This window comes from Drosophila grimshawi, unplaced genomic scaffold, assembly GCF_018153295.1.
Source record: "Drosophila grimshawi isolate 15287-2541.00 unplaced genomic scaffold, ASM1815329v1 contig_311, whole genome shotgun sequence".
NCBI lineage: Eukaryota > Metazoa > Arthropoda > Insecta > Diptera > Drosophilidae > Drosophila > Drosophila grimshawi.
This window is the reverse complement of record NW_025063098.1, coordinates 17,583,413-17,805,691: the sequence shown is the minus strand read 5'-3', so window position 1 is coordinate 17,805,691 and position 222,279 is coordinate 17,583,413. Positions and strand designations below refer to the sequence as shown.

General features: G+C 39.1%; 21 protein-coding genes and 1 non-coding gene across 34 annotated transcripts; 11 read left to right on the top strand and 11 right to left on the bottom strand.

Annotated features, from left to right (window-relative positions):
- Positions 1-3,541: 3,541 nt before the first annotated feature.
- LOC6567631 (vacuolar protein sorting-associated protein 13B) lies at positions 3,542-16,428 on the bottom strand. Of its 4 annotated transcripts, XM_001993869.3 has the most exons (15): positions 14,986-16,428; positions 13,568-14,921; positions 12,408-13,201; positions 12,153-12,351; positions 11,473-12,095; positions 10,947-11,407; positions 9,542-10,885; positions 9,308-9,464; positions 9,016-9,240; positions 7,919-8,952; positions 7,486-7,854; positions 6,663-7,424; positions 6,118-6,605; positions 4,118-6,054; positions 3,542-4,051 (listed from the first exon to the last, which is right to left on the bottom strand). In XM_001993869.3, the coding sequence occupies exons 1-15, from the start codon at positions 16,264-16,266 to the stop codon at positions 3,839-3,841; spliced, it is 11,241 nt and encodes a 3,746-aa protein (XP_001993905.1). In that variant the 5' UTR covers positions 16,267-16,428; the 3' UTR covers positions 3,542-3,838. The 4 variants fall into 4 exon arrangements, with proteins under 4 accessions (XP_001993905.1, XP_032596258.1, XP_032596259.1 ...); XM_032740367.2 differs by having other exon boundaries at positions 11,473-12,351; XM_032740368.2 differs by having other exon boundaries at positions 3,542-4,048; positions 11,473-12,351.
- Positions 16,429-16,685: 257 nt separating this feature from the next.
- Positions 16,686-17,956, top strand: LOC6567632 (translation initiation factor eIF-2B subunit alpha). Its single transcript, XM_001993870.2, has 5 exons — positions 16,686-16,789; positions 16,847-16,948; positions 17,006-17,372; positions 17,434-17,704; positions 17,766-17,956. The coding sequence occupies exons 1-5, from the start codon at positions 16,756-16,758 to the stop codon at positions 17,910-17,912; spliced, it is 921 nt and encodes a 306-aa protein (XP_001993906.1). The 5' UTR covers positions 16,686-16,755; the 3' UTR covers positions 17,913-17,956.
- LOC6567633 lies at positions 17,936-19,078 on the bottom strand. The gene is made up of 2 exons (XM_001993871.2): positions 18,442-19,078; positions 17,936-18,369 (listed from the first exon to the last, which is right to left on the bottom strand). Exons 1-2 carry the CDS (start codon positions 18,586-18,588, stop codon positions 18,100-18,102), a joined length of 417 nt encoding a protein of 138 aa, XP_001993907.1. The 5' UTR covers positions 18,589-19,078; the 3' UTR covers positions 17,936-18,099.
- A 310-nt stretch (positions 19,079-19,388) lies between these two features.
- Positions 19,389-21,899, top strand: LOC6567634 (conserved oligomeric Golgi complex subunit 7). The gene is made up of 2 exons (XM_001993872.2): positions 19,389-19,880; positions 19,951-21,899. The coding sequence occupies exons 1-2, from the start codon at positions 19,404-19,406 to the stop codon at positions 21,772-21,774; spliced, it is 2,301 nt and encodes a 766-aa protein (XP_001993908.1). The 5' UTR covers positions 19,389-19,403; the 3' UTR covers positions 21,775-21,899.
- A 104-nt stretch (positions 21,900-22,003) lies between these two features.
- On the bottom strand, positions 22,004-28,401 carry LOC6567523. Its single transcript, XM_001993873.3, has 2 exons — positions 27,977-28,401; positions 22,004-27,925 (listed from the first exon to the last, which is right to left on the bottom strand). Exons 1-2 carry the CDS (start codon positions 28,359-28,361, stop codon positions 22,113-22,115), a joined length of 6,198 nt encoding a protein of 2,065 aa, XP_001993909.1. The 5' UTR covers positions 28,362-28,401; the 3' UTR covers positions 22,004-22,112.
- A 216-nt stretch (positions 28,402-28,617) lies between these two features.
- Positions 28,618-29,041, bottom strand: LOC116805786. Its single transcript, XM_032740120.2, has 2 exons — positions 28,975-29,041; positions 28,618-28,917 (listed from the first exon to the last, which is right to left on the bottom strand). The coding sequence occupies exons 1-2, from the start codon at positions 28,988-28,990 to the stop codon at positions 28,757-28,759; spliced, it is 177 nt and encodes a 58-aa protein (XP_032596011.1). The 5' UTR covers positions 28,991-29,041; the 3' UTR covers positions 28,618-28,756.
- A 655-nt stretch (positions 29,042-29,696) lies between these two features.
- Positions 29,697-41,418, top strand: LOC6567524 (broad-complex core protein isoforms 1/2/3/4/5). Of its 2 annotated transcripts, none has more exons than XM_032739740.2 (3): positions 29,697-30,412; positions 37,336-38,361; positions 40,544-41,418. In XM_032739740.2, exons 1-3 carry the CDS (start codon positions 30,208-30,210, stop codon positions 41,197-41,199), a joined length of 1,887 nt encoding a protein of 628 aa, XP_032595631.1. In that variant the 5' UTR covers positions 29,697-30,207; the 3' UTR covers positions 41,200-41,418. The 2 variants fall into 2 exon arrangements, with proteins under 2 accessions (XP_032595631.1, XP_001993910.1); XM_001993874.3 differs by lacking the exon at positions 40,544-41,418 and adding an exon at positions 38,997-40,514.
- An 82-nt stretch (positions 41,419-41,500) lies between these two features.
- On the bottom strand, positions 41,501-42,879 carry LOC6567526 (26S proteasome non-ATPase regulatory subunit 6). Its single transcript, XM_001993876.3, has one exon. It carries the CDS (start codon positions 42,761-42,763, stop codon positions 41,594-41,596), a length of 1,170 nt encoding a protein of 389 aa, XP_001993912.1. The 5' UTR covers positions 42,764-42,879; the 3' UTR covers positions 41,501-41,593.
- A 31-nt stretch (positions 42,880-42,910) lies between these two features.
- Positions 42,911-45,123, top strand: LOC6567527 (AP-2 complex subunit mu). The gene is made up of 3 exons (XM_001993877.3): positions 42,911-43,259; positions 43,335-43,773; positions 43,833-45,123. The coding sequence occupies exons 1-3, from the start codon at positions 43,083-43,085 to the stop codon at positions 44,528-44,530; spliced, it is 1,314 nt and encodes a 437-aa protein (XP_001993913.1). The 5' UTR covers positions 42,911-43,082; the 3' UTR covers positions 44,531-45,123.
- Positions 45,124-45,346: 223 nt separating this feature from the next.
- On the top strand, positions 45,347-46,381 carry LOC6567528 (protein D2). Its single transcript, XM_001993878.2, has 2 exons — positions 45,347-46,024; positions 46,089-46,381. The coding sequence occupies exons 1-2, from the start codon at positions 45,630-45,632 to the stop codon at positions 46,225-46,227; spliced, it is 534 nt and encodes a 177-aa protein (XP_001993914.1). The 5' UTR covers positions 45,347-45,629; the 3' UTR covers positions 46,228-46,381.
- A 206-nt stretch (positions 46,382-46,587) lies between these two features.
- Positions 46,588-47,305, top strand: LOC6567529 (protein D3). The gene is made up of 2 exons (XM_001993879.2): positions 46,588-47,047; positions 47,123-47,305. The coding sequence occupies exons 1-2, from the start codon at positions 46,653-46,655 to the stop codon at positions 47,256-47,258; spliced, it is 531 nt and encodes a 176-aa protein (XP_001993915.1). The 5' UTR covers positions 46,588-46,652; the 3' UTR covers positions 47,259-47,305.
- On the bottom strand, positions 47,091-48,309 carry LOC6567530 (valacyclovir hydrolase). The gene has a single exon (XM_001993880.3). It carries the CDS (start codon positions 48,152-48,154, stop codon positions 47,315-47,317), a length of 840 nt encoding a protein of 279 aa, XP_001993916.1. The 5' UTR covers positions 48,155-48,309; the 3' UTR covers positions 47,091-47,314.
- A 2,843-nt stretch (positions 48,310-51,152) lies between these two features.
- LOC6567531 (neurexin-1) lies at positions 51,153-68,718 on the top strand. Of its 6 annotated transcripts, none has more exons than XM_001993881.3 (13): positions 51,153-52,149; positions 53,042-53,515; positions 53,972-54,283; positions 54,350-54,466; positions 54,541-54,925; positions 55,294-55,664; positions 55,748-55,859; positions 60,594-60,741; positions 60,861-61,618; positions 61,706-62,056; positions 62,131-62,366; positions 64,106-64,454; positions 67,572-68,718. In XM_001993881.3, exons 1-13 carry the CDS (start codon positions 51,220-51,222, stop codon positions 68,585-68,587), a joined length of 5,559 nt encoding a protein of 1,852 aa, XP_001993917.1. In that variant the 5' UTR covers positions 51,153-51,219; the 3' UTR covers positions 68,588-68,718. The 6 variants fall into 6 exon arrangements, with proteins under 6 accessions (XP_001993917.1, XP_032595634.1, XP_032595633.1 ...); XM_032739743.2 differs by having other exon boundaries at positions 55,748-55,868; positions 62,131-62,321; XM_032739742.2 differs by having other exon boundaries at positions 55,748-55,868.
- A 3,527-nt stretch (positions 68,719-72,245) lies between these two features.
- Positions 72,246-73,104, top strand: LOC6567532 (probable prefoldin subunit 5). The gene is made up of 3 exons (XM_001993882.3): positions 72,246-72,420; positions 72,542-72,751; positions 72,824-73,104. The coding sequence occupies exons 1-3, from the start codon at positions 72,322-72,324 to the stop codon at positions 73,019-73,021; spliced, it is 507 nt and encodes a 168-aa protein (XP_001993918.1). The 5' UTR covers positions 72,246-72,321; the 3' UTR covers positions 73,022-73,104.
- LOC6567533 lies at positions 73,096-74,043 on the bottom strand. Its single transcript, XM_001993883.3, has 3 exons — positions 73,759-74,043; positions 73,268-73,690; positions 73,096-73,203 (listed from the first exon to the last, which is right to left on the bottom strand). The coding sequence occupies exons 1-3, from the start codon at positions 73,969-73,971 to the stop codon at positions 73,135-73,137; spliced, it is 705 nt and encodes a 234-aa protein (XP_001993919.1). The 5' UTR covers positions 73,972-74,043; the 3' UTR covers positions 73,096-73,134.
- Positions 74,044-74,217: 174 nt separating this feature from the next.
- On the bottom strand, positions 74,218-76,694 carry LOC6567534 (T-complex protein 1 subunit alpha). Its single transcript, XM_001993884.2, has 4 exons — positions 76,489-76,694; positions 76,026-76,179; positions 75,083-75,973; positions 74,218-75,011 (listed from the first exon to the last, which is right to left on the bottom strand). The coding sequence occupies exons 1-4, from the start codon at positions 76,559-76,561 to the stop codon at positions 74,456-74,458; spliced, it is 1,674 nt and encodes a 557-aa protein (XP_001993920.1). The 5' UTR covers positions 76,562-76,694; the 3' UTR covers positions 74,218-74,455.
- A 395-nt stretch (positions 76,695-77,089) lies between these two features.
- Positions 77,090-79,110, top strand: LOC6567535 (origin recognition complex subunit 2). The gene is made up of 3 exons (XM_001993885.3): positions 77,090-77,652; positions 77,718-78,554; positions 78,621-79,110. The coding sequence occupies exons 1-3, from the start codon at positions 77,106-77,108 to the stop codon at positions 79,058-79,060; spliced, it is 1,824 nt and encodes a 607-aa protein (XP_001993921.2). The 5' UTR covers positions 77,090-77,105; the 3' UTR covers positions 79,061-79,110.
- Positions 79,111-80,856: 1,746 nt separating this feature from the next.
- LOC6567536 (protein roadkill) lies at positions 80,857-139,140 on the bottom strand. Of its 3 annotated transcripts, none has more exons than XM_032739896.2 (9): positions 138,732-139,140; positions 137,395-137,500; positions 84,388-84,538; positions 83,157-83,278; positions 82,916-83,077; positions 82,553-82,848; positions 81,882-82,060; positions 81,662-81,804; positions 81,005-81,589 (listed from the first exon to the last, which is right to left on the bottom strand). In XM_032739896.2, the coding sequence occupies exons 3-9, from the start codon at positions 84,463-84,465 to the stop codon at positions 81,445-81,447; spliced, it is 1,125 nt and encodes a 374-aa protein (XP_032595787.1). In that variant the 5' UTR covers positions 84,466-84,538; positions 137,395-137,500; positions 138,732-139,140; the 3' UTR covers positions 81,005-81,444. The 3 variants fall into 3 exon arrangements, with proteins under 3 accessions (XP_032595785.1, XP_032595787.1, XP_032595786.1); XM_032739895.2 differs by lacking the exons at positions 137,395-137,500; positions 138,732-139,140 and adding exons at positions 134,118-134,417; positions 136,812-136,959; XM_032739894.2 differs by lacking the exons at positions 137,395-137,500; positions 138,732-139,140 and adding an exon at positions 84,674-84,875 and having other exon boundaries at positions 80,857-81,589.
- Positions 139,141-139,463: 323 nt separating this feature from the next.
- Positions 139,464-141,597, top strand: LOC6567538 (dnaJ homolog subfamily B member 12). Its single transcript, XM_001993888.2, has 6 exons — positions 139,464-139,918; positions 139,973-140,153; positions 140,229-140,631; positions 140,707-140,819; positions 140,891-141,054; positions 141,118-141,597. Exons 1-6 carry the CDS (start codon positions 139,786-139,788, stop codon positions 141,228-141,230), a joined length of 1,107 nt encoding a protein of 368 aa, XP_001993924.1. The 5' UTR covers positions 139,464-139,785; the 3' UTR covers positions 141,231-141,597.
- A 50-nt stretch (positions 141,598-141,647) lies between these two features.
- Positions 141,648-142,530, bottom strand: LOC6567539 (huntingtin-interacting protein K). The gene is made up of 3 exons (XM_001993889.3): positions 142,263-142,530; positions 142,083-142,190; positions 141,648-142,014 (listed from the first exon to the last, which is right to left on the bottom strand). The coding sequence occupies exons 1-3, from the start codon at positions 142,434-142,436 to the stop codon at positions 141,916-141,918; spliced, it is 381 nt and encodes a 126-aa protein (XP_001993925.1). The 5' UTR covers positions 142,437-142,530; the 3' UTR covers positions 141,648-141,915.
- An 11,781-nt stretch (positions 142,531-154,311) lies between these two features.
- On the bottom strand, positions 154,312-154,393 carry Trnas-gcu. The gene has a single exon. It is a non-coding gene; the product is annotated as a tRNA-Ser (tRNA).
- Positions 154,394-166,862: 12,469 nt separating this feature from the next.
- LOC6567837 (forkhead box protein O) lies at positions 166,863-203,988 on the top strand. Of its 2 annotated transcripts, none has more exons than XM_001993890.3 (10): positions 166,863-167,202; positions 176,805-177,082; positions 177,165-177,379; positions 193,005-193,297; positions 194,224-194,451; positions 195,100-195,367; positions 195,456-195,666; positions 195,794-195,882; positions 196,470-197,101; positions 202,915-203,988. In XM_001993890.3, the coding sequence occupies exons 2-9, from the start codon at positions 176,872-176,874 to the stop codon at positions 196,845-196,847; spliced, it is 1,893 nt and encodes a 630-aa protein (XP_001993926.1). In that variant the 5' UTR covers positions 166,863-167,202; positions 176,805-176,871; the 3' UTR covers positions 196,848-197,101; positions 202,915-203,988. The 2 variants fall into 2 exon arrangements, with proteins under 2 accessions (XP_001993926.1, XP_032595778.1); XM_032739887.2 differs by having other exon boundaries at positions 195,767-195,882.
- The last annotated feature ends 18,291 nt before the right edge of the window (positions 203,989-222,279 follow it).

Here is a 222,279-nt window from a genome sequence, read left to right as displayed (position 1 = left end):
TGTATATCTGCGCCTATGTGAATTTTGTGAATAAAGCGTATTACTCAAAAACCCAAAGGATTTCTCGCATTAACAATGTATACAAAAGACCACAAAAAGTACACACCAACACCCACATCCACACACACACACACACTGAATGAAACAAATATACAACATCTGTGGCAACAGATTGGTGAAATCCCAAACCATCAGATTGGCGTCTAGGTGACGAGCTGGCGTTGGATGTGTGAAAGATGAAAAAAAAAATGTATGTAAATATCAAATACTTGCCTGGCGACGCCCAAATTGTTACATATCAAATTTGACACACACAAATCGCAGCTCTGGCATAAAAATCACATGTTAAAGTAGAACAAAAGGTGAAAGTAGCCGACTATGTCCTACCAACTGTCCAAAAACTGCTGAAAGTTGGCGATAGTGGGCATGGTTATGTATGTGATTTTGGGTCTTAAATAAGTTTATCAGTAATCTGGAATTCAAATTTGATTACTTTAGCCTGGCATAGTTGAAAAGTTTGCGATTATGCAAATTTCTGATCGGTTTTTGACAGTAAGTAAATAAAAACATAACTTGCAACATGCTGTGATTTAAAGTCGAAAACCATGAAACCCATAGCAGATAGAAAGATAATTTACCAAACAGGAACTAATCATTTAAAAGTATATCATAGTTTTTACATGCTGCAGTTGCATTTCTAATCTAAGTTTTTTTATGTTGGGAAAATAATAGGTGTTCCAAATTTTATGTCCTTCGCTTTGAAGTTGTTGAAAGTCAATTGATTTTATCGTTAAGTATAAATTCCCTTCGAAATTCGAGTAAAACTAGATTTTGATGTCTGAGTCAAGAATACTGATTTGCCGAGTTATTTACTACTTTTTTATGGCAAACGTTTTACGAATTGTGCTTGACACATTTTCAGACTGAGTTGGCTGTAGAAAAGACTTATTTATCGCAGTCCTCTTGTTGTTCTGCTCATGCTACAATACATTCCTGAAACTGTATCTTGTTTTTGTTGTTGCTGTATCAATATTTCATAAGTAACCATTTTGAAGAAAATTGCATTTCCCTTTATTTGCTTTATGTGCGTGTGTGTGTTTGTCAAAGGAATTGAACATGTGTGTCTAGCCTGCGTTCCAGGGAATATCACGCCATTATAAATCGCTAGAGGGCCTTTCTACTAATATTTGCAATGATGTGCACAATATCCCCAAACACTGGGATGCTGTTTATGAATTTCCACTTTACCGTAATAAGTACAAATATATATACATATATATATATATATATATATAAATATACATATGTGGGCACACATTGTATCGTTCACAAACAGAAATACGAAAGTCACACACACTTCATGGCTGTGCAAACACTTTTGTGATTCGTTATGATTTTCTAAATCCAATATTCGTTAATATAACTTGCCTGTCACAGCTGTCATATGGGTTAATTAATAATAAATTGCCAGTTGCGGTAGTTGTGTTAAAGCATCTCATTTGCCTTCAATCACACATAATGCAATGCAATTTCTGTTATTGGGCTCTAAGTGCTTTTCAGTTTGCATAGATAATTTGTGCGTTTGAGTGCAGTGCAAGTGATTTAAATTAGAAATGTTATTCATTTTTCTGAGAACCAGTACCAGACTTCCAGAAAATATAATTTCTATCGAATTTGTTAAACTATTTTGAGTCCAATCTATTTTCAATTTTCTAATGAAATTTGCACGCAATTTATGAAAATGTGTATAAATTTCCAGCAACTGAAATTAATGCTTTATTTAATTCAATTATAATATATATTTACATATATAAATATGTGTGTGTGTGTAGTACTGGTGTGTAGTGCAACATCCGTGCTATAAAAACCGTTTCCCCACTTCACTCTCCAGCCTTTGATGCACCTCATCCATTTAGCACACTCAACACAAGGCAAATAGCAAAGCAAAGGCAAATGCCTGTTTCTGACACAATTCGTTGCCTACTTTTAAGCGCACTAACTGAATACACACACACATACACACACACACACTTATGGCAAATAGGCGGATACGTAAAAGAAAGGCACAGCTTTGTTGTTAGAACCCCCAAAAAGTCGTAAAGTAAATTGCACATAATTTAAAAAGGATTTTTGTTTGATATGATTTGCTGGAGCACTTTATTCCTTTCAAGGTATATAAAGTAAATCTTATTACGTACGATAAATATTGATTATTGCATTCACACCTGAGAGGATATTTATTTTATATATATATTAAGTTTTAGTTTGAGTATGGAATTACCTATCTGATTTTAAGTGAAAGTAATATTTGATAATTCTTAATTAGGTATTCAAGTGCAGGAATACTTAAGCAAAAACGCTTAATTATTGAATTATATTTATATTTATTTATCATCTGATCTTTAATTAAGATTACTTATTTGTTCAATGAGCTAAATCCAATTGAATTAATTGAAAATCAAAAATAATGTTTTTTGTTTTTATTTGTTCTTGCAGTTTTATTGAAAATTAAATAACTAAATCAAAGTGTAGATAATTTTTACAAAACTTCGAACGCATTCTACTCATAGCCATTTATTCTTGCCTTTCTGGCTAATATAACAAAACTTTACATTCTAATTAACAACTAAATACATTTTGATACATTATACAAATACTATTTACAAATTTACTATTTAAACTTTTAAAAATAGATGGTCTTGGAATGGTTAAACAAATAATGGCCATATATATGTACATCCAAAGTCATTTTGCACGTTTCTAATGTGACCCCAAGTTGCAGACAAAGTATATATGTACAAAATACGTATATAAATATATATTCATATATGTATTGATATATGTAAGTGTGCATGTGTGCAGCGTTGTTTATCAAAGCCATCAAACCCATTAAATAGCTCAACTTTTGTTAACTTTTTAAAAGAATGATGTGCCCAAAATGTATACATATTCTGGAGATGCACACCACACACCACACAACACCTACTACCAGCACTGGTGTGTATACATGAGTTTGTGGCGCTGCGGTTTTTGGGCAAAGGTGGCAGCTATAATTGAATCCTTCGGATATGCAACGGAGACCAAAACCCTAAACCACAAAATAAATTATATTTTAAGCGAAAAAACGCAAAGCAATTTGCTGCGGTGCTGGTGTTCCAAAAGTAAATTCTCTTATTTGTTTGGCTGTTTGGCTGTTTGGCTTTACTTTGGATGCATCCAATAATAATAGTTCACGTCGCTCCTCTTCCTCTTGTCTTGTCTCTTGTGCGTCCTGTGTGCATTTCTTTCTTTCTGCTCAATGATTGTTGTTGGTATTTGTGCACCTGGTCGGCACATTGTTTGACTGGCTGGCTGGCTGGTTGGCTTGCTGCTTGTCTTAACTGAAATCAATTTCATTAAATTGAGACCAGCGGCATTGGCATGCACGTTCAGTGTTCCACAAACGACGACAAAATTGTCCTTAGTGAACGTGAGCGGAAATTCCGAAACTGGCAAAACTCATTTTGGTGACTTAATGCTCAAATGTTAAACTTAACAAAAATTAAATGGAGATAAATGCATTTTGTCTCTTTTGAAATTTAACTTTTATTGCCCGACCCAAAAGGAAGCGGGCAACTCGTCAAAATGGTAACAAAAATATGTAATTTGCATAGAATTTAGCACGTTGTCTTTGTTTTTGTTTTTTGGCATAAAAAAGTAAAGGAGTTTAAAATACTTGGCGGAATGGCGCAGATTGCACGGGGTGGGGGCACACGGACACGTTAAGGACTAAATGGAATAAATATTATATATGTATGCATCTAGTTAACAATACAATTCTGTACAGATTGTGGTTGGTTCAGTGCGTTTGGCTGATGACCTTCAAGTAGTGCATTAGATGCTCGCCAATGTTTGGCTTGATGTAGAAGATGCACTGCGTCCGCCGTCGCACGGGATCCTCAAGATCTTGTTCGTTCAGCTGCAGCAGATCACTCAGCGAATCGTTGGCCAATGCATGAGCACGAGATGCGTTCAGGAAATTAATGATGCGCTCATTGGTGTACTTCATCTGCTGTAAATAGTACAAATTATATGTATAGAATACCTATAAACTGGGACCAAACAATTTGTTACTTACGCCCTCCATATCATCGGCCTGCTCTTGCTTCAGACTCAAGTACATCTTGGAGGGATCCTCCCGATCCGCAATAACCTCCACCTTTAGCACTGGCAAAATGAATGTCAGCTCATCGCCTGGCCGCTCCATAATCACCAGCAGTGTTGAGGTGACAAAGAGCAGCGCGGGACGCATTTGTCCCTTCAGCATTAGCGTGATCTCTTGGAAGAACAGAATCTGATCGTTGCTCAACTGTTCGGGCAGGTGACGCCAGATACGATAGGAGCTGGCATGCAATGCCATATTGCGCGTTACACTCGGCACCACCTGGTGTGGCATCGTATTGAAGCCCACCGTATGGAGAACACCTTGCCCGGTGAGCGCCAACATTTCAGCAGCACCACTGATGGGCTTGGTCAGTGCACCGACAATGCCTTTGGTTAGACCCGTCAGGACACCCACTGAGCTGCGCGCTTCCAGCGTATGATGCGCCAATCCGCCAACAGCGCCCAGTAGACTAATACCCAATCCCGTCAAGCCTTGCGTTAAGCCATCCGCAAAGCCCTGTGGCCGAGCCCGGCGCCGTGCCTCCGTCAACTCAATGTGCTCCGAGTCGAGCGTGAGACGGTCCAGATTGCGAGCCACAGAACCGGCCAGTTTGGTCACCGAATTCACCGTGCCGGCCGTCACATTGCGCAGCAGCGAAGCCGATCCTTGTGTAACGCCCACCAAGAAACCCCACGGACCCCGGAACAGGCCCTGCACCGGCATCGAAACGAAGTCACGCAGTCCCGTAGTGAAGGAGCGTGCCAGACCACTGGGACTGCCCAATATTTCCAGTGAGCCCACCACCCAGCCGGCGCCAAAAATAGCTCCACTCAAATAGTGCAGACCCAGGGATTGGCCAAAGCGCAGCGGCACCGTCAGAATCTGCTGACGCTCATAGCGGGAGAAGGATAATGGCGAATGATCCAATGCAATATACAGACGTGAGGATGTGTGCACCGAGAGCAACAGACTAAGTGGCTCCACAATGAAACTGTTCAGACGCAGTGGCTCCGCAATGTACAGCGCCTGGGCAACCACTTGCTCCGGCAACAAGGTTTGACCTCCTGCCAATTGGATACGTTCGCAATCGGTTTGTGGTGTGTATACACAATTGGAGGGGGCGCACTCGACCAGTGTGTCCAGCAACTGATTGAGATACGCATCCTCGATGTAGACACGCAGTGGCTGCAGCTCACAGCGTACGGCTTGCAGCTGCAGTTCATCCTGGTAGAAGACAAACGACAGCTGGGAGATGGGCACACGCTGCGCTTGACGCTGATAGATCGCATCCAGATCGTAGACCTGCGGCGAACCCGTGTGGCGCTTGTACAATTGCTGGGCGCACAGCAACACCGGAAAATCATATTTGCCAGTGGAGTACAGTTGATTGTCGACCTGTAGATTGGGCAGTTGAAGATGCAGCTCTCTTCGCTCATCGTCATCATCGTAGGCTAACATCAGATCATCCGCATACATGTTGCACACCTCAGTCTTGAGATAATCCCGGTGTCGATCGTTCGTCTGCAGGCTGAACACGAAACTCTTGAGGAACAAACGCAACGAGATCTTCAATCCCGTCTCGCAGTCATCGCTGAAGTGAATGCAATCAGGTGCTCTGCGTACTGGCTCCACATCAGTTGGTTGCTCCACTGTTGGTGCAGCCGTACCAAATTTTTCACTCTCCTGCAGTAAATGTTGTGCGTCCTCTGGCTGCTTTAGGCGTGAGCGTAAATCCTTCACGGAGAACTCCAGCTGTTGTGCAATGTAGTAGATATTGAAGCGTATTGCTCGATGCTTATCACAGATGACCACTTTGATGTCACCATGATTGGGCACGTGTATAAACTTCTTCCACGATTTATCAGTGCGTATCGGCTTCGACCACATCAACTTGCTTTTGCTTGATTCATCTTAAAAGAATATATATTGATCATAAAAATAATAAGCAAATAGAATATAAATATTAAACAAACCATTGTAAAGCGACAGGGACAGGTTGCACATGGTGAATTCCACATCGGGAAAATTGGCATACATCTGCGGCGGTGTGTAGTAGCACTTGCTAAACGGTGCAATCAGCTGGTGCCACTCAAAGTGCTTCCCGGCAAACTCGGGCGTGGTGCAGGTCACATTGCTGTTGCCCGAGGCGCTTGTTTGGGCAACCACAAACCGGAGACTGGTATTGTTGCTGATTATAATCGCAGGCGCTGTATCCCTGAACACATTCAGATAGTAGACATTGTCCTTTTCGATCAGTGTTATCATTAGCGGTACGGATGTGGCACCATCCTGCAGACTGAAGCAGCGACGAGTGAACGGCAATGATAATGGAATCGGTATGGAAATGTCCTGATTGCCGTTAACGACAAAGCACACAAAGTAGACAAATGCTGTGTCGCTGGTGTGCTTCGACTTGCGCGCATTCAAATCGTGAAACAACTCGATGGTGGAGCCAATATTACTATTAGGATGCAAAGGTCATAATCATCCTTTATAAAATATCATTTGAGGCACTTACGTATTACGCTTTTCCGTGGCAGAGATTAGAATTCGTATATTTTTGGCAATGTCCAGCGATTTAACATCGACGCGTCCCGCGGTCTCTTTGTGATCCATGGTCAGCGGCAGGGCATACAGCATCAGATCCGTACAGTTGGCAATGACAAACTTGGAGCGCAGCTTGAATACCCGTCGTCCATCCTCCAGCTTATAGTCGAGCATCATGCGGACAACATCATCGTTGCGCACCACAACGATGTCCACAAAGGAATTAACACGCAGCAGGACATGGCGGCCACCAGATGGAGTAGGTGTTGCTGCTTGTGTCTGACTCTCCATGCAAATGGGCATCGAGTGAATCCAGCTGGAGCCAAAGGGCACATCGACAGTAAAGTGGCTATTGATCACCGGCAGCATTTCCAGGCAATTGGCTCTGATCTGGTAGCGAGCAGCTTCCTTTGCGACACAGATGCTCACATCGAACCCGGTATCGTTGATAAATGTTCCCCACGCGGCGATTTCCAGTCCCAGTGTGCACGAGAATTCGCGGGTTGCCTGCACCCGATACTGCAAGTCCAGCATGTTAAGCAGCTCGCAAGGACGTTGAATTCGCAGCTCCTCGGCATTGTTAAGCGGCCATTTGGGTTTCGGTGACTTGTCCAGCTTGTACAACGTCTGCTCAATCGTCCATTCCGCGGGCTCAAAGTGGAAGAACTTGTGCCAATCCATCGACTTCAACATGAAGGTGTATTCGCTTGTCGAAGCTGAACCAAGAGCGCATCTACAAACCAATTAAAGATTAATGCTTAAGGATTCAAGCATGTTGAGCACGGCAAACATACGGAAAATCAAATTTCACACAATGCTCAGTGGAATGGGTGGTGGGAGTGCTCAAGGCCTTGCAACCACCCTCGCCGTGAATGGCAAAGTGCTCCTCAGTGACGCTCTCCGTTGCTTGCAGTTCGCAGCTGAGCCAATTGCAGATCTCAAAGATGGGCCAAATGCTGACGAGTATCCGTTGCGGCTGAAAATTGTCCACATTGTCATTGCCATTGTCCAGGGCAATGTCCTCGCGCAGAATTCGCACCCACAAGCTGATGAACTGTTGCGGCAACTGTGTTGGCACTTTTACCAGCCAGGGCAGACTATTATTGGGCTTCAGTGGAATGTCACCGGTGCGTCCCTTGGCATGACCCGTGCCCAGCTTGAGGCTATACAATATAAGGGATTAATGAACGAATGGAATTCAAGATTAGTTTCAGCCAAAGCACAAACCGCATAGTGATGTCCGCATTGCGCACCACCGTCTGAAAGAAGGAGATGCGTCCCTTGCCAGCAAGCAAATGGGCCAGCGGATTCTCAGCTTGTTCAACGCCCTCGTTGCGAAATTCGGTTAGCAGCTCAAAGGGCACCATGCTCACCAGCTCGATCTGTCCCTTGACCAGGATATACACTTGCGTGGCGGACAACTTGCGCTGTTTGATCGTAATGCAATGCTGGCCAATGCGAAAATGACGCACAAGATCATCATCATCGAACTTGAGGGCAATGTGCACCGAATCGCTGATCTCCACTTGATTCGTTACACTATTTTCGATGAAGAACGTCAACTCCTGGCAGTGGAAATCACTACAGAAATAATATGCACGCAATTCTTGTGGCGCCAGCGAGATACGTTCATCGGTACCCGTTTGACCAAAGGTGAGAGGCGTCTGCATTCGATTGACAATCACGCATTTGGGCATCAGAGTGTGGACAATATGGCGCTCCTGCAATAGCTCCTGCCAGTGGTATTTGGCACAGAGAAGTGTGTGTATAACACAAGGACTGCAGTTGAAGCGCAATTTGTCCAACAAAATATTGGCGTGCAGCAAATGTTGCCTTTTGTTGTATCTCAAGTAGCTATGGAAACTCATCGGCTCCATGATGTCCAGCATATTGAGGTAGCCATAATCGAGGCATTTAATCCGACTGCGAAAGTCCAACTCGACGTTGTAATTAGTACGTGTATAGATTGATCCATGCAGCTGCAGATTGTCCACGTGACACGTGAGAAACGTTTGTGTGATGTCCGTAGTGCGTCTCAAATTGTATTTCTTGAGCTGCGACGGCAACACATCCGATACATCTGGTTGGTTCAAGAAATTCAACTCCATATGCTGGCAACACAGCAGCAGCTGCAATTTCGGCACCAGCGCCGAATGAAAGGTGGTATCGATGCGCATGCAGCCAACCAGCACCTTTGGATGCAATATGAAATCATTGTCCACATTTCCCTTAAAATCCTGCATGACACGATTGCTATCAATCTGTGAATTTAAATTGAATTAACAATTTCTATAAACAATAGAAAATATGCGCAGCAAGCATACCGATTGCAGTTCCTCGTCCTCATCAGTATCGAAGCAAGTACCATCCACAGAGATTAGAGACTGCATGATAACCACTCGCCAAATGGTGGCGCTTATATTACGTTCCGGTGGCGTCAATTCTTTGCTCAAAATCTCGGAGAGCTCAAAATCGCAGTAGTGCAAAAAGGTTTCATGCGTCTCACTAAAGTATTCCATGCGGCACTTGATATGTATGGGATTCTCGACCTGCACAAAATGGGAATATAGAAAAAAAAACTGATGATTGATTTTGGTGATTGCGGGATCAGCTTACCGGCATTGGCACGGGATAGATATGTATGCTGCTCATCTGGCGCGGCTGTGGATAGCGCCAGCAAATGATGCCATAGTTCTTTTTGATGATCTGCACCTGGTAAGGCATCGGCAGCATTGTGTCCGTATGCAAATAGACAAACTGAAAGGCGCCAGCACTGCAAATGCAATAAATGAAATTTAATAAATATTTGTCAGGTAAATCAAAAAATAAATAAAAAAAATAAACACCGACCGTAAATCATCCTGATAGAATTCCAGCTTCGGCTTGTGCGACGTTTTGGAGCGTACAATCGCGTCGTGGGAGGGTGTGTACTGTGCCAGCCTCTTCGGCGGCACCTCCGGCGGCTGACCCAGCATGGGGCGATGCTGCAGGAAATGCTGCCACTGCCGATTCAAATGTGTCATAATATTATAGAGGCCATCGCGTGCCCTGCGCATATGGACAATGTTCAGAATGCTGGCGTCCACGTGCAGCACATTAAGCTTAAGGGTGATGCTAGTCAGGAGCTGATCGCACCACGTCTCACTGTGTAGATCGGCAGAGAGACGCATTAGCAACGGATGCAGAAAAATCCGTTCGCCCGTCTGTACATAAATGGAGCCCAGCGTCGACTTGATGGAGGCCTTTTGCGGTCGTGCATTAAACTTGACGTGGGCAATGAAGTCGAGGCAGACGGCACTGCAGCAATATGTTTGTGGCTCATCGTAGAATTTAACGGTGACGCGATCGCACGACAGATGCAATCGATCCGCATTGAAGCAGTGCAGCTTCAATTGCCGAAGCGGGGTTGTGTACACCACGGGTCGTTCGCTGCGTTGTGGAAAGTAGGGCGTTGCTTGGAGCAACCCATAGATGTGAATGAGATCGTCGGTGAGCAACTTGACGTTGCCTTCGCACAGCCGCAGTTCCATCCATCTGCACAGTTCAACATCTACCTCGACCTGTTGGTTGCGATCCGTGTGAGCCTTGACGGTTAACAGCGGCGGTGGAATTCCGGAGCTGCCCAGAGTGCCGGGTTGCGTCTCGAAGATCGGGTCGGTGAATTGGCCACTCAACGCTTCGCTATGGCTGACAAAATCGCGCTCGGCCATCGACTTGGCCAAGTATATGCTAAAGTCGAAAACTGAAGCCTGTGTGATGGATGCACGCAGCGTTTGCGTTGCCATAAAACTGGGCTGCGATATGGTGACGAGTAGCAAGGGTTTTAGCATCATCTGCTCCTCCACCTCGAGTACATCGTAGACCCTCAGGGCAAACATGCCAGCCACAAAAGAGACGCTGCGCGGATAGCTAAGTTTATGTCGGACTAGTGCGCTATGTCCCAAAGATTGTGTTTGCGCTATGCGCACTTTGCTGGTCATATTAATGCCAGAATCGCTCTGGCAGGAGCCGAACACAGTGTCCGTGGTGCTCTTTGCACTCGAGAAAGTCTTCGGCAAGATAGTGGCACGTTTTCTAGCATAGGTTTGTGACCACTTATCATTTAAACTCTTGTGTGATTTATTGGAACGTGTGGAAGTTGACGAAACACTCTCGAACGGTGTGTCCTTTTTCGTGCAGATCTGATCCAAAGTGCTATAAAATATATATATATATATTTATTATTACAGTTTGCAGAGGGACTAAAAAAACACACCTGTTCAATCGCTGCTGGCGCTGCATAATGCAGGACATCAGTTGAATCTGATGTGTATTCAGCGTGGCGACAAAGTCCGTCACACAATTGTACTCGACACTTTCGCCACAAACGAGAAAGCGATCGTAGCGAATGGCTGGCGCATAGACAGTTATGAAATCAAAATCCTTGAATATATCCATGTACTCCAGTGCTGTGGAACGCGTCTGGCTGTTCCACTCCAGCGCCGGATTGCTATGCTTATTTGTCAAAGTCTCCTCCAAGCGATACTTTTGCGTTTGCAGCCAATTGCCCGAGGAGAGGGAAATCTGTCGTACGCTCAACTCGTACTGGCGATCCTCGACAAGGGCACCCGGCGTGCTCAGCATGTTAAGCTCAGCGGCCTTGCTGTAGATATCCTGACGTATAGGATGACGCACGAGCGGATTCTCCACACTCGGCGACAGCTTAATGCTCTCAATCTATTCGAGAATACAGATTAAATAAATATAGTGTCATTTTTCTCATGATTCGCTATTTCACTTACCCGCATCAAGAGGACGGTGCAGCATTTCTTTCCCGTCTCCACTGGCACATATATATAGATACCCTTGCTGTTCAGATGCACAATCGGCAGATCCTGCACTGTGGTTATGCCGGTCTCTTGGACTCGAGACGTGTTGGAATCCCGGCCATTAGCGGTGCGCATTATCTCAAGTAATTCGCATTGAGATATCAAAAATTCAGTGATACAATCCAGATCCAATATCATTTCAATTGGCTGCACCTCAATGAGGAGTTCAGAAATTGTACGACGTTTCTTGTCAAGATTGCGAGCACCAATTTTCGAAAACAAATCCTGCAGACTGACAGTTGTGACCACAACGCTAATCAGTGGCAAATTCGTACTATCTCCCAGCATTTTAATGTGGAAATTATCCTTGAGTTTCCACTCATTGAGGACCTTCGCCTCATAGTAGTTCAAGCTGACGTTTTCCATTTTTGTGGTGATTTTGGTAAAATCCTCATGCCTATCGACATTCAGCAACAGATCCTCAAAACTTAATAATAACTTGCGTTGCCGGTGATCACAAAAACTTTCCATTTCTATTGAGATCCGTGGAATAGTCCACTGGCAAAAGAATATCACGGATGCCTCGGGTTTTCCAACTAAACGAAATAAATTTATTATTCTCTTAATAAAAATTGAGAAACATTTTAGCTTACCAGTGTCTCTAGGAGGCGGCTCAAAGTTGGGATCCAGGTCGAGGAACTCCTTCATAATGGGATAATTCTGTGCGTTACCTGTGTAAATTTCTATCATTTGTTTTTTGGTAACTTCAGGGCACTGCTTATTGTGAGCCAAAAGACGCAACGATTTATGAATGGCAGCTATGATCGAATAGTGCTCGTGCAGAAGTTTAATCTATGAATGGAAATAGTTAGAAATATAGTAACACTCATTACAAAAGAAGCACCTACATGACGGGCAAAAATGTTTATCGCTGACATGTCCACGTGCACATTAATTGAGTATGTGTCTGGCGACTCCACGACTTCGACGGGATCTTCCTCACTAGCCGGGTTAAATTCCACTTTTCGAGACTTCGTCTGAATATTGGATTCCTCAACAAACGAATCTTGACGTTTCCGCGACGGTGCAGGCTTCTTGGCCGTCTTGGAAGAGAGGGCCAGCATGATGGTTGTACGCACCGGTTCGAGAATCATTTCAGTATTGGTCGTCCGACGATAGCACACATAAAAGTCACTGAACTCCATACACAAATTGCACAGGTCCGGCGTGTTCGACACCATTATGGTGGTGCGTATATTGCCACGTAGCACATCGTCGCCGCTGCTTGACTTGATGCGCATGCGCAGCACTCGAATCGAAGTGTATTCCACAGACAAATCTTTGCTGGTCTTGCGCAGCATCAGTTCGCACACATCGATCCGGCCCTGGGCCAGTTCGAGGAACACAACCATTGTGCTAAGTCGACGCATCAGCGGCCCCAAATCAATGCCCGTCGGCGTTGTGATTACTTCGCTTGCGGACGCCGCTTTAACTGGTTCAGCGTTCGTAGCCGGCTTCTCATCGCGCTCGGAACTCGCGTGTATTGTCTCCGCGGGTATGGAGACTTTTCGACTATTTGTGCGACTCACCCGACGCACATTCACTTCACTTTGCGTCAGCTTTGGCACTGAATTAAACGAAACCGTCGAATACGAAGCCAACCTTTCCGACTGACTAACCGTATCAAAGTCCGTTTCGATATCTGCAAACAGACCAAAAGGGGAAATTAATACGTAGATTACCAATCCAATTCCATGCATATCTGATCTGGACAATTGCCAGTTATGTTAGGTATATGGATATTGGCTGATGATAGTGATTAAAAATATATCATAATCACTATAAATATCATAGACATAAACTAAGAAAATAAATACTTTTGGTGGCAAAAGGATTCTGTAATTGTTATTCAGAAAGTAAATTTATAAAATAGATGGAATAGAAGGTTATGTCGTCTTTCTAAATGCATTTTTAGAAATGCATTTTTTAATAATAGAAAACCTTTTTAAAAATGAAAAAAATTCACCATTTCAAATTTTCTAGGGCGATTATTAAATATATTACTTACCATTCTCTATGCAGAGTTCAACGTTCTCGAAAGAACTGAGAAACTGAAGCAGATAAATATCGAGAGTTAGACGGAAAGACTCCAGCCAGAGACAGACCGCCGTCGCGGGTATCTTTTTGTGCTTCTTCTCGTATTCCTCCAGCGGGAACTGTAACTGCAACTCCAGCCATTTGTTGGCAGCACCCTTCTTTGTCGATAAGACAACGTTGCGCATATTCATCATTGTGTGATAGACATCGGCGTTCAGGTTGCGCAACGAGAACAGCACGCTGAAGTGGCTGTGATATTTGTGATAGTTGAGACGGACTTTGGTGATCATCGTTTGCAGCCGAATTACATCCGTGGTGTTGTTGGCTTGTGCCACCATCTTGGCGAGAACGCCCAACTGGGCGCCATCGTAGCACAGTATTAACGGTATGATGCTGCTCATGAGGACCAGTTCACGCTTGGAGAACTCCAGATTGACCAGTTCCGTTTGTATCTCGGCCGTTTCCAGAGCAGTCACATTGCGACGCCAGTGATCGGGCAGAAGCAGACGATTGAACTGCACCTGCATGCTGGGTATATTCAGCAGCTTAGCCTTGCCCATCTCTGGTGTGGTATTGACTGCCATCAGCGTGACATTTTTCACATTGAACTTGTAGGTATTGTAACAGGAGTCGATTATCTCACGCGGCTTATCCTGCAGATGGGCAATCAAATGCACCAAACGTTGCGGATTCGCTGGGCCACAAATGACACCCTCGGCCAAGTTAAACTTTAGCTGTAAATAGGGCAACAGGGATTGATTGACAGTGGTATTCAACCGATGCTGATTGCTTGCAGACGAACTGTCCGCACTCTGCTGACGGGGATAGAACTTGACCGTCATGTCACGTAATTCGATCTTGTAATTGCAGGTGGGCATGAAACCGATGAGGTATTCGGAATCCGCATACGTCATGTACATGTTCTTGTATTCCTGACTCTTGGTCACTGGTGTGTTGATGCCATCAATTTCGGACTCTGCATGATATCCTGGATAATCGTATGGACGCAATAAATCACTAATTACATTTTTAACCTGAAGAAACGACTGCGAAAAATGGAATGTAATGCCAGCCGATAGCACCCGATACTTGACACGCAGCCCCATATCCCTCATCTGTGCCTCCGATGACGCAGCGCTCTTACTGGGCCGGACAGCACGGCACTCGACAATGTCAAAGGCGAGCACTGGACTGCGAAAGAGCATATATTCGTCGGTGTTGCGGGCAAAATAATCATCATGATTGCTGCTGCACCACGTCCGATCCGCAAACATGTATTGCTCATCAAACAGACTCTTGTCGATAAAAGCTCGCTCGTTGAGGAACTACAAAAAAGAGGATAGAGATCAACGGATGAGTATAAGAATATGTGTAAAAGAATGCAACTACCTCCTTTGTGTTGACTAAACTGCGATCCATGGGATCATCACTGCGATAGACGCCGAGCGGTTCCATGCAAATGCTGGACAGGCCCGCCCTTACATTCGTCCAGTCGTTTTCCTTGAGCTGCGACCGCTCGTAGTAAATGCCGCCCAAACTAATACGCAAGATTGGCGTATAGCGTATCCGCTTAATGCCGCCCATAGCTTGGTCGGTTATTAGCTCCGAGTTCTTGAGCTGAAAATTCAATTCCTCCGCATAGACGCCAATATCGAAGCTATGACCAATGGGATCCTCGTCGGTTACTGCAGCTGGCGCTGATTCAAAGCTAGGCAAGAGGTTCCATGCCCACCAGAGCATTGAACTTGAAGCCTCGTTGCTAGGTGGCGAGACGGGAACATTCCCCGAATCCACTGGTTCAACCAAACTAAAGGTGTCCTCTTCCATGGCGGCGGGCTTGAGTTCCAACAGCATTTTCACCAATCTCATGGCCATGGGCAGCTGCAGCGACGACACATTGATATCCAGCGACTTGGTAAATACACCAATTCGAGTTGTGCTCGAAGTGCTGACCGTGTTCGCGTTGTATTTGAGGAGCACACGGACCTCAAGGGTGCAGCGATAGAGTACCGGCTCCTGGCACACCTCAATGCGTCCAGCCGTATTCCGCTTGTCCAGGCATATGGTCAAATCGGATACCTGTAACAGTTTGCGGATGAAAACATTGACGGGATTCGCATCAACCATGGCCTGTTGCCATTTCTCGTCGGCGGCACAGAAGTTCAGGTATTGGACATTCATGGAGACGACAATGTCATCCTCGACATACTTCAGTATGATGTTGTGGCACTGCAAATTGATGTTATTGATGATCTTGTTGACCAACCCCGAAGTGGTGGCGCCACCAGAGGCATGCTGCTGCTGCTCATCGCTGGTCACATCCGTTTTGCGTTTGCGTCGCTGTTCGTGCAGCAGGGAGGCGCGACGCTGTTTGCTCTCCTCGTTGGGCAGCTTGGCGACAAACTCAATAGTATTGATCTCAATCCGCACCGGTTCCGATGTCAACTTGGTCCACGGCACCAGAATGGATAGCTCGTGTATGTGGCCCGAGACGAGCTCAATGGGCAAATTGAGCTCCTGTTCGAGCACATCCAAACGCAGCTCGAGATTTTGAAAGGTAACAGCGCCCGCCCACAGCGATATCTGGGCATCTTCGTCGCGAAGGTTCTTCACATATTTCGCCACGTAGTTGAGCAAAATTGGTGTTAAATAGGACTCGAGTTTAAACATTGTCGCTCGCTCTCCGCCAACTGCCGACGTCGACGACTAAGCGCATTTACCAAATCTGCGCTGGACTCGCTCTATTCAATTGCTTTTTCGCCTTGTCTAATTTAATACATATTTAGTTAATTTTGAGACGATTGTATGCCGAAATAAAGGAAAATAAGATTTGTCAATGTTCTCAATTGTTTACTTTTTAGCCCCGGCACACAGTGTTGGATAGCGAGCCAAATGTTCTTCTGCAGCAACACTGCTCAAAAAACAAAACAACAATTTTAATGAATCATAAATAATAATAAATGATTTTTAATTCTTATTTAATACTTGTAGCTCATCAATTGGTTAGTCTAATGAAATGTTTTTAATAATTTTTTTTATATATGACCATCGGTCAGTCAGTTGAGACGTGTAGCGACCACGCTTAACGAAAACAGCTGTTCTAAGCAGCGAATATAATTGTTGATAACGAGGAACAACAGTTGCAATACGACTGTCAAAATGCCACAAATAACGCAGTCTGCCGCAGAATTTGGTAAGCAGCTGAAATTACTTTATAATTCCTTCATTTATAACTTGTTAACTTTTTCAGATGTGGTCAAGTACTTTCTGCAACTGCTGGAAGATGACAAGGACATGTCCTCGGGCATAGCGGCAATTAAAACGCTGCTCATGATATTGGAAAAGAAACAATGTAACGTATATATTAATATATATACATTTATATCAGTCATCTAAGTTATACTTTCAGTTGGCACCATACACATTCTGCACACCACAATGCGCGAAGCAGTGGCAGCCATGCGGAATACGGATTTGTCAATTGCTGCCATCGTTTCTGCCGGGGAGTTATTCTGTCGCTTTATAACACTGAGCTTGGATGACAAGCACATGGAGGAGTGCCGCCAAATCATGTTGAATCGTGGCAAAATCTTTCTCACCAAGTTGCTCAATTCACGACAGGTCATTTCACAGCAGGCACAACGCTTCATTAGCGATGGCTGTCGCATCCTGACACATTCGCGTTCCCGTGTCGTCCTTAAGGCGCTGATCGCAGCATCGCAGAACAAGAAAAGTTTTCACGTGTTTGTGACGCAGGGCGGTACAGGAAACTCTGGGTAGGTACACTGCAAATGGCAGTCGAAAGTATTTCATCTCATGCCTGGTGGTCCGTTTCAGTGAGGAGATGGTGCAGGAATTGCAGGCGATGGGCATTGATTGCACACTAATTTTGGACTCGGCCACGGGCTATGTGATGGAATCGGTGGATTTCGTTATGGTCGGCGCCGAGGCCGTTGTGGAGAGTGGCGGCATCATAAATCGCATCGGGTCCTATACAATGGGTTTGTGTGCGCGCGAAATGAAGAAACCGTTCTATGTGCTCTCCGAGAGCTTCAAGTTCTCTCGCCTCTACCCACTAAATCAAAGAGATCTGCCCAATGAGTACAAGGTGAGTAGCAAGGTCCAAGCTTAAGATTCGCTCTCATACTCGATTTTTAATTTAATTACAGTACTCGCGCAAGCATTTAAATGATGTGTCCAAGGTGCATCCACTGGTGGACTATACGCCGCCGGCATATATCACGCTGCTCTTCACCGATCTGGGCATATTGACACCATCGGCAGTTAGCGACGAATTAATCAAACTTTATATGTGAATGGGAATAAAAATGCAAAACGATTGACTGGCTTTGAGATCTGATTTCATATTTTTGTGATTATAATTAAACCGAAATACATATATACGTTACATACTTTACTATAGGCATGCATACATATGAACATATATATATTTATATATCTAATTTTATATATATGGTAAATATCATCTCGTGCATTACTCATTTAATTTAAATTCAAAGTGGAAGCTAGATGTCTATCGTTCACAAAATAAGCTTCAATATCATGCTCATTATCATACTCGGAGCCCAGATCATCGTAGTTATCGACGCTGTAGCGTAAGCTGTTGCTGCTGTTGCTGGTGTTGCCGCCATCTCCATTGCTGTACTCGCTGTGATCCTCGAGATCATCCGAATACTCGCTCTCCTCATCCAAATCATGACCACCGATCAGGTGTTCCTCAAAGGCCTCGGCCTCCTCCATATCGCTGGCATTCTGTGTGTGGACAAGGCAAAAGTATTCAATTAGTAATATGGCAAAGTAGGACTCAGATTTCACAGTGTTTACCACTTGACCCGTCTCTATATTAATCTCAATCTGCAGCCGAATGTCCATGACCAGGAAGGCTGTCGTCACTAGAACTGGTATGGTTAAGCGACTCTTCCACGCCAAATCAGTGAGAAACAAAAACACTTTGCCAAACGTTGAGTCCATTATACGCCACTCTATATGACTTCCTTTTCGTGTACGTCTGGTTGCTGCTTTCCTTTCGCTCTTCGTCTTGCGTCTGATCCTCGAGAGCGTCGTAGTTCACAATCTGAAGTGTTTCGCCCACTGTTACCGCCTGCACGGGAATTAGATGACGATGCAAACGGCCGCTTTCGATGGGCGAATCAAAGTCAAACAATTGCTCGAGTCTTGTGGCTGGCACACCGTCAGCGGCCAGCAGGGTTCGAATACAATCCTCTCTCTTCTCCTGCAGGGAGTCCAACAATTTGCCACCCTTTTGTAGTTTTTCCAATTTTCGCTCTACGTACGTATGTGGGGAAAGGGGGGTGAGAAAAAAAACACAAAACAAGGGAAAATAATGACACAATATGCGCCTGCTTTATAGCTTGTTTACAGTTTAAGATTTCATTTTATTTTCTTTTTATATTTCTTTAAGTTTATAATCACAACAATAATAACATGAAACGCAAAACCATCAATGCGAAATTAAGCAGTGCTGTAAGGAGTAAGAAAGATTACGACAGTTGCCAACACTGCAGGCTTAACAGCTGGTAACTACTCAAGAGAGGCTGGTGTAATTTTTGAAATCATACTTCTCTATTTATATACATATAATCTGTTATCATCGAAATAATTAGCCTATACATTTTTAATCACAACAATAATAAAATGATGTGGAAATAAGGCAGTGTTGAAAGAGTAAGAAAAATTACATGACATTTGCCAGCACTGCAACTTAACAGCTGTAACTTCTAGTTTTTCAAAACACTGTGTATTTATAAACATAATCTGTGTTAATAATGGATATTTCGGCGCTGTCAGAGTCAAGTTTCTCTGCCGCTGATTGGATCAATGCCAACTACAGGAAATATAGAGATGAAAATCATAAGAAAGACAGCAATAGCAAAAGCAGCAGCACTTCAGCCTCAGCCACATCGTTCATCCAAAGCTACGTGGCGAAGTTGCAGTTGTACGTGCAGCAGGTTAACTATGCCGTCGAGGAGTCAAGCCAGCAGGTGGTGGCCAGCATGCCACGCATTTCCAAGGAGGCGGCAACACTTCAATCCGACGTGGCAATGCTGCAGCAAAAGATGAGCGCCATGCGTCAAGAAGTGGCAGCTGTGCAGGAGGAGACGGGTGGTTGTATGGCCACGCTGGAACGCTTGAATACGCTGCAAAGTAAGCTGCAGGCTGCTAAGGAATCACTGCAGGAGTCTGATGGCTGGGGCAACCTGCTGGCGGAATTGGAAGATTGCTTCGAGCGCAACGATTTGAAGGTGACAATTCAATCTATGTGAAACACTTACATTAATCTTTAACACACATTATCATTCATCTTTAATACAGGGTGTCTGCGACAAGTTGACGGCGCTTCAGAAGTCGCTACAGGCGCAGGAACAGCTGCCCGGGCATGCCGAACGTCAGACGCAGGTTGAGGACTTCAAGAATCGGCTGGAAGCAATGGCATCGCCTAGTCTGGTGCAATGCTTTGCCGAATCAAATCTGGAGCAGGCACAGCGACATGTGCAAATCTTTGCCAGCATTCAGCGATTGCCACAGCTGCAGCAATATTATCGTGCCGTGCAGAAGAACGTGCTGCAACAGCAGTGGAAACAGGCGCTCGAGTTGCAGGTCGTCGCCGAGTCGCAACAGACGATACCACAACAACAGCATTTTCTCACGCTATTCTACGATCAACTCTTGGATCACTGTCAGCGCCAACTCAAATGGTGCGTTCAACTTTTTGTAGAGAACGACGAGGAAGCTCAATCGCAACCATTCCTTGTTATCGCTGAACTGCTGCCAGCGCTGCAGCCGACTCGAGATGCCCACATTCTGCAGCTGTTGAAGACCTCCAACGAGCGTCTGGAACTGTTAGCCCAGTATGCACAGGCCAATCAGAATTTTGTGCTTCATCTGAGCTCTACGCTGGAGCAGTCACAGATTAAATTGTCGCCCGAGTTACATCGTCAGCTGGCTGAAGCTGTCTTTGAATATTTCCATAAGTTTATTCAACAATATCCACGGCTGGAGGAAACTCAACTGTCTACCCAAGTGGATCGTTTGCTCTCCAATCAGGCAACGCCCAGCGATGCAGTGCGTCATTTGGAGGAAAGCACACGCAAGTTGTACGAGTGGCTGCAACAGGCCTGCACTCGATGCGCCTCCATTACCAACGATCTGGCTCTGTGCAAGCTGATCACTGTGCTCAACGGCATCTTCAAGCGACAGCTGGAGAACTTTAGTCGCACCCAGCGACAGCTAAGCCTCAGCTTGGGTGCAGCTGGAACCGGCACGGGTACGGCACGCAGCGAGAACTGGTCACTGCTGCAGTACACGATGTCGCAGCTGCAGTGTCTGGCCGATTTCCAATTGCAGCTGCATCACTTTGAGCAGATGCTCCATTCCCGCATGGCCATCTTGGCGAACAAGCTGCAACAACCTGTCGCTCCGAATGAGATCACCATCTACCAGACTTGTGAGCCGACGATGCACAAGCAGCTACTGGCTAACATTGGGGATTATGTGCAGAGGCGAGCGGAGGCTACGGCGGCGACTAGTGCCGATAGCCTGGGCGTCTTTCCTCAGATCTACACGACACTTAAAACCTATCTGGCCGAGACGCATGACATTACACTGAATATATTGTTGCAGCCCATCGAGGTGCATTTGGCGCACATCCGTCCACCCGTTGAGGCGTATCCATCGCCGGGCATTAATATGCCCACATTCAGTTTTGCTCCGCAGGAGAGCATCACACAGATTGGCCAGTATCTGCTTACGTTGCCACAGCATCTGGAACCTTTGCTTCTAGCGCCATCGGCACTGCTCAAGCAAGCCTTGGAACTGTGCAATATCAAGTACACCCAGGCGATTCCCTGTGCCGATGTCCTACTCTCCCTGGTAGTCGACCAATGCTGTGTGATGTTTCAGGCACAAATATTGCAAATCAAATCGTTGCCCACCTCCTCGGCCACACAGCTCAGCGTGGATATTGAGTACTTGTCGAATGTACTCGAGGAACTCGGTCTAACCATCAATTTGCAGCTATCACAGATCCTTACGCTGCTCAAAGCCGACCCGGATCAGTATCTGAACCTAAGCAGTGGCTGTGAGCCGCGACTCGTGACTGCCATTCGGCAAATGCGCAATATTATATCAACACAATAATTAAGTCAAGTAAATCACCTTAAGTGCCAGTATTTATTCCTTCTTTCATATGCATATATGCACATGTATATGTATGTATATATAGTTAATTCCATAATGAATCGAAAATAAAATATCAAACTAATACAACACATATCTAAAATTAGTTCATTTTGCCAGATCTGATAATCATGTTAAGAAATAGACACAAGAAGAACCCTTAGATTAAAACCATATAAAACGAAATTCATTCAATGCAAAATTATATATATTATCAACACATTTATAGCTATATAATTAACATGATTATTATAGAACTATTGAATATCCGACTAAGAAGTTGTTGCGCCTATTCACATTCACACAAGTTGGTCCAGGTGTGATTTTGGGGCATTGTGCGCCTGCCACCACAGGCTGACAAAGTGCCGCAGACTGAAGAGGGCGAGAACGGAATGCACATCCAGTTTCTGATCGTTGGCCAGCCAGTCGCAGTATTCGATGCGTGGAGAGGCGTAGGTGCCGCCATAACTTCGAATATGCCGCACGCTGGCGATTTGTGCTGGCCAGTGGCGGGAGCAGCAGTCGAGCAACAGATCCAATTGTGGAGCAGGCAGTGCGATCAATTGCTGACCACTGCTGCTGGCGGATGTTTTCGCGAGCACATTCAACAATCGAGCCAGGCCGGCTATGGAAATGCGTGGCGACAGCAACGGCAACAGATGGAGCAGGACACGCTGTATGCGCAGCTGGATGTGATCATAATCCGCCAACTCGGATTGACTGGCGGCGACGGCAAACCACAGATTATTCACAATGCTAATGATGCCCTCGATAATGTCGAACTGATGGAACTGTGTGTCACGAATGACGCCCTGCAACCAGGAGAGAATGCCAACATGCTCGAGCATAATCTTTACGGCGCCAGGTATTTTCACGCACGTGGAGAGCACGGAGAGCAGCAGCAGATTGGTGTCCAGTGTGCCCAACTGGGAGCCATAAAAGCTGAGCAGCACCTTGAACGTATTGGTGGACACCAGCAGAAAGAGATCCGCACTGCACTTGATGCCATTGCTCAGCAGCTGGACAATGAACTCCCGATACTGCTGATGCTCCGGCTCCTGCGAGTAGAAGAATATATTAAATTCGGGTATCGTTTGGAAATTGAAGCTCTGCTTCAGCTGCAGATACATCATCAGGCGCTTGTACAGCAGATGCGTGGGATCCGTGCTCAAATTGAAGCTGTGCGCAATGAAGAGGACGGGTATCAGCGGCACTCGAGGGTTGCCACCATGATGTCGACGCTGTGCTAGCCACGAGTCACGCAACTCCTCTAAACCCGACTGGATGTTATCGTAGGCCTGCGTCCACAATGGTTTCTCGTAGAACTTCGAAAGCTCAAAGTGGGTGCGATAGCGTTGCTGGCAACACGCCGCCGCCAAACGCATGTCCTTGTCCAACGAGGACAGAGCACAGAAGCTCATGGCGAGCAGTCCGTTCTGGACGGGCCACTGGGCACGCACGACAGATTCGGGCGCGAAGCAGTGCATCATTAGTGGCAGCATAAAGGCCGGATCATAGCAGCGCTCATAGATCTCCTCACGCTTCGGACACAACCGGCGCAGATCCTGCGTAAATGTGGAGCAGCCCTGCTCCACACGTTGCTCCAGCGAGTTGTCACCAAATCGATGGGATTTGCTGGCGGGATTAAGAAACTCCAACTCAGGCAGTTGTTGGCTGGCGTGCAGTGTGCGCCAAATGGGAAAATTCTCGATGGTGTACTGCGAGGATTGCCGCACAATCAGCGCAAGCACCTGGGCCACATTCGTCTCCTGCTGTTGCAGCTTGGCGCGCTCATCTTCGTCGACGGCACGCAGTGCATAATGCGCCACAGCGCTCTCGCCCCAAATGAAGGGGCGATACTGGCTCAGACCGACATCGAAGCGTTCGTAGTGCTCCAGGAGCGCCAGGGCATAGCGATCGGCGGGCGTGAGGCGGGCATGATAGGCACCCAGGATGACGGGTATGTGGGCAGAGTGGAGAGCGGCGGGCGCTTTGCGTGCCAGCGTCTCCAGCAGTTGGAGTAGATGCGTCTTCACAGCGCTCGGCTCGCCCAGCAGATGGTCATAGCAACAGGAATGGGTGCAGGCCATCTCGTAGAGCAGAGCAGCATCTGCATTGGCATTCTCCTCCTCCTGCTCCGCCTTCTGATCCGCGTACAGTTGATCGCATAGGTAAGCCATCAGCTTGAGGAGCAAACCATTGGTGTGCTCCTGCTCAGGGGTGCGCTGCTGCTCCTCGGCCATGTGCATGGCCTGTTTCAGGCAGCCGCGACAAAAGTTGAGCCAATGCGGCGCATTCAATAGGCGACTCCAATCGAGCTGCTGCTGCCCCAGCTGCTGCCACCATCTGTAGCAATCATAGGCCAGCTGCTCCAGTTTTTCCAGCTGCACAGATTGCTTCTTCAAATCCAACGCCATCATTTGTACATTCAGATGGATATAGCTAATAAAGATGTTGGCTTGCTGCTGCTCATCCTTGCTGGCCTCGTAGGCCTGGCTGTAAATCTCTCGCAGCACACGCATCTGAAAGAGCTCAACAGCATCGAATTTGAGCTGTTTGTGGCAGTAATCCAAGCACTCGGATTTGGGCATACAGTGGGCAATTAATGCTGCACTCGCATCCGCATGCTCCCGATAGATGAGCGCAGCCTTCTGCGGTTTCTCAATGCTTTTGAGTATGCCATTCTTGTAGACCTGATAGCAACGCTGCAGCAGCGTCGCCTCCTCGAACTGTTGATGATAACCACGACGGAATGCGACATCCAATAGTGGATAGATCAACTCCTTTTGCTCCACATGCGCCGACAGCAGTTGTGCAAATGTCTTAGCCAACTGCGGATTACGTTCCAGGAGCAGGCAGGCGATTCGCACAGCGGATTTGCTCAGCTTGCGATTGCTTGTGGAAAAAAAGCAGCTGAAGAAGGCGGCATCGCAGCCGGCCAGATGATGATGCTGGCTAAGCAGAAATTCCAGCATAGCCAACTCCAACTGTTCTAGCTGCTCAGCGGGTGCACTCTGGCAAAATTCACCATAATATTGTTGCAGCTGCATCAGGGATTCACTGCAGTCCACGGGCTCCGGCAGCTGGGCGAGACGACGCAACAGACGCAGGAGAAGATCATAGTAATGATGGGCCTTGAGGTAGTGCGTCGCTTGCAGTCGGCTCGTGAGCAACTGCAACATCTGCACACATTCGCCGGCACTCAGCTCAAAGGCATCGACGAGGGCAACACACTCCAGCAACTGTGCCGGCTGCGTCACTTGCTCCACCTGCAATTGGCTGATATTTCCTACGGCTATCTCCAATGCCATTACCAGTTGCAGTCGGTAGTGGGAAATGTAATTGCTAAACTTGGCCAGACTGCGACAATGTTCGCTGAGGCGTCGCAGGAATCGCACATAGTTCAGCTGCGTCTCGCTCGTCTCGCTGAGCAAGTGCGTCGCACGCAGCTGGCTGAGACGAATGCCGTAAATATAGTGAAGTAATCGCTGCGTGTGCGTCTCCTGCTGCTGCTCCTGCTCCTGCTGCTCAACTTCAGCGCTGTTGTCCTTGCCATCCAATTGCGATGCAATCTGTAGCAGTCTGATAAGTGAATCAGCTATGAATTCCGATTGATCCGCTTTGAGTCGCTGGCTGGTAACCAGTTGGGTGAGCATAAAGAGCAAATTGTGTGCATAGATCATGTTGCGATGTGGATTACGCAGACTCCCAGCCAAGTGCAACTGTTCGCCATCAGCCAACTGCAGCTCAAAGTGATCCTCATCGCCTGCTGCTGCTGTGCCCTTGAAGATGACATCAAAGGAATCTTTGTCGGACTCGCCCAACACGGCTTGCTGCAACGCTGCCAGCTGTGGCCAGTGCTGGGCAATAGTTGCGGGCAACTCAGTCGGCTGCTGCATATAGTCCATGTGCTTGGACAAATGAGAGTTGTACAATTGCTGCACCTGCTCCGGTTTGGTGTGATACTGATGGAGCAGCACACACACCAGCTCCACATAGGCATCGTAGGGTGGCTCAATGGTGACGCCCTGAAACAGCAGCGGCATCATTTTGCTCAGCGTCAGAGTCTCCACATATGCCTGCACCGTTTGACCCTGTTCGATTTGGGTGAAGAGCTGTCGCAAATTCTCCACATTGCTGGCGGTCTCCGCCGTATTTAATGTTGGCAACTCCTCCTCCATCAGCGACAGATCCAGTGAGAGTATGTTGAGAAAAATGCTTGTCACCATGTCCACGGTTTCGGCATCGAAGCCAATTAAGGCCTCCAGCCAGATGTCAATCTCATAGCTTGAGGAATCAAACATGCCCGTATTCTGGAACAGACTGTGCAGCAGTTCACCCGCCTCCAACTGGACGGTGGCATCGTCCAGCATGTAGGCCTTGATAAAGGAGCGCAACACCTTCTCGAACAGCTTCTCCTGCGGATGCAGCGATCGTGGAAACAGCAACAGAATCGTCTTAATCGATTTAAGCTCCAGCTTAATCTTTTGCACCTTGTCCAACTGTTCGGGCTGATCTTGATTAGATTGTGGCAGTGGCTCATCAAAGTTAGTCTCATAGAGCGGACGCAGCACATCCAAATAGTCAAGAATTTGACTGGTCTTATTCACAAAAGCGCGATTATCCTTGCACATGATTAGGATTAGGTCGAGAGTGACCGAAAGATGAGCCAGTACATTGACTCCCTGCTCCTGTTTATTCTGTATGCTGAGGTACAGTGAGTACAGTATACTCTCGATGGGCGGAAAATTTATGAGCAAATGATTCAGCAGCTCAAATTTGAATTTACGCAATGAGTTTCCAGCACGTTTCGATTGCTCGCGCAGAGCAACAGCGCCAACATAATTGCTGTACTGTGTCATCATGGCGAGGAGCAGGCGATTGACAGCGAGACGCACTTGGAAGTCCGGGCTCTTCAGCATGTTCTTGCTGACGATGTGTAGCAGCGCCTCAATGGGCAAACATAGCTCCTTGATCCAATAGCTAAAATCGGTCAGCGTCATTTTGTCCATGGCCAAAGCTAAAGATGTTGGCGGCACTGCTCCAATGATTTGGGCAAGCAAATCAATTCCCTTGGGCAAATCAACGGCCTGCAAACGCTGCGGACTAACCAAGAAGGCGAAATTTCTCACCGTATGCCTGCCGAGATCGGGACAAGCATGTAGTGTCTTCAAGATGAGCTCCGTTTTGCGTTCATCAGCATATGGGCGAAATAAGCTGCCCAAAATCTTGCCCTGCAGCTTGTTGTGCTTCTGGCGATAGTTGGTCATCGCGTCGAAGGTGATGCCATGTTTGCGTGACGTGAACAGCAGCAGCAGCAGTTGATGTGCAGCTGCAGCAACTGCATCTCGCTCCTCAGTCATAATGCTCTTATCGATCTCATTATTCTTGCTGTCCTCCAGACCCGCAGGTCCTTCCCAATCGTAGAGGCGTCGCAGATACTTGCAACATTCCAAATCGAAGACGTGCACCTTCTTCGTCTTCAATATGCTGGAATTCTCGAGGACATATTGGCGCAGTGTGTTGAGCACAACGCAAGCGGTGACATGATCATCATAGTACAGGCCCTTCACCAGCACACGAATCAACTGGGCACGATCGAGAATATTGCGTATGAGCAGCTCGTTGCCATCGACGAGAAAGGCGAGCACAAAGTGAATATAAGCCTTGCGCACGGTGTCCTCATCGTACTTGTCATGCTTTGAATGGGACAACATTTCGCCCATGATGCGCACATTCGAGAGTATATCGTAGGAGCTCAACACCTGCCGCCCCAACTGCGAATCCAAGCATACAATTGCCGTAAGCAATTTGAGTGCGCTACGCCGATGCTTTGGTTGCTTCGAGTGCAACAATTGTTCAAGCAACGCACCATGCGCTTTGAGGAAATAACGTCCGGCATGGGCAGCTGACTCCAGGTGCTCCTTCTGATTGCTCAGTATTTCCATGATGATGCGTTGCAATGCCTCGCACAGGTAGCCTACATGAAGCACATTGCTTGTGTCGATGCGATTGAAGGCTTCAGCCAGTTCCAGTGGCTTGCCACGCTTCTCAATGTACTTCGCCACAATTCGGGGACGTTGCTCGCACATGTACAGAAAGTGGCGCAGTTCTGTGGAAATTCTTATAAATAAAAGCTAGAAATTATGTGGAATTTGCTCACCCGTTATAAAGTTATTGCCGAGCAGCTTGCTGCGAAAATGCAGCATTTTAAAATCATTTGGAAAACGCATCAGTTTCTCCTCCGGCTCAATGCCCGAATCGGGACTGGTGTCAGCTTCATCTTTGCGATCCTTGCGAGGTTTTCTTTCCTTCTTCTTTATGGATGGGGTATCAGTCGTTTCTTCAATTTCAGCCTGCACTTGTGGCTCCTCCTCGATCTGCTCAACAGTCTCCTCTTTTAAACCGACGTTTCCATTTGCATCTTTGGTTTTTTCCTTTTTTGACTGCTTTGCCAACTTTTTTGGTACGGCGATTTCAGCGTCGTCCGTCTGGTCTGCGACTGCTGTTTCGTGTTTTCTTTTACGCTTATTCGTTTGTTTTGCCATTTTTAACTGTTTTTAAATGGAATTTCATAAATATTCAGCGAATAAAACCCAATAAAACGTTGAACACAAATAACACACAAAAACTGCGGCATGCACGTGTTGTGCAGTTTGCATATCGATTACTTTGCACGAGTATTTTTCAGTATCCATTCTTATCATGTGCGCGCTTCGGCAACAGTTGGGTTTATAGTGCTGTAAAATGTTGTTTTTGGGCGCCGAGTCACAGTCCTTAAAACAATTACTTATTTTTATTAAATAAGTTATTAAGCTTTTTTTTAATTTATTACAGTTTATATGTCAAGAAAATTACTACGATATTAGATGATTCATTCTTCAATTCTTCTTCAAATATAATTCAAATGCAGTACTGTGTAATTCTGCAATTGTTGTTTCGGTTAGTCCACTTCGAGGGCTCTGTTGGAGACGCCTTCACCAAATGCAGCATTTCCGGAGGAGCCATTGATCGCATTTGTGCCAGGGAATTCCGGCAATGTCGTCGTCCGTTGCTTAGCTGGCGCTGGTGGCACAGCTGGCAAATCAACTGATTTACCTCTACCTTTTCAAAATCAAATACACATTAAGATGTTGATAAATATGTATATTTTTTACTTACTATAACAACAACCCATGATAATTGAAAGATGTGCGAAAGAAACGCCCCTACCAAACAGTTGAAAGTTTTTGAAATACTAAATCAAAGAAATCAAACCGGTGACCAATCGGCAATGGTATCTATCTACATAAATACATGCATAGAGTTAACGTACAATCGTTTTACAGTTTTCTGATAAGAACTCTTTGTTTTTGTTTTAAAATATATATATACAAAGTGGGTTATCTACGGTATTTTTTTTGAGCGCATAGGCCAGGTCGACTGTGTCTGTGAAATTTTACAAGTAGATAAGCCTTTATCAATTATGAATTATACAGTTCGCGCCTGAAAATTTCCCAACAAAAATGTATCGATTAATTATATCGAATAGATTTTACATAAAATGTATTTATTTATTAAATGTATGCGTATTATCAGCTTATAATGTGGATTTTCCAGCAGCGACATTTTTCAGATATGTTAAAGTTTTATGAGCGACATTTAAATTTCATTTTACCCGCCATCCAATATATTGTTCGATTTACAGCACTGCTTCGTAACAGCTGTTTTGTTTGTGCGCATGATTCCTAGTTTCTCTCATTCTCTCTCTCTCTCTCTCTTCCACTTTAAGATGGAGAAACGGCGAGCGAACCGAAACGTAAACAGCGCCCGCTGCCATTTCACGCTTTTCTGATAAAAATGTTTTAAATCAAAAAGTGTTAATTAAAACCCAAAATCAAAGTCAATGTGGCTGTGGACGCAGACGGTTCGTGTGCGCGTGGAACGTTGTACAGAAACACAATTCAAATACGTTTGCAGCCAGCATCTGCTTCAATCAAATAATACAACATTATTATTCGCATCCAAAAACTCAGAGTGCGACGGCGTTTGGCGCTCGTTCGTGAGCGTGCTTTTTGCATATCTTTTGTGTTTATGTTCTACCTGACATTCTGGAGCATCAGTTGTGAATGTCAGCCACAAAGTGAACGAACCAACGAATGACTGCCCCAAAGCAAATAAACAAGAATCATTAAAAAAATCACGACAATAAAACACAGACTTGCTAACGCTCAGATTTCTCTGAATTTCAACAAGAAAAAGGAAAAACAAAACAGAAAAAAATCCCAATTATAAAACAGTTTTGCGTGGCAAATAAATAAAAAATAAAATACACTTGCTCTTGGCTGGGCCGTGAAACGCCGCCAAACAGGCAAAGAGCCAGCAGCAGCAGTAATAACAACAACAACAACAACAATGGACGATGAGTTTAAGCTCTGTTGGAAGAACTTCCAGGACAATATTGCCAGCGGCTTCCAGAATCTGTACGACAGAGGAGATCTGGTAGATGTCACCCTCGCCTGCGATGGCAAATTGCTGCAGGCACACAAAATTGTACTGGCCATTTGCAGTCCGTATTTCCAAGAGATATTCACGACCAATCCCTGCCAGCATCCCATCAGTAAGTAGCCATTAAATATTTATGTACGTTATCGTTTGTGGCACGTTCTTTTCACAAGTTCTGATTTGCTGTTTAGCATTTGTTGTGTGAGTTATGCGTTTGTTTGCCCAAAATGTTTACGCGGCGATTTCCATCAGCAGACATACATATATAATAAAAATACACTAAAAATACACACAAATGTCGAACAATTGGTGCTTTTTTTGTATTTTATCACTGATATGGCCGCTGTCCACACCTGTCAGTTTATCTAAGCACGCCCGTCACTTGTCGGGTGCCCAAAAACCTGCACAGCGCTCCCGATATAAATCAACTCTTTTTTTTATAATAAATTTGATGTCACATTGAATAGTTATCGAGATAACTCACCAGCTGTGTGTGCACTCATCATACGTACTACTTACATTTATACATATATATATATAATATATAAATATGTATAGCTATATTCGTCTGACTTCCGGCCTTGCACCTACTCCATTGCACCTAATCCATTGCCCAGAAATGAATTTAAATTCTAACATCTTATTTTCGGGAATATTTCTTATTTCATTTATTTAATATTTGCTTCAATTTTGCATATGAAATTTTTGAAATACCAACAAAATTATTTCTTCGAAAAATCATAAAATTTCAACTAAATAATGCGGTCTGAGAATATAGTAAAAGCTAACAGAAATTAGAATTAGTGTGAATTTTCCATTGAGTCATGCGTTTGACTAACTGATTTTGATTGAGATCATCTTAAAACTAACCCTTTGAAAATGATCTATAAAAATAATCAAATCTAAAATAAAGCGTATATTATAATCAATATTATTTAAAATTTTTGTTAGAAATTAGAAGCGTTTTAGTTTGGAGTGAAAGCTGCATGGAATTTATTGAAGTGATCACAGAGAGAAGTCAATTTATTAAGATCACAGATAAATCAAATGTAATGAAAGATATTAGAAATTAGAGTGTTAGAGGGATCACAGCAAATATTCCTCATTTAAATATCACTTTCGAATCTGCTTCTAATAAATCAAAAATCAAACAGAATTAACTGTTATTGCTTGCCACAGCTGATAGATAATCCTCCATTGAGGTGTTGTCGTTGTTGACGCCACGTTGTCTCTAGCTGCAGTTCCAATGGGGAGTTATTGGCCCACTCCAACTCCACCTCCTTCCCCCAATTGCAACTCCAACTCCCATGCCACACATACAGTTGCTGCCTTGATAAGAAGCCTGTTGCAAAGCTCCACTTGAAGTGCTGTTTGGTGCGTTGCTGACCTCATCAAATGTACATCAAATGCTTAACTCAACTCAACCTAGATATTATGCGATACGGACTCTGGAATTGAACATGGATATGATATCGCCTGACTGACTGACTGACTTGCCTATGTTGCCTGTTGCCTGCCTCACCGGGTTGTTCTACACACATTTGCTGCACGGTGGCTTTATCAGATCAAGCGGCAATAAACAACTATGTTTTATCTTTCAAGTAGCAGTAGAAATGTGCTACCTAACAACAACAACAACAAACACAACACAACAAAAGTATTATTTCCAAAGATAAAGAATATTAATATACGCTATAAATAATGCTTTTGCGTAAAAAAAAACTTATTATAAATAAACGAAGTCATAAGGCAAAAAGTAAAGGTGCTAACTAACAAGCCAAATGATTTACTTGCTATTGTTGCTGCTGCTGCGTGTTACACACAAATAACAACAATAACAACAACAGCAACAAAAAAACAGCAGCAACTACAAAAGTCAAACATTTTATCTTTTTATCGCGCTGAACAATCATTTATTGCCCAACTATGTCTAACGGCACTTCTGTGTCCACCACCAAAACCCAACCCAACCACTCGAAGAAGTGTTTTTCTTTTTTTTTTCCTTCGAGATATTGATTAGGGGTGCTCCATTTGGTTGGTGTTGTGCGATATGAATTGCTCTATTGATATAGCCCTTGTCGTTGTTGTTTCTACAGTTGTTGCCGTGTCACGATCGATATATATACAATATACAAAATACCAAATACAAAATACTTAAAGAGCAACAGACCAATACACACACACATACAGAGAGAGAAGAGCCACTTCTATTTTATCTACGCCATTTTGTGTGGCCTCGTACAACGTTAATCCTCGTTTATTATCTATTTTTATTTAAGTTTTATTATTAGTGTTATAAATACGAGCAATTGGTGCTTCGAGTGTTTATCAGCATTATTTTCGTATTTAGTGCCTCTGCTTTGTTGGGTATCATTTTAAAAAATCATAAAATAAGATTTTCGACTTATGGCCAGTTGGCCAGATAACACACACACACACACAGCCTCAGTGGTGTGTGTGTGTGTGTGTGTGTGTGTATGCGTGTGTTCTATTGCCACTTAATACAACCTAAAATACAATTAAACGACTGGCTAAAACCCATAGTTTCCTCTTCAAGTACTCCCAACGATCGAGGCCTGTGGCTGATTCTTATTTGTATTTTTTTTTTTTTTTGCTGATATTAGTAACAATGAATGAAGATAATATAATATCGACCGGTGAACTTGTCGTAAATATCAAACACATTGTTATTTTATGACTGACTAACAATACTAAACTAGTAGCAGGGGCGGCGTATTCAGGAAGCTTCAAAAATTATATATAGGGGACGGTAAAAATAGCCTAAATATAAATATGAATAATCCATTTATGAAGGTAGTAAAAAGCACTAAAGTATTTGCCAAAAAAAATATTTTCGAAAATTGAGGAAAGTAAATTGAGGTCAAAAATGTACATATTTTTGTCAATTAATGTGAAATTGTACACTTCATTTCGATGCCGACAGTTTCCTTCAATCAACCAGTTCTGTTCTATCGTTTATCGGGTACTTGGAATTCCTCTTTATTTACCCCTAAAATGCACGCCCTTGTCTCCCAGTTGGTATTACGTTTTTTAACCGGGAGCACATTTAGATAAGCGTATCATATAATATCAGACTTTGAGCATATGAATTTTCTTCAGTTTTTATTAGGCTCTTGTGTTGTCAAATGGTAATTTATGAGTCAAACTGTAGTAGCAACAAATAGATTTACTTATCGCTCTGACTAAATCCTTAGCTAATGCCCCCCAAAATACATTCCTTACTATAACATAGCTACGATATGCGATAAGCACTAAAGTACTGTGAAATATTTGTATTTGTAAAGTTGAGCCAATGCTTTGATGATATAGATATTTGTCATATTTGAATATATATCTAATTAATATCACACCAAATCCTTCTTATTGTCTTAAACAAAATATGTAATTTTTGAATATAAATCTAACTTATCCGTCTGCCTTAATATCATTGTAAATTATTCCATATTTAACAAAATATGACACACATAGTAAATCAACTTTTATCATCCCTCTGCACATTCTTCAAAAAATAGATAAAAACAAAACTTCTGATTCATATTCTTAAAACGATCAAGATACATTTGTATTTTAAATGATTTATTATTATTATTATATATGTATATACAATATATTTGTATATATAGTAATAAAGGAATGGATTTTCAAAATAGTACCCTGAAACTATATAAACCTAAATCATTCATTGAAGGCTATGCTGAAGATCTCAGTTAAATATGTTGCCAAAATGAGGTTTATACCTTTGTCAAATCCATATATGGTAAATCAAGGTTCTAATATATTTTGATATCTTAGAAGGAGGCATACGTGGTAAAGTGCAGTTAAGCGCTGGTCTCACCTTTAATCGGATTGTTGTAGAGGCACTAACACTACGACTACGACTACTGCCCCGTCTAATATGGCGTTTCCAGATAACAATTATTTATGAATGTTGGAGTGTGTCGACATTGTCGAAATGCGACAGCCAAACACAGACCACTCCAGAAGGCACAAGCGTTAGACGACAACAATAATAAATACAATAACAAAAAACACCTATTGGCGTTCTGATTCGATAAACATTTATCATAATCATAAAATAAAATTGTTTTCAATAGCAATCGACTGCAATCTTATTGGTCGTTGTACCTCAAGTGGGCGGGCTTTCAGAAATTGGGTGTTGTCACAAGAATAATTCGGTCTGGAATCGAATTGAAAAAAAATACTTACTTATATATCGTAAGCTGTGATTTCTCTGTGCATTTGTTCTGTTCTGTTCTGTGCTGGTGCTCCACATGGTGATATCAGTAGAGATCAGCGGGGTTCAGGGCATAAAACAGAAATGGCTTTGTCTGATATGCATGGTACACTTAAAGAAAACAATTACATATTCATATTCATCACAATCTAATATTGATATTACTGAAGTACGATTTCGATATTTCAAAATTTCAATTATTCTATTTATATAAATATATACCTAAAACTGATTGCGTGATCTTCATCACATGTTTGATTCATTATTCATGATTAAAACAAGTTTTGGGGATCTTGATTATAAGTAGATTGAAAAAAAAACAAACAAAATGTGAAGATTTTAGAGTATATATGCTATGTATATTAGCAATATTCAATAATTAAAGGAACAGTGACTTCAAATATCTATTAGTGAAAAGCAATCACTCAATTCGAAATCATATTAAGTATTTCCTACTATAGAAAAATATTTGTGCCTTGTCTCAAATTTGCTATTTGTCAAACATCATTCATATATATATATATTTCTCTCAGTGCATATGGATGCATAAGCATCTTATTTTAAGCATAAACAACCCAGCTAGCTGGCAACGACAATTGATGATCGCTGATCATCGGCCCGAATTGTGTTGCTTGTAATTTGTATTTTTGGAGAATGTTCCTTCTTATCAAGAGCAAACGCTTATTTATCACGTTCTCCGTGAACTTTAGTCAAAGTTTATCTACAGATTCGTTCCACTTTTATATTGGTTTATTTGGTTGAAAGATTCAAGCATGCTGTGCTGCCCGGACTGTGGATCTCTTTGTCGCATTGTCCCCAAACCGATCGATTGCGATGAATTCGACTTGCTTTCATCTGTATCGCTATCTGTGTCTGTAAGTGAGTCAAATATTGTACGGATCTGTAAAAACGTGCAAATGACACGTAAAAGTTAATATTTATCGCTGATAAGCGCAAAACAGATCGATTAGACATTTTTACGAAATGGATTTGCAAATGATAATGTAGATCGCACCGTATCTATATAGGATCAGCAGTCAAGCTCATGTGTAAGGCTTTCAGATCGTTGAGGGTTATAAGTCCTATCTCTCTCGCTCTCTCACTCTTTGCATCTGTCTCTCTCTCTGTTGCTCCTATGCGTATACTGGCCGGATTTTGATCTTTGCAATACTTACAAACACGGACGTGGCGACGCACAGATACGAGTCGCAGATAGCGAATGACGGCGTTCGGAGCAACTCAGATGTCAGCGTCGCGCGGTCAGATTAAGCAACAGATGATGATGATGAGAGACCAGTCGCTCGATTTCATATATAGAAATTGTTATTGAGAACAAGTGATAATATTGTTTTTTTTTTTCCTTTATTCACACATTTTATTATTTTAACTAGATGTTGATGCTATGTGCCTGCCTGCATACTAAGTTCAGCGTATAGCGAATCGATTTATACTGTTCAGTTCCTTTTATATTGTCTATAAGTTAATTTAAATATTTTGGATACTGAGGACAAGTCTTACTTCTGAAATCTATAAAACCATGACTACAATTTATATGACATCTTTTTTAGAAAACAGCATATTTAAAAATAGGTCTTCAAAATGGAATATTCAAAAATGGTCCAAAATCAAAAATACACAATCCTTCGTATTGTGATAAAATTGTCATTTTTTGTAACATGTTTAATATATTGGATACAGAGTTCATTTTAATGGGAACAAGTCGTAGTTTTGAAATCTTAGTTTTGGGTTATATAAAATGATTACACTTTAAATCCATTTTTTAAAATACATTTTCAAAACAATATCTTCAGAAATGGCCCAAAATACGAAATCCTTGTATTTATTTCACATGTAGAAATTATTGTTGTGATTATTAATGATTGTTTATTCATTTTCATTAATTTTATAAGTGTTTTTATAGATGTTTAGTTTGTTAGCAATTCCAAAATTATAATTACAAAAGTTCTAATCTACGAGTTACTGTTCCAAAAACCAAAAACAGAAAAAAAGTGTATAAAATGATATAAGATTTTGAATTGGGACATTTTCAACTGGGCCACAGGGGTCGAATTAATATGGACCACTGTGCCGAGAAGTAGTCTCAGTTTCATTCGCAGTCTGAGTCGGAGTCCCACACTTAGCCTCAGCAGAAACAGAAACACTCGGACAGTTTCCATAGGCCGTGTCGAAAGGCAGCGCCAGTTGCCGGCGATGATATGACATGCTACTTATTTTATAATTATTGCTTGTTGTGGTGCTGGTGCTGTGTGCTGCGACTGTTGTTGAGTTTATATTTAAGTTTTTCAGATTTCTTATCGTAGCTGTTTTTATGTATTGATTTAGTATTTGAACGTTTCGATGATAACATCTCCACTATGAATCTGACCTCCTTTCATGCTGATGATGATGTTTTCGTTGTCGTACAAACAGAAAAACGTATAATTATGCATACGTACTATATATAAATATAGAACGTAATACAAAATTAACACAAAAAAGAAGTACAACAAAAAAAATTCCCAATGCCAAAAAAAAAAAACAGATACGGGACTTTAAGCTGGGTAATACACAAAAAATAGATCATTAAACCGTATCCGGTAAATAAGTATTTCCTACAACTTTGTACACTTCTTGATTATAAACAACTTTTGTCATCTTAAAGAATAGATTATTTTTTTAAAGAATAAAAGCAGAAAATACTTATGTGATCCCTTCCACACTTATTTACTGTTGATGGCATTTCAATTCATGCATCATTCTTCTTTCTTTTTTTTTTATTCTAGTTATACTTAAGGATGTGAGCTTTAATATCATGTGCGAGCTGCTGGAGTTCATGTACCAGGGTGTTGTCAATGTGAAGCACACAGAGCTGCAGTCATTTATGAAAATTGGCCAGCTGCTGCAAATTAAGGGGCTGGCAACCAATTCGAACTCGCCACATTCCGGCGGCGGCTCCAGTGGCGCATCGGAGAAGTCCGCTGGTCAAGTGACAAATGCCGGCGGCGGCGATGAGCTCAACAACAGCAGCAACAGCAGCATCCAAAACAACACAAGTGGCAAAGCTGATGGAAATGATGCCAAGAGCAGCATGCCCAGCAATTCCCGTACACCCAATGCCTCACCCAGCGGCTGTCGAGGAGGAGGAGGATCATCCGTTGGCGATGTGAATCATTTGTATATGCAGAGTAAAAGATCTGCGCCGACGGAATTCAACAGTGATTCCCTGTCGATTTACTCGCGCAAGCAGCTGCGTCGCTCCTCGGCTGGCACTGGGGAGAGTGGCGATAATCCGGATGGCGGCAGCAGCGGCATGGATAACCCTCTGAATCCCGAGGAGTTCTTTCTGCCACCCATACCGCACATATCCATGGTGGAGTCACGCTACGATCTGGGCAGCCTGAAGCGCGATAATGAGGTTGGCGGCTTGCATCATAGTGCAGCCGGATCTGGTGGTGGCAGTGGTGCATCCAGCTCGGCAACAGCTGCAGCAACTGTGGGCACACTGCGTAATCCCTTTGCACCCGCCTTCAATTTGGACTATAATAACTTTTACAAGGCAACTGGCAACAGTGGCGGACCCAGCAGCAGCAGCGGCGGATCCAATAATCTACCAGGTGTTGTTGGTATTGGCCTTGGCCTTGGCAACAGCAGCAGCAATAACAATAGCAACAACAATGGCAGCAACAGCAGCAACAGTCTTGGCGGCGGTGGTGGCAACCTCGTTGGTCCCGCCACCGAATACCCCAATGAGCTGTATATGCCCAGTGACTACTCTAAGAACTTTGCCAATCACATGGACATACCAGCAAGTAGGTGGCCCCCTCACTCCGTTTATCGAATCCAATTCGCATCTTTGCTTGTTGTTGCACGCTTGTCTTGGCTATCATTTCGCATATAGATTTTATTTTGTTTGGTTTGAAATTTACATTTTACAATTTTTGGTTCACACATAATCCGCACAGCACACATCATCATGAACAATGCCCACCTACAACTTACTAATCCTCAATACTAATTGATAATGTGGCTTAAGACAGGGATGGAACCCAAACTGAAATATTCATCAGTGGATTGATTGATTTAATGGCCATCCATCCAAGCTTGTTGTTTATTTTTCCTGCTTTGTTTTAATACGCATTTATATTCAATTAGGCATTAGAATTTGTAGTAAACAGAAAAACTCCGCCAGTGGTTTCCATCTCTGGATTAACCACCGTAATCTGCACAGCTCGCAACGACTGGACATACAGCTTTGCCGATCCGCTCGCTCCCGTCCAGACCTTTTTAGCCCGTAGCCCTTTTTTTCCCTTTTGTACATAACATCCGTTTAAGCGTTAAGCGTTTTAAGCATATTTTTGGTTAACCGCCAACGATTTGCCTTCCCCACCCACTAATCTTCCATAATATTGTACGTATATTTTGATGCTGCTGCATTCCGGATTAGATGGCACCAACATGGTCATGCTGTCGACCACATCGCTGCTGCACGGCAATTGTGTGTTCAATCGCAACAACACCGTCGCCACACAGCAGGGCATGAAGACCTATTGGCTGTGCAAGTCCTATCGCATCAGCATGTGCCGGGCACGCTGCATCACACATCTCGGTCGTATCATATCCGCGACTGGGGTCCACAATCACATGCCACACATGCGTGGCGGCAACGGTGCCGGCAACGGCAATGGCAATGGCAATCTTCCGCCCACAACAACAACAAACAGCAGCAGCAACAGTTCCAACACCGGTCAGACTGTTACGCCCAATCCGAATCCCGGTCAGACGAACTACAGCAGCATCTCCGACGGAAATGGATTGGAAATGAATCATGCAACGGCTGGAAATAGTTCAGGTTCAAGTGGTCGCTTGGGTGTCAATATATTTGGCAATCAGACGACACCAGCATCATCGCCCGGAGGCCATCATTCCGGTTCGCATCATCATCCGCATCATCATCCTCCGCATCATCATCATCCGCATCACCATCATCTGACGCAATCGATGCCCAATCTGCTCGTGCAACATCACACATCGTCGCAGCACACCAGCATAGACCAGCATGGGATGAGCACGGGACCGCCACCAGCTACGCTGCCAGCTGCCGTGTCCAACAGTGTCATCCAAAATATTATGCACAATCCGAATCTGATGCATTTACCAATGCAGCCACAGACGCACCCACATCCACATCACCAGCAGCAGCAACACTCGCCACATTCCCATTTGGAGCTGGGTGCATCGGGTGCGTCACTGTTGCCACTATCGCCACCCCCGCACATGCAACAACAACAACAGCAGCAGCAGCAGCAGAGCCCGCAATCGAACAGGAGCAGTCACTCCATGCACGCCACTGAATCCCCGCTGGGCATGAAGAGTCCACCACCGCAGCCAACGGCGCCAGCGAGCCATGAAGATGCCGAGCAGCATGTGGATATTAATGCGAGTGCGGATGGATCAGCGGAAAGCGCGGCGGGAACAGCTCATGTCATCGACTCCATAACGATATCACCTGGCAGCGGTCACAATTTCAAGATTGAGAACATCTAAGAAGCAGCAGCAGCAGAAACAGTTTAGCATTTAAGAGAGAAGGAGGCGTTCAATTTATTTATTATTGTGTGCGGCTGGAGCCGCCGCTTAGTTAGTATTTTTGTTTTATAGATTGATTTGATTTGATTTGATTTTAACCATTTATGTATATTTGATACATTAATGTACATATGATGTATGTATGTATGTATATTGTAAAATGCAAATGAAACATACTCTCATTCGACTACTTAAATGGCCATCGTTTTTTCGTGCCGGGGCAGGTAAGTCAATGGAGAGAGAGAGAGAGAGAGAGAGAATCTGCATGAGACGAATCTAATTTTGGGGCTCATTTGTGAATGTCCGAAATCCGTCATCAAACATCTTATACTCACACACACACCAGACACACACTCACACACACACATACGCTGAATTGTTGCCAAAATCTTGTGTATTATTTTATAGTCGCACCCGGCGAACACTGGTTTCAAGGCAAGCTCGAGTTTATGCTGAGCCAACGCGGCAAACCGCTCCTCGTTCACGATGGACATACTTTTGGTATACAGTACGTGCGCAAGGATAAGAAGTACTGGCAATGCAATCTGTCGCGCAAATTCAATTGCAAGGCACGTGTGACCACAACGGACACCGGCGAGATCATTGTGACCAACAATGAGCATTGTCACACCGAGATACGGCAGCATTTGCGCAAGGACTACCAACGCAACAAGGTCATGATGAATGCTCTGATCAATTTGAGCACAACACGTCTGGCCGATTTGCGACGTCAAAATCTGGCCGGTTTTAATGCATCCATGGGCATGGTGCCGACGGCCTTAAGTCAAAGTTCACCCAACATTGATGAGGTCGTGCAGAATCTGCATGATCTTGCCAAGGCCACTGCCGAGGCCAATCAGCAACAGCAGCGGGCAACTGAGGCGGCGCTTAAATACGAGAACGATGAACCCTTGGACTGTGGCATTCGCAACTCGGCTGCTCTCGAGGATATGGCGCGTAGCTATATTGCCAACAAGAGCGTCGATAATGACAATAATATGTGCAGCGATCTAACCAAAGAACAGGATTGGAAATGCAAAAACGAAGGCGCCGATGTGCACTGATTCTATTCAGTTTTGAATGAGTGTTTCAAAATGCGCGCAAAGGCAGCGTTGCATTTTCGATAGCGGCAACTGGCGCCACCTAGCGAGTTTTCGCTGATAGCGACTTAGATTTAAATTTACAATTTAATCAAATTAAGTACAAAACAAAACGGAAAGCATGCAAAATAATACTCAAATAATAGGAACAGCGCCCCACACCAAACGAATTCCAAAGAATTTAGTTAATAATCACTTGATTAGCGAATTTAAGACACAACTATTGACATGACAGAGGTAAAAACCAAAAAGACAGAAAACTTGAAATTCTATCGTTTCATAATATAAATGTTTTAGTTTTTACATTTGTAATAATTTGAATTTTCTTTAATAAATTTTATATGTTCTTGGGTGTAACTTAAATATTAATGACACGGCTCAGCTTCTGTATGCGATTGAGCAGAAGATCGCCCTGCTTAATCGTGGCCTGATATTGCCAATTTTTATTATCCGGCCGATTCGTCTCCACAATGCCCCCGACACGATCCACCTTGGCATGTAAACGACCGGCAGCAATAAATCTGGACAGCTCCTGATCGATGTAGTCGACGGTGACGCCAAACGACTCCGCCATATATTGAAGCGTCAGCGAACGGTACGATTCCAACAGCTGTGTGTAGCCCAAAATGCGCATCTCACGCACATAGTACCGATAATGCGGATGAACGAGGTAGTCAGAGCGCAGTTGCTTCTCCACCTGGGCTAAATTCACGTAGAACTGCTCGTACTGGCAGTTGAAGAGCGAGAAGAGAAACTGCTTCACATCGGGCAGGCCGTGCAGAACCTCCTGTATTTCCGAACCCTTCACCACCTTCTCCCTCAACTCATTGCGGGGCAGGGCAATCATTGACACATACACCGTATAGCGGACAAATGTTGGATAGTCCATCAGCTCGTACGAGGTGAAGGTGCTGACCGTGTCCAGGAAGAAGGTCGCAGCAGCTTTGAAATCACGCACTGCCACCGAATAAATGCCTTGGTAGACCTTGAGACGATTGCGACGATCCCAATCGCCTCCCTCCTCGATTAAATACTTTGCCTTGTCGATGTTGCGTGTGATCAGATCATGATCCAAATAGAATAGCCCCAGGCGAATCAGATGGAAGACGATGTCGAGTCGATGGCCCAGCGACACTGTCTTCTCGTATGTCTTGCGGAACGCTGTCTCCGCTGCTGTCTTGTCTCCAATGCGACACAAGTATTCCGATTTCTTTAGATTCGCCTCACGCACTTCCATCTCACCGAGATTCTTTTCTGCGTCCTCAATGGCGGCGTCCAGCAGTTCGATGGCAATGCAATTCTGTTCGCGCATCCGTGCCAGCATCTCATTGTCCACGATCCAGTTGAGCTCTGTGCATATGTGTTCATACCACGGTGCCATATTATCGCCCCGAATCGCATCCAGCAATTTGGTTTTGAGTGCCGCATCTTGTTTGTGCTCGGCGAGTGTGAGCAAAAATTTGGTTTGTGCCAACTCAAGGTTGGGATTCTTCTCCAGACCCTGCTCTTCCAGATTTTCAGTGGGCATTTTGCTTATGCTTTTGCTTTACGTCTCTTCTATTGACTATTTTAGAAACAGTGAAATAATCTCTGAATGTTTTGTGTCAAAGCCGCAGAGTCATGTACAGACCTAAAGTTGGCTGCGATTGTGAATTTGAGTGTTGAAAAACAGCACTCGTAATTGATCTATCGATAGCAGTGTGTGTGTATCGAAAAAAAAGTGGGAGTGCAAGAGCAATTGATTTTTTTGTGTGGAAAATTGATAGTGGACCCCCCAAAATTTGTGTGTGAAAAATATTTTGTGGTTTGCTGCAGAGTACGAATTTTCATCAGGCCCACTTGCGAAAATGATTGGTGGCTTGTTCGTTTACAATCACAAGGGAGAAGTGCTAATCTCGCGTGTTTATCGCGACGATATCGGACGGAATGCGGTGGACGCCTTTCGGGTCAACGTCATCCATGCCCGGCAGCAAGTGCGCTCCCCGGTGACAAACATAGCGCGAACGAGCTTCTTTCACATCAAGGTTGGTAGTTACTGCCACGTCAACTGGATGCTGTTGTTGTTGTTACCAGTCTAATCTCACGTATTTCTCATTTAGCGTGCCAACATTTGGCTGGCTGCAGTCACCAAGCAGAATGTTAATGCCGCCATGGTCTTTGAGTTCCTGCTAAAGATCATCGAGGTGATGCAGTCGTATTTTGGCAAGATATCCGAGGAGAACATCAAGAATAACTTTGTGCTCATCTATGAGCTGTTGGACGAGATTTTGGACTTTGGCTATCCACAGAATACGGATTCGGGCACGCTGAAAACGTTCATCACACAGCAGGGCATCAAGTCGGCTACGAAGGAGGAGCAAATGCAGATAACGTCACAAGTCACTGGACAAATTGGCTGGCGACGCGAGGGTATTAAATATCGACGCAACGAACTGTTCCTCGATGTGCTGGAGTATGTGAATTTGCTGATGAGTCCACAGGGTCAGGTGCTGTCGGCTCACGTTGCCGGCAAGGTGGTCATGAAGTCCTATTTGTCGGGTGAGTTCGAATGCTCTTCCATATGTAGTTCATAATCCAATTGCAACTCCATATTCTAGGCATGCCCGAGTGCAAGTTTGGCATCAACGACAAAATCGTTATGGAGTCCAAGGGCCGTGGTCTATCCGGCAATTCCGAGGCGGAAACCTCACGTTCCGGCAAACCGGTGGTTGTCATTGACGATTGTCAGTTCCATCAGTGCGTCAAGCTTAGCAAATTCGAGACGGAGCATTCGATTAGCTTTATACCGCCGGACGGTGAATTTGAGCTGATGCGCTATCGCACAACCAAAGACATTTCGTTGCCATTCCGTGTTATACCCCTTGTGCGTGAAGTGGGACGCACCAAGATGGAGGTCAAAGTGGTGCTCAAGTCGAACTTTAAGCCATCACTGCTCGGCCAAAAGATTGAGGTGAAGATACCTACACCACTCAACACGTCGGGTGTGCAGCTGATTTGCCTGAAGGGCAAGGCCAAGTACAAGGCATCGGAGAATGCGATCGTCTGGAAGATTAAACGCATGGCGGGCATGAAGGAAACACAGTTGTCAGCGGAAATCGAATTGCTCGAAACGGATACCAAAAAGAAATGGACACGTCCACCCATCTCCATGAATTTTGAGGTGCCATTCGCACCGTCTGGCTTCAAAGTGCGCTATCTGAAAGTGTTCGAGCCCAAATTGAACTACTCCGATCACGATGTGGTCAAATGGGTGCGATATATTGGACGCAGCGGCCTCTATGAGACCCGTTGTTAAATGTGGATGTGGAGCAGAAGCAATCGAGCAAGTGTATCACATACACGACATTGAATTTGTTGTCTTGAATTTAAAAGAGAAACAGAAACAGAAAGACAAAAAATAATTGAAATTGTTTCCAATAGTTGATGTTATTGGAATTTTCCTCAATCAAATTGAACAAATGTTGTCGCGTATTCCAAAATTTAGTTCTTCAGCAATCGGGCATTATACGTAATTAGCCTCAATCCAATTGCATATATATTTATATATATATATGTGTCTACGTACCATTAAATACATATATATATTATTATTATTTACACTACCACATAATGTAATCTTATTGTTTATATATATATATTCAACGCCTTGGCGCGCGTCTCAAATCTCAAATCGCTCATGTTTTCTACTCTGTACTCTATATATTCCCCCAAATAGTTATGATTTGTATTATTATATTATTAGATTTCTATTCAACCTGATCACAGCATGTACTCTCTATTTGTTTTTAGTAGACCAAACCTGTAAATCAGCGCTAAATAATATCGATATTCAAAGTGTTAATAATAATCGAATTGTTTAATAAATAAAAAGCATGATATATACACATATATATATATTCAAATTGACTGACTGAACTCTTATTATTATCAGTAAGAAATGAAAATGTAGCTGACACTCAACTTGGTCTTATATATTTTTTTTGTTGATGACATGTATATAAATTTCTCTATATGTATTCATTATCGGTATCTTTATATGGCTTTATCTATCATATGTTAGGCTTACGCTCTCTGGGCGAGCTTTTTGCCGATCAAAGTTCAGCTTTTATTTATATACAGCCAACGTTTGCCATATCAGTCAGCAGGCCACGAAACTTTATGGTTGATTTAGTTTCGCTTCGATATTAATTAATTAGAATAAATATATATTTTTGATATGAGTGTGTGCCTATGTGAGGATCCGCACAGTTGGTAACTCCGTCCAGCTATTATCGCCTTATCATTTGGTCTGATTCATAACAAAAATTACGAAATTACCACAGTGATAACGGATATTAGTATCACACCACAGAGATTTCGTTTACCACGTCGCCTGGCAGACGGAAATATATACAATGAATGACCTTGTGCCTGATGTGGTTGATGAGGCGCCACCCAAGAACAAATTGCATGTTACATATCCGCCGGAAATTGTTGTACGGGAAGGCAATGAATTGACACCCAGGCAGGTGAAAGATCAGCCCCAAGTCAATTGGGAGAATGACGCGCCGACTGCGCTGCACACTCTGCTCATGGTGGATCCAGATGCGCCCAGTCGTGCTGATCCGAAGTTCCGTGAGATTTTGCACTGGGCCGTCATCAATATACCAGGCATTCAGTTGAGCCAGGGTCAAGAACTGGCCGAGTACATTGGCTCGGGTCCGCCGGAGGGCACTGGACTGCATCGCTACATCTTTTTGCTGTACCGCCAGAGCCACAAGATTGATGACCCCCAGCACATAGACAAACGGTGTGTATGAAGATTGTTGAAAATCTTGGGGCGATTCTAATCAAAATCAACTTACGGTTTGCAGTACTCGCGAGGGACGCTTTAATTTCAGTGCTCGCCAGTTTGCCAGCAAGCACGGATTGGGCAAACCCATTGCGGGCAACTATTATCAGGCCCAGTACGATGGCTTTGTGCCGGTGCGCAACAAGGAGTTCACCGGCTAGGATACATCAGACATAAATATATAATATATACACTCATAAAGTTGCAAAAAATATATATTTTTTCCTACGAATGAATATTATGTTCTTTTTCACTTTTTTAAGAGTGCTCTTCCACTTGTAAAATATTATATTTAATATTTTTCGTAATATATGTGTATGTATATATATGAATCTATAAATACATATATGCTATTGTCATTGTGGTCTAATAAATTGAAACAAGTGCACTTATCGGCGATATCAGCTGGCCAGTGTCTTTTTCTTTATCTTTATCGGTGGGTCGAACATTCAGCGAAAAGTGCGCGGAACTGATTGGACGACCGGCTGGCGGATCGATAAAAAGCGGCGGCGTTGCGTGTTTGAAGGTAGAGTCACTGCGTTAACGCCAGACAGAGCATATCGGCAGCTGAAGTAATAACTGCAACATGGACACCAGCGGTATCATTCCCGACATCATCGATGACAAGCCAAAGGCTCGTATTACGATCACCTATCCGTCCGGTGCTCAGGTCGATCTTGGCAAGGAATTGACACCCACTCAAGTCAAGGATCAGCCAACAGTTAGCTGGGATGCCGAAGCTGGCGCCTCGTACACTCTGCTCATGGTCGATCCCGATGCGCCCAGCCGCACGGATCCCAAGATGCGTGAGGTGCTCCACTGGGCCGTGATCAATATTCCCGGCGATAAGGTCGCCAATGGCCAAGTGCTGGCCGAATATGTCGGCGCTGGTCCATCCGAGGGCTCCGGCCTGCATCGCTACGTTTTCCTAGTCTTCAAGCAGGGCGACAAAATCACCAGCGACAAGTTCATCAACAAGACGTGAGTCATCCAACTTGATTTCAGCCCACGTAGATTGTGCTAATTGTGTTTTTAAACATTTTATTTTTTTTGTAGTACATTGGAGGGTCGCCTCAACGTCAAGATCCGCGACTATGTGGCCAAGTACAACTTTGGCGTGCCCGTCGCCGGCAACTTCTTCCAAGCGCAATATGATGACTATGTGCCCACCATTCGTGCCCACATCAAATAAGCAGCCAGCAAATAAATAAAATTAAATTTTATACAAAAATTTAAAAATTCATTTTCTTATTTGTCGCTGAAAAAATCGGCGACGAGTTTGTTGAACTCATCCGCATAGCGCAGATGAATATTGTGTTTCCCGTCGGGAAACTCATGATAGGTAACCTTGGCCAATTTTTGCCTTAGCCATGGGATGTGTTCGGCCGCAATCATTGGATCCTTCTTGCCATGCAATATAAATGTGGGTGCCACAATCTGTTCCACTTCGGCGCGACAAAGATCGCCAGCCCGCTGCTTGTGGAACGCACAGAATGTATCGACCCACTCCGACCAGAGCTGTGCGAAACGCTCTACTCCGTACAGTTTTTCCATGGGTTCACGCATGCGTGGCGACCACTTGGCCACATCGCGAATCGATTGCATTGTCTTCACCTCATCCTCGACCAGATAGGCGCCCGCACCCCAAATTGCCAACTTTTCCACGGCGTCCGCATGACGACCGGCCATGATGAGGGCGGTGATGCCACCATCGCTCCAGCCAAGAATTGAGAATCGGGGTCTGTCCAGAGCACGCATGAGATTCACAGCAGCTTCGGCATCTTTGCGAAAGAATTCCAAATCGAATTTACGTTGTGGCGGCACCGATTTTCCATAGCCGGGCGGATCCCACGCAATGATCGTATAATCTGGCAACAGTTTGGGCAGCTGCTCAATTTGAGGCTTGAAGTCCGTCCATGCGGAGCCCAGAGCACCGGGCATCAACAGCAAACTTCTCTTTCCGCTGCCACTTTCCACAATATGCAAATCGCCGGCTCCTTTAACGGAAACTTTGCGCTCCGAGTGAAGGCATCTGGACGCAATGCTGGACATCAGGCGAGTTGTTGTTGTCAGGCGACTTAAAAGCATTACGTAAGTGGGGACGTCAAGCGTGGATAAGTCAACAAATCGACTACTTTTGAGTGTACTTAAAATTAGCGCGTTTAATTTCTTGTTTGTATAAATACAAAATAGTAAACTTGAGCGCTCTTGTAAAGTGTTTGATAAGCTCAAATCAGCTGTAAACGTCAATCGAAAAATTGTATTATGTACAAAACAGGGGAGGGGGTGAAGGAGATGATCGGTGAACTTGTTGCGCGTACTTTACAACACTTCTGCTTGAATTTGAATTATACAGTTAAATACAGAGCTGCCTTTTGTTAAAAACGTTATTATTCATAATTTTGTATAATTCTATTGTAATTTGTATATGAATTGTATATTCTGTTCTCGGGTGTACTTTAAATTAGCTCGTTCAATTTCTTTTTCGTACAAATATAGATAGTAAACTTGAGCAGTCTTGTAAAGTGTTTGATAAGCTCAAATCAGCTGTAAATGTGAATCGAAAAATTGTATTATGTACAAAACAGGGGAGGGGGTTAAAGAGATGATCGGTGAGCTTATTTTGCGTATTTTATAACACTTGCATTTGAATTTGAATTAAACAGTTAAATGACATAATTAAGAATTTTGTACAATATTTTCTATTTGAAATTTAAATTTATTTTGGCTGCGTAAGTATTCATGTACCAAAGCTGTGCACTTATATATATTTTAATGTAATTCAATTGCTTAAAGCTAGACCGTAACTTTAAAAGAAAATTATGTCGTTAAGTTCACGCTCCAATGTTCGCCTGAATCACCTTGTGTGCACTCGACCCAAAGCTGCCTGCTACATATTCATTCAGTTGTCACACTGCAGCACATTGCAGCAAAATAGTTTAAGCATCCGCAAGGATAACGCGATATTGTCCTCGAAATCGTGAACAATTTGAATGAAATGCAAATAATGCATAATATTGCAGTAAATGTCTAATTGTCAGTGCGTGCCTTCACAAAATGTGCAAAGTGACGTTAATGTATGCACATTCACACACATATTTATTATAATAAAATCGCGTCGGCCTTGCAAAGTGCAAAATTGCATTTTACAAGCACCCTAAAATCCTAAAGTTCCATTTAAACACACGCACATAAATGCGACCAGACAACAATCACACACGAACACACTCCCACTCGATTTAAGGCATAGCAGCAAATGTAAATCGAGTTTGACGCCGAACTGTCGAAGTTGTGTAGTGTGTGATAAATGTCAAGGAATTTACACGGGTCGCCGTAGTCCCTGTATATGCATGTTGATGTGCATGTGTATGTGTGTATATCCTGTCCCTTCTAATACGCTTCGAGTGGTGCAGGTTATGAACCTGCGTGTTCTGCGCTCATTACGCATGTGTGTGCGTGTGTGTGTTTGTATGTCTCAGTGTATGTGTGTTACTAGTACGCATATGCATGGCTCGTCGAAGTAAAAGAGCTTTTAATTTTTGGCATTCTGATGCCCTACAACCCAAAGCAAGAACTTTTCCACAGCATACATCTAGGAGCGATTAAGTGGAGTGCCAAAATGTATTGAATAAGATTGTTAATGTATAAATATATATATTTATATATATATAAATATTTTTATAATCAACTTCTCATTTTATGCTCGCATTTTTAGTGTTATTTGTTGAGTTTTATATTGAGTGTAGCACATCAGATATGTCGCCTTGGTCGCATGCTGGCAATCTGTTAATACGTAGACGGAGCTTTCGTTATCCATTGGAAGCACTGCGAAGAAATTGAGTTTGAAATTGCAGTTCAGTCTTGTCGTGAATGCAGCGCAGATCGATATTACAACCAGCGAGCAGCGAAAGGCGCATTTGAACAAAATTCGACACATCATTTTTGTATCCCCGTTTGGGTCAAAAACTCTGCAAAAAATTCCTACACATTTATTTTATTTTTCAACTAAAACAAAATAACGCTAAATTAATAATTCCGAAAAGGTAACTGAAAAATTGTTTAAAAAAAAGTGTGTGCTACAAACTAAGTTTAAAAAATTGTGTAAGCGATATTCGCTCTAAGCTCTAAGCTGAAATCAATAGTTATATTAACGCACAAGCAAAAAATTGTTGGTGATGTGCTGTAAATAATAAACAACAATTGTAAATGCTGTAAATATAATCATAAAATTTTTTCGCCTACGAGAAGTGAAAATTTTTCCCGATTTTTAGTATGTACATGTACGTTGAGGCGCTTGTGGGCGCCCAGGCAGCGCCAGGCGTAGCTTCGGGTGGAGGGGGCAAACGGCGAGCTTTTGCCACCCATGCGCCTAGCCACATATTATGCTGCTAACGGCTTTCAATCACGAACAAAAACTGTCCAATAGAGAAAAAAAATGTGCACGTTCTTAAGCAATTTGCCTAGCATTATTATGCAAATGAAGTGTAAAAAATGCCAAAAACTTCAAGAACATTGCAATAAAAAGTGTAAAACAAGGCAAAATTAGCAAAAAGAGAAAAAGTTAAAAGAAGTCAATAGTCCAAATAGATAACGGTAACAGCGTAACAACAGCCGCAGCCAACTTCGCGTATACGAGCTTTCCACTCTCTTTCACTCTCTCTGCCTGTTACTCTCTTACACTTTGTATCTGTCGCCGCGCACTCTTTCTCGCTCTCTCTCTATCGAAAGCAAAGTTCAATGAAAGTTACACGGACGGATAAAATTGCAAAGTGCTTCGGTCTCGTGTAGTAATAGTACACACCAATACAAGGACACGCGCCCACGAAATACAGTAACAGAAAGCTGCCCGTCAAGGACTGGAATACGAAGCCGAAATACGAAACCGAAATACGAATACGAAACACGAAGGCGAATACGAAGTGGACATTTACGTTTTACGCGCGCAACTCTGTGTGCGTTTATCAGTGTGTGACTGTTTGTCAATGTGTGTGTGTCTGTGTGTGTGTACTGAATGAGCGCGCCAAGTGCAACATATCAGAGCTACAAGGATAAAAAGATATAGATATATATATATATGTATATACATATATATACATATATTTATATACATACATATACATACAATAAACGCCAAGGACTATGAACTTGGGGCAATGACGGCCCACAGCATTGAGAACGTTCACAAAATGGATAGGGATCACACCGCCGAGCTGCTGTTACGCTCGCAGGACAATGGGACGCGGCTACTGCCCGAGGCAGATGCAGCACCAACTAGCACCAACTGCTCCTCCGATTTGCTATTCAATAAGGCGCGATGCCGCCGAAGAGAATCCGTAACCGAACGGCATCCGCATCCACGTTCACGTCCAAATTCTCGTTCTCGTCTTGGTCCTGCCATAGTGGTGGAGTATCGTCGCTCGTATCGAGTGCTAATTGTGACGGCGCTCCTTGTCAGTTTGGCGGCCAGTTTTATAACGATCAGTGCTGGATTTCAGTTGGACGGATCGCAGAGCTCCTTTTACACATTTCGCAAATGGTATACGGGTTTGAATGGAACGCTGGAGCTGGAGTTCAAGACGGAACAACCCAATGGCCTGGTGCTCTATACCGATGATGGGGGCACCTATGATTTCTTTGAACTGAAACTGGTTGAGGGCGCACTCCGGTTGCGCTACAATTTGGGTGGCGGTGCCCAGATCATCACAGTGGGACGAGAACTGCACGATGGGCATTGGCATAAGGTGCAGGTGCTCCGCAATGATGAGCAGACCTCACTGATTGTGGATGGGGTTTCACAGCAGCGATCAACCAAGGGCAAAGAGTTCCAGTTTGGCAAGTTTGCCAGCAACTCGGATGTGTATGTGGGCGGCATGCCCAACTGGTATAGCAGCAAACTTGCACTGCTCGCTTTGCCCAGCGTCATCTTTGAGCCACGCTTCCGTGGCGCCATCCGCAATCTGGTCTACGCGGATCAGCCCGGTGGGATTACCAGGCGGCAGGAGATGAAACAGCCGCGCGACATCAAGTGCGGCGATGCGCCTTGTGACCATGCCGAGATGCCGCCACGCGAAAGAGGATTGAGGGTAAGTTGTTCAACTACTCGAAAATTTCTCCTCAATATACATATACAAACAATCTTTTGAATATTGCTTCTGAAGTGCTGGTGAAATGTTTAATTTAGAATGTATTTAAAAAAAAAATGTAATACTCTAGGACTATCTATCTTAAAAATAGAGAAAATATTTTCGATATTTGGTAGAAAAGCGGGTTTTTATTAATTACTTGCTTAATTTTAATGAACTCTACTTAATTTATGTATAATTCAACAAACTAATTTAAATAAGCAGAGTAAGACTTCCTTGCGCATAACCTATAAAATATACAGGCTTGCTCTAATTTACGTACATCTTTTCCATTCCCCGTTTTTAACAAAAATTTTGCTTTTGCATGTTGCAAACACGTCAAAAGCTTGTTCGATTTCAAAAATTGAAGCACGTCTGAATGTGCAGATTTTGATTAAAGAAGTGCCTCGAACTTTATTTAAGTAAATGCTAATATATACACTCAATTATAAAAAGATAAAATGTGCCTAAAATATTCAATTGAGAAACCTTGAAATTATAAGGGAATTAATAAAAGATTCGTTGAGTTTTCCTTAAAAACCTTCAAAACTCAATTTACCCGGCTGCGTGTCTAATAACACTCTTGTTAAATAAGTAATTATTATTATTGTTAATTAAATATTCAGGTCTGTTTGTCAAATCATCAAAGTTGCTCACAAATATTTCTTCACCAATACAGCACAACAAAGAGTTGGGCATTCTTTGGAATGTTACACATATTTAAAATTGTTGTCTTACAGAAAGCCTTTTTAAACTAAATGAACTATTATATCCAGCATAACCGCATCAACGATTATGTATGACTTTTTATATGGGGCATCTGTCTAAATTCGCTTCCAAATAATTTACGTAGGGTGTTCGTGGGAACACGACGGATGCGTGTGAACGCAACGATCCCTGTCAGCATGGTGGTATATGCATATCCACCGATTCGGGTCCAATATGCGAGTGTCGCAATCTTGAGTACGATGGCCAGTATTGTGAGAAGGAGAAGGCGCCATCCGAAGCAACGTTCCGCGGTACACAGTTCCTCTCGTACGATTTGGGCCAGACGGGCGCCGAACCGATTGTCAGTGCCCAGGATGCCATTTCGTTCTATTTTCGCACACGCCAGCCAAACGGTCTGCTCTTCTACACCGGACACGGCACCGACTATCTCAACTTGGCGCTGCGCGACGGAGGCGTCTCACTAACCATGGGCCTGGCCAATGGCAAGCAGGAGATGCATATTAAGCCATCCAAGGTGCGCTTTGACGATCATCAGTGGCACAAGGTCACCGTGCATCGGCGTATTCAGGAAATCTCGTCCATAACCAGCTTCTGTCGGGTGCGTTTTTTATCTGTTTTGTCAACACTCAGCAACAAAATCGCCCTACATTTTAGTAAGACACTCTAAAATGAAAATCGACCTACAAAGAATAGTTATTCCTTTATTTTTTTTTTAAATATTTTTAAAACATTGAAAACAATTTCTATAATTCAGAAAGTTTTGCCGTAAATCGACAATCGCAAAAATATTATAATTTTTTTTTAATTTTTACAAGTAATTTCTGTGAATAGGAAGAACATTTATAATAAGTATTAGTGCAAACACTTAGTTTTAGAACAAATCCTTTGTAAAATGTTGCAAAAAGTAATGAAATGTACTTTTTATTCGAGTTTAGCTGTTTTGTGTCTTATGTATACTTTCTAACTAATAGTTACTAAAATGTAGGCCGATTTTTCAATGAGTGAAGCTAGAATTGTGTATGGCAGATATATTATGTCCATCTCTGTGTCACAGCTCGTCACTGTGGTGGATGATGTTTACACGGATCATTCCCACATTGCTGGCAAGTTCACGATGCTCTCCTCGTCACGCGTCTATGTCGGCGGTGCTGTTAATCCTCGAGCTTTGCTCGGCGCTCGGGTGCACAACAATTTTGTGGGCTGTTTGCGCAAAGTGGAGTTCTCGGCGGATACATTGAATCTGAATCTCATTGATCTGGCCAAGAGTGGATCCAAGCTGATACAGGTGGCGGGCAATTTGGAATATCAATGTCCCAGTGGCGATCCTCAGGATCCGGTCACATTCACCACACGCGAATCGCATTTGGTGAGTTGCTAAGCAACCAAAAAGTTTGGTTTCAGCCTAAAACCTGAGCCCCATTTTATCTTTAAGGTTTTGCCGCCATGGGAGACGGGCAAGCAGAGCTCGATAAGCTTCAAGTTTCGCACCAAGGAACCGAATGGCATAATCATCTTAGCAACTGGCTCCAAACAGCCACGCGCCAAGAACGTAAGTTATGCCGAGTACTCGAAATCCTTATAAGCCACACAGAGTTGCTAAGTCCACTTTCACTTTGCACACAGGCCGTGTTGATTGCCATTGAGCTGTTGAATGGCCACATCTATATACATCTGGATCTGGGCTCAGGTGCGTCAAAGATTCGGGCTTCGCGACGCCGCGTGGATGATGGCGACTGGCACGATCTCATTCTGCGCCGGAACGGACGCGATGCCAAGGTGAGTGTGGATGGGGTTTGGAACGATTTCCGTACACCCGGCGATGGCACCATACTCGAGCTGGATGGCCACATGTATGTGGGTGGCGTGGGCCCGGCTTACAACAGCATCGCCTGGCCGGCAGCCATCTGGACGGCGACGTTACGTCAAGGATTTGTTGGCTGTTTGCGTGACCTGGTCCTCAGTGGTAAAGCGATCGATATAGCTGCCTTTGCACGCGTCCAGGACTCCGGTGAGTAAGCTAATGGCATGACATTAGTGCACACAATGTGTACACTTAGAACAATCGGAGAACCTAAGCCTAAACGATATTATAGATGAATTTTGGACAAGTACAAAAAATATGTGTTGATTGCTACTTGAACCGTTTAAACTTTATTTTAAAATCACTTTAAATTCTTAGTCATATATTTTTGTGAGTGTACAATTAGGAAAAACCTCACAAATTTTGGTTTGAGTAATCACAAAAAGAAAACAAAACTAAATAATATATTTAATACTCTTTAAAACAGTTAACCTTTATTTTTATACATATACATATATTTTTGTGAGTGTACGTTAAACATATTTGTCATTTAAATAATGAGCCATGCCTTGTAGCTTCTGTGAAGCCATCGTGTCACGTGCAGGGCAATGTGTGCACCGGCAATCCCTGTTTGAATGGCGGCACATGCCTCGAGGGCTGGAATCGACCCATCTGCGACTGTTCGGCCACATTGTACGGCGGACCCACCTGCGGCCGTGAGCTGGCCACGCTGGCCTTCAATGGTAGCCAGCACATGACCATTTGGCTGGCGAATGGACAGGGCACCAAGACGCAAACAGAGGAGCTGGTGATACGCTTCAAGACGTCACGACCGGCTGGACTGCTCCTGCTGACCAGTGCCGAATCCAATTCCCCAGATCGACTCGAAATCGCCCTAGTGGCTGGTCGAATACGCGCCAGTGTGCGGCTCAGCGATCGCGAGAAGGTAAGCAAACAATCAAGATGGCAAAAAAATCTGGCCAATAATAATATAAAATATATATTGTGTTATCTTCGATTCGCTTGCAGAACTTGCTCGCTGGGCAGTCGGTGCTGAATGACAATAATTGGCATACGATACGCTTTTCGCGTAGAGCGTCCAATCTGCGACTACAAGTTGACGGGGCTCCCCCCGTCAGGGGTATGTTATGTATGTATCAACAGCACATCTATTGCCCTACTACGTGTCGTGCCGTGTCGTTTTTTTATTCCAAATGGAAACTCCCGATTCTCGATGCTCGACTCTCGAGTTAACCTGCTAAAATGCATATTTATTACTCGCATCTCTGTTTGTTAGTTTCGTATTTCGAATCCGAATTTCGAATTCGAAGTGCCCCACCCCCCACAAAAGCGCATCCAAGCAGAGCCAGTTCAATCGATTCAAATCCCAATGTCAAAATAATCGATCAGTGCATTATATTGATAGTTTTTAGCCAATACAGATATATATATATATAGCGTATATATATATATATATATATATACCCTCTACCACACCCCAAACCCCACGCCCCACTTTGCGTAAAGGTGTTAAGGTGCTAGGATTTGGAAAAATGCAAGTCAAAATTGACATACATAATAATAAGTGCAGTCAGCAGCGGTTTATAAGTTGTTTTCAAAACTTTTTCGTTTTACTTTGAGAGCTTTTAAGTTTACTACGTTTTATATACACACACACACACACGCACACAACAATACAGCCACACATATACATATAACAAAATGTTGTACGCCAAGTCAAAAACTAAGAAAAATGATAAACAAATTATGGAAAACTTAAAGATATATAAATATCATGTGCGTTTGTTTTCCCCAAAACATTTCTTTGTTGCTCATGTTTCTCATGACAAACCCACACAGCCACAAAAACACATTTTCTTCTTAACGGACATATACGAAAATACATATATATATAGAGACGATGTCCGATCATCACACATACGTATACGTATACTCATATATTCACAATCACCGTTACACCAGATACATTGTACGCCTCTTTCACCAAATTATGTAACTTCAACCTTCAACTTTTTCACCTCCATTTACTTTGTTGTATTCATTTTTTTGTTTTTGTTATTGGTTTGGTGAAAATTTGTTAAAAGATTCGTTACGACTTGCCCATTTGAATAAACCCAAAACTCAAACTTGCCAATCTCTCTCCTTCATACTATAATCATTTATTTGATTCTCGTTAGTTTTTTGAGACTTTTTCAAACATCTTGATGTTGTGTTTTCATTTGCGATACCTCTATACAGCCATATAAGTATTTTGTTTGATTTTTAAACTATGATTGCCAATTCCCATTTCGATTGAAATTAAATTATCTTATCAGCAACCAGCGATCGTTAACTACCAAAAGTGACTAATAAGATGCCAATCTATGTCTTAACTTATAAAATAAACAATACTAAACAAAAAAAAAAGAATAATAATAACAAGAATAGCATTCGTTGTAAATGAACAAGTACAGGTGTACAGTTACAGCTGCTAAAATCGCATTGAATGTTATATATAAATATATATATATACATATATTTGAAATTTGATTGTCTTGTAAATTGTTATGTCATTGAAAATATCATATTGAGTACTTATAGTTGTACATGATTAATGATCATTTATTTTCCTTTTGATTTACTTTCAAAATTTTTTTCACACAATTGTCTTGATGTTGAACTTGGAGTTTTTAAGTGCCCCCTGATTTTAAATATTGTCTAAGCAATATTTTGAGTTCTTTGTTTAACGAAAAAATATAATTCAATTCCGATTCTGGTACGTAAAGTATCTAAAAAATCCGTTAAACATTTCGGCATTTTTACAAAACATTTTGACGGTATTCGGTTTGAGCAAAAGAAAATATTTAACATCGGACAAATATATCAGCTGGTTGGGTCGGTTTTTTTTAATTTCATAATGAAACTGAGAGATCAGCAGATGGATTGAGGTTTGCGAATGTTCATTCTTGTTATACCCTGATCTCATTAAAAATGGTTTAAAAACAATTCCGTTTTCTACTAATATTATTAAAAATGCTTTTCAATTGTCCGACTCAACATCAAAGACATTTGTGTATTTATTGTATTTTCTGATATAATTTAATATGATTTCGATGTATATATTAAAGATTTGTACTTACAGGCATACCTACTAAATATAAGCTAAACAATGAAAGTGTGTGCTTAAATAGATTCCGTTTAAATAATTTAAACGATATGTGTGGTATGTGAACAGTTCGTTTCAGGAGTGTCTAATTCAAAATGAAAGCATTTAGAGCAATACAAGCAATAAAAGCAACAAATGCAACAACAGCAACAGCAACAACAGCAGCAACAATAACAACAACAGCAAGTAATGTCGAATGCAAATGCAATTTTCTAATCACAAACGTGATCTTAATGACCTTTTCTATTTCAAAATGCAAACAGCAAGAAGAAGAACGCAAAACAAAATTAAAACAAAAAAAAACACAATAAAAAACAAAGCAAAAAAAAAATCGAATAGCGAAAGAGAAGAAAAAACAACGAAAATATTTTCAATTCTTTTAGGCGAGAGCAAAAAAAAAATCGACACGCAAGAACTCGGTGAAGCATTTTTTTGCCAAATCGCTCGATAAAAGTCGCGTCAAGGATGCGGAGCGTGACGACAAAAATATACATATATATATATATATATATGAAATGAAAATGAAATTGAAAATGCTGTCGCAACGCACGCGACCTGTGACTTATTGAGACGAGGGGGCAAAACAATGCTTTGAAGCACCCAGGGCTGTAATTTTGCACCATTTAATATTTAATTAGCTTTGTGTTAAGTATACTATGTACTCGTTAACAACAAATAACAATAGCAACCGCAACCAAAACGTGTCCAAACGTACAATTTAGTTTCGCACTGTGTCCTGTGTACAGAGTTGCAACTTGGTCAACACAAGAAGGCAGCGGCAAATAGGCGGCTCCTTCGAGCCCTTTTGTCCAGCCTTGGGCCAAAACCCACACACACTCACTGTTTCGGACATTTGCTGCACCACGCACGCACACAACTATTAAATTGCACACTAAGACTACGACACACACACACACTCTCACGCGCACACACACACACCCGCACACACGTGTCAACGTTTGCATGTGCGCACCTGCAAATAAAGAAAAAAAAAAAGAAAACAAACACAAAAAATTAATAACTCTGAATAAATAATAGTCGAAAATCGCATGACTTGCTGTACATGCCAACGCCACGCTCTCCGTCTCTCTCCCCCTCTCTTTCTCTTTCTCTCTCTCTCTCTCTCTTTCTCTCTCTCTCTCTCTGTGTCTGAAGTACTTTAGTTTAGCTTGTCACAATTCAAGTATAAATGCGGCTAATTATATGGTTGCGAAGCAGCTGCAACAAACTGTGTTCCACTTTTCGCTTTTCACCTAGTTTAGTCAATTTCCAAGCTCATTAAATCTCTCTCTCGCTCTTTCCTTTCCCCTCAACCATTCTCTCTCTCTCTCTCTTTCTCTCTCTGTCGGTCTATTTTCCAATCGCCATCATCGCTTTCTGCAGTCATTTGCATGTCCAGATATCAATCATTTTTCACCACGTCGGCCCACGCGTCGTATGCGCATTGTGGTGCCCATTGACCATTGCCTCATTTGTGGCAATTGCACCGTTATTAGCTACACGTAGTCCCACAACACACACTATACACACAAAGACAAGAAACGACATGCGAGGTTACACACACACACACACACACACACATACACACACACACAACATACACAACACTTTTACAATAAGTATACAAGATTTCGAGTATAAATTACAAATCGATGTTTAGTTTCAATGTTGTTCAAAAGCAGCAGCAAAAGTTGTCATTGATTTCGATTTGATCTTATTTCTATATGTTTAATTATCAGTTCTTGGCGTTTAGAGTCTAGGCAAAAAGAAACCAAAAATAAAACTCGTTTTACATTCGTTCTAGTTTAAAGCAATGCACCTAACGAATTTCAAATGTCACCGCCTCAAGTAAAAGTACTCGTAATGATTATGATAACTCACCAAAACACATTAATAAAAAGTGGCATATACTACTACAACTACTACACTGTATGTATGTGTGTAGATATATATGTATATGTATATGAGACAAGCGCACCCTAACAAAAAAAAAAAGAAAAAAAGAAAAATACTACTTACAAACTTATTTATCTTGAACTAATTTAACTACACACTTATTTCTTACTTTTCTTTCTGATTTGAGCAAAGCTGCAGCCAACAATTTATCAATTTATCAATTTTCTTCTTCATTTTTATTCTTAACTTAATCAGTTGAAAATTAAAAAGAACAACACATGCATATGCATAACACATATGTATTTATGAATAACTATCGTAATTGCACTTTTCTTTAGTATGTACCCAAGCTGCATTGACAATTCTAGCTCACTGTCAGAAGTGACACCAACTTACAACAACTGCTTGAAATGATTTTGAATCAAACTTTAGCTCTATGTCTACTAAAATGCATATACTCTACTACTACTACTACTACTATATACTCTACTACTACTATATACTACTTAATATTTGAATACATATAATATGCGTATGTGCTTCTAGTAACTAAAACATTCGTTTGTCACCAACAACAACAAAAACAACAACTATACTCCATATAATCAATAATATCCATATATTTTGAATACGTACGTAATATACGTCTATACATATATATGTATGCCTATATACCAAAATGTTAACGGTACTATGCCTAGTCTAAACTAAACTAAACTAAACTAACATATTAGAGCAAGCCCAGGCTGGCACAAACCCCGATTAACCCGAACCCCCCGAGTTTTATCAAACTCTGCTGTATTCTTTGCACAGCTGAGACAATACTGGGACGCCACAGCACCATGGAAATACGATCCATACACCTGGGCGGCCTCTTTCATGCCGAGGAGGAGATCCAGATGACCTCGACCATGCCAAACTTTGTGGGACAAATGCAGGGTTTCATATTCAATGGCCAGCGGTAAGCCAAAGATCTGCCCCTGCAAAACTTATCAACATTTTTATTAGTTGGGTTTTCAAACAGTCGCTTTCGTAGTCGTTTGTTGCAAGTACTTAAAGTTATTGCCTCTTCCCCATTAGCTACTTGGATATTGTGAAATCTCTGGGTCCGGAACTGTCGGCCCTGCCCAGTGCCACCTTTAAGCTGACAGCGCGATTTGTCAACTCACCATCTGGACAGCCGTATCATGCGGCAACATTCCGCTCCAAGCACTCCTATGTGGGATTGGCCATGCTCAAAGCCTATACCAGCATATCGATCGACTTTCGTTTCAAGACCGTGGAGCCGAATGGTCTGCTAGTATTCAATGGTGGGCGACGCAATGATTTTGTTGCCGTGGAGCTGGTCAATGGACACATCCATTACACATTCGATCTGGGCGACGGACCTGTAACGATGAGGGATAAGTCACGCATCCACATGAATGACAATCGCTGGCATCAGGTCAGCATTCGTCGGCCAGGACCCAAGACGCACACCCTAACCGTGGACGATTCGTTTGAGATTATCACCTTAACCGGGAATAATATGCATTTGGAGCTGGCGGGCATACTCTATATTGGAGGTGTATTTAAGGACATGTATTCTAAGTTGCCCGGTTCGATTTCGTCACGATCCGGCTTTGAGGGTTGTTTGGCATCGTTGGATTTAGGCGATACATCGCCATCGGTCACAACCGATGCGGTTGTGCCCAGCTCGTTGGTGGTCAGCGGTTGCGAAGGACCCACCAAGTGCAGCCAGAATGCGTGCGCCAATCGAGGTGTCTGCGTCCAGCAATGGAATGCCTATGCCTGCGAATGCGATATGACATCATACACGGGTCCGACCTGCTACGACGGTGGGTGCTGATCAAACACACAATCAATGCCACAAGCAGTGCCACACAAAGCCATACTAATCATTGTCATCTGTCGTCATCTTGCAGAATCGATTGCTTATGAGTTTGGTAATAACAAGGGCATGGTGCAGTACAATTTTCCGGAGAACACGCAAGCGGATACCGAGGAGGATAATGTTGCATTGGGTTTCATTACCACCAAGCCGGATGCGGTGCTGTTGCGCATTGAAAGTGCCACCACACAGGATTACATGGAACTGGAGCTGGTCGAGGGCAATATCTTTATGGTCTATAACATTGGCAGTGTCGATTTGCCGCTGGGCGAGATCGGCACCAAGGTCAACGATAATGCGTATCATGTGGTGCGGTTCTCGCGCAAGGGTGGCAATGCAACGCTCCAGCTGGACGACTATAATGTGCAGGCACTCACACCCCAGGGTAAGATCAAGATTATATATTCTAATCCCATAATAATGATATTCGCTGTTACTGTTATTGTTTCTGTTTGCCAGGCCACCATTCAACCGTGTTCAACACCATGTCCAATATACAAGTGGGCGGCAAATTTAGTCGCAACGGTCGCACAAGGATCGAGCGTTCTTTTGCTGGTGTCATTGCCGGTTTGTCTGTGAATAAGCTGCGCATTTTGGATTTGGCCGTCGAGCGCGATCCTCATATCACCATACGGGGAGATGTTCAATTGGTAACTGGAGTATTAGATAGAAATGATCTGCAGAGAATGCAGCAGGTTAGGGAATTTATTTGAAATTTTATTTGAATTCCTCTCAACTTTCAACTTTTCAAGTATTTCTCTTCATCGTAACAAAAAAAAAAAAAAAAAAAAACCAACTTTATTCAAAATTCTTTCTTTATTCAACAAAAACTAAATCCAAATATCGTATAATAATCAGTTTCATTACGTTGTGCGAACCTCTTTTCCCCTGAATTGCCTAATGTACAGTTTCTGAAGTCCTTCAACAACAAATGTCTGCCCAATGCCCATCATCATTAAGTTCGGGGAAATTTGGTTGCACACATAAATTTTAATAACTAAATACTAAAGTATTAGCCACTAAATGTATAAGCTAGTGTAAATGCCATATTTGATTTATGTACATTTCCAATATTTATTTTCCTCGTTTCCATCAGCGTTTTTCTTAACGTAACGCTTCTTGTAACCAGCACCAGCTAAATAACCCACAGCAATAACAAAAATTTGCCATTAACCTCAGCTAACTGCTATTTGACTATTTTCTCTGACACAGCACAGCATATGCAATAATCAATTTGTGAATATACATTTATATATATTACATATAACACACATACACACACACACACATATATACATGCACACATACAATTACTATATACATACATATGTATAGCAAACATATTATATACTACCATATGCAGATAGAATTATCATTTTGTTTGCACTGTAACTGTACTCGTTATGAAGCCAGTTTGAGCGCACTAACGCTGCATGACTCTACACATATCTACACCTATATCTTGCACAAATATACTAGTACACACTCACACATCTGCCAGCACATTCATTCACACAGACACACACACACACACACACCCATAAGGGGTAAGAAGGGAACATTTTCTGTCTTAAAAGATGAAATCAAATTTTACAAATTAAAAACAATTTTCAGAAGGAATCGTCTAGTCATGTTCATCGGTCAGTTATCTATATAAATATCTTCAAATATAGAAATTATATTCTCGTAAAATACGCCAAGTTAATTTTATCGATAACTTTGTCCGATTTGCAATTATTGATTAGTTTTCGGTAGCAACAGAAGTCCCAATTTTAAAGGTACAGTTTTACAATTGACATTTAATATTATATTATTCTTAAAATACTATTCTTATTGATCAACTCAAACAATTTCATTAAGATCGGATAAGAAACACAAAAGTTAAAGATTTAATGTTTAACAGTTGGGTTGAGGGTATCTCCTAGTCGAGCACTTTCGATTAAATCATTCTGACTGGATTTAAATGATTTTGTGTATGATATAAATATAACATTTGAAGTAGCTTTTAAGCACTTACTGACAATAGCAACAATAATCACGTAGTATCTGGCTCCGTTTGTCTCTTCCGGTTAAGTAGAAGTAGGACAATTTCACTTTTATAAACGGTCAAAAAAAAAATAATAATTTTAGTATATTATTTAAAACTTCTTTTGAAACTCAACGCGCATTTTGTGAGTGAAGATTTTCTTGTAAAATACTCAAAAAACACATCTCAAATTACACCGATATTCCAGTTCTATGCTCTAGGTACAATTTAATACAATCATTACGTCGTAAGAACACAAACACGTAAAACATGGCTTCACATACATATATATACTTATAATGCACATACTCAACTCAGTTAACACTGACTGACATACAAAATAACCGCTTGGCCAGGTCGGCGCCAGATCAACTGAAGTAAAATTAGACTTTGAACTCTACTCGACAGACGCCGGCGAGTGGTTATCCGGGTGCGATAGACGATCTGATCTTCTCCGGTGCGGGATCCGGGTGTCGCGGCGACGATGAGGACGAATGCACGCCGCCCTTCGAGTCGGGCAGCGGGGATGATCTAATTACGCCCGTCTATGTGCCACCCACCAAACAGACGACAACCACGCAGCAGGGCAACAGTCTTGGCCTCGATCGCAACAACAATAACACGAACAACAACAACAACAACGGCAACAACAATGGCACTGAGCGTGCCTGCGACGATGAGGATTGTGTCCATGGCTCCGGGGATTATGGTGAGACAACGGAGCAGTTCACCTCAACATCGACGGCAAAGGGTGCAGGTGAGTCGCACATTCGGCATTTAGTTGTGTGTTATCTTCTTTATTTCCCTTGTTTTCTGTTGCCAGTGTGGTGTCATTTTGTCATTGACATTTGGATCACACAGCCACACAAATCATATCAGACATTATCTTAGCTAGCAAACAAAACTGTATTGTTCAAGTAATTATAATAGATATATACTGCTGTATGTAAGTAGAACTAGAACGTTGCCACGGTTAAGCTCTCGACTCCTTTTTAATATCTATATATATTCATATATATATATATATATATATGCCTAGTATATACATAGTTGGCGTATGTCAAAAATTACGTGTGTTTCTAGTTCCAAATGCTTTCACAGTTTTACGATGTTCCTTGTTAGTGATCTCGTCCTCTGGGTTTTTGCGCGCCTTGAAGTATGCAACGCTTTGAACGCTTAAACATATATAAACATATACATATACATATACATATACATATACATATACATATACATATACATATACATATACATATACATATACATATACATATACATATACATATACATATACATATACATATACATATACATATACATATACATATACATATACATATACATATACATATACATATACATATACATATACATATACATATACATATACATATACATATACATATACATATACATATACATATACATATACATATACATATACATATACATATACATATACATATACATATATAACATATACATATACATATACATATACATATACATATACATATACATATACATATACATATACATATACATATACATATACATATACATATACATATACATATACATATACATATACATATACATATACATATACATATACATATACATATACATATACATATACATATACATATACATATACATATACATATACATATACATATACATATACATATACATATACATATACATATACATATACATATACATATACATATACATATACATATACATATACATATACATATACATATACATATACATATACATATACATATACATATACATATACATATACATATACATATACATATACATATACATATACATATACATATACATATACATATACATATATACATATACATATACATATACATATACATATACATATACATATACATATACATATACATATACATATACATATACATATACATATACATATACATATACATATACATATACATATACATATACATATACATATACATATACATATACATATACATATACATATACATATACATATACATATACATATACATATACATATACATATACATATACATATACATATACATATACATATGCATATACATATACATATACATATACAACAACCATTGATCAGCCCCAAAAGAAACCAACTTCAACCAACTTTTAATTCCCAAAACAATTCCATCGCAATCGCAATCTCAAAATCAAATACTCAGAATTCAAAACTCAGTCTCTCACTCTCGTGTCATCCTTCAGCCTCAGCCTCAGATTCAGATTCAGATTCAGTTCAGCTGTTTCCACTTCATCCACTCAGTTGTTGATGATGCTTCTAATTTTGAACTGACAATGAGTACGCCTTATGTGTCTCTTTCAGAATGTGAACACGTCTTCATATTTCTGACTGTGATTGCGCCTTGGATACTCTGTAAATTAAACTAAAAAAAGCATAAAAAACCAATTACAAATGCAAAGCTAACGTCTCGTTGCAAATAACAAATGCAATGCAAATGGGCTAAGCTCCTACTAAATACTTAGACAGTGTCTAAAACTACTTAAATAACTTTAGCATATATTTATGTATATGTGTATTATATGTATCTGAGCAATACCACCAACAACAACAACAAGAACAACAACAACAATAACTACAACAACAGCAACAAGAACAAGAACAAGAACAACAACATCTCCAAATAATGCTACAACAATAACAACAACAACAAGAACAACTACAGCCACACCGATCAAAAGCGTGTGTGCATAAAAGAAAAACCCGAAACAAAAGCGTTTTTTGTATATGAAGAAGATGAGAAGAATGAGGAGAAGAAGATGAAGGATGAGATAGGAGAGAGGAGAGAGGCGGGTGCATTCGGTAGTCTTATATACCCCAAATATGTGTATATGTATTGTATATAGCAGTAGCGATACCTCTGTCCATAAGTCTCAATGCGTATGCGTAGGAATGAGTTAGTGAAAGAAAGAAAGTATTTTTGCATAGTTATCTTACATACTACTTACACACATATTAGCTTACCTACATGAATAATGTACAGTTCTCAATGTACGTTCAGTTATCTTCCAATTGTACATATCAACAGCAGCAGCAGCATGAGCATATCTCTATCAAATATCGAATATCAAATTACGCTCTTTAACCTTATGTTCAATAAAACTAATTGTGAAACTTACTTTTGGACCAGCAGTCGAACTTTTCTAAATCGAACTTGGCTTAACTGCAGACCAATTAAGTCGAATTCTTTGTGGCTTAAGTAAATGTTTGATATGCGTATTCCATAAGTCAATTTTAATAATACAAGCTGTGTTTGAATATCCTTTAATATTACATCTATCTATAATCCACAATGTTTATGTTATGTATTTGTTTTGAATTTAAATGTTTTCTTTTTAAATATTGATTTTGATTAATATTCTCATATGTTTCGATTTGGTACAAAAGTTTCCGTTTAAGTTTAATAGAAAAATATTACATATTATAATTTATTAGATTTATATTTTATTTAAATTTTATAAAATTACTCTGAAAGTACATTAAAATGAATTATTAAATAATTAATTCGAGATTATTTGATGGCTATCTTGAAGCGTTTTTTATTTGTTTCTATATATTTATTTATTGCATTACACTCAATTTGGCATTAGCTAAAAGTCTCTTTGAGTGAAATAAGTTTAATGAGGACGGTTCGATATAGGGAAGTTCGACTGTATATTCTTTCTGGGAGGGAAAACACTGTCGCATTGTTGCACTGTCACTGCACAGCACGGCACACAGCACAACACTACCACAACACTAAATTGCCGCCAAATTGAAACACTAAAAACTGCTGCTAACCACTTGCAGAGTCCAATAACGAGCTGGTAACCGCCTCGACGACAGGACGCAGCGATGTGACCACAGAACAGCAACAACATAGCAGCAGCAGCAGCAGTAGCAGCATCGGCGTGGGTGGCAGCAGCACCACCAATTATATGACCACAATGCCAAGTGCCGGCAGCAGCAGCACGTCCAGCAGCCAACCGAGCAGCACCAGCAGCAGCAGCAGTGTGAGCACCACCACCCAACGCACCGCCAGCAGCAGCAGCAGCAGGCCAGTAATATCCACAACCACGACAACAACAACAACAACGACCAGCACCACAATGATGCCGGAGATACGCACCACAGTCACAGACCGCGAGACCACACACGATGACTTCGGTGCGATAGGTGGTGCTGGTGGTGTTGGTGGTGGCAGTCATGATCATGAGCGTATACAGTTGCCCGATGAGAATCCATTGCCGCCGATGCCAGCACCGTTGCCACCACAGCCAGATCCACCGCCATATGGACCGTATGGCGGCAACACGTACAACAGCAACAATGTGAACAACTATCGTCCGAAGAGCAAGGGTGGACGCATCAATTCCATTGAGGAGGAGCGCACAGCGATGATCATTGGCATTGTGGCTGGCATTCTGATTGCGGTTATACTCGTTATCCTGCTCGTCCTGTGGCTCAAATCGAACGGCGATCGTGGCTACAAGACGGAAAGTGAAAAGGCTGCTGCTTATGGTTCGCATAATCCGAATGCGGCTCTGCTGGGCAATACCAGCACCAATGGCTCCTATCATCAGCAGCGACAGCATCATCAAGCAGCTGGTGGCGTCAACCAAGGACAACTCCATGGCCAGCTTCAGCAGCAACAGCATCACGGACAGAACGGACACAACGGCGGTGGCGGTGGCGGCGGCGGCATGATGTCCAGTGGCAGTGGTTCACTTGGTTACGGCAGCGATGGACGGCCACAGATGGCGGGTCTGGTGCAGCCGAAGGCCAAGAAGCGTGACTCCAAAGACGTCAAGGAGTGGTATGTGTAAGCAACTCCCGCCAGCGAAAAGCCCAAAGACAAAAAAGCGCGTCAAATTAGCAATAAACCACGTGATCCACAGATCCCGGAAAAATGAAAAAACAAACAACAAAAAATATATATACTCCATTTATATTTACACGCATGCATACGAAAAAAGAATATATATATATAAATATATATACATATATAGATATATTATATTTATTTAGCAACCTCATGGCGTTAATTAAACACAACATCTCAAAGTGTACAAATGACGGAAGGATAATAAGCAAAGCCCGCACGGACATACATACGTTAGCAAGGACATAAGAACATTCGAAAAACACTCACACATACATTGCAAACCATTCAATATAAATACAATATTTTAGCTGCATATGCATTAAGTTTTAATGGCATTGAATCTAGCAGAAAAAAAGAAACAAAAAAAACACAAACGTCAAAAAAAACTCTAAAAAAAAAGAATTCAGCAAAAATTATGCCTAAGAAATTATAGCTTCAAACTCAAGACTTGCTAATACAAAACCAAAAAAAAAAGAAAAAAAAAAAAAGAAATAGGAAACACAGCATATATCATTATGTTATAATTAATTATGCCACTAGCCAATCAAATAATTGTGTATTGTAATATATGGGCTATAAAGTAAAGAAAAATATGGAACATCTATTTAAAGTTTTCGCCAAGCGCCAAGCAGCAAAGCAAACTATATATATATATATATATAAATATATATATTAAATAAAACGTAAACTGCAAATTATACATGAATTACACAATTTAGCGAATTTCGATGTAAACGTAATTTAAACGTATATATGTACATATATACATATATATATATATATAATAAATACACACATACTACATTTAAAGTTATGTAAGCAGTTTCTGTTTGTTTGCAAGAACAGCGTGTAAAATTACAAAATGTGGTGCTGTAATCTAAATGAACGACGCAGATCAAATATTATTATTATAAAAGTAATGATAATGATAATGATGCATAAGATTGTTTATTGAATTGAAACTGGCTTTAATTAGTTAATGACAAGAACCACTTAGGACAATTCGCAAACATTTCGATTGAATAATACGTATGTAGAATGTAACGCGATTTCTCCATTTGCGTGCAGCAAATACTACAAACAAATGCCATATTGAGTTTACCACTAAATTGGTTCGTAAAAGACCCCAACATGTATACTTTTTAATATGTATATGTATTTGAGACTAAATATTGTCATAGACTCTTATGCAATATGAACTCGGACATATCAATTAATAAGACACAAACTCTTACACACACACTCACACACACACACACCCTAATACACTTATACACTCAAAACTAGACACTGACGCGAACCTACCTAGCTTTTTTACAAAAATGCGATCAAATGTGAGCAAAATTACTTTACAGCTGAAAACGAAGAAAACGGAAACAAGCAACAATTTTACAGTATTAGAGCCGCTTTGTGCATATTTTTCGAGGCTTACGTGACGTATACGCAATCAGCAACAGCAGCAGAAACTAACAATAAGGCAACTTAATAAGGCAACACACAAAATGCACACACACACACACCTACACCTACACCTACACCAAGAAAATGTTATAATTTATTTTAATGGAATATCAATTTTTAGGGCTTTCCTTTAATTTTGCTGCTATTTGTATACCAAAATGTTTGTAATCAAGACTTTATATTACTTATACATATATTGGAGTTATACACGCACACTTACATACATACATACATATCGACTTGCATACTTGCATACATACATACATAAAATTACTTACCCCGCATACCAGAGATCTAACTCCTAGCTAAATTATTTAATTCTTCTTCTGACTTATCTTTAGCCAAAACATTGGTTTATATATCGAAATACTATATATATATATATATATTTACATATATGTATATTTGACTCCTAACTACACATATACATATATATATTGCATTTCAACAAAACAATTTTTGATATATTTTCGAGTTTTTGAAGAACTTCAACTTGTATACAACCGAAATACCACATAACTAACAAACAAAAAAAACTAGCGAATCTAGCGAAATGAAAACACTTAGGACAATTGCAACAACAACAACAAATACAACAAAAACTACACAATACAATGCACACTTATTTATACACACATACATACATATATATACATATACTATATACAACAAGGAAACCCTACTAACAAAAAATAAAAGAAGAAAAAATACAAATTAAACATGCATACATACTCTACTATTTATATATATGTACATCTATATATATATATACAAAACATATACATTGCATATACAATACTATAATGTGTAATTAATTATGATTATTATTATGTATTATGTATTACGTCCCTTCGATTTGATAATATTAATTCATAACAAATTAAAATGCTGTTGATAAACAAATTACCATTCCCACTTAAATATGTATGTACCCGATCTCCAATGGCTACGACAACAAATTTCTATATATCTTCACAATGTTAACGCTGCACAAGATACAAAGAAAAGAAGGAAAAAAAAACAAAACTCTGCATTTAAAACAAACCACGAAGTTTATTCATTTCAATTGAAAAACCAAAACTCAAATTTTTGCCTTGCGATTATTAAAAGTGCACACGAAAAAAAAAATTAAGAACAAAAAACGGAAAAACTAAGAAAACTTCAAACCTATTGAAAATTCTACACACCATGCAAATTATTACTTGATAAATTGTTTAAAAACAATTTTAGATAAACGAAAAAAGAAAAAAACTAAAAAAAAAACAATACAGATACCAATTGATTAAAGAATAATGTTATGTATGATAAACATAAATGATAAGTGGGCCGAGGCAAGTAAAGTTAGTTTAATGAGTAAAAGTAACTTAGTTAAAGCATGTAATAGTTGAATGATCATAGGAACAGATAAATGCGAATGATGAAATGCAAACAATGTATCAATACAACTTAAACTTACATATATCTATTTAGGCTTAATATCATTGTTATCTAATATATATATATACGAAATTAAAGCCCAAACAAAAACACATGAGCACACATACACATATATACACACACACACACACACTCACACTGACCCAGTATATAACTACAAAGAATATGTATATGAACATGTAATGGCTGCGCCTATATCATAACAAATCGTAACGTGTATGTAACATGTAGCGGCAGTGATTGTTAATGAAATGGCTTTGTTTTATGTTAGATTTTATAATTTATGTGAAAGAAAGTAAAAAAAAGGTATAAAATTGCATACAAATACAGAATGACTGACAAAACACAGAATTATAACATTGCATATAATAAATAAAGTAAAAGTATAAAAAAAAAACGAATCGTTACTTTTTATTCGAAAATTTTGTATCGCCTTTGTCAACACTGGCTACAGTTCTCTGTTATGTCGGTGTAATCAAAGAACCATTTGGAGCATAGAGGAACCTGCTGCAATTTACTCAATTTTTACAAAACTGACTGATGAGTCACTGCAATTTTGTATTACTAATATTATGCGCCCTGTTAAGGTTGCAAGTAAACGATAGCGGCGCATAACAGTTTTTAGGGATGAGAGAATCACGAAACCAGTTCTTTTTGTAACGTGAGTCGTTCGTTTGAGCTTGTTCCGCACGATTGCAATACAACTCTAGCAGATTTGCGTGTGACTATTAAGAATAAAAATTTACATTTACTAAGTTATAAATTTAAGCGTAAAATATGTCTGGAACCGCAAATGCTGCAGCAAAAACCGAGATGATCGATCTCACCAAGCTCAGCCCCGACCAGTTGATGCAAATCAAGCAGGAGTTCGAGCAGGTGAGTGCCAGAGTCGCGTGTGGGTGTTGCTCACACACCATCACCGAATATCATTTCGGGGAAGGGGGCTGCCACAAATGCCGCAGTTGCACATGTTTCTAACAATTGGGTTTTCGTTTAGGAAATGAATAACATACAGGACTCGCTGTCGACTCTGCACGGCTGCAAAGCGAAATACGCTGGCTCCAAAGATGCGCTGGAAGCATTTCAGCCCGATTGGGAGAATCGTCAAATACTCGTGCCGCTGACAAGCAGCATGTATGTGCCAGGACGCATCAAGGATCTCAACAATTTCATCATAGACATCGGCACCGGCTACTACATCGAAAAGGTAACAGCGACTCAATGAAATCAATTATTTTTATGCTCTGCTCACATCGCCGTCTGTGTTTGCATTTAACAGGATCTGGATGGGTCCAAGGATTATTTTAAGCGTCGCGTCGAGTATGTGCAGGAACAGATCGAGAAAATTGAAAAGATCCACATACAAAAGACACGTTTCCTAAACTCTGTGATGAGCGTGCTCGAGATGAAGCAGGCGGCCGCCGTAAAACTGATTCAGCAGCAACAACAACAACAGCAGACCAAGCAAAGCGCCTAGGGAACTTGGGACTCCGTCAGGATTGGCGCAGAACAAAGTTGATTAAATTATTGAACATATATAAAGAATATTTGTGCATTTAATTAACATATGTAGTTTATTAAATTGTTCAACTATTTTTTGGCCTCTGCCAATGCGACAGTCAACACTTTCAACTTTTGCTCATAGGCCTCTTTCAAATCCTGGAAAGAGTTGATATATATGTTAGTGGCTATATATATTTTATTATTAAAAACATTTCCATACCTTAAATATCTTTGACTGTGTGTCGTATTCGGCACGCAGTTTGTCATAGACACCCTTCGATATCTGCAATTTCTTTTCGGTCAACGCACACTTGTCCTGCTCGGCTTTGATCCACAATTGACTCTTCTCGAGACGCGCCTGGGTGTGTTCCCCTTCTGTGGTTCTCAGTTGCAGCATGTCTTTGGTCACCTGCAGCACATCCTTAATGGACTCGACTTGTTCCCGGAGCACGGCAATCTGTTGCTCCTGCTGCTTGTTCACCTTGGTCTTCTCGAACAGCAGTGTTTTGGCCTTTAGCAGCAGCTCGTCCTGTTCTTGCCGTGACTTTGGTGCATCTACTCCGCCCAGCATTACCGATTGCTTCAGTGACAGCTCCAAATTGGCCACTCGCTTCTGCAAGCGTTCATTCTCGCAGCGTGCTTCCTTTGTAAAAATCCTTACTGATTATTTCTTATAGTTCAATAAATTGGAATGGCCAATTGAAAACTAACCTCAAAGTCTTTGCGCAGCGCCCCGATTCGTTTGCGAGACTCCTCGAGCAGTGCTTGTTTCTCGCTCTCCAATGTGAACACCATGTCGAGCAGCTCGTTTTGTGGCTGCTGCGCCGCTGGCTGCTGCTCCACTTGCTCCGCCTGTCCACCACTTGCCGTCTCATTATTATTCACATCGCCTTCGATTGGACATTCAGTATTATTTGCAGACATATTTTCAAAATATTTTCTTATATTTTACAAAAAATGTTCACACGCTTTTCCGTTGCTCACACGATTGTAGTCAGTATTTTGTTATTCTTTTCGTATATATAGGCAAAATCGATGCACGCGCTATTTATAGCCGACTTTTTGAATATTCTCCTCGGGCTCTCTGCAGCACACACAGCAACGAGCACTTCTCTTCTCTCAGAAATATTTTCTATACACTTTCAGATTTCCGTTGGAAAACAATAAACATTTAGTTTTTCATACGCCGCAGCATATATTCGGTTGTTTCATTTATTAATATGCATATTACGTGAAATGATGAGGAGCAAGAAATGATGCGGGATTAATACAAAATTGCAGTTAGCAAAGAAACAATTAAATTGTTGTTACAATTAAATGGGGGCGAAAGTTTTGCAGTTTGCAGTGAGTTTTACATTAGATTAAGTGCCTAACCAAGTATAAGAAATGCCATATTAGCAGCAGATTTTTAACCATCCAACTCGCCAGCGGCACAGGCATCGGCATAGCTCTTGCCGCTCTTGTCTTCTGGATTCAGTTTGATCATGTCGTCAATACGCAAAATGGTGATTGCCGCCTCCGTGGCGAACTTCAGCGATTTGATCTTGGACATGGCCGGCTCCAGCACACCCGACTTCTTGTTGTCGCGTACAACGCCCTCAATTAGATCCAAGCCGGTCCACTTGAGTTCGGCATGCTTGGTGTTTGTCTGGCTGGAGTTGTGGTAGGAGCGCAGCTTCGCCACCAAATCGGTGGCATCCTTTGCCGCATTTACAGATAAAGTTTTCGGAATGACCAACATCGATTTGGCGAACTCGGCAATTGCAAGCTGTTCGCGCGACGACAGCGATGTGGCAAAGTTCTCCAGATAGATGGAGAGTGCTGCCTCCACACAGCCGCCACCAGCAACGACTTTTTTGCTTTCGAGCACACGCTTCACCACGCAGAGAGCATCGTGCACAGAACGCTCCATCTCATCACAGTAGAAGTCGTTGGGACCACGCAGAATAATCGAAGCAGCAGCACTGTAAACACACACAAATATCCAAAGGTTGAGATATGTTTCGCTGATTATACTCGATTTTAGATGCCCTACCGTGCCTTGGTACCCTTGATCAGGATAAGCTCGTCGTCACAGATGCGCTCCTGTGCCACCTCGGCGGCTTCGCCAACCATGGAGGCATCGAAGCTCTCCTCACCGTCCATGTTCGTCAGCGACGTAAGGAATGCGGCACCAGTTGCCTTGGCAATAATCTTCAAATCGCTCTTCTTCACGCGACGCACAGCCATCGCTCCCATTTCTATGAAGTACTTCATGCACAGATCATCAACGCCGCCACTGACGAGTACAACATTGACACCAGTGCCCAGAATCATGTTGATGCGCTCCTTGGTGATGTCCAGTTCACGAGCGCGAATTGCCTCGAGCTTGTCGGGATCATTGATCAAGACTTGCACACCCATCTTCATCTTGGTCTTCTGCAGCGAAAAGTCAAGGCAGGCAATCTTGGCGTTGACTATCTTCTTGGGCATCTGCTGCGAGGCAATGGTGCAGTTGAGGGCATAACCAGGAATCAGAACCGATTCGCGAGCGGATTTGCCGTGCGCTTTCAGTACATTTATGGCCTTGATCGAGTACGCTGTTTGTCCCTTGGGATCCGTGATCTTGACAGCTTGAGTGGCATCCACGACCATTGTGGAGAAGAAGTCAGCATCGGCGCCAATGATTTTCGAGCTCATCGATGTCTTGGCAATGTTGATCAGTGAATCACGGCTCAGCTCGTCCACTGGGGCGGTTAGGTGCTCCGAAATGTATTTGCATGCCTCCTTGCAGGCAATACGATATCCCGAAATGATCGAGGTGGGATGAATTTTCTGCTTGACCAACTCATCGGCGTTTTTCAGCAGCTCGGCGGCCAAAATGACAACGGATGTGGTGCCATCGCCAACCTCTTCGTCCTGTAGCTGAGCCAGCTCCACAAGTACCCTAAGGGAACACTCAGTTACAGTCACTCAAACTGATTATTTTGTGAACTTACTTGGCAGCTGGATGCTCAACTTCCAGCAGACGCAGAATCGTGGCGCCGTCATTGGTAACAGTAACATCCCCAATATCATCCACCAGCATTTTATCCAAACCGACGGGGCCCAGTGAGCTCTTGACAATGTTCGATATGGAGAGCGCTGCCATGACTGCAATTATTAAAAATGCAATTATCACAATTGTTGAATTACAATCTCAGATGCCTGATGCCAGATGCATTTATGGGTGTTCCGAATGCCATAACCTCACTTTGAGTGCCCAGTCAGAGCTTATAACTCTCATCTTTTGATTTGTTTGCTTTTGTATTGTGTAAAAAGAGTTTTTCTAAGGCTGAGTAACATTTCTTAAGTTTCGTTCGAGAATATTCTTCATAGTCGTCTGGGGGTCTGATTAGAAACGTGCTTGTCCCCGGCGGCTGCTGCCAGCTGCAGCTGTTGTTCAAATCAACGATTGCTTACCGTTCTGTGTGCGAACCGATGCGCCGGACTGTCGCGTGCCAGCGATGGATAAGGGACTTGCCATTGTCGACATTTTGCGTCTGTGTTGTGTGACTTTTAATAAAAATTTAAACAAATGAAATATACACTGCCGCTGCTGCTCTGTGAAAAATTGCCGCACGCTTAAACCGCCTGACTCAGAGTTAGTGATGCGTCCCTCTCACTGTATCGATAACCATTATTCGATTACTATGAAATCATCGATCATTTATTTTGCACAGGTAATTATGCACCTTTTATATATATTGTAGAAGGTTACAATTCACATTTATGCAATTCAATATATGTTTAATAACATGCAGTCTTAATCGTGAAGTATTTTTAAACTGTAGTTTGGCGCTAAGCACCTTCTGCTTCTTCTTTAATAATCGTAACGAAGATGCGATAGCTAACTATTGTGAATTTGAAAGTATACGACTTGATCGATGACAACTGATCTGATAAATCGATATTCTATTAACAAAACCGCGGCAAAAACAACAAGAATTATTTTTCTATGGCATTTTTTGCATTTGTGCTTTTACTCATTTTTACCTTTAAATCTCTTTGTCATATTTCATTAAAGCACATATAAAATAATGAGTGCCATTCCAACAAAAACACACACAGCTGCCGAATACAAGACACCAAAGAAACAAAAACAAACAAGTCGAGGTCCAAAATCGGCCATTCGGAAATCCCTTGAAATGGGTAGCAGTTCCGATGAATCGAGTGCTGCTGCAGAGCCCGTAGAGCATCCGCGCACACGTCGATCAGCCCGCAAACCGAGTCCCACCAAGAAGTATCAGGAATATAAGGGCCAAGGCGCCAAGGAGCGCATTGTTCTCAACTATGTGGAGTGTACGGATGAGGAGCAGTCTGAAGAAGATGAAGACGATGTTGCGGGTGCGGATAAGCCAACTTCACGCGATGTCGAGCTCATACAGACTGACTATAATGTGGCTGGCACCAGTTTGTTTGGCTTCAATACGCCCAAGAAGAGGGATGCGATGTCATTGGCTGCCCTCAATGCCACTCCGGGTACTCCAAAGACACCTCGCCTGGGTGTCAAGACACCGGACACCAAACGGAAGAAGGCTGATCAACCAAAGACGCCATCGCATGTGCGCACACAGGTCAAGAAACGTAAGTGGCAAACAACAAAAACATTTGGTTGTCACTAATCAACTCTATTCTCCATTCTCTTGCAGAGATTGCACGGATTGTGGCAGATTCCGATGAGGATTTCTCCGCTGATGAAAGCGATTATCGACCCAGCGATGGCAACTCCTCGAGCAGCAGCAGCAATGGCTCTGGCTCCGACAACGATGCCGCCGACGACGAGTCCAAGACGCCGTGCAAGGCACGTCGTGCCATTGTGGTGCCTGTGCTGCCCAAGACACCGTCGGCAGCGCGTCAACGTCAGTCGGCGCGTGTCAAGAGATCCAATGAGTTTGTGCCGGAGAGCGATGGCTACTTTCACTCGCATGCCAGCAGCAAGATACTCACCTCAGATCACACATTGGATCGCCTGAAGAATCCTCGGCTCGCGGCAGATCGTGTGTTCAGCCTACTGGCCGATATGAAGGCATCCGCCGAACATGAGACGGCCATCGGTGCCATTATGGAAGAGTATCGTTCGTACTTTCCCAAATGGATGTGCATCCTGAACGAAGGTTTCAACATTCTGCTCTATGGATTGGGCTCCAAACGGCAGCTGTTGCAGTCCTTTCATCGTGATATTCTCGGCCAACAAACGGTGCTGGTGATCAATGGGTTCTTTCCCAGTCTGACACTCAAAGATGTCTTGGACAGCATAACGAGTGAGATTCTCGATGCGGGTCCAAGTCCAGCCAATGCACACGAGGCTGTGGACATGATCGAAGAGGAGTTCGCATTGATACCCGAAACGCATCTCTATCTGATTGTGCACAATTTGGATGGTGCAATGCTGCGCAACGTGAAATCACAGGCCATCCTGTCCCGCCTGGCTCGCGTGCCCAACATTCATCTGCTGGCCTCCATAGATCACATCAATACACCATTGCGTGAGTTGCCCAAAATAATGAATTAATTAACTAGTTAAGCATTTGCATTGCAACATATTTCACCAGTTTGGGACCAAAACAAATTGGGCAACTACAATTTCTCGTGGTGGGATTGCACCACCATGCTGCCATATACGGATGAGACGGCGTTTGAGAATTCGCTGCTGGTGCAGAATTCGGGTGAACTGGCTCTGTCCTCGATGCGCAGTGTCTTCTCCTCGCTAACGACCAACTCGCGTGGCATTTACATGCTGATTGTCAAGTTTCAGTTGCAGAATAAGGGCAACGCCAACTATCAGGGCATGCCGTTCAAGGATTTGTACTGGAGTTGTCGCGAGGCATTCCTGGTTAGCTCCGATTTGGCATTGCGTGCCCAATTGACCGAGTTTTTCGATCACAAATTGGTCAAGTCAAAGCGTGTCGCTGATGGCTCCGAGCAGCTAACAATTCCAATTGACTCGGCGCTGTTGCAACAGTTTCTGGATGAGCAGGAGCAGAAGAAATAAATAGATTTGAAGTCGCCATAGTCTTTAGAACATATTAATTTATTATCTAATTTGTTAAATACAATTACAATTTGCTTTTTAAAAAGGTTTCCCGTGTTCATTTTCATTTTTTGTCTGTTGTTTTTCGCTTTCGTATTCCCCAGTTTTTTGTATTTTATTTGTTTACTATAAAGTTCTATTACTTACTCGAACTCTCGTGTTCTGTTCTCCTGTTCGTTTATTGTTTTCTACACATTTAGATTGGCATGCATAAAAATGTCTTTTTTTATAGTATATTTTCAATATGTTTGCTTTTGATAATTTACCAACTTTAGTTTGTTTGTTTTCAGTGACGGCATTCACACAGCACTCTTAAATGTATTGCTTTGCTTTTTGGTCAATTGGAATGAAACTAAGAATCGGTCTACTTATTGCAAGCCTACTCATCATATAAGTTTAATATTGGCTTATTTTTGGATTACCTTCGGCCAAATTTGAAAGCGTTTCATTGTGTTATTGTTATTTTTTTTGCTTTTGGTTTTTGTACTGTGCAAATACCGCTTAAGCTTTTTGTTTTGTTTTTTCTTCTTCTTCTGTTGTGCAATTGAATTAGCCATACAAGAACGGAATCAGAGAAACTAATGCTATATTTATTTACATTTTTGCAAATGCTGCCTAAATCAAATTGTCAACTAACAAAGCAAATCGTGCCTCATAATTTCACATCAATTGCATGATTCTGGTAACGAATTTGACCTTATTACAAAAAATTGGAGTATTCATATATTAATTGGATGAATATTATCACTGTTACTTTATTCGTTTCTTGGTTTCTTGGTTGCTGCTGCCTTTGCGCATTTTGTAGTTTTTAGTTTTCAGTTGCAAATGAAATAAGGGTGGGGCGGGGAGCCTAATTCAACTAATAAATTCCCCACACACGCAAAAAAAGCTATAAAAACAAGCCTGCGTCCTTTCAAGGATCATCATCATCATCGTCGTCATAATCAATTTGGTTGTTAATCCCATCGCTAAAAATGGAGGCGTTTTTAGTTGAAAGACTTAGTTGTTTGTTTGTTTTTGCTTACTATACACAGAGTGCTACATTTTGCATTTATTTCGACAATGTTTCTTGATGTTGTTCTTATTTTTTTTTTTTTTTTTTTTTGTTTGTTTAGTGTTTTGTTTTTTATACAAGAAATAAAGAAGTTGCGTTAAATACTTAAAAACAAAAAAAAACATTGGTGTTTATTTGTAAACGAAAAGAAAAGAGAAGAATTTTAATTGTATACATTGTATTTTCATTAACTGTGCTATTTTTGCTTTTATTTATATTTTTATTTTGTTAGGCTCTTTCTATGTATAACTGTGTGTGTGTTGTTTGTGTGTGTGTAACGACGGTGGTTGCTGCTTTGTTGTTGTTGTTGTCCATTGCGCGAGTGTGGAAGTTTTGTATATATATATATATATATATATAGTGTTGTGTTGTGTGGCTTGGGGGACGGTGTAGGGGAAATAGTTTTTGTTTTGGTTTTGTTGTTTTAATCGGTAAATACAAAAATAAAACCTTTAATGCTCTCTTGAATTCAAATTGCAGAGTTTTACATATACACAATATATAAATCAACTTCATTATCATATCCGTATCATTATGCATTAGTCATACTCATCGAATATACATCACAATCAAAGTGTACGCTTTGTAATTATACGCGGTAATCATAATAATATAGTTAATAATAATAATAATTAATAATTATAATAGTTACGCATTGTTTGTTTTATTTATTTATGTATATGCTTTTATATTTTTTTTTTGCTTTTGCTTTTGCTTTTGTTTTGTTTGCCATCTTTTCTTCTTAATGAACTCTTCTATTCTTATTGATTTGTTTTCTTTTATTTTTTATTTTGTATTTGTTGTTGTTGTTGTTGTTTGTGGTTTCTCTTCTTTTGTATATATTTTTTGTTTTGTTATGTTTGTTTTTTTTTTGTTTTCTGTTTTGTTTTAAATCTTAGAAATAAGCATTAATCGTAATCATAAATCAACAAAATAAGAATATTACATTTATCAAGTTTTTGAAAATTAAATTACTCGATATTGAAACAATAAACGCCATTTTTGATGGCTTAAGCCAATTGTTGTTGTTGTTGTTATTGATATTATTAGTTGCCTTTGCTGCTGCTGCTGCTGTTGTTGTTGTTGTGGAAGAAACGCTTCTGTTGCAGTGCTTCTTGCAACCGTTAAAATGTATGTTACAATTGTTGTTAATATTATTGTTGCTGTTGTAGGTATTGTTGTTGTTGTTGTTGCTTCTATTGTTGTTGCCTGTTGCTGTTGAATTGGTTGTTGTTGTTGGTGTTGCTGTTGCTGTTACTGTTTTGTGTTGATTGGCTGCAGCATTATGGTTTCAGCTCATTTTCACGCGTTTCCTTGGTGGTCCAATTGGTGGGATTTGTTGTGTTGCGAGCGCACGAAATGCCTCCGCTATCAAATGTGAATGTGTTGTGATCATATTTTGCCAGCCAGAGGTTTCCATCACATCGGTGGCATGACTATTAACAAGACAAACAAGCATTATCATCTCGACAATAATAATAATAATATTTATATTTCGTTCAACTTACGTATTAATGAAATCTATCGTTTGTGCTTTCAATTGATCCGCACTGTGGAGATCAGCTAATATTAACGTTTCGGCTGCTGTTTCAACAGAGAGATTGACGCACAGCGCCTCTTCGCACATCACTTTCAGCTTTTCGAGTGCGTACTGTACAACAGAGAGCAAAACAGAGAATGCAATTAGTTAGTGTGTATTGTGCATTGGATATCAGTTGAGAGACTTGCCTTATCAGCAGCCGCTAAGAGATCATCAGCCATTTTTTCTAGGTTAGACGCCTTGCCCGTATATATGAATCGGAGCATCTCTTTGAGAACCTCGTGATCCACATCGGTTATGGCGACACGATTCAGCTTACGCTCCTCCATCTCGTGCTCAAACATGGCCGCAAAGACATCACTGCGCGCTGCAAAGTCGAAAATTTAAGTTGCAAATTATTTTAGTTGCGATTTATTGTGGAGACTCGTTAACTTTAAAGGCGCAAGATTTTATGCATTGAAATTTTTCCATTTATTAGTAGAGACTTTATCATTATTTTTCAACGATAATCGTTATAAATTAAGATGCATAAATATTGGTAAAAAATTAATGAGATTTGCTTTACACTTGACAAAGTTATAAAAGTCTAAATGTTTTCAGGGTAGCAAATATCTGGAAAGTTGAGTGCCTTAAATATGAAAACGTGTCTTGAAATTAAACCAAAACCAAAACCGAAAGAAATTTTAATTTTTAATTTGTTCATAGATATTAAATAAATGAAAATATGTTGAATATACAACGAATCAAGACTCGGCTTAAAAAGGCCTTGGTTTGGACGACGAGTTTAAAGTGGACTCAACATTTATGGTGGTTGGTTAACAGTTAAGTCGATTGTGTGTATAAGGAATTTGTGTCCTACCTGCCAAAATGGCCTTGTGCGCTTGAAACTCACGGCCACCGACCGAGAGCGTTACATCGCTGAATTTCTCGTTGTCAAAGAGATTGCCGAGATCCTCGGATAGTTTGCACTCGGGCACTTTGAACTGCACAATATTGGATTGTCCGGAGATGTTCACGCTGTCCGCAACGACGCTGACTTCACAGAATATGGTCAGCTTATCCTCGGGCAGGAGACCGTTGGCCTCGTCCAAGAGAAAATCGCGGCGTATGAACTTCTTAAAGCCCCAATCTTTGCCCTGCACGAAACGGTAAGCTCTAAATATGTGGGAGAGACAACAATTATAATTATATATCTTTTTTGGGTAGTTTCAGTTACACTTACCGCTGGGATTCCATTGCTTTGGTTTCCTCACGTTTTGCATTTAGTATGGAGAATTTGAACTTGGCTCTGACTTCAGATTTGTTACACGAAACTAACAGTAAATATAATGATAAGTAATCCTTGCTCTCCTCATCTAGACCCTTGGGATTCACCCGTAAACACCTGCACAATTAAATAAATGAATTTGTTTCAATTTCAACACTCTTATTATTAGTTTGCTTTCTCAATCGCTCAAACTTACCATTTTAGTTTGTCATTAGCACCGGCTGAGAATGTGGACGATTTGAGTACCTCACCCATCTCTTCCCGACAAAAACTAAAGTTATTTATGGTCCACATATAACTAAATTTAACAACTTTGACCTGAAAATGGAAGAAGAAATTTATGAAATGGTTTAATAAAGGAACTACAAGTTATAAATAACTCTAATAAATTAGTTACACATGTTTCCCTGTGCTACGAAGCCTAATAATATTTGGGCTCCTCATTAACGACTTTTTTGAATGACTCAAATTGAAGCAGAAATTTAATAATGGAAGTATAATTTGAAAATAACTAACAATTCAAGAAATTGAAGAAAGAAATGATTTTATAAGGAAAATATAATTTATAAACAACTAAAATAAATTAATTACTCAGGTTTCTGTGAGTTGAAATCAGCAAGAAGATAAGCCAAATAGAAAAAACAAATTATTTGAAATGAAAATATAATTTGTTGAGACTTTAAATAAATGAGTTACTCAGGTTTCTATATGCTACGAAGGCTAATAATATTTAATATTTATAATTTGAAAATAACTAAAATAAATTAGTTAAATTAAAGAAATCTAAGAAAGAAATGATTTAATAAGGAAAATATAATTTATAAACAGCTAGAAATAAAAGAGTTACTCAGTTTTCTATGAGCTATTAATATTTAATGATTTTTTTGGATGACTCAAATTGAAGCAGAAATTTAATAAAAGAGCTAAAATCAGCAAGAATCGTTGGGATCTTTTTCAACGAGTGTCGACGAATTCTGGTTGCTCTTTGCCCGATTCTGTTCACATAACGGATCTCTCTCTCGCTCTCTCTCTCTCTCTCTCTGCTGCCCCGTCTGCCGTCTCGCGTTTCCCGTCGTCTACCATCTCCCATCGCCCATCACCCGTCTACAGTTACAGTTTTGTGCATTTTGAGCGCACACCTGCGAAACGGGGCTCATTTCATTTTATTACAAATAAACAGCGGAAATGCATTTTTCCTCTGAGCCTGGCCAGCCTGGCGAATAAAATGCTCAGCAAACATAACCACAAAAATGGATTCTCTTTACAAACACACACACACACACACACATGGATTATGGAAATTTGAGCAGCAGTGAATAAATCCATAGGAATGCAGGCAGCAGGTTTTTTTTTTGTGGCTCTTTTGCTTACATTGTAATGTAATCCTTTTCTCGTGGTGTAGTGGAGGGGAGGGGGAAGAATCTTACCTGCGTATAACACCAGTTCTCGGCAACGGGCGTATTTACTTCCGGCAGGGGCGGTGAGGGTACACGGCTAACCGCCATTGTGCTACTGGATGCGTGCAGGTTCGAGGTGACTCTAGCTGTTTGGCTTGCCTGACATTCGTTTACCGGCAATCTGCAAATAAGCCAAAACCGAAAAGTGAGGTTAGATACGTTACGATATTCAAATATAAATATAAAAATAGAAATATATATTTATATATATAAATATCAATATGATAAGTGATATATGTATGTAAAAGATGAGCACCTTGGCTCTTGCAGTAACTCCATGATGCTGCGTTCGAACTCAATCTTGACAAAATTGCTGTCGGCAGTCGAGTGTCTGGCCAGTAGATTGAGCAGCTTTAGCAGCAGCGAGTTCTCCAGCTTGACGCCACTCACACACACACACACGCACAGGCACACACAGCAAATCAATAAATTATTAAAAGTGTTTTACTCTCAAATGCGATATTTTAAGCAGTGCTGCTGTTGCGGACAAAGGACAGACAGAGACACAAGCACACGGAAATCACAAGACAGAATAATGCGACAAAATGTTGTGCAGAGAACATAATTTGTACGCTCGAAAAAAGGCGCGCGCGAAAGACGTGCGAAAACGAAACGAAAAATGAGCGAAAGCTTCAAGCGTTAACCGTTATTGCGTCCGTGTAGTGAGTGATCGATCTATCGATTCAAGAGAAGCTTTCGTAAGCGAGTACAATTTGCACAACTGTCTAACAGAGAAGAGAGAGAATGAACACGAACACGATGACGAACACGAAGACGAGCACGACGACCGTCCTGCTGAAACGGCAAATGAAAACTGAGGCCGCTTCAAATCAGCGTTTATCGTTTTGGGCCTACAAATCTGTGAAATCTGTGCCGGCCAAGATGCGTCACAGGATGCAGCAGCAGCAACAGCAAGGATAACTCAGGCATGCAGCGTCGCCTGCAGATGACAGCAAACAATAGACCAAAAATATGTAGCCAAGAGTGTAAAATTGACAAACAATGGAGGAGGTAGTAGAAGAGAGAGGGAGCGAGAGAGATCTACTGTAACAATGTGAGTTTTTGAGCTGGCGCAGATGCAAAAGGAAACATCGACAACAATAACAATAACAACAACAGCAACAATTAAGCAAAAGAAAAACTTGAGAAAATCTGTACAAGGCTGAAGATGCTGAGGCGCTGTAAGAGTTTTTCTTGCCAGTTTTCCAGTTCACTTCAGCTGGCCATCAAATGCTTGACAAAAAAAGGACCTTCACATCAGCAATGTAAGTGTATGTGTGTGTGTGACAGCGCGTGCGTGTGTATTAAAAGCGCTTTTTTTTTATCAAGGTGAACAAACCGTAAACCAGCATTCCGAAAGAGCAGCAGTCGCAGCCGCAGTAGCAGCAGCAGCGGCGGGCAGAACCCAAAACAACCGAAAATAAAACAACAACAATAACAAAAGTCGACGTCAAACAAGCGTGGCGAAGCGCGGATGGGGGGAGTGGGAGAATGGAAACGGCGACGGCGACCGCAGAGTCGTCAGGTTTAGTACCTTCAAGTTGCTTTATACAATTTTAGTGAGTGTGCTTTAATGTTAATGACATTGATTTGGCATTGAGAACGATACAAACACAAACACAGAGACAGACAGCGAGACAGAGAGACAAACACCTGCCGTAAAGCACAAGCGGTCGTCTCTCTTACGCTCTCTCTCTCGTGCCCTCGTCGTGCTTGCACGCGCTCTCTTTTTTTTGCGTTTCGAAGGGCTCAGAGCCAAAAGTTTTGGTTTCTGTTTGTGAGATGACATTGGGAAATGTTGTTTAGGTCTCCAAACATTTGGCTTTGGCGGCGCCGAAAGACAAAGCTAAGGTTAAGCGAGAGGAACAGAGGGGAAGGTGCGCGGTAAGTAAGTGATTTTTCGGCACCCCAAGTGAACAGCAGTTAAACTCGTGATGATTAATGGAGTTCCGTCGCCATCCATCAAGAACTCCCAACGTGAGCAATGACTCAGCGTTCTGGTCGATTAGGCTGGACCTTTAATGTTGCGCTGTGCATTTGCTACATATACATGTATATGTATGTAAAATATATTATGTGGGTAGTAGTTATACAGTGGTAACAAATAGCCACAACAGGGTATGACATATTATGAAATTAGTTTATTATATATTTGGTGTATAATTCATGAAAAAAAAAAAATTATGAAATTCATTTACGACAGAAATGGTAAGAATTTGAAAAAGATTTAATTCTTGTTAAACCTGTCAAGTAATCCTTAAGCTGTGTCCACAATTTTAGCGATTGAGCACTGTACCAAAACTTCAGCTGTTTGTGTTTAAGGTCCAGCCTTTTCATGCATTTGCTTCTTTGCTTCTACTCGCTGTGCAAACAGAACACAACAAAACACAACACAAGAGAAACAGCCGCCGCCATTGGCAGCTGAATCGAATGTATTTCGTCACGGACACGCTGTAAATGCAAGCACCTTGAGTGATCTTTATGCGCAGAATGGCGCAGAACACCGGACGCAGCAAAGAGCAATGCGAGGGCGCAGACAAAGGAAGAGAGAGAAAACTGCAGCAGCAGCGGCGGCAGGAGAGTGAGGTCAACAAAGAGCAAAGAGACTTAAAATTACACAAAGAGCAGCACGTGTTTAAATCCGCACAATAAATCGGTTTAGGGCAAAGAGAGAAAAATAGATAAAAGAAAAGATGGATAAATTTGATAGATGAAAGGGGAAGCAGCAGCATTTTCTGGGGGGTGGGGGGATCTGCCCTGGCAGCTGCTGAGATGGTAAATTGCGCCAAATTTGGACAACGGAATTTTTTTTTACACATTTTCACCAATTTTCCGCGCCAAAGTGGCTGATGTTATATAATTGAAAGCGACTCGCGTGGTGCTTTTTCCACACAACAACTTCCGGCAACTTTTCATTAGCATTTTAATGAAGTTTTATAGAAAATGAACAGCAACAACAACAACGAAAGTCGACAACAAAAGCCAGGCCAATAATAAAAATGGTGAAAATTTTCATTTTTTTGTTTATTTTTTTTTACAACAAATTATCGCATGAGTTTTCACTCGCGTGTATTTCTTGCTGTTGTTGTTGTTGGCGTTTTCACCAACAAAACAAACAACAACAAAAGCGCGGCAGAAAATACTCCTTTCACTCGTCCAACAACAACAACAATAAATGAGTCGAGTGAAAAACGTTTTGAAGAAAAGGAAATGCTTTTCATTTTACGCACACATACATGTGTATGTATATGTACAGTGTCTCGCAGTTCAACTGGAACAGCGCCTTGCAAAAAAGTTAATTGCCTGCCATAAACAAATTATTCAATATTTTTCAAAAATTCCAAAGAACTATGGCAGGTACATATATTGACTACCTAAATGACTATATGACCCCCATAAACTGGGGTTTTCCCACCGGCTAGGTCGGGTTATGTAAAAAAGTACCTTAATTTGTGGTCACATATTATGTGGAACAATGGCGTTATGGACACCTGGGTGCCATAAAACCCAGATTTTTTACGTCAGGTTGATTATTTTTGGTATAAATAGACCAATCCTTCGTAGTCAGATTAGTTATATCCTGCATCTCGAGTGCAACCAGCCAACAAGGACTATGTGCAAGCGGACTACCATTGAACAACGGAAACTGATCCTGGAACACTTCAGGATTGGATATTCATATCGCCAAATAGCTAAAATGGTAAATCTGAGTACCACAACTGTATTCAATATCATTCGGCGCTTCGTCGGCGAAAATCGGATTGAGGACAAGGGCAGAAAGACACCAAACAAGATTTTCACCGAACAGGAAGAGCGGAGGATCATCAGGAAAATAAGGGAAAATGCCAAGCTATCGGCTCAAAAACTGACTCCACAGATGGAGGACGAAATGGGGCAAAAGTGCAGTGTGGAATCTGTGCGCCGGGTTCTGCGCAACCATGACTTTAATGCCCAAGTACCACGGAATAAGCCCTTTATAAGCGCCAAAAATAAAGGGACTAGGATGGCCTCCGTCAAAACCCACTTGGACAAGGATTTGGAGTTCTGGAACAAATTCATATTTGAAGATGAGCCCAAATTCAACATTTTTGGCTCAGACGGACAAAATTATGTGTGGCGACAGTCCAATACTGAGCTGAGTTCCAAAATCCTAAAGGCAACAGTCAAGCACGACGGAGGAAGTGTCATGGTATGGGCATGTATCTCGGCAGCCGGCGTCGGGAATTTGGTGTTTTTTGAAACAACAATGGTCAAGAGTGTGTATTTCAATATATTAAAGGAAAATGTACTCCAAAGTGCCAAGAAGCTAGGAATCCGACGTACTTTCCGGTTCTACCACGACAACGACCAGGACAAAAGCCAAGCATAAGTCCGGATTAGTACAGTCCTGGCATATCTGGAACTGCCGCCACACGATAATTCCACACGCCCAGTCTCCAGATTTAAATGTTATTTAAAATTTGTGGGCTCTGCTGGAAAATACCATCCGGAATCACAGATCCGATCTCAAGAATGCTCTGCTGGATGAGTGGAGCAAAATCAGTCCAGAAACGACCCGGAAGCTGGTATCTTCCATGAATAATAGGTCAAGGGACTTTATTAGGGGTAAAGGATATCATACTAAGTATTAACATCCTTATTTAAGTTTTTATACGCCTAATATGTTACTTTTCTAAGACTGTTCCAAAAAAACTTTGACATGTATTTTGGATATGTTTTCAGTTTTTGACTAATTTCAGTTAATTATTTAATATTTTAATAAAAACTGAAGCTTCCTTTTCAAACGTGATATAACATAAAACAAATTGGCATTTAAACATTTTGCGTTTATTGTTTTGTTTAAAAGTTATAGCACTTTAAATATTTTGCTAGGCGCTGTTCCAGTTGAACTGCGAGACACTGTATATATATATATATATATATATATATATGAGTGTGTAAATGCGATGCAAAGATAAATTGAACAACAGATGAAGAAACGACGAACTGGCAATTTAATTTAAATAATGTGATCTTTCATGCCAATGAAAATGATTTCAAAAGAGAAACTAACTTGGCGGCACTCAACTAACTACTCATCTCTTCACTTCCGCTACTAAATGCAGCAGCAGCAGCTACAACAACAATAGACACCCACCCAATGTTCATGCAATTTCTCTTCGTCTCCGCTCTTCGTCATGCATACACACACACACACACACACATACAAATACATATATACATTTTGGGCAGCGCGATGTCAACACTTGAACGCATATTAATTTTGTAAACTCCCACGCTCAAGTTTCGTTTTATCGTTACGTTTCGTTTCGCTACTTTTCTTGTAGTTATAGTTTTTGTTGCTGTTGTTGTTGTTTAGCTTTTAATGGAGTCACAGTCGTCAGTCGTCGTTGCGTCGCTTGCGCTGCGTCCATTTGCCTTTTGTGCCAGCAGCAGTAAGCAGCGCAGCAGTCCACAGAGCCAAAGGCCCGACCCATAAGGAGAAAGCTCCTCAGCAGCAGCAGCGTGTCTTTCTATCTCTCTCTCTCTCTCTCTGTCCCATACACACTCTCTCGGCAACTCTGCAGTTTTGCTTGCAGTTTTCGTGAAAGTCGCTGCCGACAGCGAAGCTGCTGCTGCGGCTACTGTTGTTGTTGTTATATAAAATGTATAAAATCATTTAAGTAGAGTGAAATTTGTCCGTTTTTTGCAAACGATTGGAAGTTTGCATTTGACTATTATGGTAGCTAATAGCAACTCTCATCTGCAATAGTGAAAGGCTCTGCTTAAATTAATATTTAAGCAACTATCTAACTGTAATTTTATGTGTCATTAAATAAGAGCTTTTCTGCTCCTATTTAAAATTCTAATATTGAAAAGTTTGGCATAAAATGTAATCAACAAATGTTAAAATGTTGACATGTTAGTCACAAAAATAGGGCATGGCATATTTGCCAAGTTTTTGACACTTTGAGGCATTGCAACATAAATGAAAGTTTACACTAGTTTTTTTTTTTTTAATTTTTGCGTCAATAACGCATGATGATGACGAAGGGAAAACATAATTTTTTTTTTGTTCGGTTACATAAGCATTACAGAAAGCAACATTGGAAATGAAGCCGACAATGTTGCGCAGTCGTCTGCTGTGGCCTGTATTTATTTGTATGGCGTGCACTGTTGTCTGAACGCGCGCAGGCGCGTAGGCGTCAGCAACGACGGCAGCGACGCAGGCAGCGAATTTCACCCGACCGACCGCAAAACTAACCGACGAAGCCAAACGACGTAAAACGAGAGCACGAACAACGAAACGAAACGAAACGCGACGCTTTATGTAATCGCAGGCAACAACAACAACACAGCGTGATGGGCTGAAAAAAAACTAGTTTGATGACGTACGAAAGCAGCAAGCAAAAGCTCAGCTTACACGCGTTCGCTCTCTCACTCTCCCTCACTCCCTCGCTCTTTCGGAGTTTGCACGTTGCTGTTTAGCGCGTGGCGTTTATTATTGTATAATAGTAAAAAGACAACAACATTATCATTATCATTAACGTATGTACTTCATTATCGTGTTTGGGCAGAGCGCATGAAATGAAATCAATAAATTAATAAACATTTTGTGCCCAATTTTCAACACTGCACAAAACTTGGCTGTTGTTGTTGTTGTTGTTTGGTTGGCTTGTTTGCATTTTGCCGCTTTTACCATTTCTCTGCACTTTCTAAACAAATTGTGCGGCGACTGCGACGAAGCGAGCAAAGGAAACGACGACGACGACGACGACAAGAAATTGGCTTTCATGCGTTTTCACATTTTGTTTTTGTCGTGCTTTCATTTTGTACTGCTGCTGCTGCTGCTGTTGTTGTTGCTTCCGATATTGTTGCCGGATTTCTACCACTCTTTTCTTTTCTTTTCTCTCGTTGCCAGCATTCGCTATCTCTGTTTCTCTCTGTGTCTCTCTGTCTCTACGAATATCTTTTTATTGGCTTAGAAATTTGTGGTTGTTGTTGTGTAGAGATTTGTTCTAAATTCAAAATGTGGGCCCCTTAGTGAAAGAGGAGTCTGCTTTTGTTGCTTTTGTTGCTGTTGTTGTTGTTGCTTTTATGATTATTGGGTGAAATGCGTTAAAAAACAAAGTGAAAACTAAAGCATCTATACAGATGTATTTCTATCTGTATCTGTATTTGTATCTGTGTATGGCAAATGATTGAATCGAGAGTTCAACTCTCTCAGCAACATGTTGCTGCTGCTGCTGGCTGCAAGCGATGTCTAATTAATTTAATGTTGGCAAATCATTTTTTGAAAGTTTATTTTAACATGTTGCTGTGTTTTTGATTATTTTTTTCTATTTTCTCAAATAATTTATTAAATATTTATATGTACGCTACATACTGATATTAAAATGAGAAAGTTTTTACTTATTTGTGCAACGTCGTATTAACAATGAGAAAAAGGCTAAAACAACAACTTGTTGCAGCCACATTTCACTTAGGCATTTGTTACATTTCATCAGTTTGAGGATCATCGAAATTTGTTTTGGAAAGTTTTGCTGCAATTACATAAGCCCTAAAATCCACATTAACATTTGCATGAGCTTTAAGCTGTCAGCTTTAACAAACAGCATCAAGCATGAGCTTTCTGTTGTTCTGACCCTTCGCACTCTGAAGCACTCAAGCAGACTTCCCCTTCCGTTTGCGCAGAGGAGCATGCAAAAAAAAAAGAAAATTAAAAAAAGAAGATAACCACAAACAGTTCAGAGTCCATTAACAACCATAACAATAAATGCAGCGACAGCAATAAAATCAACATCCTGTACACTGAGCACAAATTTGAATGAAGAAGTGTTCGAAATTATCATTTATTGTGTCATTGTGTCAATAAATAATCTATAATAATTAGAAATAAAAAAAACGTAGCTTTCTCAATTTTATAATCGATTTTCTTGAAGTGCAAACAGACCTTGATTTGTACTTAACCAACAAAAATTGTTCTCCTTTCTCTTGCTATCGCTGATATATACAGAAAGTATATAAATAAATGAATCATTTCCGAATATCGGCGAATGAAATATAATCGGAGCAAGAGGTGCGCTATCGCTTCCATGGAATATCAGATGATCCGACGTCGCGACAGCGCCCAAGGCTAAACAATTACTATGACAATAACAATAACAATAAGCAAAGCAAAGCAATGCAAAGCACTCACAGCAATTCCAATTCCAAATTCCAATTTCCAATTTCCATTCCCATAAGCACACAGCAAAAATAAACTCTTCCATTTCTTTGTGTGCAGCTGTTTACCTTTTGAGATCAGCCCCATTCACCTCTCTCTCTCTCTCTCCCTCTCTCTTCCTCCCCCACACACGCATTTTAAATGAAGAACAGCTGCTTACCAAAGCGAACAGAAAACAAAAGCTTTCAGCATAAAATGTTGTTGTTGTGGTTGTTGTTGTTCTTTCATGAAATGCATTTTGTATTGCTTTGAATTTGAGTTGACCAACACTGGCGCATAGCCTAAATCGCTCGCACAACACTAACACTAAGGTCACCCATCTCCATCCAAAGCCAGCAATTAAAGTGGGTTACGCCGAGCTTCAAAACTGAACTAGCACAAATCACACACACACACACACCGACAAATACAAATACAAATATGCATATGTATATGTATATGTATATGTATATGTATATGTGTGTCAAGTGAATGTCAGTGGAAATAACAAGTCATCCAAATTAACACAGCAAAAATAATGTTGGTAAATGCATGAAAACAAAAAGAAAAAAGCCAACTAACACACAAAAATGCTCTTGTTGCTCGCACGTATAATTCAAGGATTCGAATTGCTAAACACTTAATTGCGTGAATTAGTGCTGTTAAGTGTTGCTCGTAAATGCACTCAGAAAAAAATGTGTGAAGAAAAAGCAGTGTGAGGCAAGTGTTACTCAAATGCATAAATAAAACTTTCTAATTTATAGATAAATGCAGACATTCAATTCTAATTTTTTTTTGTTGTAATTTAGCTAAATTTTTAAAGAAAAGTTTCTAAAAGTGGCGATTATGAAACTTTGAAGTTTTCACAGTGCTATCTTAATACTAAAAACATTTACTTTTACTAACTGATTTTCTTTTTTTAATTTTGGGAAATGCATAATTTAAAACTGAAAATATTGTAAACTTTCAAATGAGCTTGCACAAATTTGCAACTACGGTGAAAAGTGTTGCAACTTCTGCCCAGTTTCTTCAAGTGTGCGCACAACAGTTTAATAAGATTTCAATTTGAAAATTAGTTTTCAAGAATCAGACTGCAAACTGAAAACATACAATTTTTGCTTTTCAACACTGTTTTTTGTTTATATTCATAACTAATTCGATATTCATTTCACAATTGTTGATGTTTATTAATATTTGTTTATTTATTGAATTATTTAATAATAATAATAATACTTTAGTTGCTTTCCTGGTTTGTCTGCACTTTTATTATAATTATTATTATTTTTGTATTTACCTTTTATCACAGAAATTTGCAGCGGCGTTACAAAACTCCTTTGAATTGGGGCATTTAACTAATAATACTAGGCACAGAGGAGATTGTTGTTGTTGTTGCTGATGTTGTTGCTGTTGATGATGATTGCTGTTGCTGTTGTTGCTGTGATGATGTTGTTGGTGGTGGTGGTGGCTGTTGTTGTTGTTGCTGTGTTGATGATGGCTATTGTTGCTCTGATGTTGCTGATGATGCTGTTGATGATGTTGCTGTTGTGCAGGATGAGCGCAATTAAAATGTTGTTGTTGTTGCTGATGTTGTTGCTGCTGCTGATGTTGTTGATAGGCAGAGGTGGAGGCTGGTGACGAATTAGAGCTGGAGGATGAGGCGGAATTTGAGGCGATGTTGTTGTGATGATGTTGCTGCTGCTGATGTTGCTGATGATGATGATGTTGCTGCTGGTTGAGATGCCGACGTATCGATTGATTAATGCGATTCGTAATGGAATTGGTTAGCGCGGAATGATTACTATGCAGATGATGATGCGGCGACAGCTGATGCGATGTCGATGAGGATGAGGTGGGGGATAAGGAGGAAGAGGAGGCAACAGCAGCCAAACTGGAGCTGGCGGTGGTTGAAGTTGGTCCAAAAAGGCGGCTGGCAATAATGCTGCTGTTGTTGTTGCCACCGTTATAATGCCTGTTGCCGGCACAGGCGCTGCTGCAGTTGTTCGATGAGGCAGCAGCAGCAGCAGCAGCGGCGGCAGAGGCAGAGACAGGGGCAGAGCTGCTGCTTGAGGAACTTTGTGCGCGCGTCAAAATGTTTTGCAAGTTGCTGCTGCCAGTGTTGCTGCTGGTTGTGTTGCTGTTGCTGCCAGTGTTGCTGGCGTTGCTAAAAGCTGCCTGCAATATGCTGCTGGGTGTTGCCAAATGTTGCGCCAGTGTTGCTGTGCCACTTCTCGTCGTTGCTGCTGCTGCTGCTGCTGCAGTTGCTCCACTTTCGTAACTCAGGTGACCCAAATGTTGTTGCAAAACTGAAGGCGCTGCCGCTTGTTGCTGCTGCGACGACGGCGGCGGCGGCGGCGTTGGCGGCGTACTAGCAACAGCGACAGAGTGTGGGTGTTGCGGCGACGTTGACGTTGACGCTGACGGCGACGCGGGCGTCGACAGCGATGATCTGCGCAGTAATACTGGAGGCGTTGATATCAATTGATGCAGGCGGCTAAAATTGTTGCTGCTGCTAGTCGCAGTTGTTGCTGCTGCTGCTACTGCGGTTGCTGCTGCTGTTGGCGTCTCTGCCAATGCGCTGCTCAAAGCAACATTTCGCGGACAGCAACAATTATCACTTGAAATTTGTTGTTGCTGCTGCTGCTGTTGCTGCTGCTGCTGCGGCTGCTGTTGTTGCTCCAAATTCACAGCAACAACATCGACATCGACATCGAGTTCGACATTCTCATTTTGATAGATTTCATGCACGTTACGCTTTTTTTTGATTTTCACATACGGCTCAAACATTTTATAACACTCTGTTATTGTTATTGTTGTTGTATTTTGTTGTATTTTTCGATGAAACTTTTATATGTAGTCACACACACACAAGCACACACATTTACACACACAAAAGCACAAATGAATAATTTTTGGCAAGCTTTTTTTGCTTTTTCTTACTTATTGAATATATACGTAAGTATATTTTTATAAATATATATATATATATATTTATTTTTTTTGTTGCTGTTTGTTGTTTTTTTTTTTTTTTTGGAATAAACCGTTTTCAGCGCGTTTGCACAAAACACAAGATTGATTTAATTTATATGCTTAGATTAATTTACAAAAATTCCACAAATATATTATTGCCACACATTGGGGAGGAGTTGTACGAAATGATTGAAACCCTGCAATGCTCCATTCCGTGTTGCTGTTGTTGTTCTTGTAGTTAGCTGCTCATTTGGCCGTCAGCTTTTTTTTTTTTTTTTTTAGTGGACGAAACGAGAATTGGACCGAACCACAACCGCTTCGCTTGAAAGTTTGCGGAGAACTGAAATAAGTGTAGCCAACTGAGCAACGGGTCGAGCGATTGCTGCCGACGACGACGACGACGGCTTCGCTGCTGGCTGCTCGCTGCTGCTGTCCGACTTCAGTTGCTTGTCGCAATTTTTGTGTCGACGTCGACAGCGCTGCTCACAGCGTTTCATTTTTCGTTTCGTTTCACTAGCACTAGCCGACCAACTACCGACAACTGAGACATTGGGAGAGGGAGAGCGAGAGAGACACACACCCACACACACTCTCACAGTCAAGTGAGAGGCGTTGGTGGGTCGCTGTTGCTCGCTTGCTGTGTGTGAGGTCGATGGGCGCCGTATGGGAAAGGAAGCGACACTGAGAAACGAAACAACCACTGAGTGCGCAACTGCGGAGAGAGTGTGCGAGCGAGAGAGAGTGTGTATGCTGCTCGAGGGCAGCTGATAATTGTATATACACTTGTGCACATGTGTGTGTGTGTAATGTACAGGAGTAGAGGACAGCAGCAGCGAACGAGGCCACCACGAGGCATAATAATAATAATAATAATGATGATGATGATGATGACCAGCCGGAGGTCCTTCAAGCGAGCATAGCAGAGATAAGCCTTAATCATTTAGTCGCAGAGCCAGCAGCAGCATCAACAGCAGCAGCCACTCTTCAATTGAAACGCCGCCGTTGCAGCGGCCTTGCTGCCATTGGCGACTTATCGGCGCTTCCTACTTTACATCAAAGTGAGCGACGGCTTCAGCTACAGATTGCATACATTGCTCTGCTTCTGCTCTGCTGCTCTGCCCCTGCTGTATCCCTTGAGCAGTGGGTGTTTATTACGTTACGTTACGTTACACATTACGTTATTGTATGTATGTTTGTATGCATGGCTATATTTTAGCCAGGGGCGTTGTCGACAACGCATGTCACGTTGTCGTCTTGTTTTCTTGGGCCACCCAACTAGCAACAGCAGCAAAGGCAGCAGCCGGCTCTTCACTTCACTTCACTTCCACTCTGTTTCTCTGCTTCTGCTTCTGCTTTTGCTTCTGCTTCGCTGTTCGCCTCTCTGCCCACGACTCACTCACTCAGCTCAACTCAACTCAACACATTCGTTTTTCATTTATGGCGTGCAAATTAGCATCGGCCGCAGGGGCTTCGTGTGTGTCCATCCAACCATTCATTCAATCCATGTTTGTCCTTTAGCCCGGGCCACACATCAACAGGAACGGCTACTGTATTCAGTTAGCTCTGCTCCTCTCTCCTCTTTCCTCTCTCTCTCTATCACTCTCAGTCAGTCGGCAGTGACGACGGCAGTCAATCTGTTTCACATTAGCTGCCTGCCCGTCGTCGTCGTCGTCGTCGCTTGAATGTGTGAAAATTTGACAGTAATGCGTCGTTTGCTTTGAAGTTGCAAACACCGCAACATTAAAGAGAGACAAGACAGAGCGAAAGAGAGAGACAGAGACAGAGGTGTTGAAAGTTTTGGGCGAGAGTTGCAATTGCTTAACTGAGTTATTGCTACACAGCCAGAAAATAAGTTTAACTATGCTTAAGAGTGGCTTAAAAATCATAAATAATAAATAAATCAAAAATAATAACTAATAAAAATATTCTAAATAAATAATAAATACTTAAATCAATCATTTTGTTTTACGCCTAATAGAATTGAAATTCACTAAGCTTACTTACTACTAACTTCTTGCTAAACTAAATAACAATTTTAGCATGATTTGCCTCAGTGTAAGGTTGTGAAACTGTATCATCGACGCTCTCATCTCGAAAACAGTTAACTAACTTCCCACATGAAAAGCACCTTCTAAGGCAAAAATAGAGAACTGAATATCAAGTTCATATGTTGATCATCATTAATTTGTGCATTTCAATTTCAAAGGCCATTTGGATGTTCATTGGCCTTTGAGCACTTCCTTCAATAGCGGAAATGATACGCAACTGGTTCACCTTTTCGTTCAATCGATTTGTTTGGTTATCGACTTTCACAATGCGCTTTGGCTTTTGACATTAATCGATTTTCAATAAGCTACGCTTATTCAAAACTCCCATCGATATATGTGTGTGTTTATATTTATTGTTTGGCAAAAGCGCATACACATGATTTACTTGACACTAATTTCCATAAATAAAACAAAAAAGTTCAATAAAAACGAAGCCACCCCCCCTCCACTCGTCCACTGACTGATGCCGCTTCAATGAGAATGTGAATGTGAATGTGGCTGCTGCTCTCTGACAATAACCCAATTTTCACTCTAGCAACAAAGCAAAATTCTCGTGTGCATGTGTCTGTGTGTGTGCGTGTGTGTATGACGACCAAGGCAGGCAGCGACGTTGACCGCGACGTCATCTCATGCTGATTCTCATTCTCATTCCCAATTCCGTTACGTTACCTTCTATATTTGACGACGAAATTCAAACACACACACAGCAGCAAGCAAGGGCAGCAGCAGAAACTCTCGCAAAATTAAACTTTGACGCTTTCCCTCTCTCTCGCTCTCTCTCTCTCTCTCTCTCTCTCTCTCTCTCAGTCTTTCCCTTTGACCGTAGACGTAGACAGCGCTGCTTGCAGTGATGCGTGGGCAGCAGCGACGCAGCGACCGCAGCTGACGAAAGTGTTAATTGATATTATTGGCTTCGCGAGCTGATTTAACTGGCTAAACAAAAACTTATTTCAAGTCGTCGTCGTCGCATGCGGAACGAGTTGAACTGGCTACAAAAGACACGCAGAGTGTGTTAAACGAGTTGCGCTGGTGTTTGGGGGGTGGGTGTTAGATACACAAATGGAGTTGTAAGAGGCAAAAAAAAAAAAAAACGAGATACCTTCACACATCGCATCGCATCGCCTCGAATCGGATCGGTTGGCGAGCGCTGCCCCAAAACAAATGCCGTGGGATAAAAACTTCCGCACTCGTGCCGAGTGAAACTTTTGAGACTATTTATTTATTTATTTTTTTTTCGTAATCACTTTGCAGCAATTGCCGTTTTTCTCTCTTGGTTTTTTATTTGTTTTCGCCTCTCTCGTTTTCTATTGGACGCTGCTGCGGTTGCTGCTGTTGCTGAGTAAAATTTACATTTGAAATTTTCATAATCTTTTTGTGGCCCATGTAACAAAATGAGTGATTGGAGCAGTAGACAGCAGATACAACACACAACACATTTAACAAGACAGCAGTGGCTACTTTCCGCATTTCACACACACACACACACACACACATAGAAATCGTTGGCCAAGTTTAGTTATTTCTGGGCGTAACTGAAGTGTGCCTACATTTTATGGCCTGAAAACTTATTGCAAATTGCACGAATGTGTGCAGGGATTAAATACAGAGTATGTTGCAGTCGTGCACACTCAACTCGGGCACACGTTATGAACATTCTGCTATCGTCATCGCTGACAAATCAGTCACAACTTTCCAACACTGACACACTATTAATGCTGTTACAATCACGAGAGATGTGCAATATTCGATTTCCCATTTGGCTGCTTAGCATCCACATAAATATATATATATATGTATATGTATATTTTGTAATATGTATCTATATATCTGTATCTGTATCTGTATCTGTCACGCGCCACAAATGAAACTAGTTCAGTGATAATAGTTCATAAACAATTTTTGTTTTCATATACATGTTGGTATATATATATTTTTTTCTTCTTTCTTTTCGTAACCAAGTTTTGTTTAGGTGTTGTTGTTTTATTGACGTTTATTGTTGTTGTTGTTTTTAGGCTGGCCAATGGGCCGAATAGGGTGTCGAAAAAATGCGTGTCGTGTTTGGTTTGGCCTTGGCTTACAGTTTATAGTTTATGCTACTAGGCTCATGTGGCTTTCAGTCGATTATACAACAATATCCAACGACGACCGTTTCCCCTTCTCGTGTTTTTTTATTTTTATTATTTTGTTACTTTTCTCTCGCAATTCACTTTTTCTTTTGTCGTTTCGGCCATTTCCTGTTGGCTCTTTTGAACAATTCAATTGACAGTCATCAATCAGTTCACACAACGATCTTACAACTCTCGAGTTAAACAGAAATTTTTGTCAATTTTTGTCAAAGCAAATCCTGTCTTAGGCTCCTATTTATCTGACCATCTATTTTTTAAGACAGAGAGACAAAAGGAACACCCAGGCTGCATTTTTATCGCACCAGACCAAAAATGTCAAAACACAACAACTGTAATTTGATTTTCTTTTTTCCTTTCCATTTTCTTTTTCTTCATTGGTGTTCTTAGTGTCCTGCCCCTGGGTGGGCAAAAGGACATTGTTGTTTAATTGTCGAAATGCAGCTTAAATTATCAAAATTGCCTTCGACAAGGTACAGAAAATTAACTACAGTGCAGGCTGGATAAGTGGAAAACACGGCTATTTTGGAAACATTTTTATTTTTTCTGAATTAACATGAAAATTTGATATTTCAAGCAAAATTTAGCTCAGTTCTAGCAAGTATTGTATACATACATCTTTTTGTATCTTTTTATATATTTTATTAGTCATAGTCTTGAATATTTTCATAATTTTACTGTTAAATGTTTTTGGTTTTATTAACAAAAATCATAAGTTTTTCATTATCAGAAAAGAAAGCGATTTTTCTAACAAAAACTATATTTAAAAACCATTTAAATTGATTTTCTAATAAAAATTAAATTAAAATATTAATTCTAATAATTATTATCCTTTGAAATGGATGTGCTAATAAGTGATATTTTGTTATATCGACGAACTGACTAATTAATGAGCGTTCACTGTACTGAGGCCGTCACCCGCTGACAGGCAAAACCACAAGAAACGGTTGGGTTCCTCTTTAGGATAATGGCACAGGCAGCAGCCGCAGAACTCTATACTGAACACACACACACTTTTATATATAGATATATATATATAGATATACATACACATACATTGCGGACTTCCCACGGCGTTTGTTTGCGCTCATTAAAGGTAAAAGAAAAGGTGGCACTGCCAACCTGGTAACTGGCACCTGTACATACACACACACACACACACACACACTCAGATGTATATGGCTAAGATTTGCAGCGTGTGTGGCCTGATCTTATGTGGTCGTCCCCACTTGGTTTTGGTCTCCGGCTTGTTCTTGTTGCAGTTGTTTCTTTTTTCTAACAATTACAACTCAATGGCAAATAATTTCAATCTTGTCTTTTGCCCTTTTGACGACGCGAGTCCATTGTGATGGATAGCTCTCCCCCTTCCTCGCTGATGGATAGCTCTCAGCGGCCAAGTGCGAGAGCTGGAGCAGGCAGCAGCCACACACACAACTCTGTACACAGCGAGAAAAATCAATGATCAATAAGAATTGAAGTTATTTATAATTTGCAAAGTTAACTCAGTTAGAATTAGTGATTGTATATTAAACAAATACTGCTTTCAACTTGTATTAAGTTTCAAGTAGACAAAATATGAATGCTTCATTCTAAAACAAATAAACTTTTACGATTAAGAATTGAGAGAGGCCAAAAGAATTGAGAAAGGTCAAATATTGATTTAAGAATTTGATGCTTAGTTTAAGTAAGTGTAGACTTATACGTTCCAGTCTCTAGAGTCGAATCAAATGCTGCTTTTTTTAAGAGTATACTGCTTTCAAGAGAGAAAAAAAAACAAATAAAGAAAGATCATGATGCTAAAGTTTAGACTTGTAGAACGCAATCTAATTTCCGATATACTCGTATACTCTATATATATATTACTATATATAAAGAGGTTCAATCTCAAAGATAATTGGTTGGAAAGCGAGAAACTTAATAATACGCATACTGTTTATGTTTTTCTTTTCTGCGCATATCTGGTTAAATAAGAAATGTTTAATACAAATAATGTCATCTTTCGACTGATCTGATATGGTAATTTGATCAATATGATTTTGACATATGTAGTAGTTGTACCAGAAAGACTTATATGTGTCAAGATATCGACTGGGCTAATTGATTACAATTATAGATAACTTATGGGTTCGTAGATGACTTGTTCAATGTAGTCGTACAAACTTCACGATAAAATTATAATAGCCTCGACAAGGGTACACAAATGTATCCTGGTAATTACACTTTTTTTTCCGGTGTACATGCACATGTAGGTCTTCAGTTTCTGTATATCTGAGTGTGTGTGTGTGTGTGTGTGTGTGTGTGTGTATTCGTGGCTAGGCTAATTTGAAGTGCGTGTGTGCGGCGCTTTGTGTGTGGCCCTGGATGCCCAGCTACCTGTGAGCAGCAGTCGCAGCAGCCGCGAAAGAGACAAATAGACAGAGCAAGAGAGAGCGAGCGAGAGAGAGAGAGAGAGAGAGAGAGAGAGAGAAGGAAAGATAGTTCAAATGGTTGACTGCACCTTGTAGAGGATGCAAAAAGGAAACCTCTTCTCGCCAGTTATAATACATCTTTTTGTTTCTTTAATAATTTAAATAAAAAGAAAAAAAACTAAATGCCACCAAAGTTGTGCGGCTTCGTGTCTGTGTGTGTGTGTGTGTGTGTGTGTGTCAAGCGCAGACGCAGAGCCTAAACAATCACAAATACACACACATAATCACACACACACACACATACTCGACCTCGGCCTCGGCGACGTTGGTGCTGGCAGCAGCAGCGGCAGCAGCGTTGAGTGGAGGAGCCACACACGAATTTGGATTTCTGTTGATTTTGTGTGTGTGTAATTTTTTCTTCTTCAGCGTTGGTGGCCAACGACGCTTCGCTGCTGCCAAGAATACGTGAGAAGAAGAAGAAGCAGCAGCCGCAGCAGAATATTACATTTTTTTGTCGCATTGCTCTCCCAAGTGCTGCTAACAACAACAACAACAACAACAAGAACCCCGTTTAATTTGGTTTCCTTTTCTTTTTTTCTTCTTTATTTCTATTGTGACTTAATTGTTTTTGGCTGTCATCATTTGTTGTAGCCCCCCTACCCCGCCCCCCCACCCGTCTCTTATTGCCGCGCTTAGCAAACATTGTTATAGCCGCATCTCCACTTGGCTTTAATTTTGTGTTTATTTTCTTTGTCTGGGCGAGCTCATAATTTGACCTTTGACTTGGCGATGGGCCATTAAATAAAGGCTGCTTGTTTGTTGGCTTCTTGTTGATTCTTATCTGCTAATTAGCGGGGCTTAAATGGTTTTTGGTATGAATTACATTGGCCTTAACAATGTGTTTCTACCACAAAAATAACAGTAATTGATTAGATCGAAAATTGATAGAAAAAATCACAACTTGGAATAAGTAATTAAATAAATAAGTAACTAAAAACAGTTGATAGCTTTTCATAAGCAAAGAGTGTAAATTTAAGTTTGCAATTAAATTATATAAAATAAAATCAAATCACAAATTTAAAATGCAAAAATAATAAAATATACGAAAATAAAGATATTTGAATTATTTTTAATGGATAAAGATTTTAGTAGTTGTTGCTTAAAACTAGCAAATAATCTTAATTTTTAAATTATATAATTATTATAAATATGAAAAATAATTTCCTAGTTTTTATAAAATGAGTCATAATTGTTGCCTCGGTATCTCGTTACAATCTGAAGTAGCAAACATATCTCCGATATTCACATAGCTATCAATTGGCAATTAATCAAAGTTGGCCCAATCTGCGATTACAATGTTGTGACATTTATATATATATATAATCAAAGCTAGTGCGCAACTGTACCTTGAAATGGTTGCGAGTGACATTTGAGAGTCGGAGATACAGATATCTGTATCCATCTATTATTTAGGTGCAGCAATTGGGGAAAAGCAAATTGTAACAGCTAAATCTTTAGGCAAACTTTCAAATGAGCTGCTAATCAGGCAACAAAAAAAAAAAAAAAAAAAAAAAAACCAACTTGAAACTCAAACAAAGGCAAACAGACGTAAAGAAAACCAATCGCCGTCAAGGCCCAGTTAAGAGAGCTGCGTGACAAGCCAAACAACGACGAGGGAAAGAGTTGGCCCCGAAAAATGTGCGAGCGCGCCCTAAATGAAGACAAATTGTAAATAAACGTAAATTTCTTCAAATGAAATGAAAGAGTGAAAACTGAGCGCGGACAAACATTTAAAAGCAGTAGTCCACCAAAAAAGAAAAAAGTAATAAAAATAAATCCAAAAGTGCCACAGACAAAATACAAAATACAAAAACAACAACAACGATGTCGAATTACATCAAAAAAATGAAGAGCGAAAATAAAAGAAGAGACAAAAAAAAAAAAAAACAGAAAACTAAAACTTAAATTTGTGGCCCAGACAGAGATGAACATTAAAAAAATAAAAATAAATAAAGATAAAATGCGGGCGACTTCGCCGCTGTTACGCACAGCTTGTAAAATGTTATCTCTTTTTTGTTGACCATGTGTGTGTGTGTGTGTGTGTGTGTGTGTGTGTTTGTGTGTGTAAGTGCGTAATTAAGCGAAATTAGGGCGGCCCAAAAGGCGCACGCCAAACAGTTGGCCAAGATGGCAAGCAACACTCGCAAACGTATTTAAAACCATTTATCAAATACCCTGTAAGTGAAGGGCATATCAACTATAGCCTTGCCTTGATTTACACAGAATGACAATTAATTAAAGACAGATCAACAATATGATATATCATTATTTCATTTAAGTTTGCTGCTCTTTGTAAACTGTCCAAATTTGTTGTAAAAAACTTTGATGCGTTAAAAGTTTTTTGGTTTTAATATCAAACGGAAAATGCCATCATTAAATTGTCGTTCGATTTGCTCAAACCTTTTCATCAAACCTCAAACATTTTCCACAAGTTTTGGAAAATTCGAAAGTTCTTTACAAATTGCTTGTGAAAGCTCTTTTATTGTTTTCCAATCTTCTTAACATTACTTTCATTATGTGAATGCATTTTTTAGATATTTGGATTTGTTTCAAACGGTTGTGGATTTTAATCACATCTTAGATACAAATAAATAATAATATTGCTTAAATTTCAATTCAAAAATGCCGGGCATACTTTACAGGATATGTGTCAAGTCAGTCATTTGGCTGCATTGCGTACTTATTTGCTGGAGTTACAGTTTTCAAAAAAAGGTTTCTTCGATGGAGAGATATTGTGTATTTATATCATGATGAGGCATATATATATATATATATATATATATATAAATATATCTGTGTGTGTATATATAAAAAAGAAAGCCACAAAGCGATGCCAAATTTTGGAGTTCAATCAGCGAGCTGTGAGCTGAACGGCAAACGGCCAACTAAACCAAGACGACGAGTTGTTGTTGCTTTTGATGATGTTGCTGTTGTTGTTGTTGCTGTTGTGGTTGTTGTTGCTTATTACGTCGTCGCCTGCGCCGGCGAGGCTTGTGGCGCTCAGTCGTGCCCCCTTTTTTTATTTTGGCCATGTGACGTCGCCATCGCCGTCGCAGCTGCTGTTGAGGCTTGCACAAAATACAACAAATACAACACGAAAAATAAAATAAAACGTGTCGCGTTTGTTATGTAATCGTCCCCAACGAGGCGTTGACGCCGACAGCGACGCGAACAGCGACGCCGACAGCGCCAGCGACGGCAACTTCGATGCTGCCTAGGTTTTGTCATTTGTTTGTAGTTTCGTTGTTTTCTTTCTTATTTTGTTATTTATGCATTTTGGTTTGTATTTGGGCTTTTCAAAATTTTTTGGTATTGCCAAAAAAATAAAAATAAAACTGCAAATGCAACTGCAACTTGCAACAGTGCCACGGTGCAACAGTGGGCGCGCTGCAACAATTCGTTGCAGCATTGGCTTTTTAGCTCTCGCTCCCCATCTCTGTCTCCGTCTCTGTCTCCGTCTCCATCTCTGTCTCTCTCGCACTTTGTCACTCTGTGTGGCGCTCGCCGTGTCTATTTCTCAGTCTCGCTTGTTTATAATTTGCTGCGCTTTTTAAGCGCATGCCATGAAAAAGAGGTGAAACTAATTTTTTTTCTTTTTTTTTATTATTATTATTATTTTTGTTTGGAAGTGTGTGTGGCTGTTTGACTTGTTAGCTATTGCTGTTGTTGTTGCTGCTGTTGTTGTTGCTGCTGTTGTTGCAGTTGCTGCTGCTGTTGTTGTTGTGGCTGCTGCTGCTGTTGTTGCAGTTGCTGCTGCTGCTGCTGCTATGTGTGGAAATCCCTCCGGAGTGTTTATGTAATGCATATTTGTCATGGATATTTGCTGCAGCTTGTGGGCGCTGCCAGCCACACGTTGTATAAATGTCACTCAGGCTTAGCAGCAGCTTTAAGCTTTTCAATCTAAATCGATACCAATCCACAATCCTGGCCAATTACGACTAGAGCAGATTGCACAACACACAGGCCACCACTGGATGCGATGGGATGAGATGTGATCTGGTCTGATGTGATGGGGCAGGCAGGTGAGTTGAGTTGAGTTGAGGGGAGACGACAATTGAAATTAGAAAGGCTGCAAATTTTGGAGATCAAAATTGGAAACAAAGGCAGAGGCATAGCTTTAGTTGTAGCTGCTGTTATTGTTATTGTTGCTTTTGTTGTTGTTGGCGTGAAAGGTGAAAGGTGTAGATAATCGGCTAACAGCAACAACAACAACAACGAGAAAAGAGAGTTTGACTCATGTGATAGCGCGGGTGAGATTTTGTTTGTATTTACTCGTGTATGTGTATATATATATATATATGTGTGTGTGTGTGTGCACACACAAAGACAAAGACAAATCGCGGGTGGTTTCATTTTGTCTTTTGTTTTAATACAAAAATCTCAACTCGACAAATTTTGCAACTCTCTTTTTGGGGTGTTACGAATTCAAGTGAAATCGAGCAACAATAACAACAAAAAAAAGAGTTAAAACTGCATGATGTTTTTTATTTTTCACTTTTTTTTTTTTGGGTGTTTGTTTTGGGTCGCGCATAGTTCCGGCATTGTTGGATTTGCCCAGCCAGCTGGATATATGCAGGCGAGATTTAAATTGATTGCCAAAACGAAAGGAAATTGAATTTGAAATGCACAGAGCGGTTTAGAGATAGTTAGAGAGAGAGAGAGAGAGAGAGGGAGAGAGAGAAAGAGTTTGAATTCGAGAAGTTTATAGGAGAAGAGACAGTTTTGGGTCTTGATGTTAATGCTTTGGGTGTAAAATCAAATAAGGCACCAGATGTTTATGTATAGTTAATTGGCAACTGTTATACAACTGTTATACATGGCAAATAAATGCCAACTGTTCTACAACAAGTGTGTAATATTTTATATGCATCTATTTGATTAGCTTTTTAATTATAGTCTTATATGCTGTTAATGCCAACTAATTACTGACATACAGTTATAAAAAATAAACCAGGAACTGATTTACTCTGACTGTTATACAAGTGTGTGTTTGTGTGTGTGTGTGTGCATGATCAATGCAATCAAACTTCAAGTCAATGTGCTTCAAAAATAATAACAAATTACTACGAACAATAATTACAAATGGAAAACATGAATAATGAATAACATTCATGTTATGTCCGAGAGTCACGCAACTCATAGGCCAACCCCCAGTTCAGTTTGGAAAACCTTTGTGTGGGTGCACAATTCCTGGTCCAGACGCAAACCTTTCCCTTTTCAAATTCGCCCCCCTCCACTCAACGCAAGCAACTTGAAAGTGAACTTTTCAAAAATTTAAAAAAAAAGCGATTTGAATTCAAATTTTTGAGCTTTAAAGCCCAAGCAGTTACATTGATATATATATATATATATATATTCAAATATATAACTATATGGCTTATGACAATGGGAATCGGAGGGGTACTGGACAAAAAGTGCTCATTGTTTTGCATAAGCTGAAAAGACGAAGAAGAAGAAGAAGAAAAAAAGAAAGAAATGAAGAAAAAAAGCAGATCACCTTTCGTTTTTCATGCTGCTGAGAAAGTCATTAAGTGAATGCGCCCCAAAGGCCCACAAAATTGGAGTTGAAATTAAGTGATTATTATTATCTGTTATTAGTGAGCAGACTTTAATGGACGACGTGAGTCGAACATTTCAAGCCAGACGACATCGTTAGCGCCACATTTAAATGAAAGCCGATTGTTTTCTGCAAAGAGCGCAGTATCCATAAGATACACAAAGTTCAATTCCTGCAGATACTTAAGCAAAAAAAAAATAGATACATATATATATAATTTGCCGATTTGTTGGATTGCACAATTCAAAGTTACCATTGCCTGCCCCAAAAAAAAAAAAACACTTTTCACGTGAATTTCGAAGCAGTTGCTAAAGTTGAAAAGCAAAAAAAAAAAGAAAAAAAAACGGGCAACAACAATTTGCGTTCAACTTTCCACAGTCGCAGTCGATGCCGCCGACGTCGACAGCGACGTCAGTTATGTCATAGCAGCGGCGCCGTCGCGACACCGGGAGCTGCGATTTCCCTCAAGTGAAACTGTGCAGCAACTTTTTGAAATGTGTTTTGTTTTTGTTTTTATTTTTATTTTATTTTTTTTTGTTTTTTGGAAAGCCGCAAAACGCTTGCTCCATGAAGCTTCCTCGCTGCAGCCGCTGTGGCAGAGAGCAAAGCCAAGTCAAGAGTGGCGAACTGAGCCCGTAGGCCTCTGACGCAGGGAAAGAGCAAAAGCAACAGCAACAACAACAATAACAACGGCAATAATAGCAACAAAAACAACAACGAAATCGAAAGTCTGCGCATCCGCAATTAAAAAGTTGAACGCGACTTTAAACGCCAGCAAAACGCCAGCCAAATTTCGAGGCGAGCGTTTTAAGCGCAAATTTGACCTGATTTTTTTTTTTGGAGTTCAGTTGCCACTGGTTGGACAATAGTTGGCGACTCCATTACTGACCATGCTCACTAAGCTCTCCACTCTACACGTCGCTTACACCTGCTCCTCCCCCACGTCCTTATCCCTTCTCTTTTAAGTTTCTCCCCCTTCCTCACTTGAACTTTGGTATTTGGAGCATGCACGCGGTAAACTCAAGCAGATATTTTTTTTGGGTGCTGCTGGGGCAGGGGTGGGTGGAGGGTAAACGTGCAAAAGTAGAGCAGAGTAGTCAACGACTACAAAATATACTCATTGAGATCGTAATCAATAAGTTATATAATTTTAAAATATTTTTTTAATTCTTGCAAATCAGTTAAATCTGTCAGCGAATTGTTTTTATACAAATCGATTTTTATTTTATTTTTATATAGTTAGAAAAATGAGAGCAGAGTAGTCAATGATTGAGAGTTGTATTTTAGAAACTCAATTTTAATTTTTTTAAATCAGTAAGCAATGAAAATGAGAGCAGAATGGATAACGATCACAAGAGACAGTAAGGATTAAGAGATATATATTTTTCAAAATCAATTTTAATTTTTACAAATTAGCAGACTTTCTTATCCGTAATTTAACTTTAGAATTTGATCAATAACAGTTAGTGTCGATCACTGTCCCAAAAGGCTAATAAACCGCCAAAAATTATCAATACAATACTAATATCTAATTTTAACATATGCATAAACCACAAATTTACAATTATGTTAAACAGTTTTGAGCTCAGCTTACAATAGATTAGCAAGCGGAAGCATGAAATAATCATCAGCTCACGTATGTATTACCAATATAGATGCTGTGTTGTGAAACTAAAAGGCCCAATTAGTTGACTCCTGCTAGGGTATAACAACTTGTCAAGAATTTGTCAAAAAAAAAAAGAAGTGGAATTCAACTGGTTGGGGTTTGTTTGTGTTTGTGTTTTTTTTGTTGGAAGTCACTCTTCGGTGTCGATTTAAATGAATAATTGCGAGTGCCTGTTTAAATGGGTCGCCTTCGAATAGGAGCGGATCGGAGCGGATCGAATCGAATCGCATCGTTTCGATCGGAGCTGATCGAGTTTCGCTGCATCGCCTCGACACGTAATCAATTTAAATAAATTATATTTACTCACAGGCACACAAGGATTCCAATATTTTGAGCCTTTCAATTCAAGAACAGCTGTCCGTGAAAGCTTTATGGTTTTTTGTCTTTTGGTTATTAAAAGCCATTTATGGTGTCTTATTTTTGTACATACCTGTAACGAGAAAAAAGAATGGAAAAAACGTTCATTAATTATATTTAACAATATCGAATGCTTTGCAAGGAATCTGAGCAGGAATCCATCTAATAAGAGTAGTGAGAAAACGAGTTCAAAAGAATTCCATTCCCATTAAAAATACAAAAAAAAAGAAAGAAAAACAGAGTCTGATCTTTACGAGCCCGTACAAAGGGCCACATTGGTAAGTCCCCAGCCTTGATGGATCATTAAGAATTCGAAAATATGTTTTGTACCGTATGTAAGGTATTTAAACATGCCATAAATCCGTCAATCGTATCATGTCCATCATTCAATACTTGTGTTCTCCCAAACAAAACGATGCATACAGCATCAGCAACATATTAAAAAGCGAACCCATTTTTTTTGGTGTTTTTTTTTATTTTTGGGCAGGCAATAAATATTGTAGTTGTTACGACAAAGTGAAATTGGACCAAAGTTCGAAATCCATTTCGAAATCTACATGAACTCAAAGGTGTTTTAACTGTTACAGGTAACAAAAAAAAAAAGGCAATGGAGAATGTGAGTGGAGGGAGGGGGTGGGGCTGGCATAGCTATGATATTAATCCATACATAAATCAAATCAGCAACGGGCCGTCACGTCAAAAGTTGACATGGGACACGGTTGTTTCTGTTTTCATTTGTTGTTGTTGTTACTGGGCCTATGGCTCGTTTGGGTGTTACAGCCACAATGGGCAGTCGCTGTCGCTGTCGCTGTCATAATGCTTTATTTTCTATTCGACATGCGGTACACTGATCAAAAAACAAAATACACACAAAATGTTTCACTTAAATCAAGTGGAAAAATGGTCTCAATTTGGACAAGGACGAAAATCAGCACATGAAATAATTATTTTAAGGTTTTTTTTTTTGTAATGCTGCAATTGCTTAACCCCCCTTTGAGGGTCATTCTTGTTATTATTTATAGGCACTACTTGATAAGTCTTTTTGTTTTTATCAATCATGACAAAGTCAGAAACAATGCTAATAATTTTGTGAACCAAATAGGTGTCTAAACATCTTCTTCTGAATATGTAAATGGGGTTTTTTCGCCACGTGTATTAATTTGGTGTAGTCCAATAGGCGCGTGATGGGGTCATCTTATGTAGCCACGCCCATCCGCTCTGCTTCTGGCAATGAGCCAACTATTGTTAGTCGATTGTAGTTGTTGTTGGTGTTGTTGGTGTTCGGCTCGTTTGAAACAGACAAATATCAAACAAACTCGAGTTGAAACAATAAATAAATAAATACAAATAGGCATACGCATATTTGTCCATTGCCGCGCTGAAGGCAATGCCCAATGCGATGTTGCTGATGCCTAACTCTAACTCTGCTGCTGCTGCCGCTGCTGCTGCTGTTGGTGTTGTTGTCTCTTTGATGTGACGTTAGTTTCACGGCCAGCGTTAGAGAAACAATTCCCCCCGCTTCGTGCCATGCCGCTCAACGGTCCGCTTCGCTCCATAGGCTCATTAATATAGGCATATTTTGCAGAGCTCTCGGCTCGCAGTGAAAAGCCGGCTCGCCTTACCTTGTCAAGTGTTGTTGCTATTGCTATTGCTGTTGCTTTAATTCACACAAATTTCACGGCAATGGCCGCACAACAACATTAACAAACAACAACAATAGCAACAAAAACAGCAATCACAATTTGCGCTGTCGTTTGAAAATGTTTTCTGCGCCGCTTGGCAACAAAACAAACCGCAATCAAACTGCGGCAAGGGGAAAACTATCTAAACAAAATGTGAAAAGCAAAGATTTAACTATGAGCATACATTTAGTCGATAACAGGGAATATAACACAACACCAACGGATTAGGCGGCATATCAATTTTGTCTGAATATCGCTTCATTCACAACATGAGATTATCTTTCGCCAAAAGCCAAAAACAAAAACCCAAAAAAATAAAAGGGTTTTGCGCTAATCCCATAACTTAAATTTTGAAATGCATTCACACAACACAGCTTTGGGTATCGTTTAAAATATAATTAATTCCAGCTTGGAATGTGGGGGGAAAAAAATGAAGAAAAAAAACAAAACAAAAATTCAGTTTGTATTTGACAAAAGTGTTAACAGCAGCAATAAATATGCTTATAAAATGTTTATGCAACATTAATATACTAATATCAATTGGACTTGTGCATTATGGCCAATTCACAGCAAATAAGCCCGTTCATTCAGCTGAGAGATTTATTTTTTAAAACATTTTTTGATGTCAGCAGCAAGGCAGCTGGTTGCGACTTTCACGCGCGACTTTAAACGCTGCCAAAACGCATCGCTGCACAAATTTGCATTTGACTGCCCAAGGAGACTGTCACATTTTCAGCATGCAAATGGGAAAGCAGCAGCAGCAGCAGCAGCAGCAGCAGCAGCAGCAGCGAAACTGAAGACAACAACAACAATAACAACAACAGCAGCAGCAATAAAAACCACTGACAACTGTCATAAATATAACTCGAGCTCAATTGAGCTTTGTTGTTGTACTGTAGGGGGTATATATATCTATATCTATATATATATATATATATATATATATATATATATATTCGGTTGGGTTTTAGGTGATATCGCACCGCATCTGTGTGCCGTTTTTTTTCTTTTAATGATTTCTCCTTTGAACAAATTTCGGTTTCTTTTTGCAACACTTCCCTCTTTTCTCCTGCGTTTAGATGACCAACTAAAGTATCTCATAGATAGTTAGTTCGTTTTTTGTTACCCATTGTGGTCTTAAGGGTCTTATCGATATGGCTAATTAGCTAAGAATTTAATTGAATACAAACGTCATTTACAATGGAAAAATCATTTAATATTTTAGCAAAGTGTTGACATTGAAAAAGGTTAATCTTTTTTCATTGTTTATTTTTCTGCAAATCTTTGGAGATCTTAAAACTAATTAAAAATAAATAAATAATCGAGTTTCATTGATTAAGGCAAATGTGAAATATTAAAAACCATTATCAACTCTTTAGATTGTCAAGAAAGATTAGCTTGTCTTTGAAATATTGTTATTCTTTGTCAAAAAACTTCGAAACGATTGACTACAAATGTGTCCAACGTTAAAGTTTAATCATTGTTATTATTATGTTCTTTCTTGATATAACATTTGAACTATCTCTAAATAAAGTTCTATTAAAACTTCTGATGCAAAAAGGCGGTTGTCTGTTTCAAAACTTCAAATGTTCACAACTTTGTTTAAGTTATATTGTTATATATTTAATATATTAAAAAACTCAATTGAAATGCACAAAATACTACTACTAAAACTGAAGCCAAGTCGGTTTATCATTTACTTAAAGACTAAAATGGTTAAAATTGACGAAAATCTCTCTTTAAGCACTCATGAAATAGACGTAAAATTCGATTTGTTGGATTTTGGAGTGGCATAAAAGCGGCTTAAAGGAGTGGTATATTATAGTTAGTACTGTAAACAAATTGTGGTCATAAAATTGAGTATGACTCTAAAGTTGTGCTTCTTGTCGAGGTATAAATGGTTGAGTAGACTGTGGAGGTTTCTTTCGGTTACTGCGAGGGGGCGGGGAGGCGGAGTTCGGATTCGGGTTTACATTTGGAGTAAAGTTGTGCTTAGTTTTCTTCTGCTTCTTTCTTGTGTTTTGTATTTTTATGGCAGCACGTAGCGCAAAATGTGTGCATTTTAATGGTCGAAATTATGGTTACTTTATTGCGTTATTAATAACATTTTGATTGCATCACGTACGCACACGCATCGCTGGTGTCATCAGACGGTCGCCTTCTCTTCTTGCGTGCCACAAGGGGGGGATGGTGGCGGCACTGAGTCAAGTGAAGTGTTGGGGGAGTGGTGGAGTTTTGGTTGGGTTCGCAGTTCCACTCACGTTTCGTATATGCGACCACGTAAATGGGAAATGGCATGGAAATGGGTGCAAGGTGTGTGTGTGTGAGTGTGTCTGTTGTTGAGACTCCTCCTTGGGATCTTGGGTCTTGACTTGGGTTTCTGTTGCTTCTGCTGCCGCTGCTGTTGCTGCTGCTGCTGCTGTTGAGCTGAGCTGGGCTGAGCTGAGCTAAACGAAGGGCATCCAAAGTAGAAATCGTGTCGAGCTGCAGCCTTGGTTCAGTTTTGCTTTGGGTGTCTTATCAATGCGCTGGCTCTGTGCTCTGAGCTCTGTGTGTGTGGTGTGTGTGTGTGGTGTGTGTATGTTGTGTCGACGAGTGCCGTTTTCAGTTAATTTTCCGTTTTTATGTTATTGAATTTTTACAACTGCCAGAAGTAGGTCAAACATACAGATACAGCGCAACAGACACAGATACATTTTGCAGATACAGATACAGAAACAGGCAACATTACGCTCAATTCGAGTTAAATGCAAAAAGGGCCGCTGCAAATTACAATCAGCCACAATTTGGTGTTCATTATGTGCCCTAATTGGAGAGCTGTGGCATCTCCGAAGACAACCCCGAATGTATTCCACAAAAACGAGCTAAGTATGTAAGTAAGGTTGATCTAGAAAGAAGTGCGATTAAATATTCTGCAGACAATCGGCATCGACTGCTAACTCAGTAGCAAGAAGATAAAACTTACTATGAATACACTGAAATAAATCACAAGACCAAAAAACATGTGTCCTGTAACTGTCAACAGTTAGGAATCTAACTTTTACACATGTAGACCAAAGTCAAATTGCCAACATCTAAATTTCATATTTCCTAAATTCCTATGGAAACTATACGAAAAAATGATGAGATTTTATAATTGAACCAAATTTAATTGTTATCGGACTACTTTACAATTATTTGTGGTTCAATTATAAAATAATAATTTGTTTCATGTTTTGTTGCACGCTTGTTACTCGATATAATGCTTTTTAGAATTTAAAGGATATTTTTAGAAATAAGCAATATATTTATAAATTTGGTATGTGAATGTCAAGAAAAATCTTCAAACTACTTTGCTGATAATTTGACTCCGATTTATTTACAGTTTTTCTTACTTATTTTTAAAGAATATTTGCACAAATAATAAGATTATTTATGAATTCTGTAAACTTATTTCAACAAAAAATGTGAAATTGTACTTAAAAACGACGTTGCTATAGTTAGATACAACAATGTGTTATGACGAGTGCGCTGATAGACAAGTTGCCAGCAGAAGGGGAAGGGGCGCGGCTCCCTTATGGGCTGGCTGGCTGACTAGCTAGCTGGCAATTGAGGAAGCGCCTTGGCACGCTGTCATGCCAGCAAAAACGAGTCTAAGTGCAATAATCACAATCAACGAGTACAACAAATAGTTGTTGCGCTGACTGATATCTTTGTCAGTCAGCCAGTCAGCCAGCCAGCCAGCCAGCGATTGGCAGGCCAACCTTGGAAGCTATTTTCAGGGGCGCGCGTCAAACACAAACACCGAGGCACAAAACACAGCACAACAAGTACGGAACAGTTAAGAATACAAGAATATTTGTGCGACACGATAAATATAATGAAAGAAAAAAAAAAGAAAGAAAAAGGCAGAAAAATTCATGCATGACAACATTGAAATATTTTGCAGACGCAAATCGCAGAACGACCAAAGAGTTGCCTTTAGAAATTCTTTGTAAAATGTCACACCTTGCGGACAAACCCTCAAAGCTGTGTGCCTTGTCTTATTATGTTCTGATAATACAGCTGACATCTTTTTTCTTTTTTTTTTTTTAATTTTTGTAGTGAAACTTTAAGCGAATGAGCTTATAGTATTCCAAAATTTGAAAATAATAAATCAAATAGAAGATTCCTAGAAGAGATTTTATTTAACTTAATTGAATTCCAGAGTTCGTTAGTAGAAAAACAAAACAACAAAAAAAAACTGCCTAGAATCTAACCCAAATACATCATTTATAGATTTATTGATTTATTCATTTAAAAATACATTCGTATTTCGTTCATTTACAGCACAGAGTATCGGCGAGTCAAGCAAGTCTCGAGTGTCGAATTATTTTTCGGGTGCTTCTTATTGTTTTAACGCACTCAGGTTGCTGTTTTGACCATGAACCCATCGTAAGTTTCAAATACCAAACACCGCTTCGCGGATGCCTTTCAGTGTTTTTGGCTTATGGTTTTTGGTTTCGGGGCGATGTTTGCCATAGAATGTGTGTCTGCCCACAGGTCTTTCAATAGTTTCGTTTCACTCGCCCTCTCGCTTTCTCTCTCTTCCTATCTCTCCCTCTCTCTCTCTCTCTCTCTGTCGCTTTTTTGTTCTGTCTCCCTGTCTGGTTGGCTTGCTCACGTTTGCTTTGTTTATTGGTATATGGGCGGACTATTTGAACTCATTTGACTCTCTTCGCATCCATTTGCCCGCGGACGTGTATATTCCTTTTTATTTAGCTGGCCTTATTGAAATTTGTCATAATTTCGTGGGTTTAGACGGCATAATTAACGAGCTGCGTGACGGTGTGTGTGTGTGTGTGTGTGTGTGTGTGTGTGTGTGTGTGTGTGTGTGTGTGTGTGTGTGTGTGTGTGTGTGTGTGTGTGTGTGTGTGCCCAGCAATTATGAACGTTAGAAGCCTCAAGACTCTCATAAGCATGTATTTTGTATATTATTATTGTGTGTGTCTGTGTGTGTGTGTGTCTATCTAAGTCTGTGTGACCATCGGACTCAGTTTGGGGCATTAAACGTGCGATGAGCTCTCAAGGTTTAGGGCGATTGGAGCAGCTCCAGCATTTTGGGTTTTTATAGTGGAGCCCGAGGCAAAGCGGGTTCTTTTTACGGCCGGCCTTGAGTTCTGAATTTCGTACACGCGAGAAACCCGCTAAAGAAATTAGCAAAGGCGCAACAATAAAAGCATCTTTCGATTCTTAAGTGTCCAAAAAAAAACCTTGCATAATTTTGCCAGATAATTGCGGCCTGATATGAAAGCAGACAATAAAATCTCTCAAAAACAAAAAAGAAAAGAAAAAAAGTTCAATTTAAATTAAACTAATGCCGACAATGATCCCACATTCACTTGTTTCGAGCGCCAATCATGTTCTATTCCATACGTTTCAGCACTAGAATAATTTGTTACAAAAGACAATAGTCTTAATTTAAAAAACTTACATTTAAATTAAACTAAAGCCGATAATGTTCACGAGTAATTTTTGCAATGTTCTATTCCAAGCGTTCCAGAAGCAGACTAGATGACAACAAATTGGCAGTAATAACAATTGTCTTAAAGCACTTTAAGCTTAATTTTGAACTGCTAATTTCTCAAAATACTCGAATAAATATTCAATTGTTTTAAGACACTGTAAGCTGTACTTGCCGTGCCATTCCAAGCGTTTCATTCGCTGAATAATCGCACAAATATGTCGGAGATAAGTAAAGTAAGCTTGTAAGCGCTTATTAAACATTATAAATTACATATTGTACAATGAAATCACAACATGTATTTCTTTTCTTTAATGTCTCATTGCGATGAAGATAGCATGTCGCATTGTTCATACCTATGAGAAGGCAACCAGGGTGGGTGGGGGAGCTGCGAAAGGGGAAGGTTGACGCAAAGGGATCTTTTTTGCCCGTTGACAGAGAGACAGCAATGATGACAAAACATCAACATCAACAGTAACAGCAACAACTACAGGAGAATCAACCTAACATCAGAGCCCATCAAGTCAAATAAAGTCAATTGAAGTTGAGCACAATGGCAGATAAAAAGTGAAGGCAACAACTACAACAACAACTACAACAACAACTACACCAACAACAATAACAACAAAAACTTGACAACAAAACTTAAAAAAAAAAAAATTAAATAAAAGCGCAGACAGCAGCGGCGGCGGAAAGCAGAAAAGCAGATCAACATAAAATGAAAATAAATCAAAATGTACAATAAATTTTGCATAAAAAGCGAAGCAAGCAGCAGTGAAACAAAAACTAAAAACTAAAAAAAAAAGCAAGCACAAGAAAAAAAAACTCGGTCGCTGAGGATGCCAAATGAAACTTTTCACCATTTTGCATAACAATTTGTATCTTTCAGTGGAGCGCGTTAAAGCAATACAACAATGACAATAACAATAACAACAAGAAAAACAACAATGCAAGGGGCCAACTTTTACTCGATGTTGCTCAACTTTAAATTTGTGAGGGACCGAAAGACAAGAGACAGACATACAGACAGACAGACAGACAGACAGACAGACAGACAGACAAGACAAGACAGAGGCCATAAAAAGGGATTGGGATTGGGATTGGTGTTGGGCTAGGGCTAGGGCTTGAGACTGGCACTGAAATTGAGAACAGTGCCACGGAGCGCGGTGGAGAGCAAGGAGAAGGAGCAAGGGCAGCAGCTGAACGAAGAGCAGCGTTGCATGCCAGATGCAAAAGATACAAGAGTTGCAAACAAAATAAAACAAAGCAAAACAAAACAATACACTCAGCAAACAAATATGGCACTCATCGAAGAAATCAGAACTGAAGCGATTTTGAAGAGATTTTTAATTCAAAAACGTTTTTTTTAAGTCACGAAATTGGCGTAGAGTTAGTTACATATGATTAATAAAGCTGCATTTATTTAATTCTTAATCATAGTTAGTTCTCATTATACTCAAGTTCCTCGATCGATACATATATTATTTGAAATTCGTTTAAATAATGAATAGAATTTTTAATTTATTGAAATTTTGGTAATTGAATTGATTGTAATGTTTTAAACAAATATTTATTATTTAATATATGATTAGAAATATTATCTTAAAAGGAAATTTAATTAACATTCTTAAATAAAAATTTAAGTTTTTAAATTATTTTAAAAATGCTTCTTTTTAGTCAAGAATTTTTCTGCTTTATTTACAATGTTCTCCAGTTTTAAGTGTATTGTTTTAAGAACAGAAATGCGCTTCAACTTGGTTTAAAAAGACTGCTTTTTTTCGAGTGTGCATACATGTGTCTGTGTGTGTGTGTGTGTGTGTGTTGTTGTGCACTAAATGTGTGGAAAAGGCGGTGGCAACAAAATTAACTCAAACTGTCGACAGACCGATGATGATGACGAGGACGAGGCGAGCGTGGAGCAAAAAAAAAAAAAATAAAATAAAAAAGACAAGAAAAAAAAACGATTTCAACGCTGCTCCCTGAAACCCCCTTCCCCATCTCTTCTTGCCACCTCTCGTGGCACCCATTCTCGTTTCAATTTAAATGCAACTGACATTAAATTTACTACTTTGCAACAGAGATGGAGACTACTGTGCGAGCGACAGAGTCTCTCTCTCCCATGGAGCAGAGACCAGAGGGGTTGGGGTTGGGGGTGGGGCCTGAGTGTGTGTGTATGGTATATGGAGTGGGGGGTGTTGGGTGCAGAGAACCGGGCGGTGTCTGAGGTTTTCAACAGTTTTAAACATGTACATATATCTGTTGTGCTGCTCGAAACCGTTCCGGAGTCTGAAGCTAAAGTTGAACCGGAGGCACAGACCGGGTTGCAATCAGCAGCTGGCAGAGCGGAGGCCGAGGAGCAGGTGCAAGAAACGGCGGTGGCAAGAGGAAAGGGGCGTTCTGTTGTGCAGACATTGTTGTCGCTGTCTGGTAAACTAAATTTAATGAACTGGCGCAGCCATAAAGCGCAACTTATCGGCAACGCCACCGAGTAGAAGACAGGGAGGTGGTGCAGATTGAGTTGGAGTTGAAAATGAAGTAAGGGGCGGCAGGAGGCGTTGCACAGTGGCACTCAGCGATGTGCTCATATTCGTCAAGTTAATCTACATATGCAAATAGCTATAAATATTTATATATTTCAAGTGCATTTTGACAAGAATTTAGTTTTCGATTTGTTTGACAATTTCTAATGCTCTTTTGCTCCACTGTGCACAGCTTAAAGTCATTCAACATGCTGTCCAATTGTGCAATAAACCAACAAACTCAAATAATTTACAAATGCAAATTTGATTTGCACACGAAACACACAAAAAAAAAGTATTAAAAAAAGAAACTTTGCTGTAAGTGAGACAAAATTGGTTTGGTTTTTTTCATTTAAAGCTAATCTCATTTTTAAGAGAACTTGTTTATAAATATTATTAAATTCATTTTCAACTAAACATCGACATTGAATACATTAAATTATTGTTGCTTTTTGCCCTGGAATCACGAGTTTTATTTAAATGATATGGCTTAAGGGCTCGAGAAACTAAACCAGCTAATTAGTTTTGTAAATTAAAGATTTATAATTAAGTAATCAGTTGAGTTTTGAACTAGTAACACAATAATATCCACCTATATTCACAATTAAGCTGATAAGGTCGCACAAGCCTGAACTCTTTACAAAGTAATAATGTAATTAGCGGAATTAAGATTATTGTACTTGCAATAAAAATTGTAATTTAAATGGTATTAAATACAAATACGGAAATCTCATAAAAACATTCTTTGGAAACCCGTTCGAATTTGTACTTCAATTCCAGTATCCAATCAATGCCTGGAGAATTAGAAAGTAAACCAATTTTATTAAAACTGCTTACACATAATGGCAAAAACTATCAAGAAATAAGCCAAAGCAGATTTTAGATTATCTATCCTTTACGTAAAGATTACATTTACCAAGCGATAAATATCAACAACGTTGCCCGCTCACAGCTCCCCCCTTTGTCCCTCTGCTGCTGTTGTTGGATTTGTGAATGTGGGTGTTGTCCAATTAAGAGCAAACAAAAGGAAAAGCTTTTGGGGCATGTCAAGCGCTTAGGCAACTGCGACAAAGTTGCAATAGATTTGGGAGACAAGCAAGCAAGCAGACAAGCGACAACTGTCATTTGTTACTGTCTTTTTGGTCAGCCTCGGCAACAGTGACTAGTTTGAGCTGCGCCCATGCGCGTCACCCACATGTGGCACTAAACTGGGTACCCCCCCTTCAAACTCTTTATGATATCCATCATTTAGCGCCCCAAACAGGAAGAGAAAGTAATGCAACAAGCGACGATAGTCGAGTTGTGGACTTGAACTTCTCTTTGACTACGACAACTCCGACTCTCGACTCTCCACTCTCCACTCTCGACTCGCTCTCACTTCATAAATTTCAAGCAGCAAGGTGTCAAGTTAATGCCAAGCTGAGGACGCAGCTTCAGCTGGCCGCCAATTGAATGACAGTTGCCACCTTGAAAACGGCTGCCGCTGCTGCTGTTGCGGCTGCTGAAGTTGCAGCTGTCGTCGGCCAATGCCAAACTAAAAAGCTTTCATTTGGTCGCTGCCTGCAATCGCTGTTGACGTCGACGTCGACGTCAACGTCGCAGCTGGCCGCTGGCAGCTGAGGCATTTGGGGCTGGCGCGCTTCAACTCTTTGAAAGCAAATTTCATTTCTTCATTTGATTTCGTTTCTTTCAGTCGCCTGCCTTTCTGCAGTACTTTCATTACTTTCATTTGAGTGAAAGATACTCCACGCTGACTGCGCGAAGCGTGCTGCGGCCGCCCAGCATGCTGCCAAACGTTGCCCCATCCCCATCCCCACCCCTCTGCCCCTCTTCCCCGCTCCCTCCCACAGTCAACGCTCATTCGGTGGCTCGTTTTCAATTTTAGCCACTCATCGCTTCGCTTTTGGCCGTTTTCATTTCAGTGAAAAGGACCAATTTCAATTTGTACAACGAGTCGAACGAACAGCTTTCAAATAGCCACAAAATATTGCTGCTAATTATTGTATATACACTGCGAGAAAAATATGTAACAAGCATAACTTAATTTTCAATTCACCAATTTAAGGAATGTCTTTTTCAATTTTACGCACAAATTTTTAGCTAGATTTTTTGGTAAGAAAACACTTCTTGAATTAAGTGAAAAGTTTATGATTGAAACAGCAAAGTATCAAAATTTATTTTAAAACAACACAAAAATCAATTTAATAAATAAATATTGAAAAATCATACCGAAAATAAGTAATTTTACTAAGCAGTAATTTTTGATTCATTTCTTTTATTCAGTGTATGCATTTTTGAGCAGCTGCAACAGCTACTACACATTGCTACACAAAACAGGAAGCGAAGTCACTTTTACTCGCCGCCAAAACACTTTAACAAAGTGCAATTTATGTTGCTGCTTTATTTATTTATTTTTATTTTTAGGTTTTAATGAGATTTTCTTTTTAGTTGGTGGGTGGTTAAGAAAAAAAACCCCAAAACGTTAAAACTCTTCAAGAAAATCTTAATGCACATCACAGTCGAACCACTTAATTGCCATGGCTTGAATTTCTTACGAAAAGAAACTCTCAAATCTTATCGTCTCAAAATAACTACCTTGGTCACATAAAACAAGTTGAGGTCTAAAAGCCCAACAACATTTTATCCTTGATTTATTTATTATTTATCTTTTTTCAAAATAATTTGTAGGCACCTTTTTCCTGGGTCAATCTGGCAGCCCGCATAAGATCTGAAGTCAGCGATGAGAGTCTTGTACTTTCTAGCGACTATCAAATTTCACAAAGTGAGTGGTAAATTCTTGGCAAACGATGTAAATGAAGCGATAGAGGCGGCTTTAACAAGAATTTGGGTGAAAGCTGCGTGGCTGCGATTAGCTGTCATAATTTTCACGCTTTTCCGGTGAAGAGCAGCGCAGAGCAGAGCAGCGACAAAACAAGCCAAAAACACAACAACAAGAACTGATTTACTATGCAAATTAAAAGGCGGGGAGAACAGAAAACAAACCTTAAAAAACACTACAACAAATAAACAATGCTGAAGCGTAGGAAAAACCTTTGTGAAATGATTAACTGTAATTAGTGAGAAGTAAGGTTTTGCGGCGCGTCACGAAGAGGGGCGGGTCGGAACGGAGCGGAGCGGAGCGGGGAGAGGATGGGAAATTTGACGAGCCGTACAGCGATGAACAAGATCAAAATGTGCAGATAGCTGAAAAAGCAGGCAAGCAAATGCGATATAATGGAAGCGATTAACAACAATAAAAAAAATATATAAAAAAAAAAAACTAAAGCTGATGAAAATATAAAAAAAGCAAACAGATGACGACGACAACGTTGCTGCTGATGACGACGATGTTGAAGTGGATAGCGTCAGATTATACTTATTAACAAAGCAATTAAAGAAGTTCGCTTTGCCGATCCGACAACGAAATACTCTTAACGATTCATCACGTCAGCCTTATAGTTTTAAATTATTTCATTTATTCACTTTTTTTATTTATTTTGTTTTATAATTTTAATATGCTTTTTGCTAACTCGAGTTCAAGTGTTTTTATTTATTTTTTAAATACTCAAATTTATTTCGTCTTATCAGGGTTAATTAAAGAACTTGAGTACTTTCAATAAAACAGAAATCTCTCTCCAAATAAAATGAGTTTTGATGAGTTTTATGTTTGGGTGTTTTTTGTGCACAAAATCAACTTGTTTAAATAAAAACGGCATTCTTTGGTTTAGGATTTGCAACCTTGTGCGGATTTTAACAGGATTTTAATCAGAATTTCTTTCTAACAAGCTTCTTTTGCCAAGCGTACTTTCTTTAAGCATACTAAGTAATACTCTTGAGAGTCTTCAAAGTTTCGGTAGAAAATTGTAAGAACTATATTTAAGTTGGATGTAAATACAAATCAACTAAATATGTACACATCAGGCAAGTTAGAATATTCTCTGCAGGCATCACACATCGCATAGCTAAATTGTTACACCCTAAGCAAGCGTATAAAAAGTCAATGAGGGAGTCAAATGACCAAAACCGAGTGAGAGACAGGGAGAGAGAGAGAGAGGGAGAGAGAAGAGAAGAGGCATACACAAGTTGCTTGGCACTAGGTAGCTGTCAGATACAAACCGCAGCAGCAGCGAAGCCATGCCATAGCAGGCAGTAATATGTAGTTATTGCTCTTGAGATACTTTTGGACACGAAGCGGAAACACATAGCCACAATACAGACCGCAAACAGAAGATACTTCAACACAAGAACAACAGCAACACAGACAGAGACACATAGAATGGGAGGGACAACGAGACCAGGCCAACGGACAGACACAGAAGCAGCAGCCGCAGAAGCCGAACGGTCTTTGAGCGAGTTAACTCTTTGGCTACATAATAAATATTTAATGCGAAGATCTACAGATCTTTAGATGCGTGTCGGGAGAGAGAGAGAGAGAGAAAATGCGTTGCAGCGAGCAGCAGCAGCAGGCAGCAGTCAGCAGCACCATTTGCTATATCTTAAAGATACAAATTACAAGTAGGTAGACATTGAGATTGAGGCCTAAGCGAGCACGACGCCATCATCGCTTGTGGTTGTTGTTGTCGGTCTGTTGTTGCCCCGCGCGTGGAGGGCAATAAATAAACAGACAGAAGCGGAGGCAGCATGAAAATGATTAAAAGAGCTTAAAGAGCATGTCTGGTCCGAGTGTAAGTGGAAGTGGCAGTCGCCGCAGTTGAAGGTAGACGGCCTCATGGTCAACGGGGCGGTGCCAACTTAACTCAACTGGCTGCACGAAATGCTGCGGAATTGAAACAGAGACGAGGCGCTACCCTTGAGAAATCAGGCAAACACTGTCAAAGCCCAGGCGCAACGGCAGGCGAGGCAACAACCATTCAACCATCCAACCATTCAACTTATGCAAAGAATGAGAAGAAAAGCAGCCGCTCTTTTATTTTTTCCTCTCTTTTTTTACGGCCTGTCATCATTTTTGTCACGCACGTCGCCTTTTGAATTGATGCGGCTCACTCCTGGTTTTGTTTGGAATTCAATTTGCAGCATGGCGGCACAAAACGGAATGGAATGGAACATGAACAAGAGCTTCAAGGGTCGCGGCGTCGCCGCCACTCATAAATCATTGTTATTACGGGCTGAATTTAAAAAAAGGGGCCTCTTCTCTCTGTCTCTTTCTCTCTCTCTCTCTCTCTCTGGCTGTTGGCCACAACATGCATGGTTTATGTTAAAATTCAAGTCAACGCTTGTCGGCTTTTAGTCGAAGCGCTCTTCTCTTCACTGCTTAGCTCTGCTCTGCTCAGCTCAGCTCAGCTCTGCTCTGCCATTGACTTCAATTATAACCCAGTTTCCAGCCATTTTTTTTAAGCTTAGTTTTCAGTTACACTAAATGCAAGTACAATATTATACATATGTATACACTCAGCAAAAAAAAAAGTGAGTTAACATTTAAAAGCACCCCGAAAAGATTAAATTCCTTTTATGTGTTTTAGAATTAAATTTGGAAATTTAAGAAATTAATTTTTTGAAACGATTTCTTCCAATATTAAAGCTTTTTAATTTATAAACCAAAACTTTTGTTTTTAATATAAATCTATGTATTTAAACAAAATATAACAAACACTTGGAAATATATTTACAAATTTGTATAAATTCTATCTATTAATGAAATCCAAAGGGTACTTTTAGAGCAATAACTTTTTTTTTTTTAAATTTTAAAATAATCGTTTGCATTTAAGCCTTGGAACTTAAGGGCATAAGCTATTTCCAAATTTATTATAATTGCTATAAATTAGAAATTATATATATATGTTTTTTTTTCGAGTGTAAGTCTTTACTTTTCTCTAGCTTGGCAGCTTGGCCGCACTGAGATTTTCGCTTTGGCCTTTGCTTTAGCTTTAGCTTTAGCGTGCTTATTTTCAATGAGCACTGTCCGCAGCTCATTGTCAGATAATTATCAACCAGTGCGAGTAGTTTTTATTTATTTATATAGTTATATATATACATGTATATGTATATGTATCTGTATTTGTACAAATGTAGATGTTGTCTGTGCACTTTAAAGCCCTGACCTGAAAGGCAGCTTTATTTGCTCTGCTATATTGGATATTATACAGACATATCTCTATATATACAAACATACGTTACATATTGTTATAGTTATGGGCATGGGCAGGGGCAAAAAAAAAAACACATGCAAAGCGCTTTGGCCATAAAAATCGATATTGGACAATGGCAATTACTGATAATGGGTCGCTTGCTGGCTGGCTGCTTGGTTTATCTGTCTATCGGAGCTATCGCTTATAATTATCATTAATGCGCTTCTCACACACACGCACACGCACACATCAAATGCCACTCCTCGTGGAGACACTCTCGCAAGGACTTGCTTCCTGCCAGACCTATTCCCAATTCCGACCGGCCATGAAACTACAAATGATATATGTACATAAAATGTAGATGTATATATATTTATATCAGGCAATGGCAACAGCAACGGCAACGGCAACGGCGACAACAACAGTGTAGTTGATGACCCTCAGACAGTAGACACTTTCAAGGATATGCCGTCGACTTCACAGCAAAAGGTTAAAGGTATTAACAACAACAACAATAACAACACAAGCAGCAGACACAAGGTTAACATGAAGCGCGGTCAGTTGCCAGCCGGGTGACCAAAGGAACCGTCGAGGGAACGAGTTGCACTCAAAACGGGTAAGATTCAAGCCGAAGGGAGACGACACGACTAAAACATATTCTGTAATCAGCTCTAACAATCAAACAACAAACTATCCTGTTTTCAGAAGGAGTCAAAACATTGTTCACCAATATGCTTCCTGTTAAAAGCCATCGTTTCAAAAATAAATAGGCTTAAAAGATCTAAATTAAACGATAAATAAATGAAAGATACAAAATCCGTTAATACGGATACAATACAAAATATACACATTAAATTTGATCGTTCCGGATCTGCTAAATAATTTCAAAGAATGTTTGATCGGAAATCGGGGCTCATTAAAGTTATTTTATTTGGTATTGGTATTATTTCTTTAATTTAATTTTATATATTTTAAATTTGAATTTAATACCATTTTAATTTCAGATTAAATGTTAAATATTAAACTAAGCTATTGTGTACACACTAAATAAATAAAATACATATAAAAAAGTCTCTGAGATTGAGCAGCTAGGCATGGCTACATTGATGCTGATCATGAATATATATGCACCTTATGGACTAAAAAGACGTCTTCTTCTGCCTGCACCAAACACACATATCCCCTTTAACCATTCGAAATGGGTGCAGGTCATAAAAAGTATCGAAGCGCGTAAATTACATGGCCCCAAGACAACGACCAACAAGGAGAAAGAAAGAGAGAGAGGGTGGAATGGAGCGGAAAAGCAATGCCCGCAGGAAACAGTCAAGTTGCAGTATGAGTTTGCAGCGCGGAGGCGCCACAGGCTAACAAACTAATGAAAATACCTACTAATAGCAATAATAGTCAAATAAAACCACAATTTACTCAGCGAAAATGAAACGAAATGGAACCAAATGAATTAGAACAGAAGCAGAAACAGAAACAGAAACTGACTTGTAATAGGGGTAGGGATAAGGGACAAGGGTAGGTGCAAGGGTAGGTGCTGTGTGTGTGTGTGTGTGTTTGTATGGCCCTGGCCCTAGGCAAACGAGCGTATTAAGTGATTGAAGATGGATGGGGGAGTGGAATGTGTCAAGGGGATGGATGCCGGGTGCTCGACAATAATAATGATGACGCCGAGCACCGAGAATTGCGATTGAAAGCGTTGCAAGGTTTCCATTCAGAATACAAATTTTGTTGTATGGATTTGTGCAGAGAACACGAGCAAATCAAGTGCTAATAGCAAGTATTTAGAACATGAAATATAACTATATTCTTAACTTGACTTAACTTCCTCTACAAATAATCATAAATATATTCTCTAATTAGAGCATAAATGCCCAAAGGATTTGTTTTGAGTTAAGTTTCAATACAATCGAGAAGTGACCTAAAATATCCAATTGTTTATTGAGTACACATATGCCATAATTTCAAGTATACTCAGCGCACACACACCCACACACCCACACACCCACAGCCCTCTGTCTCTCTCTGTGCCTCTCTCCTATGCAACATTATTGCCCAGCATCGCTGAATACAACAGATTTTCAATATTTCTGTGGGTCGCTGAGCGGTTTTCATGCCTGTTGAGAATGCCGCTGTCAGAATTGGGTCAAGTTTCGGTTTTATTACGCTCGACATCAGGGCCGTGACGAGGGGCATTGTGAGGGGAGCCTTGTGTGTTCCCTATGGTACCAGTGGCAGGCACTCCCTATTCTCCAGGCAGGCACATATATATATATATATATAAACATGCATATACATATATGTAAATTTGTGCATGCGTATGATAACTTTGATTAAATCATGAAATATGCAAAAATATAAATTTGCTTATACATGCATACACTCAAACAAATTTTCCACAATTTTCTCAAAGCACGAAACGTTGACCAATTTTGGAAAAAGTAAAAAACTCCGAGTAAAACATTCATTTCGTTTTTGAAGTTCAAAAGCTCTCAAGTAAATCAAGTATATATTTAAATAAACGAACATCAATCAATTTAAGTTCTTAAGTTAAGAACGGATATGAAAAGTACTTAGACTAAGTCTTAAAATTGAAAAGTTCTTAAGCACTTAAATCATTTTTGTTATCATTTAAAAATAAAGAATATTTTAAGTTGTTAAACTAAAAAATAATATTATTCTATAATTAATGCATATGAGTATTTTATACTCGATTTAGTTGTGAATTTATCTTTATTTTGGTTTAATTTAGTTTAAAGCAATAAGAAATTCGACTTAAAATTACAATTATTGGCAATAACAAAAGAAATTCTTAACCGATCGAGCTCGCTGTTAAACATTGTTGTTTTTCTCTGTGTGTATGAGTGACCTTTTTTGTTTTTGTTGTGCGTGGGCAACAGGAAGCGGAAGAGCTGTGGGTTGGGGGTGTGTGCCCTGGAGACATGGCAAGAAAAGCCAAGTTTTTGAGTTTTGAGTAACGGTGCCTAAGAAGCGGAAACTGGGTCAAAAACTGCTCCTCAGCTTGCCGAAAATAACATGAACAATGACAGGGGCAGGGACAGAGGGGTGGGCGATGGGGTCTGAATGGAATTATAGCAAACAAGATGAAGGCGCACAGCACACGCTGCGTATGCGTAACAGCACAACGCAATTTTGTCTTTGAAACACAGCTGCTGCTGCCGCTGCTGCTGCCGCTGCTGCTGCTCGCTGCCCAAAAGGTCAAGCTGACGCCAGTGCGCTGACGTCGACGTCAATCATTCAGCAACAGCAGCAGCAGCAGCGACAGTGACGGCAACATTGAGAGACTCCAAAGGCCCCCCCCTCATCTCCCCCCCATTTCCAGCGAGTACGGGGCAATTAGCGCGCAATTGACCTACATTGGGGCAGCATGGCAGCATTAATGGTGTCAATAGTAAACGAGACTGACGACGACGGCGACTCAGCAGCAACCGCAGCAGCTGACGAACGAAAAATGTTGAATGTTTATGCACGCATACACACACACAGCGAACATGATTTGCGTTTGTGGAGAGCTTTGTCGGCTGAGACATCAAAATCAAAGTGCAACAATTATTTACACACACACATAAAGTGTTGTATGTAGATCAGCAGCAAAAACCTAGGTGTTCAATGACTATGAAGCTTGTGACGTCAGCGTTTGACCAGGAAGCGGCGGCAGTTTAATTACTTAGACCAAATAGTATTTAGTTCCATTTCGATTAAAATTCTAATTTGCATATTTAAAAAAAAATTGAAGATCATGCGAAATTAATCTGTTTAAATATATATTATTATATTTAAGTAATTATTATATTTAGTATTTCATACCAAATTCTGAGTCAACATTTTGATGTTCCATTCGATATATTCTTGTATTTAATTTTAGATAAAATACTTCAAGCTCAGTTAGAAATTACAAGGGATGCAAATAAAAATTAAATTCAAAAATTCTGCAGGAAATTGGTTATTGAAAGAAATATACAATTTTCAAAATTTAACATGTATCCAAATTTTTGAAAGTTTAAAAAAATTTAATTTTGTGTTTGTATTTCTACTATTTAGAAATGTTTGAATAAAGTAATATTGAAAAGTGTAAAAGAATGGAAATTTTTATAGATTTTAATACTTTTTAAGTTAAAATTGAATTTAGTTTTAGATTAATTGTGTTTAATCTTATAGATATCCAGTTTCACTGGATGCCTTAAATGACCATTGGCCATTTGGCCATTGCCTGCCACAGCACTCTCTGAGACACACACACCACACACACACACACCCCTCACCGCTAAACGCATTGTGTGTAAACACAGAGTGTGAAAAATGACAAAATACGTAGCTGTGGTCAAACAATGAGGCGCATTGATGTGTGCGCCGAGCACTTTGAATGACTGTTCGACAATTGCCAAGTAATCGAGAGAGAGAGAGGCGTAGACCACGCCCCCTACACAACAACAACGCCACTGAGAGTGGGGCAGGCAGGCAGACAGCTGCGTAGCAATAGTAATAGCAAAGGCAGAGGCAGCAGCAACAGCATGTAAGTTGTACACGATAAATGAGAAATGAGGTTACCTACTTTTTAAGAAGGTCAATACAACCCAAAACAAACGAGCGTGGCAACGTAACGTAACGCAACGCAGCAGCAGCAGCAACAGCAGCAGCAAAAGCAGCGACGTTGGCAGCAACAGCAACAGAGGCAAACGTTACGCTGACGGTTGTCGTGTAAGCGACAAGCTCTCAGCTCACACATACAACGACAACACGTGCAGAGGTGCCGCTGCTGCTGCCGTTGCTGGTGCTGCCTCTGCCGTTTAAGTTTAAAATAAGTGTCAGCCGTTGCTCAGCAAAGCTCAGTGACCATGTGAGCAGCGACGGCAGCGACAGCAGCATACACCACAAACATATTACAGCAAACGTTTTCAATGAAAACAAAAGTAGTACACGCTGCTGACGCTGACGTCGACGGCGACGCTAACGTTGACGTTTGCTGTAAGTTGCCACCTGGTGACGAATTCGGCGCCAAGATTTTGTGGCCTGGCCTGGCATGGAGGGCAACTGAGCTGTGTTCGCGCTGCTCGCTGCTCGCTGTTCGCTGCTTTAGCGTTGGCGTTGCCGAGGGCGCGGCTGACGCGCGACCGCTTGTAACGAGGCTAAGCGAGCGCAGCCGCAACGTCAACGTCGACGTCGCAGTCGCCTGCATTTTAGTCGTTGTCGCGCTGTCTGCTTTTAGCCTCCACCTCCTTTTGCGCTATGCATTGTTTTATTATTGTTGTGTTGTTGTTTTTGTTTTTTTTACATTTATTGTTTGTGTGTTTGGCTATGCTTGTTTTGTGGCTGCTTGCATTTAAATTAATCCCTATCTCTCTCTCTCTCTCTCGCGCGCACTTATAACTGTAATTGCGTTTGTGATTAACGCCCATTAGTTCACAGACATTCTCACACATACTTACACATTTATCTCTGCGTGCAAAAGGACAAATCTCAAATTACTCAACACACTCACTCACACACACAGACACACTTACACACACCACTCAAATCGATACTCGCGTGCAAAAACAAAAAAACGAGGAAGCACATTTGAAACGGGCCAGTTATGATAGCTGCTGCTATTTATAACGTCATCTACCCAACCAAACCAGAGATACCCTAAAAGTTTTCAACGTGTTCGAGCAGGTGTCAACCTTGAACAATAATAACCGTTAGGAGGGTGACTTGTATATTCTGCTCCCCCCAAAATCATATATCGCAATAGATAATCAGCTGTACAATGTTCGATTGGAAATTGATGAGTGTCAAAAACAGTGCTTACACTCAGCGAAAAAACATTGGCCTACACTCTAGGACGATTTACTACAATTTAAAGCATTTTTTTTGTGTTTGTAAGCAATTATTCTAATCATTAGAAATAATTTCTTAATATTAGGAAATAATTTCTAAAATTTAGAAATGATTTTCTTACAATCGACAATACATCAATAAAGAAAAAACATTTATCATAAGTAGAAAGTTTCTTTCTAAAATGCAGTACCAGGTAATGCACTATACTGGCTCGGTTTTTATATTAGAGTTTAGCCGTCGTCTATTTAACTTAGAGGTCGACTTGCTCAGTGGGAAGTGCAGTCTTAAAATACTAATGTTTAATAATAATTTAATTAAAAAAGCTAATATAAGAAATCTTCACACGTAGAAAACAACAACACCCTGCAACTTAGACATATTTGTTCTAAATTAAACATTTCTAATTCTAAATGCAGCATGAAATCTAGAAATACAAACCCTGGTTTTAGAAGGCCAATTGGGAATTGTATTTGGGATTTTTTTTATTATGGAAAAGTGGAGAAGTTTAAGTATATAGAATGAATTTTAGTTGTTCAGAGTAGTTGATGTGTACTTAGATTTACACACATGTATGTATATGTACACATTTGTAATGTGTAATGTGCCTTCGAATCTCATTGAAAATATTATCAAAGGCAAATTACGCAAAAGCATAGAGCAAAACGACCTTATCGTATAAATTAACTTCATGTACAACAGCAACAACAATAACAAAACGCTTTTGTAACCTATGATTACACAGCAGAGCAGAGAGACGCAAACACGTGCTGGTTTATATATGTATATGTGTGTGTAAAATGCTTACATACACACACACACACATGCGTGCATGCATATGTTTGCGTTCGTAATTACAAAAACCTTAGCCACAAACACAACAATAACGCAACACCTTTAAACATACGTACAAAAAGCATGCTCACTTCCTAGTGTACACACATACACACACCAACACACACGAAGACACAGCAAGAGATAGAGGGGTGGCGAGAGAAACAAATTGAAAATATATCACAAGCTAAAAACGATACAAACGAAAACGAAACGAAACATAAACAATGGCAACAAAACAATCACAATAATTGTCTCTTTACGCGCAGCACGCCAGGCCACGCCACGCCACGCATGTGAATCTCAGCCGATGTCGACATCAAAAAAATAAATCTGGCGCCATCCTTCCCACATGCCTGCCACCCATACGCCCCCCTCTCTGCAGCCACACCCACCCATCACACAATCGCAGCAGCTTCCTCACCTTCGCTGAAACGAATTGAAATGAAACGAATCGGCACGAGCCTTGCGCACGTTTCTCGCTCTCTACAATTCTGTCGTTCTCTATGTGGCTGTGCATGTAAAGAGAAAGAGAGAGAGAGAGAGAGAGAAAGAGGAGCACAGGCACAAGCGCACAGAGTGTGTCTACTTTCTCTCTATATAAATAGTTCAAATCGAGTTTGAGCTACAAAAATCCAATGCAAATCATACACAGCGTCAAGCGTGAAAGTGACGCACTTGGGTCACCTCTATCTCTCTCTCACAATGAGTCGTTTGCCGTTTGTCCCTATACGAAAGTATAACCCTGATCGCCAACTGTTTGCATATTTATATCGATCCCCTTCTCTCTCTCGCTCCCGTTGACACTAGCGCATTGCAAAAGTTTGCAATTACAACAATTACGATGAATATTTGCAATGAGTTTTCATGGCAAGGAAATTTCGTTTTATTTCATTTCATGATAACGATCAGCGTACGGCAGCTAAAGCAGCTATATAGCGGGGTCAACAATATTTAGATATTTATCTTGTCATATATATATATACATATATATGTGTGTGTGTGTGTGTATGTTGTTATTGTTGCGCATAACGGTAATTACATCTAGGCACGGCATTGCCCCTGAATACACACATAAACAGTTATTTGTATGCGTGTGTGTGTGTCTCTCTCTGTGTGTGTGTGTGTGTATGAGAGTCATTTGTTATTGGCTTTGCATAGATTTAAATAGCGCCATTGACTTTGTAATTTACTGTACGTTCATATTTAGTGGATAACAGCTCATGTTTCCATTTGAAATTTATACAATTAAATACAGTTTAAATTACTCACACAAAAAAATAGTTGAAAGTTATGCTTATGCTTCAATTTTTATATAAATAAAAACTTTAAAGCTTCCTTATATTCTTCTTTGTTTTAAAAATATAAAACTAAAAAAATATTAGTATACTCATAAAAACATTGCTTTTAATTTTTTAGTAAATCGCAGTACTTTTGGCGGCAATGGTTGGTCACCCTACTATTCAGATCGTACATTTTTCAAATTTATGTTTATGGCCTTCTAAAAATAAGAATTTGTATTTCTAAATTTCAGTCTGGACTTTCTAAAATTTGGACAAATTATTTCTAATTTCCTGGGTGTTTTTTTTCTCCTATGTTTACATTGAAGAATTCTCATATAAGCTTTTTGGTTGCCTATATTATTATAGTTTTTCTTTTTTAAATAAATATATTCCTTATTAACAGAAAATATTTCTAAAAAAAATATATTTTTGGGATTGTCGATTTAGGGTGTCTTTCAAAATTTTAGGAACGCTTTTCCTAATATGTAATAATTTTATAGAGTGGTACTAAAATATAGAGTGTAGTTAAAAATATACGCAAATAGAGCAATTTAGTAATTATTAGTAAATTATGCAATTATGACAATTGGCAATTTGCTTACCTGGCTAAGGCCATTCTAACATGAGAGAGCCCTCCGTGAGGCAACGCGATTGCATCCACTTTGAAGGATTTAGCTTGACAAGCTCCCCGGACACGAAACAAACCAAAATCCAAATATATATAAATATTGTGCTGCGGAACTGATATTGTATCTGTATATCTAAATATATTGTAGTTCACTGCACTCTTATTGAATAAATGATTCAATGTCGAATTGCTTTCCAATTTTTAAATTTGTTTATAGTTTATGTTTGTTTTTTTTTCTTTTTTGAGTTTATGTCAAATAAGCTTCATTTTTATGCTGCGCAAAGAGAAATAGATTTGAAAATAGCACTAAAAAGCGTCCATTTTTTTGTGCGGAAAAACTTTGACGGAACAACAACAACGATAAAAATGACAGCAATGGGACACTGTCAAAATTTATCGCATTGAATTTGAGTTTCAGTTAGTACGTGTGTCACCATATTATGGCCAAGTTGATAAACCCGGCTACGTGATATTTGTGCGTGAAATTATCAAAGAGCAGCAGAGCGCAAAAAAAAGCCAAAGCACAAAAAAAAGCGCACACAGATACATATTTTGTATATCGGAGTATGTATGCGTGTGTATAAGTATATATTCATAAAAGAAGGGTGAAGAAACGAGCAAACAATGTTCAATGCCATCGACAAAAAAAATATTAAAGAAACAACAAAAAAAATGATTCGAAACGAAAAACGAGCCGAGTTATCAGCACTTTGTGATAACGAAATTCAACAAAGGCAAAAGCGGCAGCAATGACAGTAAAAAATAAGACACAAAAAAATATTTGCTGACTTTGTTCTGTTCTGTGTTCTGCTCACTCTTCCTCTTCCTACTCTTTCTTTTGGCCATTTGCACATGGCCCGGCAAAAAAGGATTGATAAAAAGCGTCCAAAACGAAAATAAAATCAATAATTGTGCACCGGGTAAAGAGAGGTCAACATTGACGCCCACAGATGATGAGCAAATGTGAAGTTGGGGGTGGGGAGGGGATAGGTAGAGAACAACGGAATCTAAGGTTGTTTGCATATTCGACTTTAGAATCTAACGGAGCCGCCTTCATAAAAGTGCCCCCCAAGTGAGTGCAAGCAGCGCAATCGGAACAAAATGAAACGGAACGAAATGTGAATGTGTGCAGTAATCTCAGCAGCAGAAACAACTAGCATTGAGAAGCGCAAACGAGAAGCGAGCGAGAAGAGGAGAGGAGAGAAGAGAAAAAAATAAACTACTAACTAAATTCCATTCCATAGTCATGAGAGTGTACACAAGGTTCTTCCTATATCAGTCGAGTCGAGTGTGTGTGAATACACATATGCATATGTGTATATGCGTACATGTGTATCGTGTATACAAAAAAAAAAAAAAAAGCTAAAGCACAACGAAAAGTCAAAAAACCTGCGCAGCTAAAAAAAGCTTGAATTTACTTTTGACTTTGCACCGAAGCTCTCGCTCTCTCTCTCCCGCTCACTCACATGCGCACGAGGCAAAAGTTGCGCCGGCGAGGGTCGTTTAATATAGCAACAGCAGCAGCAGTAAATAACGGTGGGTGTATCTCATCTGTTTGAAATATTGAGCGGCTAAGCAGCAAGCAGCATGACCTCAGCGGGAGTGCAATGTGTGAGTGTGAGGAATGAGAAAGAGACAGAGAGGGAGAGAGAGAAATATGGAGAGCGAGCATTTGCATATTTAGTGCGCTCATTTATAAACAATAAACAAAATAGTGGCGCACATGTTTTTAATTGAATTTTACTTTGCAAAAGCTCTCTCGCAAGGCAAAGCCAAAAACATATGTTGTGCTGGTGCGCGAGTAAGATGGATAGATACACATACATACATCCATACAAACATACGTGTGTGTATAAGAAACACACATACTTAAAAGAGAGCGAAACAGCTTGAGAATTTCAATGCTGACTGTTTTATTGTTGCTGCCATTTGGCAAGTACATATTAATTTTGATTGCTTGCAAATTTGCACAAATCTGGCTACTTTAGATATCTTAAACAAACTATTATTATAATTATTATTATTGTGATTTTGTAAGCAATTTCTAATCAAATTTAAACATGTGATTTGCGTCACACAGATACAAAAAAAGAGAGCGCACGCAGCGAGAGAGAAAAGGGAAGAGGAAGAGAGAGCTTACAGAAAAGCCGCCTGTCATACAAAAAAAAGTTAATGTAATGAATTTAATGCATACTTTTCATATATATGCCCCCCACCTCCGGCGCAAACATTATTTACTGTTATTATTTTTACTTGAAGGCTGCTTTTTGCCTTTGCCTTTGCCTTTTGACTTTTCAATTGCCTAATTGACCTCAAAAAGCAACAAAAAAAAAACACAAATTCAAGAGTAAAACTCTGTCAGCGTTTCAGGAAGTTGTCATTATTGTTGTTCTCCCGCTGCTGTTGTTGTTGTTGTTGTAAAGCTCTTTGGTCGCTCGCTTTTTTTTGTGTGTTTAATTGCGCGTGTTTCTTGTTCAAAGCTAGTAGCACGTATTCTACTTCTGATAATATATATATATATAAATATTACTTTTGGTGTTTAAATTAAGGTCACAGAGATACACACATCTATGGCTAACAGTATAACACACATACAGGTTACGCAGAGTTACAACAAACGAAAAAACCAACGCCCGATTCTCTCGACCTTTTACACACACACACACACCTTTTGGATAAATGGATAAATTGGGCAAACAAACGACAAAATCGAAATTTTCGGCTTCTTTTTCTAGTTTTGTTTTTGGTTAGACGCGTTCTGTGAGACAGCGAGACGAGAAAAGCACACAATACTTCACGCTACGCGCAGCAGCTGACGACTGAGGGAGCTTTTTTCTTTGGCTTTTTGCTGGCTTTGGCTGTCTGTGTCTGTGTGTCTGTCTGTGTGTTGTTTGTTGCGGCTACCTTTGACTTTGCATTTGCATTTGATTTTGTGCGCAGAGCTTTTATGCGTTTACACTCTCAGCTGGTTGCCGCATAACGCGAGCAGATTTTGCCGGGTGCAGAGGGACATGGATGTTTTTATGCCTTTTTTTCGTAGCTAAAAAGCTGCTGCTGATTGAACTCAAGGTCCACCCACAGCACAAAGGTTTCAAATCATCTATAACATACCCAAAAAAAAATCAGAGAAGATGGGGATTGGTGCGAAAAATATTTGCTTGATTTTTATTCACAGAAAGGGAAAATTTTGATTAATTTAATATATAATAATTAATTAAATGAAAATATTAATAAAATATTGGATAACTCACCTCCTTTGATTGTTGACAGCCAGCGCTGTCTCCAGCTAACCCTCGGGTTACTCTAATCGAAAAATCCTATTTGCAACGAGCAACAAAATTCACCAGGGAACGGAGTCTGTAAACAATTACAGTAATTATTTATTTATCGATAACCAAATAATAAAGGTAATGTCAAAATACAAATCAAATGGGGAAATGCGCATAATAATAACTTTTTCATTTGAGTTGCAGTTTGTTTGAGTTTGTTTATTTATGTATTTTTTTTTGCATACAAAATGAACGCTTTACAAATTCGTGTAGCGGTCTTTGACTTTTTATCGCTTACATATATATATATATATATATATATATAGACATTTTTTCCCTTTGTATTTGCATTCATTCCCAAGAACCCAAAGAAATGCATTACATTTAAAAGTATTCGACTACTTAATATGCCTAATAAACAGATTTCGATGCCCAAAAGTATGCTATAACGGATTATGAAATCTAAAATAGATTTCAGTGTGGTAATTGAATATTTACATCGAATATTTTTAAAAGTTTTTAAATTTAGCAAGCCAGTAGGCCAGTATTTTAACATAAGCTTATTATTACCATTGTTGCTAACTCAAAATTAAAAAACGAATGCTTTTGAAAATCAGTTCAGTTCTGGCAATGGAAAATTTTTACACTTGTCTAATCAATTAAAAAAATAAGCAACTTTGTTGGGACTAGAATCGCTTATGCAAATTGTGTTAACCTTTGTCTTTACTTATAGAACAAATTGTAAAATTATTGAAAACTCTTTGTAACATTCCAGAAATTTGAAATCTTCGCGAAATTGGAAGAACATTTTATTTTGGCAGCCACAGTATTTCTCTTCCTCTTTTCTTTTTGGGAACAGTGATTAAAAACGATTTCGACAATGATATTGCACAATACACAAACTTAACATAATTAAATAACATAATAATAATATATCAATTCAAGCTCAAATTATTAATTAAGAATCCGGTTTTGTTGAAAATTTAAAAATAGCTTGAAAAGAATTTGGACAGAGAAAGAGTCAAATGTGAAAATGTAAACACTGATATCGATAAATGTGTTATCAACTCATTATTTTGTTTCGGCTTTCGCTTTAATTCTCAACTAATGTCAACAATCAATTAATGGGTAGAGTGGGACGGTGTGGGGGTGGGGGTGGCGCATCTAAATGCAATCAGCATGGAAACAAAGATTGGGGTTCACGCACACACACACACACGCTAACGAAACGCTGCATGGCAGTGTTGAACTTCTGCGTATATGTATACACGTATATGTATGTGAAATACACCCACATAGCCTCAAAAACACATACGCACCTTTTGCAGTTTGTAGTTATTCTGTTTTCTTATTTGCGTACTGTCAATTTTTGATTTACGTAAGTGGCTGCAATTCACAAAGTTAGCTGTCAATTCAATTGTATTGACAAACTTTTTGTGGATTTTAGTGCACTTTATCGGTATTGACACCACAATATGGCGATATTGCTTCTTTCACTTTTTTTCAGGCCAACTTGTATGAACTGCGCCACACACGCACACACACACACACAGCACACACACTCGCGCACGCACACGATGACAACGACAACGACGACGATTGGCCGAAATGCATCGGTTATTGCACTGCACTTGACTAATTTGTTGTTGCTACGCGAAGATTTTTGGAGCTATTGCATCGCCGAATTGGTGCGCCTTCTATTATTATTTGTAATAATTAGAAATAAATACGATACGAGAATTAAGCCAGCGAACGCGCTGCGCTTTTCATTCCATGCTGCGGCGCTCACAAAAACACACACACGCACAAAGTTGTGTGTGTGTGTGTGGGCGCATTGCACCGATCTGGCAACACCAGCAACCAAAGTGCAACTCTGCAACCAGCTGTCAAAAGCAATTAGCACTTATCGAATCATTAACTAATATTATTAATATTTTTAAACTATTTGCTAACTGCAAACTACATATAAATAAATAATGCAACAGCATTTTTGAACTGATGTTCTAATCTAGTAACATACATTTAGTCATTTTGTTTGTGGTGGTGCGCCGATAAATCGATAGGCACTTTGATAATCTGATGAAAAAGTCAGCAAATCGCAGTAAAATCAATTAAATTAGAGAGCTGAGCTGGCCATCAAATTAATTTATGCATACATATAATAAAATAAAAAAAACTCCAAAATAGTTTAGTGGCCAGACAGCTCGTGTGCAATCCAGGAATCAAACATTTCTCAAAGAACACGAGCAGTTTTTTTAGCGTGTGTGTGCGTGTGTATTAGTGCGAGGAGTTCATAAATCGTTCCATATACACACACATATATATATCAGTCTACACTTTATTGCACTTTACGTGGCGTGTCGGCAGCAAATCATGGATGGCAACAAGGACGAAGCACAGCGTTGCATCGAAGTTGCGGAGCAGGCATTTAAATCAGGCCAAATCGAAAGGGCCGAAAAATTTCTGCTCAAGGCAGAGAAACTTTATCCCACGGACAAAGCCAAGCGTAAGTCGCCCTGAGTTTCTCACAGTGAATAAATAAATTGAGACTTGTCTTTAGAGCTACTGGCCAAGGTGAAGAGCACATCAGCGAGCAATGGCAACGCTGGCCGAGATCGTTCCAACGCTACTGCTGCGGATGAGAAGGATTCGGGGCCGAGGAAGCGTGTCAATTCGGATTCCCGTAGCCATGCACCCGAATACACCACCAGCCAGCTGGAGGCGGTGCGCCAAATCAAAAAGTGCGTAGCAGGAGATGGAAGACAGAAATCGCTCCTTCAATCTCCAATTTATTGTTGTCGACTTTTGTTTCGTAGATGCAAGGATTACTATGAGGTGCTGGGCGTTAGTAAGACAGCCACCGATTCAGAGGTGAAGAAGGCATACAAGAAACTCGCCCTGCAACTGCATCCGGACAAGAATAAGGCGCCCGGTTCTGTGGAGGCATTCAAGGCGCTTGGGAACGCGGCCGGCGTTTTAACGGATGCAGAGAAGCGTAAGAATTACGATCTATATGGCATCAATGAGTCGCACAGCGGTCATGGCAACAGCGGACACCATGGACATGGACAGCATTACAGTGACTATGGCTATTCGCGCACCTTCCAGGCGGACATGAGTGCCGAGGAGCTCTTCAATATGTTCTTCAATGGTGGCTATGCACAGCAGAATATCTACAGGCAGCAGCGACGACGTCATCAGGCTCGCGAGGACAGAGATGTATATATATATATTTATTGATATTTTTGTATTTTTGATATATTATATATATTTGATATATTTGCTTACTTGCAGACCAACAACTCATCGACGTTGCTCAATTTGCTGCCCATTTTGTTGCTCATCGTTTTGTCCATGATGTCCTCCTTCTTTATATCGGATCCCATGTACAGTCTAACGCCATCCCAGTAAGTTCTACCATAATACATATAATATCATATATATTTTATAATTATAAATCTTTGTCGTTGCTGTGCAGTAAATATTCGGTGAAGCGTGAGACAAACGGTCTCAAAATTGCTTATTATGTCAAGGATAACTTCTATTCGGAGTATCAGGGGTCTGTTGCTCGTCTCGAGGAATCCGTCGAGGAAGATTTTGTCAATCATTTGAAGCATTCGTGCAGTCGAGAGCGAAACTATCGTAAGCGCATAAAAAGTCACTATTTATTTATAATTAATTGATGTATTTTTTGTAATTCTGCAGGCGATTCGATGTTGGCCAAGGCTCGCACATTTGGTGACCGAGATCTGTACCGGAAGGCTCAGAACATAAATACGCCATCGTGCGAGAATCTGCAAAAGTATTTAATTACATGATTTCAACATCTGCAATACGATAATCATCGTAAAGAAATTTAAACGTGATTTCAACTTATTTTTATCGTTTTATCTGCATAATTGTTATAAATTGATTTTTTCGTTCTAACTGGATTGTTATAGTTTATTCCCCACACAAACACACACACACTCTGTCTCACACACACACACACACACACACCATATTATATATATGTATAGATTTATTGCGGATGGAAAAGCGGCTTATTCTCGTCAATATTGATATTGGAAACTTCCAAATGCTTTTTTCCAATTTTACACAAAAGAAACTTTACCTTAATAGTCAAATTTGAAAAGCTTTTACTACGACGAGAGATAAAACATAATAAATGGGTAATGCTCTAAATATACGTTAAATATATACAAAACAACATACAAAAAAACAAAAACGAAAAGAAAAGTTAAATCTTTCCTTTTTCATATTCGGATATTGGGAATCCGCTCAATTTTGTTTTTTTTTTTTGGTTTTCATTGCAGAAAATATGAATAAACTTGAAATATATGCGCAAACTATGAAACCTTGTTTTCTTGACTCCCCTTTTAAGCCCGGTTCCGAGCTCAAAATTTGTTGTTAAAAATTTGTTTTTCTCTTTACTAGTTTATAAATGTACAAATAAAGCAGTGTTATGCTAAGTGGCGCCATCTACCGGTTCCGGCAATTCATTCAATTGCTGATGATGGCTTCCAGGGCAGCAACAACATCTCCGCTCTGCTCGCGGAGCACCTTTTCGGCCTGTGTCTTGCTAACAAGCAGCTCATTCATCTGTGTGTGTGTGCAGATAAAGAGAGTGAGATTAATCATATACGTGTGTGTGTGGTTTATCTACTTACAATCAGTTCAATATCCTCCTTTTTCACCTGCACCTTTTGCAGCTCCTTCTCCTTGGCCACTCTCAGCTCGTTCTCTTTGCTGCGCTGATTGCCAAACTGTTCCACCGCCTAAAACGGAAGAAGAAAGTGAATTAGTTGAAACGGTTTCATTTCCATTGCTGTTGGACTCATTAGATTTACGCTCGATATGTTTGCGGCAGAGATTTCCTTTTCCTCGGCATAGTCGGTGACACGTTCCAAGTCGGCGGCGCCGCCATCGTGACGCGTTTGCTTCTTTTGCTTGATGTCCTGATCCTGGGCATCGTCCTCGGCCTCGGTGCCGTTGACCTCAACCTCTGGCTCGGTTTCCGTCATGCTGTTGCTGTTGCCTGCTTGCCTGTTCGCCTTTTATTTCAATTAAGTTCAATATTTAATTTTGATGTTCAGCCTCGTGCGAATGTTTTTTTTTTATCTACTGTCACTGCAACATTAGCTATCGACGGGCCGCCACATTGCAAGCTTAACGAAGCGCTCCTCACTTAACGAGTGTTCGGTTTGTGTCTTGGCTTGACGATGTTTTCCGATTTTTCATTATATATTTATTTACACAATTTGCAATACTCATTGCTTTAATGCTCTGCCACAAAACTAATTAAAAGTGCAAGCATTTTTGTTGTTTCTTTTATCTTTGTTTAGTTTTATTTTTTTTTTCAGCCGCACCAAACTCTTGCCTAGTTTGCAAAATTTTGTTGCGGTCAAAATGTTAATTATAAGTTTCAAGCGCAGACATAATGAGATTCTCGGGCCGGGCGGCAAACCCAATTCGCAAACCATTTGAACTCTTCCCCCCTCCAACCAAACCCACCCACATCCGATGAGTTGGTCCTTCGACAATATGTTCCTTGCTTATATTTAAGTTGGTCGCTGCGGGCGGTATTCCCCATGTCCTGTGTGTCCTGAGTCCCGTGTCCGGGCTCCTGTTGACATAATCGTTTGCCATCATGATTAATTTAATTGTCACTTTGACGCAAGCGAAATTCCACAGAACCGTTACTTGGGCGTCAAAATCAAGATTAATTAACATCTCGACCCATGGGCGGTCAACATCATTTGTTAGTGTATCTCAGTGCATGCATGTACACTGCAAGAAAACCAACATTAAATATGTACAGCAAAAATAATAGCATCTTAATTTTGGAAATGCCTATCGACCTATCGATAATTTATTTATTGATTAATATTAACTACATTTTGATACAATAAATATTTAAATTAATAATACACTTAATTTTAAATATTTAAATTTAAGTAAAATTTTGTCTTTTGCTTAAATTATTATTATTTTTTCATTGAAATAAAAGTAAATTGTTAAATGCTTCGAATATACGATTTTTTTACTTTGTTTAATTGTTTTCCAAATCATTCCTACTCGAATTAAATATATTTTTAATTATTGTTTATTGTTTGGTGATCTCCTTATATAATTTAGATTTAATTTAAATTTAATTTAATTTAAATTTAATTATATATTTTTTTTTTATTTAAAAAATGTATTCTGCTGGCTTTAGAATAGATTTCATCATCCATTAAAAATGTGTAACAAATCTCCCTGATTCCCCCTTTTTTCTCAGTGTACTATGAATATGGATAACATATTTATGTGTTTGTATGTTTTTTGGTTGGCTGCAATTTTTAATTTAATTCGATTTCCCTTCGGCATCGCTCATCAGTGATTTTTTCTGCTTAACTTTAACTCTGTCTCTCTCGCTGCAGCAGCTGGAGCCGCATCCAAGTTGGGGGCACCGAACACTGAGCTGGGCCATCATTGCCCATGCAGGACACGCTGGCAGACCAAAAAAAAAAAATAAATTGTTTACCGCTGTGCCAGCACATGAGACAATATATATTGTCAAATAAAAAAAAAATATATGTATATATATATATATATATATATATATATGTATATATATATGTATATATGTGTGTGTTTGTGTGTGGCGCAACAGGCGCTCATTTAAATTGTATGTAAGTAAAGGCCATGGTCGTCGACAGGATCTCGGCAAGAGGAATGCTTGTAAAGACCATCAAAACTGACTTCAAATAGTGCTTAAAATAAACACACAAATTAAATATTCCCAAATATAATAAACCTTAAAATTTGATATTTAATAGCTTTCATAAAGAAAGTAAAAGTGATAGAAAACAATAAATTAAAATTTGTAATTTTCAAAGTATTTTTAAAGCAAAAATCAGGCTTAAAATCTTTAGAATCTTACACTTTTTTATTTTAAAGAAACCATTTATAATTCAAAAAGTATTTTTCATTATCGACCTTGTTTAATTCACTTTTAAGGAGCAAATTTGGAGGTGGATTGAGTTCACGAAGTTTGAGTTTTTTGTCTTTTACAAAAAGTCGAAAGGTCTTTTATTTTTTACTCGAAATAAAAAAAAAATTATAATTAATTTTTTGGACTTATTGTTCAAATAATTTTAATTAAATTAATTTTGTAAATAATTCTGGCATTTAAAAAATATAAATCATAACCATTGATTTTTTTTGTTGTCCAATTGTAAATGGTTTAATGCAACAGCTTGTTTTGCAGCGCGTGGCGCCCCCTCCGACTACGTCCTTGATCGATACTGGCGCTGCTGCTGTGCGCTGCTTTGCCAATTGGCAATTGGAAATTAAATTATGCCGCTAATTAGCAGTGCACACACTCAAACACACACACACACACACACTCAAACACAGAGAGATACACTTGCAAATAAATTATGCTGCCAATTTTGGGGCTCATTGTGGTTTTTGGCCTCGCATTCGCCACGTTTTTGGCTACGCGCTGCATATTTTCAGGCGCCATTTGCCATTTCCTTTTTCCTTTCCATTTCCAATTCCATTTCCCATTTCACATTTCCCATTTCCCACTTTGCATGTGCCGCAGAGCGCAGAAATTCACACAGTAAATTTTGGACAGCAGCACAGAAAGGCAGGGAAGAGAGGAGGGTGGGGGAGGGGGGTGGGGAGGGGGGGTGTAGTGCCCAGCTATCGGGTAGGCGGAGGCAGATGGATTGGGGGCAACTCTGTCGGCAACGGCACTTTTGGCTGCGTGATCTAATTGAGCTGTATTGTTTTCATTGCACACACACACGAGACACTTGAGGGGGGTGGGTTGGTGGGAGGGGTTGGGGGGTGTTCAAAAAGTACACTTTTTTGACTTGTGACTCATTTCGCATTTTGACATTGGATTTGCTTGTTTTTAAAGTGTAGTTTGAGTTGGACAAACTTCAGTTTGTATTCTGTCAGTTTCATGATGTGCCAAAGTTATTTTTTTAAGTGCAGTGATTGAAATGTTGTCAAACTGATATTATTTTATATTTGTATAGTTTTCGCTTGAATTCGCAGCTTTAAATTAAGTTACCAATTGTCTTTATGAATTAATAAATTTAAGATGATCTCATAAAATATAAAAAAAATTATATTTTATTCCCATTTATGGAGGAAACAGGTTAATTTTAAACTGTTATTATTGTAATAAGTATTTATATATTACTTAAATTAATCAGCATTAATTGAAATTTATTATTTATTTTTTTAAGTAGGGCAGCTACAATTTTGAGTGTATATTAAATAATACCAGAAATCTTAAACATTTTTCTTATCTTTTTTTTGAAAGTGTTTTGTTTTTTTCTCATAACATGAAAAGTATTTTGCAATTAAATTGCTACAAATTTGGCCAAATTCAGCAACACAGCTTTTTAACTAACCAAGATAAATCAGTATTTGCTCTATCTATCTATATATATATATATATATATATATATATATATAATAATAATAATATAGTAATAATTTTAAATATCAATTTAATGTTGAACAAATGCTGATCGTTAATCATTTATTAAGGATTTGTGCCTCTTTAAAAAGAATTAAATTTAATGAATTAATGCGATTTCCAAAGTGGCCAAAACTACAATTGAATATGGTCAAAATCCTTTGTTTATGTTTGTTAAATCTGATTTGGTGTCATTGCTGCGGAATGTTGTCCACAACTCAAAATTGAACTACGCCTGTTTATTTAGGGCTGCAACAGATTGTGGCATTGAGGCATGGTTGGGTGGGGGTAGCGGGGGAGTTTTGGGAAATCGATTTACGCTTGCACAGCCTTGTTGCATGCCCCCCCACCCCAACTCGGTGGACATGCAGCAGTGAGTGCGGTTCGATTTCAATGCCATATTCGGCATGCAGTCAATAAATAAATTTGCATAGCAAATAAATTAAGAAAATCCAATTTTGCAGTGTGAATGAAATTAGCATCGATTGTTGATTGTGGCATATTGCGGCATTCAAGGACAGGCACAGGCACAGGCACAGGCACAGGCACAGGCAGAGGCACAGGCATTGCCACTTTAAGTGCGTGTCGTCCTCGATGGTCCTTTTTTGCCATTGCATGCATAATTTGCTGTACTCAACTCAATTACGCTTATAACACTCAACGCTCGAGATTCCAACATCGTTTCTACATCAGCGATGAGTGAAACAGCAGGACGGGGAGAGGGCCATTTGTTGAGGTCCTGGCTGTTGCCAAACTTTGGTTTATTCGCAAATTGTCCAAAAATAATTGAGCCATTGAAGGCGCTCGAATGGTCAGCAAAAGTTCGAACTGTAACTGTAATAGATACAAGAAACTTTGCTCCTTGACTGCGCCCCCTTGACAAAAGGATGCCAAAGGATGTTGTCTATGTGTGTGTCTATGTTTGTCTGTGTGTGTGTGTGTGTGGCGACCTATTGACGACCTTTATCGCACTGTACATAAACCATAATCGCAATTGGCAAGTGGCCGCCACTCGAAATTTCTTGTAGCCATTGTCATGCTTCGCAGGCCAGCCGGACATACACTGACAAAAAAAGAGATGGCATCATTTTCAGTAATGTGACTTTAAAAGATGACATGCATATTATTTGTCTGCTAACCGAAAAGTAACTCAAATTAGCATGAAAAGTAACTCAAATCTTATGCTAAGTAAACAGAGAGAAAAAATAATAATTAGGCTTGCTGCAATTTGGAATAATAAAATAATAATATTAATAAATGCTTTGATTTGTTCTATGAAGTCAGTAAAAATTAGATAGCCAGTTTGGATTCGTAGATCAAGTAATTTCCATAGGATTGGTCGACTGAAAGCTGAGTTCTTGTTTGAAACCTTGTTTACCAAGTAATCCGAATCCAACTTAAATAATATACGACCACAAATCATAGATATCGAACTACTATATCCTATAACTTACATAGGAGCAATCGATCGGTTTTTCTTTTTTTTAGTTAATTGTACAAATTAGTTGCAGGCAGATATTTCTTCTTCTAAGACTATTTTATGTTGTTCAAGTGTATTTAATTTTAATTCATATTTATTCTGCAGATATATCTATATCATTTTACATAAATTCTGTTATTTTATATGCAATTTTAGCAGGTATTCTGCAGATGGCCAAGAAAACCCTCCTTGGCTTTTTAATTAATTACGATCCCAATGAGTTTTCCTTAACGATATCATCGCTAACTCAACGCAGAAGTGCAAATGATTTTATTTGATTTTTTCTCTGTGTACACACACACACACACACACACACGCTGAGTCTTTGGCTGGGCAGTATTGTAACGCATTGAACGGAAGCGCTGCTCATTCATTTAAAACTTGTCTGCAAGTTGCCAAGTTCCCAATTTGCCCCTTTCCCAATCCGCTGGAGGAAGGTGCAAACACACACTCGAGTGTGTGTGTGTGTGTGTGTGTGTGTGTGTGTGTGTGTGTGTGTGTGTGTGTGTGTGTGTGTGTGTGTGTGTGTGTGTGTGTGTGTGTGTGTGTGTGTGTGTGTGCGTGTGTGAATCGTAAAGTCTTTGCTTCCGATTGCGCTTCTAGGCAGCCAGTTACCAGTTACATTCACCTCCTTGGACAGACCCTTTCTTGCCCCGCAATTTTCTGGCATTTTGCAACTTTTGCGTTTAACAATTTCGCTTCCTTCCGCTGGCTAAACGGCGCCAGGTTGTCGTGGAAATTTGTTTTAATCGTCATCTTTGCCATCTACGTAAGCAGCGCTGCTCCACCCCCCCATACACACACTCCCCCATCCCGCACCTTCTCCAGCTGCTTCGGCTGCTTCGACTAGGACTTCTCCTGCCGCCGCAGCGAAGTTCGTTGACGCGCCTGAGTTTGGTTCGCTTATCGATGGCCCGTTCAATATTTTATTAGTGTCCTTAACGGCGACTGGGTACCACGAGGGCGCCACACATCCACACAGCCCGATTCGTGTACCTTTAGCTTTGTCTTCTTTTTCTTTTTTTCTGTCGGGGCAGATGGGTTGGGGGCAGTTGATTTTGGTTTAAGTTTTTCTGCATGCCTCTGCTGTTGCCTGCCACTTTGATTTCTTACTTGGGCGCGCAATATATTTTTATTCTCTCCCCCTTCCATGCTGGTTCCTTGCTGGCTAAAATCGGCCATTTAGCGAGCTTACCTAATGGCGCTGTCTCTCATTTAGTGGCTGCCACCGTTTACATAAGCACTTCTCTCATCGGCAATCGCGAATAAATTATGCCAGCTCAGACAATGGAGCGCCTATAAACTAAAAATCGCTGTTTTCTCTGACTTTTATCGACTATTGCTCAAGTGTATAAAATGAATTTATAAAATTTAGAAATATGTAAATAAAGAAAAGCGACTCAAATATTGGATATTTAATTTATAGGTGATTATAATATATTATAATATATGTTATATAAATAAAAGCAACTAAAATACAAAGATAGAAATTTAATTTTAAATTCTTTCCAATTTATCAGCCTCAATTTTAACTAGTTTTTCATTTATTTATAGGAATTTATATAAATAAAAGCAACTAAAATACAAAGATAGAAATTTAATTTTAAATTCTTTCCAATTTATCAGTCTCAATTTTAACTAGTTTTTCATTTATTTATAGGAATTTATATAAATAAAAGCAACTAAAATAAAAGATAGAAATTTAATTTTAAATTCTTTCCAATTTATCAGTCTCAATTTTAACTAGTTTTTCATTTATTTATAGGAATTTATATAAATAAAAGCAACTAAAATAAAAGATAGAAATTTAATTTTAAATTCTTTCCAATTGATCAGTCTCAATTTTAACTAGTTCAAATTTTATACGCTTATCATTTATTTAGTGTTCATTTTTAAAATATTTTTATCTATATTCTATATAGACACTAATAATTCGATTTACTGATTACAAATTCTCTTCATTTCGTCAGTTATCATTTAAAGGGGATTATTTTATTATTATATCAACTCTTCAGCGTACTAAAACTCAGTATTTTGTTTTGGACTGTGTATTTTGTGCTGGACTTTCATACTTAAACAAATATTAAGCGTCGATATCGAAATTTGCATTGGTGTTTGCTAGGTAAATCTATAAATTGCAAAGAAATTGTATACTTTAATATTCGTATCTCGGGGTAGACATCAATAGCAATATGTTTGCACTTGTGAGAACTTACTTGTGGACTACTTTGGTTACTTGATATCTGCTCGATGATAAGGCGCTGTTGCACTTTGACTAGCTTGCCACGCTTAGATGGCGCCCACCCTCAAAACACAAAAATAAAAAAATAACGCTTCTCGAATGTGGAGCATATATTTTCGTACACTTTACAGCCAAAGGCGAATAATAAAACTGTCTACTATTGTCTGAATGCGAGCTAACCCCTTCGGCCAACCAACCCCGTCCCTTCAGCATATATATATATATATATATGTATGTATATATGTAGATACACATTTAAGTCTAAACGTTATTATTGTCGCCTGACAGTCTCCAACAATTTGGCGTAATGCGTAATATTTCTTCTTTATAACCAACCAACGCATCCGCCAGGACTCGTAGCACTTACTCTATACTCTATTCTAGTACTTATAAGGTGTATCCATAAAATGAATAATAATGCCAGCGAGTGTGGGCAAAAGAGAGACGGGCAGTTTGAACTGGGGTTTGGGTTTGGGTTTGGGTTTGGTTTATCGTTGCCTGCTTATGATAATAAAATAGAAAAGTTCTTTGCATACTTTTCTGTGTGCGTCTTTGGGTCCTGTGCGGGGAGAGTGGGAGAAGTGAAGTAAATCAATGAGCACATGCGGATACGGATATCCGTGTATATATATCATTTTATTTATAATTCTTATGCTCTTCAGCTAACCCTATTAACAGAAATTTATTTCTGCAACGTTTCAAATCAATTTGATATGTGCAAAAAAAAAAGAAAAGAAAAAGAAAAAAATAAAGCTGAAAATGAAGTTTTCGCTTAGATGAAACAAATTAAAATTGCGGCTAAGCTCGAGTGTGTGTGAGAGAGAGGGAGAAGGAGAGTAAAAGAAACGGCCAACGGCGACAGGTGCTATGGCCAAGAAGTCAACAAAAGAGGCAAGAAAAAAATAAAAAAAAAAAACAAAAAAAACTCTTCTAATGACTATACATCATTTGAACAATCAATCAATTTAAGCACATTTAATCCACATGAATCATGTTACATGCGGCAGAGCAGCAGAGTAGCACAGTAGAAGAGTGGTCAGCGAGAGGGGGAGAGGGATGGAGGGAGGGAGAGGGCACAGTTGAGAGCTGCTCGCTTGACTTGAACCAACTGGGAAATCTTGCAATATTAATCAGTCTATTAGACACGATTTGTTCCACTGCCGACATGGCGCACGATTATTCAATCAGAGCTCGACCGATAGCCAGCACAGTTGGTTGCCCACACCCAGACCCAGACCCAGACCCAGACCCAGCCCGAGACCCAGCCGGAGACCGATAGACAGACCAAATTCCCATACCCATACCGAAAACCCTGGCACCTTCCCCTCCCTGTGGCTGGACAGTGCGTTGAGTTTGAATCATTGTGGATTTCAGTATGTAATACTATGTGTGCACATACACTCAAAAAAAAAATCATTAATTAAAAACTCAACTCAAATTGATGCCTGGCAGTGTCAGAAGTATCTCAAATTCGAATATTTTTAACTATATTTCAAGCTAAAAAAGAAAATGAAATTTGAACTTAAAATGTCAAATGTTTTTCAAATTCGAATATTCTTCAACTTAATTCTAAACACTTCTCCCTCAATTCAGTATTAATTAAAAAATTTACTTTCATCTTTTATTTGGCAATTTGGAAATATAATGTTTCTTAAAGTTTTTTGTATTCAAATTTGCAAGCGCAAAAAAATCAAATTCAAATCAAAACTTTAACTAAAATTTGTTCAAATCGTACAAGAAAAACTTATTTTTAGATGAAAGTAAATTAAGTCAAGTCTGTAAGGGTCTGCCTAGGATAAACCTTTTTACTTGAATGTATGATTAGAATTATTGCATAAATAGCTATTTATTTGTATTACAATTTGTATATTATTTCTTCAAAATTACAGCTAGTCATTTTTTCCCTGTGTCCATATTTATTGAAGTCTGGCATGTGGCAAGTGCCGCGGGCTTAATTCACGTACACACACACACACACACACACATATATATATATATATATATATTATATATGTACTCGCCTAGACATAAGCCGAGGCACGTCTGAATTTTGGGATCAGGTTAGTGTGTGACCTTGACAGGCACATAACCCAAATAAAAAAAATCCGCACTTTAAAATGTCGACAAGTGATTTGTTGTACGAAAAATCTACGCATTTCAGATACTTTTTTTTATAGTTGCAGATTGGCTACGAATTTGAAATTGAGTTGTTAGATAAGTGATTTAAATTCTGCTCTACAAGTTGTGCAAGATATTTCCATAAGTACAAAAGATGTTTATTATATATGCATTAAAGTTTGACAACTTGATTTTTTGCATCCTCGCAAGGCACATTCTGGGATGGATATAAACTCTCCACTGAGTTCTAGAGTCGTAAGTCTTTTGCATTTAGTACTCTAACTTTAAGCATATATTTATTTAATATATTTAATTTAATAATAAAAATAGATGTATGTTTTTCTCTTTCTAGGAGTCACTTCTTATTTAATTCATACTTTCTCCAACTATTTCCACTTTCTTTCTATCTTTATGTGTCCCTCTTCATAATCTTTCATAATTTTACATCTGCTTATAGGATATCAGGATATATGATATATAGGATATGCTTTGTGATATTATTGAATATGCATACCAAATTGTTAAACTTTTTATCCACTCATTAACACTCTCTTTCTCTGTATTGCTTTCAGAATTAGGTACGATATACTGATATATATATATATATATATATATATGTGCTTTAATCGGAGATACTCCCCAAATATATTTTTAATCGCCAATAATCATAATAATAATCATAATAGATATAGAGATCATCATATATGAATGACCCTTTTGCCATAAATAATCTATTTCAGTTCTCATTATGTCCAAGTCATCAACGCCGCAGGCAGCAACACTTTGGGGCAGCTTACAGTCGCCAAATAACAAATGAGCAAAAAAAGGAGACAAAAAAAGAGAGAAGCAAGTTGAGGACAACAGCAAACGGTGCTCGGATGGATGTGTGGATGTGCATTTATAGTTTTTATTCGGGAAATTTTGTTGATATCGTAAAGTTCATTTTATGAAGTCGGTCAAAATGGCCAGCGATAGAAAATAGATAAAAATTGATGGCCACGGGCAGTCTTTAGAGGCAAATAGTGTTGTTAGTCGTATATGGTATATATTTGCCGCGTTTACTGATGACTGCAGCTCCTTTAAAGGACCTTAAAGGCTTTGTGGCTTGGTCGGCACATAAAAATGAAAGACAAGCGCAATTGAGCAGCATTTGCATATTGAAGTGACTCGACACAATTCGGTTGAGCTGATGTTCTGAACTGCTGCTCAACTGCTCAGCTGCTTAGCTGCTGAAGTGAAGGCTCGGCGTCACAGTATCCTTAGAGACGCCAAGGATAACGCACATTGTATGACTTATGGCAGAGCCATACAGCTAACACACTCACCCACCCCCGCAGCAGGGGGGTTTGGGGTTGGGGATTGGGCTATTGCAGCGGCAGCCGTCAACTCATGTAGTTTTTCAATTTCATCATTCTACACGGAGAGAAAAATGTCGCAATCGAATTAAATTGATTTGTCTTTGCTTCCAGTATTTGAGCACCACAAATCTTAGATCAGCTCCGTAAACCTAAAAACAAGAAGAATTCTCTTCATATTAGAAATCAGTACAAAAATATTAAAAATAATTTTGAGCTTTTTTTTCTTCAAACATTTCTTAGTGCTGAACAAATAAGGAAACAAATTAACTTGACTTTATAACTAAGATCGATGACTCCAAACTTATTAAAGTTAAATGCATAATTTGAAGTTGAAGACATAATTTAATGTAAAATAATGAAAATTAAAAATGTCCTTGGATTAAGAACTGATTTACTTGTTTTAATATCGATAAATTCAATCTCTAAACGCTGGAAGTTATTCAAGTTAAAAGCACTTTAATCAATGTAAAATATATTAATTGAAATTAAATTGAGAAATCCTTTAAGCCACAGATTCCATAGTTTAAGCAATCGGTAATCTAATTTGAATATAGAGGTATAATTAATATAAGAAATATATATTTTAAATTACATATTGTATTCAATTGTAATACAAAATACTTCCAATTTCGAAGTTCAGAATTGTGCGCTGAATAGTTGCCATTTTCTCGCTCTGTGCAAACAGACACTCCACCCCAACCCAAACCCAACCCACCCAGAAGCTACCCTTCCGACCATCCATGGGTGCCCCCCTTTCAAGTACACTCGCCGTCAGCTGTTTGGCGGCGCCGTGCTGCGCACTTGCAAAGATTTATTTTTATCGCCTACGATTTCAATTCAATCCAATTCATTTCGCTGGCGTTCTTCTATTTTTCTTCGTTTTTTCCCATCACGAAATTTGCAAAAATTTCAAACGAGAACACTTTGGATTTGTTACTTTTTCTTCTTCTTTTTTTCTTGGTCACAAGTGCTGCTGGTGGCGTTGGGAAAAACTATTTGACATTTCAGGCCAGAGCACCAGTTTCCATTTTCATCAGTAAGCGCTGAGCCCGTGGTTTCCATAAATAAATCAGCCAACATGAAAAAAAGAAGCCGGTTTGTTGCCAATTGATGTGGCCAGGTGTCACATTTAAAATCCTATGGATCCTATATGGATGTAGATAGGTGAAAAAAAAAACAAATTGGAGAAGAAAAGAAAACCAAATGAAATAGGATTCGTCGACGAGGATGGGATTCGAACCCACGCGTGCAGAGCACATTGGATTAGCAGTCCAACGCCTTAACCTCTCGGCCACCTCGTCACTTTCTTTCCGCTCGCCAAACGTTGCTGCTTCTTGAAATAGAACCAGTTACGAGCGTTACTTCTTATTGTTGTGGTTTAGCTATGGTTATTTCTCTGGCAGTTTCCATTTCGAATCGTTCGATAAACAGACACAGCAAGAACCCAATCAACGACGAGATAGCGAAACAGGTAGAGTAATAAAAAGTTGCTCGGATTTGTTGTTTGTGCATATTATTTAAACTTAATCAGCAGAAAGTTATATGCATAAATACGAATAGTTTGTGGCTTGGTCTCAAGCGATCTTTTCAGATTGTATTTCACATGGCATGATTGTGTTTCTTTCTGGGTTTTTCCAATCCTTGCAAAAGTTTTGAACAATTTTACATTTTAATACCCTCAGATTTATCATACACTTTACTTAAATATTTTTCTTCATATTTCTACATATTTTAATTTAAATATTCACTTTGAATTTGTAACTTTTGCATGCATTTTTTATTTTTGTTGACTGCACCACTAAACAAATAAATAAATATATAATATACAAGTTTTATTTTTGATTATGGGCTTTCATTTTTGGAATTATACACCTAAGAAAAACAGCAGCTTAAAGCTTATATATATATATTGTCAGTCAATTTACTTATCATAGTTAGTTTAGGTATAAACCGTAGCGATTATAACTTTTTTCTTAAGCACAATTGATTCTTGGACTTTTATCATAGATATTGCAATTTATAAATTAAGTGTGAGTTGTATCTGGCAGTTCTCCATTTGTCTTATGCACACACTAATCTTTTATTTCTAAATATTAAGAATGTGATATAAATGTCCTCTTCAAGAATATTGGAGATTTCTTTAACAAAATATTTATATTTTATTTAACTATTAGCTGGGCTCCAGAGCTATACACAGAACTACCAAATATATATATATATATATATATATATATATTCCCAGATATCAATAATACGCATACATATCAATATGCAAAGTGCAATATGAGACCTCAATCGAATTTGACGCATTTTAAAATCTCAAGCCGCGATTTAAATTAATTTTTACGACTGGCAAAAATCGCATTAAGTCATTAAAAAAAAAAATTGTGAATTGTGGAACCAGATTTCAGCAGAAGAAATGAGAAGTCTGGAGCTGGCCAAGAGTCATCCTGAAATTGACTTTGACGTTTTTATGAAGGGCGCGTGTAGTTTTTATGATCAGTCAGATATCCATACAGCTCCTCACGGCTCCTCCCCGTATTACTATCGGGTTAACTGAGCATAAAATCCGAAAGGCGTCGGCATCGGCATCGACTTAAATGGTTTTACGAGCTGCCCCGCCCCCAAATTCATCCACCCCGCCCACATGCAGCTGGTACTAAATGTCGCACATAAAAGTCAAACGCATAAAAACAAACAAAGTGCCGAAAGAGTTTTGATGAATGCGCTGCGAAGAGTGGGTAGCCCTCCAAGGATTATAGCATCTATCTGTCTTCATGCACTCAAAAAAAATATATATATTAAAAAAAAATTAAAAAAATAAAATTTAAAGTGTAAAAATTTTAAATTTATGCTGAAAAAATATTTAAATTTTTATTAAATAATCTGAATATTTATATATGTTTATTATTGAGTTTTTGTTTTTTAAATAATGTGTTTATTGAGATGTTTTTATTATTTTGTATGTCGTAGATATATAGATATAGATATAGACATATATGTATATCTGCCTATAAGTCGAAATTTCAGTAAAAATTAATATATATATTTTTTAAACTCAAATAAAAGTTGGTCAAAAATATTAACTTGTATTTCTGCTTTTGAAAAAGTATTTTCTGCAAGCCTGATAAGATAAATGAACAAAGTGAACTGATTTAGGCACCAAAAGTACGCTGATTATTGGAAATAATAGCGGCTATTTTTTCAAGTGAAACCACTGGTTAGATGTATCTGTAAATTTGCTGGAACTTGGGGGAAACAAACGGGTTGGAGCAGGTTCGGTTAAGCGCCGCGCTAATTGACCATAAATCAGCAACTGGCGAGAATTTGCAAATTTACAGCCCTCAGATAGTTTTTTTCTTTTTCAATTTTTTTTTTTTTTTTTTGGCATTTTGCGTTTTGTGCACTGCGAAATTCTTTGCGCAAAACTTTGCTAATACAAATTGCATCGACACCGAAGCGGAAGTTGAGTAAAAATTGTGTAAAAAACTATCTACGGCTGTTATCCGGCGACAAAGTGGTCAACATGCCGCAAACTTTGTTAGTAACAGTTTTGCTGCCAAAAGATTGTTGGCAGCCAGCGCAAGAGAATGGCCAAAACGGAGACGAAGGCGATGGCGATGGCAAAGGCAAAGGCAAAGGCAAAAGCAAAGGCGAAAAAGGGTAAAGCCATGGCTAAAAAGTTCTACGCGTTCTGCAGAATTCTTCTAAAACATTTTTAAACAATTTAGCACAAGAATTAAAAATCGCAAACGCCGCGCAACACGAGAAACTTAAGCAAAAAAGCAAAAAAAAAAATAAATAAAAGAAACTTTTTACTGTACGCAAAGTTTTGAAGACTATAAATTATCATCCATAGGGTTGGCTTTAGGGGGTGGACTGGGGGCAGGGGTGGGGGGAAACTGCAATACCTTTGGCACGTTCGGCACTTTTGGCACTTTTTTAAGCGGATTTTCAACTCCTGCGTTGGTTTTCTTTTAGCATTTTGCTTTTGCCTTTGCCAGCGCCGTAGACTTTTGGCGCCAATGGATTTGACTTGTACAAATTGCTGTGTCGACATCGACATCACACACACAGAGTCAGACACACACACACACGCACATATATACACACACAGACAGATAGACGCACCCGCACGCACAGTGAGGACTCAACTCGGTTGTCCTTTTTGCTTTGACATCGTTGTCGCTGTACCTTTTGCCCTGAATTGGCCTTTTGGCACTAATGGATTATCTAAGCCTTTTAGTGGCTATTGGTTGCCTTGGCAAGTGCCCCTGCCAGGCCAAAAGGGACAGCGTTGTGGATGGGCCTGGCTTAGATCACATCTTGAACAACGCACAGAACCCATTTGTATATTCTTCCCTTCACTCATTATGCGAAACCACAAACTCATATTCAAAGAAGTCCGGCTATAATCGGTCTAGCTTTTCAGAGGTAGAACGCAGTCGATCATTTACTGTTGATATCAAATTTAAATAGCTGAAAGAATTTATCTTTTGTAGCAACACATTATATTTTTTAGATATGCAAATTAAAATGAGAGAAATAAAGTCAACTGGAACATACCCTGTACTCAATACATACTTTATGTACTCATATATTCAGCTTTAAGAGGCAGAATGAAGTCTATAATTACTAATAAAACAATATATAATGTAATCATATTTGCACCTATCTAAATAAAAATGTTAAAATTATTCTTATACTAATATTATAATAATATTATATATTAATAATTATTATTATATTATATTAAAATATATTTATTCCATGAAAACTTTAAAATTGAACAGCATTTTCTGCTTCATCTTGTAAACAACTTTTAATTTCGATAAATTTAATTGTATATTTGCAGTCATCGATGAAGTTTTGCTATGATCCACAAGTATAAATGTAATATAAAAAAAAGTGGAAAACATTATCTGTTTTTTATATTCTCACTTTCATTCGGGCAGCGATATTGATATAAAACATTCCCAAGACTAGCCAGCAAGCAGACTGCGATCGCATTCCTTTCAAAGGGGGCAAAGGAGCGCTATCAGTCAGCGGAAGGCGCCAGACACAAACCGGCACAAATGTCACATCAGAGCATACTTACTATATAAATGCACCGATATGGCATCCTATATATATATATATATATATATAGTGGAGTATATATCTATAATTACAACAAAGAAGCTGCAGCTGATGCCAAGTGCGTGTTTCCGCATGCATTTTGCAAGAGAGAGAGAGATAGAGAGAGAATATTGCAACAACTACAAGAGAGCGAGACAGAGAGAGAGAGAGAGAGAGAGAGAGAGGGAGCGACTGCAACAGTCATCATAAATTGACAAGTGCATAAGCCCAAATACAAGAGGGCAGGCAAACCACACACAAACTTGCTGCACAAGCATGTGTAGCACTTACAGTCGCGGTCAAAATAATAGTAGCACTGCTCCATGCACTGCAAATATTCAATATTCCCTGCGATCCCTCTAATAAACATTTCAAACTGAACGAGTTTATTAAGTGGTTTCTTTTTTGGCTAAAATAATACAATACAAAAATACTTTAATTCGTTTCTCTATCCTTAATTTTTACTTATATCCAGTACATTTTTCACACTATATTTTAAAGTATTCTTTATTAACATTTTGCAAAACATTTGTGTGCACAACTATTATTTTGACCGCAGCTGTATGCATGTGTGTGCCGTGTGTGTGCTGTGTGTATGTGTTTGTGCATGTTTCTACACATAATCAGCAAGGCCGACAAATGTGCCGAGACGAAAGCAGCTCTCACCCACCAAAAACTTCCCCATTCCAGCACAGCTGTCTCTCTCTCTCTCTCTCTCTATCTGTCTTTCACTCTCGTTCTCTCTCTCTATGCTTCGCTCGAACACAAAGTATTCTTAGTAATCGACACAGACATGTGCATAAAAATGCACAGGGCAAATATTACACAGATAATGCAAATGTCGAGCGAAACAAAAATTTTCCAATAGCTGCGACGCCGGCTGAAGCAGCGACGCCGACTGCGGCAGGGACTGCATTTACTGTGACAGGTTCAATGTAACCATGAAAAGTGCAGCAGCCACGTGCTGATTGCTGCTTGTGGTTTCTACTATACAAACACACACATATATATATATATATATGTATTTATATATACATATATATATATATATATATATATATATATCTGTAAATTATAAATTATTACAACACTTGCAACCATATTTGGTTTGTCTGCCAAATTGCTCAACTTATTAGTTAAGTTCTTGAAATGACGCACATTCTGTCGATTTTCTCCCTTGAATTAAGTGTCATCGTTGGGGGGGGGGGATTACGTTTATACATTCAATTATATATATATATATAAGTATATATAAATACAAAATATTGCATTAACCTAATTGATAGCGCTAAATTGGGGTAGTTGCTGAATGCATTTCAAACGCTTCAATTCACTAGTCAATTGTGCTTTTCTATGTCTCATTTAATCAACTTTATTAATCAAACAGCACAGCAGACTAAGCAAATTCAAATAAATAGCTGAATCGCAAACATTAAGAAAGAAAAATGAAAAATTCCCCTACCAAAATATGCTCCATTTGAACTGGAATTGTGAGTAGAATTGAGAATAATTTTGTAGTTCTTATATTATTCCATATTTCGATACCTTATGCAATAATATATTTTTGTTTCTAAAATTTTGAGCTTTTCTAGTCTTGATTAATTTTTAAATATTTTTACTAAAACTGAACGCATTTCTTTGCTATTTTATGGGATCTTGAAAATATAACATTTCTAAATTTTATAAAATATTTATCCACATTTGGCACTCTGTGAATATAACTCAAAAATTACATTTTTTCTTATATATGTCGAAAATTTAAAGTATATTTGGTCTTGGGGAATTCCGAAATATTTTGAATGAAATTTAATTCTATTTATTTTAATAATTTTATGCAATTTAAAAAATTCAAATTAAATATTTGCTCAGATATTCAAATGCTAGAATTAAACAGAATTAAAATTGTTTATTTTCGAGTTTAAATGAACTTGATTCGTACAAACCGGATTACAAACAGATAATTACCATATAAATTGCAATCGACAAAAATGTTTTATGCAATTTCCGACATATGCAGAAAAAAAGAAAAGAAACATACACATTTAAATACATAATATTATATGACATAATTTAGTCTGATCCTCTTACTTAGCTGCTATTTGCCTTTGGGGTAAATGGAGAAATATGAGTTCAAATGAACAGGGTTTATAATGACTTAATTAGGTCAGCGACGGGACCAGAGTCGGACCATCGGACAGACAGACAGACCAGCAACAACTAAAGGCCACCCACTTCCCATTTCCATTTCCACTTCCCCTTCCCATTGCCGTTTCCACTTCCCATTCCCATTTCCCACTCAGATGCTCATGAGCATAATGGGCATTGCTCAATTTACTAATGGGTATCCCCGGAACCAAGCGCCACTTGTTGATATGGCAGCGTCTTCGGGGGGGCGAGTGTAGGGTGTGTGTGTAGGGGAGGGGGGGGGGGGCGGTGTAGGGTGTGTGTGTGGGGGAGGGGGGAGTGGTGTCTTACTGACGATGTTCTAATTTGTGTGATTATTACGTGTTGATATGCTGCTGATATGTCATTTATTTACATACAAACATATGTAGGTATTCGGGATGGAAGGATTTCAGGGGTTTTTGGGGCATAATTCAAGAGACAAGCATTAAGCGAGTGTCTCACCTGTTAAAGTCTACTGTGCGTGTGTGTGAGGTCCAAGGACACTCATGGCACCTCAGCAACCCCCGAGAAAAGCCGACGGCAAAGGAGAAAAAAAAACTCAGAGCAAGCCAAGTCGAAAAAAAGCCGACGGACTTCGGCTCGTGATAAGAAAAAAAATCAGAAAATAACGGTGCCTAGCCTGGTGCTTCTGGGCTTTAGTTTTGGCTGCCCAACCAGGAGGCTCGGCGGGATGCCCAACAACGGGCAACAATTAAACGGCGATAACTGGCGCCAGCAGGCAACCTATTGGAGCAGAGGACGAGCTGCGCAGACTCCTGATTGCCACACACACACACACACTCACACAGGCATAGCCTGAAGAGCCACACCCACCGGCAAAGCGCAGCCCGACGCCGTTATTAACCAACAGTTAACGGCCGACAAACCGCAATGACCCCCTACACCCCATCCCACCCACAACGATTGCAATGCGACGAAAAGTGTGTCAAGAAAAGGCTGGTTGCGTATACGCATTACCGTTATACCTGTCATAGGCAATCGTCCCATCTCGCTCTCGGCTACTTTAAGCGCGCTGTGGTGCGAGCGAGTCGGCAAACGCAAATGCATTTCAGGGGGTTGAGAGTACGAGCGACGAGCGAAGAAGCTGCGAAAAGTCTTATAGTAGTGCGAAGAGTATACGCAACGAGAGAAAGTTACGCTAGTGTGAGCGAGAGAGAGAAAGACATAGAGAGAGAGAGAGAGCGAGCGAATGTTGCGGTGCGTGTATGTGTGTGTGTGTTTTGGAAGAGAGAGCAAAAAGAGCAAGCCATTGTGGAGCGTAAGTTGAAATCATACAAGTGGTCTTGTGGAACATAATAATGTGTGTGTTGTTGTTGTTGTTGCTGTTGCTAATAAGCAAAGAGCTTAATAGCTTGTAGTAGATTAATGTATTAACTACTTTTTTAACTCAACATGCATAGACAGACAGACAGACAAATATATTAGAATGAATTCTAAGGAATTAATTGTTGGCGAGCTTAACTCTTTGCTCACTTTTTTATTTTATTTCAACATTCGCCGTTTTTTCTATTTGCTTTCGTTCTTTCAGCAACATACGATTTTTTTTACTTTCAGCATTTTAAACGACGCAATTGACGCTGACTGCGCTGTCGACGTCAACGTCGCAAACCACGTTTTTGCGCTACTATGCGTATGTGTGTGTGTGTATGTGTATGTCTGTGCGTGTCATTTCATACCACATTAGGTAAGGTTAGGTTTTTAATTTTGTTTTCTAACTTTGCGCCGCTTTTGCCACAACGCACACACACACACACACACATATACATTCATACATGCATACATATGTGCACGTGTGTGTGTTTTGTGCTTTAACTTCACCCCCCATTATTTACACTGATCGCGAGCCGCTCTCTCTATCTCTTGCTCTCTCTATCTCTCGCTCTCGTTGAACTCCCGATTTTGTTTACATAAAAACTCTCGCGTGCTTTGTATGTTTCTTATTTCCGCTTTCTTTAGCTTTTGTTTTTGTTTTCCTAACCTGTTTGCTGCACTCTTTCTCTCTCTCTCTTTCTCTCAGCCTACCCAAATATTTTCGCTTAGCATGTGGTTTTCTTCACTACACATGGCAAACATATGTGTGTGTGTCTTCGCCTATATTTTTATTGTGCTCTACGTCTTTGTCTATTTTCGCATAGTCTTCGCTAAACAGCGTGAACTTGAAGACCACGTGGTTTTTAGATTTTTTTTGTATTGGCGACACGCCAGCTCTGTGGATGCTAAAACCTAAGCTTGTGGATGCCATGTTGTGAAGAAGAGCGACAGCACGCACTCCCTCTCTTTTATCTGTGAATTTATATCTTGTGTCTTCTAGCGTACGGCATCAGGAAATGCTTCATCAAATTTACATACGCACTCACACAATTACAGCTGATATACACACACAAACACACGCACACACATACATATTTATGCATGCATGTTTTTGTGTGTGTGCATGTGTGTGAGTACGCGACATTTGCATATTAAGCGACGTCATCGGCGAACGTGCTCTCTGTGTGAGAATAACTAGATTCCAAGCAACAACATGAAAATAAGTCGCACTTTCATTGACGCCTTCCACGATGATGATGATGATGATGATGATGATGGGCGGAGGCTGTTGATGATCGCATGGAAAGGTTGCTGTTGGTCAGGGGGGAAAGGATTGAAAGCTCTTGCTTTCAATTGCGTCAATTCTTGAGTGGCGAGTCGTGAGTCGTGTCTTTTGCAGTCTGTGCATCAATTACGTCACTTAAGCAATCACACTGCAATAATCGCATTAATTTCAGTCAATAATAATACATTACGCAATAAGCGCAGCACTTCTAAGTGGCAAATTATTAGCTTGTTAAGAAAATAGATGACTCTTACTCATATCATTTAAATTCAAGCCCGGAATTGTGTCCAAGTTGAACTTTAATTTATATCTATAAGATTTAAAATATAAAATATTTAAGTTATTTTTTTATTAATACATTGACATATTTTTTATTAAAAAAATATGTAAAAATATAAAATACGTTTTTTTTTTAATCCCTTATATATTTTCTTGTAAAACATTAAATATAAGTATATCAAATATTAATAAAATATTTTTGTTCTTTTTCTTATTAAATATAAATGCATAATGTGTATAATATTTGTAAATTATTTTTGTTCTTTCGAAAATAACTAATACGTTTTTTATAAAATATAAAATGTGAAATATTTACAAAATATGTATGTCCTTTTTTTAAATCCCAACTAACTTTTTTTAAAAATAAATAACGTTTTTTTTTAAATAAATATAAATATATAAACTGTTTGTAAAATATTTTTGTTCTTGTGTTTTTAAATCATTAATAAACTTGAATTTAATTTCAAGTGCTGCTATAGCTCTCATAAATAACAGTAATAAACGCTATAAGCCGATGAAATTTTTAGCTACTCATCTAGCATTCTACACACACACACACACACACACACACACACACACAGAAGAGAAATCATCCAATCTATATTCCAGTTTGGAAGCCAACCACAAATTGTTAGTACCTAAATTCAAATTCGATTTGTACAAACACACACACAAATACAAATACAGATCAAACATTCAACACATACACACACACACGCACGCACACATAACAGTCGAGTTAGCTTTAGTCTACCAACTCCCCTACCCTACCTCCCCCACCCAGTCCATTACCAGCCACAGCACATTAAACAGAAATTATAATTTTTTGAAGGCCAGTCGCGACTTCTGATATCATTACTCCCATCTAATTCCGATTGGAGCAAAGCTTTTAAGCTTGACACTTGCGCGACAGCGACGCATGCGCTGTGGAACTCAATGTGTGGGGGAAGCATTTCTGATGTGTGTGCTATGCATGTGTGTGGGTATTTATCTGTTTTGTGACGTCACAGCTGCGTGCTGAGTGAACTTTTGACACGAATCTGCATGTCGGCTGGAAATTGCAGTTGATGAAGAATATTTAAACATAGAAAAAAAAAACTCTGTAATCTATCGATTAAAGTCAACTATGCATATAAATTAAATGTTGTGGATAATTTTTAAAAATCTTTAAGTAAATTCAGTGGAAATTAATTTCACACTTTCAGCTGGAAGCCTGGAAAATTACACTTCATCTGCATACACCTGAAAGTTTCATCTGAGCTTAAAAGCTTGATCAAAGTTGAGCCCAACTAGGATGCGATATAAATGCAAAATGCAGTCTGGAAAGAGTGCGAGTAAGAGAATGAGAGAGAGAGAGATATATATATATAGAGAGAGAGGGGGAGGGCTAGAGAGTAGGAGTAAGAAAGAGAGAGAACAGGTGCATGACTCGAACTACAAATTGATCTCTGCCCCATAAATTCTCATCTAGCATCGATGCAAAATAATAAAAAATAAATAAAAAAAAACCTTGAGCACTTATTGCGTCTCTCTCCCTCCACCACTCAGATTATTATTATGTGTCGCTGTTGCAGTCTGGGCCATAAACCACTAAGCCTCACTTCGGCTGGAAATGTCTCTCGAGTCTAGACTTCATTAGCGGCGTAATATGTGGAATTTATGTGGCAGGCACATTAAAAAAAAAACAACAAATACAACTTAAAAATCCAAGCGGATTGAACCAGTCTATGTGATAACTGGAAATCGCAAGGGGGTGGAGGAAAGCTCATACTCATCGTAAGCAGCATTTTATCAGAGTGCAATTTTGGTAAATTTCCCACACAATGATAACAATTCTTGGTCCGCTTATCAGTATAATGGGCAAGGTGAAAAACTGGTTTTAACTCTTCGCGAAAGCACGAAAGTAGCAGGCAAAACAAATTGGCAAATCTTTAAGAAATTCTACTAAATTCACATAAACATACATATTTAAATACATATCAGACACACACACATACGCAAACTATATGCTTATTATTTATTACTCAATTGCCTTAATGTGTGTGTGTGAATGTGCTGTTAAAAAATGTGAGCGCCAAAATATAAAAAACGTGCAATTCTGTGTGTGGAACACAAATGTGTGGATTTCAAAATACTCACACACAACACACAAACAAGCGATACTCTTGAGCGTAAAGCTCTCTCGGCCCACACCACTTAGAGTAAGAGACGAGCCCGGCTGGCTGGCTAACTGTTCGCTTGTTCGTTCGTTCGTTGGTTGGTTCGTGTCGCTTCGTTCGTATCGCTTCGTCGTTGTCGCTTTGCGCGCTGCTTCGCTTCGGCTTGTGGTGTTTTTTCGTATACCAATCAGTTGTCAGTTCGCATCCAACTAGAAAGCAGTTAACGAACAGAGAGTCCGTTGCGTTTGCGGTTAAAAGCCACGAGGTCGTTCAGCGTTAAGCGCGATACTTAACCCCAACAACAACGTCACCAACAGCCAACAAAAAAAAAGCAAGCAAAAAGTAAATCGAAGAAGAAATGCTTTGATCCGTTTTGATCACGTGTTCTGTTTTCCCCCCCGAATTCGCATACATATTTATGTACATATATATATTTAAACCGTGAACGATATATCGAGTGTGACCACGAAACACGAATTAGCAGGAGCAGCAAAATCTCGTAAAATTCCAAATCAAAACATTTACATGTGAACGAAATAAAAAAAAGAAGAAAAAAGTGAACACAGCATAGAAGAAAATACACAAAAACACAAACACACACACATACACACAGAGAAACGACAAGAGCATAATAAACTTAACGTTTGAAGAATGTGCGTAGTAAAGAATTAAAAACAAAATACCTCAGCAAAAAAAAAAAGCTGCAAAGATCTTTTCTCATTGGGTTTTTGTTTTTTTTTTTACTGCCGGTAACACATACCAACACACACACACTAGTGCAAAATCAAAATAGCTGCTCAAATTTAAATTTGAGTAAAGCGAAGAATAGAAGAATACAAAAAATAAACAGTAAACGTGCCTTTATATACATATACATACATACATACAAACATATGCATATCAATTTTTCCATTTGAACTTTAAACACACACAGACATACAAATGTATATATATATACAAATATATATTTATATAAATATATATATTTATTTATATATGTATATATATGCATATGTGTGTGTGTAGAGATCGCTTAGTGTGTGTGTGCACGCTTTCATTGAATTCTTATACGAATTCCAATTAATTTCTGTATGCGTCCAATTGGCATGAATTGGTGACGTGACGCGATCTCTCGCCCGCTCTCTCTCTCTCGCTCTCTCTTTTGCTCTATCTCTCTTAGCAAAAGGCGTACTCTTTAAAAAGCTTTTTATATTTGCTCTTGTTGTTTTTTTGTTGTTACTATTCCCAAAGTAAATACAGTTTAATTTGTATGTTTTTAGCTCAAGCAACAGCAAAAAGCCGCCCACTAAAAACAACAACAACAAAAACAGTGTCGAAATACATAAGTTCTACACATATATATATATATATATATATATATATATATATATATACATATATATTTACATACTAATGCTTATCTGTATGTAGAATCGATCTACGTGTGCGTGTGCTCTGTCTGTGAGTGTGTGTGTGTGAGCAAGAAATTATGCCAGTTAGCCTTAAAAGCGCTAAGCTAAAGAATCATTAATTAATTTAATTAATGCACAAAACCGGCACATGTTTTGCTCAAAACAAAACAACAACAAAAATTAAAAAGAAATAACTATTTAAATGCACTATAAAGAGAGACTCTTTCAAAGTGTTAATAAATAAAGTGCATAAAATACATAATATAAATATTAATAACAACATTAACAGCAATAATAACGAAAACAACAACAACAAAAACAGCTAAGCATCTACTAAATTTCCTACTGGACTTGAACAGGTAAATAACTCGAAATCCAATAAGAATATATTCTAGTAGATATATCAATAGCACTTTGTAACTTTTGACCAATTAGCGCAGCAAGCGGAATAGAACAATTACTTGTGCATAAAACTCTCTTTTTAATTTCTTTCTCTTTATTCGCTTCTTTCGTGTGTGTGTGTGTTTGACTGCAGCAGACATGGCTTTGATTTTGATTAGTGTTTTTTTTTGGTTTTTTTTTTTGTTTTGTTTTGTTTGAAAGCTCAGTGAAGAGATCTTAATTAGAGCACTGCTGATAATACGTCTAAAAATAGCCACGCGCTTTTGCTGATAGCAGACAGGCATTGAGCATAGCGCGTGTCGTCGTTTTGCCCGCACTCGTTTTGTCGTTTTGTCGAATATCGTTTGTCGTTTGTCGTTTGACGCTGCTCTTCTTCTCTTCATCTACCCCTTTTTTTCAGGTGTAGTTTTTGTTAGCTATGATGGATGCAAGAATTGCTCTAACTCGTAATATCAGCTGTCACACAGAACTTTAAATATTTCACGGATGCAGAACACATTAAATATTCATGTTTGCTTTATTATTGATGAGAATTTCGATATATCCGTTTTTAGTATTATTTTGGGAGATATTCGAGTGATAGACTCCGAAAAAATCGACTTACATTTTAGTACATCGCCATAGTTTTGGCGCCAATGGTCAATTGGTCACCATATTATTCAGAAGGTAAATGTCTAAATTGTAAATTAGCTTTTGGCTTTATACCAAGAAATATATTGTCTTTTACAGACAGAATACAAAAAAAAGAAGTTGCCTGTATTTTTTCCCATAAGGGAGAACATTCTATATTTTCCACATACGATGTCAGGAAAACAGCTGATATTTCAAGAAAAGTATGTCATTTCTTCAAATTTAAAGCAACATAAAATGAAATTTTTGTTTTTATAAATAAATATATGCCAGTCAGGTGTTTTATTTAAATCAACGGGTAATGTTTCAACTCCAACGTTAATGACAATAATGGATCACAATGGAATCGCGAAATGTAAAGAATGTGAATGTAGGCGATGTTGGGCACAATGCAATTTATTTATTCATAAACATATTTTATATTTATTTGTTTATTTCGTCATTTGTATTTATTGTCTGTATTTAAGGCATACTTTGTTTAAGTTTTATGTTCTTACGAGCATATTTTATATTTATTTTGACTTAGTTATTTATATTATTTGGCAGTGTTAAAATAGCAATATTACTATAACTAGCAACTCAACATTAATATAAACTGTTTATCTTCTTTTTTTTTTATTAAATTTTTGCATTAGCATTTGCAATTTATTCTTCCGTTTACACATTGTTTGTTTGCCAGTAATTTTCTATATTTTTCAAAACAAAATTGACATTGAAGTTAGATTTAGCACAAGAGATTAAATAAAATGGGTCGATTTTGTAGTGATCTGATCTGTGTTTGTGATAAGCGCTTTGCGTATTTTCTGTGCTGTGTGTTTGTGTGTATTTATTTATATGGCTTATCAATAGCTGGTGTTAATTACTACTGACAAAAGTGAAGAGTATTCGATTCGAGCAACTGAGACTACAACAAAATCAAATCATTGTGGCTAAACTTAAATTCGAAGTGTGAATATAAAAGAGAATATGCATATATATTAAATGTATGTTTGTGTGTGTTTAAATACATTCAATACAACTATACTTCAACTTACTACTTTTCTACTAAAAATTGCTTTTCCATGCATCATCCATTGATCGATCGATCAATCAAAAACGATTTGACGACTGAAAGAATCATTGCATTGCTTTAGTGAATTTCATTTACAATCCTCTCTCTGTCTCTCTATCATTCTCTCTCTCACTCTTTCTGTCAAACGGTCTTCCTCTCTGAACGTGAGGCGCGTGTTTCTCTCTTTGACCTTCCTCACGGCACGTGTAAAGCGCCAACACAAGTGCGAAAGAGATGGCAGAATTGCAATTGCAATAAGCATTTAAATTTGAATGCACTTCCCCGTTAATTGAGTAAATAATTTATTAACAAGTAAAGATCGCCATGATCTGTATATAGATGCTCTTCTTGAATGTTTGATTATTTTCTAGAGAATTTATTTTTGTTATCTATTTATCTAAATTTAAATGAAATGATTGAATTGATGAAAAGAAAAAAATAAAACTCGCTCAGTTTTGCTGCCGCCTCTTTTGGCGATTTCTTTTGCATTCCATGCCACTGAGTGTCGATATGGGAAAGAGAGTACGCCACTTTCTGCAATATTGTTGCAATTAGAGAGAGCGTTACACAGCGATAAACGAGAAGAGCTGTCGAGGGGGAGACTGCAGGGTCAAGATGATTAATTTACACCAGTGACTAAAGGCAAACTATGAGAAAATGAGAAAAATAAATAATAATAAAAAGTAAGCTTCTGTAAATACACGTGCAAATCATTAATAGGCATTCTACAGTCACAATTAATTATTTGTAATTTATTTATTTTATAATTTTCTTCTTTCTTACACTACAAGTGCTTAGGGGGCAAGTCCCAAAATCGTGTAAAACTATTGTATAATAAATTATAAACGCTTAATTATAAAATGATTATATTTAATATAGCCACAAGTACAAATTTCTTGTGCGAGGTTTTAGTACAGTGAATGTCCGAAGTGATATATATATATATATATATATATATATATATACATCAGTGTTCATACACATGTATAAACATTTGTGTAAAGGCAACTGGTCGAGCTACTAGCCAAGTAGAAAGCCACATGGCAACAGTGTCTGACAAAATGATCGTCATATATATATGTGTGTGTGTGTGTTTGTTTGTTATCTCAGTTGCGTTTTTTGTGATAAGCACAAGGCACAAAGTGAGTGTGATAAAGTGCCAACATTTCGAGTGCATCAAGTGAGGCGATGTTGTGAGTGCAACTCCTCGATAGATTGTTAATCAATGTGTTCCCTTAAATATTGCTAGCTACTCCCGAGAAAATTAAAATTCGCGAATAATTCAAATTTTCATTAGTGTCAAGTTTACTGTAATATTTCCAAAAGGTCGTGTGAATTTAATTATTTATTCAACTGCACAATTAGCAGTACACAATGCGACCAATATAAAATAATATTAATCATACTTAATACTTTTACTCAGGTTGTCAAACCATAAATTCATTAACGTTTCGATTTCGATTTTGGGTCTTAAAAAGATTGTTAATTTAAGTGCTGATCCCGTTTCCTATTCGGATTCTGTATTTCAAACGGTCAAAAGGCTGTTCCTTTTCCGATTTAATAGTTAGAGTTAACTGGACAATACGAATTTATTGAAATTAAGCATTGTATTTTGCTTATATATAATTCAGCTCCTTTATGACATGAATATGGTCCCAGGGAAAGTTGTTTAAAATGCAGCGCAAGTTTCACTCTCGCCACATGAAGGGGGAATGCTAATCAGCGGGTCAATATCATACGAATGGTGGCCCCAAAAGGTCGTCCGATCGATACCAATTCATGCAATTCGCTTTTTTTTCTTTCTTTTTTTTTCTTTTGGGGGCTCAATCATTTAAATATTGGTATGAGGAAGCTGTTCCCAGCTGGCCAAGTTGAGAGTTGTGTCGCTTTGTCGGCCAAAGTAGACCACCACCAAACTGACCAGATTGACTGACCAGGCAATCATCAGACCAAGTTGAGTGGTGTCTGATCGGCCGGCCGACAGACGGAGAGACGGGCAGACGGGCTGAACGACGGACCGACCAGCTGTCAGTTATTTATTTTACATCTCAGAGGGCCGACTCTCGAGTCGTGTCTGTATTGGAGTTGAGTTGAGTTTAGCGTCTTTAAAGCAAAGCCAACCAGCGCTGACATACTTTGCTTAATAATCCTGTTTGACGAGTTATGCCAGGCATGTGCTGTGTACAATTATATGTGTGTGTGTGCGTGTGTGTGCGTCTGTGTGTGTGCGTCTGTGTGTGTGCGTGTGTATATTCTATGTATGTGCATATTGTATGGTATTTGGACCTGATCTCTTACTTCCACGTAACTGAACCTGGCCATGTGCGAAGGGGTTGACTGCTTCTCATGCATAACAAGTAAGAGTGCTTTTGAGTTGAGGCTGGCACGACGAGAAGGTACCCTGTGCTCTCAACCCTCTTCCAAATTTAGAATTACAAATTGGAACTTAAAATTTCAAAAAGTATTAAATAAGTAGAAACCATTATGGATCTAAAATTTGCAAAATAAATTATTAATTCAAGTTGAGTATTCTTAACTCGAGACGTTTTTGAATGAATAAATTAAAATGGAAAAATGATTCTTGAAGCAAGTTTATAATAATCTTATAGAAACTGCTAATTTAATAATGCAAATACTTGATCCAAGCTGATTTAGTACTATTTTATTCTGTTATCGAACTTAAATTAAATCTAAGTCAAAGTTAAGCCTTCTGATTCGGCATTGAAATATTTAATGGGCTCGCAGATATTTACCTACACAATAACATTATACACCTAATACGTATTTTTAATGAATACAGAGTATCGTAATAATCACATGGGCGGCTCTGAGCATATGCTGGTCTTTATTTTTTCTTTTCTTTTTTAAAGTTAGCAGCGATCTACTTGGCCATATCTGATAAGCACCAGATAAATGTTTCTTTCCGCACGTATAGCTATACACATGCACACATAATGTATGTAGATATAATTATATATATTATTTATATATATATATATATATATATATATATATATATATATATATATATATATATATCCACCAATCTTTGCTTATCACCTGATTTAGTCAAGCTCCTTAAATGTTTATATCCAAATGAGTATATATGTTTTATTTATGCACATGGCGCCCTCTCTGCGATTTAATATTCTTATAAGAATGTTAGAGAAATTACGTAACGAGCTTTGGTTATTTTTGTTTAGCTGCTGTACTCACACTCTCTCCGTCTCCCTCTCTCTCTCTCTCTCTTTTTCTCTTTTGTCTTTTGTCTTTCTTCTTATTTTTGTTTTTATTACGTTGTGTATTTGGTTTATTGCTTTTATTTCTTGCTCGTTCGCCAGCTCTTTTTTTGTTCTTTATTATTATTATTATAATTATATTTTCTTAAAAGATTTACCTCTCTTTATAGTTGGCACTTTTACGACCTAGAGATATGAGTTATACATATATATATATATGTTCTCAGCCAGATATAGATTTGGTTAAACCTGACACATTTTGCTAATGAGTTGCTGTCAAACCAAACAAACTTTTCCTTTCTGTTCGTGACATTGAAAATTTAAAATTGCCAAAATTTCTTTCTTTGGGATTTTTATTTTTATTTGGCAAATTTGGGGCATTCGATCATTCGACAGAAATCCATATGGAGATTTGTGTAATGCATATTTTTTTGTAGTATTTTTTTTGAACTACTTTGTTTAATTTAGAAATTTCTAATGCTAATTTCTCGCCCACATTTTTTTTTTGAGAAACGTTCCTGACTCATTTTCACCTAGTAATAATTATACATAATGATTATATATATACACATATATATATATATATATATGTAGGTGTATGTATGTATATATTGCTTGCCCATTTTATTTATTTCACTTTCATCGTGCGTAGGTCTAGATTTTTTTTGTTGGGTAGGTTTCTGTTTTGATGTGATTTGTGTGCGTTGTTGTCGCCAATTGTAAATAAATATCATCATCTTTATTATTATTCATAATCTCTGATACATAGAATTAATAAGCCTTGATTGTGATCGAATATGATAATATTGATTTGGAATTACAAATTGAAAAATATGTATATGACGCAAATTATTAAAAAAGCAAGAGGAGAGCGAGATTAAGTTGTGTGAATTTAATACCGCAGATCAATAGAATAATTTGCTCTGTTTTTGTTTTGGATGTCTACATTTGTTTTTATAATTTTTTATAATTTCGTTATATGTCGCAGTTTGAAATATACTATATATATATATATATGTATACATATTTATATGTGTACATATATGAATATATAGTAATGACGTTTAATCAGTGTCATTCTTATTTCTTCGCATTTGTTTTTGGCGGCAACAAGTAGCCATTGGATTTTCGCTTGTGCGACGCAATTTTCGCACTGTTTAAAAGTTATAGATACTATCTAGTAGATACATTTCTAAATGTGTAAATGCATTCATATTCTGCATTATTTTTAAAACGCAATGCTAGCAGTTGTATCTAAGAATAGTTTTGAAGCTATCAACGAGAAAATAAAAATGTTGACACATAAAAACAATATTTATTGCAGTGCTGTTTCTTTTAGTTTTATGTATTTCTTGTCTGTTTTGGCTTGTGAGAATGTTGGTTGCAGTGTCTAAGGTCAGTTTGAGTTTTAGTGCAGTTATTTATTGTGTAATTTCCAAACACACAAAGTAAACACGCTAGAAATATTATATAATGGCAATATGACGAGGAACGACAAGCGTGACCTTATCTAAATACATATTTACACTGAGGAATAATGAGTACTATTATTTTCAAAAAGCTAATATTGTCTATAATCTGAGAAGTGACTTCGAAGCAGTTTGAGTTCAAGAATTAAGGATAATAATTTTAAAGCTCTGACATTTTAAACCAATTCTAAGCACATCTTGAAACACTTAAGCATTTTGTATTTGATTCTAGATAAGATCTTGAAATAACACTAAAGCAGCTTGAATTTAAGTATTAAAGTTCTTATTATTGCCACATTTATTGAACTTGAACTTGAAGAACAAACAGTTGGTAATTTCGAATTTCTTTCTATACCTGTATTTTCGCCTACGCTAAAGTTTGGCTCAGCGAGAATTCTGTGCTGTTGTTGGTTGTCGGTTAAGAAATGCTTATAAAGGTATTCAAATTCTTGGAAAGAACTAACATGTGTGCGAATTATCTGCACAGGTATTTCTAAGATACTCACACACACTAAGACAAACACATGTAGACATATGTACGTAACAATAGCAACGATTGTTGTTACGATACACTTCCGTGTTCTGTGCTGCTGGCTGTATCAAGGTATTTCTCCGTCGCCAGCGCCATCGCCATCGCCATTTCTGCCTCCTACTTACCTATCTACATACACACACTCACACGCACACACACACTCACACTTTTAGACCTAGTGCGCCACTGTATTTTATTTTATTTATTTATTTTTTTTTTCAAAAAAAGCGGCAAAGAAATGTTGAGTATAAAAAAAAAGAAAACAAACCCAATAAAAAAGACTGCGGCGATCATCGGCCGTTGTTTTTTGCGTCTCTTTCGTTAAACATTTTATAGTACACGCATACATATATTCAGTTTTCAATGTGTGTGCGTGTGCGTGTGCTTGTGTGCGTGAGGTGTGTTGTATTTGTTTACAAAACTCTCAAGAGAGATAGGGAGAGAGAGAGAGTGAATGATTAATTTTTATTGCGCTCTTTGGCGCGCTCTTTACACTGTGGGCGGCTGTGTTATCATTTAAGAGAGAGTCCAAACTGAAATTGAGTTCATGCCTCAATGAATTGAAAGTAATTTAAAAATGCAAAATGCTCGGCTGATAAGATACTACATACATATATATAAATACAATATACATACATATATGTATATAATTGTACATTGTCATTAAAAAAAGAGCGCACACCAAATTTTTGGCTGACAAAAAAAAAACAAAAAAGAAACAGAAAAAGAGCGCCAACAACATTTGAAATGCGTGCAAAGTTCGTTTCAAGCTGCAGTCAATCTCTCCAATGGCTTCTTATCAGTGTCCCCTTGCAGACAGCGCGGCCAGTGTCAATAGACTTTTGATAATAATACACACACACATACATGCAGACCTACTATATAAATGAATATCTATATATATTATATATATTAACATTTATATAGACGCTGTTTGCCCGCTAGTTTGGTCTGCCATTTATTTTGATCAGCTTATTAATGGTATCTCGGTTGCTGTCGCGTTTCCCTCAAATTTCTAGTTGCTTATGCTAAATTTAGTCACAATAGCCAACGACTCTATTCAGTCGCTCACTTTTTGATGGATTTCAATTGAGTAATGCACAGTAGTACAACAAGATCATAACCCATAGCACCATTATCGTCAGTCCATTGCCGTCCTCGACGCGTTTGCTGATAGAAGCAAGTGCTCAAACACATACACACACATGTATATATATATATATATATATACATACACTGAAACACACTAAGTAACACACACAGTTGCTTAAGTATATAGTATATTCTCACTCTTTAACACACCCTCTTTTCGCTTACGACTCTCTTCTCACTGTTCGTTTCACTTCGCTCCAAACTAATCTGAGAACATCTGTAAATTAGTAAAAATATATATATATATGCATATATTTATACAAAATAATTAATAAAAATATATGAATACATATTTGTAAAGAAAACTCAAATTTAGAATTTCATAGCAAAAAAGGGAAAAATCATAGAAATATGTCTAATATAATGTTTAATATCATTAAGCAGACATTAAGCATATTTACATATCTATGGCATACATATATTAAGTAAACTAAATTCCGTTTTTCTGTTCACAAAATGAACTCGTAAATTTCCGTGCGTTTCAAACAGGTTCAATCAGTTAATAAATCGGCTTAAACTGCTTCTTCATGATATGCCAATCAATTATTATTAGATAATATAATAACACTTTCCCCCCCTCCCCCACACAACTATAGAGAGCTCGCTTTAGGCCATTAGCTGTGGAAACTATTCGTGTTCGCAATTGAGAATACTCGACGTGTAATGATAAAATGACATGGCAAAATGATTTAACCAAATTACAAATTAAAGCAATTGACATTAACTGCGAACGTGAGATCAATTGAAACTCTGTGTGCGGCATCATTTGTAGAGGTCGACTGCTAAATGCACCAGTTAGTAGACGGTAATCAATTGAATCTCAATAGAGTTGGCAGTACACTAAGAAAAATCGCCAAAATGTCTTACTTACGAAATGAATACGATAGTATTTGTTTCTACAAATGGCATATTTCTTATGATACAAAATAAATACAAAAATGTTTGTTTCTACAATCGGCATAAGAAGTTTCGAACAACATTTTAACTTGTTGACAATCCAACATTTTTTATTGTAGATGTAGAAATTTAAAAAAATCGACAAAACATTAGTTTTTATTTAAAAAAAAAATTTAATTTTTGGTTTATATTTCTTTTCAATTTTATGCATATTTATGAAATTAATACATTTTCTGCAGCCAAAAAAGCAGTCAGCAAACAAAACACAATGAAAAAGAATACTTCCTTTATATGTTCTGTCTTTTTAATAGAACACAACTTATTTTTCAATTATCATTTTGATGATTTCACATCCAGGTTTAAGGAGCTAATCGGTCTCGTTTTGTGTTTTGGATTTGCTCAGCTGATAATTGTCACGAAACGGGGATTTTGTATATTTCTAATTAGTATTCACTTTCAAATGAAATATTTAAATATTATAAAAAACAAAGAACAATAAAAATGCGATCCACTTGCACAATAAAATCAATCTCTCTTTCCCGCTCTCACTCTCTCTCTCTCTTTCTCTTTCGCTCTCTCTCCATTGCAGCTTTGAGTTTTGGAGTGAGCTGACGAAAGCTAGAAAGCTGCAACTCCAGAACGAACTGTTTGCCATCATGGACGGCTTTGTACAGGAGTGGTCCAACCTGCCCCGTTCCGATAATGGGCTGCACATGGATCAGCTGGTGGGCGAGCTGCCAACAGATGGTGGCTTCGAGCCACAAACACGTGCACGCTCCAACACGTGGCCCTGTCCCCGTCCCGAGAACTTTGTGGAGCCAGTCGATGAGTTGGACAGCACCAAAGCGAGCAATCAGCAGCTGGCAGGTTAGTCACTCCTTACACACATCTCATCAAACCAACATATATATATATTTATGTGTATATATGTGTATATATCTACTCACAGATCCGCAGCAGGCCATGCAGAATGCGAATGCGGCCAAAAAGAACTCATCGCGTCGAAATGCATGGGGAAATCTATCCTATGCCGATCTCATAACGCACGCCATCGGCTCAGCAACCGATAAACGCTTAACTCTGAGCCAAATCTACGAGTGGATGGTCCAGAATGTGGCATACTTTAAGGATAAGGGCGACTCGAATAGCAGCGCTGGCTGGAAGGTGAGTCCATTCGCAGTCCTTTGACCTCCATTTCAGCGATTACATAATGCAAACCGGTTTCTTCTTTTTACCAACTTGTTGCAAAAATACGCATCATTTAGCAACATTTGTATTTTTGTTTTGTTGTTTTTTTGTTGCACCACAACAAACAAAGAAAACATGGTCAAGTTCATGGCCAAAAGAGCGTGAGTGATGACAAGCAAAGAGTCAGCTACCAACTGTTGTTGTTGTTTTTTTCTTCTTCTTTTTTCTTTTTTATTGCTTTGTTTGGTTTGCTTTTTTTATTGTTGTTTTTTTTAGACGCTCGTTATGATATTGTCACGCAATGTGCTATGCATTGAAGAAAGTTTTTACTACATACGTTTTCTTTTTATTTATGTAGCTAGTGCTAACAGATTGAGACTTCTACATTGTTCATTACTATAATAACAATAGTAAGGTTAACAATTAAAGTGATCACTTAAATATAGTTGCCATTAACAACATCAAGAATGGGCTTAGTTGTAATTTGAAATGCGTTTTTCTGTCTGATGCATTTGAGATCTGAGTGGAGTTGATGCCAAGGTATCAAAATTCATTGTTAACGGCTAATTATATTATTAGTTCGACTAGATTGGATATACTTGTGGTTCCTTGGTTCCGATTACATTATGTAAATAGGTTAATGTGTTATATTTTATGCATTCCCGAAGCATAAGGTTAAATATGTTAATAGCATGATTGGAAACATGGTCAAAATGGTCAGCGTAGATTATATACCTTTAAAAGCTACCATACAATAGACATCATATCTATTATCGATGGTGAAGATTTCATACGAGCCGCAACAAATTTGGTCAAACTCAACAGGTATAAATGCTGCTAAAATTGTAAACCAATTTGTTTAAATTCATTTTTACAATTATTAACATGCTCATACTTAATCACATCAATATCAATCATAAATAATACAAGTTTAGACAAGTATACGCTGCTGAGCTAGGGTATGTGTTATTCGTTAGCTTTTCTTTTCTTTTCTTTTCTTTCATTCTCGTTTTTTTCTTCGTCATTTTGTATTATTTTTTGCATATTATTCCAGTTCAGTTTGTTTGTGGGTCGGTCAGTGGCCATTCTCAACGTGATTCTCATCGTTATTCCCCTGGCCATTTTCATCGTAATCGTCATCGTTGTTGTTGTTGTCGTCTGCTGCTGTTGCTGCTGTTGTTGCATTGTTTGCATTGTCGTATTTTGCACTTTGTTGTGCTTGTGCATGTTACTTAATAAATACATGAAATATTACACATGTTCGTTTGTTTGCCTACCCAATGCCCCCCCCTTCGCCACCCCTTTACAACCATAGAGACCCCGCCATTTATTGACTGTCTGCTTGGACCACGTCCGTTCACTCAAAGTTGCAATTAATGCGCTTTTAACTTCGCTATTAAGTGGCAAAACGTTGTTTTTTGCGTTTTGTTTACATCGATTCATACGTAAATACCAGAAGAGTAGTAACTCACACATACGCACGTGATCTAAAAAAAAAAAAAAAATTATATATATATATATATATATATACGATCAATTCCCATTCATAACCACTGAATGTTTTTCTAAGAAAATTGTAGTTTTATTGTATCTGTTAAAGCCACATTGTGGTTTTATGATTTATTGTGGGCTTTATTTTATTTTTTAATCAGTTAAAAGCAGTCTTATTAAATGTTTACAGGCTATCTTTTCCATTGACTGATAAGTACTAATGTAAACATGTATATATATATATATGTAATTGTATATATATTAAATTTCGCGAGCTATCGATTTGAAGCAAGTTCATTGACATTATTCAATTTAAATTTCACATTGCAAAATTAAATCAATTTCTTAATGAAAATATGTTTTTTTTTTTGTATTGATGGATTCTGTTGCTTACATATTGTCAAACTTACTAAAGAATCTCATCAAACTGGGGTGATATTTTAGGCGATTCTCATTTGGCCTAAATTGAAGCGTGTTTAGTGTTCGACTAAAGTTTAATTAAGTTCAATTTGTGTGGCATATAAATGTATAATTCTTAATTCAAATGCTTGCATTATTATTTATTATATTACTTAGTTAAGAGTTCTGGCTTGTGCGAGCTTATCAATTTAATTATGAATACAAATGGCAGTTGTTATACAAATACTAAATGTGAATTATTAGTGGAGTGGAATTTTTTTAAATTTTTTCTTTTTTGTCAAAACCAAACTAATTACTTAATTTTAAAATTGAAGGGCGCTTAAAGCTATAATTTACAACGCTAATTGATGAATATGATCATATGTGAATAGATTAGATCCGTATAGAATTTCTGGGTTAATTACTCGAGCCTGTCGCCCCATCATTTCAATATAGTTGCTATAGTCCAGGCAGGTCAAGGTAGATTTAGCTCAACTCAACTAACTTAAGGTAATTACGTTGTACTAAAATGAATGTCTGTGGCTATTTTAATCATTTATTATATGCGAGTTTTTCATAGAAGTATGCCTATCATTTTCCTTGGAACTAAATCGCATTCGCATTCGAATTCAAATTCGCATGAAACGCTGTGCGTCATGCACGTGATTATTTTAGCTCATTGTTGTTCCTGTTATTGTTGTTATTGTTGTTATTATTGTAGTTTAACACCTCGCTGTCTGCGCATTTAAAACAAAAAAAAAACCAAAAAAATAAAAAAAAGCAAAAAAGGCAAAAAGAATGTGCTGCACTGGCGACATCTGAAACTTAATTTCCAGCGAAACCCCAATATACTCGTAGTTTTGATGATGTGAGTCGCAAGAGTGTGAGTTCTGAGTGTGAGTTTGAGTACGAGAAGTTATTGTTATTGTTTATAATTGTTGGTGTGTGTTTGAGTGTGTGTGTGTCTGTGTGTGTTTTTTGCTATTTGTTCGCGGAAGTAGTCGGTCACTGCGTCGTTCTGTCTGTCGTTTTGCGGTCCCCTTTTTTTTCTGTTTTTTTTTTTGTTTGGTTTTGTTTTATTTTTGGTTTTTTTTTTTTGGCGATTACGCCGCAAAATAACAGGCTGATAAAGAAACCGCTACGTAGAAAAGAGGAAGCAGCGATGCCGATGTGTGTGCGGTGCGCTGTGTGTTTGGGTGAAAATTGAGACGAATGCTGACTGGGCAAAGAAAGTACGCAGTTGGCATAAGGGGCACACACAAGCGCACAACAAACACACACACACACAACAGCAGCAGGGGGTTTCAGGCAGTTCCAGCAGCAAGTGCCGTCATCCGTCAGATACATCGGCTGCTGCTGCTGCTGCTGCTGCTGCTGCTACAAACATGTGCAGCCGTGGCTATTTTTAGTGTTGCAACTTTCCGGTTTTATGCTGCCACTGCCACGGCTGAAAGGGATAGTGACGACAACTGTAGTTTCTTGACTCTATGCTCAACTCTTTTGGCTAATTTATGCAACATGTTGCAAGTTGTACTCTGGCCCACAGGCTTGACTGCCTCTCTCTCTCTCTCTCTCTCTCTTTCTATCTCTTGCTCTCATACACAGTGCAACGTTTGCTTCGCTTCCCGGCGCTTCTTCCTCTTCAATAAAAACAGAAATGACATTTGTGGAATTTTAAATTTGGATTCGCGGTCTTTGCGGCAAGCAAACGTTTACGTTTCACGTTCACGTTGTCTTCGCTACCCCCTCCCTTACCCACCTAACCCCTTGACGACGACCACAATTGGCCATTGAACCTGTGCCAAGTTTTTATTCTGTTTAGTTCTGGCTGTTTTTTCTTCTATTTATTTATTTATTTTTATATTTTTTACGTTTCTTTTTACAAAAAAAAAGGGAAAAGAAATGAATAAATGTTTATTCGTCTATATGTATCTGTAGTTTTTGGCCACGATCCTAAAAGTGTTAAAATATTTGTGGCCCAACACTTTGCGGTTTTTATTCGAACTTGATGCAGTAATTAAATAAGAACTTTGCTGATTTATTCCGAATGTTGATTCCAATTGAGTTATATATAAATATATATATACATACATGTTCTAGCTCTGATTTGTGTGAGGTCTTTTGTTGACATGATAAATGGGCATATCTTAAAAAATATGTACACCTGTTCAGTTAATACCACTGTTAACATTTTAATGCAGAACTTTGCAAATACTTATCTATTGCCTTGTGATATCAACTTGCGTAATCAGCTCCTTTCAAGTGGTCATTTCACACGTGTCTCGTTATCAGTGCATTTTTCCAAGTGCTGGCCTTGTCATCCATTGCGAGGGGGTGTCAAGACTAACAATCATTTATAAGACTTGTTTTTTGTGCCCAGCACTAGTTTCATACTAATCAGTGTTATTTCATTACAACTAAAGAAGAAAAAAGAATAATAAAGAAATAAACATGAAATCTTGCCCAGATTAATGCTCAAGTACAAATTGTTGTATAAAAACATCGACTACAACATTGTTATTTGTATTTTTTCTACTGTTTATCATGTTTGCCGTCGATCTAATTTACATTTGTGCAACTTTTTTGTTATAAATTATCGGTAAAACACTAAACACATTTGAGTAACTTTGTGTAGGGAATTGGCGCCTGTAACTGATCAGTTTAGTTAGCTGCGACTGTTGCTAACTGTGCAGGGGAAAAGCAGTGTGAAAAAGGGCATAACTCATTATGCATTCACAAACACAATAGAAACTGTGTGTGGCGCCTTGGAAGAGGGGAGGGGAAGACTAAATAATTCCATTCATTAACTGCGTTTAAACAGAGTCGTTTGCGTAATCAATTTGACACTTGGAGCAGGCACTTGGCTTGCAGTGAGAGAGAGGAACGGAGAGTGGTGGGTGGGGAGGGGAGGTGAGGGGCCTCGTGTATGCCATGTGCCGATACGAACTGCGTCTTAGCAAAAAAATACAAAATACAAAATACAAAACACAACAAATGCAGCTGCACTCGACTGCAATTTAAACGAGGTGCTAGCAAAATAAAGCGAGATAGCATGCAAACAAGAAACAAAACTAAAACCAGAAACAGACTAACAAAAAAATAAAAATAAAAATCAACTAGCAACAACTAATAACTAATACATATATATATATATATATATATATATATGCATAGATATGTATGTGTGTTAAGTATACGCCGCATAGCACGCTCTCTTCTTGGTCTCTATTTTGTTTTTGCATTTTACGGCGCATTTCAAATAAAACAATAACATGCAATATAAATAAAAGGTAAGAACAAAAATATTTTTGTTTTCCTCAAACTTTTGGCTAGCTCAATAAAATGAAACGTGCAAATACTGGAATATAATTGTGCACGGCGGAGAGACACCAAAGAGAGAGAGAGAGAAACAGATGGAGAGAGAGAGAGAGAGGAAGAGAGAGAGGAAGAGAGAGAGAGAGAGAGAGAGAGAGAGAGAGAGAGAGATCAATCTAACTATTCATTTATAAATAAATAATAACCTCGCACGTAGAGCGCCTGTCGATCCGATCTACGCCCGCTTACAACACTTATCTCCCACTCGATCGATCGCTCGATCTCTCACTCTACCGATCACTTTTGCTCTCTCACTCTCCCTCTCTTTCTCTCTCTCTCTCTCTTTCTCTCAGTCGTGAGTAGTCTGTGGCATGCTGCATAGTTTTGATAGTCGTCTACGTTTGGTTCTTTACATTTTGTTGTTTTTATGGCTTGTTGGTATGCTGTTGATATGTCGTAGTTGTTCCTGTTGGTGTTGGTTGTCGCCGCTAACTGTACCGGCAATTGCGTAGTAGTCGCTTGACGCTTCTGGCACACGCCCACTTTTCGATTCAGCTACGACGTCAGCAGCTTCGGCAATGGCGACGCGGAAGCAGCCGTGCCTCCGTTTTGTCAACTGCCTCTAGTTGTATTATTATGGGGGTTTTTGCTATTTTATTTCTTTAATTATATTTTTTCCCTTTTAGCCATAGTTATTTCGTCATTTATTAATATTTTAATTGCAGGATAGTCGCTAAAGTGAATCGTTGCTGATAATATTTATATATAAATAAATATATTGTTTTCTGTAAAATTTGTAACTAAATTTAGAATTGTACAAAAATAGTTAAAGCTTTAAGTGAAATTAATTGAATTCAAGCGACAGCTTTCAGTCTTAATCAAAAGCCAACAATGAAGTTGCTTACATTAAGAAAGAGTTTTAATCAGAAATTAAGATCTTCAATCTCAAATCAATAATGTGTTCGTTTAAATGAGAATGAAATGATCACATATGAATATTCCTCGACTCAAGGTTGTCTACTCAAGAATAAACGGATGCAATCTAAGACAAGACGAAATGTCCTTTCATAAGACAGACATAAATTCAGGGTAGCATTTATTTATTTATTTAATATGGACTTATAACAGTCTATAAATTTAAAAAAAATGTTAAAAATCTTAAATGCAATTTGAATTTAATATAAAAGTTACAATTTAAATCATATAAAATTAGAAATGAGTTATTTAATATAAATGAAAGAGACTAAATAAAGTATATAATAAATCTGCGGGTATTAAAATGGTCCAACATTTATTGCAAGACTAAACTCAATGGGAACATGAATTGTTAAACGTTAGTTGCTACAAATAAGTAAAGTGAATAGTTATTGTTTTATTTATTTTTTTATTAAAGAAAAAACGATAAAGAGATGGAGAGAAGTTAAGAAAGAACAAAGAAAATATATGCAAATTTCTCTATAGTATTCTGATGGGTGCATTACTGGAGACGGATAAAGGAGTTTCACACTAAAGCAAATTTAACTGCCAATCACTTCCTATACACGTAGATACACAAATTCTTTTGATTCATTTCGAGAATGCTGCTCAAAATGCTCAATTAGCTGTTCAGTCATTCTAGATACGGTCGTACCAATAAGCAGCTGCACAGAATACAATTTACACGTACACCCAATACGAATTATATAGTCGTTTCTCGGATTCTAATTGCGTCGCATTTGCCAGTTTGCACAGAATTTTGCATTGTCCGAGGTTAGTGGCATTTGTTGAGCGAGCTACTTTGCCTCTAGAAACATTGGAATTTTGTTCAGACTCGCCTCGAGTTTGTTGCACTAATTAACGCCACCGTCAACGTCTGCCTTAGGCCATAAAATTTTAATGTTTTTTATTTTTATTTTTATTTTTTATTTTGGTTGCTGCTTTGCCTTGCATAAAAATGCAAAAATGCACACTACTTTTCAGACTGTGCACGATTTATGCGCCAAATATCGTCTGGCATTCTCAAGTGTCTGGCAGCTCAGCCACAATAACACACACTCACACACACTCACACACACACACACACTAAGACACAAACGATATTTTGTTTCTGTGTGTGGATTACAAGGCCATCTAACAAGGCGCAAGTGGCGTTGAGTAGGTGTTAAGAGCAATACTTCAGAATGTTTCAAACAGCGTCCGTTTTTTTTTTTATATATTTTTCTTTCTAATCAAAAAAATTAAATTGAAAAGAAAAAAATACTTATATATATATAGGATAAAAGTTGTATAACACAACGCAATATTTATAGCTATGAGAACAAAAAATGATCAAATTAAAATTTGCATAATATGTATGTAAAATAGATTAACATTTGAACAAACGTTTTAATTTGGCTTAAGCATTGCGTAAAGCTTAATAATATATATAAATTGTTTGTTGATCAGTTAAAATACATACAAACATAAGTGCCATAGTTTGGCATTTAATGAACTTTTTAAATAATAAATAATGCATTAGCAAAAAGCCAGCGCACTTCCAAACTGGTTTCCAATGGCCCAAAATAAACAGTAACAACCAAAAAAAAAAAAAAAAGTAATGACAAAATAAATTAAAAATTTATTGAGAAATTATCTCATAGAACGAGCGAGGGTGAGCGAAACTGCCACCAGGCAATAAATAATAATGCAATAATAATCAAAAAAGCCATAAAACCGAACAGGCAGAGACACTGATCAAAGAAGGCCAACACAGAAATCGTTAAGAAAAAAACAAAAAAAACTTTTGTGGCCAAGATAAACTGTTTTATAGCCTGCAACAACAGCTCAAGAAAAAGAGCCCGACCGTGTCTCAAGATAATAAAACTAAATGAACGTGTTGCAAATTTCTGGCACACGGCTGCAATTTGCCATGTCGAAAAAAAGGAGGAAAAAAAAACATGCATGCGTGGGCGTGGTCGATGACAACTTGAATTGCCACTGCTTCAACTTTAGCCATGTCCTCCAACTGTTGGTCAGAACTACAACAAAATATAAGAAAGGGCAGCGCGTTTATCATTTTGAATGGCTCAATTCATATCAGGCTAATGGCAAGGGCGGCATCAAGCGTAGCGGGTGGGGCCAGCTAATGGGGTCCACTGCTCATAAATTTCAATTGTATTAAAGCATATACTTATTCAATTTGTTTAAGCAACTCGCAAATCGCAACTCGCTTTAAGCCACGCTCTTAAACCTGCTCCAAAACGCTGCCACGCAATCAATCACGCGGGGCTAAGCAACATGACCAGCGGCTGTGGCTTAAACGAATAAGGACGTGGACAGGCATAGGGCGAGGGCGAGGGACGAGTAAGGGGATTTGTCCAGTTGCATCAGCTCGAGTGTAAGGCTATACTTAATGAATGTCATCAACTTCATAAGCAGACAAACAAACTTGTTTGAGGACAAAACTGAACTGAACTGAATTCAATTCGCTTCCATTTCGATTGCATATATTTTGGGGCAATGTCCTCGATGCCACACAAATTGTACATAATTTGGCTTGATTTCGCTGTTCAGTTGTTGTTTTTGTTGTTGTTGTTGTTGTTGTTGTTATTGCTCTTGTATCTAGTTGAATGGGTAAAGTTTTTTTCTGGTCTTGCCTTTGCAGAACCTTTTGGCCATTCAGTTTGCTCGTTGCCCGTCGTCGAGACAAACGCGACACTTATGAACTGTTTATGGACTGCACTCCCATATTGCTCAATGGCAGTCAGACTTATAGAAAAACACATACACACACACACACACACGCACAAGGCTAGACACTTGTTAGCGGGTTTAAGGATTTCTGCTTATATTATTTATATTTTCTACACTCAAAAACAAAATGCCTTAAGTAATCAAGTTGCGAAAAATTCTTTTCTTTTTGGCATATCTTTTTTTTTCAAATTTTAAAAATAATAATATTTAACTATTTATTTGATTCTTTAAAATGTGTGCCAATCTTTTAACATATCTTTATCGTATTTATTTGAAAGTCGTTAAATATTGTAATTTTTAAATTTAACAAATAGTTTAGTTTGCCGACTTTTTATATACTTCTTTTTTAATGTTATTTTGTAAATTTGAAACACCTTTTAATACTTTTCTTAACATTTAATAATATTTTTATTTGATTTTTCTTTTTGAGCAAAGATTTTTTAGGCAATTGCTGGAATCATTTTTTTTATATTTCAATTAAACATTTTTGTTAAAACAATTTTTTTTTCATACATATTTTAAAGTTTTTTTTATTGGTAGAAACTAAAGTTGTGCAGGTAAAATTGAAATCGAGCTGCAATTTAGGATTTTCGGTACAGTTTCCGTTTCGGTTGTCTGCCGCTTTTGGTTTCCGCAGCCGTTGCAGGCAGGCGCCAGTTCTCCAGCGATTAATCGCCAACTTTCTGTTTGGCTTTGTCGCCAACTCAAATTCATAAAAGTTTGCCCAGATACCAAAAAAAAAAAAATAGAAACAAAAAAAAACTTTTGCTTTCCATATCATGGCCGTATCATCACATCATCATTGGCTCGATAATGCTGCTAGTTTTATGTTCGCATATCTTTACAATATTTGTCCAACTTTCTTAGCGCTCCCTGATGGGGGTGGCTGGACTGAAATGGAATGGAATGGGCCATATCAGCATCAATGACGCTTTTGCGAACGGGGCAATTTAGTCGAGGCCAATTTGATAGTCATTCGGAGTTCGGCATTCGGCATTGGGCTGAAAGTTGTTGGTATTGCTCAAGTTTTTGCTGGCCTCAAATTATTTTTTGATACACAAATTGTAAAAATATTGATTTAGCTTATGACTTCAGCTGACTCTAGATACATGAAATATATATGAGATTGAGCTTTAACTGCTTACCTTTTTGGACTAAGGGAATTTTTCGGCTATTTATATTCAATACATGGGCTTTGACTCGATCATTATTTAATTAAACAATGACAGGTTTCTACTTGCTCAAAATCAGCTCGTAGAAGATATCCATTGTTTAGATACGTTGCTTATACGCACCTGTTGCCAGCCCAAAAACAGAGGGCCAAATAATAAAGCATCAAATTTGCAAAATTTACCAACTGACTGAATGAGATTGCTAAACCTACAAATGCGGCTTGTTCTGGCTGAGATTTTGGCCCTTACAGGTGAATGCTAAATGGACAAAAATATATATATATTTATATACATATAATGGCAAGTGTCAAAAAAGCAACGATGATGGGAATTAGAAATGCAAATTTTTGATTGGGATCCATGAACGCCGGCGACTATTTCCCACACAGACCCCTTAACGCAGCAAAAAGCAGCACAAAATATGTTTAAACAATTAATTAGACTGAAGAATAAACATAAACATGCGATCAGGCGAGTCTGATGCTTCATGCCGAGGCCATAAATTTCTTGATCCGGCAAATGTACATCATGGATACGAATGGTGTATGAATTTGTTTAGTCTTGCCCAAGTGTTGTTTACAAATTAGCTAGCAAAAAGAAAGAAAAAAATCGTTAAAACAATTGAATTCGAATTGAAACAAAAATGCAAAGAAAACGAGCTGCGTTTAAAACCGGACGGACAAGTTTCTTTTTTCTTTTTTTGTTTTTTATTATTATTTTTTTGTTTTATTTCTTTTTTTTTGGGGTAGCTGTTTTGGGGGCGGCAAATTAAATTTTAACTGCATTGAACTTGGCTGGCTCTATTTTCTGGTTCTGGCTACTAGCGTGCCGCAATTAGTGGCACGGGGTTTTGGGTTGCGGCGGGCGGCTGTACAAAACGTGAACCTGTGCATTGAGTGTCGTTTCAAAAATTTATATCTCGATTTCACATCTAAATGCGAATAATCTTTTTTTCCTATTTTTTTTTTTCAATTTGTTTTTTTTATGCTTTGTGTGTGTGTGTGTGTGTGTGTGTGTTGAGTTCAGTGCTGGGTTCACTTGATTTGTGTGTGAGAATTGCCGCAGCTGTTTAGCATTCGAGCGCGATTTCTTTATTACTTTTATTTCATTTTTGAATTGTATCTACACACACATACACACACACACACAGATGCGTATACTATATATATATATATATTTAATGCCGATATGAATCGGTGCTTTGTACTGTGCTATATTATTCTGGAATCGCTGACTGCCTGGCTAACTGGCATTTAATTTCACTCAATGCAATTGAAACTGAAAAATTGTATTTCGCTCCAATTTTGTGCCAAACATCAGTTGCCACTGTGTACACATTTTTTATTTGTCACTTTATTTATTAGTATAAATATACATATACTATATATTAATCGGAACACGACATTCAAATACTTGTTCACATTCGCCACTGACCAGCTGCATAGTCAACATTGACAACTGATTTAAAAGTACTTTGTTCAAATTTACAAATAACGCTTTTGAAAAGTTCTTTAAAGCCACGAAAATGTATCTTTCGTATATACAAGCTTTATATGATCGAAGGATTATTCACAAAGATTTAAGCACATCTTTAATGAATTTACTTGACTTAAGTTGAGGCCAAAGGTTGAATAAAAATGAGTGTTACATAATTTGTTCATCCTGTTGCTAAAATAAAACCGGAGTTATAAATTCCTTTGAATTTCTTAGAACTTCATATTTGGCCTACGTGTTGCAGTCACCAGTTGCATGGATTTTCAGTTGACTTAACTATCAACTTGTCAGTTAGTTTGTTAGTTGGTCATTCAATCAGTCACTCAATTGAATAAGTTTAGTTTATTTATTATTTGTTTACTTTGTATGTGAAATCTATGATTATATAAATAAAAATATACAAGTTTTATATTTAAATTTCACTCTCTCCCTCTCTCGCTCAATATCTTTCTCTTTGCTCTTTTTAATACTTATTCAAATGCATTTAAAAGAACCTTTTCTTTTTGTCGAACAATTCCACACTGAGAAGTGCATTTTGAGTGCATCTTGAGAGCGGTGCCACAGATGCCTGTTTCTGGTATTTGATAAGCCCCTTAAATGCACCAATGACATATGCACATATATATATATAATGTCGCGATGAATGAAGGGTTGGGGGGGCAAGCAAAAGACAATGAGTCTTTTGGCTGAAATGGAGAGGAGCACGCTCTCCGGCAGGCTTAATACATTTTAGTGCTATAATGCGCCGCTTACTCACTGCTTACCCATTGCCCACCCACTGCCTACCCACTGCCGCCTGCCTGTTCCGCTGCCCATTCCAATGACCAATTACTCATATAAATTATAGAAGAGAAATGAATCAGTGCACAGCCAGCCCTGACTGACTAATAAATAAAAGCGGCTGCTCTAATAAATGTAATTGGCAATCGGGGCAGTTCGCAACTATTTCTGCATAACTGGGTCAAATTGTAAGACCAGCCGCCTGGCAACCAATTGGATGCCTGAGAGGGGGCAGCGTTGCAGAGTAGTATGTAGTATGTAATGTATCAGGGGGGTGTGGTGGGGGTTGATACAGAGGGGCTATTTCGTTGTAATTTACGCTCGGTGCACATTAATTGTGTGTGTGTGTGCGTGTGTGCGAGTGTGCGTGTGTGCGAGTGTACACAAAAGGACATATCCTTGGCGACAAATGGACTTGTGCTCATATACGTATTAAATTTCCATTTCTTGAATTTTGCCCATACATACGTATATGTATATGTATTTTTGTATTTGTTGCAAGCAAATTCAATGAAGCCATTTAGTTTTCGGCTTCCTCTTTTTTTTCTTTTCTTTTTTTTGCGACTCCCCCTTTGCCCCTCCCCCTAATTTCAGTCGGTACGTTTTTCTTTTCATATTTCTGTGTGTTGATTTGGAGGGGTGGTGGCTGGTGGGTGGTGGTTGTAGCGATTGCCCTCGAGTGTGACCCACATACGCGTTGTAAGGCAGCAGCCCAGCGCTCTACTTCACGTCCTCCTCGCAAAGACATAATGCAGCGCCTTGGCAACTTCCCTTGCCAGCTTGCCAGAGTATCCTGGAGGACGCTATTGTCGGCATGTGGTCGTAGTCTCGTCTCGCATATAATATATATTTATATGAGAGTACATACACACATATCTTACGATTTAATAGCACCAATTAGTTAGATGAATTGAATATATATATATATTTTTTGGTTTTTTTTTTTGCTTTTGCCAGATTTAAGTTTATGAATATTCAATGAAGTGTGTGCCCATAAATTATGAATGCCATTTGTTAGCATTTTCGTGTAGATTTTATGGCCTTGAGGCTCAGAGCATCAAGGATACGCTCTTCAAGAAATTTAAATATTAAATATGAAATATGAAATAGCTGCTTCTCAAATGAAATGCGAGAATCTCTTTAAAGAGGCGCCAAACAAATTTTGAGCTATGCACTGCCTAATCCTTTTGGCAGGACATGCGTGTGTCATGTTAAGCATAACTAATTTATGCACACTATGCCAATATAATAGTTCCTGTCCAGCGCAGATAATTTTGTAAGATAATTTCCTTTAGGAATATTAGCATAATAAAAACGTTTCACTGTTTAAATTACTGCCAAAGCAGCCAAACATGTTTGCAATTGCCAGACATGTGCCAGGATAAGGAAAAGGATAATGCGTGGGCTGGGATGGGGGGGATGGTGGATGGTGGATTGGGCTTAGAGGACGCACTTAAGCATTTAAATAAAAATGATAACTTTATGCAAGAACTATACAGCAGAAAGGGTAAAGTGGCAAATGGTTGGAGCGAAGGGAAGCAGCGGAAGAAAGGGGAAAAGCGTGGGCTAAAACCGAAATGTCATTACGACGACGCCAGGAGACGCCAACAGGACTCGACTGACGCCAAGTAAAAGTTTTTGACTCGCACAAAAAAAAAGAAAAAGAAAAGGGAATGAACAAAAAAAATTGATATTAGAAGGTCTGTAGCCTGGCGGTGTTGCTCCTGTCTGCCCTATCTCCAGCCGGCTGCCGTCTGTTGTCTGCGCACAGGTTTTAGTCGCCATACACCCACACACACACACACACTCAGACACACACACACATGTCCTGGTAACGGTGATAAATGGCGCCAATGTGCCGCCTGAAGTCGCGACGCATCGCAGCCGCCATCGCATTTGGATCGGTTTTGGCAGTTGGTGTTTGGGATTGGGATTGGGGTTTCTTTTTTTTTTTTTTTTTAGTGGGGGAATCTGTGGCTGCTCTGCTTTTAGAGTTAGTTTAGTTTGTAATGCTCCATTTAGTTGGAATGCTAGTATCAGCATCACTTTTTTTTTCCATATACGCCATATATTCATTCAATTTTCCCAAAAAATTGTTGTAACCGATGACAAATCCGCTCTAAACGTGTTTGATTGTTTCTATTTTTTGTTTGATGGGGTATGTATTTGGTGTGTGTTTTGTGGTTGTTGCTTTGAATACCCTGTAAGCAGTGTATGTGTTTAAAAAGGTTGTTATAAACGTATGTAAATGTGTGGAACACATGGAGACAACTCCGTGCACATCAACTGAGTTGATCTAGCATCATCTGCTCATCTGTCTCCTCTTAAGCTAAGTGATTATTTGCTTATCTTGAGAGGAAAGTTGACAAAACATTTTTAAGTTTTTGATAAGAAAATGCCACGATGCATTTGAATGTCAGCTGTATGCCTTATAAATTCAATGAAGATCAGACAATAGGTACTGAAGTTCTTTAAGAATGAGACTAATTATAGGGTATCTAGCAAGCGGTACACTCACCAGCAGCAGTCACTCTTTCATGTTGTTACCTTCTGTGCGTTTAGTGGGGGCATGGCATGGGCATCAATGATGCTACAAATTTTATACCGTTTTGTTTGTTTGTCTAGTTTGTCGCGTTTGTCGCGTTTGTCGATTTGCTGTTGTCAGTGCGTTGCGCATGACGATATTTATGACTATTGTTATAAAATATGAATTGACAGCTTAAGCGACAGGCAACGACCACGATGACAACGACAATCGACAAGCGACACAGACGCAGAAGCAGACACAGGACGCGAATAAGAACGACAGCCAAGTGAAGACAACTTCCAATTAGAGAGAACCCGTGTGTGTGTGTTGGGTGTGTGTGTGTGTGTTGGGTGTGTGTGTGTGTGTTGGGTGTTGGGTGTGTGTATATTCTAAAAACCATAAAAATGTCGTCAGACAATTGAATGGCGAAAAACCGGGAAAAGGAAACGTAACGCAAAACCTTACCATATATTTACCCTTAACCCCCCAATTCCTATTCCCAATCCCATGCCCATAACTACACACACACACACACACAGGAAGTTAACGCAATTGCTTACAAATTGTTACATCAGCGTGAATCTTTGAATTGAACTGCTGCTCAAGCTCAGCAGCAATCGAGCAGGATTTGCAAATTCCGCAAAAAAAAAGATATCGAATCCGGAGACGTCTCACTAATTGCCACAATTGATTCATTTATCGCATTTTGCAGAACTCCATCAGGCACAATCTGTCGCTGCACAGTCGGTTTATGCGCGTCCAGAACGAGGGCACCGGCAAATCGTCTTGGTGGATGCTCAATCCGGATGCAAAGCCGGGCAAATCGGTGCGTCGCCGTGCCGCCTCAATGGAAACATCACGCTACGAGAAGCGTCGCGGCCGGGCAAAAAAGCGTGTGGAGGCCCTGCGACAGGCCGGAGCTGTTGGCCTCAACGATGCGACGCCCTCGCCGAGCAGCAGCGTCAGCGAGGGCTTGGATCACTTTCCAGAGAGTCCGTTGCACAGGTAACTATTAACTATTGAGCACGCAACAATTTGACAACTCAAAAAGTAGCTTAGTTTTTCACTTACGGTTCAAGTTCGATCTAGTATTTTGTGACACAAGTTTCTCATCGTTTTAAAGTGCCTGCAATTCGTATTAGTTAAGCTAAATACCAATTAATAATTTAACTGCACTAACTTACAACTAAATGTTTGTACAACTACAATTACAAACTAACAAAGCTCAATATACATTTAACTTAAACAACTATGATTTCAATTATAAAAAACTGAACAAATCTGAGTTAAATATTCATTTAAAACTAAGACGCTCAAAGTCAGCTGTTTATTATTTAGCTGGCAATTTGATTGGTTTCTTCTATCAACTTATGAGAACTGATTTTTAAAAATGTCAGCAGTTAATTATTATTATTATTATTATTTGGGGGCTTCACACACTGTGTTTTCTGTTACCAATTCGATCTATTGTGTCCCCTTCTAATTCTCACATAAACTTGAGCTGACAAACGTAATTAGACATTAAGCAAAATGGGTTTTAGCAGTAGAATTTTCAATTGAGTCTTGTAAATTATGTTTAAGTAGCAATGATTTAGATTTATGATTTGTAACTTCTATTTGTAATTAATAAGCATGCTTAAGTAGCTTACAAATTTGCCACAAAATGCGTGCTTTAACTTACACCTAAATACTTAGTGTATTCATATATTTGAGTGCTGGCTTTCTAGCTGTAAGCGAATGTATCTTTTGTCATTTTGGAAGGAAGGAGAAGAGTCTTAACTTTAAGTTAGCTATTTATAATTTACAATTTGACAAAACTATTTGTGTTTATTACATTACATATTGTTGCGTTGAGTACGTTTTTGATTTTGCATTGTTTATTTTCCTTTCTTGTTTTCTTTACATTTGTTGTCTATCGTTTTGCGGTTCAGCGGCGGCTTTCAACTGTCGCCCGATTTCCGTCAGCGCGCCTCATCCAATGCCAGTTCCTGCGGACGCTTGAGTCCCATACGCGCCCTGGATCTCGAGCCCGATTGGGGCTACTCCGTTGACTATCAGAATACGACAATGACGCAGGCGCAGGCGCAGGCACTCGACCAGCTGACCGGCTCCATGGCGGATGAGCTGAAACTCCAGAACGACATGTTGCAGCAGCAAGGGTCAGTTGTTGATGATTGTGTTGTGTGGTTTAATTGTTTCTTAAGTTTGTTGTCTTTTCTGTTCGTTTCAAACAAGCTTTGCATGCTACACAATATCTAGCTATCTATCTCATCTATATATACATATATATATATATATTTATACATATTATGGAGCTTAATCTTGTTTTGTCGTCAAGCTCGGAAAATGAGGAAAACCGAATTCGTTCTTCTTTTTTTTTATACCGATGAAAGCTTATGAAACCTTTTCCAAAATCCATTCGAAAGTTTTTATTATTTAAATGAGACTCGCCTGTTTGGAATGCTGGCAATCTATTTGAAATTTTCGTCTGATTGGTCCATAAAAAACTTATCGATAAAAAAGGACATACAACACACAGCTAGAAAAGGCTTTTGCACGATTTGCGTTGTTGTCAATATAATAATGATCTATATAATAAAATTCACTGCATAACAAATATTTGAAACGGGAGAAGCATTTGAAAGGCGAAAGGATGATTGTTGTCCGATAGACAATTGAACAGTTGCCCTGTAGACTAACTGAAAGTAATCGGATAATGCGTTATCTGTTTTGTTTGGAAACTGTTCTATAAAGTCAACATTTGTTTTTATAATTCTTGCAACCCAACGATCGTACGGCTGGAGCAGGTTCAGTGCAGCATCTGGTCTGCCGACGCAGCCACCACCACCATACCAGCAGCAGCAGCAGCAGCAGCAACAGCAGGCGCAACAACAGTCGCAGCTACCACAAGGCTATACACTCAACGGACCCGTCTCTGCCCCCGGCTACAATACACTGCAACCACAAGCGCAACAACAACAACAACAGCAGCAGCAGCAACAACAACAGCAGCAGCAGCCACAGTGCTTGTTGCATCGTTCGCTCAACTGCGGCTGCTTACACAGTACGCGAGATGTGAGTTAAACGAAACTAATCGAAACTAAACTATTATCTAAATATAATTAAGTTACTTGAACTAACTGTTGTTTTTATTTGTATTTAGGGCCTGTCGCCAAATTCAGTCACCACCACCATGTCGCCTGCGTATCCCAACAGTGAGCCCTCGTCGGACTCCCTTAACACCTATAGCAATAGCATTCTGTTAGATGCTGCTTCGGATAATGGTTCACTGCTTGTACAGCAACAACAACAACAGCAGCAACAGCAACAACAGCAGCAGCAGCAGCAGCAGCAGTTGTCCTCTGGTTTGGAGGGTAAGTTTATAAGACTTGGCATTCGCAACACTATCTCTCTTCAATCTATTCAATCTATATCTCTGTATTGTGCATCTTAACTGTCGTGCTGCCTGAGCAGATAATAACTGCGCCTCTACTTTGATAGGACAATGCCTGGAGGCGCTCAACAGTGAGCAAATTGACGAATTTAACTTGGAGAACTTTCAGGGCGGTCTCGAGTGCAACGTCGAAGAGGTGAGTAAATATCTATAATTATAATGTGGTATATGCATAAGTAAATAGGTTTACCAACAGATGAGATCAACTTTAACTCTCTCTCTCTCAACGATTTCTTATTTATCTGGTTAATCATAGAGGGAATGACATTATCTATACACAAACTTCTTCATCTTCCTGTCCTGTCAAAACAATTTTGCTTAGCTATAAGGGTTTTTGTATCCTTTGTTATTGATTCATTCTTTTTGCCCATTGTTGATACTTTATGTACATTTTTTATATTATCTTAACTATAATATATATATATGTATATATAAGTCTATATAAGTCTATATGTCATAAGGATTACGAGGCTAACATTTCAGTTGAAGCTTTGTTTTAGAACGTAATTTACACTTAAGTTCAAGGTTTACTCATATTCAACTGATTGAAACCTTTTTTAAAGATTTATCTTTTTCAAACAATGTTAATTAGTAGTTTTTCCGATGTAACCGTACTGTTAACGAAATATAATTCGTCTGTCGACTATCAGAAAAGATGATAGCTAATAATAGATATAAGTAAATCTATAAAATAAATTGATATAAATCTGCTCTCTTCTTTAGCTGCTGCAGCAGGAGATGATATACGATGGCCTGCTGGATATAAATATACCGCTGCCGGCGGTCAACACGAATGCTACCAATGTGATCTTAACCAATAATAGTACAAACAACAGCAGCAGTGGCTGCAACATCAGTGCAGGTGTGCAGTTGAGTTGCAGTCAGTTGCAGGCAGAATTGCAATTGCAACAGCAGCAGCAACAACAGCAGCAACAGCAACAACAGCAGCAACAGCAGCAACAGCAGCAGCAGCAACAGTTGCTGTTGAGCAACAATAACAATAACAACAACAATAGCCTGGAGTTGGCCACACAAACAGCGACCCGAGTGCAGTACACACAACCCAGTGTGGTCACCTCGCCCCCCTCCTGGGTGCATTAGATCCGTTCGAGATCTCCAAATAGCTTGGAACCACCGCTTGTTAAGACGTTGGCTGGGCCTAAACTAAACGACAATATTGTGTACAATTTAAGCAGAACAGCGGAGATACAACGATAAGCACAATGAGAAGGGACTTGTTGAGGTTGAGGATTGGGGTGTTTTGTGGATTGAGGAGCTGAGGAGCTGAGGAGCTGAGGCGCTGAGGCGCTGAGGAGCTGAGGAGCTGCAGCTGGCCGCCCACTACAATTTACAAAGTGAGTAGAGAGCCGAGTCGAGAGACGATACATTCGCTTTCAATTTGCATCAAGCCTAAAAGCCATTCAATGTGACAGTTATGCATAAATTATGTTAATAATGTAAAATCACGGCGCATAAAGCGATACATTATGAATATGTAAGAGGCTAAAATACAGAAAATGGTAGACAAAGGCACAACTACTCTTCAAGTCACCCTCAAACCCTCCCCCAAAACCCACGCTGCAACATTTTTCTTTTCATTGCGCGTCCTGTTTATAAGTATATATATATATATATATATATATATATATATAAATCGCCTTAGTTCAGTTCATTTGACTGTTCCATGAATCTTTCATTGCCAGTTAGAGTACTTATTCTGACTGCAGACTGTTGGACTTTTTTTCTCTGTCTTTTAGCTTGCCATCTAACGCTACTTGAGGGCAATTACACGCGTTCAATTATCATAATACAATGTCAAGTGCTCCCGCCCTGGTCAAAACAAAACAAAAAAAAAAATATATATATATATATCCGTATATATATATATATATAAGTAGAAAATACAGACTTAAAGCGCTGTTTTCCTTTTTGCCACTTTGCGACTTTAAAGCGGCGCACGCTTCAAAATTATAGGAAATTAAGTCAATTTACCGGTGCCAAATGAAATATGTATAAGAGCCAGAATGTGGGCAGTGGCATTCAAGTGTCTTTATGTCCTTATGTCCTTATGTCCTTAGGTACTGTGCCACCTCCCCCCCGTTCATCATCCCTCTGTCGCTCACGTAATGGTTGCGCTAATTTGGTTTGGCCAAGCGGCCCCAAGCATTTCTCACAGGTCCTTTTTAGCAACCGCGGCGCAAATTCGTCAAGGCAACCTGAACCTGAATTTGCCTGAACTGAAGTGAGCGTTCAGTCAGCGGCAGGCAGCAGCAGGCAGCAAAGCAAATGCTGAAAAATTAATTACGTCCTTAGGGTGACTTATGCACGGCTAGTCCGCATCATGTCCTTCTGCTCGTTGTTGTCCTTGTTGTTGTCGTTGCTGTTAGCCATGGCAAGGAAAACCTATGGCTATTTACCTGTTTTGCCCTCGCTCAAATCAAGTGTGTTAAGTGTGCAGCTAATATTGAGAAATTACATTTGAATTTTTCGCATATTTTACAAGAGTTTTGCCATCGAATAATCGACGAGATTTTCGAGTGCTGCATCCTTAAAACCCTTTAACCCCTTTTGTGTTTTGGAGTGTTCTCGCTTTGACATAGTTGAGTCAAGTTCGCTGACTTGTCGCAAGGGATGTGGCAACATGCATTGAGTGCTGCTATTTAATTTACTTTTTGAGCCTTCTATGCCAATCTATATATGAATTGAGAAGGGCAAAAAAATTTGTTTAAATTGAATGAAAATTTGTGGAAAATTCGAGTAATCAAATAAAATTGACTGAATGGTTTCGCTTTGGTTTTAAATAAATCATGGATTTTAGTGTAAATATTTACAGCGTATTAAAGAGTCGGATACTAGCCAGCTTGCTGGTTCCAATACCTTTGCTCATTTTCATTATTTCTGGCTATTTTCAATGTCAGTTAAGCTGTCAGTTTGCATTTTTGCTTTGTGTCCAAGTGTTTTTTGTTGTTGTATATTTTTTCCTGTTGCGGCCAACAATGGGCGACAAAAAACCCAAAGAAATGCCATGAAAAAGTTTTTAACTGAACCCCGCCCCCAATGCTGCCACCCCCGCTGCTGCTGCTGCCTTCGTTTAGTGCAGTACGCACAAATTGAATTCCACATTAAGTTTGTAAGCCAACAATTAGAAAACAGCAAAGCGACCAGAAAAAAAAGACATTTTGCCCAAGAAAAAGTTGGCAAGAAGGCAAGAAAGAGAAAGGGAGAGTCAGAAAGAGAGACAGAGAGAGAGAGAGGGAGAGAGAGAGGGAGAAACGCTGAGAGTGAGAAGAAGTCGCCAGTCGCCGCGGCAGCAGGACAAAGTTGTAACTTTGTCAAGTTCTGGCGCCAATCGTGTGATGTGCTAATAAAATAAAATCAAATCGTCTTCGAGGGTGGGCAGTGGTTGGGGGAAGGGTGGTTGAAGTTGGATGCAAGGGGTGCAAGGGGGGGGGGGGGGGTTGGCTCTATGAAATTTATGCCAAGTGCAAACTTTTGTGTTTGGCTCTGCTGCCGCTTCATTTGAGTGAATAATTTGAATTGCAGCCCAACAGTTTGAGCGGATTTACATTTTTTCCATTCTCTTTTTTTTTTTTTTTTTTGTTCTCAGATTTTATAATTTCGCTAACTGACAGCGCTTAATATTTCTCATATATATTTAGAATTTTTAAAATTCTTACAATTTGTATTATGCAAATGCTGTGTGGCATGCTTTAAACTTGCGCATTGCATATTTAATGGAATACAAAAAAAAAAAAAAAAAAAAAAAACTGAAAGAAAGAAAAAGCTGAATGCGCATGTTTAAGGACATGCTCACGGCTGGGTCTAATAAGCCGCCAGCGACACATGTCAATAAACGGCTAAAGTTGCTGTGCCAGCTGCAAGGGAGGAGGGGGAGGGGCGGAGTGTATAAGGTGTAAGCTTCCCGCAGGATATCACAATTTCCAGCTTCGCGTTCTCGTCCTCGTCCGCGTCCTCGTCGTTGTCGTTGTCGTCGTTCTCATCATCATCGTCCGCAGATTGACTCACTTGACACATAATAAAGTCACACAAATTATGGCTGCAGCTGCTGTGTGGCAGGAGGCAAAGGAATGGGTGGAGGAGAGGGAAGAGAGGTGGTTGGTGGCATGTCTCCTGGTTGCCCCCGGTGAAAGCGCGCGTGAAACACAAAAGCATTTTAAGGCAATTTATTAGTTGAAAAGCGGCGTACAAAAAAAAAAATGCAAAAAAAGCAAAAACCAAAAGGCGCGATTTCTGTTGATTTTTTTTTTGTGTGTGTGTGTGTGTGTGTCCTGTGTGTCCTGTGTAGATTGAGATCGAGGCTGACATTGGAGGCGTTGTCCTGGCCTACCATTTGGCCTGGCCTAGGCAACGGCGACCCAAAAGTTTTTCTATTTCTTGTGTTCGGATTCCTATAGGTGTTGCAACTTGTCCGCAACTCGCTGAATTATTCAAGCATTCAAGTTTGGTTTCAGCGACAAGTTTCTTTTTCTTTTTTTTTTCTGTTCTTTTCTTTTCTGTTTTTTTTTTTTTTTTCATTCATTGTTCATTTGATTAAATTTTAATGCCAACGTGCATCATTAATAAATGTCTGGGGACTTTGCCGGCACAAATTGAGTTAGTTTTGACAGTGCCCAGGAGATCAAACTCTTATCGCACTTCAGCCACTAACTGAGGGCTAATTGTGCAACTGTTCCTCTGATTGAAAACTTGATTATGCTCCGGAAAAGCGAACGGTGACATTCGAACTGACTAACTAACTAACTAACTCACTAAATGACTGGTTGACGGACAACTCAACAACTCAACAACCAGCAGAATCAATTTGCCAGCACCGAATTTATAATGATACAAATTGTCAGCAATTTAATAGCATTTAAGCTGCCGACAGGAAGCTCAACGACAAAAGGACACACACACACACACACGCACAACTTGGCAGGGGCTGGGGATTGGAGTGCTGGATGGGTGGATGGTTGGCGGGTTGTGGTTGGGGATTGAGGGAGTGGTTTGGCTTGACAAAACCACATTTACACTCACTTAACTCGAACGGCACACGGAGGTCGCGCCGCGCTGAGACCCTGGGCTGCCTGCCACGAGACGCCGCCTTGGAAGGAAGTCTCGGAAAACAATTGCCAAGTGGCAGGAAAAGGCAAAAAATAAAACACAAAAACACATACACAGAGAGAAATAGTAGAGGGTGTGATTGTCGATAAAGATTGAAATTTATCTAGAATTGTTATTGATTTTATTGTAATTATTATTTAAATAATGTGATATATTTAAAAAGTATCTTTTGATTATCTAACTTTAAAGAATGTTTTTAACTTTGGTACAATTTATATAACGTGGGGATTAAATTCTATTACAACAATGATATGAACCCTTAATCCATTCGATATCTAGTTAGATTGTGGATACCAATGTGATGCTATTATTTCTCAAGATAAAAAAACTTTCAATTATAATATATATATTTATACAAAGTCAAACATTTAAAAATAAATACAAATATTTAGATTAGCTATTTGGTGCTGCTTTTCAGTAAATCCAAACTGTTTTGCATGCTTTAAGTTGAGTGTTGTTCTGTTGTTCTGAAATAAATATTAGTATAAGCAAGAATAGACAAAAATTAAAAATATTGAACATTGCAATTAATATTAAAAATTTCGTACTGTTTTTCAGTAATTTCAAATTTTGCTTAAGTTTTTTTATCTTTCTCTTTGAATCAGTTGTTCATATTTGCTGTAGAATATTTGATAACGCAACGTTATTTTCGCTCTGTGTACATAGCTACACACATTAAATATATACACATAAGGACACGACGAGTGTGATAGAATGTAAAGGGCGCTTTTGCACAAGCTGCTTAGGGCCCTGAAGGATTTTGTGTGTGGCTGGTTGGCACACGGCAAACAAAGGGCTGCGATTGAAACACTTGTTGCACGCCACAAAGGATAATGACGTGACAGACATGAACACACTCGCACACACACATCCATAAAGCAGCATGTGTAATAAGTAATAAAGCAAACAAGCAACGCGCTTCTTGTAATAAACTGCAAGGGCCTGCAGGACACAATCGAGGCGCTGGCAAACAGTAAAGTAAAGGACTTGTGTGTGTGTGTGTGTGTGTGAGTGCAAAGTGCAAATATGCCAGGGGCGTGGCAACTAATCACAGCCAGGCCAGGCACTCATCCAACAGGGCCCAAGGCCGGGCAATAAACTTATTTGACGGCGCACAGAAGTAGGCAACGATTTGCTCCCTTCACACTGGCCGTGTCGCAAGTGCTCGCCCATAAAATTCAATTGCCTGTTATAAAAATTGTGCGCGTGATCAACACATCTATATATATATATACATATATAATTTTAAGCTGTAACTAATAAAACGGCTGATAAGCGGCGTCGTCTTTTGATTTTTATGCCAGCAACAACACTTGCTGAGATTCACGAAATTTATTGTTATGGCCAAGGCAGGCAGGCAGTCTAGCAAAATACGGCTAAATATTCGCATTTTAAATGCTTAGCGCTGTCGCTTTTTATGACACAATTTGAGCCTGTCTTTTGTAGTTTTCCATTTTCATTTTCATTTCGTTTGCGATTATTTTTTTCTGTTTTTTTTTTTTTCAGTTTTTTTTTTTTTTTTTGCAATTTGCATAAAAATTGTTAGACTCTTTGAGGCTTATGGCAGCAATCTCACACATTTGCTTATCGCTTATGAATATTTTGACGCCAGGCTCGAGCAGCTAGCTGCCAAGTGTCAAGTGCCACAAAATGTGAATAAATTAGCCGATTTTTTTTTGGGGGGCGCTCAAATCTGTGCCGCTGGCCAGTTGCCGATTGTCCTTTTATGAAGTGTTGATGTTAGTTTGAGTTAGTCCTCGAGCTGAGCAATAAGAAGCGATAATCGTGTTGATATGCCCATTGACTGTCAATTTCTTGGATTCATTTTGTGCTTACACTCTGAGAAATAAATCGGATGGATTTTGAACATTTTTAAATGAACTGACAAATCATTCTTGATTTCACAATTTAGCTTAAACTGTTTTACTGTCTTGCAGTCACTTTAAGTATCACAAAATCCACCTCTTGAAATAAATCAATTTACTCTTCAATTCTTCGGAGCATATCAACTAATCACAGCTGTATTTCTTTCTTTCTCTTGCAGGATTTATCTGGTCGCTTCTAATTTAAAATGAAAAAAAAAAGAAAAAGAAAAACACACACATATACATACATATACACACAAAACATACGTATAGCATATAGAAACGCATAAACTTAATTGCATTGAGTACCATAGAAACTAATATCCAATGTTTAGCGCTTATAATTAGTAGAATTCTGTGTGCATTGAAAAACGATAACAAAAAATTGAATAAAAACTTAACGAAAACAAAGTAAAAACAGCGCAATATGCAAGCAAAAAAATAATGAAATAAGAAAAAGAAATAAGATTCTAACCATTCAGAAACACTTTGAAAGAAATTTTGAATACCAACAGCAAAAACAAACAGAAGAAGAACCCATGCAAGCAAATATTGCTAGTTAGTAAGTCATACTTTGTACATATTAATTTTAATGCCCTTAGCATAAAGTGAACCACAAATAACAAAAGCGTAAAACGTACATAAATAAAACAAAAAAAGATAAAAGAAAAGAAAGAAAACATAAAACACAAAAAAAAAAAAGAAAATAGAAAATGTTCCAAGAAAAAGCAAGCAAGATTCAGCGAAAAATCCAGTAGACGGAAAAGATGTGAAACTTTAAAATCAATTAGCACAATTATGTAATAACTTATGCTTAACATATTTAATTGACAACAAAATATTCTTAAATATAATAAGAATAATTGTAATTTGTACATTTTTTTTCTTAGAACGCTTAAAACGGAAAGAAAAAGTCTTTAAATCATATATATGATGTGTGTATATGTTAAATATATGCTTAGGATTTGCAATGGAATACGTAATATGTGTATATTCTCTGGTACTACTACGACTACTCTATGTAAATAGCTCTGTGGCCCTTGACGAGGCCTAAATACATATATATGGCTTACGAAATTTTCTGTTTTGTGAAAATCGTTAATCCAATTGAAAATAAACAAAAAATAAACAACAACAAAAAAAACAAGGAAACACACAAATAAATAAAAACTGAACGCTAAGAAAACTGCGCTATTTACGTTTGTTATAAATAATAAGCCCTTAAAGTTAATAAAAAAAAAAAAACACACACACACACACAAAACAAATTGAATGTAATTCATACAAAATTATATACATGCAAATGTATATATTTAAATATATTAGTCGTTTAAGTAAATGTAAATGTTGCTAGGCAAATAAACGTAATTGAAAATAAAACTAAATAAAAAGTAAAATACTACCTAACTTTACCTACTGCGCATATTTGTGTACTTTTATGGGCTAAATGTTAATTATTAATTAGATTGTACAATTCAAACGTAGCTCATAATATTTAATAACAAATTACACACATATATATATACATACATATATAATATATGGATAACGATGATAATAAAACAGACAACAAGAAATACAACTTGCAGAAATGTACAATTAAATAATTCTCATTAAATCGGAAGGGACGGGCTAAAAATATTATTAGCTTGTAATTTTTACAAATTCTAGTTAGTGCAATGATGTAAAATTCGTATAAAACTTTGGTCTGGTCTCTAAGAAAGTAATTTATAGCTGATGTATTCAGAGCAGTTTATGTGGCGCCATCTATTGGTCGGTAGCTAACTTAAGATATAACAATGGCCAGTCTGTTATTCTAAATCTCACAAGTAGATGGCGCTCGCGGGCAGTTTGAGAGCAACTGACGCACAACACAGTTGCCAATACAGTTTTATTTTAGTTAAATTATTGGTCTAAACTGTTATAGGTTAAAATCCTTAGCTATCTTGATGAAATTTTTAATATTATCGTTCCCATGCAGCAGTCAAAACACTTGTGTTAATTGGTTTGAATAATTTTTGAAGCATCAATTTGGGATGATGCAAAGTGGCCAGACACAAAAAAAACTCTAACTCGGACGAGTCCTTACAGATATTCGAAGTACATGAGAAGTGCAAGGACTAACTTTATCGAGCTGCAAACACTTGGAAAAATTTCGCTTTAAAAGCGAAAAGAAATGTGTCGAAATCACAAAATTGTGATTGGTTTCGGGGAGTTTATTTGAATGTCCTTTGGCCAGCTGATAATATTGTTCAACCTGATATATTTTGAATATATATTCGTCAGGATATGGCAGAGTGATTTAAGAAAAGTTACGTCATTTCAGCTGTTTTCTGCATTTATTTTATTTTATTAGATTTTATTGTTTTATTCGAATCGGCAGGTAAATGACTATCTGTGTTCCAAGGACATCCGTACAATCCTCGCCATAGTAAAGTTACACCAAATTATTAGATTTTTCACACTTTTTTTGTAATTTTTCGCCAAATGGTTTTTTCTAGAAATCGGACAATCTTTGAATGCAAGTCGAGTATCCTTTTTTTTGTGATCTGAATGAAATCTTTTTCCGAAATCCTTCTGGAATTTAAAAGAGGAATATGCATTGTACTAAGCTAATTCGAACTAGGCCAAATCATTGCAATTTTTCAAAGTACATGGAGACGTTAGAATGCAAGGACCAGCTGCATCGAACTGCATTCAAGGATAAAGATGTTATCTTGTAGAAATTTCACTAAGAACATCCTGGAACCATAGCAATTTTGATGCTCTGGCCAAATTACGACCTAAATTTTTCTCAAATTCTGTAAGTCCTTAAAATCCAATCGATATTCCTTCCTAAATACTTATGGACATGGCTGTGCTATGAGTTCAAAGCGCAAATCCTAACAAATTGATTCAACAATTTTTGCCAGTGCATTTAATCATTCATTTCAATACATATACAACATTATATATATATAATCTTGCTTATGTTATTTTTTTTACATTTGTATTTTATTGAACAAAGAAGTTGAAGCTTAACAATTTGCTTGAATACATTGTGGAATTATTTCAATGAAAAGTATTCTTGCAATCGTCTAAGGATGCCAATTTGCAGGCTGCTGTTGTTCGATTTAATAAAAGCAGTCGCTTACATTAAGCCATCAAATTGCTTTGTTTGCGGCCATATTACATAATGTAATAGCTGATGAGCTCAATCAACAGGTGCCGTGGCTGGTGCCATGGCTGTGCAGTGGTTCAATAACCTGGCCAAGAAGCCAGCTTCTGGCTGAGATGCCATTGGGCGTGATACACTTTTCACTGTGTACTAGTATTGATTGTATGCGTGTGTGTGTGTGTGTGTGTGACACAAAATAGGAATAATTCAATAGGTGGCGTGACAGGCAGTCAGTTGGTCCTGTTGCGTAATCAACGTCCTTTGCAGGCAGCGCACGTTTCATGTTTTTCTGCGCTAATGTTTGCCAGTGGCGAAGTCAACTCCTGTGTGAGTGTGTGTGTATGTGTGTGTGTGTGTGTGCATGCGCGTGCAACAATTTGAGCCGGATCTGCGTGGACTTATTATGACGGACTTCAAGTCCGAGTCGGCGGCGGCGTCGGCGTCGGGGTCTGAGTCGTAGTCGTAGTCCAAGTCGGAGTCCTTGCCCGTATCCGCGTCCGTGTCGAGACGGAAGTCTTTGCTGTCGCTTGATTCGCTTTTGAAATCATTTTTGGTACTTTAACACTTTCGGCGCTGGCATCTTTGCTGGCCGTTTCGCCTTAATTTGCGCTTTTATTATGGCCCGGGCACGAGTCGGTTGCTGCTGCTCATCATAAATGCAAAACCCAAATAAATTCTTAAGCTACGAAATTTTTGCATGCAAATTCTTGACCTCAGCCACGCACAGTGGCCAGAGCAAGCGTGCCAAGCGACAAAGACACTGAGAGAAATATCTTAATCTAATCAAGAGCGTCTACTAAGACTCAAAGGACTTCAGTCATGTTGATCTTATTTTAAGCACGATTTTAGTAGTCCAAAACTGTACTTAAATACGAAATCTTTTTCAAAAAATATTGTTGATTATGTTAAAATAATGCTTTATATATTTATTTAAGTTAAATCAAGATAAAATATATAAAGTAAAAATGTTGAAGCAAATATTTGAGTTCTTGATTAAAGCCAATTAAGTTGGATTTCAGACAGTACATTTTAAAATATAATAATAATAATATTAACCGTTAACCGAACTTATTCCAATTATTTTATTCTTAATTCTATTAATTTCAAATTTTGTTGTACTTTTTAAGTCGTTTTTGATGTAAGCTTACTAATATTTATGTAAGTTTACTTAATGTAAGTTAATATAAGTTTACTTAATGTAAGTTAATATAAGTTTACTTAATGTAAGTTAATATAAGTTTACTAAAATTGCAAATATTTTATCTTAAGTTCAGTCAAATTTTTGTTACACTTCGGGCTCAAACAACCAACAACCAGCTGACAACAACTGATGAGCAACGCAAAAGTTGGCAGCCACAATTTGGTTAAATTAATTTGAAAAACCCTTTGCTGCTCATACATATTTATGAATACTGGACAAAGGTTGCGGGCCAGCAAACATCGACAAGAACTTCACCTCAAGACAGTGGGCTGGAATTAAAAGTTGGCTGGTAGACTGACTTCTCGGAGCAACAGTTGCTCAAATGCTGCTTCGCATGTTGCTCATACGCCAGCAAGAAGCAGAAACAGCAACAACAAAAGTAGCCCAAAAGAAAAGGGCGAGCACCAAATGCTAAAACAAAGTTGCAGGCTTGCCAAACTCAATTTCCATTCAGCGCCCTTCTTTGGCATTATGCTAATGCCAAGCAAGGCAGGCAGGCAGCAACAACAGCAACAACAGCAACAACAATGAAACGCGTCGAGTCTGAGGCGTCTCCTGTTGCTGCACAATTGTCAAGGCTCCTCCAAGGTGAGAGCTTCTTCGTCTTTTTTTTTATCGAATTGGCAATAAAAATGCGCTAGAAGCACCAGCTGCCTTTGCTTATCGCGCTGACTTTTTGCTTCCGGTTCTTGCCTCGGACAGGATAACGACGTGGACGACGGAGACGACGACAACGACGACGACGACATCCACGTCCTGCCTTGTCCTGTCGCCGTATAACAAATGTGAGACGACTGCCTCGTCGCTCTTCAACAAATTGTTGCGCTGTCGCTGCGTAAACATTCCTTATTCTCTCTCTCTCTCTCTCTCTCTCTATCTCTCTCTGTCTCTCTCTGTCGGCCTCTCTCGCTCAATCGCTTGTGCTCTCTTCTCTGCTTGTTGTTTGGCAAATTGCGCATACGCCGTGTGCGTCGGCATTCAAATAATGTATTGCCCACTGTGCATCCTTGTGGCTGGTTTGAAATGACTGTGCTACGCTGCACACTGGTCTTCATTGCTTGTTTCGACATAAATTCATTAAGATATTTTTCACTTTAATAATAAAACATTTTTGTTATTGTTCCATAAATAAATTGGTGAAATTCACAAAATATGAAAATGTTTGTGCAACGCACTCTGTTTTTAAGAGTCCTCAAGATATTTATGTGTGTTTAGTTTTGCCATTAGCTTTAATTTTATTTCAAATTTGTTATTATTTTATTTAGATGTATATAGCAATTACTTGCTTCACTCTTAGAAATTTAATATCTTTGTGCATTACTTTTAAAAGATCGGCTTAAAGAAAAGTTAATAAGCCAATAGATTAAGCACAGATCAAAAAATTACCAATAGTTGATACTTTTCACGCAAATGCTTTTCCCACACATATTAAAAATCGAAACAAAAAATTCTCAATTATAATTTTAACATATTTTCCATTTGTTAATAGTTTGAAGTGTGAATTATTTTGTACTCTAAATAAGCACCGTGGATTTTAAGTAAATGAATCTAGGAAACTTTTTTGGTTTTTCTGATTTAGACAGAATAAAAAAGTATATTTCGTACCACTGTGCAGTGCGTATAACAGTGTGCCTGTTGAAATTCCAGCTGCTCCAACAACAGCTCGCCGTGCTCAGTTCGTTGTCAGTCCTCGTTCTGGTTGCACGTTGCACGCGCTAAGACGCACAACAACAACAAAAGCTAAAACACAGCAGACCAGCAGCAGCAGCATCAGCATCAGCAGCAGCATCAGCATTAGCAGAATCAGCAGCAGCGGCGGCAGCACCATTAACCAGTAAAACTCCCAAAAAAAAACAGGACCTGGCCAACTGCACAAGTGGCGCGATTAGCTCGACTCCAGTTGAAAGCAACGTTAAAACGTCTGCGGTTTTCTTACAACGCGTTCAAGTGTAAAGTAAAGAGGCCCAAAGGATAACAACATTTACAGACTGCGTTCGTTTCTCATTTGCTTTTTGTTTTGTTTTGGAAGCGTGTCTTCAGTTGATCATCAGTACGAGTTTGTTGTGTTTTGTGCCCCAAAAAAGCAGCAAAACACCACCGAAAGCACAAGCAACAGTTAACAACAGTCTTCTGGCTGGATTGTCTGTGCATAATTAGAGCGCGCCACAGAAATCCTTGCGGAAGGATTTACGCACGGCCACGCGGCATAAAATGATAAGTAAGTGAAAAATTTGGAGCACAAAGTTGCAAGCCGAGCGAGCTGCGAGCTGCTCAGCAAAACAGACTGTTTGCGTATCTGTGTGGCATTGTCGATGTTGTTCTTCATGTTCATGTTGTGCTTATTATGCTAATAAACCTTGGGTTTGCTGCTCATTTACACGCCACGTGCCCCACACACACACACACACTGAATGCCTCGCATCTCGTTTTGTTTGCATTTATACAAAGGTTTGTGTGTTGTGTGTGTGTTGTGTGTGTATGCATGTATTTTGTGTGTTGTGCTTGCTCTTCTTCTTTTTCTTGTTTTTGTTGTGGCTGCTGCAGCAGGAGCAGCCCTGTTAAACGCCACTTAATGTCCTTTATATTTACTTTTACAGAGTTAGTGAATTTCCATGTTATTTGTTAATATTTGTCGCTGTTAAATTTTTTCTTTTATTTTGAGTGTTTTTACTTTTGCTTGTCTGCCAACTGACAACTGACAAGTGCACAAATCGCACATCAGTACGGTTACACACACACACACACACACACACACACACACACACGCACTTATAGAGAGACAAACGGACAGACTGGCAGTCACTTTGCGTAGTTTGCCACACTCGGCGCAAAGTTCACAAAAAAGATAAATGGTTTCAATGTGCCACAAAATGCACGAAAACTATATATGTGCGCACAAAAAGTGAAAAGTTTCTTTTGCAACAATCCAACGAGTCGCAAAAACATTAATTCATCTACTTAGAAATTACACTTCAAATTTACACTCTGACTGAGTGGGCATTGTGGGCGTGACTGGACACTTTAAGAATGTTATCAATTCCTAAACCCTGCTTTAAGTCTTTGCCCCTTTTTGAAATGTGTTCATTTTAAATTGTGGCAACTATAGACTTGGGATGATGTACTTGGTGAATTTGAACCCAATTTGCTAGTGAAATGAGTATATCTCATATGAGGATATCTCATACATTCAAGGATATCAACATTTTAGAAAAGACTGTTTTCAGACTTAGATGGGTTTTAGCTGGACAGCTAAGGTTCTTTATAAGACCTAAAAGTAACTAAATTTAAGCACTGACTGAGAAGTGAGATAAAAAGTGATCGGACTTTAATTATTATTATGAGAAGTGAGATAAAAAGTGATCGGACTTTAATTATTATTATTTGATTATTATTATTAAATTACCACATTATTATACCACTTCAGTTAGAGAGAGAGAGAGAGAGAGAGAGAGAGAGAGAGAGAGAGAGAGAAAATACTTACTTTGATTATATAATACCACTTCAGCTAGATTTCTCTCTATAAGTGTTTGTTTTAGATAACCATATTCGAGTTAAACATAAACAGTATTCTATATGTTATTATTATTGTTGCTGATGTGTGTTAATGTGTTGCTCGATCTGCTGGGCCTTTTGTGCCTGTCCCTTTTAAATAGTTATAGCTCTTGTTCAAGCGGATATACAATCATTGCTTGGTTTCATATGAACCACAAACACACTTGAATATTAATTGCTTTTTAAATAATTTACGAATTAATTTCGAGTATTTAATCGAAATATATATCAACTTAAGAGTTTCAACAAATGAATGAGCGAAAATAAAAATGATTACAGATGTAATTATGTTATTATTAAACTCAGAACACACAGAGCTCCAAATAGCCACAAGTGTGAGCCATAAATGACTAGGCTGATAAATATGCTCACACTCCAGATACAAGCACACTTCACATTTTTCTTCTTTTTTATTTTTGGTTGGTTTTTTAAGCTACTTATGAAACACCTATTAATGTGTTAAAGTATCTCTTTGGGTATCATCAACCTTACCCAGCAGCAGCAGCAATGTGACTAAGTAATTTCGATGCAGACATCAAGGAGCGAGCGCGTATGCAATTATAACTTATTTCCTGCAAAGCATTTTCAAAGATTTACGCGACTTAACCACACCAGCGATGATTAAATCAACGGCAACACACTCTCTGTGTGTGTGTGTGTGTGTGCTGTAAGTGTGTGTGCGTTGGATAAGCGCATTGATTTCCATAAGCGAAAGAAAAAGCCTCGTAAAAAGTTGTCAAGTCCCGGATGCTTGTGGAGATGGGCAAAAAGTATTGATGCAGAGTTAATGAAACAGTGCAGCAAACGCTTTCAAATCTTCTCTCTCTCTCTCTCCCCAAAAAAACACTCAGTTAACTTTTGTGTGTGTGTGTGTGTGAGTGTGTCAAAGAATACATTTTACGAAGTATGATCCCGCCATTTTCATACAAGTGGTATATGTGTGTATTGCTCTTGAATTGAGTGTCTGCCAGCACACACAGCTTAGATTTTATATACTTCGAATGAATATAGACGCTTTTGGTTTAATCAGAGAGAAATGATTTATTTCTTGAAATCAAAGAATATTTTATAAGCAATATGATATTTAATATTTGCTACGAATTCTGCACTGAAAACTGCGAAATATTGGAACTTGCACCACAACAATTACATGCCACATAAAATCTTTTGGTCAAATCAGCTGCAGCAGATATTTGCACTTAAAAAATAATATTTTATAGGCAAACAGGGTATTTGAAGGTTGGAAATCAATTGTTTGTTTGACTCGTCTCGCTTTTATTTGCCAGTCGTTTTCGTGTACGACTTTTTGGTCCTGTACATTTTTGTGTTGTTCTTGCTGCTGTTGTTATTTCCATTGATGTTACCCATGCCCCCCTTGCAAACGACAAGCGGCAAATGAAATTGGTTGAGATTTACGTATATAGCACTGTATGAAAATTGTGTGCTTATCATGCACGGTCTCTCTGTGTCCCTCTCTCTCTCTCTCTATCTCTCTCTGTTTCTCTCTGTCTCTCTTTATCTGTCTGTCTTTCTCTTTTGCTGTGCGGTCCACAAACTCAATTGTGGTTTTTTATGCACAATTCTTCGCTTTTGACGTCCTCATCCTGCTCGTTGTTTGCTTAATATTATTTTTTAATTTATCTTTTATATTCGGGCTTTGGCATCGTTTTCAACGTTTCGACTTAATGGGCCCACTTGCCTCCGACAATATCTTCAAATGGGGCAAATGCATAAAAGTTGCTTGATTTTTTTTTGTATGAAAATTAATTTAAATGTGGCTGTCATTGAGCAAGTCTTGGCGGACTGTTGGCCAACAGTCGCAGCGCGCAAAGTGCGCAAATAATAAGAAGAACAACAACAGCAAAAAGAAGCTAAATGCGATTAATGCCGTTGCAAACAACAACATCAGCGGCTTATGTTAATGAGTACTTACGGGTCCGTAATGGCAAAACAAAGCAGGACGAAGCAGGACATTGAGCATTTTGGTACTGCTGAGATACGTACAAATTATGCAGGGCCTCTGGGCAAAGGAAAGCAAGGAGTATAATATGCACACCGGAATATGCGTTGCTTCTGCGTTTAATTAACAATTTAAAGCTTAATTTGATCAATATTTTAGTAAGCTAGCCCCATGGTAAGGACTTGGCCAGACCCTCCACAGAACGGGGGCGATGGACAGCAAACAAGCAGTTAATATTGCTGTGCAAACAGCCAGAGAAATCAAAAGGTGTCAATATCTGGCCAAGGGATTGGGTCTTTGTGTGGAGCAGACTACGATAATTGATACCGCTGCACACAGAGGAGGAAAATTCATTTCATACCAATAAACAAGTTACACAATTCAAGAATTTTCATCTTATTTAAAGTACACTTTTAGTAGTACGAAATTTCAAGTATTCGATATCAAAAAGTGAGCTTATTACATACTTCAAATAAGAAATTCGTTCTTAAATTAAATTGAAGATTTAACTATATTAAAACAAGTATTTGAGTTCTCTGCTAAGACAACGAGACTAAGTCCAAACCTCATAATGAAATTGATTAGTAAATTTTACTTACCCAATGAGTTTTGCGATTGTATTTTCGCAGTTGGAGTGAATCGGTTTTATTTAAACTTGTTGATTGGACTTCTGTGTGTAGCCGCGTTGTTCAAGAAAGTTGTGTGAAAGTTGCTGTTGGAGTTCTCAAGACATCATCGTTTAAATCGAATTTGTAGTTTCCTCCTCCAACAGAGGACATCGACAACGATATCCTTTTATCAGCATGCATATCGCCGAGCAAAACTCCTCTTCAAGATATTTTTTTTGTTCTTTCACTTGTTCACTAAGACTGTCGCGGCGGCAATAATTTTAAACAGGACAAACACACACACACACACACACACATGTACATGTACACACACACACAGAGAAGCCACACCCCATTTTATGTGTGGCTGTCGGCGCCGATGCTGATTCCTATGCCGCCTAACATTGTTGCTCCCTTTGCCGCAGCGTGCCGCTTGTCGAGGGCACTTTGTCATGTCATCGAGAACGCAAATTGAAAATAAAAAATGGTTTCGCACAACCACATTGAATAGAATTGCAAAGCTTGTAAGCAGCACAAAGAAATATACGACAGATATGCTCGATAGATAAAGGGACACGAAGAAAGTTTAACATACGCTCCGGGACATCTATGTGTCTGTGTGTCTGTGTGTGTGCGAGGAAGAAGGCAACGAATTGTGTATATATGCAGTCATTTCCCAAACACTTTCGATAAATAAATATTTCTACAATAATACGAATGTCCTTCAAGTTGTATATCCCTTTCCTAATGCAGCTGCAATAAAGTTGGTGCAGCTTTTCAGCAACCTGAAGCGCATATCCCCCGTGTTGACATCTCAAATGGAACTGAACTTCAAGCGTACTCGCAATCACAAACTATAGAATAGAATATATATATATATATATATGTGTGCATAGAGTATTTCATTTTATTTGTGAAATGTTTGTGGGCTCTTCCCTGCCAGCTGACATTCCACACAATTCAACGGTCCATTTCCACTGATGTTTCAATGCGAGTTTCGATTTTTCTCTATTAGCGGCTTGCTATTTTCTTTTTTACCATCACAAATGTGGCAGCCGCAACGAGAACTGTTAATTGCACACACACATACAGGCTTATCCACCACACATTTGCTGGACGCACACAATTTTGGGTTTGTCTGCGACCAAATGGCATTTGGAGGACCCTTCCCTTCTCCAGCTAGCCGTTGGCGCCCATCCGCACCCTTTTGCAATTCCAATTCCATTGTTGTACACTTTATTTTTTGTGCATAGAAATTTTTGCAAAAAAGCAAAAAAACAAAAAAATAAATCTATTTTCATAGCATACTTTTCTGAACCGCTCTGCGAGTTTTTCCCGGCCACTTTTTGTTTCATATATTTTTTTTGCTGTTGACATTTTTGCAGTGTTCAATGTGGCACTTCACTTGCTGCACGATTTGCCAGCTGCCATTTCGGCCCCGCAAATGAAAAAATATAATTGGGTCTCTTTCATCGCTTTCTATTTTGAGTCTAATTACAAGCTTAGCCATTGAAATTGGTTTTATATGGCAGAAATGTGTGTGCGCCATTCGCCAAAAACCCAAAAACTCTAATAATGCAATCAAAACGTTTTCACTGTGGGCCAAATCGCCATGTTGCACTTTGCCACATGAGTTATGCACAAGCAATTAGAGATGCAGTCAGAGATGCCAAGCGGCAGCCCCTCAATTCGCATACCCCAAACCAAATTGGGTTTCGAGTTCATCTCAATATGTGCTCTCTTTGGCACTCAGCTAATTATTGATAGTGTGTGTGTGTGTGTGTGTGTGTGTGTGTGCGGCCAACTGTTGACTGGGGCTGCCAGCTGATGCCACAAGTTAGCGTTGCTCCCAAAAATCAACCAACTGCAACGCTCGCTGAAAAAGTCACGTAAAAACTGTTCAAGCCACCTCGTAAAAGTTTCGCTGGAAAAAAGAGAGAGAGACACACACACACACACACACAAATAGAAAGGTTAAATGCATGTACATATTTATGTATGTCAGCGGGTTGAGAGCAAAATTCAAGAAAGGGCTGACAAACCCTTTTTTTTTGCATAATTTGCGTAAGGCTCGCAACAAACAACAAACTGTGTGTGTTTTTCGTATGATGTGCAAACTTTCAAAAGCTGCTCATCCAGCATCTGGAGGCTGGAGGCTGATGATGACAGGCGGAATGTCGGTGTAAAGGCGGAGGTGGAGACAGGACATCATATTTAATGAGGGAAAGGGTCCAGCGAAAGTGCTGCGCTGTGTGGTAATGAAGTTAAAGATACACACACACACACACACACACACACCTCACACACACACACACACACACGCAGAGAGCTCACCTCGCATAGACAGAGCCAAACTGTTGGCCAAACTGCACAGCAATGACGATAAAAGTTTGTTCATTGCCGCCTCGTTACGTGTAGCGAGTGCTGAATCCATTTCGCAGAATAATTAACTTTACATCACACACACAAACAGACAAACACACACACACACACACACACACACATACATTTACACACAGACAATGGTGGGTTGGCTGTTGAATAATTTACGCTTTCGCAATTCACGTTTCCCTGAAATCAGACGCAAAATACTTAAAAGCCAGATCCTTTGCATGCAGATAGCCGTATAGAATGAGCCAAATGGTCTGGTGTGAACAAAGAAATGGCAATGGGATGTTCACTTGAAAAAATATCGATATTGTTTTTCGAAAATCAGCTGACTTATTTTACGGTAAGTCAATAGCGAAAAGCATCGATTTCTCTTCTCAAGAATTTTACTAAAAATTAACTTTCTAAATCGCTCGATACAAGCTGTAATTAATCAGTGTACAGCATTATTGGAAGGCATTTCATTTTATTTATGTATTTAAAAGGATTACTTAAAAAGAATTTTAAGTGTATGGATTGTGTATCTTCACTTCACTTATCTGAAGAAACTGTCTTAAAGTATATTTGAAAAATTGATTTCGAAAAAAATGGATTTACCTTCAAAAAAAAACTTTGGCTATAAATTTATAATTAAAACTCAGAATCAAATTTTTAAATTGAAATTGGAAGCATTATAAATTTCTTTACCTACCGCGTGCAAGATGTATTGAATAATACTTAATTTGTTCTGTATTTTCAAACAATTTTAAGTATTGGTATTGCGTACTTATAACGAATCTCTGCTTTAAAATACTTCTGAAAAGTAGTTAAAATTAGGAAAATATTTTGCTTTATATTCGCAAAAAAAATATTTGTATTTTTAAGGCATATGTTTTTTTTGAGTGTATGTTTAATGAAGTAAATGCAGGCTGGCCAAGTTGCACGCGTTACTAAACAGCCCTCGATTGCGTGCCCAGCGTAGCTCTGCTGTGCTGTGCTCGGCCCTGCCACCCAACCACCTGCCGCATTCAACACATTTAGCAAATTCAATTAACCTGTTTGCAGGACGAATTTGCCAGAGGGGAGAGACAAAGGAGCGCAACTGTTTGCCATCTGACAGCAGCAGCAAAAAGTGAGCTAAGTAAGCTTTGAATTTGCTCAAGCTGGCAGTTAATCTTCAGCTAGAACACAGCTACAGATACAACTACAGCTACAACTACAACTACAGATATAATAACAACTACAACTGCAACTGCTATGGCTGCCACCAAACACACTGTCACATAACTGACTGCTCTTGCTCAGCTAGATATATATTTTTCCATGGTATTTTAATAAACGTAAATTACTCACAGTTGAGGGCATGCTGCAAGCAGAGTCGCCATTCCCCCACATCCCTATCTCACTCTCTCTCTCTCTCTCTCTATCTCTCTCTCTCTCTTGCATTCTTTGTCTTTATTTAGCATGTTAGGGGAATATTTTTTAATATTTTTAAAACGTATTTAACACAACACAGCGACGAGCAGCACACGAACGTATTTTAAATCAACTTTCATATATTAAATAATTTCATTTGCGCACAGGAAGCGACCGATGTGGTCATGCCAAACGCATCACAAATGTACAAAAACACACGTTTTTCCTTAATTTCATTAAATTTTAATTAAAACAACATCATTTACGGTTAGCACTGTTTGTGGTTGGTTGCCTGTGCAGCAAATTCAATTTCAATTTGCAGTTGGAAGTTGGCGAAGTTTTTGGGTCTATTTGCAAATGCGGCTTAAATCAACAAACAGCGCATAACAACAGCTCACGCACACAAATGCAATTGCCATGGGAGTTGGAGAAGGATATGCAACTTTGCTTAGTTAAGCCAATGGGCAATTGTTTTGCCTGGGTGTCCTGGCCAAGGACTGGCGACACACCTGCTAACTGTCCATGAGTGCAAGCGTTTATCAACACAAACACCTGAGCTTCACAAAATTTCCACACACGTTTGAATGTGTCCACAACTCACACAAACACACTCGCACACGTGCAACAGTTTTCATTCACTCAAGTCGCCGTGCCGCGGTTCTTGGCCATAAAAAACAATGGAGAAAAAAGTCTAAGCAGTTTGCCGAAGATTTCATACCCTTGCAGACATCCGTACAAGCAATGATATTTTTATATTTTTATATTTATATTAAATATGCATTTCTGTTCTATTAACGAGTCTCAGCTTGGTAGACAAAAAAGTAAACTTCGCTTGACAGCTAGTTGATTATGTTAGACAAGCTTGCAGGGAAGCAAAAAGCTATTGTCACGCTTATTTGTACTAATCAAGAATATACATAATTGGGCCAGAGTCATCTCCACAAGCCAGCACAAAAGTTTAATATTCTCTGCAAAGGGTGTAACAAATCGTTTTTGCTGAATTGTGCACGAGCAAGTGAGAGTGCTGTAGTCGAGTGAGCTCGACTACGACTTACCCTCAACTCAGTTGTTAAATATTTTCGGTTTTATTGCAAAATTTCCATTTAAAAGTTTTGCACCAAAATGTGAGCAGCAGACCTGCTCTGTGCGTGCTCTGCCGACAAACACGTGCATATAACGGGACTCTGCATATACATATTGACGCTCGTGTCGATTATCGTGCCATCTCTTTCTCACACATGCGCTGGCATATTGATGCATACAGAAAATGAGATCAATATGAGCATATATTTTCGACTATAACTTGGGTCTTTCTTATCCGATCTTGATGAAATTTGGACAGTTGATCAATAATATGCATATGCATATTATGTGTTAATTAGAAGATTCTGCCTTTAAAATTGTAGCATTTATTGCTATCGGAAACTGTAATGTATCGATAATAGAGAAACAGAGACAGCTATCGATAAAATAAAGCAAACTTGAATTGCGCCTGGTATAAGAGAGCCTATATTCCAAATTTGAAGTATCTAGCTCTTATAGTCTCCGAGATCTGCGGGTTCATATAGACGAACAAACGGAGGGACGGACGGACATGGCTATATCGGCTCGGCTATTGACCTTGATCAAGAATATATATACTTTATGGGGTCGGAGATGCTTCCTTCTGCCTGTTACATCAATTTGCACAAAACCATTATACCCTTTTTACCCAATTTGAATGGGTTTCAGGGTATAAAAAGTATCATCACCAAACGCCATCATTTCCTTTGAGTTTTTATTTGCCACTCGCCCCTACCTCATTCACGCAAATATTCTGCCACATGTTGCTTGCTCAAGCTTTTTTTTTTTGTTGTTTTGTTTTTTGTCCCGTTTGGTAATCGATTTTTGGCAAGCGGCAGCCGCATTAACCTAAAAAAAAATACGAACACACTGGTTGCGAGGCATGTATCTGCCACATGGCGTGCATCCATTACGTATCTTTGTGTGTCTATCAGTTGCTGCTTATGTCTGCTTATGACGAGTCCGAGTCCTGGCGCTTAATCTGGCAGCGAAACACTTGCAGCTAACTTGCGGCTGATTGAACAGCCAAACAGATGGCTTAAACATCAACTGCTTTGGGACCAAGTTGTTTGAGTACTTAATAATGAAATATATTCGTGTTTGTGAAATGAAATTAATTCATTGCCAAATATTTTAAGCCATTCAAATTCATTTTGAGACCATAAATATCACAACTGATTTAATCGTAGTTGAGATTTAACATGAAAGACCAATCAGTACACAAATAATATCCTCTTCGGCTACGAGGCCATCCATGCACCGAAACAAATATAAAATAAATAGAGTTCTTAAGAAAATAAGTAAAAATAGTTATTTATTTAATATATCACAGATCCCAGTCAAGCATCCTTGCGTGTCTACCACATAAAATCAATAATAAATTTGCCTTATTGAGCCAGCCAGCGTTCAAATTAAATTTCTTATCAACAATTTGCTGTCCGCAGGCGCTGTAAATATTTTATAGTAAATTGAAGAGCTTGCGAATTTAAACAGGTATTAGAATAAAATCACCTGCTCAGAGAGAGAGAGAGAGAGAGAGAGAGAGAGAGAGAGAGAGAGACTAAAACACTTCTGCATGCATTTTGTGTCCATAAATCAAATGGGTCTTAAACTATGCGCGAGTGATCCACTTGGCGGGTGAGCACCACCCACCCACTCATATATCTATATATCCACCCCTACCAGCAGCATCGATGTGATGTGAGATGCCATAAAACACAAAAGCAGCAACCACAAATATTTTCAGAGAACGCGATGCGACAAGACGCAACGCGACGCGACGCGACGCATAAAACTTGTTGAATTATTTTGCGTTGAAGGCAGTGGCAGGCTCTAAATTTTGGGAGCGCTGCTTGTAGATGAAAACGGAATTTTTATTATTATTGCAAATTAAAAAAGTTTACACTGGCTTAACTATGACAACATTGAGGGCTCTGCCCATCAACTATGTAAAAGCTAAGTTTTTGCTGTTTTTTTTTTTTGTTTGTTTTTGGGCACGGCCTGAGTAAAAGCATGAAATGGGAATGTTAAATGGAATGTGACAGGCGCGCTCAAATTTTATTAACAAAAGTATTTTGAACAGAATGCCGCAAGCGCAGCAAAATACCAAAGCTAAAATCGGCAGACTTTACCTGCACAAATTAAATTCCATTTGCACAGGTGAACGAATCCACGTGATTATGAGTATTAGAAGCAATCATGTTTAATGTATATTCCAACAAAAAAGAAAAAACAAACAAAAAAAAAGGAAGGAACAGAGCAGAAAACCTTTGGACATTTGGTTGCTTAATGTATTCGATACTTAACAGCGCTTAGCATTCAAAAGTGAAATTTATTTGTGCTGGCTCAGTGAAAAATAAAAATTGACTTGTTCCGAATGTCGAAGAGGTCACCAATGGGTCATATGCCAAATGCCATAACTGTGCGGCATTTAAAGAAGCGAAAAGGAAAAGGAAAAAACGGCAAAACGGCAAAATGGCAAACTGGCAAAATAAAATAGGAAGGCGAAAAGGAAACTCGCATTTTCCACTTGCTCAGCAGATAGCCACAGCAACAATAGCAACAACCAATGGCAAGACATTATTCACTTTGCCTGCCTTCCACCATATTTGCTATTATTGATAGACTGACTTGAGGAATTGATTAAAAAGAAAAAAAGAAAAAAAGAAGCGTTTGGAGATGATGCTGGAACTGGAGATGACTGGAGAGTCGCTCAATGAATAACTGACGATGTCAGGCTTAAGCACAAATGAAGCACAATACACGGTACAAATTACACTAACACACAAACACACACATACACACACTCGCACACACATACACAAAGTATTACATATGGGGGCTTGTGTCGTGCTTTGATCTATGCAGGCAAGGACATCAGCTAACAATTTGATGCTTTTATCCGGCCCTGAATGCCGCCTGATCTGGCTTGGGCTTGTGCAGACAAAACTGAGCCATGAGCTTCATTGAGCTTGATTGTTGTTGTTATTGTTGTTGTTTTTTGTTACTGCTTTTTGAACATTTTCATTTTTGTTTGTTTTTTTTTGTTGTCCCATTTTGGCTCGTCTGTTGTGCTTGTTTATGGTGACAGCGTTGTGTCTCGTTCCTATCGGGTGTCATATTATGGAAATTCAAATCCAAACCGATTAGAGGCAACATGTGGAAGACTGAATTTGCCCTTGCCTTTGCCATTGCCTTTCCCGTTGGTTTTACCAATTTCTCCCTATTCCCCTCTCTCTCTCTCTCATCCTATCATCCTCTCTTTCTATTTCGCTCGCATTATTCGCTGTGCATTAGAATTAGACCATTCAACCTTGATATTCTCCTCCTGTTCTGTGACTAACAGCTTACAGGGCTGCTGTACTACACTAAACAAAAAAAAAAAATAAGAATTTTACTTTATAAATCTTATGGTAAAAAATAAGCCATTTATTTCTACTTCAACAAATTTACATAATTTTTAAGTTAATACAATAAATAAATCGTTGCATAATTCACATTGTAAACTGGAAAACTAACTTTGATTTCTGCTTTTTATGAAAATCATTTCTATATTTGTACATTAAAAACTTTGAAGAACAAAAAACCAGCAATAAATTCAAAGTTTTTGTCTGAGTGTAGCTGCGTGCATGTGTAGAAAATGGTAGAAAACATTCGACTGGGCAAATGAGCAAATCAGCTTGTTGCTTCGCATCAACACAAATGAAAATGGCAGCAGCACGTTCGTGCCACATTATTTGTGGGACTCTGTGTGGCATCGGCATCGGCATCGGCATCGGCTGGTCTATCAACTAGGGGACATGTTGCCGGCAAGCATTTGCTATGTTAAGAGGCATTACATGACATTTAAATTGAATTGGTTGCCAGCTGCTCACCTTGAGAGCAATATCAAGCATGTGGTCTCTCTTTATATTCAGCCATTTGCTTTGAATCTCATTTGCTTTTTAGTGGTATGCCGCAAACGGATGCACAACATAATTAAATATCAGGAACACTTTGTTGACTACATTACTCAATAAATACCCTTTTGCAATTGCAATTGGCTGCAGGCCAATGTTGATTTGATTCTGTCAGTTAATCGAGTGATATTTCTCGTGTCCTGTCCAGTCCTGTCCTGTCCTGTCCTGCCCTGTCCAATCAGGTAATGAAATGCAATGCAACTGGTTGAACAGCAGTTGAGTAAATAACGTTGAAGGAGACAACTCTAATAAACTGTTATTA

What these genes read in the sequence shown, in the direction of transcription:
- LOC6567531 (XM_032739741.2), top strand. Translation starts at nt 51,220, where the DNA reads ATGACGGCCCACAGCATTGAGAACGTTCACAAAATGGATAGGGATCAC. An exon ending in ATCTGCAGAGAATGCAGCAG is followed by an intron (nt 62,367 to 64,084) that starts GTTAGGGAATTT and finishes AAGTAAAATTAG; the next exon opens with ACTTTGAACTCTACTCGACA. An exon ending in ATCGACGGCAAAGGGTGCAG is followed by an intron (nt 64,455 to 67,571) that starts GTGAGTCGCACA and finishes AACCACTTGCAG; the next exon opens with AGTCCAATAACGAGCTGGTA.
- LOC6567536 (XM_032739894.2), bottom strand. Translation starts at nt 84,696, where the DNA reads ATGGAGTTACTGCAAGAGCCAAG. An exon ending in AGAACTGGTGTTATACGCAG is followed by an intron (nt 83,279 to 84,387) that starts GTAAGATTCTTC and finishes TTCCATTTTCAG; the next exon opens with GTCAAAGTTGTTAAATTTAG. An exon ending in GCTAATGACAAACTAAAATG is followed by an intron (nt 83,078 to 83,156) that starts GTAAGTTTGAGC and finishes TTAATTGTGCAG; the next exon opens with GTGTTTACGGGTGAATCCCA.
- LOC6567633 (XM_001993871.2), bottom strand. Translation starts at nt 18,588, where the DNA reads ATGGACTCAACGTTTGGCAAAGTGTTTTTGTTTCTCACTGATTTGGCG. An exon ending in ATATAGAGACGGGTCAAGTG is followed by an intron (nt 18,370 to 18,441) that starts GTAAACACTGTG and finishes GTCCACACACAG; the next exon opens with AATGCCAGCGATATGGAGGA.
- LOC6567532 (XM_001993882.3), top strand. Translation starts at nt 72,322, where the DNA reads ATGTCTGGAACCGCAAATGCTGCAGCAAAAACCGAGATGATCGATCTC. An exon ending in TCAAGCAGGAGTTCGAGCAG is followed by an intron (nt 72,421 to 72,541) that starts GTGAGTGCCAGA and finishes GTTTTCGTTTAG; the next exon opens with GAAATGAATAACATACAGGA. An exon ending in CCGGCTACTACATCGAAAAG is followed by an intron (nt 72,752 to 72,823) that starts GTAACAGCGACT and finishes TGCATTTAACAG; the next exon opens with GATCTGGATGGGTCCAAGGA.
- LOC6567527 (XM_001993877.3), top strand. Translation starts at nt 43,083, where the DNA reads ATGATTGGTGGCTTGTTCGTTTACAATCACAAGGGAGAAGTGCTAATC. An exon ending in CGAGCTTCTTTCACATCAAG is followed by an intron (nt 43,260 to 43,334) that starts GTTGGTAGTTAC and finishes TTTCTCATTTAG; the next exon opens with CGTGCCAACATTTGGCTGGC. An exon ending in CATGAAGTCCTATTTGTCGG is followed by an intron (nt 43,774 to 43,832) that starts GTGAGTTCGAAT and finishes TCCATATTCTAG; the next exon opens with GCATGCCCGAGTGCAAGTTT.
- LOC6567530 (XM_001993880.3), bottom strand. Translation starts at nt 48,154, where the DNA reads ATGCTTTTAAGTCGCCTGACAACAACAACTCGCCTGATGTCCAGCATT.
- LOC6567632 (XM_001993870.2), top strand. Translation starts at nt 16,756, where the DNA reads ATGCCACAAATAACGCAGTCTGCCGCAGAATTTG. An exon ending in GATATTGGAAAAGAAACAAT is followed by an intron (nt 16,949 to 17,005) that starts GTAACGTATATA and finishes TTATACTTTCAG; the next exon opens with TTGGCACCATACACATTCTG. An exon ending in GGCGGTACAGGAAACTCTGG is followed by an intron (nt 17,373 to 17,433) that starts GTAGGTACACTG and finishes GGTCCGTTTCAG; the next exon opens with TGAGGAGATGGTGCAGGAAT.
- LOC6567535 (XM_001993885.3), top strand. Translation starts at nt 77,106, where the DNA reads ATGAGTGCCATTCCAACAAAAACACACACAGCTGCCGAATACAAGACA. An exon ending in GCGCACACAGGTCAAGAAAC is followed by an intron (nt 77,653 to 77,717) that starts GTAAGTGGCAAA and finishes ATTCTCTTGCAG; the next exon opens with AGATTGCACGGATTGTGGCA. An exon ending in TCACATCAATACACCATTGC is followed by an intron (nt 78,555 to 78,620) that starts GTGAGTTGCCCA and finishes ATATTTCACCAG; the next exon opens with TTTGGGACCAAAACAAATTG.
- LOC6567529 (XM_001993879.2), top strand. Translation starts at nt 46,653, where the DNA reads ATGGACACCAGCGGTATCATTCCCGACATCATCGATGACAAGCCAAAG. An exon ending in GACAAGTTCATCAACAAGAC is followed by an intron (nt 47,048 to 47,122) that starts GTGAGTCATCCA and finishes TTTTTTTTGTAG; the next exon opens with TACATTGGAGGGTCGCCTCA.
- LOC6567538 (XM_001993888.2), top strand. Translation starts at nt 139,786, where the DNA reads ATGGATGGCAACAAGGACGAAGCACAGCGTTGCATCGAAGTTGCGGAG. An exon ending in TACAGTCTAACGCCATCCCA is followed by an intron (nt 140,820 to 140,890) that starts GTAAGTTCTACC and finishes GTTGCTGTGCAG; the next exon opens with TAAATATTCGGTGAAGCGTG. An exon ending in CAGTCGAGAGCGAAACTATC is followed by an intron (nt 141,055 to 141,117) that starts GTAAGCGCATAA and finishes GTAATTCTGCAG; the next exon opens with GCGATTCGATGTTGGCCAAG.
- LOC6567837 (XM_032739887.2), top strand. Translation starts at nt 176,872, where the DNA reads ATGGACGGCTTTGTACAGGAGTGGTCCAACCTGCCCCGTTCCGATAAT. An exon ending in GAGCAATCAGCAGCTGGCAG is followed by an intron (nt 177,083 to 177,164) that starts GTTAGTCACTCC and finishes ATCTACTCACAG; the next exon opens with ATCCGCAGCAGGCCATGCAG. An exon ending in TCGAGTGCAACGTCGAAGAG is followed by an intron (nt 195,883 to 196,469) that starts GTGAGTAAATAT and finishes TCTCTTCTTTAG; the next exon opens with CTGCTGCAGCAGGAGATGAT.
- LOC6567631 (XM_032740367.2), bottom strand. Translation starts at nt 16,266, where the DNA reads ATGTTTAAACTCGAGTCCTATTTAACACCAATTTTGCTCAACTACGTG. An exon ending in TCTATCCCGTGCCAATGCCG is followed by an intron (nt 9,241 to 9,307) that starts GTAAGCTGATCC and finishes CATTTTGTGCAG; the next exon opens with GTCGAGAATCCCATACATAT. An exon ending in GCCACGGAAAAGCGTAATAC is followed by an intron (nt 6,606 to 6,662) that starts GTAAGTGCCTCA and finishes GCATCCTAATAG; the next exon opens with TAATATTGGCTCCACCATCG.
- LOC6567634 (XM_001993872.2), top strand. Translation starts at nt 19,404, where the DNA reads ATGGATATTTCGGCGCTGTCAGAGTCAAGTTTCTCTGCCGCTGATTGG. An exon ending in TCGAGCGCAACGATTTGAAG is followed by an intron (nt 19,881 to 19,950) that starts GTGACAATTCAA and finishes TCTTTAATACAG; the next exon opens with GGTGTCTGCGACAAGTTGAC.
- LOC6567534 (XM_001993884.2), bottom strand. Translation starts at nt 76,561, where the DNA reads ATGTCGACAATGGCAAGTCCCTTATCCATCGCTGGCACGCGACAGTCC. An exon ending in GTTGAGCATCCAGCTGCCAA is followed by an intron (nt 75,974 to 76,025) that starts GTAAGTTCACAA and finishes GTGTTCCCTTAG; the next exon opens with GGTACTTGTGGAGCTGGCTC. An exon ending in ATCAAGGGTACCAAGGCACG is followed by an intron (nt 75,012 to 75,082) that starts GTAGGGCATCTA and finishes GTGTGTTTACAG; the next exon opens with TGCTGCTGCTTCGATTATTC.
- LOC6567526 (XM_001993876.3), bottom strand. Translation starts at nt 42,763, where the DNA reads ATGCCCACTGAAAATCTGGAAGAGCAGGGTCTGGAGAAGAATCCCAAC.
- LOC6567528 (XM_001993878.2), top strand. Translation starts at nt 45,630, where the DNA reads ATGAATGACCTTGTGCCTGATGTGGTTGATGAGGCGCCACCCAAGAAC. An exon ending in CCCCAGCACATAGACAAACG is followed by an intron (nt 46,025 to 46,088) that starts GTGTGTATGAAG and finishes TACGGTTTGCAG; the next exon opens with TACTCGCGAGGGACGCTTTA.
- LOC6567523 (XM_001993873.3), bottom strand. Translation starts at nt 28,361, where the DNA reads ATGGCAAAACAAACGAATAAGCGTAAAAGAAAACACGAAACAGCAGTC. An exon ending in CGGCAATAACTTTATAACGG is followed by an intron (nt 27,926 to 27,976) that starts GTGAGCAAATTC and finishes GAATTTCCACAG; the next exon opens with AACTGCGCCACTTTCTGTAC.
- LOC6567539 (XM_001993889.3), bottom strand. Translation starts at nt 142,436, where the DNA reads ATGACGGAAACCGAGCCAGAGGTTGAGGTCAACGGCACCGAGGCCGAG. An exon ending in CTGCCGCAAACATATCGAGC is followed by an intron (nt 142,191 to 142,262) that starts GTAAATCTAATG and finishes CTTCCGTTTTAG; the next exon opens with GCGGTGGAACAGTTTGGCAA. An exon ending in AGGAGGATATTGAACTGATT is followed by an intron (nt 142,015 to 142,082) that starts GTAAGTAGATAA and finishes ACACACACACAG; the next exon opens with ATGAATGAGCTGCTTGTTAG.
- LOC6567524 (XM_001993874.3), top strand. Translation starts at nt 30,208, where the DNA reads ATGGACGATGAGTTTAAGCTCTGTTGGAAGAACTTCCAGGACAATATT. An exon ending in TCCCTGCCAGCATCCCATCA is followed by an intron (nt 30,413 to 37,335) that starts GTAAGTAGCCAT and finishes TTTTTATTCTAG; the next exon opens with TTATACTTAAGGATGTGAGC. An exon ending in TCACATGGACATACCAGCAA is followed by an intron (nt 38,362 to 38,996) that starts GTAGGTGGCCCC and finishes ATTCCGGATTAG; the next exon opens with ATGGCACCAACATGGTCATG.
- LOC6567533 (XM_001993883.3), bottom strand. Translation starts at nt 73,971, where the DNA reads ATGTCTGCAAATAATACTGAATGTCCAATCGAAGGCGATGTGAATAAT. An exon ending in CGCTGCGCAAAGACTTTGAG is followed by an intron (nt 73,691 to 73,758) that starts GTTAGTTTTCAA and finishes ATTTTTACAAAG; the next exon opens with GAAGCACGCTGCGAGAATGA. An exon ending in CACAGTCAAAGATATTTAAG is followed by an intron (nt 73,204 to 73,267) that starts GTATGGAAATGT and finishes AACTCTTTCCAG; the next exon opens with GATTTGAAAGAGGCCTATGA.